Source organism: Netta rufina (genome assembly GCF_964035555.1).
Source record: "Netta rufina genome assembly, chromosome: 6".
In the NCBI taxonomy this organism is placed as follows: domain Eukaryota; kingdom Metazoa; phylum Chordata; class Aves; order Anseriformes; family Anatidae; genus Netta; species Netta rufina.
In genome coordinates, this window is record NC_140129.1 from 22,531,650 (window position 1) to 22,813,463 (window position 281,814).

General features: G+C 35.3%; 2 protein-coding genes across 2 annotated transcripts; both read left to right on the forward strand.

Annotated features, from left to right (window-relative positions):
• Positions 1-24,346: 24,346 nt before the first annotated feature.
• On the forward strand, positions 24,347-241,511 carry KCNH7 (potassium voltage-gated channel subfamily H member 7; the record flags this gene model as incomplete). Its single annotated transcript, XM_084289506.1, has 16 exons — positions 24,347-24,422; positions 26,416-26,646; positions 151,588-151,743; positions 166,373-166,801; positions 170,595-170,615; positions 174,519-174,733; positions 192,041-192,466; positions 200,229-200,628; positions 201,321-201,520; positions 211,873-212,125; positions 215,653-215,858; positions 218,540-218,639; positions 231,398-231,649; positions 236,341-236,506; positions 239,736-239,928; positions 241,245-241,511. 16 exons carry the CDS (start codon positions 24,347-24,349, stop codon positions 241,509-241,511), a joined length of 3,591 nt encoding a protein of 1,196 aa, XP_084145632.1.
• A 10,529-nt stretch (positions 241,512-252,040) lies between these two features.
• Positions 252,041-279,067, forward strand: IFIH1 (interferon induced with helicase C domain 1). The gene is made up of 16 exons (XM_084289675.1): positions 252,041-252,525; positions 254,417-254,573; positions 256,248-256,424; positions 260,330-260,410; positions 263,793-264,013; positions 264,996-265,206; positions 267,717-267,934; positions 269,549-269,665; positions 270,175-270,298; positions 270,399-270,623; positions 272,246-272,502; positions 273,987-274,136; positions 275,060-275,221; positions 275,709-275,899; positions 277,415-277,508; positions 277,607-279,067. The coding sequence occupies exons 1-16, from the start codon at positions 252,082-252,084 to the stop codon at positions 277,787-277,789; spliced, it is 3,012 nt and encodes a 1,003-aa protein (XP_084145801.1). The 5' UTR covers positions 252,041-252,081; the 3' UTR covers positions 277,790-279,067.
• The last annotated feature ends 2,747 nt before the right edge of the window (positions 279,068-281,814 follow it).

The window sequence follows — 281,814 nt, forward strand, 5'->3', positions numbered from 1 at the left end:
TACTCTGTAGAGCATAACTGGAGATTAGGAAAATAATTATACATTGTAAAAAGATTATATGTGGCATTAATTGAAATTATAAAAAGCTAACTATGTCTGGAGCTAAAAAATGGTGTTATCCCAAAATCTCATTAATAGCATCCAATTACTGTCTGTGGTTATATAACTGTTCATCTCACTATGTGGCCACTTATTGCTGAAGTCTGTTGCTGCTAAGCATAAATTGCACAGAGCACAGTGTGTAAAGGCACTAATGGCATTTACTTTGCATTTTGCAGTACAAGAACAAACAAAGGCATATTCTGAAACAAAATTAAAGTTCTGCAGGGGTTATTTCAAGCAAATTTTGTTAGTTTTGCATGTTGTAAAATTAGCTCAGCTTTGGTTTTGCATCAGAAACATATTACCGTCATGGGGTGCAAAAGAAAGTAAATGCTTTCTGTTTTCAATATGTAGTAAAAACAGCACACTACCACATAAAACATACCATTAATTTTAGATATTTTCCCCCTGAATGCTACCAGAAAACCTTACAGAGATCAAAGTGCCCATCATTAGAATATGGGAACTTTTAATGAGTAATCTGCGTGTGGGCACTGGACAAAGAAAATGCCAATGAGCTTCTGCTGATAAAAACAAGTAAAGATAAAGTAGGCAGAAAGATCTGTGAGTCAGTAAATACTTCAAAACAACAGTCATAACAGGTCAGGCAATTACCTGAAGAAAACACTGATAAGTCCTGCAAATAAAATGTGATCCCCTCATAAGCCATGAACGTAAGAGGGTATGACAGTAGGCTAAAACTGGTGTTCACAGGATATTAACCTTACTGAATGGAGGGATGGTGATTGCTGTTGCATCAAATTCAACAAACAAGCTGTTTGTACAGCAAAATACTTATTTCCTTTCTAGAAAGGAAAATAGTGTGAGTAGTAAAGCTACTAAGAACCAAAGAAGGAAAATCAATGAGCTGAAACATAAGAGAACAGTCACAAACAGAAACAATAAACAGAAGAGTTATGAAGGACTAAAACTATAGACTGAAGTAGCAGGAGGAAAGAAAAAAATGAATAAAGAAAAAAGAATAGCCTGTAATGGTATCTCGGGGCATGTTTTTTTTCATTTCCTTCACAGTTAATGGCAAGATTTCATTGACCCCTGCTGGAGGAGGATCAGGCTTCTTAAGAAGGAAACAAAAATGGCTGAAAAAGGACAAAAACTGGAACAAATAGTGAAAGGACTCAGTATGGAAAAAAAGACCGAACAAATAACTCTAATTCTTTGCCCATTACAGACAGAATTTCTGCCTATGTTGGTATGGAGATTTCAATTTAGTGTTATCTGCTGATAAATAATAATTTAATGAGAAGTCACCACAGGGTTTTTGTTCATAAAGAACAAAACAACCAACAACTCATTCTCACAGTAATAACAGTTCTTAATCCATACCACACTGTCTGCAGTCTGCAAGTACACAGCTGATCCTCAGATGTTTCAGAAGTGTTTGTGAAACACAAACTGCTTCCCACACTGTAGGACATCAAGGTAATCCCAAGGAAAGAGACATTAGTTGGTATTTGGTAGCATTAAACTTAATTTCTGAAGTTATCTAAGTAAGGAGCAAGAAAATGCTTCCTGATTTATGAAAGTGGTCATAGGTCAATAAGTTACAAAGGTCAGTCAAACTGAGATTTCTGGAAACAACCCAGACACTCAATTATATTTAAAATAAAATAAAATAAAATAAAATAAAATAAAATAAAATAAAATAAAATAAAATAAAATAAAATAAAATAAAATAAAATAAAATAAAATAAAATAAAAAACAGTTTTCTGGGATAAAAGCTGTATTCTGAAACCAGAATCAAGCCTTGTAAACTAGCTACGCTACCCAACAGAGCCCCACTACTGAAGTTCAGTCTTTTTCATCCAGTATTCAACACAACATCTTTCAAGACACAAATTGTCTTAATAAGGATATTATGTTATAAGCTATATTCCACAAGTGCTTGCAGACAAGAACTTTTACCAAAGTTGATTATTTTCCTGAAAGAACTGTGAAACCAGTGGAAGGGAGTGAGACAGCTGATATATATTTAAATTTTAGAAAGCCCTCTGAAAAGCATATTAGGAAATGTGACACATAAAGCCATCTGAAGTGGCCTTCATTAAAGGATTTTCATAGATTATAAACATAAATGAAGATTATCAATGTCTAAATGCATCAAAACAGAGTAAGAGGTCATCCTGGAAAGTATAACAAGATGTCATTTGCATTTTTCTTCTGGTGAGTGAGAAAAACAATATCATTATGGCTAAAGAATCACAAAATCATAAAGAAAGTGTATATGTATATTGACCTACAGAGAGGAAGTAGTTATTAATGAAAACAATTATGGTTACCTTATAAAATTACAAGTTAATAGCCTAAAATAAGACATTTCAAAGATGTATATGTCAGAAGGAAAAGTCTGTGAAGACAAACATTTGTGACATGACTGAATAAATCAAACATTGTTTTAGCATAATAAGTGTATACATGTAAACAAGTACATTAAAATATTCAATTTATGTTAAAACTCAATACCACATGTATGCAGAAAAGCAATAAATGTCCCAGAAAAATATACCTAAATATGATCAAAAACTCAGAAAATCAATGCATTTTGCTAGCTGAAATGATCAGAAAATACATAATATATAAATATATTATAATGTTATATAATATATATAAATTCAGAGTAGAACTTAAAAGGAAGGAAAGCAAACGCTGACTAGCATAAGCTGACTAGATAGACTTCAGCTGGTCTGAGCATTGACAGAAGCACAACTCTATGTGCTTGGAAATTTGAGGGTGGAACATGGAGTTCCTTACTGAATTTAGGTTCCCCAAGGGTTAATTGGGACTGAATGGATTTAGATAATTTGTGTCTACCCAATTGTTGTCTTAGGTGCCTAAATCCTTACTTGGATCTGGCCCAGGGAAAGCAGAGTTTTGTGCAGTTAAGTGCTCTGCTTTTACAGAAAATCAATGCCTAACTCCCATTTTGCATTTAGAAGATCCTCCCCCAGCATTTGTATAGCTTGCCATTATACAACTAATTGAACACATTATAAATGCTCAAAGATATCAAAGGGCATTAAGAAGGAGTCAAATGTGATTTAGTCTAGTACAAAGGAGTGTGAAAATCAGAAGAAAATTCATCTCTGTAGGAATCACTTAAGAGAGAGCTGTATTCAGGTGAGAAACAATCTCCTCTCTAAAACAGCAGAAGCTCCAGCACTTCAGTTATTTAAAACAAGAATAAACATGATGCTGGCAAGTAGAAGTAACCAAAGCAGGGAGATGTAGTGTGTCATATCTTCCTCTAAGTGATGTCACTCTGTGGAATCAGATCTATTTTCTATTTTGAATATATGATTTTTAAGCAATTAGTTATTATCAGAGAAGCCTGTGGGGACATGACTTGGCATGGGTCTACTGTTTGACAGTACTTCTGAATTTAGTGTTTATCCTCACTTGATCCAGGATGACAAATCCGTGACTAGGACCTTCTGAAGTTAGTATTTTTATCAGAAGTATAGTAATGAACATAGAACTGCATGTGGAAATGGGACTTTTGTAAAACACTGATAAATCCACAGCTACCTACCAGACAATATGATCTGAATCTAACCAGACATCCATTAACCTGCCTGTAAGATCTAACGGAGAAGAAATTTGGCACTGCAATGTTTATCAGTGGTGCCCATTGACAGAACAAGAGGCAATGGGTAAAAAACAGAACACAAGAGGTTCCTTCTGAACACCAGGAAACACTTTTGTACTGTGAGAAAGAATGACTACTGGAACAAGTTTCTCAGAGAGGTTGTAGTTCTCTCCCCTTGCAGATGTTCAAAAGATGTTCAAAGGCCATGGACTTGGGCAATCCACTCTAGATGACCCAGCTTGAACAAGGTCATTATGACCTCTAGAGGTTTCTTCCAACCTCAACTGTTATTCAGAAACATTTCTTTGTACCTTTGAGAGTTTTTACAGTACCTCAGGTTGACTGACACACATTAAACTGTTATTTGATCAGAAGTCTGCATTACATAGCTCAGGAAGATCTTTCTCCAGAGACAGTGCTTCACCTCATGGAGAGCAAATCACTGAGGTTTGTCTCACTGTGCAATTTCATTTCCCTTATTTCTCTGTGAGATGAAGGAGCAGAAGGCTGGACTGAAGGTCCAGATGCATGAAAAGAGATGTCATAACTGAACAAAGCACAGGAAAATCATCATGAGGAAGGGGAAAGTCACTCATCTCTGGGGATACATATTCTTTTCTAGAGGTTAAATTCTCAGATTGAGGAAGTTTTCTCATAGTTATGTTGTCCAGCAAAGCAAATAAATTTTAGAAGAATACATTCATATATTTACTTGCAAAGACCCACAGTAATGTAAGGAAACACATAATCAGCAGGCATTATCTCCAGTGCTGGTTGATCTATTTCATACAGGATATCTTCTCTTTTTTTTTTTAATTTTTTTTTTTTTACAAAAACAAAAACAAATGGGTTATTCATGTTAAGATTTTTTTTCTTTTTTTTTTCCTTTTTTTTTTCCTACAATTTCTTCAACACCTTTTACATATTTTTAAAATCCTTATGCATTAGAAGCTTTATCTTTCTACTGAAATATGCCTTCTCATTAAATGGAAAGTAAAATAGTTGAATCTGTATTGATAAAATAGTGAATTAAAACAAAAATAATAATTGGGTCAGTCCTGAACTCCATGAAACGGAAAGAACTTTAAAATGTCAGAATGCTGGATGCATTTTGACAGCTAAATGTAGTTAACCATATTAGTAGTGAAAAATTCATTGTCTAGAACTCCAGAAAAGTAAGAATATAAAAGAAACACAAACCTATCTTAAATTTTTTTTTTTTTTTCTCTCTCTCTTTATGCTAGACATACTTTTTTGGATCCTAAGTCATCTTTTTGAATGCTTGGAGATGGGCAAGTTGTAATCAACTTTCCTTTTACATGTAGAGTTCATGATGACCCTGGTGATAAATTATTTAAAGAAAAAATTCCCTTTTCAAGAGATCTTTGGAACCTGGTGAATATAAACCTACGCAGGAGCATTTGAAGGTTTCCACTTATTCTCATCACAGCAAAGGTTTTAAAATCCATTGAATAATAGTAGTCAAAAATGTTAATTCTTGTTCTTGTAGAATTATTAATAGTTTATTATGAAGTATAAGGAATGGTATCTCCTTTGTAGAGTCCATTAAGAAACATCAGAATCACTTCCTGAAGGCAATACACAATCACTTGTAGACAGGGAGCATTTAACTTCAGAGGTGCTACATTAATTTTCTAGGTAGTTACCAAGCATTTAGCAAAACAATACAAAATAAATAAATAAATACATACATACTAAGACTTCCATAGCTGTCTTATGTGGGGTGTCTAAATGCCTCCTTATTTTTTCATTTCAAACATTTTACTAATAGGAAATACAGATGCACAGACACATAACTGGCCTTTGGTTTCACTGGTTACAGATAGCTGAATGCAAGTCTGTCAAATCCAAAGCCAACATCTTCAGAGGCCTTGACACAGTGTATGAGATGGTGCACAGCAGCACAGCCACTCCCCACACATTCTACAATGTACATGCTCTATCAGAAAAGCTTGGACATTATGGCTACATCTTCTTCATCCACTCCACACCATCTGATTTTTTTTAAAGGCACTGGTCATAGTAAGTAGTCTTTTCTCCTTAGAGGCAGATCATTAGACACAGAGGTGAACTGGCAGACTACACAGTAAGTGGTAGTAACTCATCACTGGAGATGCCTTTCTCCTGACCCAATCACATTTCTATTTCAATATTAATCAGAGGAGACATGAGGTTTGTGCTTATAAATATTTCTGTTCTCATCTCTGCCATGACACTAAGGAATAAAGGTATCATAATGAAATTCTGGATTGGTAAATGTCTGGTGTAGCTGACTTTTCATTATCCCTCCCTCATTCTTAAAACACAATTTAAAAATAAAAATAAAAAATAAAAAATGCCAGCCAGCTATGAGGCAGAAGCTCAGCTCAGATGGTCCTATCCTAAAGAGGGCTTGTACACTTTGAGTCAGAGAACTCCCAAGACAATAGGAATATAAATTTCCTTCTGGAAAATAATGCACATATTCAGGAAAATTGTCATCATAAGCACATGACCCATCCATATTTCTTCATTGCTAAATGTGTTTCTTAATATTTTTTGAATATATTACATAAATTTGCATGAATTCTGGCAATTTTTACCGATTTAAGTGCTTTCTGTATTATCATGTATCCTTTGACAGATATAACATTTCAGGTAAGAAGCACTAGAGTAGTGCCCTATGAAAAAAAGAAGGTAAAAAAAAAGACTCATTTTGTATTTGAAATGAAATATCTTGGGTTTTATACCTATACAAAATCTCTTTTTTTTTTTTTTTTTTTTTTTTTTTTTGTCTTCATGGTTACAAATAGCTTATTCTTTGTTAGTGATAACCAAGACTGTTAAAAGACTACTTATTATGTCAGGGCTAGTCAAGTAATAATGTCCAATAATATAATCAGTAATTATTCCCCCATAAATCATTGAGTAAATTATTAATAATTTTCACTGTTCCATAAATTTGGTGTACATCATAGTAATCAAATAAAAGAGTCAAGATCATCCTTTTCTGACATCCTTTATCTGAATTATTTTCTGATAAATTATCCACAAATATTTGTTTAATTAACCAGCTCTACTACCTGTCATGTCCCCTTGAGCATATGTTCAATATTTCCCCAGCTCCTTTCCTAAGCAAATTAATATCCAGTTACATATTTTTATTATGTACCACAGTTACATGATTTTAATCTCACTTTCTTACCTGAAGTCAGGTAGTGGTTCAGAGCAGATGATCCACAGTCATATTTCTTTATTTCTATCTAACAAACATTCTACAACCATTCTTTCCTTAGTTTTCATCTCACTTCAATCCCATGAAAAATACTGCTTGTAAGCATACCTTGCAAGGCAAACAGAAATCTGGTGCATTTACCTACTTTCTGGTACATCATGCATCATACACTTTCTCTCCTCAAAGTTGTTTAATGTGTGTTTTCCAGCCAGCCATATTCTTATCTTAGTTACAGACCTTTAAAAGTATGTCATTAAATCTGTTTCCAGGCCTGAGCCACTCCAGGCTAGGTGGGATTTGTTCAGGGTGCTCTGTGCTACATTTTCAATTCAACTCAAACAGCGGTTCTATGTCCAATGCTGTGATGAAGGCAAAAAGACTTGATATCTATGCATTTATGTGAAAGAATCGTTATTCTTTCTCAAAGAATGCAAAAACTTTCTTCCCCCCCTCTCCCCCCAAGAAACTGGGGGAAGAAACAAGCCTTTTTAGCCTTTCTATTTCTAACACTTATCCCAAGCAGCCACAGCAGCTTAGCAGATAAGGGAAAGAGCATGAGTGTGGAGGCTTTTCCAGCTCTTGTAACATGGCAGAGAGTATCTTCTGATGGGTTGGTAAGAATTCCCCAGTGTCTTAGTCACATTTTTTTAAGTAACATGGTAGTTTTAAATTTTAAGTGTATGTAACCTGGCATCCCTGCCTTTTTTTTTTTTTTAAAAAAAAAAAAAAAAAAAGTTTTGTCCCTTTTTCTAGGTTGATTTTGATTTCAACCTGGACTGTGATTACATGAACACTTGTTCTGGCATAAGGGAGTAGGCGGCACAGGAGCAAAACAAAGAGACAGAGGTGAGAAAGGCCAGGTTTTTTGGAAGCAATTAGTGCCAGCTTCTGAAGCCACGATGTTAAAGTTAACACCCCAAAGCAGTGGTGCCCTGGAATCATCTCAGAGCTACTATAAAGAAGAAATATTTATGCTAATTTAATGAAGGATGAGACACTTTAGCACACTTAAATAATTCCTAAATATGATGGTTTGCCAAAATTTGAAAATTGCATTGGCTTAATCCAAAACTGGATATTAAAAAGACACTATATAAAGATCTGATTGGAATTAATTATGTTTCAGTGCATATGGTACCACAGAGTCATAGTACTGACATTCCTAAATTTTTGTCTTCAGATGGTTCATATGGGCGATGTACACTTATATATCTTAGAACACTGACTTGTTTCAGTCTCCTTGTGAGAGTCAACACTACATCAGCATTCAGGTGGCCACATTTCCAAAGTTTAATATTTCAATAAAAATTAAAGAATTGGGTGACTTATCTGAATAATGTGAATTGGCACAGCCTTGATCACAGCACGTCTGTGATCTTTTATTTCAGACAAGTATCTTCTTTATAAAATTATTCTTTAAATATCTTCTAAAATTTAAGAGTTAATAGCAATAAGAAATGGCAAAATTGGGTGGCCACAAAGGAAAGAAAAGCATGAAAAATGGTTATAATATCTTTAAATCCTTAATAAGTCACAGTTTTCAATTGATTGTTATGCTCTTGGACATTTTAGCAGTATCTGACACCACAAAATAAAACTGAATTTATTAGAAATAATGTCAGATAGAAAAAGTCACTTAATTTTTTGTCTATCTGCATGATGTTTCTTCTTGAAAATTTTACTCTTTTCTTCCCTATATTCTTTTCATGTGCCCAGGGAATTCCCATTTTGTCTATTTTTATCCCATGTTTCTATGCTTCCTCTTTTGTGAAACGCTAACTGCACACCTTAACTTTTACTTACTCAATTGCTACATATTCATTTTGTGATTAAAAATGAAATGTAATCTTTTGCATATATCTTTATGCAAATTTTCTAGCTAATATCTAACTCTGCAGGTAGATAAAACTTTCTTGTTCAATGTTGCATCACTATTACAAAATTCAAATAATAATTAGGGGATAATCATTTATAAGGAATAAGACTGTCTTATTCATATTACACTTTACTATTTACTGTATTTTCATAGCAGTTAGCATGATTTAGCAAAGGGTGAGCTTTTAGTGTTCTTATTGAAAATGAAGCATTTGATCCATTTTTTTTAAAACTGTTTAGAGGGCAAAATGTGATCAAGGCCACAAAGCATTTTCAGTGGTTAAAATATTGGTACTCTTTCCACAGTAATGTAGTTTCTTATGAATAATTTTCAAGTTCTTACTTAGTTATCTACCAAATGATTTACCTATTTAGAAACGAAAATTATATCTATTCTCCAATTTGCAGTGCCCTACGCCAACATGACACAAGAACCAAGGCAGTGCTGACATGAAAAAGAAAAGAAATCTGGGTCAAACACAACTACTTGTCAACAAGTACCTGAAAGATTTAATTTCTGATGGCCCAAGTAAGTGATAGAAATAACCGTGCAAGCCCTATCATCTAATTTTTTCTTGACATATTAAATAATGAGAATGATGTCATGAAGTAAAAATATTTACACCCTCCAAAGCAGTACACTTCTTGTTGCTGTGGTTTGTTTAGTGAAGTGAGTCTATTTACAAGCAAGATTAATATGAAAATGAAATTCTTCATATTTCCTATTTATTCATACCTATGCCCCTAATTGACTGACTGAACTGGCAATAGCCTTACCATTAAGTGCAGATCCTACACACCCTATTCCAAAATGTTAAATTATCACTGCCTGGTTTCTTTTTAGGTTCCTGGGTACATGCCACTTAAGAAAGTAAACACCTAGCAGATGTGATGTAAACATACAAGGATTTTAATCAACATGCTCTTTAGAATTGCCTTCACATTAGCAAGGACAGCACAGACAACTGGCAGCTCCATAATACAATCATGCTTTAGATTGTTTAAAAATCTGTAACACACATGCAGGAAAACTATGTTTGTCTTTAGATAAATATTTTCTATTGGAGCTGTCTTACCAAGACTTGCATAGCACATTTATTTCCCTGGGTCATTTTCCATTTTACAGTAAATAGATTATACCAATAGCATAGCAATCTGATAGCAGCTTTTCCCTCTATCAATAGGATTTCTATTTAAAGATGAGGATTCAAAACCAACATTGAAGGAACATGCTCTCTCATGCCAGGGGAGTCAATGTACCTGGACAAAACTCAGCACCTCTGTTGTCATTTTAATAATGTCAAGTTTATAATTCAAAGAAATCCAAATAGTCTTTTAATTTAAATCTCTGCTGCTATGCAGATGTGGCTCCAAAGCTGAGCTTAAAGCCAGATCCTCTGTCTGACCATGATATTATCCTACAGGAACACTGTTGGTGCCACTACTGGCACCCATGGATGAAAGGCATAATCTGAGGTGTCTGCAGTGCATTAAAGTGCTCAGGTGGAAAACCTACTTGCCGTATGAATGGCCCATATCTATCCATGCACCTTTGGGGCAATATTAACTAAACAATGACAAACAGAAGTTATGGCGTAGGTCTTTTATTTAGAAGGTCTGCTACTGCATCTTTCAAAAGCAGATACAATCTGAAGGCAGACATAGATTTAGCAAAAATAGTATGGATGCCAGGGGCAAGGATTTCCACTTTTTCTAGACAGACTGGATGGATTATAACATAGGCAAAATAATAAACATTAATGAGGTCCTCTCTCAAAGATGAAGATCTTTTGTGCACCCAATTCAAGTACGTTGTTAAAGAAATGAACATTTAAGAGAAGCATGTTTTACATAAAGTTTTTTTGTTGTTGTTGTTGCATTGTCCAAAAGAAATTGCACTTGAAGTTTTGGTTCCTGTCCAGGTTACTTAAAATTAAATCTGGGCATAAGAAGTTGAATATGTATACATATGAATGTGAATTAACACATATATAAAGTACATTGGCATTCATAAGCTGTCCTTGAAATAAAATAATTATTTTATCCGTAGGACACATTAGAGCCCATTGACTTAAGCAAATGTTTAGAAGAGGGATAGAAATCTTTACTGCTGTCAAGTGTACACACTCAGCATACAACAGTGCAAAAGGTGAGGGGAAAACATACAAAGCTGGCCAAACTTAAATGAATAGCCTGACTGAGCTGTGATCCATGACCTTCAGTAGCTGCCACGGCCTTTCATGGATGATTTCTGACGAACACAGCCCAGAGTAATTACATTCTTGTAGATTACTTGTTCCTGCTATCGTAATCATAGCTACTCTGTCATTCAAGGATTAATTACTGTATAACTAGCAGTTTTTTCCTTTTATCATATGAAACCTGAAAGCAAAACAAATATAATGTCATTGTGATCAGTGGGGACATTGAAAAAACATGTGATTATATGTCCAAAAGTAGGCAGAAATTACATAATAAATACTGTCCTTGAGGGAAGCATATGTATCTAATTCTAATGTTCAGTGTTTGGGCTATGAAGATAAAGGATTGCATCTGTTCTTAATAACCTGCTGATTTGTTTCAGGTAATTGCAAAAGAAAATATCACTACAGCAGCAGGTTGGATATGTAGGTAATCCATAAAAAATAAACAAAACAGAACTTTCAGGTCTTACTAGGTATTTTTTCAGCCTCTCATTGCCATCTCAGATGGGTTCTTCTACCTTCTCTTTAATGTCAATTTAAAGACAAAAATAGAATTCTCTAGGAACAGAGAATGATTTTTATAATGTTTGCTCAGCAGTTAAGCAGGTATTTAAACAGCTGCCAAGATCCTTGGTAAAACTGGCTGGTGCCTTACTATTAGAAAGCAAGTTTTTAAAACTGGGCTAGATATCAGAATTCTTTGGTGGACCTGGATGCCTCATTACTGCTGTAGGCTAAAAAGCATTTCTAGTCTCTTTATTATCTTGGATATGTATAAAACAGTTAATCTCAAATCCCATCTAACAAGTCACTATTCAATTCACCAGAGGTTCAGACAACAATTTTTTCCTTTTATGACCCTAATTCTGTATGATGTGGCAGTATTGACTTTAGCAGAATTACTCTCGGTTCACGGAGTTTTCTAGAAAGAAAGAGTATTAGAAATCACTAGAAAGGGGAGAATATTCCAAGCTTTAAATTTGTTGATTCATTGTACTGAAGTGTTTTAGAACCACTGGGTTACAGGGAAGTCTATTGTGTGCTTACTGTTTTGGGCATTATTCTTCCTAAAGCATGTTTGCTAAAAATGCTGTTAGTAAAGAAGTATACATCTACACTTTTATATACATAATAAATATATATTAAAAACAGGCTGCTGCTTAAGAAAAGAATTGGAAAAAATAATGTCAAGAAAATCATGTAAATATCTCCCATCTAAAAGTAGTCTGCAAAAGGCTACATGAACATAGGCTAGACAAAATCTTGAATGGTGCTTGTTAGAATCTGACTGACATATCAAACCCAGAAGGAATGGGGGAGAAGAGGGATACTTATCCATGGGAATTTGAGAGTTCCAGAGAGATTCTTATAAAGTTAAGGTTCCCTGAAGAAGGTAGATACCTTTCCATTTATGAAAAAACAGCCCTATCATTTTCTTTGATTTTGCTGAATCAGTCTCACAAGAATTTAGTTAATAGAAATAAAGGTAAAATTATGATCATTAAATATCAAATCTTTCAATTTTTTCAAAAATTTTCTACCTTGGAAGAATATTATAAAATCCCAAGTATCTCATCAACTTTGATTAACATAGGAAACAGCGACTGTGGGGAGATACTATACCACAGAGAGTAAAAAGGAAGGTAAAACTAAATCACTTGGCTAGTAGATGTTGATCAGGCAGCAGATGTTAAAAATGTATTTTAATCACTAAACAATGAACTGATTGGCAATTTATTCTTATTTATCTAGAGATTTAAAAGATTGAAAACTATATAAGAAGTAAAATATTATTATTGACACTACTGATTGCATATAATGCTAATACATTTATTTTGATCAGAAGTAAATTTTTTTTTTTTGGACTAAAAGTACCTAATCTCATTTTTTCTTTTCCTTATGTTTCCTCATATAAAGTATTTTGACTTGAAGTAGATGTGTGGTTTGGCAGCTGTTGTCAAATATTACTGTAACATTACTGTCTTTTCCAAGGCCTTTTCACATAGGAAAAGCAGACAGTATTATAGCCTCCACTGCCAGATTAACATAACCCATGATTCGTCTCAAATGTGAACTATTTCAGGAGGACTTTAATGATGTATATGTGCTTGGATTCATAAATTGATAACATTTCCTATAAACACAAATGTCCACTTTCTCATGACATAAACACATCATTTTTTTTTACTAACTGATATTAATTGGCTTGTCTGAAGTTCACCCAATGAAGTGTGTAAATTCAACCAGCAGCAGTTATAAGTCTATAAATATTAATATAAAGCATATTATTGGTAATTTTTTCTTTTCCATTTTTGCTTTCAAGGTTTCTTTGACTGTGAAATGTTCACCAGAAGACCAACAAAGAGACCAACATACAAAACACAGTCCTGAGGTTAATCAGTTTTAAAGCAAGTGACACAAATGAGATGTTGATCCCAGAAGGTGCTCAATGACAGAAGCTGAGTGCTATGCTGATTCTTCAGAAGAATTGATGTTGTGAATAAATTGCTCCGTTATGACTATTTAGTCTTTTAAATATGTATATTCAAATTATTTTGAGACTCATACTTTAGTTATTGAGCATTCGTCCAGGCTTCCACCTCCTTTGGGTGTTGGTTAGTGCCCACACCTCCACTGCCTACCATAGGAACTGGATCAGAATTAAGTTAGTTTATTGTCCTTTTTCAGTATTCATCAAGAACAATGTTGCAATTTTTTACTGTAAGATGAGGGAAGGCCAATTAAAACTATAGAAGGCAGACAGTGCTCAAGTGTTCCAGGTAATAAGATACGCCTAACACTTGCCATCTGTACTATGATTGTACTACTCACTATCAAATTACATTTCATATAATAAAATTGAAACAAAATTAAATCAAACTCCTTGTGTATTATCTCTACAACGGTTATTCAAATTAGCCTGCTCACATGACTACTGGAAAGGAAAATAAGTCAGTGCTGAGGACAGAGAGACTCAATAAAGAGGAAGATGGAAATCTGGTAGGCAAGCAGTGATGCCGTGAACCTCCACCTCTGAGAAGGATCAACGAAGTTCCTAAGTTATACAAGCACAAGGGAGCTGTGGAAGAAATAAAGGTCTTATTCCTTGAACGTAAGAAGAGTATTATAGATCTGAAAATATTTTAAGGCAGATGAACCCTGTAAAACTTCTAGCTCTCATTAGTGAAAGCAGTACTGAGACAGAGGGGCTCTGAGATCCAGGAGAAATGTGTTTGCTGTCTGGATAGTTGAAAAGATTACAAAAGATACAAGGAAAGGCTGTGGTTTTACATTTGCTGATTAGTCTGAAAAGGTTTCAGTTGTCACAGACTGGTATCTTGCTCGTGTACATGTATATGACAGCCTTCTAAAGTGTTAATCAATAAAGCATTGCTTATGGAACATCTCAAGCCCCATAAATTATATTCTTATCATACCACTGATAATAGAAAGTACAAGAACTTTGGTTAATGATAGAAATGCATTCATGTGTTTCAGGGAGCCATGTGATGCCAACACATAGATATAGGCAGAAAGCTCAAGTAGCACTATTTATATCTCATCTGCACACCATGAATAATCTGAAATCCAGTCCTAGTATATCTTGGGGAGGTGGGGGAGAATAAATCATAGTAACATATAATATTGTAGTTTTGAAAGAACCTCAGGAAGCATTTAGTGCAACTTGCTGCTCAAATTTGTGTCAGTGATGAGGTGTGAAACCAAGTTGTTTAGAGCTTGATCTTGTCTGGTCTTGAGAACTTCTGAGGAAGAGGACTAAACAGTCTCTCCAGGCAATCATCACATCTATGTGACAGTAACAGAAAAATTACTATGGCATAACTAAATGGGATTATATTTTTGTCCTAAATTGAAGATATATTTGGCATGTGTGAGCCCCAAAGGATGTATATACCTAGACTGGGAACTTTGACATGGTCTGAAAAAAAAAACAATGTTCACTTTTGAGTGAATCACAGCAGTCTTGAGCTTTCAGGATGGACTGCAGTGAAATCATAACTATTTGAGCTGATTACAATTTCTCCCTCAGAAGAGCATCCTGATTGCAAATATCAACATCCCAAAATTCCCCAGAAAGATCAGGTTTTAGTTTGAAAAATTCAAATTCACTTTCCTGACAATATTGAGGACAACTTCATGTTTTTCATTTTTATTTCATGTTTCGGTTTCTTTGGGACTGAAGGGGAAAAAAAAATCAACAACAACAAACAATGAGATCAATGTTTTCAGCAGTAGAGTTTCATATGTGAATCTGCCCCTGGATCTGCAAGGATCTGGAAATCTGGAATCTGTGAGAGCCTACAGGCTAGTTTGGATAGAAAAAAAAAAAAAAAAAAAAAAAAAAAAAACAGTATATGGGTTAGTTGTGGGTTGCTTTTTTGTTGTTGGTTTCCAGCACCACCAAGAGATGTGAAACTAGGCTTTCAAAAACACCATTACCAAGCTAAAGCATAGCGCTTTTGAGTTACAGCTTTGGGTGCTACAGAACATACTAAAGACCTTGTCTTTCAAAAAAAAAACATACCACAATAGTTGGATATTATACTATGAAAATAAGTAGTATAGAAATAGTAAAAATCATCATACTCATCAACAGAATGAGTATCTCTAATGTGATCCCATATGCACCTGCCTTAAATAACTTGAAAAGCAATAAATAGGAAATATGCAAAATAATTACGGGAATTTGTATGATGATTTCAAGAACAAAAACTTTTATTTCTGAATATATTTTGGGATATAGTACTGTTTTTATTACTCTTTCAAAGCAGAAATATTGACTGTCATTATTCATCCTGCCAAACAACTTGCACTGGATGGTAGATAAGTACTGGAAAATCCAGAAGGAGGAGCATGATAGTATATATTTTAATTGTATTGCAATGAAGTAGACATAATGGCAAAGAGAGGAAATCTAGGAGAGATTATTTTAATAAAATACATCTTAGGCAGCAAATGACCCTTTCAAAAAAGCAAGATATGTCATCTCTCTCTGTCATTATAGATTATGAGCAAAACTCTCATTTGCCAAGTACCTGCAGTTCATATTGGCTTCAGTAGTATTACTGAATACAGTCCTTAGCATTGATGAAAAATCCAGCCATTCATCTGCAGCTGCATCCATATAGTTCTCGAGATGCTAGCTTCAGACAGGCACCTGGGTTTGAAAACATGGCCTACATCACATGTATTTTATCTGCAGAGACAGCAGATCAGCTCATATGCTACAGTTGTGACAGAAATTGCTCTTTCAGGATACGGATGTCTCTTCAAATGAATTACACAAACATGGATTTTTGTAATAAAATTGGCTGTGATCTCATGCTACGATATTATGAAAGAAAAGTGGGAATACTGGAATAGAAATATGTGACCTGGATATATGCAGACTATTGTTGACAGCAATTAGAACAGCACTGATAACTATAGTGTCAGGAATAATTAGTTTTATCTGATTCTGGACTCTGTATAATTGCAGAGAAATATGATTATTGTGAGAATAATACTGAAAAAATCAAAAGTGGAAAAAGACAGTTGTAGCAAGAAAATATATATGCCAGGTGGAGAAAGTTTCGCCTACAGAACTGAGTGTTAGAATATGCTAATAATAAAATTGTTAATGACTAAGTGAGCACAGTGTAGAAACTGCAGTTACCTTATTTAGATGAAGTGACCGTGTAAAGTATGTTAACAGAATGCAGAAAGAGGAAAGAAGGTATACATGTAGAACACTAAAAATGAAAAAGCATACTCTGCTTGTCTGGGTTTTCTGATTAACATAGAAACACAATGTACTACTACTAAGATATTTTGGAGCAAAAAATATAACCTTCATCAAATGAGTATGGAGACATTGACACAACAAACTCATACTACTTTTTTTTTCTCTTCTCAGTGAAATTGGAATTTATTTCCTATGTACAGGACACCATGGTTCTAGGACACCATATCCAAAATTGTTGAGTTCACAGTTCAAGGAGGAAGGGTACAAGATCTATGCAAAATTACAATATATCAGCACAAGGAAGGGAAACAAAACAAAATCCATATTTATCTATTAAAATGAAAAATCTACAAGGACAATCTGTACTGCCATAACAGTGGCGCCCAAATGAGAACACTTTATATGCTTCAAAACTGCACATTATTGATTTTAAAATGAATCTGTAATAGGAAGAAATTTATGTGTGATTACTGACTGAAAACACATCTAGTCTGATCCAAAGGATGTAAAAGGCCTCACTGCACCTTGGTCACTCTCAAGAAAAATCCCAAACATGAACCATGCTCTTTCGGAGTATCTGCTGCCCTTTTCTCCCCCGCAGCTGTGCCTCACTGTCAGTGCTGCAGGGCAGAGGAAAGGAAAGGAAGAGCTCTGGATACCTTACTGTTTGCTAAGCTAGCAGCATATGGAAATGCTACCAGATCAGGAATTCAGCTGCTATGGCTTGATGCTAGGAAAAAGGCTGAGGAATAGAAATGAGCTCCTTCATCTTGTGACCTCTCTGAAGTTAACCTTATCCATAGAGACGTACCATTTTTACACAGAGCTGGTTAGGAAGAGTGAGTCTATTCCGTGAGTGATTTTGATAATGTGTGTTTTTATTTATGATTGCATAGAAATGCAGTTTGAAATTCTCTGTGAAAGGAAATTCTGCCTGCACAGAATGTGCTGGAGCTACATGCCCGGAAGATCGCAACTCAGGCTAGCTCACCTCCTGGTTTTCTCTGAGGACACAAACCCTGTGTGCCTGCTGCAGTTAAAGTAGGAGCAATTTCAGCAAAACCATAAAGCCTGCAAGCTCAGGAAGCTCTACACCACTTCCATACTTTTCACCACCATTAGGTTGAGAGCCAGGAATCATGTTAAGCCAGCTCCAAATACAAGGTACATACACCTTTCATTATTATTGATAAAAAGACATGCAGAATATGCAGACAAAAGAAATCCAAATTACAGTTTATCCAAGGAAGAAGCTAAGAAAAGGAAGGAATTTTGCCTGACAAATAACAGTCTTATCACCCAATGTGTGAATACTCTGTAGACAAGGTTGGGGGAACTCAGGTACAAAGAGAAGTAGTTTTAGAAATAGTTAAATAAATAGGTCTAGTTAAATAAATAACTCACAGTCAATGATTTACCCTTTTCATACTCTAGCAATGAATGCATACAGATCAGAATTTGTTCCTTTTCCCAGTTCACTCCATTTTTGTTAAGCATACACTTCTGAAGAGACCAAACTTAAGCTGTGATCTAATTATGATAGTTTTTACATGAACTATTATTCCAAAATATTATGCCTGAATTTCTGTTATGAGGGAAGACAGATTAGAGAAAATGCACATATTTACCTTCAATTACACTTCCCTTGGTACAGAATAATTATTCACAAAAATACAGAGCAGGGTTCTGCTTTTGTATGCTGCTGTAATTTCAATATTGTATGAGGAAAAGAATAAATTAATAAAAGTACGTTTTATGTCTTACCTAGTTATTACCAGTGTTCTGTCTGGAATGACAGCTGCCAGAATGACAGACATAGCAATATAATCCAACTAAAAAATCTTCAAGAGGCACAGAACATGCTGGGGTCATTTCTGTCACTCTTAATTGGCCAGAGAGGGTCAGCAAGGAGTAATTGGAGGCACCCATTACTGGGCAAGAACCCAGGGAATCAGATGAGCATCTAAATAATGTAAACTCCCAAAGCAAGAGAACACACCAAAACCGTGGCTTAATATGAGGGAATGAAACCCTGTGGTGAGACAGAGAGATATTGAAAGAGTCTCTCAGAGGAAGAAGTGGAAGCCTCATTGCTTGAATAATTTAAATCCTAAATGAATAATACAAACACAAATATACTGAAGGGAACAATCCACTGGCAGGACATAAAGTAGATGGATATATTGATGCTTTTTGTAATTCTGTTTTCATGACCTGTACATACGACATCCAAAACAATCTCAGGTCATGAGGTTTTGAATCCCTAGGCATTCCAACATAGCATGTAATAAGAGTAACATATACTTTAGAATAACAAACTTAACTTTTCACAAATCCTTCCAGAGAAAGTTACTTGCTATCTTAGTTTCTTGCCATGTGGCATTACCTTTATCAGCCTAAAAGATTAAGCTCACAGAAGTTCTACAATTAAAGATTTTGCATTTATAATTCATATTCTTGTCATCAAGTTACAGTTTCTCAGAGAGGGAATTCCACATAAAACATATTATACATTGAACAAAATCCCAAATAACTTTTTTTTTTTTTTTTTTTTTTTTTTTTTTGAGGGGGAAAGGAGGCAGGGAAACACATGACTACTGGGGGTCAGCTGGCTGTAAATTTAACAAGCTTGTAACCACTTTTTAGAGCATAATGTAGTGTGGAAACTTCTTTTGTCATTTTGCAATACTAAATACTTGATATCTTTTCTCCCATTGAAACATCTGAAGTCCTGAATACTAATGAGAACCATACACAGACATGGTGAAGAATTAAACCTTTAGGCCAAAGAAAAATTACATTCATGTAATCTCATTAATATCAAAGGTCTTGCTAAAAATAAGAGTTTTTTTCAGAGAACAATGAAAGTGAAATAAATCAAGATGAATTTTGCAACAACAATGAACTATTTCTATTTCACTATGTAGGCAGCTGTGTAGGCTACATGGCTGTAGGATTATGAAAGACTTACTGGTCCATGGAGTATCAGCACAGTGCAAGTAAAGAAAAGCTACTAATAGAAGGACCCAACTCTAGCAGCAGAAACTACTGCCACATGAACCCTAAAATCTTCTCAGAAGTACCAGCAGAGATTTGCTGTTTTGCTGCTAGTGATTTTCAAACAGCTGATTTCTGTCTTCTCCAACAGACGTAATTTGGCAGCCTGTTGTCCCAGGTAACTGTATACTTTACTTGTAGGCCTAAATCCCAGCCGGCCATAACCTAATTAATTATCATTATTATCACAAGGGATTAAAATAAAATCTAGAGCTATATTTTGAAACTTTAGGGAGAGGAGAGGAGAGGAGAGGAGAGGAGAGGAGAGGAGAGGAGAGGAGAGGAGAGGAGAGGAGAGGAGAGGAGAGGAGAGGAGAGGAGAGGAGAGGAGAGGAGAGGAGAGGAGAGGAGAGGAGAGGAGAGGAGAGGAGAGGAGAGGAGAGGAGAGGAGGTGTTCATTAAGAGACATAAATCTTTCAAGGAATCACAAAGGCCATCTTAGAACAAAATTGAATTCAAATAGTTTCATTATTTCATTTGACAACCCTGAAGACATTCACAGATTTATTTAAAATTGGAGGCACAGATGGATGAATAAATGACAGGGCACACATTATATACAGTGCAAAAGTAACACAGATACCAAAGCAACACAGATACCTCATGCTAGCTGGAACAATGAAACACACACACACACACATGTGAAATAACCAAAACCTAAATAAAACAAAATCAAAACTATCAAGACTTAACTGTATACTGCTCCAGTGCATTTATTCAAATGGGATTGTGCTAATAAACTTCTCTCTATAGCGGGCAAACTGTAGAATCAGGGCAACAATGAAACGGAAAGTAAGACTTTGAGAAGGAACAACATGCAGCTGAAGATTATTTGAGCTGGAAAAGGAAGGAATTTCTCTTAGGGAGTCAATCTCTTGCAGCATCAAAGAGACAAAGTCATAGTCAAGGATGATAAGAACGCTGGTCTAAAACTGAATGACTCCTTTTTATACTTTTTTCCCAAAATGAATGGGAAATATGATTAGAGACGTTTCCACAGAGATATCTTTTCCTCATGATAGGAGATTTAATTGGTAACTGCTAAAATGTCAAAATAGCTCAATAACATATCTCCAGTCACATATCCCTCTGAATTCTCCCAAGGAACTTGAAAGAGAAGTAGTTAACGTGTTGGAAAAGCCACTGAAATCTCATGAAACTGAAATTTCAAAATCAGCTTCAATCCTTGAGGCTAGGAAATGCCATATATAATTTTGCTGCAGAGCAGCAGTGTTCACAGGGGAACTATCGCTGGGCCATGAGGGGCAGTGCCACAAGGGGGCAGAGAATGAGGGGATCGGTCGTGCTAGATGCATTTTAGCTCAGGAGAGACCCTCCCTTGGCATTTTGGTCCCTTGCAGAGCTGGCAACCGTACAACTTTATAGATAAAACATATAACTCCATGGCATTCTCCATTTCTTTCATCATACTAGAGAGGCATGTTTGTGATGAATTCAAACTTTGTCACTTACATGCATATTTTCCCACTCAAATGCAAATCCTTTCAAATGATCACTTTTCTCTCTGTTACTAAATTGTCCAGTTTTAATATATTTTCATCTTGAACTTCTCTCACTGTTGGCTTGTTACAGAAAATTATAAAATATTATGCACAATGAGTATTAAACACTCCAGGAGTAACACAGCATCTATGAGACTGCAGGGGTGTAAATCACTGTGATGAAAGATTTTCTGATGCCACCTATTGCTTATGCAGTTATTACATGCCATCATTCTTGTAAATTCCTCCCCTGACAAAAAGCACGTCTCAGATCATGTCTTCCAGCAGCAGTTATCTTGTTTTGGCCAGGGTTACCTTGAGGTTCCTAAACCGACAAAGGGAGGTGGGAGGGAGTCTGTGGACTCTGACTGATGTACATTCACTTAATCAACATCAAACTTCTAGTAAATATCAGGAGACAGTATGGAAAAGGACTTCTGGAGTAATGGAATCTTAGTTTCTGCTATTTCAGGCACATATAGTTTGATGTTCAAACAACATGAAAAGATGACGCTTCAGTGAGATTTGTATTCTCAATTCTATTTTGTGTTTGTTGTTGTTGTTGTTGTTTGTTTTGCTGTGTGGATTTTTGTTTGTTTGTTTTTTAATTATGTATTTTTGTGCCAGCCAGGCACCTAAAGGGCTCTAGACTCTAGTAGCCTGTGGGGTTCCTCAGTCGACCTAATTTGCTATTAATTGTTGAATACTGAAAATAAAACATTGATTGCTTGGTACAGGTTTCAATTTTATTGTGCTTATTCTCTGTTGCTGTTTTAGAAACACCAAAGTACAATTTCTTTATGTAAAAATCAGAATTAATTCACTCCTGTCAAATTTTAATTGTCAAGATGTTAGGTATTATATACAATGTTAAAATAAAAATGCTCCTCTCCCTTTATGTCCACAAGTTCAGCTGCTGTCTTTGGGACCTTCAATACATTTTCAGAGGAATATATGGGTGTTCTTGGTCAAAATAAACAGCTGAAAGAGAAAAAATTAACCTGCAGCCTCATCCATAATTCACTACATGAAGTGTGAATAAAAATATCCTCAGAATTTCATTTTCTTGCATTGATCAGAAAGTCACAAAGATGTTACAGTTCTCCAAATAGCATGATAAAGAATATATATGGCTGTTATTCCTTTGATTCAGACATCTGAGTATACAGATTAAAACATTTAAACATTTGCTTCTGTAAATGAGCAACACTCACTTCCTAAGATTGATTATGTACCTGATTACATACCACTAAATCTAGCTGAGGCTTTGTAATTAGTATACAGCCAATTACTATGCAGCCTTCTAAATACAATTTATGTGCATATAAGTGGTATTTTCAGGCATTATTTACAGTTGTGTAAATCTAGAATGATTCCTCTGAGATTAAATGAAATTAGTCAAGAAATGTACCCACATACTCAACAGACTGTGTCCCTCCCCTGATAAATATAGAGGAAGACGTGCGGTAACAGTGAAACAAAGGCCACACCTGAGAAAAACCCACGGGAATAAGGAAACACCTGTTTGTCTTGTGGGAGAACAGGTGGGAGGCGGTGGTTTGCCGGCTCAATATCCTGTGCTTGATATTACAAAGAACAGAGAGCAGGTGCCCCTCTGTTGTTTTTTGGTTTTTGTTTTTTTTTTCCCCCCCTCTCCCTTTCCCTGTGAGTTTATTAAGAAGCCGCCGCTGCTCTGTGCTCCCCTGGAGATGCCTTTCCAGCACCGCATGGCTGCTCCCAGCTCCCTCCCCGTATCACCTCGCCGGGCTCCCCCGTGCTGAGCGCGCCCCGTTTCCACCTGCTGGGTAGAGCGGGAAGCCCTAATACAACCCCAAAACAGTACGCTCTGTCCTATGGGCTGGTACAGGCCGAGCCGAGCCAGGCTGGGGGAGAACCCAGGCGCTCCCTGGGCCCGCCTCGGTGCGGGGCGGGTTCAGCACCGCGGCCAGCTCCGGGCCGGCCCCAGGACCCCGGCCCCGGGAGGCAGCCCCCGAGCGGCCGGGCAGCGGCGCCCCCCCGCCCCGAGGGTTCCCCCCGTTTCGACAGGAGAGGGAGTGTATGGAGGGGAAGCCCCCGCCTAGGTCGCGCTGCGGAATGGGAAGGGACGGATATTAGGGCGGGGAAGGATGCCGAGGGCGCCGGTGGTCCCTTGGTCCCTCTCCTCTCCCCCATCACTCCAAAGTGACCCCCACCAACGCCCCCCCAACACACACACCTCCCTCAGCCGCAGACGGGGAGTGCACCAGGCTGCTTCCCCCGGGCCCTGGCAGCGCCTGGGGCCGCGCTCGGGAGCCGTGCAGGGGCTGGTGGGGCGGGGAAGCAGGGGGCGGCCGGAGGTAGCGGGGACACCCCCCTCTGCTGCCGCCGTCAGCGCCCCGGGTCCCCGCTGCCCCCCTGCAGTTTCGGCAGAGGGGGGCTGAAGCGCGCCGCGGCCGTGCTGGGGTGTAGCTCGTTCCCGATGCCGCTGTTTGTCGCCGAGTTTTGAAGAGATTTATTGGCTGGCTCTTGCTAAGCCACGCTTGAGTAATCCGAGCTGCTGCGCGCCGTGGTGAAGCCCGGAGGGGGGGAACGTCACTCCCTCTGGCAGCGGAGCAACATTAGTCTTCCAGCCCTCCAACCACCGCTACAGCGTAGGAAACTGCCGGGTCACAGCCATTTGCTTTGGAAAATTGGCGATGTTTGGTGCTAGAGATCGATTACCCTTGTAATCTTCCCCCCCTCCACCTCCTGCTTACCCCACCCCTACCCGCCCAGACAATAGCGTCCGAGGTCCTCCAGGAAAAAAATAGAAAAGAAAGCGAGGAAAGAAAGAAAGAAAAAGAAAGAAACTGGGGGATGGATCTGACTCCGATAGGAAAAGCGTGTGTCTAGAAGTGGTGCTAATGGGAAGAGATTTCCGAGCTCCAGAGGACGATGATTTGTCACAAAGGGTAGCTGGCTCTGTGCTTTGGGCTGGAGCCGTGTAGGAGATCCTTGGAGAAGTCATTGTGCACAGAAAGCCGAAGATCTGTACAAACATGCCTGTTCGCAGAGGTCATGTGGCACCACAAAATACATTTTTGGGCACAATCATACGAAAATTTGAAGGGCAAAGTAAGTTCTCTCTTTCTATTTATTTTGCTACAGTAGTTTGATTCTGCTTGTGACTAAATGGACAGCAGCTCCGGACTATTTTAAGTTTGTAGCTTGGGCAGAAAACCCCAGAGGTGAGGAGGGGATCCCTCGCAGGAGTAACGTTGTTTTTGATCTAGAATGCAGATTACTGACTTGAATTATTGAGCTTTTCATTTTTCTTCCCCTATTTCAATGAACAGTTTTTATCTTTGACTGTATCCATGTTGTATAGCTACAGAAGTTATATTTCTTACCTTCTAAACCAGTGAGATGTCTCTGAAACAGTGTACAATTTTGTTATCCATATGGTGGCTAAGAAAATCGGCTAGATTTATTATTGTTGCTATTGTTATTAATTATCATTGTCTTTTCAAAATAAAGCATAACAGGCAGACTTTGATTTAAAGGAACCAAATAATATGCAGAGGAGCTATTAAACAGAAAATATTCTTACCTTGTCATCGTGACTGCATTTTAATATATCTGTTAAATATTTCTGCTTTGTTTATGGAAGCCTAAAATATCTATCAAACCAGTGCAAATGCATCCTCAGGGAGAGACTCTGGGGTCTTTTCCAATGCAGCAGTTTTACTACCTGTCGAGGAGGCTGAGAAGCTGAAGTGTTTTTCCTGGATGAACTCTGGTTTGCTGTTAACAGTAGGAAGGAACACTTGATGCTTAAAATTAATTTCATTTAGAAACAGTAGTTTTGATATATGTACATTTATTTAAATATTTAGCATATTTTTAGTATCAGTTCAGCGCAAACTCTTAGAGCTAGCTGCAGTTTATATACTTCCGTATACCTAGACATACATACATTACCAATTTAATATTTGTTATTTGAGAATAATATATAGACTGTAGTCCTGACTTAACCAAATGCTGTCAATGTTGCTACTTGAGTAGAGTTTTTATGTTGTTTTTATGTTGAGAATATAAAACCCTACCTTTTAGATAGTCAAGTGATAGTGAAAATTCATCATGATTGAAAGATAGTAGAAAATAGCAAGAATGAAATCTGTATTTTTCTCTCCAAATATTGCACTGTGCTCAAAGACTGAACATCTTTAAAATTTTGGAGACTTGTACTGCTAACTTGGTATCACACAAAAAGTCTTTCTAAAAGTGAGGGGCTTACTAGTGTGATTAACATAAGCACAAATTGATGTTATTATCAGTAAATATATCAAAACTGTACATTTGTAATTAAAACTGGAATAGTGTGTTATAGTGGTAAACGGAGACAAATGAAATAACAATTCAAAGACAACTTTTAAACTTTTCTTGCAGGTGAGGGTTTGGGAAAGCATGCTAGACTAAAGCAGCGATCGTCAGTGGACAGAAAAATGTTTGAAACACCACAATCTTCAATTTTGATGTACCTTCATATTCATGGTTTTACTAAGGCATATTTTATTTCATAAATGTAGCTTTAAAACAGTCACAGGGAACAAACATTTATCTTTTTTTTTTTTTTCCCCAGATAGTTTTCTTAGAATACTGACTATGGAATTAATGTCATTCAACTCCATAAAAGCCCCTACTGCGTAGCCTCAGCTGGTTGGGCTTTATCACCATAGAACCCCCTTCTCTTCCACCTTTAACCCCCACCCAAAGAAGCTACTAACTTTCAAGGACTTTCCATGGAGTTATGGCTGACAACATGATACTTAGCACCTATGTTTCAGTGAAGCTAAAAAAGAAAAATGTTAAAAGAAGTTTTGCAAAAGACTTTCACAGTCTAGCTTTATTTCCTTAAAAGACAACTGTCTTTGTTTTTAATGTATTCCAATTTTATTGAATTATCTTTAAAAGCTATGGATCAAATTAACTCCATTAAATGACTGAAAATCTCTGTATTTCAGGCATCCCAGTGAAATGAGTGGTTGTTTAGCCGCCATCCATGCAATTGACACTTTATGAAAAGTTGAAAGAGTACTAAAAAATGCATTGCTTTCTTTTATTGCAGATAAAAAATTCATCATTGCTAATGCTAGAGTGCAGAATTGTGCTATCATCTACTGCAATGATGGATTCTGTGAGATGACTGGGTTCTCCAGGCCAGATGTCATGCAGAAACCTTGCACCTGTGATTTTCTTCATGGACCAGAGACTAAAAGACATCATATTGCTCAAATTGCTCAAGCACTGCTGGGGTCAGAGGAGAGGAAAGTGGAAGTCACCTATTATCACAAAGATGGTAAAGTCCATTTTTATGTTCAAAACTTCTGTGTTTGGTTATCTGGTAAAAGTGTGTATGGCCAGACCCTTCACTGGAGTAGGGTGTATCTCCTTTGATGTCCAGTGATGTACAATTACGTGTATCAGTGAGGGAATTTGCCCTGGAAGTAGTGGCTGTATAGAGTATTTCACTGTATGCTCAGCTTTAAATCAGATGTAAATCTCCTACAGTAAACAGTCCTACAACAATGCAAAGATAACACAAGCACAGAGCAGGACTCTCAATTGTAGGAACTGTTTCATCTCAGAGAAAGTAGGGATGATGTATCCATTTCAGAGAACTTAATTCTGCCAGCCTGGAACTATAGTTTGATTTAAATGCAATACTTTACTGGATAAAGCACAAGGGGATTGAAAGTAGCAAATACTGGCCCATAATGAAGACAATATTGCTTTATAAAGAAAGAGGCAAATCCTTCTCAAAGATGAGATAATGTGGAGTATCTACATTTGAATCACAAAAGTTGTCCTAGAATTATGTTGTCACAGTAACAAATTTGGGACGATTAAACTATGAAGAGTATCCCTGTTTTACAGTGAAGATTCAGTATAATCTTTTAACACTATTGCTGATATAAGAAAGAGTGGTTAAATCTACAATTCTGGTGCTTTTTTTCATATTAAGAGAGCATAAAGTGAATAAGTGACTGTATTTGTAGATTAAAAAATGCACATACTTGAAATCTAATTATGATACCTAATAGTTACGTGTTGGATTTTATTATTATTTTTTTGATTACCCAGTGTTATTTACAGAAACACCTGTTTTTCAAACAAATCCAAATTACGAATATGTGATGTACCTTATTCCATCACTTGTTGTGTATATACTCTTGTGAGAAGGAAAAGGAAATTCATATTCAAATGCTGAGCTTAAATTAGTTCTGGAGAAGTGCCAGTGTGTTGTTTGCATCAATTTTAGAATCACATGTAATGGATGCTCTGTCATTTTAAAGTCACAGAGTTAAACCCTGTTCTTAGTAATTCTGTTGTTATCTTGGAGAAACTTAATATTATTTTTAGCTTAGGCTGGTATAATTCAGATAGGACTCAGGCCAACCATTCTACCCACACTGCCAATATTTAATATTCTTCTTAGCACATTCTCATTACAGTCCTTTGTTCTTAGATCTGGTTTGGTGGTCTGGAGTAGATTTTGTTCAAGACTGGTTGTTGTAGTTGTGCCTTAAACATAGATTTATCAGGAGTCCTGACACTGTGTGTCTGTACGCATCTAGCCCGTGTTTGCGTTAACTTGGCGTGTGTTAAAAATAATATTGCAAAAGGAGAATGTCATTGCTAACTTTCACAGCCACAAGCCTGGAGCACTGTTTTGAGATCTGGTTATTTAAAAGCGCTTCAGTCTCCCACGATAATGGGAGGTAGGAAAGGCACTTTAACTATCTTAACTACTGCATAGCTATCTGTCAGTTACCCTAAATAAGTATTTTTCTAAAATGCTTAATCCTGGCATCATGCAACACATCATAATCTATTTGAGGCCAAAGCCAGACTGACCACAAAAATTGCTATATCCTTTGTAAATAGTTTTGAATTTTGAAGTACACTATAAATGACAGTTATGGATTATTCAGTGTAAACACTCTCATGCATAAAAGGTTTTCAGTAACTTCCCTGCTGTGAATAGTTTCCTTAAATCAAAAGATAACTATATATGACTGTATGTTCAAAGGTGAAGGAATTTCAAAAACTATGAACAGTATTTCTAGACAAATGTGTGTTGAATGTCTGAAAAATATGCTGCTCAAAATGACTTACCATGCACTATATACACTGCAAAATTTAAACAAACAGGTGACTTTTAAAAATTTAAATATTTAAATTTTTGAGTCACTGATTATAGGCAAATATTGACAAAATGCAAGATAGGTTTGACACTCAAGTTTATAACTCCCAGACAACTCGATCAGACTTTTTTGTTTCATTCCACATAAAGTTAAATTTCTTTTAAAAATGTGAGAAAAAGTTCTGAAGTTTGTGTGGTATTACAAAATTTAAACTACCTGTATGATTGATATAATAAATTTCAGTAAACATATTTAATAGTTATTCTAAATTGCCAAAGAGATACACTTCGCTTTTCATCTAAAATTTGGAAATGTGTTTTATATAGAACTATATACAGAGTAGTGACAGCTAATAAGGATTTTCTCTGGGTTCTGAAGCAGATTAAATTTAAAGAATTTTTTAAACATTTGAGAGTTTAGTGTCTGGTTAGTTGTTTATTTTGTATTGTGTTATATGGGTGAATATGAGAATTCTTCAAGAGCTCAGTACCAACACAAGACAAGACGAACACACACAAGTTTAATTTTTTCTATGTGAGTAACTCAAGTTACTTTAATGAACTGCCCACTGCTTTGAACATTATATACATATATATTTCATAGCCACCCATTGTGTAGTGTGCTTTACATAATACTTAAGCATATGGTGGAGAATGGCAGCTCACAAAGTTGTCAATGGCTTAAGGTTCTGCCGACAGGCATTTCTGAAGACCGTATTACAGAGTCCTCAATATATGCCCAGTAAAATGCAAATAACAGGGAGAATATTTGTGAGAGCTTCGTATAATTGTTTCAGTGGCATGAAGTTGGAATGGCAGCATTATTTACAGAATCAACAGGCCCTGTCCCAACCACACTGATTTCCCATACTTACGGAAGTTTTTAACATTTGCAGCTAATAGCCTTACTACTGTATTTCTATCAGAATGAGATTGATAGCCTACATTTGGTTTGAATTTCTTCTCACTCATTTTTCTTTTTAGAAGGTTATTTGCACAATCTAGACTATTCAGATTATTCTGATACTCTGTCCTGTTAGAGTAGAGTCACAGTAAACAATTACATAGCTATTAAAAGAATTAACAACTACTGAGAAAAACAGTTAATAAGAATACATGGATGCCAGAACTAACGGTCCAAATTAGTAGTTTGTCATCACAAAAGAAGCCTTCACTGGAGCTACTTATGGGATTAAAGACTCAAAGAATTCTTTTTTTTTTTTTTTTTAATGTAAATAGTCCTTTAATTAAATAAATAAATAAAAATAAAACCCATGTAATTAAATGCAGATAAATAACAAGAAATATTCTTTTGAAACATTTTTTTTAAATCTTACCTATAAGGCATTACATCTGCTTAATCCAAAAATTATATTCTGATATCAAAGTAACTGTATAGAATATTCTTCACTATCTCACAACTTAATTTCCGCAAGTTATATAGCTATATGATCTGTATTATAGTTAAAGGTAGGATGTTGTTTATACAGAATATCAATTCTTATTTTAATAAAGTTATTTGTAGTGAAAATGTTTGACAGCTCTTCCTTTGAGGACTCCATTTTGCAGTTTAAGTCATTATTGCATAAATCAGTCTTGACAGCTGTAAAATATTGCTTGAGGTGGTAAAGCTGTAAAGCTTTTGACATAAAAAGTATAATTATGTTGGGACTGAGAATAGATATATAATAATCAGAAAGGATTGTATTCCACTGAATACTTTGTTACTTCTTACTCTGTGTTTTAAATGTTTATGCTTATAAAGTATACTTGTTAGACAGAAGGACATCATGTATGCTTATACTATAAGCAGCAGATATTCTAGATGCACTACAGAAGGATATAGGTTTGAGCAAATATAAGATTAAGCAATTATTTGCAGGGTGCTTATAATCTTCTCAAATTACTTGCCACTTACCTAGTTTTAGAAATGTAATTTGCTGCAACTAACTGCAAATTAAACATAATTGTATTCTTAAAACACATTAAGGTTCCAAGCTAACATTTTTAAGGCCTTTTAAGCTCTTTTTCGAGGATAGGAAAATAAAATTTTTAAAAACGTAAACATATTGACGAAGTGAAAATGGTACTAAGTGTTCTCAAATATAAAGATCAGGACTTAATGTAGAAGTTCACCATCTAGTCTTCAGCCAGCACAGGCCTGTTATCACCTTTTTGTGTTCCATAAATGCTGTGAACCTACCAATCAACTGGTAGCTACCAAAACTGAAGAACCTTGCATGTACGTCAAGTCCCCTTATATTAACTGACATGAGGGTAAGACAGTGCAGTTTTGACTGTAGATTTGATGTGTTAGCCATGGCTGATATGAAAGGTGAATGAATCAAGTCAGTCTGTAATAACTTGCTGCTGCAAGTTATTACAGAAAGAACATTTTTCCCCTTATTCAAAACCCTGTCTACAATAACCTTGTCTTAATGCAAGGTTTTTTTCCAAACATTTTTAAAAATAAAATTTATTGGAACAAATCCAGAATATTTATGAAGGCATTGAGCTATTAGAAATAGATGCTCTTCTGTTGTGTCTGTAGAGTAATGTAGGTTTTAATACTTGTCCTGAGAAGACAAAATTTTTGCCTGTCCCATTCAGCATTGCTGGTTTTGTGGCAGGGAGCCTCATAAGCAGCAAGCTGACAACTCAGCGATCACCCATCCCAGTCTAGCTATGGCTCTTGTGCCTGCCCAGAACTGTGGGTCACTTCTTGCTCACTTTTCACATAGGATACCTAATGGTTTAATCAGCTTTCAGAAATATTGAGTAGGCTAATGTATGGACCAATTTCAACCATATTTTTTGATTACTTTGTTTTCTAATAAATTCTTTTCCTCTTCTCAAGTTAAGATTAATTTATTTTCAACAAGGAGGGGGCCTTGAAGATTTTGTTTTCCCCTTTTCTTGTATTCCTACTAATGAAAGACATTACATAACTAAAAAGGAACAAAAATTAAACTGTCTTTAAAGTTATTCTATTTATATCAGGGTTAAGGATAGGCTTAGATACATCTAATTTTAACAAATAAGAATACAACTACTATTATTACTGCATCTGCATCTTTAATAGAAAAAGAAATCCTACATGGTTTGGAAAAATCTCTTCTGACAGTTTTAAGTTCTTCTATGGCACAAATAAAAAAACCTGCAGGCTAATGAATCAGGAAGAGTATTTCATTTCAGTACAGTGTCTAGGGGGAACTCTTCTGGCACTGGACTGGACTAGCACAGGTTTATGGCAGGATTCAGAAAGTCACAGGTTGAATTTATACTAATCAAGGGACAGATTTCCCTTGCTTGAGCTATACAGAATTAATAGTTTGTGGCTGTAGAAAATAGAGTCCCACAATAGTAAGAAAGGTGTCACATTTTGGAGTCAAATAGCACTATAAGGTTATGATATGATACACATATTCAAAATTAAAATTTATCTATACTGTTTAAAATAATAATTTCCTATGGAGTGGAGTTTAGTTTAATCTTTTAATTAGGCATTGCCTAACAAAGTTTTTATCTGCTTTGAATATACTCTTCTCAGTTTTAGTGAAAGCTATTTTATTTTTGGTGTATGAGACAAGAGCTGCTAGTCTGTTGTTTTCCTGTTTGTTTGTTTGTTTGTTTGTTTTGGTGTGGTTTGACATAATCTTATTGTGTCCTCTATGTTTAATATGTTTCTATGTTTAATTTGTGTCAATATTCAAATGTCACACTGTAATAAGAGAGAGAGTTTTTCCGTACTCCTGATTTGTGTTAATTCTTTTCTCAACTGAACTTGATCACATATTATAAAAAAAGAGGTGTAGGGAGCAAATCAGACCTTGCTAGAGACATGGAAATAGAGTAACTTTTTCTGAGAGTATCCTTATGCATACTTAGTATTATACAAACTTCAGAATGTCTCACTTTGAACAGTACCAATGTTGACATTGGTGCTGATCTCTCTGGTTTTATGGAATGGAAAGAGAATAGTGGTATGGACTGGATTCTACCTTAGTGGTTTTAAGTCCAGTTTTAAAGTGTTCCTTACATATTTGACTTAGTTTATGACTCAGTTTATATGCTAGACAGTCCATACTGTTTCCAGCTTCTCAACCAAGTATGAAAAAGTTTAATCAAGTAGCATGGGAAGCACTTTACCAAGACCAAGCTGACTGTGGAAATTGCTAACTCACTCTGGAAACCACGTATCTCAAAAGCAATCAGAACTGTAGCTGAGAACCAATATCAAGGCAGAGCAGATGCATGACAGTGGTGGTGGGAATCTAGGCTTGAAAGCAGCTACAGCTGCTTTCATAGTCTACGTAGCTGAAAGTTCACATCTGAGGTGAGAAGTACTGGTCTTATAATTTTGTATACTTTTAATTTTTCAGTATAGTATACTGTGGTTTGTTTCTTTTTGTTTTGTTTTGTTTTGTTTTTGTTTTTTTTTATTTATTTATTTTTAAGAAAATAACATATATATTTGAACAATCTTTTAGAAATTTCATTAAAATATTTTAAAAGCAGAATTCCAGCCATTGCTAGTCACAAGAAGCTGTTGGACCTCCAATATTTCCTTAAGTGACCTATTTAAGGTTCCTCACTAACCTCCTGGTATAATACAGCTTTTTTTTTCATTTCTGCTTTTCTTAATTTCTTTCATTTTGTAATCCCAGTGAAATCTTATCAGTAAACATCTCCACAAAGAATACCAAAATGCAGTAAAAAAATAAAATAATAAAAAAAAAGTCCAAGTAAATATTACAAAGGGGAGATCTTGTTGTCTTTTTCTGTTTCATCAACCACACTCTAGTTACAGATTTCATTATACCTACTCTTGATAATGCCCCCTATTATAGCACTGAAATGTTATCCAGGGGGGAAAAAGAAATGAAAGAAAGAAAGAAAAAATATATATATTCCAGCTTCATTGTTAACAAAGAAGAGATGTATCATCAAAACCTAAAAATGGTGATTAAATGTCAACATTATTAACTATATTTTTGCTGATAATTAAGTGGAAATTACAAGAAGAAAGCTTAGGCCAGAAATCAGAGCTGCCTTCAGTACTTCCCTGCTTACTGAAAGTTCTTGCTTTCCCATTCTTGTTCTTTCTTAGTATCACAAAGTCAATAAAAATAATTTATTTTATATTCTGACATGACCTCATTTAAATTCCTGATTTGCCACACGAGACTGCAGTAGACAACAAAGGCATGCCTAAAAATGTTCATCTCAGAAAAACACAACAGTTTCCTTCATATACTGTGGAATTATTACAACACCCAAATACACCAGTCCTTAACATTAGCAGATCATGAATTGTTGGCCTCTTTAAAGCAAATACACTGGACTAGACTGTAACTGATTATTTCTGCACCTAGAATCTCTGCTAATGACCTGAGGGCTAGATAGCAATGCCTACAAATACTTGACTTGAGTACCTACAGCTTTCACAGAATTAAACTGCTACATTTAATTTTTGCAATGCTAAAAATCCTGATCTTTAGGTGTAAACCAAAGCTGGTGGGGACATATTATACCACTGATAAGTAGTATCAGCTGGATTTGAGTTTCTACATACAAAGCAAGAATAGGAAAAATAAATAAATAAATAAAATTATAAGATATCCTGTGGATTACAGTGTACATGCCTACACCGTAATCCACAGGATAAGGGGCAAAGATGACTTCAGACCAAGGATAGATATGTATAAATTTTTTTTCTGCTTCTTAAACCTAGGTTACTTGAAAAACAGTTAATCATCATGTAAATATGCTTCATCACTAACACATGTTTTAAAGCATTTATTCCCAGATGTTCTCAGACTTCAGAGATGGTGCCTTTGTAAGAATATTTATTTCTTAAGAGCATTCTCTGCTGCTTTTCATCGAAATCAATGCAAGTGTGTCTCTGAAAATAGCTTGCAAATTTCCTCCTTTCAAAACTCATTTGTGCCAATCTGCTTTACTCCTTCCTCTCTGGAAAAAAAATGCTAGATAATCTCATTAGTATTTTGCATGTTTATGGCTATTGTACAGGAAAGTTTTTCTTTTCGTAGTTTCAGAAGACTATAAGTCTCAGAGTCCATAAATCCTATTGTCACAGTATTTAAGGTAAAACACTGCTGCTGCTTTATCTACTTGCTTGAAAAAATGCTTTCAGTTTACAAATGAGAATGGAAGGAAACCTTAAGTGCAGGTCATTTTTAATAATGATTATAAAAGAAAGGAAAATGTGATCCTTTTTTCCATAGTAAATGTATAACATCATTTCTGCTTGATAAAGCATAACAAAAATCAACACCAAAGTCCATCAAAAAGAAATGACACTTCCCAAAAGGATTATTTCTGAAGCCCGTTTGTATCCCTTAGACAACATAACATGTTATGTGAGAGAATAACAGCCCTGAAGTACAAAACCAGGTATCTATAAATCAATGTCTGAGCCTTGCCTGTGGATTAATGGAGCAGCTCACAAGCTGGTGTGAAAAGACACCCTATGTAGAATGTCAATCCTGACTCAGTCTGTGTTCGTCCACAGTTTAGAGGATCATTAGTGCTTCTGTAAGTTACACTGATTGCCTATGGCAACAAGAATATGAGGTGGCACAGAAGTGGCTTTAGTGCTTTTAATCACAGATTCTCAAAGAAAAGTTTTGAAGAGTGATAGAGTTTGCGCACTGTTTTTGGGTGACCATAAAGCTGTATAAAGATGTAGTTTCTCTCTGTCTCCAAACCAGGAAATCCATTCTCCCATGCTATAAGCAGAAACGGGGTCTAAAGAGCTGCTCTCAAATACCAAAATGTTAATTAAAAACTGCTAACTGCTGCTCCAGCTACATACAGAATTAGTGTCTGTCATGTGTGATGTTTTTAGTTCAGGTGCTAGGTGCAGGTAGCATCCTCCTTCTCTGGTTCTGTCTATTTAGAGTGGAAACGAGGTTTCTATGTGGTCCATAGATAACTCCCTAGCAGACAGGCATATGATTCTATTTTGTAAAAACAAGTACACAAACCAAGAATAAACCAGCTGAAGAAGTGTTATTGGTAGACCATGCAGGTCTATTTACATTCTTTTCTGGTTGTTTTTTTTGACTTCATTTATAAAGAATCAGATACCATGGCAGCTGAATTGCCAGTAGTGTTACTGTCTCTGCAGAACCCAACATATGCAAAACAAAATTATTATCCAGATAAATATATTCTGTGTGGATGCTTTTCTTTCAAACATGATTTCTCTCACATTGTTATGTGCAACAGTTATTATCCCTGCTCCATGGGAACAAAGTAAATTGATTCCTTTTTAAGTAATACTTTGGTATTAATCCATTTTCCTTGAGATCATTTTCCTGTAAATAAAAACTTATGAATAAAACACTTTATTTCCACTTGCTGATGAATTCAAGAAAATATATCAACTGAGATGAAATGACAGAGGAAAAAATCTATCTTTCACCTTAATTGTTACCTGGAAAGTATATTATCTAAACTATTTTTTGTCACAGGTCCAAAAATATCAGGCTTCACATATCATGGTTATGAAGGTCACACTAAGATACAACTACTGCAAGAGAAATGACTAACATAAACTTTTACATGTAAATGCAAATTTAAGATCAGATTTTAAATTATAATTATTGTGTCATCTATCTATCTGTCTATCTATCTATCTATCTATCTATCTATTATGTAAGGACAGGTTTCCCTCTCATGACATTTAACAGATTTTAGGAACTGCCAGAATTACTCCCTGCCCCATCAAAAAGTGATATTTTATAGTTCACAACAGTTTTAGAAATAAAGCAACATTCTTAGTAAATGCTAAATCATGGGAAGTCTTAAGTGAACAGCAAATTAAAGTGACTCCTAATGAGCTGACTAATGAAGTGCCTGTTACTTTGAAAGAGGATGATTATTCTTGAAAAGCTTATAGTTCCAAACTGTCATTCTCTACTGAATTTTTGCACTATCCCCCTCTCTTTTCTAAGACAGTACACCAAAGTGGTATTGTAGTATTTCCCAGTATAAATAAGAATGTGTATATAAAAATAAATGCATCAAAACAAAGAAACAAACCACTACCAAAACGAAACAAAACTACCCCCAATTGCCCGAGTCCAAGAAATGAATATGAAGAGCCAGAATGAAAAAAGATATGAAGCAGGGGGATAGTTCTGAAAAACAATCTTTTTTAGGAATTGCATTGAATAGGGATCATTCTTAAGGCAGTATTTCAGACCGCAGGCCAGGTCTGAGAAAGAGACATCCTAGTGGTGATTCAGTTGTTGACATGTCTCTGTCCTGTGTGTAAAATGAGAACTTATAGATAAATGACATCTTCTACTAGAGAATATACATACTGTAATGATCTTCAAGTGCAGTAATGAGGTTAGAGACTGCTGGGGTTGTTCTCAATTGAAGAAGAGGCCAAAGTATTTTCTACTCTTTCCACAGGGAAACCAAAGGTGGAATCAAGTCTGTTCATCTTTTCCTCATGTAAACCCTGTATCAAGCTGAGACATCAGGGTTTCCAAATTTAATACAGAAACTAGAACTGCCAAATAAATGACAGAAAAAAAAAATGTAGGAGGCTTGCTTAAGAAAGTTCAGTGACTGCTAAGCTCACATTTTTGTGAAAAAAAAAAATTGCAACTTTCACGTTGGACTTTGTTGTGATAGTTGTAGCACTTATTCAGGGGAATCATGAATCAGTCATACAGAGCCTATGAATCATTCTTACACATCAATAAAAGAAAGCAAATCTTTATCTTATCTGAGTATTATTGTCTTTAACTGGTGTTTCATGTATCATACAATTAACAAGGGTATATTTCCTCCCCAAAACAAACAAATCCCTCTCCAAACGACCCATTAAAATAACTGAAATTTCATCAGACTCTAGTTTTATTCAGCTTTTATAAGTGTGTATAATGGAGTCTCTCCTACACCATCCTGTATACTTGTGAGTTACATAAATTTACCAATGGGACAATGGACATATCTGCAAAATACATTTGTTCAGATCCAGCTAGCTCATCTCTAAACTTGATATATTAACCAGGGATATTCTCATAATGTAGTCTGGATTGTAACCTTTTCCTCTCTTGGATCTCACCTTTTGTTTGTTCACTTTTTAGAAACTGGTTCAATTTGTATAACATGTAATGCTTTCTTTCACATGGGAGTGTTTAAATAACAATCACTCAGCTGTTTGCTTTCAGGAAGCATTCTGTAGCACTCTTTACTAGAGATCCAAAGCTGGACACACTGTTCTTAGTATGATCTAATGAGCCTGAGGAAAGGGGAGGAATCTCTTTCTGGTATCTACTGGCTGTGTGCCTGATGGTCCAACCCTGCATGCTGTTGGCCTGGACATGGCTAGACTGATTTCTCAAGAGATCCCCGAGTCAGTCCTCTTTCATCAGTAGTTCCTCCCATCTTTGAACTATGTCTCATAACACAAATGTCTCCCACACCAGTGTAGTCCCAAAGCTGGGGACAACACTGGGGCAGTGAATATATTAAGTACATCAGCCTTATCTGCAGCCACTATCGATAAATCATCCTCCCTGCTCAGCAGCAGACTCACATTATTCTTGTTTATTCTTTTTCTGCTAACACAGCTAGCAACAGCAGCTCTTTTTGCTGCCCCTGATATCCCTAGAGTTTCTAGCTCTGCTTTTCCTTTTCCAAGACCATCTCAGCATGCCTGAGCAATGCTTCTATACTCCTCCTTTGTAGACTGCCCTTGCTTCCTCCTCCTTTATATGTTTTTTGCACTGGAGAGTAGTCATGAGTTCCCTACTAAGCCAGCTGGTATCCTGATACATTTACTCATTTTTCTGAGTATTCAGATGGACTGCTGATGTGCTTGAGGGAGGGTGTTTCAGCTATATCCTCTTGAAAGTTTGGATAACTAATGAGTTAGTTGCCATATATTTTTTTTATTTTTTCTTAATTCAGTAAGTGTTTTTTTCCACATCTTTTATTATACTAATTGGCATTCTGTACTACTTTTATAGACTCCTCTTGCTTGAATACTCAACATTATGTCAAGTTTTATACATTAAATTTGGCATAACTTAAGTATACTTACGCATGCATTAGGAAATCCTGTGTATGTTGTACATTAAAAATAGCTGAAATTGCCACCTAGATATTATTTGCCACAATGCCTTTTACAAATGTCATTACTAATGTGTTACATGGTATGAATCCTATGCTGATACCCATTATATTGTTAGTAACTATATGTGGTATATGTGTTTTCTTGTACTAGTGTCCAATCTGCCTGACTTATTAGGCACCTGTCTGTTTTTCATACAAATGTGTTTAAGTTCAGAAAACAGATCTTCTAATGCTTACTTTACCACAGATAATCATTTGGATCATCGCCAATCATTTGCCAATCATCGCCAATCATTTAGCTTGATGCTAAAGATAATTGCAATGGAGTTCTTGTAAGTTTTAGAAGCAGTTCATCAGCTGTCTTATACTGGGAGATAAAAGCAACTGCCATTGGCAAAAAATTAAGGCATCCCTGACATATGTTATTCAGCACTCCATTTCCATCATTAGAGATGTGCAGAAAACAGATCTTCCAAGAGGGAAATATTTTTCACATCGTGTGGAATTCTTGTAGTGCTTTTAGTAGTGAGGCAACACCACTGAAACACTTTCTCATTTTGGAAGAAAAAGTTCGTTGCCAACATCTCCTTACATAGGTAACACAGTAAAAGACAGCACTTACATGGCAAAAAAAAAAAAAAAAAAAAAAAAAAAAAAAAACGAACAACAGCACTTTCTTCTCCATTTCTCTTCTGCTACTTTTTATTTTGTTTCTTCAAGTAATGATGTATATACTTTCTAACTGATATGCCTTATGCTCTTTCTTCCAGGTTAGTGAGATAAAAATCTTCTATTTTCTTTAACGGTTAATACCGAACTTCCCTTTAGGCTGATGCAGGCAACCACCACCACAATCAATATCCCCATGTACTGACTGCCTCCTGACAGGACCTCAGCACCTGCAGCTGCCAGTGCTGATGGCATTCAGCACCCTGCCAGAGCAGGACCCTAACAAATGGAGCACCGTGTGTCAGCAACAGTGTGGGGTATGCTGCAGGTTTTGTGGCACTCTGGTGTTGTGAGATACATGGTTTTAAGCAGTGCTCCCCCCAAATACTCATCATGTAGGGATGTGATTCCATCTGAGCATATTAGAAAAGATAACTGAGACATGATCTCACTGGTTAAGTCACCCCAGCTTGGTGGCCTGCCAGAGTATTCAGATCTGTAACTCATTCCTTGTTTTCTTTCAGTTCTTTATATAGAGACAAGGACTGCTAAACAAACACAATGTGACAATTAAAGCATATTTAATTAATATTATTAATGATGAATTCAACTGCTGTTTGAAGGTGTTGATAAGATTCATTAAATATACTTCCACTGACTAAAACAGCACTGATGATATTTTTAATTTTATTAAAATATTTTTTCTTCCTCCTTGCTTGCATATTTGACACTTTCAAATCTGTTTGTTTCATGATGGCTTTTATTTTTACTCATCCTAGGGTGATGTTAAAAAGTTCATCTATAAAACCTGCTTCACTGACTATTTAAAAGAAGCTTACTCTCTTGCCTTGCGACAGATAAAACTAACTCAAGGGTGTACAACAGCAGTTCTGTGGTTACATTTCCAAGGCTGGTTGCCCCTACAATCAAATATTTTGGTGATGCAAAAGAGTTTATACTTAGCATATGCATTACAGTGTAGTAAGGATTTCTGATTCAGTCTTTTTACTTTTTTTTTTTTTTTCTAATTTAAGTGTGTTTTTTTATTTTTAACTCAGATTCAAATACATTCCTACTTCTCCAGAGGTCAGTGAGAGATTCACACACTGGCAGCAATCATTTCTGCATGTGACAGATACAGTGTCATATTCAGGGTATCCATTTTATGTGGTTCATTTCTACATAGATTTAATTTAGTGTACTGTGCACTGTGACATATGTCATATTTTTAATTTAAAGTAATGAGAATATACAAATCATTTATCATTCTCAGACTGGACCAAATAGTCATTGCCAGATTGCCAGTTAATAGCCGATTACAAATATTGACTTGTTTTTGTCAAGAAAGGTTAAAGACGCTTGGCCCTACAAGGCTTGTGAAAAGACAGAATGTGACCAAGAGCCAAAATGATGGCATTTCCAAGCCTTGTTTCTGATACTGTTATGCAGAAGAATGCAGTTATCTTTAAACAGATATTACAAAACATACTTACTTTTATGACTAACATAACTTCAGAATTGTCTTTATCTAAATGAAATGAAATGCAAACCTAACTCCCTGCAAACTAAAAAGTTTCATTTCTGAAAAGCTATTTGAATAACTGAAAAGCTTATGTGTACATTTAGATTTGAAATACTTGAAAATATTTGATAATTATATATTTGATATTTAGAAATTAGAAATTTGATAAAGGCTTTAGAAGTATGTGGGGTGGGTTTTTTTTGTTTGTTTGTTTTTGAGACCTCTTTGAACAGATCATCAGTGAATGATCCTTTTTTTAGATATAAAATATATTTCAGAATGCATTTTGTAAGCAATTACAAGAGCAAACTAACAGAAGATATTTTAAAATTGATTTTCATACTGACTAGAGCCCTAATCTGTAGTGTTATGGCATTTTTATTATTCATTGAAATTATCATTTTCTCTCTGTGAACTGAACCAATATAATAGGAATATAATAGGAAATTTTAGGGATCAAGGCAGTTAATTCAGCCATGGAACTGCCCAGGTCTATTGGCTGGGAGAAATAAGTGTTTTATTTTCAAAGTGATAATGCTAAATTTAAGCAATTTTTGAGTTCAGGATTGAAAATTCCATTAAGTCTGCCTAATCAGCCTTTCTGAAGTACAGTAAAAAGGCTGCACTTAGCCAGACATATGTCTGGCTAAAGGCTACTGTGCATCACCCCAAGTTGCTACTACCCTGGAGATGTAAGACAGAAACTTTCCTTTCAAAATTGTAGACAGAATAGATACCTTCATGCACATCTGTGTTCGAGTTTGAAAGTGTCTTACAGTGCGTGGAAATGACATACCAGAACTGTGATACTGAACCAAGAGCAGGGATCAAGGTCATCATGCTATCTCTTAGTCATTATAGGTAAAGGAACCTTTCCAAAGGGATTAAAGAATTATTATGAAAGTTCATTATCACCTGCCATGGGCACATGATCTATACACTGTAGAATAAAAAAAAAAAAAAAAAAAAAAAAAAAAAAAAAAAAAAGGTGGAGTGGGGGGTTGAGTCTGTCCTCTTTGCTGGTTTACCAATATTTTGAGCAAACTGTCAATGTTCTTTTCCCTTATGTGGTAGCAGTGTGCAAAGGAGAAATTACAGGGTTGAATCAACTTAAAATCTGTTGGTTGGGTGGGTGGGTTTGTGCCAATCTTATCAGCCTTCAATCAGTGGTGGTCATATCAGTTCCATTTTGAGTACTTTTAGGATCACAGGACCACAGTCTTTGAGTCATTGAGAAGCTTGTGTCTTTGAACAAATGGAAGAAGAACATGTAAAAATCTGCTGGATAAGTTCCTAGTTAACTCCATGCATAAAGCTCATTTCAGCTTTAATATTACTACTGCTTTGAGGGGGACAGGAAGAGCAAAAGGTCTGAAGGGTGATGTAGATTCTCAAGCATACACAGAATATTTTTTTCCCCTGTTGAGACTCTCCTCCAACTCAACATAAATAAAGCAGCTGGTATGGTCATATGCTGAACATGAATCAGCTGAGCACACCTGGCAATAGGCTGTTTACTCATTTCAGTAGTTCGATAGTTAGCAGGAATTATACTATCTTTATTCATAAAGAGGCATAAAATTTTAACCCTGTATATGATGAAATTATGAAATATGTTCATCTTTCCTACAGGCCAAGCACTACAATGCATGGCTAGGTTTTCAAGAAAAGTTACTGTGTTAGAATACTCTACTCTTTGATCTGTGAGGATTTTGATTTTGGTTATGTATGGGTTGTATGTATGAAAATGGCCTGCATTCTGTGCCTAAATGAGGGTTGATCTTTTCTGAAAATCTGTCCCAAACTGCAAAGTTAGGTTATTTAAGATTAAAGTTATAAATCTGACTTCTTGAATAGGTTCTTTTACTCTTATGACATAGAGATCTACTGTAATTTTAAAACTCAGACGTTACATTCAGTAATATCTACAAAGGATAATAGCAAAGAATATGCCATTGCCTTTTCATTGTTACCACTTAGGCTTATTTACACATCTTTTTCATGTCACGTCCACAACAAATATCCTTGCTACAGTAACACAGCGGAAGGGACAAACTACAAATTCACTACTATCTTACAAATTACTTCTTTAGAGAAACTGTCAATATTCAGCAGTGAATATATTGCACTTAGTGGTTTTAGTACCAACATTATTTTTAGCTTTAATACTGTTTCGGGGAAATGCAGTAAATAGCTTCAGATATATTTACTATCGTGGTTGTAATTACTCATAATTACATAATTATAATCAAATTGAATGCTTAACACTAGCTATCAAACAAGAATATAGACAATATTACCATATGAAATTAGCTTGGCTCTGCATTAAATTAAAATCCAAAAATCAAACAGAAAATTTGATGTAGCATTAGAATCTGACACCTTTTCTGGAGAAGCTGTATATTATAGAGCACTCCAGAAGGAGAGAATGTAAATATAAGCACCGTAATATAAGCACAATAAGAAAGTGTGCAGCAATGACTGTATGAGCCTACATGAAGTATTTTAGTCCTTGGCAGAACTGTGGGATAGCAACAACAGAAATATTTTTTTTCAGACTCCACCCCACTAACTTTTCATGTCATGTTTCAACTGAGTCATTTCTGCGAATGCTGAATTTCACTGTACCCATATTTAAAATAGCTGAATTTCAAAGCAGGAACACTGGTTTGGACATTTTTGGTCTACCATGAGAAATTCAGATTTGTGTGCTTTTGGAAATTGTAATACATCTTCAAAATTACACTTTTGGGGTTAAGCTTGTGTCAGTAAACATCATCTTCATTACAATGATTATTGTAAACATACAGGGCATATAACCTACTTACAAAATAGTGCAAAGCAGGTAGAAAGCATGCAAAAAGGCTACAGAAATAAATTTTGGATGCCAAAATTGTCCCACCAGGTGGGACAATAGAAAATACAGACTCTGCAGTAAAACTAACACATTGATTGCATGGGAATTGTTGGAAATGCCAGAATTCAGGTTGAAGCTATTTTTTTTTTTTTTTTTTTTTTTTTTTATCTAGGCTTACAAAAAGAGTAGGAAGATGAGCTAACACCCTTTCCCCTCACCGACCTTAACTGAAACAAGCACAGACTCAATAGAGCAGAGGACTGACTGGAAGTCAAGGCTCCCTCTTGGAAGTATTTTAGATTTGCTTACTCTTCAACCTTGATAAAAACATATTTACTTCTAGGATAGCAAAAGGTCATATTAATGTGTTTTTATTATTCTGTAGCAGAGTAAAAATACAAGATGTGAAGTAGTGTGGTAAGAAGATAACTGTAGATAGTCTCTTTGAACGTGAAGTTTTCCTGATGTGCTTTTGTTTCACCATATTTAGATTTAATCTTTTTTTCCAAAAGTAATCAATTGTGGCTAAAATAAGTGGAAGGAAATTACCCAGGACTTTTTGATGCTACCTAGTTAGATATTTCTGAAGGTCTGATTTATGATATATACTGTGCAGTGTGACTGTAATTTGGGCCAGGGCTCTTATTTACTCAGGTTTTTAATTACACAGTACGAGATTGTTAGTTTTGTATAACTTTTGTTGAATGCTCCGTTATCTCTTTCTGCATGAAAGGATCACACACTAATAACAAACACTTACGAAGCTAGGGAGCTGTGCAGAAGTGTCACTGTGAACATCTGCACTCTCCCAGTCAAAGTAATCACTGAAAAAAATCTGAGGTTTTCTTGAGCCAAGAATGATAGGTACGGTAGTGAGTAGTGCCCGAAAATTCAGTTAAATTCAGTGGACAGTTCTTGATCTTCTCTTTTCTGCTACTGCTTCTCCATCATGTGCAGGACACACAAACAGGACAGGGACTTCCTGGAGATGGTAAAGCTAGGTGTGCTGGAGAGCATGCTAACAGCTGGTTTGGGAATCAGATACAAATTTCACAGCTGGTTTCTGCAAACCAGCCTGAAACACTTTGAGTTCTGCCTCTGGCTGTGCAGCTGTATCCACAGTACACAGGTGCTAGTATGACCTAGATCCCCAGCACACATTCATATATATAGACATGAATGTGAAGTAATAAGAGGCAAAAAATGAACAACCTTCATTGAGTTAACAGAACTGGAAGTAAACTTAACTCCTAAGCACTCCCTATGTGGAAAATTGGGGGTTGCAGTGTGTGGCAATGGAAATAAAAACTCACAACAGTGTGAATCTGATAACACTCACAAATTTCAAGAGTCTCAAACCCAGTCTTAATCTTTGGGTCCTCTGCAACTAAAAGCTACTCCTGTCAGCACAACATGAGAGTAAATCTATTGAAAACCTCCAAAAGACCTTCTAACCCTTCTCACCATAACCATCTCAGGGATATTTTATTTGGAAGCGCCTTTCACTGAAAGACTGTTTTATTTCTTCATATTAAAAATGAATTAAATTTTCCTGTCATCTCTCTGTTGCATCAAGGTAATATAGACTTCCATTTGATGTAAACTGAAGAGCATCTCTTCATTTAGATTGATCTCAAAAACAAAACAAAACAAACAAACAAACAAAAAATAGCTACTAATAAAATCACCAAGATAAACTTTCTTTTTTTTTTTTTCAGATACTTGTTAAAGTTTTTACTACTGCCATTTAAAGGACTCATCTCTATCTGTTTGTTAACAATATCACTTAATTGGTCATACCATATACAAACTTTCTTCAGATACAGGTATTAACCTAAATAAGGTACATATTTCCACAGGGTACCTAAGTCAGGTTCTGCAAAGATAGGTTCAGGGAGGGACATGCCTTGCAGTGGGCAATAAAATGCAACAAACAGCAGTTTGGCTGCTTCTTTATAATGCAAAGACCAACTTTCACAAATTCTTGCTACAAAAGTACTGAAAGCAAAGTGCGTCTCTCTCTGAAGACATCTATGAAGAAAGCAAACATGCTGGGTGAAAACAAGGAGTCAAAACATAACTTGGAAAAAGTATTATATTACAAAATGGAGAAGTCTGCTCTATCTACCAAGTCTACCAAGTGTATCTACTATTTGGCTTCAAACTGCCAAAATTAACACAGTCTATAATTAATGTTATTTGCAAAGAGGAGAAAAAAACTATACCTGAACCCAAATATTGATCTCAAAAATCCCATAATTGAGAGAAATATGGCCATATAGTTTATTTTTATTCTGTATTCTGTATTTTATTCTGCATAGGATATAACAGTCATATGATTTTAATATATCTTATAAGGAATATTAAAAATACTTAGATCTATGATCCACTTACTGTAGGATCTTGTAGTATAATTTGTATTACATAAAAATACAGAGGGAAAAAAAATATGGTGTTTTCATTTTAATACACTTATAAAAATAGACAGTCAAAAATTTAAGGAATATCCTATGGCTTACCTCTAAACAAGTTACAATTTAATGAAATTTTAGAAAATTTAAATATCTTTCTTGCAGCCACCATTCTATTTTTATTTATTTATTTATTTTTAGGCATTGTTAGTGTCACAAAGAGGAAACCAACTTCAGACTAACCTTTCCAATTTCCTCTGTTATCTTCCCAGTAGTCTGCCTTTCATTTTTGTCATTTGTTCGTTTGTTTGTGCTTCTGCTTTAATAGTAAAAGTAGTTCTTACTGTTTCTCCACTATTTCTCCAGCTGCCCCTTTGCTCCATGCTCCCAGGTGCATGTCAGGTAACTAGACAGGTAAGCAGAAGCTGAGGACAAATCTGACTTTTTAATTAACACTGGAGATATTGATTTGTCCTTGCAACTTTTATCTATGAGCTACTGAGACAAAATATCTCAAGGCCAATAGTTGAGATACACCCAGCTGTGATGATTATTTCAATGACATATACAAAAACAAAAGACTGAGCACAGATTCCTATGAAAAAGCTTTTCATTGCAACTTAGAGCAATCACTTTTTAGATGTAAATGCAAAAAAAAAAAAACAAGTGTTTACACATAGCTGTCTTAATGGAAAATTTCAAGCTCAATTTTACACTAACAACTAAAAAGAGATAAACTTTAGTTCCAAACTTACATTTCCTTAGAAACTAAATTACCCATTATGCCCCAGATTATTTTTCACTGGATAAAAATATTTTATGCCATACTTAGGTAAAAAAATGTAGTAGAAGTTGAGTGGACAGCAGATTAAGAAACAAAGTCTGTATGAAGCATTTAGATAGTTCAGAGATGAGGGCCAAATCTAAGTAGGCACCTATATACATGTTAATGGTTTTTCCAGTCTTCCACTCATGTAAAATGAGAAGATGGAAAATTCAAGAATCTTTATCCTTTGTAGCGTTATGCAAAGAGTTGTTCAACGGTAATACAAGCTTGCCTATTTATCAGCACAGTGTTAAGTGTTTTACCCATTTAAAGGATGGCAGTGCCTTTACTGCAGTGCCCCAGATCACCAGAACTCTTTTAACAGTTGCTTCAGAGTGCAGTTTTTCTTAAAAAACCCTACAACCCAAAAAGAGCGTTAGAAGTGCAAAACTAGGATGTGACCCGATACATTCATGCTCAGCTCTGAGTACTTCCCAAAATAGTGACATACCTATCAGATGTGTAAAAGAACAACTAGTGTATGCTCACTGACAGCTTGTAAGTGAATTTTTAAATATTGAGTGGGAGGAGAAATGACAGTTGACCAGGAAATAAGGTTACAATACTTTCATTTTAAAAAACATAATTTTAAAAACACTTCCTCAAAAACACTCTTCAGGATGAATGGAGCAAACACAAGATTTACATTTTATCCTAAAGAATGAACAACAAATGCAGTATCATCTCTAATACTGCATTGCGGTACCACTTCTGGGTTTCTGTCCAAGTCTTGGTGTAGGACTGAACTCACAGCTTCCTGTCCAGCTTAGAAACTTACCGTGAACTCAACCATAAAGACATTTGTTTTGTTTTTAATTATGCAGAAAATACATACTATTATCACATAATGATACAGAAAATTAATGTAAAGTCCAAGATACATACACTGCTTTCATTTCTCTTAAAAATATTTGTGGTATTGCTGCAACAATATAAATAGATACGAAGTAGAATGGACTAAATTCTCTTTTATTCTGCTTTTACATCTACATAATACTTACACAATTTCTTATAACCTGTTCCAATCAGAGGACTAGACCCATTAATCTTAAGAGTTACTAATCATGTTATTGAAATTCTAATACTAATATTTAATTTAATGCTTCTTTTATAATGTAGCAGCCTTCCTTCAAGAGCTAAATATTTATATGGATGGCATAACTAATGCGTTACCCTAGGACTTCAATTGTAGTGTGTGGCTAATAACGCTCTATTTGCAGTAAAGGATGACTATTCTGAGTTCTAGGGAAATTGTTATGACTGTTAACAGCTACTTAAATATAGAGGCATAATTGGCTCTGCATCCCAGCATCCAAATGAAGAGATAAATGTAATTTTACAAAGACTACAGGTATTGTAGTGGTTTATTTGACTGCAGACTCAGAACATAAAGGGCTATTCTTCATCAGAATAGCTGATGAAGGAGCAGCACAAACCTTAGTGTGCCATTTCTCCAGTTCTAATAAAGTGTCAAGGATCAAAATCATATTTGAAATCCAAGATCCTTCCTCTTGCATTTTTCCAATAAATCTCCAAGTATCCTATGGAGAAAGGCTTCTCCACAGCTGCTAGCAATGGCAGCTCTCAGCATCGCTCCTTTCTGAAGGCTGCCCCGGGTGCAGAAGCCACAACCAAAAGCTGCTTGATAAACACACCATTAGTAAGTGTTTAGTATGCACAGCTATGGAAACATTGGAGAAACACCCTACTTCTACTGGACTCCAATTAAGTGCTAATCCCTTGAAACAAATGGAGTAAAGGTCACAAGCTAGAAACCCATAGTAACAGTGGAAGAAATGGGCTGATAATCAATTGCTAAAGAGGTAAAAAGAGAGCTTGGAGAGCTTTTATCTTGAAACCTTCTCTGCTCTTCCTAAGCTTTCTCAGATACAAGGAGATGGTGTAGCTTGCTTTCATTTGCATTCCCTACCTACTTTTCAGACATGCATAGAGGAATGGAAAGCATTTGGTGAGCTCACAGGAGTCAAGCACTTGTTCTGTTCTTGGCTTTATTATGAATGAGTGCAAGGAATGGTGTGAACCATTATCTGCGTTTATTTTTGGTGAAAAATGAAGAAAAAAAAAGCTGCTATAAGTCAACTCAGAACAGGAATAATGGGCTGGGTAGAGATGTTCAATAAAACAAATGAGACAAAAAAATATATATGTATATTAAAAAATCCCCAAAGTTCTATTCCAAAGTGGAAAAGTAGATTTGTGTGTGTGTGTCAAAAGAAATATTTTCTGCTGCAATCTACCTTTTTAGTGGTGAAATTCATAATTGCATACCATGAAGCTGTCTAAATAAAATGCATTCACCTTCTAAAAATTTGCCAAAATTCAGTCCAAAGTCAGAAATAGTTTATGTTTTGCTTTCAGTTTTACTGCAAACTTAGCTTTTTTTTTAATATATCTATTTTTTCTCAATTTTAATTTAAAACTTTTTAAATTGGTCCTTAAAAATATCTTTGGCCTAAGGGCAAATAATCACTGTCAGTGACTACCTAAATAACTAATGGCTGCCTTTTTTTTCTTGCTAATCCTGCCCAATACATGTTAACTAGGTCTTTAGATACGAGGATTCTAAATGCAAAGTGTTAAAGATGTCATACCAGCAGGCAGGCAAGAAGATCAGAGGAATAACAGTAAAACTGCTTCCACATAGAAGGTTTGATTCCTTAGTCATTAACTGCAATTGTGATTGAAATTACTGTCTTGAACAAACCTCTTCATATGTCTTCTTTCAAATTTCTTGGAAAAACTGTTTCATAACAGACTTTGTTAGATAAAGAAATGCACACAATTGGAGACTAATCACTTGGATGATGAAAAGATTAGCTTCATCCAAAAAAGACTGAATTTACTTAGAGAGGGGGCCTTTTAATATGACAGGAAAAAACTTAGAATAAAACTTTTCAAGCCTTTTAAACTTTTAAGCAACAGGTATCATTTCCAATCAAAGCCTCTAAGTTCTGATCATCTTGTTCTGAGATATAAGCCCAGAACCAATGATATCCAACTGTAGGCCTGTTTCAGTCAGCATGTCTCTGATTTGAACATACAGCTACATTAACTCCACTTCATTAAAATTGCTCCAGATGTGTGTATCATTTTAAATTGAATTAGGATTTGGCTAAAAATGGTATAAAAGCGCATTTTAAATCAACTCAGATTGGTATTTAAAAGTCAGAACACTGTCGTGACAGGGGTTGCCATGACTGACACCGATGCACTTCTTCTTCACTTCTAACTATGAAATTGGGAAAATAAAGATGTTTTTGTTTAAAATTGCCATATTTGTTTTTGCTTATCAGTGAGGTGAAGTGTCACAGATGTAAATTGAACTAAACTCTTGCAATTTTTCACCTTATTTCCATTGTTGATGTTTCCACTTAATCTCAGACTAGATTAGTTATTGCGTTTTTATTTAAGTTTATGCAAAGCTATAATGTTTTTCCTGTATTCTGATTTTTAAAAGAAATCTGGTTTACCATTTGGTGAAGATTTTTGGAATAATGAAAAGAAATAGCTACAATAAACTTTTAAGTATTTAAAATATGAAAGAAAATTGCTGATGCAACTATTCAAATGTTCCAGACAGTTTCAATTCAAGGAAATTATTGCAGGCAAAATATGCCTTCTCTTTCAACAGTATAGATTCCTAGTTGTATCATCTATAATGATTTCTTGTGGTGTTATAATCAACATAACTATATTTTCCTTAATTTATGTTGTTCAGTTACAGAAAAAACATGTTTCCCTTTTAACTGCAGCATAATTGTACTGCCTAATTATTAAATTATATAACAGATTTAATCTTGATTGATATTGCAGTAAAGCACAAATTAGTCCTGCTACTAATTAATGAGTACTTCTGTATCTCCAAAAAAATGATTTAACTAATCCAATGTATAGATTTTCTTGCGGCTAATTGTTCAGTTTAATGAACCAGATATCTTCCACTGAAGCAAGTGTTATGTGCTCTTATACAAAGTGGATAAGAAATTGTAAATCCCCCTTGCATAATACCAGTAGTTATGGGTCAAAGCCTATTCCAAACTGTCTTCTACTTGTGTAGTCTCTTTGACTTTAACGGGAATGCACAAGGAGAACAGAAGAGTTTTCAACTATTCTTTGGCTTGAGATTTGATTATTCTGTTCTTAATTTGTGTTATGATCAACTTCTGGTTGCTCAAAGTACCAAAACTGAAAATACATAGAATGAAGAAACTCAGCTATGAAATAGATTGTCTGAAGGAAACAGACAGGGAGCCATTTTATCTACTCAGATTTTACTAGTGAGGGTGTGTTACAGGGAATGTGTGATTACGGGCAGGAATGAACCACAGTAAAAGCCTTTCACTCAGATACACAGTTTCTGTTGATCTTTCACATTTAGAGCCACTGACAAATTTAGCATGAAAGAAACCAATTATTAAAACACAAAGCAAAGCAATTGAACACAACTGAAGTCCCAGAAGGACCTGATATCAGTTGCCATTATTGATGCCTGGAATGGGATTAGTTTAAGATAGCTGATACTGAATTGTAATGATGTGGTGGAAGGGGATAGAAGCACTCATCCATGAAAACAGGGTGAATACAAGTTAAAAAGTAATTTGCTTAATCACTTTTTGCTTCTCATTACTGGCTGAAGTGCTACATCATCCCTATATGGATGTTATTTATGACATTCACTACTTTTTCTACATCTTAGTTCAAATGGAAGACATTTGGAAAACAAAAACAAACAAACAAATTAAAACCCAACAACCAAGCATGCAGACCAGTTCAAAATAAAATACCATGCCTGGCAAAGTAGCAAGTTTTGTTTGATGTTACTGAATTAGTGATTTATCATAATATTTGTATTTGGAAGATTCCCTGTCATGTCTTTGCCTCTCATGTCAAAGACATTGCCACACAACTTATCATCTATGCCAATTAGTATTATTAGTGCCAGTATGAGCACTAACAAGAATGGAATATAAACAATGCTTTTTCAGAAGTCTTTGGCTAAAATTCCTTGTTAAAATCTATGGATTCTTCCTTTGGCATCAATAGATTCAGAATTCAGAGAATTTATACTTCCTAAACTATAATTTGTTGGAAACATTTTCATTTAGATTCACTGCTCCCACTTTTTTAAGAGCATTACAAGGTATATTTGAAGGATGTTTTCTGTAATTAGGAAATGGACCAATGGCTAAAAACTTGCTATGTACTGCATTATCAAACTGTCTAACAAATTCAGTCCCTCTAGAGTTTGGTTTTTGTATGTTTGTTTAGTTTTTAAGTTCACCATGAACCCACATGAATTGGACTGTATGAGGGTTAATCTTTCCAGTTAGGCTTCAATGGCAATTCTTGCTCCTCCCTGGCAGTCTTCACCCATCCCATTCAAAACAGACTGAAAATATCTGAGCTAGAGAGAAGGGAAATATTCTTTAAAAAGAAAAGAAATATCTTATTCCTCTAACTCTCAAACAGTATTTCCTGGGTCAAAGCAGAAAACATGCTTTTTTAAGAAACATATACATGAGGCCTTGTTTTAATTTTCTGTTTTCCTCATTTGCCAACCTAGATATATCAGCTCACTTGCATTCTTTGTTTGAGGTCCAGGCACTGAAACATTATTCTCACATACCGTAAACCTTGTCTGTTCTCTGAAATTTTATATTGTGCCTTTATTTTCCACATTATGCAACATTAAGCACAACAGACACCAAAAAATCTGAGACAGCCAGAGGATTACTGTTTCCCCATCACAAAAAATATATGTAAAGCGAGCAGATTATTACCTAATTGTATGTTTCATAATGCAGCAATGTTATGATAGTATTTTTGTGCCTGGGTATTTAAAAGGCATCCGAGTGATTCTTACAAGCCAATAATTTCTATGTTTGCGTCAAGGAACACATCCATACTACAGGAAAGATTTTCTAAATTTTTGCTTTAATGTACTAAGCACAAGGATCAGTTGAAAAGAAATTAGAAATGAGGCATATTTGTATTTTTCTGATACTGTGGTAGACTGGCTCAAAATCAAAGAGTCAAGCAAGAATTTCCAGACTGTGATACATTTGTACTTTGCTTGGCTCATCAGCTCTCCATGCTATGGCAAGGTTACTCATACAAAATTGGAGGGAGAAATCTGATAGCTTTCAGCACATTTGAATTCATGTGGAAAGGGACTCAGGACAGATCTTTGTAAAAAGCATATAAAGGTGTAACAGTAGGATATCCTAACTAAACTTTGCTTGATTTCTCCTGCTATTCAAGAACCTGTCAGTGCTAATTTTTATATATTGCCCAGGTTTATCTGACCTCTCAACCACATGGAAGAAAAAAAAAAAAAAGTGGCAGAAGTACACTGTCTCAAAGACTTCTCACTTGCCCATGTGTTATTAATATTCCCTAGTTGTCCAGAAATAGATTTGTATACATATAAAACTTTTCTTTCTCGCAAGGGTGAAGTCAATATTTTTATTTTATATATATATATATATATTTAATTTTGTGCTTTCATTATTTAATTCTCTTCTTTTTCCTCTCCTTAACTACAGACTAAATGATTAAAAATGGGTAAAGAGATTGAAATGAAATAACTGGCATAGCAGCTTATGGTTTTTGCTAGAGCTACTGAGAGTATTTCTAATAAACAGGAATGACAATTCCCTCTTTCAACACTAATAAACCCACGACAGGGACCTTGGGAAGTAAGCCACAAATTTGTGGCAAACTAAGTACATCAAAATTCAGAAATGCAAAATGCAACTTTATTTCCAGAAGCTTTTACTTACTAGACAGTAAGTTAACTACATGCATTTTCTGAATAACAGATGAGTTTTGATAATCACATACTGTCTCTGCAGTCCTCTCCCTCTCATCTGTATATTACATGAATTAGTTTACCTCTGCCATAATGCATCTTAACACTGATGAACTCAGAACATTTACCTTCTTCATCCTGCGTAACATCAGTTTTGCATCTTAGTCCAACTTCCCAAAAACTTGGGATGTGATCGAGTAAATTGAGATGCCAACGTGCTGATGAAAAATTTGAACTCTGCTTACAATGATGGTTACTATTAACTTACTATAACAATGCAAAGTTGGCAAGCTGGATCCTTGAGAATTTAGCTAGACTACCTTTGTTCAATTCAGAAGGCCATGCTAACCTACCCAAGCTGAAGAGCTGACCTTTTGTTTCTATTTAGATATACTATTACAGATATTTAATGCAACCTCAGTGTCACTTCTCTCTGGCAAAACACACATTTCCCACGGCCTCTGTTACATTCAAATAACCATATTGCAGTGGGTGAATTGCTTGTATTGCTTGTAAATAGCACTTTAGGGTGGGCGTGAGAAGATTGGTTCCAGGCTGTCATGCCATACTGTTTCCTTGCAAACAGCTTTTCAGTATCGATGTGTAGCAAACTTCACCTTTCAGATCCCAATGACTTCACAGCAAGTGATTTTTCATAAAGGAAGTGGCAGAAGAGCTATTCCTCTGGTTCACTGCTTGTCATTGCTTTCCTTTCTCTGATGCATACATTTCACTTTGAAACTGTTCTGTTTTTCCTTTGACTTTTTCTATGTTTGCTGTTTCCACATTACTGTTCCTTTTCATATCACCCATTTTCCCTTAGCAGGATCATAGGTATTTCTCCCACATTCTCAATGTTATCTAACCTAAATCACAATACCTGAATTCTTGACTGGTCATATTTATGATTAAACTATGATTAATCAAGGGTCATTTGGAGATGTTCAGACATTCTGTGAATATTTATCCCCAAGTTCAGCATCAGTGGATGTTATTTTTGGTCACAAAGATTTTCCCTTTCCCTTTCCCACCTATTCTTCCCTGAACCTGCAGTAACAGTGTAATTTCCCTGTTTTAGATAATAATTTTCAGTATATTTTTGAGGCATGTGGAAAATATGAAAGTAGAAGGAGTTTTATTTAAAATATGTAAGACATGATCTTTTTAATGAGCCACTAGTTTCTTGTACAAGTACTGTGGTGAAGTGTGCTTCCACATAAAAAATAAATTTAATTCAGAGAATTACTGCAGCACTTATGAATGTTTGATGAAACTCTAGAAAGCTCTTTATTCTTTTATGTATTCCAGTTTATGTTTTATAAGGTACAAAATAAGAGCATTCCTTTAGTGATCTGGTTTGTTCTAAAATGTCTGTCATACTCTGGAACAGAAGTCAGGTATAAAGACACAGCAAATTTCCAAGTCAAAGAAAAAGACTGTTTCTGGGATGTGTCAGGGAGAGAAAAATAATCTTACAATTTTGTTATGAAGTATTCTCCTCTCAACAGCTTCAGTGCCTTAAAACATAGTGACACAAAAGATAAGATCAGTCTTGGTGTCTCATCCAAATTTTTTTCATGCATTTCCTTATTTACCCTGGGAACAGCTTCTCAGACAGAGGTTGCTCTGCAGGCAAAGACCATATAATAAAAAAGCAGCTGCATTTGACAGATTGTCAAAGGGTGATATATTTGGCATTCTTACCTGAAGTCTTCACTTTGAAGAATGGCAGCATGAGCAGGGATTTCCCCGCACTGCTTCAAACACTGACTGTATAAGTTAAAATAGGTAAAAATATATACACTACTCACATCTACATACACTGGAAATTTGTGTTTTCAAAAAACCTCTTATCTCCATTCCCCACTGTCCTTTTTTAAGGTTTGCTAGGACCACAACCTAGTTACAGGCAGCTGAGTAAAGCAAACTTTGTTCTGCCTATGCTGAGTGTTATTTAAGATATAGTTCACTGCAGGTGGAAATAAGCTGTATCTTCTGGGAATTGTGCAGCAAATTATATACTCACGAAATTGATTGGATCCCCAGCTAACTATATCAAGTCCCAAAGCAATTAAGTATGTGGATGCCACAGCCACTAACATCAAAATTGGGCACAAAATTGAAAAATTGCCAATGCAAGTTTTCTTTGCTATCTGTGGTGATACACTAGGTGATTTTTCCATCCAAGCATTAATTAGCATTACCTTAGCACATAAAGTAAGGAGATAAAGGCAACAGCAATAATAGAGTCCTGATGTTCCTTCAGGATAAGAAATCCAACCTTTTAACCAATGAAATATGTATAAAACAGTCTTTGAACATTGTAACCTTCCCCTTGTGACATGATCACAACTGCACCGGATCCATTGCCACTCTTTCCAGTAGATAAACCATTCAGAAAATTAGATCTTTTAACAAGATCTCTTTTAACAATAGAGAAGCCAAGTGGATTTCTAGAAGGATTACAGTACCCAGCACTGCCCCCTTTTCATCCTACACTACAACTGCATAACTCAAAACATCTTCTCTGCAGAGGCATAACCCTACATGCTATTTAAAGCATGTGCGCATGGACTGTAGCATGCCAGGGAAATTGTATGCTTTATATGTCTTCATTATCTATTTTTAGATCTTTGTATGATTATTGCAAAGACCTCACTGTTTTCCTTTGTTAAATATTTGTTTATGCAACCTTCCCCCTGCAGGCAACTGCGTTCATGTGATCCTTACTTTATAAGGAATTTCAGTCCCATATGTTGCTCCTGGCTCTCTTTCGCTGCTCTACTGGCACCTCTGCTGCTTACCCTTTAACTGAAGTGACAATTAAATCATAGAAAAGCAAATCTCAAGCAGTAATAGAAATCTCTAGAAGCCCAAGGCTAAAGCAACCAAGACCCCTTGTAGATTGCATTTAAAAGTTATAAACCACATCTGGCCACATGACAATAATGATCTAAATCCCTAAATTCCATCAGAATTTCAAGACTGACTTCCCACAGCTCAAGGAAAGCAGGTTTTGCCTGATATACACAATTGCTTTGATGTTAACAGAAGTGCAAAACCTTCAAGACTAATTAGAGCTCAAAGTATAAATGCAACAAAGGGACTTCCCTTCCCTTCTGTTCTTTCCCAATGGAGAGAGGGAATTCCCTTCCCCTTCTGTCTTCTCTCTGCAGAGGGAGGGAATCCCTTGCTATTCTTGCTCATAATGACGCTTCTTTTCTCTCCCCAAGAGCACTGGAAAGTATTTTTTTTTTTCCTTGTTTCCCCTTTTCCCATAAGAGGGTTAAGTGCTCCCCTTCCTTCCCATCATCTCTCTCAGAGGTGAAGAGGGATTCCTTTGCCTGCTATTTTCTGCAGACACTCACTGTACTAGTTTTCTGCTTTAATATTTCAGGATGAGAACTTTTTTTTTTGCCTCCTCTGAGTGCAGCATTTTATCCTACAAAAATATGAAACCAGACACCCACTTCAAATTTGGTTACTGGCAGCTGTGATCTAAATATAACTGTATCCACTTAGTACTGCTGTCTCTACTTTTAAGTGCTAATTAATAATTAATACAGAAATGGGGTTCAAAAACAGCAGAAAAACAAAATATGTATTTCATTACTGGGGTTTCTCCTTGGTCTAAATCACACTATTGACAGCTTTTAGGGCAAGAATTTAGCTTTTTGCACTAGAACTCATTGGGATAATCCACCCCCTGGGAACTACTGAATACCGTGAATTAGAAAATTATTCCAAATTCACAATGATGGAGAGTAATAGTCCAAAGAAACCAACACTAATGTACTGATTAAGTTCTATCTGAGTTCTATGCCACTGAAGTGAGCTTTGTGTTTTCCCTTCACAGGGTAATGAATTTCACATGTGATTAAAATCAAAGAATAACGGCTGATGATGTGAACTTACTTCCTTTACTATGGTACTTGTTAAGTTTTAATAATTTACAATATTGCAGATCATAGTGGTAACTTTTTTTTTTTTTAACCAAAGGTATCAGAAGTAAGGTATTATTAATGTAAAACTTTACTGTAATGTATACCCTGCACTAGTCTCTTTCTTAGGATGTGCTCAGTAGATTTTCTGTGAGAGTTATGTTCTTTGCTAAATAATGAACAGTGCTGTAAAAGTATTGGTGAACTTCTGTACTGTATTTTTGTTTTGGTTTTTATTATTTTTATTTTTTGTTCTGTTTTAAATTTAAACTGAAGTTTTCATTATCAAGAACATAGTCAACAAATTTTAAAAGGTCATTTGAAAAAATAAAAGCAGAAAAAACAGGGCAAATTATAGTAATTAAAAACAGAATGCATAATGAAGGGAAAATTTTAAAAACATTGAATACCAATAGTAACAGAGCTTTTTCTTCTGATTGACAGTTCACTGTTTTTTTTCTGTAGTCATGGAAAAGACTGAAATTACTAAAAATACCGTAAATATTACACTCTATTTATAGGAAAAGATAGTCTCTTAGGAGACTAAAATGACAAGCCTGTTGATTCCATCCACTTTCTGACATGACTGGCTGATTGCTTCCAGTCTCATGGATTAAGCACCACTAGCGTCACAAAACAAAACAAAAAAAACCTACTAAACAGTTCTTGAAGTTTAAGGACTTAACTGAAACAAACAAAAATTTGTGACAATGGCTACTTCAGGTATTCATTCATCTTTTATCTTTAGAAAGTCACTGTAGGAGGTATATCACAAATATGGTAAGAGCTGGTTGATGATACAAGTAGAATGAGTATAATCAGACTACTTTGAGCATTCTCATTTTTAAAATCTATCATATTTTAATTTAATTTTTTGAAGGCGAGTAGATACAAGTCAAGTACTATTAAAAACCTACAGCTTCTGTGCAAACAAAAAATGGGTCAATCAGCCAGGTTCAGGGAAAACAGCAATCTCAGTAACAGTAAGAAGAACTGAGAGAAAAAAAAGGAGCCAGGTACATCTGAAGGATAACTTTTCCTCTGGTGGCTTGCTAATTTTGAGTTTCATGGTTTTGATTCCTCTACTTGAGAGACCGTTCAATATGATGCATTTGTGCATCTTTATCACAATCTCAGCTAGCTAGAATTGATTTCATTTGCAAGGAGGCTGGATCAACGGGTTATTCACAACAGTTAGGATTTTTCAGTGAAAGTTTGGCTACATTATCTCATTGCTCTCTCTCTCATTTGTAAGGTCTCAAGCATTTTAATAGCCTGATCAGTACTTCAGTAGAGTGGTACGCTATCTTTCTGTATCCTTCTCTAGTTGTACACTACCATTCTTCACCATAAGTAACTGTAATGAAATCCTAGTAGGAAACTTTAATGTAATTTTAGCTTGGGTCAATAGCTTTTCTTTGGAAAATGAGAATAAAAAAGTTATAGTTGGACTTCCATGTACTGTCAAGTTGAAAGGCTTTTATTTAAATAAGCATTCATGATCTCTTTCTTTTGGTATCACCTTCAGACTTTCCTATTGCTGTCTCAAGGTCTTAAAATTGGTCAAAATCAATCATATTGTCTGGTGCTTCATACAGTGAAGGTGAAAATATGTGAAGGTCACATGGTCTCTGGCAAAATTGATCAATATTGTGCACATATTCCATAAATTTTCAGCCTGATTGCTCAAAGTGGGTATCACTGTCAGCCCCCTAAAGGCTATTGAGTTAACTGCAATACTTTTGTTTATTTACAAATATTATTACATGATAAGACTGGCTTGACTGAGAAGTAATTTGCTGTATATTGGTTTGCTCCTTGTGATCGTATTTTTATCTATTCAAATTTTCTTAAAAGGGCATTCCAGCAATGGATACAGGTGTGACAGGGCACATAACTCTGATGACCATCCTCAACACTGCCTTCAAAAACAGTTCTATGGGGCCTGTACTAGTGTAAGTTAGCTGAATACTCATCCTTTATGAACATAGAATCTTGTTTGTTTTGTGGTTTACTGACTATTCAGCTGTTGATTTGTAATGTGAATGGTATGGTAAAAAGAGCTGAATTAAAGACAGTGTCCTCATACATCTACAGGATAAGGGAATTGTACACTGATGCTGTTAAAACCAAACACTAAACTGTACCAGTAATAACACCTGAAGAGTATGTGCTTAAAGTACAAGCTGTTCTGACTTCAAGGCTTATAAACTACTAGCCCCATGCTTCTGGTATACAAAAATATAGACCCAGAAAGTGACCTGTTTCACACTGCCTTCTATTTCTTTCAATAAGGACTTGGTATCTTGCAGGTATCATACATGTATATTCACGAGAACTAGTCTCCTGTCCCAAAAATCACATGCCAAAGACACAAGGGAGCAAGGTATGCCGCAGAAGCCACACAGACCAAACCTGCTTCGGGTGAGGTCAGCACTTGCCTCCCGCCGCCAGCAGCACTATGCAGCACATGCAGGGCCTGCAAGGGAGGCAGCTGCTTCCAGTATATACAAACACCAGATCCAGTTCCCTTAGCAACCTATGAGCCCTGAGAGAGCTCCCCCCCGGCAGCCAGCACAGCTCTAGCCTGACCTGCCTGTCCACAGGGGCAACTTGGTGCTTTTCACTCCCTTTTGGACAACATAAAGAGTTGTACTGATATAGCCAGCTAAGGAGAACATCACAGGATGTATTTCAGTTCTATGAGCTAATAAATGCATAGGGTTTTGCAGGCTTGTAACTGGCCAAACTGTGATAGAACTATTGTAATTAGCATTAGGTAATTCATGCAACATTTTATGTATAAATCGTGTTAAAAATAGAACGTGCTTTATTTTGATGAAGTTGGAAGATACCTTTTGAGCAATATGATTGAGAGATTCCTATGCTCAGCTGGATTCTCACAGATAAATGGAAATCCCACATTGTGTTCTTAATGCATTGTGAAAAGACTCCTTGTCAGAGGCATGAAAAGATTATATTTTAATTCATTGTCTCATTTAAATTGATGGTTCCTATCAGCGACAAACCCATAGAGAAATATTCAAAATCTGAGTTTATTGCTATATGTTACTTCATCATAGTAGTGTTAGCTCATGGGAGGAATCGTAGCTTTTACTGAACAACTTTTTTACATGTTAAGACTGAAACATTGCGCTGTCTGAAAAAGAATAAGCCGCTGACCCTGGCTGATATTTAAAAGGTTTTCCAGGCCATCACAAGACCTGTTGGTAGGAAGAGTGATAATACCATGTCAAAACCTGGCATCTAGGAAAACTGATACTCTGAGCAATTTCTGTATTTTATTTATGCATTTTTGGACCGGCCTCTGACTAGCTCTGCTTATCAGGAGGCACAAAAAACAAAAATGGATATTACCAATGCAGTATTAATGTCATCCTCTGTACCAACATTGTTCAAGAAGTTCTCATGTACTCAGTCGTGATATTTTTTATAAACATAATTGTGACGGATATCTTGAGACGGAAATTAGATGCCTAATTTCCACTGAAAGGCAATAGTAGATTGTCTTACTTTAAGTACCAGCATTTGCTGTCAATTTTAAAATACATCCCTAAATCTACTTAGTTCCAATTTGATTAAACACAAACACTGAAGTTCAACAGCATGTGCTTCCACTGTTAGATTTTTAGGATGGCTTATCCATCCAAAATTTTCTTAAACTCAGACACTCCTTAAGGTACAATACAATAAAATTTAGATAATCAAGTATCCTTGCCATCAGGATCAGTTTCAGCAATTTGAGCTGCTGTAACCAAAATGTTCTCAGCTGTGTAAGAAACAATATCCTAGCTTGTCTCCCTTCATCATTAGAAAGCATGCAACTCTACTAATTTGTTATGTTAAAGGTAAGAGATTGTTTTTAAAAAATATATAACACAAGCTGGCTGTCCAGACAATTTGAGGCACCATAGGCACTTCATTTTATTATGCATCAATATCTTTAAGATGTCATTGACCTGTTTCCTTTAGAAATAAATTACAATGCTTATGAAAAAGACAGTGAGTTCAAACCCTTACAGTACATTTGCAGAGCTGGATGAAATGGATTTGTAGGAACCTTTAACTACTTCATATAGACCATCTAGTTAACATGAGATCACAAAAAATGTGTTACTATTATCCTGACTAGGTGTAAACCAGTGAACTAGAAGTGAATGTTCCAATTTTCCCTTTCCTCCTGAGATACATGATCACCTCATTAATACATAAAACTCTAAGGAATCAGTGAAATATTAATTTAATTCTCATGATTTCCAATAGGTCCTTTCCTGAGAAATCTTTATAGGATGAAAAACTCTTCTAAAGTATTACTTAGAGCAGGTATCAAAGGCAAAGTGGAGTCAGAGCTAGTGTTTGCAGCCGGCTTTCAGCAGCCACTCTTAAAACTTGGTCTAGATGATTTTATCATGTCTGTGATACAAATATTCACCCCAGTGATAGGGATTGATTTTTTTGCTTAGGTATGATCATAACATACCTATGTACAAAAAATAGAGAGACCATGATTTTAACAACCTATTTGAGTATTAGCTTCTCTAGTGCCATCTTGAATTTAGAACAGATCCATGCCACGGGAATTTAATTTAGAGTTCATTAAGTTTATTGGTGACAAAAAAAAAAATACACATCCTCCTAAGCCCTGGACCTCAGAATGGTTTTATTTCACGTGTGGCTTTGTGATCAGTGAATATGCAATCACCAGTCACTGCTTCAGAGCATGACATCAGTGATGGCATCTCTAACTGGGTATCGAAGCTTGCTTTTTGGTGAGATGCATTTCTAACTTTAGACTCTCTATCAAATATACTCAGAGTGAATACAGAAACAAAGTGCATGGAGAAGCAGAATAAACATAAAAGAAAAAATAACTTTTTATTTGTCACTGCTTTGGGTGCTCTAAATAGCATGCCAATTGCCCCTTACAGCTCCGAAATTACACTTCCCCCCAAATAGACTATTATTTCATTCATTTTTATTCATTGTTCTAATAGCTTTTTATCCAAGCTTAAAAAATACCCATCAGCTTCCTACAGAAGATACATCACCATAGTATCCTGCTTATGCTCTGTAACTGGCCGAACAGGTCACAGATGCTTAAGTGGTATTTTGGTTGTACCAAGAAGGTTGACCATGGCCAAGGATCCTCTTAAAATCAGATATAGAACAGTGATATGTGTTCACCCAAACCAATAAAAGAGACAAGTGTCATACTTCTAATCAGAAAGATGGATCAGAAGAGCTTCTTAACATTTGTCCTATCATACAATAACAGACCCCAGTAACAAAAAAATGTTTGATTTTAAAATCAAAAGATCCAGTCCTTTTTACAAGCTTACTTTCGCATATTTTACTTCTGTGATAAGTATCTCAAAGGAACTGCTGAAAAGACAGGATATCCCCTTGATATACTGTCAGACAGAGTGGCTTGACTTTGCTTTCCCTGCTATTGGCTCACGGGAATATTGCTCAGAAGTATGCCTCTCATTACATTAGACAGAATCTCACACAATTTTAGTTTTAAAACAGATTACTATGAAGAGATTAGGATCCACATTCTGCTCTTATTTACACTCTGCAACTCCTGTTTGTGCTAGGCTGATGTTAAAGTCATGGTGAGCTTCATTTCTCATGTTAAGGTAAATCACACATTTTTAGCAAGTCTCATAATGTCACATGTTAATCCCTTCATGGAATCTTCTCTGTAAGGAGATATTTTAAATGTGTTTATTACAAAAGACCATACTTATATCTTCAGGGAAGGCTGTATATAAATGGGAAAAAACCTTGTAGGGCAGATGTTGCAATTGGCTAAAAGATTGAAACTGAGCTTTGTTTTATGCAAACTAGAGCGTGAACATTTACCATGTAACTAGGATTTAAAGGAACAGGATGAAAATATAAAATAATAAAATTCAGACACCATTACGAAAGCACTAAAAATGGATCAACTGACTGTTTCCCAATACCTTTTGTTTCTTGCTGGTCAATGATAGCTTTTAAAAGCTTTTCCAAAAGCTGGTTCAGCAAACTCTATTTAAACTTATTATTTAAAGGCACACACCAACATTTCACTTTAGTTAAATGTCATGAAAAAATTCCTTGTCCAATATAATTAGAATAATCAATCACATTCAGGCTAGCATTACATGCAGGAAACTGGTGCTGTTAGGACTTACTGTACAAATGGCTGAAACACAAAATGTTAGCACATCATTAGTGTGTTTCCCAGATAACCTAATGTTATATCCTATGTTATGTGAAAGGCTTTTTGAACTTTTACACTTGGAAATAGTAATGATGCCGAACTCCTAAAGCTCTGGAAAATAAATTGAATTCATTGTTATAGTTTAACGTGACAGGACACAAGGTAACTTTCTGAATTTCATCTATCATTTTCCAGATGTACTGGATATATATATGTGTATATACATATATATGTGTATATATGTATATATTATCTAATGGCTAGGAAACAAACAGCTTTCCTAAATTTGGGTTTTGGAGTATCCAAACAACTTGTCACAGCATATCAATACTTAAATTCTGAGATCTTCTGTTATCTTGATACTATTTTGGGGTGGAGGAAGAGTGAAGACAGAACAAGACAAAAAGAAATGTTTGCCACAAAGTTAGCCCCAAGTACAATATCAGATTTTTATTTTATTTTTTTTTTTTTGCCATTACATCCCTACCTAACTTTCACTTTAATGAAAGAAAAAGTGAAAATAAAGTATGGAGTTCTCTGAATTTGTAGGATATGAGACAGTAAAGCCTAGAGCCATTAGTTCAAGGTGAGTCTCATGTTTACCAATTAAAGGAAGTCTGTTAAACATTAACACCAATCAGCATAGTATATTGATCACTGTATACAGCTGTGTAGCTTCATATTTAGGCATCTGTTCTTAACTTCACGTCCCTGTTCCAGGCCTTTCGAAAGGCCATTTTTCCATCAGTGAGTCAGAGGGTAAGAAGATTCTTTCTATTATTGTCACCATTTGTCACACCCTAGATGTATGGTCAGTTGATGTTTTGTCTCTTTAACAGTATAAGCAAAGAAAAAGTCTGGTACTTCTTTTTGATTTGCCCACAGGTGAAATACAAAGGGGCCAAACTGACAGTCAACATTTAAGTCATAGTTAAGTTGCAAGAATGTTTACAGCAGCAATGACAAGTAATGGCCAGCACTCAAAATCACAGCATTGATGATAACTGAGTAAACAGTTTTGGGAATGCAAGGTCATCCAAATGTCATTCTGTAGCATATCAATATATCTCATTATCTCTCATGTACTACTTCAACTAGATAGGAAGACAACTGTAAACTACATAGATTTAAAAACAAACAATGCAAGCAGTCCATATAATTGGTAGCGTTCATTATTTAAGTTCAAACTCTTCTATCAGAATGTCTCATTTACTTTTCATTCACTTGTGATATTGTTATAATACAACATACAAGGTAAATTTTTTACCCTCTAAATGTCAATGCTGAATAAAGAAATTAAGTTTGCATTCAACGTGCTTTAGCATGATACTAACTACAGATTCCCTGATGGTTTGGTTTTCTTGGGTGGTATATCACTGAAACTTTTCAGGGAAGTATTTTTTTCAGGAAAACAAGCCAAAGAACACCCACCCTCAGCAAGTGAGATGGGTATGCAACACTGACAAACTGAAACGATAGTGTTAATTTTGACAGTCAGAAAGATCTCAGTGAAAGAAAAGAACATTGTAAAATAGAACGTAGTAGTGAATATATGATAATTGTATAAAACAGAAAGATTAATGGCTGGAAATAGACATTCTTAGAATCCAATAAAAGGGTCATAGTGAAGTCATTTCAGTTTCCAATTAAAAATCATAAATTTTGGAGTTGTAACACAGAAGACAGCAAAATGACTTGCTGATCCATGAGATGATTTTGCAGCATGAAGTCCAGTCAGAAATCAGAACATCATCATCATAGTAGGCACCTCTTAGCATGATTGCTGAACATTTTTGATATTTGAATATTGAGAGAAAGGACTAAGCAATATTACATTGATGGTGCTGGAAATATTAATATTAGAACTCCTCTACAGAGAGACAAGGCTCCCAGTCTCCACCAGTTCAAACAGGTAGCACTCAGAAGCGAATAAGAAAAAGTTGCAGTTAGAAGGAATTACACAAAACAGGGCAAGTTTTCAATGTCTCATGGTTTTTAAAACTGAAACACAAAGGCTTTTTCACCTCAGTCTCATTTTCTTTCTGTAATGAGCATCTTAACCATATCTTTATGAAACTCTTGCAGAAAATATCAGGAAACTCAATCAGAAAATAATTAAGTTACTCTACCAGTGTATGCCAGAAATGGGTCTTTAAGCAGACAAAAACTTTGGATAGAAGATAAAATGCATCACTGAATGAACTTATTTGGCCTTTGACATATTTTAATGCACAAGTTGGACAGATGAGGGAGCTGTATTCCATAATTTAAAACTGGACAATGCTTTTAACATGCAGTTTATATATAGAAGAAATGTGAAATTCCATTAGTCCATAGGAAAAACATTTGTCTCTATTGGAGAGAATTAGTTTGTTCTTTCTAATCTTAATTATGTACATTTTGTTACATGACCCATCAGTTCTGCTACCCTGCACAGGAGTAGAGAAGGGTGGACTTTGGCCACCATTCCTTGACTTGTTCCTGAAGTGACATGATAGGCCAAACTTGGAAAAAAATGCACAGAAGTGCAGGAGGATGTTCTACAAAGGATGTGAATCTAAGTCTTAAAGCCAAACTGTAGATATCTATGGAATGACTGTTATAAAAAAAAAAAAAAGTTATGAGGTCATCTTTGCTTGAGGTAGTAAATGTCCCTTACATAACCTTCTTACAGGTATGTGTGCTTGTATATTTGGTATCTCCAGAAGCTCCATATCTACCAGTAAGTTAAAGTCTTCCTGATCATGGCAGATGTCATCTGAATTCCCTAACAATTTGTTAAAGTCAACAGATAGTCTTTATTCTAAGATTCAGTCTTTTATTTACAGAGAATAAACAATCCTCACAGCAAACTGTAAAATCCAAAAGTGGCCCCAGGGTGCTATTTTCAAGGAACATGGTTGACCGACCTTTCTCCAAATCATCTTAGTTATCTTTCTTTAAACTATTTCAATAATTGTTAGCAAGTTAGTTATCTGGTTTTATTGTCATTATCATCTCTACTTGCCTTTAAAATGTGAATAAATACAACAGAAAAACTGAGAAGAGAAATAGTGATTTTGTGAACTCCCTCTACAGTATTTTCCCACACATAATCATCTTCATCTTTAAAAGCTTTTTCCACAACAGCTAAACTCACTCTTCCAAGCAGATTCAATCCATCACTTCTTGTCTTTGGACACAAAACAGTTTATTCCTTTACTTTGTTTGGTCACAGTTCACATATGTAAACAATTGGGTTTCCTGTTAGTTCTCTAGATTAACAAATTCAGTATTTCTACAGCAGTCATATTTTTCTACTTCTAATTATCTTTAAACTATCTTATCTAGACTATCTTCAACTGGTCCATATTATTATTGAAGTAAAATATGCAGTTTTAAACACCATTTCCCACAACAGACCCACAGCATTACATGACCCTTAGAGTCCTTTACAAACTAAACAATCTCCCTGGGCTTTACAGTGATGCTCCTGCTCATAATGTGCTGATTAGTAGTCATTCCTTCTTCAGCTGCATATCCCTACCTAGGTGTAGACCTCCAAACTCATCTTCACTGACCTGCGCCCTACTTGGTAAGGATTTTAAATTCTAATCCTGGCCTTCTGCTGCCCCTACTAGCATGGTGTCATCTGCAAGTTGAAGTGGACTTTCCACACTTAATGAATAAAGTTGAATAGATTACTCACACATAAGGCATTTTTAACTTCTAGTCTGAATAGATAAGAGAATTATATTTGGTTATATTATGCATATAACCAAACTTTTCCCCTGTAATTCATTTGAAAATTAGTGTCATTTTCAATGACCTTGAGGTTGTATGAATTGTAATGTTCTGCTGCAGTTTAAAAAGCTGCATGTAGACAGAATCTATTATAATGAGACCCTTTTTTTTCCACTTCTTCAGTCCCTTGATGTCAGTATAACTAAGTTTAGGATTAATGATAGCTTAACTGAGTTTCTACATAATTAGACATTAATCAAAGTTTGCGAGAACTGGTCATTACTTTGTTCTTAGACATATTTGACTCTGAGTTTCAAAGTTATATAAATACCTCCCTAAGACAACATGTTTTCTAGAATAATCAAACTCCCAGTGACCACTAAAAAATTGACAAATTTTAGGCTATGTGCATGTTGTTTCCGTTAATTGTTTTAAACTTTAAGTTCACCAAATTATTTGGATAAATATTTGTTTCTTGGTTACTTAAGTATTTTACTTGTATTACAATAGTTTATTTTTTATTTAGTCTTGATACAAGTGATTAGTCACATGGCATAGCTCTTAGCTGCATATCTTAATGTCTGGAACTTTGAAAAGAAGCAAATAATGAATATCTAGTCATGAATACCCGCTGAGTCATTGCATCAACACACTGTATTTAAAATAAATACAGGAGTTCCTAAAGACTAGCTCTTGCTGAAGCATTTCTGCAGACAAAAGTGTTCTAGTGAATCCTTGAAAATATTCAAAGCTGGAGATATAATACCATGACTGAGCCATCCAGCTGTTTGGATTCTGAATTCATATTTTCAAATAGTAATCTTCAATTAGCTTTCCTTAGCTCTAAGACATATCACTTGTGCTATTAACATTATAAAAAAAAGCTTAATAGTATTGTAGCTGCTTTAGTAAATAAGCAGTTTATTGAAAAACTATAATAATTTTAAAGATTAATCAATAAAAGTGTAATTAGTCTTAAGCATACTACTTCTAGCTTTGAATTTTTGCTAGAAGTTAAATACCACTGTAGCTATCACAATCAAAATCTACTTCTTTAAGTTTGGACAATTCCTGGGTTAATATAGGCATTTACTATCTGATTAGGAACAAGTGGTCATTGTTTAAAAAAAAATAAATAAATAAAAAGGATAAGTCTCCCATTAAGAAGAACTAAATTTTAAGTAAACACTTTATTCATCAGAGCTGAAGTTCATTCCAGGATTTCACATTTTTTCTCTTAAATCTCAGCTTGCTTTCACTCACTTCAGTGAGTGACAAAAAACTCTTGTTAACTTTTGCAGGTACAGGAGCAGACCCACTTTTTTTTTTTTTTTTTTGAAATGTCAGTTTGACTAGAGAAAGAAAAAAAACCTTCATGTTACTCTCAGGCACATACTAAATAACAGAACGGAAGATTTTTGGCTGGGGATTAAGTTGTTTTTTTTTTTTTTGTTTTTTGTTTTTTCCCCCCCCCATGATAAGCTTCTTTATTTCATGCCCTGTACACTACAGGCAAGCCAAACATTGTATATTCCAATCCTCACTGGCAGATAGAAATCTAAGGACAGAGACACACTAGGCAAAAACTCAAGCTATCTATGTTTACTACAACCCTGCTTCATTGACTAAGGTAATTTTTCAAAAAGTCAACCAAAAAAGTCACAGTTCAAAAGGATTTTCAAAGTTCTCAAGTCAAGACCTTGCCGATAGAGGCTTCTCTCCATATACATGCTGGTGTTTTGCCTCTTCTTGTTTTAGATTGAGTCTCCAGTAGTGGGAATTCCAGCTTGCCTAAAGCTATTATTCTGTGGTCTAACAGATGTCAAAGAACATTTCTAGCTATGGGCACTGTTAAAATAAAGCGATGGGAAAAAGAACATCCTACATCATGAAAGCTGAGACAAGCAAATTAGAGAGAAGAAAAGTGATAAACTATATTCAATGTTGAAACAGAAATGTGCATCAGAATGAAGATTAATGAAACATTCCCACAAACAAATGTATTCTGTAAAACTGTAAAATTCTACAATTTATAGAGAGCCTATACATGGGAAAAGGAAAGTTGTTATCTGATAAAGTCTTTGGTAAATATGAAATTCAATAGAAGTTCCAGGAATTCGTGAATTCCAAAGCACACCATTTTTGCAACATTGCCTATTTAGACAAACTTTATAATGAGCTGCAGACAACCTAGTCTCAGGGAAAAAATAAAAAAAAAAAAAAAAATCACAGTTCCTCTGATTTCTCTTTGCTCCAGATCTGAACAAAGCGAGCATAATCTTTCTATTATGCAACTCCATTCCTTAGAAGATAAAGGAGAATGGATATTCCATTGCAAAGGAGGAATTGCTGTTTTCGAGCAAATAATGCTTTGGGTTTCCTCATCATGAGATTGATCATCCAAGGAGTGTTTAAAACTATTTCTGGGTAAATAAGCTCTTTCTATGGTTGGGTACTTCTTGATATTCCATGCAAACTGGTACTTTTTTCCTAAAATGTAAGCCTCTGTAAAGTGTGAAATCATGTTTTAAATACAAACCAGACTTCATGAGTACATGCCATCAAATACAGCAAGAATACAAATGTATGCCTGCATGTTATTTTTATTCTATGTATATTTGCTTCATTGATAACATATCTAAAAATATAGTGTAAGAGGCAGCACAGAAAAATGTAAGTGTATTAACAGAAAGGCAAAAAACATCAATCTTTAGTAATCCAAGTAATAAATTTCCATGGATAATATTTCATTATTGTAGCAATATATGGCAAAACATTGCTTTCACTGCACAATTAGTTACTACAGAGATACAAAAGCATCCTTAAATCACTTTAACAGGGCTCTGCTAAAGAACTGGATTTGCAGGCTCAAAGTTTAGTTCAAATGGCTCTCAGGAAGTTAGTGATAGAAGAGATTGTCTAACAGTCTGCATCATTCAGCTTGTCTAACTTAATTATCCAATTGACAGGAATGACCAAGAAAAAATAAACTATACTACTATCTGTATTAAGAATTTCTAGCTTGCCTTGCACAAGGACAGATCAGTTAGAATTATGAATTTTCTCTAGCCTTTAAAAATTATGTGACAAAAATAAAGGAAGGTGATCTGATACTCTTGGATACATAGCATTGGTGAATCACTTATTTTATTATAGTGCAAAATTGCTGTGCCTGTCCCTGTGATACTGAACAGGTCTAATGTCCCGATCAGCTCCAGAGGGGAGGATCACTACTTTCCTCAGAAAAAGGAAAACCTAGTATCTATTTTATTTCTATTAACACAAACAAACAACAAAACATCTTAAAATCAATCAATTTAAAATTATTAAAAAAAAAAAGAAAAAAAAAAAAAAGGTAATGTAAAATACTATAACCTTTTTCAAAAATTAGGGATACTGCTCTTCACTTTGTTCCCTTCCCTTTTCTTCAGCTATTAACACAAACTAGGATAGATTCATTTATTTATTTATTGTTAAGTTCCATCCATATTCTCTCAAATTATGGAGAAAATATTTTAAATTTAAATGCTTCCTCAGGAAAAGAATGAACATATATTGATATCCATATATTGATATAAGGTAGTTTAATTTCTATGTTGAGATACAGACAGCTCAGGTCAGTTGTCTGTATGATCTGTGCTTCAGAAGAGATTGATTTCTGGCATGTATAAAAGCTGTTTGTCTACAATTGGAACACATCACAAAACTGACTGTTGCAGAATAAGCTACAGTAATTTATTACATCCTTAGAACAGTTCCCATTGATCATGGAAGGAGCAAAGTATTGTGTTAGTGAGACACCGAAGGCACTGAAAGCAGCCCCTGCCAGCTCAAGTGTTGTACTGTAACTGCATCTGTAAATTCTTCAAACACATGTTCAAACTCACACTCAAAAAAAAAAAAAAAAAACCTTTAGCACAGAAAAAGCTTGCACTAGCATTCTCATCCAAGACAGAAAACCATAGTATCCTGTACTTGAAGTATATGATATTATTTATCCACTGGGAATATATTTTTTTCCCCAAATAAAACTAATAGGAACACAAACATGCTTCCTATCTGTGAGGCATATTTAAACAACATGCTGTTCTGATGATTACATAAAGAGCACGCAGACAAGCTACAAAAGGTCAGATGTAGCTGGAGTACAACCCATAAATTGTTTCAGCTAGGTCTGATGTCTTCGACTCAAATACTTGACTAGATCATTAGCATTACTGCAAATGCAGGGACAAGCCCTTGTGTTTAAATCACAGAGGACGATGCACAGCCTAGTTTCTCATGTAGTTTACTGATTTATGTTATTAGCCCAGACTTTTTGGTGTATTTCCATAACTAATAGGGTAACTTGTTCACTTGTTCACATCTCAATTCTAAACACACACACAGCACTTCAGCACATCGTTTCCTTACATAAATAGCTGATATTGTTCCAGTGAAAGCATGTATTATTGTGCTTACTGTATGCTTAAACAATAGAGTGGTTTTCCATCCTATTCCACCTTTTAATTTTTAACTTTTAAAGAAAGCTTAAAAAAGCAACAAAAAGTAAAGTCTATTGAGTTATTTTATTATAGAAGGCTGAAATGTTCCACTTAAGGCTTCAAGTACAAATACTAGTGACATGAACAAGTTCATATTGTGGTTTTGACAATTTGTTTTCCATCATAAAAAGGAGCATTTTCACCATCCTTGTAGGAAGTTGAATGTATAGTGTCATTTTGACCTTGATGCTGTCAGATGATACACTCCAGTCCCCCTAGCCAAGGCACATACCTCAAGACAATTCCTGTGATGCTCTACACATTAGGCATGGAACAATCCACTGTGTATGATAGAAAACTTAACTCTTAAGGGTGACAGCTTCTTGTGCAACTTGTAAGAAGTCCAAGAAATGTGCAGTTTTACTGAACGGGTTATTTGTGAGCTCTGAGTGGAATGTAAAAGGAAGAGTAACTTTAGTCAATGAATATTAAATTTAAAAACAAATCCTATTTACAAACAAGAAAAGTTTTCTTATGGAAATAATCTTAAATCTTCTATTTGCAGAATTAATGGAAACAAATTCCATAATCACTTATAACATCTAATTTCTTGCTGTCTCTACAATCTCTATAATCCTATACAAACATCTTTTGAAGCTTATTTTCTCCTTGCTTTATGTTAACCCACCAATTCCTCGAAAAGTATTCTTAATTTATAGGAGTAAAACAAGGAATCAGAAGAATCAAGGTCTTTATTGATACATTTGAAAATCATCTGACAAGGTCCATATTTGCCCATTAGATCTTTCTGAAATCTAACAGATTTTCAAGTCCCCCTCCCTTCCAGTTCCCTCTTCCTCCATCAACGGAAATGCTCATTTTATAGATGGGAAACCAAGGTTCCTAATTTCTGCCATACCTAACCTGGAAGAAAGTCTTGAACATAGTATTCTATCATAGTGAATATCTTCGCTACTGTTATTAGTTGTTCTGCAATGGGTCTCTTGCTTTGTTTTGATTCTTACTGGAATCCTCCTTCCAGACTTCTCAGAAACATCAACAGTTCTCCAGCCCTTTCTCTATAGAAGAGACTGGTGATTTCACCCTGACGGACAGCTAAACACTATCATAACTGCTCTCTCCCTCCCCATTCCTCAAAGGGAAGGAGAAGAATATAAAATAGAAAAGGTCTCAAGGTTGAGATAAGGCCAGGGAGATTACCCACCAATTGCTATTGTAGGCAACAGACTCTGCATAGAGAGGTCACTATAATTTATTGCCTATTACTAAGAGCAGAAGAGTAAGAAACTGAAAACAAATAAAAAACCACCCCATCTTCCTATCTCCTCCCCAGATGGCACAACGGAATGGAGGTTGTGGTCAGTCCATAACCCTTCATTATCTGCCACTCCTTCATGGTCACTCTCTTCCCTGTACAGCGTGGGATCCCTGCCATGGGATGCCGTCCTTCACCAACTGATCCTACATGAGCTTCCCACAATGTGCAGTTCAAGAACTGCTCCAATATGAGTACATGCCATGGGGTCTGTCCTTCAGAAGCAGACTGTTCCAGTATGGATCCCTCACAAGTAGCAGCTCCCACCAGATCAACTGCTCCTGCATGGGCTTCTCCACAGGCTACAGGGGGACAGCCTGCTCCACCATGGACCTTTCCACAGGCTGCAGAGGTACATGGAGCATCTCTTCCCCTCCTTCACTGACCTCGGTGTCTGCAAGGCTGTTTCTGTCTACATTTTCCTCACTCCTCTCTCCCACCTGCTGTTGCACAGCAGATTTTTCCCCTTTCTTAAATCTGCTCTCACAGAGGTACAACCAGCATCACTCATTGGCTCAGCTATGGCCATTGGCAGGTCCCTTTTTGAGCCAGCTGGAGCTGGCTCTAGTCTGACATGGGGTAGATTCTGGGCTTTTCTCAGAGGCCACCTCTTGCTGTCCCCTCACTACCAAAGCCTTGCCACACAAACCCAATAGAGACTCTCGCCAGGAATCTTTTTGAAATAAGAACATTACAGCATAATAATACTGTTTGCTTCACTAACCAAATCAATTTTTTTTTCCAAGAATACTTTGACTGAACTCTTGTTTTCCTCCCAGTAATGTCTTCTCACATTTCAGCAGATTTTCTAGGTCTAGATTTTTGCCAGCTTGACCTTTCAGACTTAATGGGCCCAACTGCATTCATAAGGAATCGCTTTACTTCTCAGCAGCTTCTTTACTTGCAAGGCCTTTTGCTGGCTTTATCATAAATTATAGAAGGTCAATCTAAGCCATAGGTTCTCAATACTAAATTACATAATACAAAAGAGATAAATATTTTACAATCAGCATTTGTAAGAAAATAAAATTATTAACAATTTTGTCTTCAAATTTGCATGTAATTCTGAAAAGTGTCAATTCTTTGTCCTTCAGGTTCTTATTACCTATCACTTATAAATTGATTATCTCAGTCCACAGCTTTTAAACAACTGTGGATATACAGATGTGTAAATTCATCTTTGATGTACTCCCACTACTTATAGTAGTGTTCCAGCTTTTAATGCACCCAAACATCTTCCCTCCTCCAGGTACTAGGGAATCCTGCTTGACATTACAAGGTATTAAGCATAGCCTGATATCCTCAAGTGAAGATATTCTTTTTCCTGACAAAGTTTTCCTTCAGAGTAGTTTGTAACTTTGACTATTGCCACAAGCAAACGAAGTTATCACAGTAAAAATCTTTTCAGCTCACTCCTGTAGGTGCTGCTATACTAGGCCTTCTGCCAGTACACAATTATGTAATCAAAATCCTAACCTAGAATTCTCCTGGCAAAAATTTAACACAGGTTTGACCTAAGAAAAGTGTCAAGTTCCCATTCTCAAGAACAGAAGGCTCTGTACTTCAAAGTTTCTCTAAAAAGTGAAGATCAAATTCCAATAAAGGGAGTCCCAGAATCTCTGCCAGTAGAATTGGTGCACAAAAGCCGGTTAAGGAAAAACCATTCTTCCTCACTCTTTCACATATGTAGCACATAATCATTAAAAGGGTACATTACAGTATACACTTCCAAGCATGCATGAGATTAAGAGATGGATCAGCACAGACTTAAACCACTTAGCTGTGATCAGCTAAGGTTTGAGCATTCTTTTTTTTTTTTTCCTCTACAAGATTTAATGTTCCAATCTTGATTAAAGAGACAACTATGAGCCCAAAGCACTAAGAAAAGACATTTCCTGGAGATTTACAAAAGCATATTAAAAACTGCCACCTAAAGACTTCATTAATGGACTATAGACACGACACTGAAATGAAAATCACATTTCACTTTCAACAAACAGTGGACTCAGGCTGCCATGCACTGTTTGTGCCTCCACCACTTGTTTTGCCAATTCTTGGTGCTTCACATGCGGAATAGAAATGGGCAGACACCACCTATTTCTAGATGAGTCTTCAGAGATTCAGTTACTGAGGAAATTGTACTACAAGCAAGGGTCATAGTAATTTACCTCTTGGTCCTTCCATACAGGCTCAGAAACAAGACTGGAAATTATCACCTAGCATATTTTCACTCAGCTGGAGACTTGACTTTGCTGCTGGATTTGCTAGTCTGCTTTATCAGTTTCACTCCTAGTTTATGAATGACATTTTGAAAAGTCTGTATTGCCAACATAAGATTAGCATCCACATGCCTCAGATTTATTTCAAGTTATTTAGATTAACATCCTAGATGCAGAATTTTAGAATGGCAAGCTTATCTAAACCAGATTTCTCTCTGCTCCTCCACCAATGTAAAATGTAGATTTGTCAAAAATGAAGATAAAACATGTAGGTCACTGCAGAGTGTTGGTATATTAACAAGCTTGAAAGAAGGTAAAATGCATGCATTTCCATTAGGGAATTGCAGAAAAAAAATATGTAGATAGCCAGCCATAGCCATTGAGACTAAGAATTAATCTTATTAAGTGCACTGAAGTTATACTATATGGTCCCAAGTGTAAATCGGAGTTTGAAGACTTGTTTGCAGTGCTTATGACATAACATGTAAAAGTTAAAGTCATATTAATGGGAGTTGAAACTATGAAATCTCTTAAAACCCAGATGCATGCTAGGTATAGAAGAAAGAGTTGTCAAGAGAAACAAGATAATTAACATTCATGAAATTCAGAATAACTGCCTCATAAGGGAGCATTGCTGACCTAGGGAGAGCTTAATTACAAAGTATGGGAAAATTAGGACAACAAGTAAACCTCCCATGGAAATATTGGGAAAAGAGTTGTTTCCTGTAACTGTAATGCTACAGCTGTTCTCTCTCAGATCTCCCGTCTAACCTGGTTTAAAGGTACCTTGACAATCTATTTGGACTCTAAAATACATTGCATATACCATAAGGGCACCATAAATCCTAACCAGTTAAAGTTTTGAGATGTTTTATACAATAAAATGGAATCAAGCCATGAAATGAATGCCAATGTTAACTCCCAGTTCATAGGTGTTCAAACAGATTTTGAGGATTTGCAGAGCATAGCTATTTCAGGTTCTTATCTGATTTGATTGCCAGTGATGTCATCTATATGTATTTAAAATGGTTCCTCACATCTTTTGTAGAAAGTTGAATGGTGATGTACAATAACATGTCACAAAGGCAACAATACAAACAAATTAAATTGTTAAATGGCAAACATTGTAAATATTTGTCATTCTGTGTACTATAGTCCAAATATTTAGTAGTATCTCGTTAACTTTAGTCTAGAAATACATCTATAAAACCAGTTGTGACAATTGCCCAAAACTCTGATTGCCTTTAGTGTTTGTGGGTCACAGGATCTACCTTGAAGATTTGGCCCTCAGTTCCTTTTCCACTTCCTACCTCCATTTCAATATTTCAGTTATGTTTTGATAGGAAGCCCATAATATCAGAATAAAATAAACAATGTATACTAAGAGGTAGACATACAAAACCCGCCACAATTGTGAGATTTTTGAGAAGCAAATATTTAACTGAACAAGCAGGCAGTTTCAGAACAATTCCTGTGCAGATGGCTGACCAGCTGCAGGTCTATTTAATTCATTGCATACAGATGTTTGCGTACACATTTATTATGTAGGAGTCCATTGTGCAGCCAGGTGTTCACAGGGTCAGGTAATCAAGCATTGTTTGATTATGAGGGATTCATCCAGTGTTATTCACAGTGTTACAGCAAGTACCATTATTCTTTTTTCTATTTGTCTGACTAATTAGAGCTCATTTTCCCTGAACTGCCGCCATGACAATAACCAAAAATCTCTCGAAACAGCGGGGCACAAGCAAATTTTACACATCGAACCTAATGTACATTCTTATTATGTAATATTTATAGTCACTATGGAGGAGACAGAGGGAAAGTAAGATGTTAGTGACATCAGGATCTTTTGCTTCTCTTTGGCTGAGAACCGTGAGGTCACTTTGGTGTGTTTTTGTTGTTGTTGTTATTTTGTTATTTTGTTTGTTTGTTTTGTTGTAAATTGCTTAATTCTTCAGGGACAACACACAAACTCATTTCACATTTCAAACTTTCTGTATGAAAGTCAATTGATGAGTCAAGGAACAAACTAAGGCCCTCATAGAATGTATGGTTTGAGCATTCCCTCCCCCCCCCCTTTTATTTTTCCCCAAGATTTAATCTTTCAGTCTTGATTGAAAGAGACAACTATGAGCTCAAAGCTCTAAGAAAAGACATTTCCTGGAGATTTACAAAAGCACATTAAAAGCTGCCACGTGAAGACTTCATTAATGGACTACAGACATGACACTGAAGTAAAAATCACATTTCACTTGAATTCTATACAATAAAACAGACTACTGCAATAAAATATGTTTAGCAGTAGACAGCTACAGAAATTTAACACAACAAATGCAACATTTCCTTATGGTAAGGCACTGTGTAACTACTACAATGATATTCCCAGTCAAAAGATATAATAGCTTTCCAATTGACTTGCCTTTTCTTAGGACTCATCCTTGGTAGGGAATCTACAGATGTTATCACAAGCAACAGCATGCAGGACTTCCTTCACAGTAAAAGCAGAGAAAAAAAGCTATAAATATTGTTGAACTCTAGCATAACAGATGTTTACCCTCTTCTAGATACCATTTCTGCCTGAAATCTCTCGTGGTCTGCTGTGTTCCCTCCTTTGAATTACTTGGTAACAGATCTTCCAGTGTTAAGAACCCTAAGAAATTTCCATGAACTCACAGAATTTTAACTTCCTCCAGATCTGAATTTTGATCTTCAACCTGAGCATTTCCCAGACTTGCTTGTGCTCTAGAAGAGCACCAAAGCTTTCTCCCTATCACACTGCCTTTTCCAGGAAAGGCCCACTAGCTATACTTTTTTCTGCAACCAACCATCCTACTTGTATATAAAACCTTGACTGTTTTCCAGGTGATACTGATAACCACATTTCCTGGCACCGTTCCAGGTGCACTCATGAGGATTTACTAAGCCTTTTGATGCCTTGCATCTCCTCTCTACTTGAGTGGAGATTTACTCTTCTTACTTCTGAAGCTACTTTCTTGTGTCACTATTGGCTCTCTAAGAATACAAGAGACAGGAAAGAATTAGAAAAAGAATTAAGTAGCAAAGCAAGCAGTAGAGAGGGGTGGGCTCTCGTTGAGAAGACGTCGGTCCTCCTCTCGAACACCGGCTGCGTGCGTTGAGGCCTTGCTTCAAGGACGTGGTCAATCATCGCTCATTTGTGGGAAGTAGAGAGTAATTTCTTTCCTCTGCACTTCCATATCGCTTTCATTTATTTTGTTTGTTTGTTTTCCTCCCTTTTTCCCCTTTCCCTTTTATTTCCCCTTAGTTAAATTGTTTAGTTCATGGTAGTCTTTATTTAATTATTATAATTATTTCCCTTTAATTAAATTATCCTTATCTCAACCCGTGAGTTGTTCTTTGCTTTACTTCTCCCCCTCCTTATCTAAAGGAGGGGGAGTGAGAGAGCGGTTGTGGGGTTTAGCTGCCCAGCACGGTAAAACCACCACAGTCCTTTTTGGCTATCTCAGCTCAGTTTACACACACTGCATGGAATATCATTTAAATAAAATAGTTATTAGGTCATAAAAATTAGGTCAATTGTTGTGTTTTCATAGATTTAAGAAGCCTTTAGGGATCAGGGAATACTGTGTCCAGCTCTGGGTTCCTCAGTACAGGAGAGCCATGGGCATACTGGAATGAGTCCAGCAAACAAACAAGAAGATGGTTGAGGGATTGGAGCATCTGACATGCAAAGAGAGGCTGAGAAAGCTGAGACTGTTTAGCCTGAAGAAGAGAGGGCTCAGGGGGACTTTATCTGTGTGTACATACAACAGATGGAGGAGTAAGGGAGAGCTAACCAGTTTCTTTTCAGTGATGGTTAGTGGTAGGGCAAGAGGTAATGGGTACAAATTTAAACACATTACATCCCATCTGATCAAAAGAAAACTTTTTTACTGGGAGGGTGGTCAAGCACTGCAACAGGTTGCCAGAAGGGCTTTGGAGCTTTCTTCATCTTTGTGGGTATTCAAAACCCAAATGGGCAATGAACTGTGCAACGTATTCTTGCTGACTTCTCTGCAACAGAGGGGTTCACTGGAAGATCTCATATGCTCCTTTCCATGATTCTGTGGTTTTGTCATGTGCTAATCATGTACCATCAAATGCTGAGAGGTTGTGGGGAGATTTGTGGCTGAATATGAGCCAGCAGTGTGCTCAGGTGGCCAAGAAGGCCAACGGCATCCTGGCTTGTATCAGGAACAGCGTGACCAGCAGGGCGAGGGAGGTGATCGTCCCCCTGTACTCAGCTCTGGTGAGGCCGCACCTCGAGTACTGTGTTCAGTTTTGGGCCCCTCGCTACAAGAAGGACATCGAGGTGCTTGAGCGGGTGCAGAGAAGGGCGACGAAGCTGGTGAGGGGCCTGGAGAACAAGTCCTACGAGGAGCGGCTGAGGGAGCTGGGCTTGTTCAGCCTGGAGAAGAGGAGGCTCAGGGGTGACCTTATCGCTCTTTTTAGGTACCTCAAGGGAGGCTGTAGCGAGGTGGGGGTTGGCCTGTTCTCCCACGTGCCTGGTGACAGGACGAGGGGGAATGGGCTTAAGTTGAGCCAGGGGAGTTTTAGGTTAGATGTTAGGAAGAACTTCTTCACTGAAAGGGTTGTTAGACATTGGAACAGGCTGCCCAGGGAAGTGGTGGAGTCACCATCCCTGGAAGTCTTCAAAAGACGTTTAGATGTAGAGCTTAGGGATATGGTTTAGTGGAGGGCTGTTAGCGTTAGGTTGGAGGTTGGACTCGATGATCTTGAGGTCTCTTCCAACCTAGAAATTCTGTGATTCTGTGTGATTCTGTGATTCTGTGATTCCGCAGAATTACCACTTCTTTAATATATACTAGTCTTTCCATGCCCTTCCTCTAAGTATACACACATTTCACACAGTGACTGTACACATACACAGTTCTAGTTCTCAATAGTGACAATTTTTACTGGCTTTTCAAGTCATGCTTCAGGTTCACTGGAGCACCACAGGCTGGTGTGTAAGATCAGGTTGTGTGCTGCTGTGCTTATAGCAATGAGAAGAATAGTGAGCTAATGGAAGTTAATGCTAGTGCATTCATTTTATTGCCTGCTCCTTTCTTGTCATATCTACCCACATATGTGAAGCACTGTGTCTCCCCTTCCCCCCCCCCAAAAAAAAAAAAAAAAAAAAGCAGCCACATTCATATTGATAGTATTGTGTTCAATAAATATAAACATCTCATGTGCGACTCAAATACAGCTTCAGGAACAAAAGCATCTGATGTCCAAGGGCTTCAAAGGCATTTTGGTTATCTGACTTGGTACAAATTCTTATTACCTTTCTTAAGTCCACTGAAATAATTACCTGATTTAGCACCAGCAACTTTTGCAGAAATGAGAAAGATTTTTTAAAACAACTAGGATACAAATAACTAACATAGATGGTCAGAGAAAACATTAAGTATACACTAGAAAAAGAATGAGAAATTCTGCGAACTCTCCACAAGGCAACCTTTGTAATTCTTGCACTATTTCTATTTCAAAGGTCTGTGACATATATAAGATATAACTATGAAAGTAATAAAAATGCTCTCAAGTAAGTATATTGATAGAATTAGGTAAAATTAAATGCGTGAGTTAGAAAAATCTGATATAAAATATAACTCTTAAAAAGATCCTTGTGATAGCTTCTGTCAGCCTAAAAGTCTCTGTCATTTCTTACAATGTCTGAATATTTTAATCATGTCTTAACTTACTGATCTCGTAACCTGTTGGTTTCATGCACTTCTGGAATCATAAGGGTAGAAGGTGAGGGCTAAAAAGAAGTTGACTAACTGGAAAAGACATAAAGCCTATAAGTAGAGTACCTATTACTGGTTCTCTAATGGAAGGATGCTTGATTTAGATGTTTACCTAAAACCTATAACTATCAAAACCTAGTAGGTGTTCAAAGTTGGACTGAGAACCTCATGAGAGAGTATTCTGAAAAAACCCTGATCCTTCACATCTGATTTCACTCAGAAAAAAATAAAGACTTTTTTTTTTTTTTCTGATAGAAATGCTTTGCAGTTTTGAGTTAGTGAATGGAGCAAAATAAGAAGTGAAAAATAATTTACCAGGTACTTGGAGCATCAAAAGGTTTAATGTGCTTTAAGAAAAACAAAAAAATAATGGTGTTTTTTGGAGCTCCTAAAGGGCAGTACTTTATAGTATTCTGTTTTTCAGTGCCTCTAATTCTATTTTCATACTATAATGTATTTTTGCTATTAAGATCAGAAACCTTTTGCTTCCCTGTCTTGTGAGTTTTCAGAATATAGCCATGCCCTGCTAAGGAGACGTAACTAGCTAACTGATTTGTAGTTAGTCATCTGTTGCAGCCAGGTATGGTATGTACCTCTGGGACTACAATGATCTGGGAGCCAGCTGCTTCCATGTGGTTTTCCTACATTCTTGAGGTGCAGTAAGGCTCAACAGAAAATGTCTGTTTGAAGGAACTCCTAATGATAGCTTTATCTGCATGTTAAGATTAGTGAAAAGCTAGTTGAGAGTGAGTGACTCCGATTTATTCATTTCTATCTAGAGTCTATTTAAGGTCTATTGGTCTATCAAAGTACTACATACAATGGGCACAAATATGCTACGATTTGATTCATTAACAGTTTATCATGTTAAAACAGCACTTCTGTGCATTACAGAGAATCACTATCTTATAGTTCACTTTTTCAATCACATCTTACAAACTAGAAGAAACAATTCTTAAAATTTCCAATCTATGAGCTTGAAATCTATGAACTCTGGGTTTAGTTCGCTAAGTGCTATTTGCTGCTACACAGTCTGCCTCCTGCTACAAAAAAACTGTACTAACAGCCTTCAAATCAGTGAAATATCACCAGCACATCACTCCTTTTAGATCATATTTTGCTACAGAGACCAGGGCAACTTTATTCCTCTGCAGGAACTCTGTTAGTCAGAGCTGGGTTCCATGGGGAAACACTGAAGACAGAATGGGTTATGCTGTTCTTTCACTCCTAAAATGAGCAGCATATGCCTTTGGCAGGCTTGTGCTGCCAGTTGTGGGAGTGGATAGGTCTCATGGCCAAGAAAGCTGTTGAGTGTTAGCTTTTATTTTTGAACATTAAAGAGTGTCTCCCCAACAAGACAAAGAGAATTACTCTATAGAGGCATGAGTCTAGAGTAAGCACTAGCTTCAATTGCTCCAAGCTAGATATGGTTTTAAAGTGGAAGTTGGGATATGCAGAAAATTGGGCAGGAGTATCTCCTTCATTTTTCTGGACCAGTGCCTATGACCATGCTGTTTTTACTACCATTTTTGATCCCTTTTCCTAACATCAGTTTTTAGAATAGTTATATGTTCACTATTCTGTAGATTTGTTATGTTTGGATAAATATAGGAAAAATTCCACAGCCTTAATTATGAGCTTTGCTGGAAAGCCCAAAGGTTACTATTAGTGCAGAAGAGCTTTGAATAATGAAACCCCATTCTTTGGTCCTTTTTTATGCAAGTAATCTGAACTACGTGACAACCCTCCCAATAGTTTTCAAGAGTTGCAGTGAGATCCTGTCAATCAGTGCTTGACTTGTGACTGTTTTCTAAGCAGCAACAGATTAAGTAAACCCTACAGTAACAATATTCTCTGCTTACTTATCCTGGCAGTAGCCAACAGCTCTTAGTATTTTAAACATGACTAAAAATATCCACCAGTTCAGAGAATGATATAAATGGCCTTGTAACAAACCACATATGCAGACGTTATTTATTACCAAGTATAGAGAGGGGAAGCACTGAAAGCAAATTCAGGTAGGATATATCTACAAGCACAGTTATCAATAACCAAATAATTAAAAGGAGTAGGCTGCCTTAATGTGTTGTTATTAAGTGACTAACCCAGAGATTCCTATTTAAAAATAACCCCTGCAAACATTTGGTTAACAGATGTCCTCTGGACAATTCTGCTTGACTCTTTTGGGGGTGTGCTTAGCTATAATTGTCATTAAAGATTTATTTTAGAAACCTTCAATAGGACTTCATGTTCCCTAAATTAGAGAGAGTTTATTTGTTGGTATAAATCAAAAAGAAAGCATAATTGTATTTAGCTCATTTGAGGATTTCACAAGGAAACACGAATAAGTACCACAGTAGCAATGAGTTTCATACCTGCTAACACTTTGCTTTCTGAAACCAGTCTTGGGTTGTAATATTCCATTAATAGGGAGATCCCAGGGGCTTGCAATTAGGGCAGGAAATATACATGTCAAATCTATATTCCTCAAAATGTACTGCATGGGAAGACTAAAATAGTAGTATTGGAGTATATAATGCAATTGAGATTAAACAATGTAAGATAATTCCCTGGTTTTGGTATTGTACAAATATATGAGGATATGGAGGCAACAGTCAGTAAAATTTCTTTTTGCCATAGTCTCCCAGAAAAGACAAGCAGTAAAAGTAGTTCACTTTGAAAATTTACTGTAAAGAAAAAAACAGTAAAAAGGAGATATTTGGAAAAGAATATGAAGGAAATGTTTTCATTTTCCTTATTGTTTGTAATTTACTCTTCCACAGCTTTTTAATAATCTTTTACCACCAGAACATTTAAATATTTTATCAAAGTCAAATCAGCTCCTGCTCACACTTTTCATACTGTACGCAAATACATTCAATATTATCTCAGATTCAGAGTTGGAGAAGAGGCACAGATTTCTCTTTATACTGGCAACACCACTGCCTTGTGCAGTCAAGCTCAGAATCAAAATGTTTGCTTGTTGAATAAACTGCGCATCTGTCAGTATTGCTGTTGGAATAGACTGTAAGGGAAAGGGCAGTATTTCAAATACACACCACCCTTTAGTCTTCAATATTTGTCTTTTCAAACAGCAGAAAATAGTATTTATTATAACATACTTATTCAATTATTTTGGATAGAAACCTAAAGGACCTATCATGTTTTTCTCCAGTAACCATCTTTTTTATTACTCTGTTCACTCAACAAGTATATCTGTACCATGCTTGTTACAGATGCATGCACTATCACTGAATAGGCACTTCTGTACTTAGGAGCAGGGTCACTGTATTAGAGCAGTTCACTGCCCACACTTCTGTACCTTGCTGAAAGGCATTGAAGCATGCTCCTGATGAATCACAGGTGGACGCATGTTTAATCTAATAACAAGTTCTCTTTCAATAGCACTATTGCAAATCTTGTGTTTACTAGTTAAGGCCTTTAGTAGTTTCTTATTTATGCATAAACATAGTCTGCCAATATCTTTTGGGGTTGTGAACTTACACCACTGTTCATGACTATCTTTAGTATTTTTTCTTATTAATAACATTGTTATTATCTAATTTCAGATTAAAAATCCAAAATACTTCCTCTATTAGAAAAATTCATGTCAGAATCTCCCAGTAATCTGACAGTTTCTGACTTCACTTCCAGACCCAAATCCAAATCTTACCAGAGACTTGATTGGCATTCTCTTCAAAGTATTTGTATAAACTCATTTTCACTTTGTATGCTCATGAAAATGAGGATAATGAGGTATAACTCTCTTGTGTATTTTCATTTTACACAGACTATGTTTTTGTAATAATATAAATTTGCAACCATCTTTCCTGCCTAGGCTAACTGAAATACGTGAAACTCATATTCTATTAACAAACTAAGACTACCTTCTTTCTGGCAAACTCTATCTGCAGTTAGAGAGTGAAAGGACTGTATTTTTTTTTTTCCATTGGTCTCCCATTACTGGAGTTTAAATTTAATCTCTCACATTTAGTGTTTCTCAGAGGTTTTAGATCTTCCATTCTTTCTCTTAGGTTATTTTCTTCAGCCTGTTTTTATTCCTGGTACTATGTGCTATTGAGATACCAGATTGCACAAAAGATCATGAAATACTGAAGCTACTATAATTACTTCACCTTCGTATGATCTCTCCAGTGTCCTTCCTGAGTCCATCTGGATGTTAAGTCCTACAGGTTCAGATCCAGAAGCAATGTATGGAATCATTCTCACCATAAATTCTCAAATAAAAGACATTTGCCTCAATGAATTCCTACACTGTGTACTTCAATGTTTCCAGAATTACTAGAAACGCTAAACTTACGAAGCTGCACTTCATGACTTGAATGAGACTCAAACTGTGGCTGGATTCACAGGGCATGTTGTCTCTGTTTCCTTTATCAGTGTGCCTGTAAAACAGGGTAAATTCTCATCTGCACAATAAAGCAAAGCTGCTAACTAAGTCAGCAAAACTGGACTTATGAAACAAACAGATTTTTTTAAATTACATGAATGTTCAGAAGCACCCTGCTAAGTTTCCCACAGGGAATCATATCCTAAAGAGTCAGTGAGCTATTAGATTCTCTGCAGATTTGCAATGTTAATTAGAAAAATACAAATAATGTGCAAATCCCAGGCTCAGTATATGATCTGAGAAACTGAGCTAAGCACATATTTTTTCTTCAAGGTTGTTAAACAGTGAGAAAGGACACATCATTAAGAATTCATTTTGCATTTGAACACTGTCTTGATCAGGGTGTGAAGTGAATCACACACCTAGCCTGTCTACCTATCACCAGCTAACAGAGTATCACAGAATCAGGCTAGTGCAGTATGTTCTTCCTGTTCTCAAATATAAAAGCTAAGTCAATAATTACTCTGCCTCTATCTCTGTGTATTTTTTGCTTTCACAGCAGATGCTGAATCCATGTATCCGCATTGATGTCAGTCCCACCATTAAACCCTTAATCTCTGTATACTCACTTTGTTTCATGCATTGCCAAAGAGATCAACCCTGCAACTAGTTCCAAAGTATATAGGTAGTAAAAACTTATGGTTAGGACCCTGCCATTGGCTCTTCTGTCTTTCTTTTTCTGACTGAGCTCTGTACACATGGGGCAGCTGTCAAAGTCAGCTGTCAAAAGCAGACCCAAAGCTGGGTCGGAACATTTCCAGATAGACATGGTCTCTCTAAGCGATATTTTCAGACAAGACAAGTAAGTAGAATCAGCCTTTTTTTTTTTTTTTTTTTAACTCACAGGGACTGTATCATAATTGGTAGGTGTCATTATCATCTTGAAAACTATTGTCTCCCATTTCTAAAAGCAGCTATTTGGTAAGCCAACATCAGTCACCATTCAACACATACTTAAGGTCAAAGTGTGGAAGGTACAAGAGACATTTGCAAAGGGAGGACAAAGTAGCAAAAGAATACTCTTCCTTATATCTAGTTTTTCAAAAGTTTGAACACATGCCAGAGTCAACGAAAATTCAGCAAGGTCAGTCAACAAATGATCCACAGTAGAGTGGTACTGAAAGACATCCTGTCTTTGTCAACATTCTGTAAATGTTAGACTAGTTTTGGTCAAAGCCTCTGTCCAGTTCAGCCAGCAATATGGGAACCTATTTGTCCCCAGATCTTTTTTGTGCTGTGGGCCCCACAAGCCTGCCTTCAAAGGAACCTGTCACTGGAGATTTCCACCTATACCAGAATTCAGAAGGAAGTGGAAGCTTTGGGGAGCTCTCATGAAGAGCTTTTCATTTCCATATATTTCAGAGTTTTGATGAACTCTGGCCACATGACCTAAATGTTAGGAAGGCTAAACATCATCCATAGGTGATGGTTAATTGATCTTGAAAGACATAATAGTAATCTGTGACTACAGCAAGTGTTACATTCTTCAGCCAGGTCTTATCCTAAAATATTGTTACCTTATTTATGGGTTCTGTTGTCAAACTAGATATACTTGCTTTATTAGTTTCCACTGAGAGAGGTATTTTAGTAATTATACAAAAGCCATTTCTTCAAGAACTGAATTGTGAGTTTTACTAGAATATGAAAATTCTTTTTTTTCTATATATCCCTGTTAAACTTTTTCTTGTTGTCATTCCAATTCAGTTTTCTAACAGAGATTTAAAGAAACTCTGTTAATATCCAAGCACACAAATATGCATTTTGAAATATATAATAATGCAATAAAAGGTACTCTAGACTTTAAAGACTCGTACAGCAGATAAGAGTGGTAAGAGCTCAATTTCAGAACAGAAATTAAAGTATTTAGAAGTGTTTTCTTTTAAGTGTTTTCTTTAATACATTTTTGAGCACCTCAGGGTTGTTGCCTAAGAAACCTTCCTTAGCAGATTATTTCGCTCTAATTTTCTACACATTTTTCTCATCTCTCTGCTGTGTGTGTGTGTGACTGTTTATAGATTGATTACGTTTATTCATATAGAATAATTCATCTCTTAACTCTGCTATTACCTCCCAGAAGTGTTTAATTTCTCGCCTACCTTCTGAGTATATGAGTACTGAGATTATCATTTTCTAGCTAAAGTCCATTAGATCATTTTTCAGTTTTAAGGATTTCATTTGGATAGAACACTAAATCCTTACAAAGCCATAGATTCATTTAGCTTCTGTGAGCAGTAAACTGAATGTTTATGCAAAATTACAAACAATCCTGATGAATTTTTCTATTAGTATTTGTATCTTCTTTCTATTTTTATTTTTACATATTATAAATCATTTGTCCCCAAAAACAATTGGTGTTTTAGAATGTGATTCTCTTCCTTTTGTGAAAGGAATGACCTTTCCCTCCCCACATTTGCACACATATCTGCCAGTTAGTATTAGACAGGAGCATAAATAAAATATTTTGAGGAGTTGTGGATGAGATTTCACAGGCATTCTGGATGAGATGGAGAGTATTAAGGAATTTCTGTCAAAAGTGACCATTCCTTGGCATATGCTTAGAGATTGCACATGTGAAAGAAAGCAAGGCTTGCCTATGCCCCTGTGTGAGAGAACAGCAGCACAGTTCACATATAACTAGGAGAAAATGAGACTGGCTAGCAGAACATGAAGTGTAAAGCCTCTATGTAGAAGGGGATTCCATAATTTTGCTTTTTCTACAAGGACTGAAGTGCTCATCTGATTCTAATTAAGAGCTTCAGGAATTGTAGAGTTTCTTTAAATGAAAGAACTGGCTATGAAGTTCTTCTATATTTTTCCCGACTGGCTGTAAAGTCAGATAAAACAGGCTATACGTTAAAGTATAGAATTGTTGGTAGCTTTCAACAGAGTTTTCATGCAGTATCTGGAAAGAAAACTGTTCTAATCTCTGTGAACTTTTCAAGACAATCCAGAGGTGGAATTGCTAGCAAATAAAACGTTATGTACAGTATCTTCTGTCTTTCACTGCTCCCTCACTAAGTCATTAATGAGACTTCTTCTTGAGTATTATGTAAATTTTACCATAAAGAAAAAGGTGAAAGAAAGTAAAAATGTTATGTTTCTACTTTATTTTATTTCTCATTTTGAGTATAGTTCTGTTAATATTCACGGAATCTGATGCTATGCTGGAACAGCACAACATACTTTCTTGAATCACAGTTTTTTACTACAATTCTTTCTGTTCAAAATTCTCTTCAATTCTCTTCAAAAATGAGCATTGTGTTTCCATGTAGCTCTGTAAGTTTATGGTTTTTTTTAGGAGCCTTTTTAGTCTAGTCCTTCCATAAACGTGCCCCTACTTGTTTAAAGAACCATAGCAAAGTTTTGTGAAAAGCTGAGTGGAAAGATTAAGTGAGGAGAGATTTCAGGGTGTAATTGCATTTTATCTTTCAAAAGTGATGGAGGTTATAGCCAAGGCTGTGGATACTTTTTTGGGGAATTGTAAAACTTTCTTGCCAAGATGGTAGTGGTCCAAGCTACAAGACAAAGTATAGACTAAGATGTTCCCAAACTCAGAAACCATCCAAGAGTTATGATGCAGAAAGTTTAGTAGTTACGAGAAGATGTTGAACTGGAACTGATTCTCCATTCATTTGCAGTGTTTACTGCAGAGTAATTTCACTAACTACAACAATGATAATTCTATATTTTTACCACGACAAATCAAGAATCAATCATTTTCCAAAACAGTGGTCTGAAAAAAAAAAAAAAAAAAAAAAGAATTAAAATAGCTTTCCTCGATGAGCAGCAATGAATAGAAATAGATTGTCAACAGCCCTTGGGGAGAAATCCATTAGAAAATTTGACAACTTTTTAGGTTTTAAGACAATTACGAAGTTGTCCAGAGACTGCCAACTGAGATCAACTTAAAAAAATGGGGATTTCCTTAAAGTAAAAAGGTAGAAATGGTGGTTCACTGCAGTCTGATTTCTACATATACACTGACTCTGTCAAGCATACTACATAAATTGTTTTATGTTGAGTTTTTCTGGAGGTATAAACCCTGCAGTTTGATTCCCTGTACAGCTCAGTGTGACCCAGTGTATCCATTAAAAACATTAGCTTCAGATAATATCAATAACATAGTGTGCTAGAGCTCTACTTTGCATAATCTGTAGAAGATTACTATTAATTGTTAGGTAATTTATTTCAGGGACAGTGTTATAATTCTTTTTTTTTTTTTTTTTTTTTAATCCAGCTGTCCTAAATGATAAGTTCAGCTTCCAAGCTGGTGATCCATAGTCTGAGAACAAAGTGTTCTTTTTAAAGCAGTACTGGACAAACTCAACAAATACTATGTAGATAATCCATTATTCCAGTAATTTCTGTCCAAGACTACTGTTTGATGCCTTGAGAGACTCCATAATCATGACCTAGAATAAATTTAAAAATCTTATTAAATATGATTTTCAGAATATGATTTTTTATGATTTTAACATAACTTATTTAATCATTTTTAAATCAAAGTGTAGATAATGTGACACAAGTGGACACTGCACCAAATATTTGTAACAGTCGTAGGAAACAGCATTCCCAGGAAACACCACCACACATTCTCAAGATTCAGAACTATTTAAGCTTTAAAACCCTCCATAAATATTGTCTTTAAAATCTTTATGAGAACCTTGGCTGAGAAGGCCTACAATTATTCTGTTCTGAGTTTAAAAATAAAATAAAATTTCCTCAAATCAACTGTCAGACATTGCTTCCAGCTGGGGAATTAATGTTGTGATAAAATTAGAATGCTAAGAAAACCCACTCAACACAAATGGTCTTGATTTAAAAGTCAGACTTCACATTTCAGTATCTCTGATGAGATCAGCTGCACTTCTGGTTTGTGGTATCTGCATGTGGCAAAGCATGCTTGTCATATTGGAAGTACATGCCAAGGCAGAAAATCTTTCTGTGGAGCAGGACAGGCCCATGGGCTTATGCCTCAATGTGAGTAAGCCTGGTGTTTCCTCAAGATTTTTCAGAGCTCACAGGGTTCACACCAGGCTACAGGACCTTAGGCAAATGACAGTGCAAGTTTCAATGAAGTTTCAATGAAGAGAAAAATTAAATCATCAAGAAAAAACAAAGGAAATTAAAACAAATATAACAAAATGATGGTCTCCCTGAGAAAGAGGATGACTAATTCTTCTCCTCACTCACTCAAGATAAATTATTGCAGACTTCAAATATGTAAATGTTGCTACAAGGACGTGTAATAAGCTATTCTCTATGTAGACTGTGAGTAGCAAAAGATGTAATAACAGAAGTTGTAATAGGCTTCAAAAGTGCTATGGAAGATCTAGGTTAGACATTAAAAATAAAATATCTAACAGTAAGTCTTGTGACAGATTAACCCAGGAAAGAAGCTCCTTGGGAAACTGTGGATCCCTCAGCACTGGATAATCACGTTGTACAAACAATTTTAAGAATGATTTGACATAGCTGATCCTGCTCATTCAGGGAGCTGAATGAGACAAGTTCTTAAATGCTCTCAGATTGTCCTTCTATAAAAAAAGGTACAGAAAAATATTTACCCAACATCTACTACTCTAAAATAAAGGCATATAGACATATAGGGCAGCTTATTTAAAATATTTTTTCTCCTGGTAGAAATGTGTAAATAGCTGAAATTTGGTAGAACGTGGCACCTTGTGTAATGAACTTGTTGCAAACCCAGAGATAATTTATTCATTCTGAGACCTTGAAAAGTACAAATAATAGAGACAAACTCCATTTCCATGGAGTGAGCATGATTGCAAATACATGAAGCTTAAGCCTAGCAAGAACTGATAACTGGTTATAAGAGTAAGTAACATAAGTAATTTTTATATTATTCGACGATTCCTATCAATGTGTCTTAAATAATTTCAAGGGAAATCTCTGTGCTTTTCATACTTTGCAGTAATTTACCAATATATAATACTAAAAATTTATATTTCAGTGGATGGACATATTAAAAAATGTTCACCCGTTGTTTCTCACCCACACAACCTTGAGTCTTTGCTCAGCAACCAGCTATGTCTTCAAGTTGGAGGTGAAGTTACTCTATATGTAGATCTTTCTCATAAAATATTCTGTACTCCTCATTGAGCAGGCAATTCCAGAAACTTCAGAAATGGCTAGACTGCAATGGTGTAAAACATAAGAAACTCAGGTACCTAATTCAGCAGATTTTAAAATGGAAATTAGAAACAAAGAAAGAAAAAGAAAGACCTGTCACATGGATCATATGCATCTGCCATGGCTTTAGAAAATGCCCTACTCAATCTAACGGGCAAATTAAGCTTCAGTCCTGTCTGGCCACTGGAGGACAATTCACTAGATGTGGTGTTTATTCTTTTTCATCATTTTCTGGTGCACTTATACAAGAGTCAGGCAATTTAAGAACTTAAGGTAGGTTACCCTGATTTAACTGTTGACAAAGCATTCAGACACAGTAGGTCTGTAAGCGCAACCCACTCATACATGTTATTATTAGAACCAGGTGGGAAATATTTTTTCCAATTCTGGAACACTTTTGAAATTAAAAAAAAAATCATTACAATAAATCAGGACAAAAAGTAAAGATCTTCACAAAAACTGCAAATCTCAAATAAGTGTAAATGTGTAGAAACATTTTAGCTATTTTTGATCTGCTTTGGTTCAACCTCAGGCTTCTAATTTCCATATTTTTTACTATATTTCATTAAAAGTTTGAGATGAAAAGTCATTCCAGAGTAACAGATGTAACTTGCAATTTAGAAAATGTTCAAATGACAAACTTTTTAATGGATATTTTAGCAAAATTGACCTCATCTCTATTGAAAAATATTTCAATTCCAATTAAAAACATTTTTCAGTAGAAAGAGTTTGCATGTGAAGTTTCCATCCATCTCTAGTTACTATTGTTTTAGTCTGTTGAGGATGTAGTGAAAAAAAATGGAGCACATTGGAGTAATCAAGTTAGGAAAAAAGGCTCAGAAGGTGCAATGTGGTAGAAAGCACACTGTGAAAGAACACTTTGATGAAACCTTTGTCCTTATGATGATATTAATACTGATGATTCCTAAGATAAATAAATACATTGGTGAAGAGCTTCTACATTTCTTGAAAGTGTCAGACTAATAAAGTTCTCATTTCTTGTGCTCTGAAAATCCTTTTTGTAAGTTTTATCACTTTGAGCACATAGGCATTAGTCACTTCCCAAATTCTGGATTAGTTGTTCTGGTTTATATTTTTAAAGGCCACCTGCTTATTACAATTAGCTCATGAGTCTGTTTTATTCTACTATGGTTTTTAGATTGTGCTCAACACACTTGTAGCTAAGTGTCTCGCAGTAATTCATAACATGTGACTATTGTCACTCCTGTGTTTCCTCATCCCTTGAAAAGGCTCTAACTAAACAGTTCTGTCAAGTGGAAAGAAATCTAAAATGTGCTGGATTAATGAATAGAATGAGCTCTTCCTTTACTACTGAGGAATGGCTTTCTGACTATTGTTTTGTCTGGAATATTCTAACTTCTCTCAGAACAGATCCAAGCACACTCCTTCTTCAGATTCCTTTAAGATTAATATGCATGACCACAGACATCAGACACAAGATGTTATGGTCCCAACATAGGTAGCTTCAATTTTAAAAATAGCCACAGTAGAATCCTCCACATCTTGGACTCAATTTGTTTCATAAATCCATGGGCAAAAAGGGATACAGTAGGAACTGAATAAGTTCATGTGCCTACTTTTCAACTTTAAAAAGAGATAAAATATATCACAATGCCTATGAGAGATTGTGGCAAGAAATGTGATCTTTGAACCGTGTCTATAGGCGCAGATATGTGAAGAACAATTTCAGATCAGAATAACAAATGTCTTTTTCATCCCATACTTCTGGGGAAAATACAAAGAAGCTTTCTCCTAGCCATTACTTTCTGTGCTAGACAACTTGAAAAAAAAAAAAAAAAGAGTAAAGAAAGATACAAATAAAATTCCATTAAAAAAAAAAAAGCTTACGAGTGTTGTCTAACAGAAAGTCAACATGGTTGTCTATATGCATTTTACAACAACTTGTGTGGCTGCATAATGTCACATACTGAATAAAAGGTCAAATACACCTGGGAAAGAAATATTTGACTGAAATCAATAGGTTTTGATCAGCTGTACTTATTATTTGATCATGCACTTATTATTATTCTCATTACGGAAAGAGCAGATAATGTAAAAGTCAGGTTTTGTAGCTTCTTCACTCTTTATGTTCTGCTTCTTTCAAATATTCCATAGATATTTCTGAGATGTATATTTAGCAATAGTATAGCTAGTACAGATAAAGAAAAAATGAAGATAGGATGTCCTTAAGGAAGTAAGTGTAAAATGATGTCCACCCAGGTGATGTTTGTGGTGTGTTTTTTTTCCACTTCCATGATGAACCTTTTCTGCATTTTAGTTTTTCACATCTAGATCTTAGTAACATCGCTATAAGAGCAGCAGCAGAGCAGGATACCTAAATTCAAGTTTCAGTCGTACTAGGTTCTAATAGGTGCATGCACCAGTATTAAATTGATTTTGTCCTGGGGATATTGTTAAGATGTCAAGAATAGAGTTAGAACAAACAAATTGTAATAAAGAGCATAATTATCCTCACAGATGTAAAGGCAGGTATTAACTGAACCAGCTAAAAATAACTGTGCTATCTGTTTTAATTCATTTTTTTAATGTCAAGGAAAGGAAGACAGATTTACTATAATATCAGGGTAAAAAAACTGGCTTTTAAAAATCATTTTCTGAGCATTTTGTCAGCAGACACTTCTAAGATGACAAAAGGTTTCACAACAGCAGGTGATAAATAACAGAGTAGATATTCCTCAGCGTATTTGAAAAACTGACTGCTGTAAATATGTCTAAAAATGACAAATGAATCTGATATGCTATAAGAAATATCACCATATATGTACTTACATCTTAAAATATTTTCTAGGCAGCCACTTCAGTGTTTTGGAAAGTCTACATTCTTTTAAGCAATAGAAGATTTTATATGCAGTAACTCTAATGTAGTTCCTCACTATTATCCTGCTAACACTCTGATTTTTACATGCTGCAATAATCAATCATTCCCTGCTAGATAGAAACGTGCTATTTCTAACGTTTTATTTTTAACAGCATGTTTCATAATAGATCACATTCAATTCAATTTGTGAGCTTCCCAAAGCCCAAAATAGCTGTAAAAGATGGACAGTTTCTGGGTAAGAAAAATACTTTGGCTGGGCATGTTTGCAGCTTGCAAATATTTAATCCTTAATAAACTAAAGGCTAACTTCTGTGAAACTGATAATAAGAGCTCACACACTCAGGCTGCCTATGAAATACTGTAATATAGGTATTGAAGCACTGATTATTTTTTTGTAAGTATTATTCAGTTCTTCTCCATATGCTGATTAGAACCAGGAGGCTAGGATTGAAACCATGAGTATCTACAGACCCCAGTAAATGAGCCTTATAAAAAATTAGGATGTAATAATCACGAAAGCCAGAAGTACACATCTAGCATGAAAATCTCTGCTCAGTAGACATACAGTTCTTAAATTGTCTTAAGTATCTTAAGTGAATACTGCAATAATCCTAAATTACACTAAATGGATTGCGAGAATAAGCAAAGAGAATATAATACTATGTAAGATTCTTGAAAGTTCAACAACAAGAGAGGCCATATTCACATTTTACATGTGTTTAATAATACCAGAGATGATCCAATGTACCTTGACTATCTAGGATTCAATGTCCCTTTTATTTGTGTGATCATCTTATATTTCGCGATATTTCACAACACAATACAGAGGCAAAGGGACAATTCACTGCAAGGAATTTAGAGTTGGTTTCAGGTATTCATATTCAGGCACATAAATTAAGTTCAGGTTTTCAATAATGCTTGTTTTGTCCCAGAGCTGAATACTTTTCAATTCTAATAACTTAATTTGGTCCTAAAAGTGAGCTGAGCTGAGTTTTACTTATATATGATGACCCAATCATTAGGGTTTGAATCAGAAAAAGAAAAATGAGAGCATATGTAGAAAAATGATACTAAAAGCTCTTGGTAGTCTAAAGTGTCCAAAGTAATGTGTCGTTCCACTAGAAGAGAGAAATTCTTCAAATATGTCTTAATAACTAAAATAATGTTGTTTCTAGATGTGGAATTTATTATTTTTTTTTACATTTACAGTGGTCCTAAAAGTTCTTCAGGTACTTCCATGTTTTGTATGTGACTTCATATTAAAAAAACAAACAAACAAACAAAAACCACCTCCTGGAGAAGTTAAATTTGTGTCTTTTAATAAAGTAGAAAAAACTAGACTTCATATTTCTCTCTCACCCTCCCCCCTCGCTCCCTCTCCTCACCCCCCAAAAAAAATTCTTGTTTAACACATGAAATGACATAACAAATTGCATGAATCAAACCAGCGAAGGCTCACAAAGCAGAGTGGGTGTATGTATTCTCTGTGTGGGTTGCAAGATATCATGAACAGCCAGAAGCTCAGTGTATTCTGAAAATAAGAATATTTCAATTGCAGGTTATTGAAATGATCTTGAGTGCAGGCCACTATCTAATCCTTTCTATCCAGAACATATACGCTCCTTTTTTGCTCCCCTGACCTTATTATTGTAGCAGACAGATTAGACAGAAGTTTACATCACCAGTAAAATTACACAGCCAGAATACAATCTGGTTTGAAACCCCTACATTGTATTTCTCTGGTTTCAAACACACTACGCCACTCCAGAAAAGTAAAACATGTTCATCTGAAAGTCAAGTAAATGTAGATTTGATTGAGTACTCATGTGTGGGTCATTTGAAGTTTCCCTTGCCGGAAAACAACTTGGCCTTTTTTGTGAAACACTTGAATCAAAATTCCTAGTTCAAATATTTCGACAACAGTGGACATATAAACCATAAGGCCTCCACATACAGATTCTGTGATTTTTTTTTACATTTTCATAAATCCATAGTGTCTATTTCTGGATTTCTCTTAGGCTTGCTTCTGGTAATCTAACAAACTTTTATTTTGACTTTTTGCTGACATTTTCTTTCCAGTGACCATAGTTAAACTCATTCTAAGTTAGCAAAGTGATATAAAATACTAGGAAATTTTTTTATGATTTCAAAAATTTGCTTGAAATTTTTATGGTCATAATGTAAGTATTGCATATAAATAATGTGCATATAATGTAAATTTAACACATGATATTTCATAGCTTACATAAACATTCTTTGTATTGTTGCATTGCTGGAGAGAGGACATAAAATACTGTCATTTGTTCTGTTTTACTTTTTAATGGACAACCTTGACCATAGGGCATCTATTTAATAGATCTATTTCTGTAAGTAATCCAGGACTCAACATAACTCCAGGATTGCAGATCTCCATTCTAGTGAATTCTCTGTAGCTTCCTGGTGCTATCGTGTGTGATATGTGTTAACATATCAATAGTTTAAGATCTAAAAAAATCTTCATACTGATTTCCCCATTCTGGACCATCTGTTGTCCTCAAATCACATATGTAGTTTAGTTTTTCCCTCAGATCTACATTTGTTTCCACAGACAACTTGGGCACCAAATTCAGAAGCAAGTGAGAGGATACAAGATACCCAAGTAGTTGATTTCTGTTGAAATAGCTATATGTTAGTATTTTGCCAATGATGCAGACAAAATTCTTAGAATGAAAATCAGATTTTAATTCCCTTGGCCAGTGCACCAAGTCCAGTTTCAAATACAGCACACTGTTGAAATACTACTAATATTTTTATATTGTATATAATACTATTAACACAGACTTAAGGAAAATATTTTTAAGCACTTTAAAGATAAACTATGAAATCATGCAACAGAATTGTGCTTATACTCCCACAACATTGCAATCCTTATATACACAACAGCAGTGCGTAGGTATAGGCACAGTCATTATATATGGTGTAACCTTTTCTGAGTTTAGAAAATATAGATTAGCAAGTTAGAAAAAAAGAGCAAGCACAGCATTTTGCTATTTCATTGATTCACCGTCATTACTGTGTCAGGTTCTTTGTTTTTCAAGACTGCCCTTTTCCAGCAAAGTGAAACATCAAATCACTCAAACCATGAGAAATAATTAGAAAGCACTACATTAACTTTAGAGCCCTGAATCAGTTTATAGTAGAAAGCAAGAAAAAGAATCAACCTGTTCCCTCTTCCAATGTAAATAACGTGACAAGTTTTGACCTCAATTATATCTCTAAAACAAAGGGTAAATTCTGTTAGTCTTCTACACCGCCACTGATGTGTCACTTTCTCAGAACTAAGATAATGCAAACACATTTTGCTCTTGTTTTAATCAAGCATATTAAAGAGTAAGGTCATCTTCATGATTTGATTAGTAGCAATAATCCAAGACTAAGCATATCTTTATTGGTCCCAAATTTTCTATGAGAGAAGTGACTTGATTTTCTTTTATAGAACATTACATATTGTTCTTTAAGCAGTTAGGTACCCGTAGCAGATATAGATGACATACCACTCACAATGTCTGTGGCATATTAGTAAGAAGCTAGATTATTATAAACTATTTCTCCACCAGAGAAGACATGTTCAACAATATACTTGATACCAACCAACATTTTTTCTTTTCTAAATTAGTTCATCCACACTGCTAAAATTAAGTTGCTAGGACAAAAAGGAGAAATAGAACATAATTCTCCATGGAGGGAAAAATCTTTTCATGATTTAAGGAATTTCTCCTCATAAAGTAAATAACAATCATAGTGACCACATAGGCATTGTTTCTCACCTGAAGTATGTGAAACTAATTTTAGCAGATTTTGGAGCAGGAGCTTTCTTCCATTAATTGACATCTCTCCAGGAAAAAAAAAAAAAAAAAAAAAAAAAAACACCAACAACACCCACTCATCAAGCAAAAACCTAAAGCAAAATGCTAAAATCCCCAATTTTTAATTTAAGACTCCTGTAGCAGGAAAATGTCACCAGTATAAAAGGCAATAAAAAGAAATCTTTTCTCTAAAAAGACCATATCAAAGCTGTAAACTACAATCTCACCTCCCATTTCTTCTCAGATTTCACCTTACTTTTTGCTGGTAGGTTGCCTTTAAAGGCAAGCAATATTGTTTCTTGTGATTAATTTGTCTGTTTCGTAAGGCAAACCAGTTCCTGAACTCCTGTTTTGCCCGTATCTCACAACTCAAGGCTTTCTAGCAAGGAACAAAACAAATGAAGCATCTCAAAACAAAACAAAACAGCAACTCCAAAACACCACAAAACAAACAATCAAACATCTTTTCTGTCCTGCGCTTTCTTAAAAAAAACAAGGAATATCTCTCTGGGCTTCTCATGAGCTTGGCCACCCATTTTTGCCAACAGAAATCCATTATTTAAATGGAAAAAATAGAGGAAAGTAAACAGATCATAGGTGAAGGAGACAAATTGTCACTTAATTACAGTATCAAATACATGGATGAAACTTTGTGGAATTCTACATTCCAACTATTTCTTGTACTAAAAACATGACACATGGTGTCATGTCTGAGACATGTCAGAGACACATCTGAGATGAAGTTTATTCAAGGAAAACAAAACCTCACAAAAACTTAAAAGGCAAATATTCTAAAGCAAGCTGTTTTGCTTTGCCCTTTGAAAACAGTTACTTCTTATTTTTCAATTTGAAACCACTAGAACCTTTAAGGCGTACCTCCTCCAATAACCATCATTATTGAGATTGATTTCATTAACAAGTTTGAGACATTTCTTTGTATGATACATGCAACAGATATTTTTAGATGTATACAAACATAAAAGATAAACTGAACAGACAGTGCACTTAATAATTGCTGAACTCAGTAAAAGCACAGTGATCATATCTCAGCAAGATTTCAAACAGATTTGAAGTCTAAAAAATTTCACCTTCCCCTTGGGTAACAAGTTGCTTTCACAGGTAGTCAGTGCTTTTTAATGGAATTCCATTCAAAGAGTGTTTTACCAGGAAAATTACATAAAATAGTGTGCTCTATGGGCACACGTAGGAAGTGTTGAAGAGAAAACCCTCTCTTTTACGTATTTACAAACTCAAGGCCAACAACTTGCCAGTTATGAACATGTTTTCTAAAGGAACTAGCAGTTTGGGAATGTTCCATGCTTTCAATGCTGAATTGTAAAAACCCAAATGCTCATTAAATCCCACAAAGTAATAAGTATTTACCTCATGAACATCTTCCACCAAGATACTCAAAATTTATTGTTTATAATAATTAGTTTCTCTATACATTTGAAGTTATTAATTACAAGACATTTTCCAGTAAAAGATTATGTGTCTTTGATATAAATGCTCATATTTTTCTTCTCAAATAAGTCCTTGCTAGGTGTGCATACAGAAATTACCACCCAGTGATGACTGAAATGCATCAAGAGTATAAAGAATCAAGAACTCTGAATTTCAAATGACACAAAAAAATAATGAGGCTGACTGGACATTTTTTCTACATTTACTTACCTTCAGAAACAGGGCATTTTTCATGTATTTCTTCAAGGCTTTCAGTTTCTTTAGGTTTTTTCTTCCTTTATGTGTTTGGATAATTATAGGGACATATTAATAAGGACATTATAAATGTCCAATTCTTTCAACTGCAGTACACACATTCGCTTGTATTTTGTTTGCTTTTTCAGATCCTTGAGCATTCATTTTACATTATTTTCTTGTTCTCATAATCTATTTTGATTTTCTTTAACATAGATATCAATTCTGATGCTGGACATTCAATGGACTCTCTGAAATATATGCATAAAATGTTCCTTTAATTTGCTGATTCATTTTTTTATTCTGGCAAATACTCTTCAAGATTTTCCAAATTGTGCAAATATTTTGCCACTTAACAGTAGAACTGCAGAATCTGATCTTTTCTCGTATTCCTAAAGAGCAAAGGAAACATTCTTCCTAGTCAAAAGTGCCTTTAATTTATTAGATACTGGAGTTGTGATTTGCACTCAGAGACATGACACTAAAGAATTGTAGGAGAATAAAATGAGAGTTAAATTCCAGTTTAATGAATCATTTAGAAACAATACATCTTTCCCAAATAATCAGCAATCTTCACTGTCAAAACATAACTTTGCAAGGCTTTTTCTCTGACATTGTTTAAAATGAGACAAAAATCGTATCAGCTCCTTTTCTGGGTCTTTTGAAAATGCCTCATTTTAAAGAGAGAAAATAAGTCATTCACAATTTTCTCTTCCATAAGTGCTTGAAGAAGTAAAATTGAAAAGTAGGGACTGAGTATGTTGCTTGGCAGTAGCATTCACTAAGCTTTGCTCAGTGGCCACTCTCCTGTTTTCACTTGGTATATGCACAATTTGATACAAAGGTGTGGACTGGATCTTCATCTTCAGTATTAATCAATACAAATTGCATTGAAAGTACAATAAAGAGCATCTCCTTTTGATGAGTATACCTTATTTTCTCCAACAGGAAATACGGCCTTTTGGGACAAGCTTAGAATTCAGCTCTTCTTTGTAAGCAATTAAGTTAACCAAGGTACTGCAGATAATAAAGATTATTTTTTAACAGAACCTGGTGAACTAAGTTTCACATGCTGATGGACATAAATTAAAGTTAGAATATGTTAAAAGAGTTCAGATTAAGTCAGTGAAAAGTAATTTTCCTTGAGCCATTGCGCTTACTCTGTTTTTCCTTATGTGACAGCTCTGTTTACTTGGTAGTGATGGTATCTTTCTCCTGCAGTGGCTAGTGTGCACTGTTTCCCTCACTGTCCATAGTGAAAACACATAAAAGGACCAATTCAGGCTTTTTTCCAAGACAGACTTTACTCAAACAAGCCTGGATGGGACATAAATCCAGAACAGGAGAACAGATTTGACAGATGACAATCATGCTCTGCTAAGTGGCACTAATGTACTAACAACAGGGAATGTATAAAATGATGAAATGGGAGAATCAGCAGGATAATTTGTACCAAGTCAAATCAACCAAAATGCTCCCACTGACTTCAGAGGTGACCATGACTGGTCACGAAATACATGATATATGTCTTATTCCATCATAGAGGAGAGGTGAGATAAAGACAAACCAGATGTTTTTGAGGTCCATTCAGCTACAATACTTCACTGGTATTAAGCAGCACCCCAAATAATGGTGTTGCAATGCTGAAGTTATGATGAAATTGAACAGTGGTTTTATGATAAATCTGTACTGATGAACACTAGAAAGGATGCTATTATTAAATATAAGTTTTCCCACTGACACAACAGGGATTTGAGTTTTGGGTCTGAAGAGGTAAAAACACAGATCTCTGCCACATCAATTAATCACAACTAGAGGATAAGCTGGAGCAATTCATTATATTGCCCATATATCAGAAACTTCAATGTGCTATGAGCTCATTCCATGTGAAAATTGAAAACCATCTGAAGATTACATTGGAATTCTTCAAAAAGACATAGGCACTATAGTGTCTACCTATCAGTCTAGACAGTTCAGACAGAAATATTTGATTAATGTTAGAATAGAGTGCAATCTTAAAATGAAAGTCCTGAACAGGTTGCTTTCAGCTGAAAAGACCGTCAATGTGTCTAGTAAAACTTTGCAAATGCAGCTTTATGGTGATCCTCTCCATCCATCTCCACAGACATTTTCTTTGCAACAACACAGCTCAAAAGTTTCTGCAGTCACAGGATTTCCAAATATCTGAAATATCCGTCATAGTATCATTTAAGCCCTTAGCCCAGCAAGTGAGAACAAAGTACATGGAGTTCTGCAGGTTGAGAGTTAGTGTAGAAGCAGAACTGTATTCTTTTCCTCATCCTAACTGCAGCTATGTCTAGCTCTAGTCAATGTAGCTAGTACTACTGTTTTCTACTAGTCTCAGCCCATTTCTGGTTTAAGAGAGAGAGTGAAAGATATGTATTGTCATAAGCATATGTACAATATGTCTGAAAACAAACTGCAAACTGGACATTCCTTTTCCCATCTATGGCTATTTCTCTAGATTGTCTCTTAAAACTTCATTCCCAAATAGCAACAGTCTCGGTAGTATTAGTGGCCTTTGGCTGCAGCATTTCTGTCTTTTGGGGTTATATTGATTTTCTCTGGCTTCCATGTAGTGATTTGATATCTTATTGAACTAGAGCAACAAAGTGGGCAGTATCACTAACAGCAGGGGACTTTGAGAGATTTTTTAGGCCAACAAGCTAGAATATGAGCTGGTATAGGCTCCAGTGAAAAAAATCATCCATGCTACTCTCTAAACTTCTAAAGGACTGACTTTGGCATTTGATTTCTCTGAAGATTTGTTTGTTAGGCAACAACACTGTTTGGCCTGCTTGTCTTCAAGTGTGTGTCAGAGCTCCAAGGACTCTTCAGCTTACAAAAATCCAAACAGGTGTTTGTAGAGTGCATTAACATATTAACACATGAAGAGCACAGAATGTATGTGAACCCTCACACCATAGCTTACTTTCTAACTGTTGAAACATTTAGGGGATTCCTAGAGATCTGTTTGATATAGGGACCATGTACATCCTATCATAATTATTTTTATCTATATTTTTAAGGAGATTAATGTATGTTCATTTTTCCCGAGAAACACAGTAATTATGACAGCAGTAAATGTTTGGAGTCCTTGCAAGTATTTACTCTCAGGGTGAAATTCTACTGTATTGTTCTTTAAAACTCTGTGCAATGTACCAGCTTGCTAAAGGCTTGAAATGAATTGCTTTGAATAACATCCTGTGGAGAAGACTCTACAGCCATACAACCTAGTGTCTCAGCCTGCCTGATTTTAATCCTGCTGATCTCTGTTACTTAGTAATTACAAATTAAACTGGTCTAAATCTGAATGCTTCCACTACCTTCATAAGACCTGCACTGATGCTTCTGAAGAGAATACTGTTCCCTAAGTACTATTTGAAAGCTATTTTATTATTATGTTAAAAGAAATCAAGGCTATTTGTAGACTATTTGTGAGAAAACTTTCTAACTTTGCAGTGTTATAAAGAACAGCATGAGTCATGGCCAAATCACAGCCATGAGATAACTCCCCTAGATTCTTACAATGACTGCAGGCAATGGGTTCAATCCTAGAGTACCTCTTCTTCCTTTCAAAGCTATTTACAGTTACTAGCTATACAGCTACATTAGCTGACTGCACTAAGGGTAGTGGGTATGTACAATATTCAAAATAAAATAAAATTTAGAAACAGAATGACTAGCCTCTGTGATAAAATTACACAGGACAACACAAGGTCTCTTTCAACGAATGACTTATTCCAAGTAAAAATTCCTAGGTATGTATTCCAGTTGTGGGTAAATTTTTTGTCCATACCTTTACTTATCACATACAGCTCTGTTCTGATGCTCTTGTATAAACCCAAGTAAACGAAGACAGGCCTGTCTTCAGACTCTGAAGAAAAGTTTCAGAAAAGCACATAGTGCCTCAGGATTACACAAAAAAACATCTGAAGACTATTTCAGTGTTAATATTCTCCTTCCAATTAGGCAGTAAAATTACTGTAACTCCCAATATCAGAGACTGCAATAGTTTTAAATCCCCAGTTTCATACCTTTTACTAAGTTGCACTTCTCTAAAATGTCTGCCTGAGGATTGAAGTATTTATTACTCCCTACTAAATATTTTGAAACTCTTCTTGAGAAGTTTAATGCAGTTTTCTAGTCTTTTGACATCAGTTCATTCCTGAAAAGCATGAACAAGTACCTGACATGGAATTTTAGTGAGGCACTCCAGGAAATCCCCAGAGCACAAAAGGGATATAATACCTCTTATTTCCAAATCTGCTCATGCATAACAAGGGTTAGTACACACTTCCTCAGAGTGTATTTGTCTTCAGTAAGGCAAGAAAGGAAATGACTCCAGTGAATTTATTTAATAATTGATAGTGGAAATAGACTCTAATGAAATTTCCATCATCCAGAAACATGAACTCTATATATACTGCCATTCATTTCTCTGCTAATACCTGACTTGGCAGCTTCCTTCAGTTCCCTACTTTGATACAAATAGCCAATCCGCTTTTTCTTTGATAAAACCCTGAAAATTCCAATGGAAACAGAGAAGCCAATGCTGTATGCATAGGGGCTGTATACCTCCACAACAGCACACAGAATAAGCAGGTAGGGAAGCACCATTAGAGATGAGCCCTGCTATGGAAGAAAAATCAGAATGTACCAATCTATATTCATCTTTTTCTTCGCAAATCTTTTAAGGGCTGCTGCTAGCAAATGTCTTAGAAACCCTCCTAACAAGCACAGAATTTACTCCTATCCAAACTTCCCACAACCCTTTTACTCCCTACTATTTAAAGTATTTGGGGCTGGAAAGTGAATATATAGAGACAGAAACTCTGAACACATGAGAGCAAACTGATTTCTCTGTAGTGCCCATCCTTTATTCTTTCTATATCATACAGGAAGTCTCATGTAGATGTTGAGCCTTCTTAAATTCAAACAGGCACTAATGCTGTTAGTATTAAACACTACAGTTTCATATACCTTGTATGGTTATGTAATATATCTTGAATACAAATGGATGTATTACATACATGCCATAAGGAGGTTGAAAAAGATACACTTCTAAACAGTCTAAATTGTAAAGTCTAAATTGTAAACAGTCAAGTGTTTGGGATAATAGCAATAATTGATACTGGGCTGCTTAATGAAATACACTTTATGAGAGTCATTGCTTTTGAATCTCTTATTGGACCGCATATAAAACTGGTTTATTCCCACGTCTTCTATGGGTGTAAGAGCAGATAATGAGATTTGATTGCAACAGACAGTACTTTAATAAAATAGCATATATTTTTGTAACCATTATAATCATTTCTCTTCTCAATCAGACATTTCGTATCTCAAAATTCCATTAGCATCCCATCTTTCTAGAAATAAGTTAATTGAGAAGTACAAATGAGAAAAACAAATCTGTTGTTTCCTAATAAAGTATTTCTCATCTAATTTCAGGCTTCAAGCATGTCACCCTCTTACTACATATACAGATTTTTTTCATAGATTTCAGTAGGATTAATAGTATGCAGGTGCCTCTAGAAACAGATCTTTTAAAGCAGTCACATCAAATACTTCCAGAAGACTTAGTGTAATGATAACTTTTGTAACAGCTTTGTCATACAAAAAGTAATTTTATATGGTTTACAGCAGTGCAGCTGTGACTACAGATACACAATTTATGGTGAATATTGTATTCCATATCAGCAGGTGTTCTGTCCAAGCTTTTTACACCTCCTTAGTCACAGAGATCTCAGAGCTCCGTTTAATTTTCCATGACAGCGAAGCTCTTCCATGGCTGACTACACAAGGTTGCTACTGAGATAATTCTTCACCTGTTACCCTGAGTAATCAATAGTCTACTCTAATATTTATACTAAGTCAAACACCTCAGTCAGTTATTGTAGCGGTTATATTACTTGCATGTCAACAACATGTATGTGTGCATGTACAAATGTCATAAAAAATATTTTCAACATTTTTGACCAATCAGTTCATTTAAATACTTTATATGCCAAAATAGTCAGGTGTTTTCTTTTTCAATATCTCTTATTGCTTAGTTTGAGGCACTTCTAGAAACTCCTAACTCCAGAAAGCACTAGAAAACATGAACATTTCTTAATCTAGAATTAGGAGCCCTGTAGAAGCATTCCAAGTGCAAAATATACCCTACAGCACGTACATCTATTACAGAACTGAAATGCAACCCATTCCTACCAGGTTGGTGGCAAGCATCTGGAGGTCAGAAGTAAAATGAGTAAATTGGAAATGTCAGCCTTATAAGCAAAAAAGGGAAAGTAATTACCTTAACAGTGCTTAAAAGAAAAACTACAGCTAAAACCAAAGGAACTCAATAGCCTCCACATATTCATAAAGCTCTTCACAGATTTGTTTGTTTTTTTTTTCTTTCTTAAGGTGAATAGAAATTTACTAAGTCTGGCTCCTTTCAGATCAGGGACACTGAAGTAAATTTGAAATATAATTTCATATAGTATACTAGCATGAATAAAAGTAATTTTTCCTTCCTTAAATAGTGCACTAAATAACACACAATATCTAGCAAACACTACAGAAGTAGTAGCACAGCTATCCTTTTTAACATCATACATTGGAAAAGAAACAAGTGGTCTAATTTGGTAATTGAAATGACAAATCAAATATAAGTGCATCTGATACACTTTTAATAGTAGGTAGAATATTTATTCAGTTTCTGACTTCATATACAGCATGACAATGTGTTTTTTTTCCTTCGAAAAGTATTCATATTCATATTTACAATATAGTTAATCATGACAATATTTTCATAGTTACATAGTTTCATAGTTAAAATATTTTCACCAATATTGGAAAAAACGTAATTGGAATTTCTCATTTCTCATTTTGCTGCTTTAAGAAAAGCAGAAATTATTTTAAAATGTTTGAAAAGAGAAATATCCTGATACCAGTTCCCTTCCATTTTTCATTTTCCAAATCCTTAATAAATGATGTCAGTTTAGGTTAGTAAAAATATCTTACTTTTGCATATGCTTGAAAATGACGTTTCATTGTGCCTAAGAAAGGACTGGCTTTATACGGCCTTGTTCGATATGCTTGGAACAAGGTTTCTCTGATTTGAGAAGTAGTTGAAGAATAAACTTCCTTAATCAAAAATGGTGAATGTTTGAAAGGACAATTTTGTAGACTCTGGATTGAAATCTCTTTTAACATGAAAACTCTAGTCTAGTTGAAATTTCTTCCTGAGATTGATGCATCAAGAACATCTGTCCTTCATTTGTAATTCCTGGCTGCTTCTAGAGGATCAAGCTTTTCCCATCTTGCTCCACTTTCCTTTTCCATTTCAACTATATGAATCTTGTATACCTAAGACTCATACTTTCTGTCAGATTTGGTTGAAATTAGCCAATGGATTAAGAAAAAACATATTCCGGAGGGTATATGGCAATGTTGTATAATGATGGCAATGTTGTATAAACTATGCTTCTTTGACAAATCAGGATAAAGTATGGAGTACTTAGAGTTACAGAGGTCACAAAAACTGCCAGTGTGGACAATAATATCTACAATATGATCAGAGCACATATCAACACTCTGAATGAATACATTTCAGAATAAACTTGCCATTTGCCATATTTATTGGCATGTACACCAGCAACCGCTCTGGTTAGAGTTGCATTTTTACACGGCACTTTGCAAAGTAATCTGAGAAACATACATTTGTAGAATACAAATTTGTAAGACGCTTCTCTGCAAAAGTGGAGGAGCAAGGTTCTACCAAAACCAGTGGAAATGGTTTTAGGTACTGGATCAGTTTTCCTTGGACACATCCAAGGATCGATAATTTGAAACAGGAAAGCAGCAGAAGGAAGTCAGAAGACAAAATACAGCTAATCAAGCGCAAATTGAAGTGTTTTCTCATTCATTTTCAATGAATGTATCAGAATTATCCTGTAGATAGTGGAAAATAAACTTCAGGACACGCAGTGTAAAAAATTAATTTTAACCATATGCAAATATATTTCGGAGTGACTGAGTCTTTTCTGCATATCTAAGAGGTAAGGAAATTCTAGCCAGAAGCAAAGTCCTGTCCTCCTTTACTATCCCTGCTAAATGGAGAACTTTCTTAAGAGGAGCCCAGCTGGTACAAACCAGGCTAGCTCCACTGATATTAATGGCATTATAATGATTTACTTATCAACAGATTCATATTTGAGAATGAAGTCAAAGAATCTCTTTTGATAGGAATAAGCATGACTGGATAGTTCAGTACTTCCAGATCACACAGATGAAACTACACTTCTGCAGAGGCTCTGAGATTCTGTGTACAGTGTAATGTGAGTAAGGAATTAAAGACAGTGCATAATGGAGTGTCTGAAGTAACATAATTCAGGTCTTTGCATATCCACCTCTGTGTAGCTAGATCATGTCTCATGGCATGACAGCTAAGCTGTGAATGTTACTGCACAGAGGGGCAATGCTGCAGATTCTTTCCCTTTGTTGGTAAAGCCGGAGAAGTCCATACACTTCTGAAATCCTGCAGCATGGGAAGGGCTCTTCAGTCTTGGGGAAAAAACAGAACCCACAATGGAAATTGAATGGGCCAAGAATTCATTAGTTCATAAAAAACAGGCATATTCACCCCTTTTATCCAAAAAAATACCTAAATGGGATTATGATTGTAAATATACCTTGCCTATATATAATGGTGCACTAACTATAAAAGGCTTGAAAGAATGAATGGGAAAGACTCCACACTCCACCAAATTAAGGGATCAATTTCCACCTAATTTCAGTATGATTTTACTGCCTAAGTCCTTTAAATGTTGAGGAAGAGAGAAAAAAAAAAAAAAGAGCCTAAATAATTTCCTAATTGAAAGCTGAGAATAATGATACTTAAGCAGAAATGGTGTTTCTGTGAATATTCACACTGTTTTTTGGATTCTGTTTGTTTGTGTTGTTTTGATGAATGTGGCAGAACAGGAGAGACTACCAATGCTTGGCATTATTACTCTAGAGACAGAGAAGAAAAATAGTATCTGCAAGACTCATTTTTGTTATTGTTCCAATGAAAATTTTGAATGCTCATTGAATTTATATTTGTTTTTAAATTGCAAGAGATTACGGCATTATTTTCATTGTGTAATCTGATGATCTGACACCAAGCTGAAGGTGTTAGGGCTATAGATGTTCTGACAGCCTTCTAGTCACTATTTAGTACAAATATTGAAATTTTGTCTTTTAAAATAACAAATCTGTAGTATAGGAGAAGATAAATTGGTAAGAAAATTTGAGAAGTAAAATCTAGGAGAGGATTTTTTCCATTGACATTTTCAGATATTATAAATGATAATGCTGTAAAATTTCAGAGATTTAATTATATATGGTAGCAACAACTGGTGGTGATGAAAATAAATAACAATGAATGACCTTGAGAATATTCCACCCACACTTCTTTTTGTTGGAGCTTTTTATCTATACATTTTGTAATATAATGTGCAATCAAATAATGAACAGGAGCTTACATGTGAATCATTACTATGCACAAAAAAAAGATTGTTATGTAAAAAGCTATTGAAACACCAATATGTGTACACCAGAATACAAGCTATAAATGCATGCTGTGGAAAAGTTGAAAGGGTTAGCCCTTGAGGGGGATAAAGTCCCCCTATAAACTGCAATATTGATAACATTTTTGCTATTATAACTGTTACTAAGAACTGGCACAAAAAGAAGGCTTCTGTAGTATGTCTCTTAACAGAACTTGAGAGAAAAGACCAAAACATGGTAAAACACATTTTAACAGAAGACTATACAAGATCTGAAGTATTAATGATTGCAAAGGAAAGTAAGACAGTATGTAGAAAGAAATTGAATTAGAATGAACTAGCTTTGATCTAACAAGCTGTTTTAATGCGACTGGCTGATGACTTCCTTAAGTGGAAAAAAGCATTGTCTAGTACCTGCATTTAAATAAACAGATTTGTCATGTACCTGATCAGAATAAGTTGAGGTAAGAGTAGCATTGAAATTTAATATAGAATTTCACAATGTACAAAACAGCTGGTTGACAAAACATGATTTTCATGATAGAAATGCAATTTACAATTGAACACACCAAAAATGATTTTGCAAAGATATCCTCATACCCTTGAAACAAGATATGTTCAGCATAATTCTGGTTCATCTACTCTGTTACTATGGAAACAAGCAAAAAAAGTTAACTTATCAATCTATAAAGCTGTGAACTAGAGATCATATCCTGGTTCTGGGGTGACAGACTCTAAACAAAGCAGAGCCACTTGAGTTCTTATGAATATAACTGGAAGCAAGTCTGAGAGCCTTCTAGGGAGAATTGCATCAGAAGAGGAACACAGCCCATTGGTTAGTATAGTAACATAGAGCAAGTTCAGTTCTCAAGGTTCTAATTTGGTTTATCATCCTGCCACAAATGCCAACCTAGGAAATTTCATATTTTATTTTCAGCTACGAATGTGTTTAAAAACAGTATTAAGATTAAAGAGATAATACTTGGGGAAAAAAAAAAAAAAGAAAAAAGAAAAAAACAAAGAACAATCTACTGTTTTATGCTGTTCTTATAAAAAAATAACAGTGGATAAATCAAAAGTTTAAAATGAATCCTTTTATTTTACCCAAATAATTTTAAATTAAAGAGTTAAATAGGTAAAAATTCCAAATAATTGAAAGTACATGCATGTACTTTTAATAAATCTCACTCAAATCAATTATACACTCCTAGAGTTAATCCTCTCTTTATGTCACGAACAAGGATAATTTTCTGATCAAAGACTCTGTTGAACAAGTACTAGGTTCATCACTAAAAACAACCATTTCCTAGCATTTCTTATAAACTGTCATATTAGAACAAATACGGCTAGCCCTTTGTAAGCACTGTTTTTAACATCTGATCTGTTAGCAATATAAGCACTAACACAGGTTTTGCACTCAAAGTAATTTGTTAGGTTAGTCCCTAATGCTCATTTACACGTCATCTTCTAATACATTGTCATAACTGACCATATTTGCACTCAGAAATACAGTTTTCACTAAAAGTCAATGAAATGCAGTTTGTAAAGTAGAAATGAATATAATTTCTTTAACTTTCAGAGTTGTTTTGAATTGTTTTTGCATTTTCTTTATGTTTGTAAAGACTCGTAATTGTAGTAGGAACATTGGGAAATGCTAGTATAACATACATCAATTTCTATAGCCCTGAATTCTGGTTTTCTGTTATGAAACATATGGGCATCTGTTATGCATAAGGTGCAAATATCTCCTTACAGGACATACATCATTCACTAGTCTTTCAGTATTTTTCTCCATAAATTTCGGAGGAATAATGCAACCTTAACAAGCACTTGTATCTAAGCATTCTTCCCAGTCACACACAGTAAGGCAGATGATTCTCTTAAGAGATGAATTATAAGAGATGACTCTTATAATTTTTCCGATTCCTAGGTAAACATCACAGTTGGTTGTACAGTGTTATATCAGAGGGTAAGAATCACACTTCCATTTTATAAACGTTTAGACTTAACTCATAGGCTTATCACAGAACATCCAATATTAAAATGAGTAAATGCAGTAAATCAAAATGTGCCTGCAGAAAATATCTACTATTTTTAAGATGTCCCACTTGAAGGCTGTGAGCCATAAATGGTTTTTAATATTAATCAAATCACACCATGTGCATTGGCAATTTAGATCTCATATCAAAATTAAGGAAGCTGAAATCACATATTTCCAACAATCTGACAGTAGTTAACTATTTTATGCCCCCTGTTTTAGTAGTAAACCAAAATGAAGTTTAATAGTATTATCTACCTATACTTAACAAAATGTAGACTCACCCTGTCACTCATGGAGCTTGACTAACACTGCATATGTGTCCATGGCCCAGCATTTCATCAGAAGCGGGAGTGTCTGCAGTAAGCTGAAACAGGGCCCAGATTTCAAGGATAACATCTATTTCTGAAAAATAAATAAATAAAATAAATAAATAAATAAAGGTAAAATTACCATGTTAACATCAGCATCTGAATGTGATAAGTATATTTTCATATAGATATTTCTGAAAGAAATAAGATTTAAAAGCCAGCTTCCAACAAGAAGCAGGCAACATTTGCTTCATATACTCTCTGCATAGAGCCTAATCACAATATTTTTTTATTTTAATTGCAAATTGTTTGTGTTACATGAATTTCATTTTATATTAATTCCGTTAATAAATTAAAATTGTATTATGAATTATGAATTGGAATGGGAAGTTATCGAGCCAAAATCAGCAAGTATGTAGTGGAAAATCTTTAAATTCCTCAATGCAAACAACATTATGATACATGTTTTTATTATTGCCCTAACCAAATTCTGTGCCATCGCAAAATAATATCTTTTATTTGTAAATTAAGTAATTATTGTTTTAATTTAAAAAATAGAAGTTCAAATTCCCCATTTGATGTGTAAAAGGTATTTTAAATGCATAAGTACATATAATGCAAACTATGAAGGAATCAAAACAAAGATTCCCGGTTTTTGCTTCTGAAAATCTTGGAAAGGATTTTTAAAGCAATTTGTCAATTTATTTGCCTCAACCATTTAATGTGGCAGAGTATTTTATCTTACTACACGAATCAGCAATCATTATTTGCACAGAATTAATATCTGGCTTAGTTCAGCATGCTGAATATGTGGGGTTTCTGTTTATAACTTGTAGTTTATAACCTTAGAAAGGGTGCTCACAAGATTCAGATTTCATATTTATTTTTCAAAGAGAGTGGTTAATGCAGAAGTAATATTCAAGCATAAATGAAATCACATGAGCAGGCTTTTTACTTCCCAGTAGTAAGCAAACTGGCTTTATTCACAAGTAATGTTTGGAAAATATATATTCTACAAATAATTGCATCCATATAAGCCAGTGGTGATATCTGGTTTCAAATAAGAACATTTAATTTTCATTGTTCATTAATCTTTATTTGCTGTTTGATTCATTAATCTATAAAACTAATGGTTACCTTCATCTGAGCAGGAAGGGGGAAATGTAATACCATAACACAATCATTCAATCCTAAGAAATAAAAATTACTCGATAGATGATACAAGCAGTTCATCATCTATTAATATATAGATATTTTGTTGATCAGTCTCAGAACATTACATATCCATATTCAAAAAAAAAAAAAAATTGAAATAAAATTAGAATTGAAAGTTTGTGTATTTTAAAAAAAAAAAAAAAAAGTGGGGAAGGAGTTGATTTTTAGACCAGCTCTGCAGTGAAAACTGAGATGTCAACCTGAGAGGCTGAGAAAGAGGTTTCTATTTAATCTAGGTAATAGAAGTATAAAAAGGAAGCATTAAAAAAATCATTGGGGGGGGGGGAGAGCAAAGCAAGACATTCTCTACATTTTCAAATTTGTTTTGAATACATTAATTGGAATAGAATTTCCCTCGGTATTTTAAATCCAACTACTATAAACTACATTGCAACTACTTTTAAAAAGAAAAAATAATAATAATATTTTGGTGGCTTCTATTTCAGATACTGCATGAAATCTAGCATTCAAAATGTTCATCTGCAAGTTTTTAAATAAATTTATATTTGTAAATTCTCTTTTATCTGTCCAATGCCTCCTTTATCTGCCTCCTATAGTTTGTGCAAATAAAGAATGTAAGCAATACATTGGAAAGAAAGAAACACAAATGACGCATTATCTACCTAAAATTTTTCTCACCCAAACTAGCCCACTCCTACTAAATATTTTTCTCTTAGTTTCCCTGGTATTCATGTGTATAGTGCTGACTGGCTTCCATGGGTGTTTTGCTTATGAATTAACAGCAGAAGAGACCCCTGTGTGGAGACATGACTGACTGTACATAATAGTTCCATAAGTAAAGATAAATTAGACAACTACATTGGTTTGGTGTTGTGATGCTCCATCTGTTCAGATCTGTTTATTTTGCTGAAGGCAAAAAGCAATTTCCACCAGCAAAAGCACGGTAGCTTTTAGAAACAAATTGGAAGACCACAGTGGTAGGCAAAAACAGTGGATTTAACTACCTCTGCAGGACACATACCCAGACACCATACTAATCCTCTCTTAAGCTTCTGATTTAGAAACACCATCTCTCATTGTTTGAACTTAAGTATCATTTTTTTCTATTAGCTTTACATCCTTACTCAAAAATAGCTTTTCTTCAATGTTTCAGCATGACTGGAGAGACTTTTACAGCGCATCTTCTCTTTCATATGCATTTCCCCACTGGAGCAAAGGTCTCCCTGAATTCTACTAAGAACTTATTTCAGACTTTATTTATGATATTTTCCATTATTTAGGATAACACTGGACAATGAAAAGTCTTCTTAGTTGTTGCCATGACAACAACATTTCAGTTACCAAACCTGAACATATGGCTGGAAGAAAAGGATGTTTCAGGGAGTGCTGCACTGGTTACAGGAAGTCAAGCTAGCCTCATAAGATAGCCTTATAAAACTCCTCCAACCGGTGGAGTGTCCCTAAGCCTGGGGGGACTTCAGCCCTATTAGTACAAAACCTTCTCCCATTTATTTGAGTTCAGAGATTGCTCCAAGACTATTTTCTACATACAAGAATGTATGTTGTTTCAGCTGTCTTCCAGGACAAATATACTGAAGAGTCCAGCACTAGCAATCTTTGAGAAGAGTTTGGCCAAAAAACATTTCAGGAATGTTTCATACAATTATTATCCAAGATAACTTCATCTAAAGATACAAGCAAATCATGGTTTGCATGGGAAGGAAATACCGTGTATTAGAGACTGTAGCTGGAAATAATGAGGTAAGGCTTTGATGCACAAAAACTCTTTCAGGATGAAACTGCGTCTTTTTTAAGTGTGGAGCAGGGGTCCTTGCCCTGTGACTCACTAATCTATAACACGATGACTGTGCATTGCATATGACTTCAGAAAATGCTTCATAGTTATACCTTTCTTACATTATAAGTATAGCAGCTGTCATTTGGACTGCTACAGCAAGGCTGAACAGGGGATTTATTACAACAGAAACTCTAAAGCTTCAAATAAAAGGTTTGTTTTTAGCCAAGAATTGTAGCAGATTTGTATCTTCAGTGATTCCAACATCTAACACCAATCAAACGCCAGGGGAGTTTTAGGTTAGATGTTAGGAAGAACTTCTTTACTGAAAGGGTTGTTAGGCATTGGAACAGGCTTCCCAGGGAAGTGGTGGAGTCACCATCCCTGGAAGTCTTCAAAAGACGTTTAGATGTAGAGCTTAGGGCTATGGTTTAGTGGGGACTGCTAGCGTTAGGTTAGAGGTTGGACTCGATGATCTTGAGGTCTCTTCCAACCTAGAAATTCTGTGATTCTGTAACTAGTTATATAAGCTTATCTTTATGTAGAGGATTTGATGATTTAATGTGTGGGAAAGGGGATCTGAAGTTGAATTTCTCCAAAATACAGTGCTCTTATGAAAACATTATATCCAATCCTTAAATGTTTGTCAAATGAATATAAATACATTTTCTTTTTCACTCATTAATGCTAAGTTATCTTCTAACTGATGATCAGCACTTACAATTCCCAGCAAGGATTCTGTCAAAAAATATGTTTAGCATGTGGGGACTTGGTGTTTTAGTAGTGAAAACTCTGAAATATTACTGAATTAAATGATTGTCTTGCATTTTTTGTAATCATCCAACCTTCCTTTGTGATGGAATACCTGAATACATAGCACATTCCTGAAATCAGCATCACAATAAATCTTTCGAATAGCACACACCAAATAATTTCCTGTAGGAAAATTTTTTCTGAGAATACAATTATTGGTTAATTTGAGCTTTTTTTTTTTTTTTTTTTTTTTTTCTAATTTAAGAAAGAGCAGGCAGGAAGAACAATGTCATTTTTTGGTAAAAATAAAATGGAAAAAAATATTTTTGAAAAGTTTGGATCCCATTTGCAAAAGTGAACATGAGCAATAGAACAAATTGTGGGGCATGTCTGCCTGCATAGAAAGAAACTAGCCATGGTGATGTAAGAGGTCCTTCCAAATCTGTTCTAAATGAATTTATCCCAGTTGCAAAGTTTTAATTACATAACAGTACATTTAATTAGAAATATTATAAAATGATTAATTATCTATATTAGTATATATACATGTATTTCTTCGTGCATAAGATGCTTTATCCTGTTGCTTTAATTTTCATTTTGCTTGAAGCAAATGGAAACTTCTTTTATTATTTTTGAATGCAACAAACTCAGTCTTTAGTTTAAAGTCAGCTGATGTCAATGGTATAGAGTTAATAGGAAGCTTGTGTCCTGTTATTAAGTTATACTAGCCTATCGTAGAATAGTACTGTGTTGAATTTCAATGTCACAGAATCACAGAATCATCTAGGTTGGAAGAAACCTCCAAGATCACTGAGTCCAACCTCTGACCTAACTAACTAACTAACTAACTAACTAACTAACAAGTTCTCCACTAAACCATATCACTAAGCTCTAAATCTAAACATATTTTTAAATACCTCCAAGGATGGTGACTCAACTCCATATTATGTCTATGAACTAAATGTATTGTGACATTTTTATTTCCAGCTATTAGACTACAGACAGGTCAGGTACAATGGATTATTCTTACTGCTTAGGTAAAACAGAACCAAAGGTAGAAGGTCTCTATTAGCATCCCAAATAGTACATGCATGTTTGTGCCTGTGACAGTTGCCTATGCCTAACATTCAACATAAAGCTGCATTTGTCTTGACAATGTACTTGATATAACTACAGTTAAATGAATTACTCATTTACAAAGAAATAATGGTGTGTGATGCCAATGTTTAAGAAACCAGTGGGTAAAATTTTGAAAACTTTTCCCTGTACAAAGACAATTCCAAAATTTGAAGAACAAGGGACCACACAGTTGAGTAGGATTGATAAGATTGGTCCTTCCTTGCTTCCCAGACTCACAGCACTCCCTGTCCCCTCCCCTCCCCTCCCCTCCCCTCCCCTCCCCTCCCCTCCTCTCCTCTCCTCTCCTCTCCTCTCCTCTCCTCTCCTCTCCTCTCCTCTCCTCTCCTCTCCTCTCCTCTCCTCTCCTCTCCTCTCCTCTCCTCTCCTCTCCTCTCCTCTCCTCTCCTCTCCTCTCCTCTCCTCTCCTCTCCTCTCCTCTCCTCTCCTCTCCTCTCCTCTCCTCTCCCTCTCCCTCTCCCTCTTCCTCTCCTTCCCATCACCTTTCCCTCTCCTCTCCCTCTCTTCTCCTCATTAGTCTTTAACTGTTGAGATTACTGGAAAACATTTTTTAATGTATCCTGACTAAATTATGCAGACATATCTCAGACATATCTTCCTAAATCCAGAGAAACTACAAAGCCATAGACAAGGGAGTAAGCTACTCCCATTTTCTTTGGCAGGGGCCAGTGACAATAATAAAAAAACCTATTTCACTGTTAGAAAAGAAAGAAAAAGGGAGAAAATGTTGCAGAGAACTACAATAGAGAACTACACAAATGCTAAAGATCACCCTACATTAAAATAGATCTACAGAACATCAGATGTGACAGTGTGAATATTGACTATTTTTATTCAATCATATTAAGCTAACTCAGATAAGGTACTATGACTGAAAAATACATCCGATTCAGACTGTCAACACAAGAATACAGACAACTCTATTGTGAGCATTATATCTGAGTAGCTTTTTAATACCAGCTAATACATCTCACAGGCAGGAAAGAGGCATAATAGGTTTGTTTTCCTGAAGAACAAAGCAGGTTGCCAGATTTTGGGAAATAGTGCTGAATAAAAATGAACTAATAAAATTCAGCATTTGTTACTGTGATTGCCTATGATGGAATAGGTCTTTCATGTTCCAGAATAAAAGTTCAAAGAATTTACACCATTTTCTATTGGGCAATATTGCCAAAAAGAGTTTGCATTTAAGTTATCACAAAGTACATACAGAGACAAGATTTGTCAAAACATTTTGAAATATACGATGATGTCTTTAATGCATGTCAAAGAGATACTGAACTATGACAAATAGTTAAAAAAAACATGGGCTCTGTTTGATATGCTAAAATGATGTACGCATATCTAAATGGATCCTTCTATTAAGCTGATTCTCAGCATGATTGTCAAAACCAAATATAATGTAAAGAGCAGTTATAAAAACAAGTTTTTAAAATAACTAAAAGCCAAGACTTGTTAATAATAAAATCAGAATGCTGGGATCTTCTATTTTTTTCAGTCACATAGATTCCCCATTTAAAAAGTTTTAAATGAAAAAAAAATAAAAATTAAAAAAAAAAATTGAATTTTGAGTTAATTTGGAAACTAAGGGCATCATCTTTATTAATTATTTAACATTTCCCTATTCGTAGTTTTGTCTTCTTAGTGTTGACAAGATACAATAACCATATCGGAATGTCTTGTCATTTGCATCCACTTTTCAAGCGTAATTGCAAATACTGCTCTATGTCTATTTTAAAAGTGTGCACATGGCGTCCTCCTTTCTGATTAGAAAGGTCACAGCTGTGTAATAGTGTCTTTTTTCAAGCATCAAGATAGAAACCAGTCGGAAGTTTTAAAATTCTACATTTTCTTCAAGGACAAACAAAGTACATCCAATTGCAAATTTCCTTCTGTGGTATAGAATTTAGACTGCTTATTACATACAAACAGTGAACCAATAATATTAATACATGACATATCAGACTAAAGCTTATGTTTTCTGTAAAACTTGCAAGAAAACTATGTCTTTAAGAGATCAGAGTGCTCCAGGATATCATTTGAATTTTTCAGTGGAAAAAGTAGAAAAATAAAATTTGACTTAAGACTGATTTGCATATGTAAACTAATGATCAGAATAGGAATATATTTATAAGCCTATGTAAAAATAAAATTAAGGGTCAAGTGCTAAAGGAACATACTGGGGTTACATTCCTAAAGAGACCCTCCAGGAGCAATGGTTAACTTCAATATCTCAGTGCTGAGCCCCAGGTCCCAAAGTGAAGGTTCTGCTTGCTTTGTCCCAGCATGATAAAAATCACTATACACCAGACATCAAGAAGAAATGCCTGGCCTACTGCCTTATCCCTTCTAAGGTAATTATCCCTACCAATTTGCCCTGGTCTTACAGTTTTTCCTGCTCTTGCTATCAATATACTGCACTAGATGAACTGTGGTCTGATGACTCTTTAACACCATCTTCTTAATGTTCTCTATCTCTGCATCTCTCTTGTAAGTATCCTGTCGTAATATTGCATTGTGAATACTTAGGGTCAGATCCTCAACCACATAGCATCTTTTTTTTTGATATTGTATGTAGCAAGAAGTAAATCATGCTAGCAGGGTGGCCACAGTAGTCTTTAGAACGTCCTCTTCTACAAGATATTCTTGGATAGCAGCAAAGCCAGGCAAGCACCCATCCATTTTTGTTCAAAACAAAACACATGAACTGATTCAGAGTCATGAATAGCTTGAATAACTTGGGCAGAGTTATTTGCTCAGTTTTGTTTATGAAATTGCTGGGGAATCTGTAACTGACATCAGGAAGTCTCCTTCTAAGTCCTTGATATAACTTCTAGCACTCTAGCAACACAGAGAAAAAAAAAATATATATATATGCAAATTTCATTTTAAAAATAAGATTATTTAGGGGCAGGGTATTACTGAAAATACCTATCATCAAGAACTACAGTAGTCACACATCTCCATTGGCAAAGATGTTCGGGAAACATAGGTATTTCTAATTAAGATGTCATTCTCGTTTGGAGGAGGTGGAGCAAAAGATCCTGTCCAGACATATGTTTCTATATTAGCCCACTCTTACTGTTGTTTACACAGCATTTACATATTTATTAATGTTGATCTGTAATAAAGATTTTGAGGTGATCAGGCAGGGATTACTTTGAAAACAAATCTTTGTTTTATAAGATCATGAAAATGTTTAAGCAACTGTAAGCATTTTTATTACAAATGGTGCTAGAATTTGACCATAGCTGTTACATGATTCTCCTTTAATATATGATTAGAACTTTGTACTTTCTCAAACCATTTGAGAACCAACATAAATTATTAATGAAAGAAGGAGCTGCCAAAGAACACAAACACCAGGTTGGACATAGAGGCAAATCCTCAGTCTTTAAAGATGGCCATGCTTGTCAGATGAGTCCCATGAGTTATGTACTTTTAATGAAAATGCAAAATTCTCTTCGGCAAAGTGGAACAAAGTTGATCTGCCCATCCTATTTACAAGTAACATACTTTTGTAATAAAAGAAATTATGCTTGGACAAGAGCTAACATTTTCAGAAAACAGAGCAATCCTTTTAGTAGGCATGTCTGTGTTTTCTGTTTCCTTATCTTTTCCATGTGAGCAAGTGCTTTGTGTATTGTAAATATGTTTTAATTCTTATAAAACATATTATATACACAAACACAGTATAATTTAGAATTGCAGTTGTTTTTTGAACCTATGAAAGAGGTTGACTATTTATTTCTCTCTTTAAATTTATTAAATAATCTTATGATTTATTTTGTATAGAATTATAAGCCATGGATCCAGAGCCAGTCAAATCAAGGTTTATCCATTTGACTCATGACTACCTTGTGCTTCTACTTTGACGTTAATTCCAGACAAAAGACTTCATGCCATAGATGGAAGAGCAAAGATATGAGATAGGTGATTTTACTCAGAAAATTTTTCTATATTACTAAACCAAGTATATCCTGTATCAGCTCACTACTAGAAGTTTTAAAGAGAGACAGGAAATGATAACTATGTAATGAAACTACTCATAGAAATGGAGAATTTCTGAAATTTTGTGTTCCACTCTACCACAGAGCTTTGTATTTCTTCTGGTTTTAGACAGTTATGGAGTTATAACACATTTACAGCAAGCAAACTTAGCACATAGCTCAAGTAAGTCCTAGAGGCAAGTACATGTTGCTCTTTACGGTGTAGTAAAACTAAAAAAGATAACATGTTTGGAGTCTTTCTGACAATTAATGATTTTTGCATTTTTCAGTCAGAGAAATGTTACATAGCTGAAGGAGATTGGTGCATTCTTATTTTCTCGAGTCCTTCCAGTAAGAATAAAGTATTTACTTTTCAAAAGAGGAGCAGAAGAAATACAGCCAGGTACAAGCTGCAAATGCTTCACCTGTAGACACGGTATGCCAAAAAGTATACACCCAAGCAGGAATACACTGTTTTGACAGAACAAGCAAAATAGGCTTACTTATCTGAATACACCTTCTTCCTAAAACCAGCAAATTTATGTAGCATGAGATGAGGAATGATCACTTTTTGAATAACATTTACCACATCTAGTTTCAATAACTGAAACCTTTCACTTCAATCAGCAGGATAGACAGACTAAGAACCTGGAGTTCTTTTATGAAGTTCTGTCTGTTAAAATGCTATATATAGGTCTGATTATTGAGGAGTAAAGGTCAGGCTTTGAACTACCTTCTGGCTTTTCTCCCAGAGCTAAAAATATAACCTACCCCAAGTGACAGAAAAGATTTTCAGTCGTGATACTCATTTATCTCCTGTAAGCCTGTGATATTTTCTTTGAGTCAATAAATCTATTTTTAGTATTCTAACTGTAGAGAACAAAGTTTACATTGTTTCCTGGAAAATAATTGCATTTAAATGCTTAAATAAAATTAGTGATGAAATATATTTGAGCTACCATAAAGATTATACATATACAAGAACATGAGCGTATTTCTGTGCAGAAGGACTAGCTTTGTTTAGAATTACAGGTAATTTAGAATATGGCACTGTGACTCTAATGACACTTGGGTACTTTTACAGTTCTTGACAAATTCCCAACAGCTAATACTGTGTTACTGTCTACCCCTTGCCTTGCAGCAATTGCTGCTAGCAAATATTTTAATGTAGAAGATAAAGTGAAAAATAAACAAATAAACTTTTTTTTTTTTTTTATTTACCAATATTGTTTGTGACAGATTTGTTAGTAATTTAGATGGAAAAAATTCTCAAGTACTGTACTACCTCTCCTGTTCACATATTTTTTAAAAATCTATGTATTCTGTAGGTATGATTATCTGACCAAGAAATCATTTTTAAACTAAAAAGACCAATTTAAAAAAAATAATCTTGAGATGTGACTAACAGTTTAAAATATACTATTCTGAGGGAAAATAAATCTAACAAATTTGTTTTAATTTTTCATATTCCAAAATTTCTAACTTTACCCCCTTTAGAGACCCCAAAAATCTTGGGCTTCATGCCAGGGTATCTTATAGTTCTGCAGACTGAGTGCTCACTCTAAGCCTCAAGAAGGAAATGTACAATTGCTTGTTGTGCTGCAGGGGAATTAATCTGTTAGTAGTACGCATGAGGAGTAGCTCACTTCTACTTATTCTATGTCAATTCTAAGTGGTGCCATGGCTTTAGCTACTCTTATCCTCCTGTTTATAGAAAGGGAAGCTGTGGACCTACAGAGACTGTCCTCATAATCATATATAGCCTGTAGCTTCTAAATAACAGTAGATTTTCTTTGGCACCCCAAAGACTGTACAGATGAATAGAATTTTCTTTCACAAGTTTTGAATTCTTTTCATTTTTTTAATCAAATCATTACAGCAGAAGAGAATACTCCAGCCTGAACAGCAGAGATATTGCCTAATGCAATGCAGATACATTTAATCATCATTGACACACTGATGAGGAGGTAGATGGAAATAACCATTGCCTTACTATTAATACCACAGTGAAGGTTAAAAATAATTCCTTCACTTGATAAAAAGCGTTGGAAGAGATGGGAAAGCTGAATGAAAGACAGATTTTAGTAGGGAAATCAGTTACAAGAGTAATATGAAACTTGGAAGAACTTTCTACGCCATCAAGTCCCTCTTGCTGCTGTTGTAGGGAATCAAATATTTACTAAACTTCTAAAGTTCCACACAATTAGGGGTTTTGGACCAATTGCTTGAAAGTCTGTTTCAGAACTTGATTATTTTAATCATTATGAATCTTTACCTAATCTCCATCTGAGATGTGTACTTGAGATATTAATAGTGATTTCTGCTGCAGCTGGTTTGACTTTGGCTCAAATGTTTAACTCATTCTCTTGTGTTTCTGTACATGACTTGTTTGCCCTCTTAACCTTCAGCTTGCAAGGCTACTTATCAGTCTTTCTTTACAAGATATGCTTATAATTTTCTTGGCTACCCTTCTCTGCACCTATGCTGATTTCAGTTTAATCTTCTTGAACTTGAGTGACCAGAGTTGTACATAGTATTTCAGATAAAGCGTCACCAGTGTCTTGTGAAGTAGCACTTATATGTACCTCAAAAATGCATTTTAGTATCTTTCTTCTTATGCATCTTGTTTCCTAAAATTTAACTTACCTAATAGATATGAGTATCATCATCATCAATTTACGAGGGAAGATATTTCTCATTCCAAAGGACCTGAGCAAAACTTTATGGATCTAAAACTTGTTCCAAGGTTATGAAATCCACTTCCAAACACCACTTATTCCTTAGGTCGGGGTAATATCAGTGAACATTTGGGAATCATTTTCCAGTGCCATTTAGATCTCCATTTAATTGAGGTTTTAGTAATTGTAGCACCCCTCTTTACACTGTAGTATCTACTTCATTGATCAATGCACGAAACTTCATAAATGTAGATAAGGTATTTTCCAGACATTTTGTAATTAGCATTGCATGATGAGCTACCATAATTGCTTGCCTGACAGCACAGTTTCTCATCATTTATAAAGTCTTGATACATAATGCATGTCCTGTAATGCATTTCAACCAGTCTGTACCTATCACAGTCAATCATCTTTGAACAGCATCACAGTATGAGCTGTAAATGTTCTGTTTTCAAAATCTGCTGTACTACAGTAAGTAGCGTTGTTTCAGGCTTGCATAAACCCAACAGGATTTCATTGAATAATTTGTGTGTCCCTGTTAGGTTTGCTTTACAGGGAAAGCAAGCAAAGTTTAATTCAAAACACATACTTTTCTTCTGTTAGTAAAACATGATTAATGTTAATAGCTTTGTTAGAAAGTGAAAGTTTTATACTTGCCTAGAAACCTGTCAAGTTCAGGTTTTTAATTGAATATTATCATTTAAGGAAAAATCAGCACTGCCTTGAACAAAACAAAGGTAATCATATTGTAGGTGCAAACTCATTCACGAAGGCAAATTTTGAGCTTGAGATTTCTCTTGTTTCATACTGCCAAAGAAATGACTGGTGCTGGCAAAATAATTGACCCTGTTTAATCTATTTAATAAGGTATTTAGGACTATTTCTGAAAATGAATTTTTAACTATAAACAGCTTGTCACTGATGTTGAAAGAAAAAGTCTTGTTCTCATTCTGCTTCAAGTGTTCATTCTTGACCCCATGTTACACCCTTAAACAAAAGGGTACGTGTCTCCATAGTGCTCTGAAGATGGGGGGGGGGGGTAGTTAATACAAGACAGAAAAAAAACTGTTTAATTTTAGTTCAGTATGGTTTCACATAGCCATAAAATTATCTGTAAACACACAAAAGAAGGGGTTGCAAACAGTGAAAATCAGCAGTTCAAGATGAGGCACGACTGCTTCTGTTCACAAAAATATTGGCATATGCTGATGAAAAGTTTCTGCAAAACTTTAGCTTTGGTTGCACTGCCTCAAACTGCTGTTCATACAGATAAAGTCTGCTCTTTGAAATTGCTAACTGTAAAGCAGACAAAAACCTGATTTATGGAAAATCTCTTAGTAATGAAAATGCTTCTGAAGATGAGAAACTGTATTAATTGCCATCAATTTCTAAGCAAGTACTCATATATAATAATGGTAATTATAGAAAGCAATGCTTATTTTAAAAGTTTTTATCATTATCATTATCGTTATTTATCATTAACAAAAACCTTACAAATGCACACAACTGGCATATTTCACCAAATCTAATTCCTTCCCTGTCAAATATTGTGTGTGACAACTATCATATACTAACCACCAGAAAGAGTGTGTGGTACCCATTTCTTTGCTGCAAGACTAACTCATGTTCTGAGAAGCAGTAGCCTGAGGAATTCAATATTTACTGTCCTAGCACAAAGGAAACACAGTCAGTCAAATACTTTCATGCTGTTTGTCCCTGGAAAACACATACAACCTTTTTCTCATTATTAGAAATGGTAGGGACAGAAATTCCAGTCAGGGCTCTGAATGTTTGGAATGTAGACTTATTTGAAAAAATTAAAAAATAAAAAATAAAAAAAGAAGAAGAAAAAAAATAATCAAGCTGTAAAACTTATACTTTCTAGCAATAAAAGTCTCCCTCAAAAATTGTATCTGTTCAAACTTTTTCTTGCTCTTTTTTTTTTTTTTTGTATTTTTTGTATGTTCCTCACCCAAGCAGAAAATTTCTCATCATGGACCCACAGCACCCACCTGCCATCAGAGTGCCATCAGCTTTATGATCTGATTTTAAAGGATATGGAAAGGAAATTTTCCTCAGTGAAACTGGCAAAGCAAGTGTGTTCTAGATATATAACTATAAACGATTACAGTGAGTGTTAGGTACCAAATTACCTAAATAGGTCTATGAATCTGAGCTTTATATGAGAAAAGTCACAACTGTTGTGACTTGTTTTTTGAAATGTTTTTTTATTTCATCTCTTTATCCTACACTTAATTTTTAGCACTTTACAAGGTGAAAACACCCTTGGAAAAAAAAATAAAAATAATAATAAAAAAAAAAGGGCTTGATCAAACATTCAAATATTTGCTGCTGTATTTAAAATTTCTCAAACTTGTACTGAAACTAACACTTCTGGAAATCTTTTATATGAAGCCATAAATCATTTCAACTCAGTATGCCAGGATTTCACATACAGTGATACCTTACCATACTTGATAACTAAATTTGATAACTGAGTATCCCAATGCTTTGTCAGTGTAAGTGCATGTGCATATAGGCAACCTGAAATTTCCTTCCTCCATTCACTTTCACCAGCCTGCCTACTCCTGAATGGCTGCAATTTGTACTGGCAGACCGTGGGTACTGGATTCCCTTTCCTTCTTTTATTAATCTGTATCTAGAATCTTATTTCTGATTTTACACGTAACAAGGGAGACAAACAGGATATCTAAGAGTGGTCTTGGAGTTTCACAGTTTTGACCAATGGCAAAATCTGTTTTAAAGAATGTAAAAATGGCACTGAATGAAAAAAAAAAAAAAAAAAAAAAAAAAAAAGCAAATCTAGGCTATGCTGTGGTGGGAACATCACAGGACAAAAGTCATAATAAAAATGAAATCCTTAAAGTCTCGGTTTCTGCATGTCAGTCTTCCAAACTGACATTTCTTTCTCTCCCAACATCAGTTTCAGCAATGGCTTCCTCAATCATCAATTTTTCTGTGAAAATTTCCCACCAACCTAGCACCTACTTAGCTTTAGCTGATGTAGCAATTGTAGCCATAGGGTTTCTCATTTTGCTGTACAGGGCAGTTCTGAGCACTGAGATAAATTACAGTGATAATATGCAGGCTGCTGTTCTTCAGTGGCATCTAACTGATGGAGCTGCTCCAGCACTAGAGTGAAGGTTAAACAGAAAAAATTTAGACTGTGACTTTATTCTTTCTCGCGCAATATCTACTATATGTATTTTGACATAAGACTTAACGTCTTTTAGTTGGTTGTTTTTTTTTCATTATCTTTCATTCAACATGAGAATAAATGCTCTTGCCCTTCTTTTATACAGCATTTAAATAAAATAAAGTCAATTTATATTAATCTTCTTGTGGCAAACTCCTGTGTTAGTTTCTTCAGTATTGTGCTGTGCTTCCTAAGCCTCTTCTGCCAAGCAATTCTGTAACTGCTTGCTGCTGAAACTAGTTCTAGTTTTATTTGAAGATACCCAATATTCTGTATATTAAATTAAGTAATCTTGTGGTTAATAACAGCTCATTACAATAGCCTGTGCAACTGGAATACATTGAAGGAAGTCTATTGAAAATATGACATTTAATTTGTTAGCCCAATCTGTGAGTATGTGTTTTCACTGAATACTATACACTAACAGGCAGGAACAGCTATAAATACATAGCAGCAGTTTGGTGTCTAATTTTCTTCAACTTCTGGAGTAAAATAATTGATAATTAGATTTCTAATTGTCATTTCTGTCATTTAAAACCTCCTCCAGTATGCCTTTGGGGTAGTATTTAGATAGCAGGGTAGGTGTGAAGGTGGATAGAGACAGGCAAATGTTAAAAGGGATTTCCTTCCTTGTCATTCAGCACCAATGGTTTCTGAATAGTTACATGCAGAGTCTGAAAGGATTACAAATTCCATTTAATCTACTAACATTACCATTTTTTAAAAAACTCTTCTAGTGTTGCTCTCTTTCTGTACAGGCTTTTACAGTAAATGAATATGTAAAATGAGTCAGAAATATTTCATATAATGTATAAAGCATTTTTTAAAAGCAGATGTTATTAGATCCAGGCAGCTAATCAGGCTGGTGTTAAAAATCTTTTAAAAAAATATTGCACTATCTATCTGGCTGGCTACACTTCCACTATGATCAATATTTTAGAGGCTAACAGTGATTGGTGAAAGGTATTTGTATATTTTAATCATATTATAAAACTAAACATTTACCAAACAGCTATCACTTGCTCAAATATAGTAAATGAAGACAGTTAATGCAAATATATACTTACAGAGAAGCATACATTGGGAGGTTATTCCTGTGTGTACAAAACTGAACAAGGATAATTATGTCTGCCATACAAATCACCGTGTAATGCAAGTCTTTCATTGAGTTACTGTAGGTCTGAGCTCTTGTATTTGTAGACAAATCAACTAACACCAACCATGAATCTTTTTCCACATAAAGCTACATTTTGGCATTATTCCTGTTACACTCTAGGCTATTTAAATTTGTGCCCTAGTCAGGAACTCTGTCTTTACCCAGCCTACATGTTGAACCAAAGAGTTCCTATGCTGATCTATGGAAGCCAGAGCACTGGGAGGGAGGGAGGACAAGCTACTGCATGTGTGGGTCTCATCCTAAAATACAGGATTAGGATGAACAAGATAAGTATCTGCCTAGGAAGGCAACGGCAACCCCAAATACATTTCAGACATATTTCCAAGCCAACTTCTGATATGGTTTAAATGTCTAGAGTTCAAGAGAAGCTGAACTGCATGTTCTGGTTTATAGTACAGTTAAAGAGAGACAAATCTACCCTACATTATGGTGTGTCTGCGCCATGTCTCACATTTCAGAAGGGCTGCAACAAAGCACTAATGAATCAGCATAAGGATGGCAGGCAGCTCCTCTTCCACAACTGTTATCTTTTGGAGAAAATCTGGTCAGTTCCTGAGCGGTAGAAAGCATATACCCTTATTTCTCTTGCTAAGCACTCGGCCTAGCTCACAGAAGTCATGTCTGTTTGCTTCTGACACTTTAAAGGAATACCTGAGACACGAAGCAATGTCAAAACCATCCAACAGAAGTATTTTGATAAGTACTTTTGATAAGTACTTTACATTTCAAAGTAAAATCATTTAGCACAAAATAAATAAATAAATAAATAAATCATTAGTTTATCAGCAACAGGAAGAGTCTATAATACTGGAGTGAAATTGGGCAGAACCCTACAAATAAATAAAATTGTACTTGGTAACTGTGACTGGAAGCACTGTTTCACAAATGATGTGTTGTGACTTTACCAAACCATCCTTTCCCATATCTGTCTGCTGTTAAACACAGAAGAGCAGTAAGCAGCTGGAAACAAAGCAGACTTTTATAACCTCTGACCAGTCAAGCAGATTACCCTTAACTATCATGATTATATATATATATATTTATAAAACCAACCAACCAACCAAACAAAAACATTAGTGTAAGCAGGAAAAAAATATTGGTATATTCAGTCTAAATTCCTTCCCATTTCCAAACAAGACTGTTAAATGGCAAAGGCAAACAGCTGATGAAGGGTTAAACAGAACTAAAGGAAGGCAATATACAGTCACATATGCTTATATATATTCAGCTCAAACCATCTGCTGTTCATATGTGGAAGCTGCTAAATCTGATATTACGTCACAGCAGAAATTCATGCAGGCAGGATATTGACTGTTTAAGACCAACGTGTTAGAAGAGGGTCAAGCTGTGTAACAAATAAGTAGAAACTAATCCATAGAATATTTAAGAATTTAAGACAACAGAAGGATGTCAGCTGACTTTACCAGCTAACTGGTAACTCACTTTGCCAGTTAACAACTGGTCACTGAATGGTAATTATTCAACTGTAATGAGATTATATGTTCAGGCAAATCTCCTGGGGTAACTATACCCTTCACAAAAACATCATTTCTAATGAATTTCTAGGATTTAGAAATACTATGAGCTCTTTCAACTGAGGTGATATTTTATCTTTCCAAATTATCTATGCAAGTAGTAGGGATGTAATTTAAAGCTTTTGCTACTACCTTGTACTTTGTATCAGCACATGTAGGATTTTGAGGGGCTAGGCACTGTTATTAGTTTTATGAGTATTTTATTTTATGGCATGACCCTAACTTTTCTGAGGACTAGTATATACTTTTATTCTAAAATACTCTCTCCTCTCAAGGTTTAGGACTTATTCTGACAGCTAAAGAAAATATCTTGAACTTCATCTCATCTAACAGAAGAGACAATTGATTAGGTCAACTGATTTAAAAAATAATTTTAATTTCCTTGTTCAGTAGCATGGAAATGGTCCAGAGGCTAAGTTAATTTGCCTGTGCCACCATTGTTGGTCTTTAGTAGCATGACCAGTTTTCTCACATTGGCAGAAAACACAGGTGCTACGCTGTCCCTTAGGAAATATTCTGTCCATATAAGGAAAAATTTCAGTGTATCTTGACTGCTTAGAACTGTCTACTTGTGCTTCCTGAGGGTGCAAAAAGCATTGGATAAAGCTGAACATTTCCAGTAGAAGAGAATTGCAAAGGAAAAATAAGAAATAATGATACATTAAATAGTGCTGGATGGTGTACAACAGCCCTGTGTGATTCTGAAAGGGAATGCATATAGTTACTCTTTTTTACCCCACGACAATCACAGACTTGCAGTATTATGCTGTAATACAGGCACAAAAGTCTGACTAGTTCAGGACCAGAAGGAGTTATATATACTTGAATGTTTACTATGAAAATGTAAATTTGTCCTTTTCTGCATTAGCTACCTTGCCAGCTCTCTCAAAATTAGGTACATGTCTAAACCATTTCAAGGGTACATTTTCGCTTCACACCCACAGAGTTCTAAGAAACTAGAAAGAGCTCTGCTTCTGCCTTGTGAAAAGAAATATGCATCAGATTATACGAGTCCAAAGCATTCTAGCTGCAAACTGGAACAGAGCCAGTATACTGGACTGTAGCTCTGACAATAACACTTTATTTATAACTGAAAAACAGCAATACTGGCTCTTTGTGGGGGTGGGAAATAAAAAAAAAAAAAAAAAAAAAAAAAAAAAAAAAAAAAAGCATGAACTTTGCTCCAGAGAATAGGATAGGATATTGTAAAAACCCTTTAGCAAAGTATTGTATTCCTATCTTCACTTCTCTACTTTCTAGAGTATTACATCAAGACATAACCCATGTGACATTTCTGCAGGGACAGGTCTGAAGATCACAGTCTAACAAAAAATTATACCTCAAGTGTTAAGACTATTCTCAGCATTTCTGAACATTAACAGCACTGTATATCAGAAGAATAGGGCTGCTTGATTGGATTTGTCTGTATATAAAAGCTTTATCAAATAATACAGTATTGGATAGACAATTTCACTAATAAATTATGAGAGATGCTGCAGAATGCTTTAGCAGTAAACATGACATCCAAACCAAAGTTTATATATTCCAGTTTAAGAGTATTTAATTATTTTTTAAATTATTATTTTTAAAAAATAATTTATTTTTGGATAAAGTATCTGATAGTGATTTTGTAAAATATATTATTATAAACACTTCTACTATATTTGATTTAAAAAATATTTATAAATAATCTTTTTAGACTGTACAAGCAATACAGATCCTGATTTTCTAATTTACAGGTTTCTAAAACTAGAGTTTGGTTCATACCACCTGTTTACAAACTTCAGCATTTTATGGTATCCTTTCAACTGTAAGTGTATTCCAACAGTGTAGATCAGGTAGAAAAAATGGAAATAATGAACCTTTTTTTTCCCAAAAATCAATGTTGTTTCAGCCTACACTGTGGGCAGCACATAGTACTTTTTGTCTTTGGTTTCAATTGTTAAATACCATTGTGTTTACACACTTCTGTCAAGTCAGTCAGGTGAAAAGAATAAAAATAAACTCATGCCAATATCTACCTGTGAGCCTCTGGTAGCTTGCACTGTTTAGGGCATCTTTTTTTTTTTAAAGAAAAAAGAATTCAACTGCAACCTGAAGTTGCACGTCTGCAGTGTCACTGACATGAGCAGTACTTCAGTCATTGTTAAAGCTTGGCATGGACTAGTGCTTCATATAGCACTTACAGTGGACAAGAAATACATATTTTAAATTGTAACAATATTTACAGAGTAACATGAACTGAGCTTTGCACCCATCCATCATTAAAGTCAGCAAATGACAGAATTTGTTAAAACTAGAATCTTCCATTTGAAGGCCCCATATGGAAATTTTCCTTTATCTAATAAAAGTACTCTAGACAAAGCTAACTCATTATGCTCCAGATTACTACTGCCAATCTTAGTGTGCCAAAGAAAAACAGACAGATCCATTAAGGACAAGGAAAGCATCCGATCTCTGCCAGGGGCTCAGTGCTGCTTTCATCCTACTTCACTGTGGGCATTCTTTGCAAACATGCTAATAATTGCTCAACACCTACCACAGTGCATGTCCTGAACAGCATGTGCACCATGGTAAGGATGGTTTCCTGAACCTTATGGTAGGATTTAGTTATAGACACTTTTCCCTGCAGAAGATTATTATTTATATATATGATTGTTCTTGAGTCTTGTGAGACTTATTTACATACTTCACAAAACAAATAAACAATCTTGGTTTCAATAACTGGAATAAGACTCAGTTTCCACCTAAGGAATCTAAGTAGAATATAAGAAGAACACTTTGTTAAAAGTGGCTTTTACTAAGTTGGGTTAATAAGAATTAACCCAACTGCTAAAATGACCTTCGCATTCTTCTGAAGTGTATTGTTACCACATAAGTGAGAACTCTGCAAAAGCAACTCTGCAGAGACAAAAGCAGAGCCCCTTGGCCAGAACTTTGCTAGCCTTGTGAAAGAGGGTCTAAGGATTTGTTTACACAATCACTATAGTTTAATGCTAAAATCTGCCTACATTTTCCCTTCTGTGAGTATAAAAGTCATCCTTGCCCAGTCATTCAAAACTTAGAGGTCTCATGTTAAGCCTCTGTACAGATGTGAATTTATTTTATGATTTCTACTGTTATGACTGAGAAGAATTTCATGCTAATAGTCGTGTTTGGGTCCTGAGTAGAGAATATAAAAAGAAAAATCTGCCATGAGGCAATTAAAGGCCTCTGTGATAAACCATGAAAAAAGAACAATAACATAACACAGTCTAATGTACCAACAATTAAAAACTTGTCATTAAACAAGAAAAATATTATTTAAAAATGTAATTTAACAACAAGTGAGCATCAGCAAGTGTCCAAGTAAGGATTTTAATACATATTTTCTAACAGTGTAAAGAAAGCCTCATGAGTAAATAATATCCTTTTCAGATTCTGTAGAGAGGAATAACTATGAAGATATTGCTGTGGTCTACTGTACCACTCCTCAGATACTTCCCTAGTGGGATTTTATGTTTTTTTCTTTAAACAAGGAAAAAAAATCAAGCTACAAAATGGTTTGTTAATAATAATAATAATAATAATAATAATAATAATAATAATAATAATTTGCAACAGCACATTCCAGATAGGCATAAAAATTGAGAGCTGGATATGCTAGTATGCTAACATGACTCCTGGATAGAGTCCTAGTTGGATCTAGACTGACTTTCAATCTTATTTTTCAGACACACTTTAATCTTGGTTAATGTTTACAGTTTTAGGCAACAGGCTTTGGCAAAGAAGAGAGGGGAATTTCCTTTCCTTCCACTGACGTTTAGAGACATCTCAATCTGGAATGATAGCTAGATTTTGCTTTAAGCCTGAAAACTGCTTGCAGAAAATATACTATTCCTGCTTTATTCCTTATGTTGGATTATTTTCTGCTTCCACCCACCACTTCAGTTCCCTTTGCAGTTATGGTTCTTTGAGGTTAGCCTCCCCTTTTCTTGGGTGTCAAATGTCAACATTGGCATGAGAGGGCAAGTCCATTGTAGTAACAGCAGATGATTATGCAGAACTCACAACTTGCCTGAATACAGGAACAATAATATCACACAACTTCAAAAGTACACGGACAAAGTGCACTCTTTGAAGTAAAGATCATTTGTTCCTTCCAAAGGGTATACACTCATTCTAGAATCATACTGCAGTTGAGTTGAGTCTGCCTGACTTCAGAGTTGCCCAGGAAAACAGAACAACCTGGGAGCATTACAGACAGAGTACTTTCACCCTCACCAAAACTGTTTCCCTAACTGAGGTATGTGAATTTGGATACATTACTTAGAACTATATAGAACAGGTACAATCTATTATAATCAGTATTTTGTAACTAGTCTCAGATATGCAAAGTTAATAAACCTGAAAGAAGCTCAAAAGCACAGTGCACCACTGAAACAAGGTCTATGTAATGCAAGCTGATTTAAAGCTGTTTGGAGATGAGAAATTTAATATTTTGAATATTTTGACTGTTAATAACGAAATAACAAAATGATAGTTCACCATTAAGAAGAAGTGAAATCAAATCAATGCAGATGGAGTTATTTTAGCTTTCTCAGCCATTTGACATTTGTTTTGAAACATTTCTACAGTACTTTGTCTATTCTTAGAATTACTTACTTATAAGCTACCATGGGAGATGCAGCATGGCCAGAGAATTCAGCAAATACAAGGAGAGTATACTATAAATGAGCAACAACTCACAACTGGCATTGTGGCAGTTTAATATTTCCTATGTGAAAGATTAAGTATTTACATATAATAATAATAATAATAATAATAATAATAATAATAATAATAATAATAATAATAATAATAATAATAATAATAATAATAATAATAATAATAATATGTGCATTATTTACTCTTTTTATTCAGTTCTTTTTTCCAAGAAAAAGGCAAAAATTCTCCCCAGATAACTTGATGGAAATTCTGTGTTAGTTAAAACTTTCTGTGTAACAATTTTTCAACCAGTCCCTAGTTCAATTTAGAACGTTAAATGTCAAATACAAAGGAATTGTGAAAGTAATTTTGAAAATGCACAATATGGGTGTGAAAGCATCTCTCACATTTGTGCATACTAAGAACAACTCATTCAAGATCTGTGTTAGTGAAAAGAAAATCAACTTCATCTTCTGGACACTGAAATTCATTTGAAAAGACCTTGAACTGAATTCAATTTTCTGCAGCACAGAGGGTAGCAGACTTGTTTTGATATCTCTTTGCCCAGGGGTACAAAGCTGGATTTGCTTCTAAGTTAAGGGAACACCACAGTTTCCTTATACCTAGATTTACATGGAATATGATATCTCCCATAAAGATAAGAAAAACAGTCAGAGCTAGTATATATAGGTGTATGATAAAATTCAGGTACTCTCTGACCAACATGACACAATGAAATTTGGGGTGGATCTAGCTGTGACACTGATTCAGAGAGTATGTCTCACAGGGCTGTGCTACTGCAACAAAAAGGTGGAGGGCTTCTGCTACCACTCTCTCAAAGTCAATGTCTTATTGTAAGTAGAATAGAAATATGAGGGGAGAACTCCTAATAAGTTGTTTGTTTTTTTTTAAGTAAAAAAAAATCAGGGCAGGAGTTCATATTCGACGTCAAATCACATGCTTGTACGGATGGATTTTTTTCCTAAAAATTTATTCCATTTTACTTAATTTCTTTTATATACTAGGGGATTAGCAACTATCTCAGTTCTTCCACTGTCATTTCAGGTATCTAGACAAAGCATACTAATTTCACTGTAGTGTCCAAGCAATATGAAGATTAAGTAATACGCAAATCACACATAAATGACAATATTCAGCAGGACACCTGAGCTGCTAAGCTAGTCAACGGGACCTCTCACAAGCTAAAAATTGTCATCTACTTAAGTGCCCAGTTGAATCTTAGCCAATAGGCTTCATTATACTCTTTATGGGTTTTATCATTTTGACCTTTACTGCACAGTAAATTTTGCCCTTCTTGTGGTATTTATAACTGGTTCTGTGCCATACTTGCAAAGGAGATTACCACAGATTTAACAACTGCAATTAGAAAAGGATGAGCTTACAATGGACTGTAGTGGTTGCACTTCACCGAATAATGCATAGCGTATGTATTAAAGTAATGATTCTCTTTAAATAAATGGACCATTTTTAAATTTGTAGCATTAACATCAAAAGTAACATGAATAAAATGCAATTTTCACATTTTAGTTTTCTGAAGTGTAACACCATCAGCCTATAAAATCTGTCAGTCTCATTAAGTCTTTCACAAAAATAATATCACTCAGCCATTTAAGAAAATGAACGTGGAGTTTTACTCTGATGATTCATTTTCCCATCTACCAAACTTACTGTTGTAATGAAGCTACATTGTGAAGTTTTGACTGTTATTTCCTGCATTCATGTTTCTTAATGTTATCTTACTATACTTCACTTTTTACTTGCTATACATGACCTGCATATCATGAATGAAATATTTGAGAAACTGTATAGAGTATTCAGCTATTGCCTAAAAGGACAAGTTTCCCTAAAATGCATCTACAATCTGCAGAGAGACAGAAAACTCAGAACAACACCTGAAGTTTCATCGGCAGTCTGTTGCCAGAAATGCCCACTTGTCTTATTTTCCTAAATAACTGGTAGATTCTACCCAAAACCACCATAAAATTATAGATTTGGTATAAAATAGCCAATATGAAAAATCAAGCTGAATAGCTCAAGCTTAAAAAATAAAAAATAAAATAAAATAACAATACAGTTTTACAGAAGAGGTGTCAGACAATTTTGACCATTGATGACAATATTTCATGTATAGAATACTCATGCTTGTACATACATGTATGTGTGAGCTGCATATATTTTCTGTATATATAAACTTCAGAAACTGTACAGTTAAGATACCAAAGCATTTAAATTCACCAATTTACAAGTCAGCTAACTACATATAAGTCACGTATCCATACTTACAAAGTTCCATAGAAGCAACAAATCTAAAATGAAATGTTTGGATAATACTAATAAGACACAAGTTGCTCAGTTGCTGAGGGTCATCAATTTACAAACTTGAAAGATAATCAATGCCTAGAGTTATTAAGCTTCAAAATCAACAAGGTTTGACTGCAGCAAATAGACTATTATGAGAGAAATACACTGTGACATATTTGACAGGGTTCTGCTAAAGGATATTTTCAAGACTGGATACATGATGACTTAGCATCAACCCTTTTTATTCTTGATTAGCCAGAGTTTCATTGCAGCTCAGGCCGTACAATCAGAGCAAGATTGTAAGTGGAGTTCATTTTCCATATAAATACCTAAATAAATGATGAAAGTTGTATTAAGAACAAAAATAGTGAACATGTAGTTTGACAAGAGTGGGCTGTGGCTATAACCACTGCATTATTTTGAATTATGAATTCCATTTTGCACTATGCCTGAAGCAGGTTATTTCTCAAACAGGTTATTAGAACACATTTGAAACAGATGCCCAAGAAAGACAGATTGACTGTTACAGAAACTCGGATCCTAGTTCACTGAAGTATTAGGTTTGTCTACATAAAGTTCATGGGTGAGGTAAATATGCCAGAGCCTTCAAGAGGAGTCCATGAGCACAGTCTTTCTCTGAGCAGCAAACAAATTTTCATCTTTCAGGTAACATTACGAGACATCTTTTTAGGAGTAATTTGGTCGATTTTCAAAAGGCTTTAATTGTTCTGTAACTTACTGTGTTTTAGAAATTACTCTACAAAACTATATTTCTTCCTTCCCTATGTTGTCCCCAAGTGTTAAATAAGAAGCCAAGAGTGATTTTCCATGAGCTGCTAAGGGATCTACAGTCTAATAGAAGCTCTGAGAAAGAATACATAAGTGATAGGAGAGAAATGCAGCACGCGAGCATCTTTGGATTGGGCAGAGCACAAGTCACTAGCTGGAGGGTCTGCAGTGACAAAATTTTGGAATCAATCATTTTGATGAAGTGGATAGAGTCTGGATGTCATCTCTGTAGACTCTGAACTAGATGCCATCCAGAAGCAGTTGATAACAGAAGATCAGTTTTATTCAGCTATTTAGTCAATAATTGTGTTCACTTGAAAAGCAAAACTGGCAAAATAAAATCATGCAAGACAAGCTGAAATACTATGTGAGGACCTTCAAAAATCCAGCCTTCTAGTTAGGATACCTTTCCAACCCTCACACAATTAGTTTGGTGTTTGTAATGGTATGCCTCATTATCATTATTCAGCGTTGATCCTTTTTTGTAGTATTTGAACTTCTTCCTAACAACAAGCAATGTTTTGCTATTAAACTGTTCAGATTTACATGCTCGGCTTAGAAATCTGATTCACTCCATGGAATTGCTTACCATTCTTCTAGCCCCTACCTAAAGATGTTCTGAATCGCACTTAGATTATTTGCCTGAAGTGAATTGGGCAAATACATTCTATCCTGACCATTTTAAACAGGAGGGTTACACCACACACACACACATCCACACAGACAAGAAGTCACATGAAGTATTAAGTAAGCATTCAGTCCCCAGCCATGTCCTAGGGCAGGAGTCCAGTGACTTGTGGGAGGGCACCATGCCAACCCAACAGATGGACATACATATGGGTAGTCAGGACATCATGTGAAGCCATCAAGTATGGATACTAAGGGCATGATTCCAACCTAAGAACATGAGCTTTCTGTGAAGGTTGAGATGTTAAGCTGGATTTACTTTCAAAAATAAAGAATAAATTCCACTTCCATGTCCGGTAACAGTTATGTTCTTAGTTAATCAGGTGGAGTTGGTAGTAGCTAAAGAGAGTTATGATTATGAGGTAGAGTTTTAATGTTTCACAGGGCAGATGTCATGCACAAAAAAAAATATGTATTTTTGGGGGGATATCTAGTTAGTGATAATGACTTTGCACTGGCAGCAATACTTTGACCCTGCATCACCATCTGGTCTGTGACTTTTCCCAGCAGGAGAGGAAAAAGCTATTTGAGCAGCAGATGCAGTCCAGATAGCCAAATGCATTCTCCAGCATCCATTACTGCAAGGATTAGAGCTGGAAACTGCTGCCCTTTCCTAATGAGGAGTGAATGAGAAAGGAGGAACAACAGCTCCAGACAAGTTGCCCATGAGAGTACTGATCTAGCATTGCTGATGCAACTAAGAGAAGTAGAAGCATGCACATCCTACAGCCTTCTGAGGCTATGTCCATCAGCAGGAGAGAGGAGGTTAGGAGTCATGCCTTGGGAATTTAATTCAACACCATAGCTCAAGGACAGGCCAAAGTCTGCTGCTGTGTATCCCTACCCATTACTAAGGCCAAACCATAGGAATCACACCAGATCATGGAGGGCCTTTGAAATTTTACCAGCTGAATAGGCAGAACACATGAAACTTTATTTCCAAGTACAGGGGAGAGGTAAACAGAATCTTGGTTTACAGATCAATGTGTATCCACAGCAGAGCTGGGCCAGGTAGCACAGAATTCCCAATTGAATTGAAATGAAGTGTTTGGAAGAAACATTAAAAATTTATGAAGTCGAATAGCACATAGGTTATGTCAATAAAAGCAATTTGTCCGCTTCTTCCAGCTTGATCCAAAAACATAAAGAGATGGCTCTGATGGCTCATTCCAGAAGGCTATAGCCTGAATCATCTGTTTTTGGCTTCCAGACATTTAGGTTCTTTCTGCTAGACTCAACAGCTCCTTAGTATTCACTACTCTTTCCATGAAGTTACTGACTCTAATGTAAGTCACTTCTCAAACTGCTTCTCATTAACAAAGATTGACATCTGTAAGATTCACAGCAAAGGAACTTGCTGAAGCATGCCATTCCTCTGCTTTTTTGTTTTGTTTTGTTTTAATGCCCTCTCCAATTTTTTAGTATCCTTTAAGAATTCAGATGCCACAAAGTGAATTCAATATTCCAGTTTCATTCTCCCCAGTGTTATATACATGAAGAAAGGACAACTTCTTATTCTACCTGTTTATGCAAACCATGCTGGTCATTCTTATATATCCAATAAATTCTTTTGTGAAATTCCATTCCACAATATAGCTACCTTTTTTCAGTTTCAGCCTATGTGCCCTGGTTCCTCAACTGTATGATTAAATTTACCATTTTAGAATGCATTTGTTTGCATTTAATATCCCTCTAACAGAACTATCCAAATTATTCTATTTTACCTTATTAGTATGGCACTAGCCACTTTACATCCAAATATTTCACAGAATTTATTTTATTTTGTCTCCAGATATTTTCGAAGCAAATGAATACCGTCATATTAATTTCTGTGGACTTTCACTAGAAAATCCAGTGCTGAGTTGTGATCCTCCAGATCACAGATTTTGGAATCTTTTTTGGAATATCTCAGTCAAGTTGTAAACCATGTAATATGGTTTTGTTGTTGTTACTGTTTTTATCAGTGCAATGCTATTGTTTAGTTATATTATATAGCGAAATCATTACAAAAGCATATGTCTGTGATGGCTACTTATTCATTTTTCTTTAGAAAGAATATAACCATCAAATCAGACTTCTTGCCCTTTAACAACATCTATATTACCATACAGAGTGACATTAATTATATTCCTGTCAGGTATTCTTTATTAAAGTAATCTAATATCACATTTCATTATTTTCCTTAGGAGTGATATCAGGCTCACTGCCATACCGTCATTCCAATCACTATACAATGTCTAACTATATCTATATCTAGATAGATAGATAGATAGATACTATATATATGGATAGATACTATAGAGAGAGAGATACTATATATACTATATCCAACTATATCACTCTTAAATGTTGGCATGGTATTACCATTGTTCTAACCTTCTGGAACTTTGCCCAGCAAGACTTGTTAAGAGGTTGCAGACCAGCTGTAGACTGCTCAACCAATGCCTAGACCTTCAATTACACTTTTACAAGTTTGTTGATATTTGAATCTAGCAAAGAATTGATACACTTCATAGTTACAATGGCAAGGTAAAACTTCATTATAGTGATAAATTATTCAAGCTGTTCTTAAATACAAAACAAAAATATTAACTAGTGGATTTGTCTGGTTGTTGCATAATTATCATTGCATAATTATTAACAATTTTATGGCAACTGTCATTGGGATTTTTATGGGCTTTCACTACTATTGCAATTATTATAAGCATATATCTACAGGCTTAACTTACTTAGATACCTACTTATGCTCCTTAGTCTTGCTCTGATGTCACATTCTTCTGTCAACAACCTATATTTCATACCTCTCAGCTTCTTCCAACATATACATGTGTATTTACTTTCTTCTTTCTCCATTCACTATACACTACACACCTGTTAATTCCTATCTGCTTCACTTTTGTACTGAAACCAAATGGAATTGCATCTAAGATTTTCAGCATCTTTGAATCACTACTCTTTTGTTAGGTAATATTTTCATTAAGAATTCCAGATATTCATTCATATATTTGTCTGATTCTTCCTCCCAGTTATTTCTACTTACATTTTTCTCATCCATAGAAAATTATCCATTTAGAAGAAGCACCATTTTACTGCTTGGGATTGTTCTTTGTTTGCCTATATTGTTGGCAATCAGGTCATGAAAACCACCCTTAAGTCATCACGAACTTCTGGTCCAGTAAGTTATTCATATTTATCAATTCTAATGAGATCCTACATTAAAAACACATCATTTGGGGTATGGAGTCTTTCCATAAGAAAACATGATGTATTTTTATTTAAAAATAAAAATAAAAATAGTAATATTTCACTCGTGTGCTTGACAAGCCTTCAGTACATACAGTTCCCACCACATTTATTAATATGAATTGAAAATTCCATGATTTTGAGTTATTATTAGAATACCTTTTATTAAGAAATCCAAAATACCTCATGCCTTTAACTAGCATGTCTCTTTTAGCTGCCCTCTTTTCGCTGAGAGGTTGCATCCACTTACTTTACAATCCCAGTAGCTTGACTACTTTATCACTTTTCAGGATTGGCCTTCTCACTGATGAGAATTTCCAGGTCATCTGCTTTGTTTGTTACCAAGATCTCATGATCACAGCAAGAATTCCTCATTCCTTGTTTGCCTATTCTCTTCCTTCAGAAACATTATGCAGGATTACAATCAGTATATGATGACTCCTTTTTTTTTCCCTACAAACTTGGCATTTGTGTATTTCCAAATAATTATAATGTAACCATCTTTACCATATAAAACATCTGGAAAGGTGTGTTTGCATGAGTATGATTTTCCAAGGGTATGATCTCCATGAGAAAAGCATCTATATTTATAAAATACAATTCCTTCCACTTGGCCAATGGAGCTGGATACACATTGCACTTGTGAAAGTTTGTAGCAATGACAGGATTTCTGCTTTGCCTCAGGATCTGCTCCTGCTATCTGTTTTTCTGTATCACCCTTTGTACTGTATGGCCATTTAATGCCTTCTTTTTGATATCTATTAACCGTATTGAAAAAAAAATAATAATAATAATAAAAATAAATAAATAAAAAACTTAATCACCCTGGAATGATTCAGTGTAAGTGAGAACAGAATCCTTTACTTCATGGTGTATTCTAGTCTAACGCATTGGATGAATGAAATTACTGAAACTGAGTTCTGACTTTTTTTCCATTCTGCTTTGTAAGGTTATTCAATTAGTTCTTAAAATAGCTTATGTAGTTTGGGGGAAAAAAAATGAGGTTACTTTCATAAATGTCTTAATCTGCACTTTTTCTGCAAGATGGACAATATTCAACAAACCTGAGCTCCCTTTTCTCATGAAGATAATAAGACATTTCTCAGTTGAATGCCCAGAAGTGCATAGCTTCTAATGAGGGTTTAGAAAAGAATAGCTACAGGAAAAAAAAAAAAAAAAAAAAGAGAGAGAGAAAGAGGGAAAAAAAAAAAAAAAGAAAAAAAATGTATCTTCAATTTTAGCTTGTACAATTAAATAAACAATAAATTAGCAAACTAGCTACAACAATTAGAATCATTTTTTGTCAGATAACTGTTTTTTTTTTCTAAAATTAATTATATTTAAAGTATATATTCACCTTAAAATCATCATTTAATATTGCAAACAGAAGCCAAAGCTCTGCAGTTCTTTATTTTTCTGTTACAAAACCATGAGAGAAAATGTGTCCTAATGCTGATTTTCACCTTGAGCTAAACATCTGGTATTTGTTGAGTTCTATGCTTTAAAAAAGCTTACTACAAATGTGAATGAAGAAAGTCAAAGCAACCTATTTTCACTATGAAATCCAGTTGTTTTCAAAACTATTTTAATTACATGTAATTCAAATGACTTAATGTAATCTCTAACACTATGACGTTTCCTAATTAAAAATTATCTATCTAGACAAATACTGAAGAATGAATGGAAATGACTTAAACTGTGAGTTAAAGTGATATGTAAATGCCTGTTGATACAACAGAACGCAGTATAACAAATCCATTTCCATAATATAGGTAAATTATGCTCTGTTATTATTACTTGGGCTAAGATATTATCAATTTTTCATCCACTGCTTCAACTTCAGAAAAGAATCTGGTACTTCATCAGTCAGTGGTACTGATCATTCTCAAGTGGTATTGATCTATGTCCAATGACCTTGTACATTGGTCATTTTTTTCATTGCATATTGGGATACTCTGTGCTTTACCACATAACATTTTAAGTTTTCTCTTGTTGATGGCCATAAAACTGTAGTCAAGAATATTCACTTTTTAGTACCTAACAGAAAACTTTTATTTTAATATGTTCTCAGCAAATGTGTATCATGCAGGCGAGCAAACAATGGATTTTATATTTACCATTAATCCTGATTTTTTTGTCCACTTTTAAATAGTCTTTTAAAAATATTAATTATTTCATTTTGAAAATGTCTGAAACATTTCTGTTTTTCATGAACAGCACACTCTTACTTGCACTCTTTCCTCATAAAAAGTTCAGTTATGAAATTCACCACGTGTAGTATATCCTGCAATCGCCACAACTATATTGCAAGTATAAAAGCATTCATGCTAAGAAAACAAGATGAAAACCATAAAGGAAGTTGCAGTGAGGAGTGTATTGGTCTCTTAAGTGATAAGTGATAGAATGTAAAGAAAGGGTCTGAAGTTGCAACAGGGAAGGTTTAGACTGGGAAATTTTCTTCATGGAGAGGATGGTTAAGCATTGGAACAGGCTGCCCAAGGAAGTGGTAGAGTCCCCATCCCATATTTAAGAGATGTGTGGACATGACACTAAGGAACATGGTTTATTGATGGGACTCAGCAGGTCAGGTTGATGGTTGGACTTGATGATCTTGAAGGTCTTTTCTAACCTAGACCATTCTATAACTCTCATGGTCTGTAATATATAACACGAAAGAATAAAAAATCTTCCCTGGTTATTCAAGATTCAGCTTGCAAAGTGTTTACAGACTAACTAATGAATAAGGTTTTCCGGAGATGTAGCCCTTTGTGAAATCTGCCCAGACCTTCCGTGTCTAACTGCTTAGCATCTGGTAACACATGTAGTAACACGTATGGAGCACTCAGGGATGCAAGGAATCAGGCACCAGATACTTACCTGCATAAGTAGAGACAGAAACATTCTCATTAACAAGTCAGAAACGTTGTTTTTCAAAAGCAGCACTACTTGCTATATTCTTCTGGAAGAAATAGCCAATGCATAACAGAGGCTCTAAACTAAAATTAGGGCCTAAACAATTCCAAGTCACACACCTGCTCTGTAAACTATGGAGAAGAACCCATCCAAAAAAAACAATTTCAAACCAAGCTCTCACCCCACTATGTGTACACCAGAGTGTACACAAGAAAGGTCAGTCTGAGAGAGGATTCAAGACTGATTTCAGTCTGTTCTCCAGCAATACCCACTCTGTAAAAACTCAAATATAGTTTTGAGGTCAACTAGGCAGAAAGAAAAAAGCCTATCTTGCATTTGCTGCATTAACTATGGTGCTTAAATAAGTCTTTACTTTTTCTTCTATAGTTTTCAACATTTTTCACTCTAGGTTCTTTTTGGTCTCTACTTCATGGGCATGTAACATCTCTGTTTATTTTTCATTTTACTTTTCTTTATTTTCCATATATTTAATTGTTCTGCATCTTCTGTACATGTTTATATATGCTTAAATAATAAAGCACTAGAAAACTGTCCTCCCATATAAAATGTGTACAGCGTTACAGTTAATGACCACAGTTCTATTAGTGTAGGTGTAGATATTATAATTATAAGGTTAGCATTAATTGTGCCAATGCAGTAATAGAAGAAATGCTGGAGTAAGGAGCTGAATAGTATTTATCTAGCTATTGAATTATATTACAAATGCGATTACAGGGAGAGAAAATGAGATTTATATAGCACACTCCAATTGTGTATGAACTTGTCCACAGACTCCAGAGGGTGTTTGTTAGTTTAAAAATTATTCCCTCATCTGTAAACACTATAAGTTAATATCTTACAAACCTATGTCAGTACATTAATCATATCTTAGTATCAGCAACCATTTCAGTGACGGAATACCTATTTGATATGGAGGGTGGAGTGAAATGTCAAAGGGAACAGGTCCCATTTAATCACTGAAATCTCACTAATAAATATCAGCTGAATGCACTCTGCCTTGTCTCTACCCACCCTCTTTAAAAATAGCTATTCAATTGAAGAGGGGTACAATACATTTCAACCTGCCATCTATTTTTAGTTGCTACTCTGCAATAAATCTAAGAGTCAGTCATACAGATACATCTGCAGTATGTTTAATGGAAAGCTTGTGAATTCCTCATTCTTGCCACACAAGTAGTTCATTTTTAGTCACATGGAACTGGAAAGGGGTGACATAAAGACATAGCTCAGAAGATACAATTAAAAAATTAAGTAGATTGTACAACCTTTTACCCAAAGTTCTGTGTGGAAATACACTAGACACATTTTAATAGCACAGGGCTGTTATCAACAATGTCAATTGTGAAAAGGGAATTTAGAGAATCTTTGTGTTACCCTTATTATCTTCATTCATTTTTGATGCAGCTTTGGATAAGACACTTGTTTTTATGATTCAGTCCCACCACCTTAAATAAAAAGTAAAATAATACCTCTACAATTTGAAGAGCAGCAACAGGCAACTTCTGCAATGCAGTATGGGTTTCCTAGAATAGATGCTCCTTATAGCTGCAAATATTATCATTTTTAGCCTTAGCATTAAGTTTCTTCTATTTCTCATGTGGGCAACTACATAACAAATGAAGGGAGAGGGAGGGGTGGACATCCAAGGGTGATTCCTTCTGTTAGAGCCAAAATTTTGACAGGTTCTTTAGACCTCAAACGTCTACAAAGGTCTGAATAAATGACATCAAGTGCAAAGATACAAAGAGATGAAGGTAAAAACAGGCAAAAATATTTATCTGAAGTTTCTTTCATGGAGTTGTTACTGAACTGAGCAAGTACCTATGTGGTATCTATCTCCAATGATCTGATTCTACACCACTAAGGGCTGGGCAATTTTCTCAGGGCAGATTCAGTCACTCTTCTACTCATTTTTATTATACAAACAGGCAGACTACATAGTGAAAATCTGTTAATAAAAAGTTAGTCGTAATTTATACAGAAACAGTCTTGCAAAAGCATTTGGGGCCCTTTAACATAAAATTTAGTGAAGTTTGGTAAGATCTGCACATCACTGGTTTCAGCTTAACACTACAATAATAACGTACTTGGTCTCATTTGAGAAAGGTAGTAAACCTTTCCAGCAAACCCACTAAAAGTAAGATTGCCTGTTATGTGTGGCAATTTTCCTGGCTTATGCTTGAACAGAAACACAAAGAAATACATTTTCAGCCTTTGATTGGTCAAGGTTAGCTCACACATCACAATACACATCATCCCTCAATATTTGACAAATTGGCTTTCACTTAAATATTCTAGACTTTAAAAAGCTGGACAAGTATTGCCCTGGACCTGAATAAACAAAGATAACTTTCCAAGATGAATCACAATCTAGAAGTAGGAAGAGATGCTTCCTTGTGTCTGTGGAGGGAGTGTGTTGGAGGGAAGATGACACTGGCTTTGGGGAATTAAGGAATTGATAGAGAGCCATATCTTGGCTTCTTGTCCCAAAGACAATGACTACATGAAGGACAGGCAAAACCAACAGAAGTTCTGATCTGCCACATTCTCCCCCAGATGATCTCCCTTTCCTTTCCCCAAACTGCTTATTAATATTGGGCAATCCCCATCATCCATGCTATAAGGAAAGGGCTCGAGACCAAGGCTGTGAATAACAGAGAACTGGTAACAGTACAACTGGTTACATGATATTCTTTGTTTTTATGGAAGTCAGCCCTTTCTTAAAGGGAATATACCATTTCTACTATAACTGATAGATTAAGATCTTAAATTAAATTGTAAGAGAGAGGCTCTACATTTGTAATTGATATGTTAAAAGTTTCTGCCTTTGAGAGAAGCATTTATTTTGATAACAAAATATGAGATCATACTGGGGGGAAGTGGAGAGTAGTTATTTCCAAAATAAACATGCTGATTATTTCATAAAAATACAAGAATATTCAGCTTCCTTCACCTGTTCCTATCATAAAATTGTCACATTGCAAAATTCTTACAAGATTTTATGCAAGATTCACCCATGTTTTTCATTTAGATCTGCCTTTAAACAAGAACGGGACTGTCTAGCTCTGGAAACATGCACAGTATCTCTGCCTGTAATTTTTAACCATCTTTGATCCTGTTTCTTAGTAGACAAGCTGTTGTTGTCAACTCTCTCTGTTCTGCTTTGATGTATTCCTTCTCACCTTCAATTTTAAATGAGAAGAAGTACCTACGGATTGTATGGCTAACTACATTAGACTATATGTAGGTTGCAGCAGTAAAACATTATCGTATGTCTAGCAAACTCTTGTATGAGGTCATCCCATCCAGAAATACATATATGCACACAGAGGACATACTCAACATCTTTCTTTTCATAGCCTTCCTCAGTTGTCCACAGCAGCTTCATAAGCAAACAAGCAAAAGAAAAACAGCTGAGAAGTTATAAATGCTCTGGCACAGGGTGCCAAGTGGTTCCAAAACATGTTGGAACCAGTCTTGGCTTTTTTTTTTTTTTTTTTTGGGTGGGGGGGAGGATGCAGTTAGGAACTGTCAGACTCATTTTGTAAAACAAGGCTTTGCCTGTTTTACACAAACAAAGCCTGCAGAACCATGACAGATTTCCAAGGGTGCTGGCTATGGAAAACACGGGGCTTTTGCAGAATTAGGACAATTACCTAAAAGGCACAGCGTCTCATTTTTCAGAGATCTTCTGAACTTGGCATATGTAATGGCCTGTAAAAACATTGTTCCCAGGAAGGTTGAATCATAACACTTGTTCAGGATGGGTCATTTCAAAGTTTGCATGTCACAGTTTTGCATATAAGAATGCAGGCCCTTCTAATTTGGAATGCCTTCGCTCTTGTATTTTTGTATTGTACTCTCCCAAATGCTTATAATGGGAGCTATTATAATTTAAATAAATGACTGCAGTTGTATCCAGAAGATGCATCCTGGTACAAATCTGTCCTAAAATGCTCTATAGAAAACCACTGGAAAGGTACATAGACTTTATGAGCCAGATTAATTGATGTGATGTGCCTGCTTTGTACTGCTTCTGTGAAGCAAATCAACTTTAAACACTAAGCAGCCAGATATTTAAATGGACTTGGCTTCACCAGAACTGCTCAAATGATGCAATATATCCTTGTATAAACCTAACATATCTTATATCCTTGTTTGTTAAATATATATCATTGCTGATGTTTGTTTTATAACAGCCCCTGTATGGTCTTGTGAAATCACAGTACTGAATATAGAACTACAGAACCATGTCCACACAGAATATAGGGAAGAAGAACCTTTTCTTCACAAATTGGTATTTTGCCACTAAATTAACCAGATGAAAGAGTAGTCTTTAAAGTGTCATAAACAAAACAAAACAAAACAACAAGCCCTTATAACTATGGAATTCAAGCTGACATAAATATATCCAGCTTTTCTACTTCATTGCCTCCAATGATGATGTCAAGTCAGCACAACAGGAACATTTCATGATTACTTATCAATGGTAGTTTTCAGAAAATCCAGAAATGTTGCTGGATATTGAATGTACTGATTAAAGGTATATTTTTCATTATTATTCTGATCATATTCTCTACTTGCCCTGTGCCAGTACATGAGAAATGCAAATTTCAGAAACTCCATTATAATTTTTATTGCTTATCAGAAGCCTTTCTTACCCTTGAAATATTTTAGTATAGAGACAAAACAGAGTAAACATGGTCAGTGTAATGAAGAATTATTGAATGGCAGAGTACAAATGCAGAATAAGATTGTTTATAAACAGGCCACTTCTTAATATTTATTGTCATCAAATACAACTACACAAAGTAATAAGCTTTCTCTATATCTAACTCATATTTCAGTCACTAAGGTTTTCCTTGTTATTTTACATTCCCTTATTGCCATTTCAATAGAGAGAGACATTAATAAGTGTATAGGAGATAATCACTTCAGTACTAAAGACTGACAGGCACTGTATTTTGCTCAAGTTGCGGAATTCCAATTCCAGTTATTCACACAAAATAAATATTCCATGCCACTTAAAAGCCTAAGTGTCTTGGAAAAACTTCAGCCTAATGAGCTACACTGGACTCACTGGCCTGCTGGTGCAATTGGTCTTCAAAGAAACCATGCTGAATTGTACCAGATATGGACTCTTCCCATTTTTTTTCCCCAAAATGTTTTTACATACAGCTGTGATTTTAACCCTTTGCTCTTTTTGTCATGTTCTTACTGTGAGCTGTTAAACAGCTTCTGTATCTGTCCAGAGATGCAAATCCCTATGTCCACTCCAAATGGAATTTGTAAATGCTTGAGTGCAGAATGTTCTAAATAAATGGGATATACTGTCACTACTTAGCACTGCGGGAAGCATTTCAAAAGCTGAAATATCCTTGCCTTCAAAAGGCAGGCAAGCTTTTAAAGAAGTGTGTGGCTTATTCTCATCCTTGTTTGCAAAAATTAATCAACATTTCATCCAGTGGAGTTCAATGTTCTTCAAATCCGCGCACTTTTCAGCCTATCCCCACGTCCAGCCCTTTGTGTCAGGGTTGTTGTGTCGGGGGGTATCTGCTCAACCTATAAATCTGTGTGTCAAAACACAATCCATATTGGGAATTCTTTCTTTTTTTAAACATAAGTTAGCTTTTCTTTCCAAGTGATTAAATAAATATCATTTTGACTGCTTAAACTCAATATGTATTTTTATCAATTAGCTGGAAGCACAAAGATTACTTCTAAATTCTCTTCAGACCCTCTGTTTAACCAGTATATGTTGCAATGCTTGGCCTGCAGCACTTCTATTTTTAGCTCTGAAGGAACAGTCTTAAATTGCCTATTTTCTGTTTACTAAAGACATTGAGCTTGTTACCATGGAAACTGTGGCAAGTGCCACAGCTTAACTGTTTTATTAAATGGATTGAAGGCACAGCTGCAAAACTTGAAAGGCCAGCACGTCAATTTTATACATAACTCAAACTGCTATACATTCCACATTATAGCAAGAGCTACATTAGATATGAGGAGCAAGAATCCGATCTTGGCTATAATCATATAAATCTTTGTTATCTCTTCACTATCAAAAATAATAAATAAATAAATAAATAAATAAATAATGATAATAAAAAATTATGTGCAACCCAGATCAGGATCTGTTTTTGTCAAACTGCACTGCTTGTCAAGTTTTAGCGATTACCGCATTTGAATGGATAAATTGCAGATGATGTACATTAAACCAGTCTCCATTTATCACAGAAAGACACCATCTCACAGTTGTGTTTGCATGAAGCTTTTAGCACATTATCGTATTGCTTACAGCAATCACATTATTTTTGGAACCACTATATTCTGTTAGTATAAGAGGGAATTAAATCAAAACTAATGACCTTGTCAAATGAAACTTCTATAAAAAGTTACACTGGAAGAATTAACGCAAAACATTCTTTAAATCTTTAATTAGGCATTTGAACAAGAACACCCTGAGTACTAGAGGTGTTAAGAAATTACACCTTCTGTTCATTCCAGTACATGGTATGCTCCATATTTATGCAAAGTAGGGTACTTTTTAAATCATGCTTTAACTTGTATATAACACTTAAGTCAAACACTACCAAAAAATATTGAAAATTATTACCACAACTTTGATTTTTTTATTATTTTTTTTTGTGATAGAATATAAAACTTTGTAGGATCAGATTGATAACAAGTATAATTGTTAACACAAACCTAAACATTATACAGCCCCCAAAAGAATGAGAGCTAAAATAAGAATAGTGATATATTTACACCCATAAATATTTAATGAATGATTCAGCCTGTTGTAAGAGAACCAAAAGCTCAAAGAATGTTTGACATTTAGAAAAATGGGGTTCTGCTTTCTTCACTAGTATTGTGTTTGGAATGGTGTTCATATTGCTACTTTTGACATTTTAAATATGAGATTTTTTGGAAGAGGTAATAATCTGATAAATTATTGAAAGATGTATTTCTTTCTGTGAAAATGCTCCTGTTTAATTTAAAGAAAAGTGTGGTTGATGTTCAATCATTAAATTCAAATAAATATTCTTCACTATCTGTTGGTGTAACTAGAATTACTGGAATGAAAAATAATTAAGTTTCCTTTCATTTATGCATTTCTTTCTTTCTTTTTTTTTTTTTTTTTTGTCCATCTGCAGGATCTACCTTCATCTGCAACACCCACATAATTCCAGTGAAAAATCAAGAGGGAGTAGCAATGATGTTTATTATTAACTTTGAGTATGTAACAGATGAAGAGAATGTTGCGTCTCCTGAGAAGTGCAACCCAATATTGCCATCCAAACTTGTAAATCGTAAGTTACCCATTGAAAATTCTCTGCTTACCTCTACTCTTAGCATAGAGAATAATTAACTTGAGCAATATCAATAACAAAATAAAACAAACAAACAAAAATTCAGTGCAGTCACCATTGCCTGTCTCATTTAAGATAGAATTCAAGACAGTAGGAAATAAAATTTAGCGAACCTGTTATAAAGTTAGTAAGATAATCTATCGGATCTTTGGTAGTACAAACACCATTGATCTTATGTGTATTGCTAGAAAATAAAAATGCATTAAAAGGAAAACATTTTCACAGAAGTGCATTACCCTTGACAAAACTGTTAATGAACGGAAAAAAAAAAAAAAAAAAGCATTATGATAGAGACAAAATATTTCACCTTAACCTATTTTAAATGGAATATTTCTATTTTCCTTTCCAATTAAAAAAATAATAAGGTTTGGTTAACTTTGATTTAAAAATACAAAATAAGTTAAAAAAAATATTTGAAGCAAAATTAAACATCTTGATTTTATCAAATTGAATTATTTGGATTGGCTTGAAGGATGTGGGTTTCTTTGGATATACAGGAAATGCTTTTGTTTTTATTCTACTTTTAAGTATTGTTAGTCAGAAATTCTTCCACAAAACAAAAGTCCTCTTCTTATGCAGTTAGACTATTTAGCTTTCTGTATATATATGTGGAACGTGTACTTTTTTTGCTGACCTTCACTCTGTGCAGAAACAGCACATGATCTTTTCTGCTTTGCATCTCCACTCACATACTCTGCTCTTACTCCAGAATTCCCGGAACGCATCCCCATTTGTCTAAGCTCTTAGTAAAGCACAGCATGATCTAACAGTGAATGTTAACGCTCTCCCCAGAGTCTGGCTGGCAAATACAACAGTTGGAAAATGCCTTTTCACACTCTAATAATCTTTAATGTTAGTATGATAAAGGGACCTGGAACCTAAATTTTCTGATAGTCAAATCAACACTTCAGCTTTCTCTAGATAGGAGACAAAGACCAACTTCACTGCAGGAACTGAGGGGAAAACTTTCCCAATGTAAGCACTAGGCACTACCTTAAGTGATGACATGCAGTTATTAGTTCAGTTATGTTGAGGAGATTGTGAGACACAGGGCTGTAGCACCACATAACAGCATTACTAAGTTCCTTTTGATTAAAGCGGTCTCTGCTATTCTTCATAATCTAGACTATCTGCAGTGTATCCTCTGGACAAAATGCATGACATCTCATTCAAAGATCTGTGTTGTCAAAAAAAAAAAAACACATAAATTCCCCCTCCCCAAAATATTGCTGAATAATTCACATTTTTAAAAGATTGTAGCTTACTTCTATAATTAATGGTGATGGCCTATAAATAAGTAGTTACATTCAGTATGGAGAAAGAGCTCTGACCAAATCAATCTATATTGGCCAAAGTCATCCCAGTTACATCTGTTTAACTTTGCAGTGGCTGTAGATGTAAAACTATGAAAAGTTACTACTACTGCAACCTAGCAGACTGCCAATAATTATTGTTTGTGAAATATCACAAGCTTTTAAAAAAGACTTTTTTAATATTCTTCATAATACATATTGTATTTTTTTTTATTTTATTCTTCCTTTCTGTATTCTGTTCTTTTTAAATGGTCATTGTTTCTTGATATCTCAAGAAAACATTTTCTTCTTCCAGTAATTTTATGGTAAAAATACACTTATCAGAAGAAATAATCAATTCAATTAGAAAAAAAAAAAAGAAGAAGAAGAAGAAGAATACATATATATATATATAAAACTTACACCAAGTAAACCCAACTCATATTCTCTTTCTATTTCAGGTTGCCACGATTTTGTGCATTTTCAACACTTCTGCTTTTAAATACAATTTTGTAATACAAATAAAAATACAATTTTGTAATACAAATAATGTGGTACTATTTACAAAAATAATATAACATACCAATTGGGAAAAAAAAAAAAAAAAAAAAAAAAAAGAGCTTCATGTCCTGAAAAAGAGCTTTTTTTTCTGCTGTGTACACTTTCAAGTCTTGACACTTGCCATATTTTAAAGTAAAAGCTGCTAAAGAGGACACCGGCAAAAAAAACACTTAGTCAAGACATTCTCTTGTTTTACAGTAGTTATGCCTGACATGCACAGGGAATTTCCTTGCTGAGTTCTTTAAAAATGCATAGTTGGGGCTCCAAGTTTTCACAACTGAGAAAGTTCAAGGTTTAAAAGGAGGGAAAAAAGGTGACTCAAACCATTTTCCAGCTAGTGGGTTCAGCCAGATGCCAGAAACTGCCATAAACTAGAGCAGGCACATGGCTGCTCTTCCACCTAGTTGTTGTGGTCTCAGAGCAGACTGTTATGTGGGCAGGATGGTGACACAATTGCTACATAGCCAAAAATTCTTCTTGGCTGATAGGATTTTCAGGAGGTCGATCTATGCAAGTTATCCAGAAAAACTGGAGATGAGTACAGGCCAATGGTAGATTTGAATTAAAACAAACAAACACAAAACCTTGAAATATAGAAAATACAAGAGGCAGACCAGTGAGGCAATACAAGGAGTCACAAAAAAAAAAAAAAAAAAAAAAAAAAAAAAAAAGAATCATTTCCTAGTAAAAAACAACTTTTCTTTTCTTTCCTTTTCTTTCCTTTTCTTTCCTTTTCTTTCCTTTCCTTTTCTTTCTTTTTCTTTTCTTTTCTTTTCTTTTCTTTTCTTTTCTTTTCTTTTCTTTTCTTTTCTTTTCTTTTCTTTTCCTTTCTTTTCTTTTCTTTTCTAATTCAGTTGTGTTCCCACTATAAGAAAGGCAAACAGCAGATTCTAGGATGAAGTTCATATTTCATCTTACTCCATTTAGAACATACAACGTCAGGTAAAGCAGGTGATCTGTTTTCATTGGATGACACACAAAATGGACAGTAATGGGCACTGGTTCTCAGGGGGAAAACAAAAGAAAAGAAACAAAATCCCTTCAAATCCAACAACCAATTTAGAGAATAAAAATAGAGAAGGAACCAGCCATATAACAAGTGCAATGCATCTCTGACAATCGACCAAGATAAGCAACAGCTAATGACAAAAGACAAAAGATTTCAGATTGCATTAGCATCTACCACCCAGAAGGACACAGATCATGAAAGATTTCTTTCCAGAGCTCGTTGATTGAGTTTTCTCATATTAGAGTGTCTTTTCGACATGAGAGAAAATAAAAATGACTGAGTCAGATTGCAGGAGAGAAGAACTAAGTGTACAGGAAATAAAAAAAAAAAAAATCAGTTATTTTCCTGACCCTAGAAAATAAGATAACTCTTCCATACTACCATTCCTCTTCTAATTGATTTATTAAGAGTTGACATCAAATTTATCAAGTGCAACTTTGAAAACTTTTCCTTTTTCTAAAAGCATCTGTCCTGCCAGTTGCAGACAACCATTTTGAACAAGTCCACTTATCACAGTGCTCCTCATGCTGAAATCTGATACATTCTAAGAAAAAGCATTTCATGCCATATACACAGTTCATTCTGGTTTTGAAGGTTGCTGCACAGAAAAGAAGGATTACAGTTTGTTAAAGTTTTCTGTGAACAAATTAAAGACCAATGGAAGGCAGCTGACATTTACTAGATTGAGCACAGAGGCTGTATTTAGTCCTGGATGGGCAGAAAATTGAAAATTTACCAGCTGAATACTGACAAATATTTTAAACAGTGTTCACAAATTATTTGGGACTGGGATCCTGTCTTTTGTTTTGTGCCAGTCTGATGGCTAACAGAGCTAAATTCTGCTTCACCATTGGGCCTGGCAGATTATGATAGATTATTTTTTCAAAAGTACGCTAAATTGCCAGGAGTTTGATGACCACATCTAGTATAAATAGAATTCTTTCTAGTCTGGTGCTCAAGAGCTCCTATCTCATATGCAGCAAAAAGCTGAATAGGCAGTAACATGAAAAGTGAAGATATTGGTTTCGCAATAGCAACGAAAAAAACCTTTCAGCTGATCCTTTTATTCCCTTTATTCTTCCTTGCAAGAATTTATCATCAGTTCTCTATGGCAGTCTGACCAGTGTTTGTATAATGAAATAGCTAAATTTTGAAAAGTCCTGGCATGCCAGGATTCATAGCCAACTGATTTTTCACTCTTTCACTGTTTCTGCATTTTGCCACAATTCTACTTTTTAATGCATGCTATTTCACTAAGAAAACAAAGAAAGCTTTTCTTCATATGTCTCCTTTTTTTTTTAAACTTCTAACCAACTTAAATTAATGCTCTATCCGTCCAATTTTTATGTTCAGAGAAGTAAGGAAATTTCTTCTGTCAGTACTTAATGCATAACTGAACAACATCCTTCTTTCCAGTGAGGGTGTTTTTGCACAATGTGCAGTTAAGGGGAGACTAACAGAAACTGATTTCTGCTATAGATGTCCATTCATCATCCAATTATTCTGTCTAATATTTGTCTCATTTGCAGATATGAGAATTCTATTGATTCTTCACAGATTTAATGAGTTCATTTGCTTTTTGTGTTCTTTTTCTTAGAAAATGTAAATGTTTTATAATTCCATAAATTAACTTCTGTAACCAAAGAGAGAGATACTTCATAACTTTATCCCACCTCACTATTTTTGTGAAGTGCTTGAAGACATAAATACTTTCTTGTTAGGTGACTGTATATTTGTTTAGGCTGTTAGAGCATTAAAATCAACATTTTGAGCTACATAGGCCCTAAAAAATTGTTTTTATTCTTATTGTAACAGTTAGTGCTTATGGGCTGTTTTCTGCCACAACTGATAAGCTAACATTTGCCTGATTGTCACTACAATGGTAAGAATGAATCCCAAAATTGTTGGTCATAAATTTTCATGAATCAAATCATTTTACAAAGTTATTTTCAACTCCTACTGAAATAATTAGGTAGGATATTTAGCAAGACATTTCCAGAGAAAGAGAACCTGCTCCTGTTAGTTTCCCTGTTTAAAAGAAAAACAGTCCTTTCTGTAGATATTCTAGAATGGACTAATTCAAGAAGATATATGATTATATACCAGTTTAGCAAAAAGCCTGTGTGAACACTTACATTATCATTTAAATTTAAGTCTACTAGTAATAGTTGCTAACCAAAATAGTCCCAAAATGAGATAAGAATTCCTGTAAAGTGTGTTGTACAGACTTCATTAAAATATTCTTTTCAATAAAGTGTTAAACTAGGATAGCTTTTGCATATGAATGTTGCTTTTAAATCATCCATTGAGGAAAGAGAATGTAAGTGTCCAATTTTATTCCCAAATCTGTCAAACATTCCAGTCTGGCCTGCTCATATACTCCATCAATTTGATCATGAATTTTTACAGAAATTTAAGGAGCCAGTGGCATGAATTAATATTTGCTCCTGGAATTTGATTCTGTTCTTCACAGCTGTAGAATATTTTGTGTCTGTAAAGCTAGTCTAGTAACTGCAAAAGATCAAAATCAATCATGACACAGAATGGACACAGAGAAAATCTCCATCCATTTCCCACTGACAGCATGCCATAGATCTGAGGGCTGACTTCAATATGAAGAATGTAACTGCAATTTTTCTACTGAGTAGACCCCTTGTGGGATTGTAATGTACACACATGCACAAGATGAGAAAAAAATCTCAGAATCCTAGTTCTGAGCTGTTTTCATTCTCTGCCCCACCTAGAGCACTCTGGTTTTTTAATGACTTGTAAGCACTTTTTCTAACATTTACTCCAGACCTTTCTAAAAAAAAAAAAAAAAATATATCCTTCTAATACGTAGGTTAAAATAAACACAGTTAGATAAGATAAATGAATAAAACTTGTGTAAAATTAACTTCCAAACTTTTTGAATAGTTTGAAGTACTAACCTAAAAGCAAATATTGGTTCCCCAATACATTGCTCATTACCTCATGGGAGAAAGCCCCAAAAGTTATTTGATTAAGCACATAATTGCATTCTGCCAAGGATGGTTATTTGGGGATTCCTTTATCATTTTATCCCTTCAAAATCTATAAGCCTATTAAACACCCTGGAATAATTTCTTGTATTTCTTCCTCTTATGCAAATGAGAGGATCTGTAATACATCCAGTCAATGCCTACTTTTTGGATCAAGTTCAAACAAAATGAAAAGGCTAATAATATTCTAAAAACAGCTTAAAATATTATTAGTAATGATTAGTAAAACTTCTCAACCAATGAGATCCTTAACGGTGCTTATACTTGAAAAATCTGTCTCTGTTCTGGTCCTAGCAATGGAGCTACATGTCAGGAAGGATGCTCACTGCAGTCACTGTAGTTACAAATAAAACAAGCACAACTGAAATTCAGATCGGGCCTTTTCTTTAAGTAAAAGAGTTAATTCAAAAACAGATATATTGTTTCTCCATGCAGAACACTGCTGTATGAGTAAACATAGCAATTTAGTGAGAGTTAAGCATATATTTATTTTCTAAACAAATTTGGACAACAAAATTGTCATGAAATATTGTATACTGTCTGATGCACAGGCACTTGCCACATTGAACATGACGTGTATAAGCAATAGTAACCCCCTGACTTTGCCCAAAATGTGATGAGAAATGTGTCTAGGGTCTTATTTTTAGCTGCAACACTGGGAGCAAATTCATCATAAGTGAGGGCTAGTCAAGAAAAACTGTGTCCAGGAGGACAAAGGTTTCTATCTAGCCAACCAGTAGCATAGCTCTGACAACCCAATGTCAATATGTGTATTTGTCTCCAAGGTAAATTACAGGGAATGCTAGGTGAACTGAGGCAGTGTGGAACACTTAGCAAAGGAATATAGCCAAACAACTATCAGCAGTAAAGGACAGAAGGTCCTTTGGTACCTTCACCTTCAGAGTACTCCACAAATACCTAATTAACAGAATGCTCATTAAGATAAATAAATTGTATTAAGTCTTGTTTTACGGACAGAGAAATACAAGTGCGGTGGCTAAATTTCCTTTCCTCATGGTGGTTATTTTTGGGATTCAGACTAGAAAGGAAGTCTCACTATATTCTAGTCACTGTAATTAGCTGTTTGCATTACAGCCTCTCCCAGCTAGGATCATAGCCCTATTGTGCTGTATCTTATACAAACATTCAATAAAAGCAGGCAATCTCTGCTTAAAGAGATTACAAACCAAACAAAGGGAATGACACAGCCTTCAGTGGAGGTGACTTGTGCAGCCTGGATGACAGGAAAAGGAACACAAACTGACAATAAACAGGCTGCACAGAGACCTTGCGAATTTTCCTTTTGCTATTTAAATAGATAAGTAGTAAGTATGAGAAGTGAGCATGAAAAGGATTCCTGGTTTGAACTAGGTCCAGGAGGTCTCTTACAGTCCTATATTTTTAGTAGATGTTCTGTTTGTTCATTTCAAGGATATTGAAAACAGGTGGGTTCTGTGAGATAACTTGAAGGCCAGGATAATGATTTTACAAAATCATCCCACTATAATAAAGTATAAAGGTAGTCAGTTTTGTATTATTCTCTAATGGAATAACTAAATTAAGACATATTTCTCTATTATTCATAATAAGAATTAGTACAGAGAACTTAACACATCTATGCATTTTGTTAAATTGAATTAGATATTTTAATCTTGAAGAAAGAAATTAACATTTATCAGCATATCTCAAGCTTAGACTAAAAGTACTACTAGGTAGGAAAAAAAAAAAAGTTGGATTTGAAAAAAAGGATTTGAGAAGCTCTCAGATGGAATATAGTTATAAGGAATATGTTCTGTTATTTAAGCGATTCAACATGGAGGAGATGATATTTTTAGGTAAGCAAACAAAATAAATCTATAGATAAAAATGAGGAGCTTTACAACCATCGCTTCTTATTTCGCATATGTAGAATTCCTACCATGATTATTTGACTCTATTAATGAGCACAGTACACAGACAAGCTGGGCATTTCAAAGACCTGAAAACAATTGGCAGAGACATGAGATGTGTAGTGAGAAGAGTTCATCCCATGAAGAGATGAAATAAGTGAGCCCTGCCAGGGATATGAAACTTCTCTGAGGTCACACTCTGAACAAGTGTCAGTGAATAAAGCATATTCTCCCTAAGGAGATTTTGAATTATTCAACTTTTTAGTAAATTTCTTCCAAACAAAACAGGCATTTCCTAGCAAAGACATGCTCCATAAGAAATAAGATTTCTGTTTCATGAGAAATAGCACATTGGTCTGGATACATCTACTTTAGTTTTCTGTCTGTATTAGCTAACCTTAAAACTTGGTAATATATATTATATTATAATATATAATAAATATATATTGATCTATGTTACAAAACTGAGTAATTATCCAAATACTTCTTTATGGAGTAGTTCTTAAGTTTTCCAAATAAAAAGGCAATGTACTTTTACTTCTGCAGATTACCTATACTGAATGTGAATTCAAGATACTTGAGTTTGTTTGTAAAATGTGTGGAAATTTGATATTCAACCTTTTTTTCTTAATAGTCTCTTTATTTTCTGAACCTGTCTCTTTTAAAGCTAAAGCGTTTTGTAAATCTAGTTTAATTGTATTTCAGATGGTAACAACCTTTCGAGTGGCTCTTCTTCAGGTAAATCTACCTTCTAAAATTCTATCTACTAAAGCCCTTTTATTGCTTTGTTCTGTTTCTACTACTTCAAGATCTCATTACATTTTACATAATTCTAGAAGAGTGCAAGTTAAAATGTGGCTCTTGCTCCCACTCTCTGGATACTTATTTCTGCAAAACTATGGATATAACAGCTAAACTATTAAATTTAGTATAATTATATGAGATATAAAATTCAAATGTAGTGATACTTTTCAGCTTATTACCACTGACTGAAATTTTTTTATGCTCCGAATACAAGAACTTTCAATGTATGAGACAAAATACATTGTGGAATTTGGAAGTGGTATATAAATTGACTATTAAAACAAGAGAACTTCTTCAGGCTTCCTGTCTCAGACAAAAACAACATTATCTGTTCTATGAAGTCTGGTAAGTGACATGATAAAGGGTTGAGACTTTCTGGAGAACTTTATTTAATACATGAAATGAATTCTTCCAGCTACCAAAAACCACCATGTTCTCACAGCAAGACAGCAAAACACTGTGCTAGCTGAATAAATTCTTTGCATATAATAGCTAGTGTGATGCTTGCTATTTTGTTTCTTTACAGTTATTTAATTTTTTCTTCATTTCCACTTTTAACTATGTCTAAGAAATAAAAATGCAAGTAGTAAAACCTCTGAGAGGCCCAAAATTATATTTTCATATGGCTTTTTTCACAAAACCACTGTAACACCTATACCTATAAGCTTAACATCTAGATGAATAAAATCTACTATAATGATATCTGTATTAACAAATGTGAAGAAAAACAGACTGGTAAATATACAAATGTATGTTAGTATCCAAGGATATCACCGTTCTCTCTTTTCAGAAAAACCCTGAGAACACTGTTCAGACTAGATTCACTAGCCAACCAAGCATAGCCCTGTGTGTGGTCAGAAACTTCATTCCTTTCTCATTTTTAGCTTTATCAGTCATGTTTTGATAGGCCATTTCATAGGCCTATTTGTAAGCAGGAGGATCTGGAATCATATTATTCTTTTAGCTATTCTCAATACTACTTTTCAGAAGTACAGCATCAGGACAAAAATATGATATCACTATCACAAAGATAAAATATTTTTCTCACTTACAAGGGAACATGAAGAAGATTGCTGTTACTGATACAGATAGAGTTCAAGTGCAACCTTAAATTTTAGAGAAAACGATAATAACTGAAATGCCAAAATTAAAGTAGAACTAATGTATAAAATGTATACCAATGTATAAAAAAAGTGTCTGAAGTACCTGAGAATTATAAATATATGCTTCTAAAGTTAATAATTATTCCTTCTTTTTCCTTCCTGAGAAGAAACAGATACAAATTATAAAAATTATAAAGATTAATGAGCAGAGTAAGAAAATGGTCCACTTATATATGCTTCCCTGCATTTGGGGGGAAAGAACTGGGGAGAAGAAGGAAAAAAAAAAAAAAAAAAACTACCATAATTGACTCTTTCTGTAATTCTCTCAGTGTAAAATACACTGTACCACAGGTATCATGCTATTCCTTAACATGGGCAGCTCAGAGTTTAGTTTGGCTCTTCAGCCTAGAACAAGTTGTGCATCACACCAGAAAACAGTTCTGACAGTTTCTACAACTTAATTTATCTTGTGCAAACTTTTTCTGCATTTGAGCTCCTTTGATTTGATTTTGGAAAGAGAAAGCCACAAACATAATAGACTAAATCTAGCTATGGTGCCACTTATTTTCCCTTTTGCTGACTTACCTGAAGCCAACTTTTCTACCTTTCTACATCAGCAAGAAAGTAACAATACTAGAGATACTAAAAAATATAGCTTAACCCCTTTGAGGAGTCATTATGACCTCCCAGCTGCTATCTGGGGTTACTCTTCTGCAATACTCAGGGTAGGAAACTGGAAATTCTACGTGCATTGACATGGAATAAACAGACTTTGTAGCAGAACCTAGCATCTACCAGTAACCCTAAAACCACTGCAGAAATAACAGCAAAACTAAAGATCTCTCAGTTGGAGGTGTTTCTTTGACTTAACTACTGTGTCTAGTATGTAAGCAAGCATTTCCATCACTAGAACTTAAAGAAGAAACAACACTGCAGCAAGGCAATATTCAGGCCAAGTAGTTCCCTTCACAAAATGCCTACACAGAATAAATAGGAAAACTATTTGCCTTGCAAGTATATTGGTTTATGAAAGAAATTCTTTTTCAGATATGGTTTTTGCTGGAGTACACCATTTTCAGAATGAAATTTGTATTCATGGGACAGGGAATTTGCAACCATAATCAGAGCTGGTAATAAAGTCTTTTTGGACCAAGCTTCCTTCCTTCCTTCCTTCCTTCCTTCCTTCCTTCCTTCCTTCCTTCCTTCCTTCCTTCCTTCCTTCCTTCCTTCCTTCCTTCCTTCCTTCCTTCCTTCCTTCTTTCTTTCTTTTTCCTTTTTTTCCCTACCACAAAATTCTATATGATGGTATTTAGTGTTTAAAAAGTGACATTTTTCATTGATGTTAACATTTCTGATTTCAACACTTCAAAAAACAGTAGTCTTGCTTTTCCGTATAAGGACAGCTTTTTCCTACACTTTTTTTCTCTTAACTATCAAAACATTTTATTTTTTTATCAATTTGAAACCTTCACTTTACTTCTAATTCTTTAATATAAAAAAATAAAAATAAAAGCAAAGCAATTTTGAAGACTAAGCTTTTGTCTTAATCTTGAGAACAATAAAATAACACCTTTTAAAAAATACATTTGGGGTAGAAAGTCCAATTAGTCCTAAATGTAAGAGGAGACACAGCACTAGTTTAATAGATCAAGTTCATCTTATCTTTCTAACATGGAAACAAATATTTTCAAGATATTTTCATTCAGTGCCATTCTTTAGGTCTGATGTTACAAATTATTGTATTTTCTAAGAATAAGAAGTTCCCTAACTCTGTAAAGACTTCAGATTCCTGGCAGAGAAATCAAGTGATGACATGTATGAGTATATGTCATGAGTATAAAAATTTTTATACCTTGAAAATGCTGAAGGAGCTTAAATATTTTAGGCTCCATGAATTCTAAACATCTTCCCCTCTGAGCTCCCAAAATATGAGACAGAATACAAAAGTCTTTCAGAAGGCAAGAAAAGTCTATTTGAATTGGGGACTTTGGAAATAACTACATCTGCCAACAGTTTAGAAGTGTCCTTTCTTATCGGAAAAGTATTTTTGACCAAGCTCTACTATTTAGAAAGTCTAAGGGTTAGCTGGGCTGGCACAGGGAGTAAGTACAACCAGCAGATTAAGTCAGTTGCAAATTACTTATTTAGTGAAGCAAGGTTTGAAAGGAGGAGGTGGAAGCCTGGAATTGTGACTCAGCCTCAACAGCTTTCTTCAACTGCTTTTAGCAAGCCACAATTATACAAATCTCTGACTCAGCATTAAGAAGAACTTGGCAATCTAGTTTGCATCTTCAATAATACATAAGAATTTACATCTCAAAAATATTTTTGTCTTATAAGCTAAGATATATATGGTCTGACATCATACCTACAGAGTGCAGGTGTTGTCCACTTTCAAACAAAATATTTTACCCTATACACAATATGACGGGAAAGCTTCTGCTGAGCCTTTTGGTCTGTACTGGGACATCAGGCCTGGGGCCATGAATTTTGCTTCATGCCAAATTGTATTATTACTGAGCTAAGCAAGGAAGTGTGATGTAAATTAGATAAATTCTGAATGGGCCTCCTGACAGCTTTAGCAGCAGAGCTGTAGGAGAGCACTGAATGTTCAACACATCAATGAGTTCATTACGTGTAACCTGAAGAATAACAGCAATACTCCTCCCCACTACAGAATATTCAAGTTAAAAAGCAGGAACTAGGGACGTTAATTTTTAGAGTATTTATTAGCGTTTACTAGCAAAAAGTAAAAGTAAAAAGTAAAAAGTAAAAAGTAAACTAGCGTTTAGTAGCAAAAAGTTACTCATTTAAGTTTTCTATTTTGTGCCCAAGAATCATAGCAAGAAGCAAAATTCTCACTGAGTATTCTTTCCAGTTCAACTGCAGTTAGACAGCTGAATCAGTAATGCAGTATAACATGGTCATATTAACTTGGTGAAGCAGAAAAGACCATCTGCACCACCATGAATATAACTAAAAGAGAGTGCCAGCAAAAAGCCTTTAACAGTGTCTAATGCCAGAAAATCTTATGAATGGTATTTTTAAGATCAATGTAATTGATAAAAAAAGGGTTTTTACTATTTGTTTCACCTTTGATTCAATATGCTTGCAGAACTGATTTATAAAGTGCTTCACAACTCAATTCTATGTACATTCAAAATAATAAAATCATTTTGTATGTACTTCACTGATTTCAACTGTGAGCAATCTGTTTAAGAATAGTCAGAAGAAATATGCATGCTCCCAAGGTGCACTCTACTGAATATCAGTGTGCAGATCGAAAATTGGCACCTTTAGGTGCTGTTTGTGAATCTGATATACACTGTGTTGTGTTAGTTTATGCATTAGAGTAATAGATTCAGTACTAAACATTTGGAATACAACAAGCTTTTTCAGAAAATCCCTGACTGAAATTGTCAAGAAAATAAAAGGAAGATTGTTACATGGAATCACATTTTAACACAGGAAAAAAAGGGTTGGAATAAATGGCCAGATTTCTCAATATTGAGATATCAGTAGGCCCCTCCCCACCCATCCACCCCACCTCCCCTAACCCCAGCCCCTCTTTACTGTTAAGTACATTTTCAAATATTAGGAGAAAGAAGGTGAAAATGGCAAAGTGAGAGTTTACTGATATCATAAAATTAATCAGAATATGATATGAGTATGATATGAGATTTACAGGCATATCCTACACTATCAGAGGTCTTACAATGTCTTGTACATGGACCTGCAGTGTCATCTAGTATAGCAACCTTAGGCTTTATACAGCTTTTACTTTAAGAGCAGGGCACTCTCACTTTTATCTATTTAAAATTCAAAAGAAATTCAATACCAAACACATAGGACATTCATTTGAAAATGTTAAATGATTTAGCTGTCATCAATTGCTCTGTTTTAGCTGTTGTGTACAGGCATCAATAAAAGAATATTTCAAAACATTTCAATATGAAGTGATAAATCTCAGTGCTAAATATTAATGAACATTAGCTAGCTTCAAACACTGGTGATTAAAACTGACTGAATAAGATAAAGAGGGAACAACAAGACATTTGTGACATCCTCTGAGAAATTATTTTGATATCAATCCACTGTAGAAAACACTCATGTTGCAGAGTGATAAGTGACAAGAAGGGATATACATGTATTAAGTCAAACCATTTACACGACATCCGACCATTTTAGTTATGTTATTTTCTTATTGTTTCTTCAGCACTTCTAAGTCTTTTACTGTGTTTTCTGTGCATCAGAAGAGCCTATGCCTCCATCTGAATTGTATTACACAATATTTGCTGACTGGGTTTGCTTTGTTTAGGAAATGGTCTGTCGATTTTACATTTCTCCCCCTAGGTTTTCTTTATTTGTGCTATTTTATTTGCATTTTACACTTCCTCTCAGTTGCTGCTATTTCTTACCAATACACAAAGTTGTGCACTTTCCATGAACTCAGAATAGCCTGCTTTATCATTTAATATACCAACCCAGCTAAGCCTACATCCATGCAAATGCATGAAAGATGCTTGTATTGTACAGGTGCAACTGAGGGTTGTTGCTGGTTTTTCCTGCATTTTGTTTCTCTTCAGAAGGTCAGAAAGGACCGTGAGATTAGATAACCTTACCTCTTTTAAAACAGACTGTAGAATCAATGCTGTTATCCTTATTCAGAGCTTAGTAGCTTAGGTTTGACTGAAATATGAAATCCTCTAAAAAATGAGTTTAACAAACCTGGATATTAACAAACCTCCAGAATTAAACATTCCATTGCAAAACTTTATTAGGAATAGGTCTATCATTTATAGCTGTCATTATGAACTCTGTGTGAAAAAGCAGGTTTTCATGACAAGAAACTAATGCTCATCTTTTCTTTTCTATATGTATTTACACATAGGCAAACTTTTTGGATTCCGGTTACCTGGACTGAGACTTTTAACATACAGAAAGCAGTCCTTACCACAGGAGGACCCTGATGCAGTGATAATCGACTCATCCAAGCACAGTGATGACTCAGTAGCTATGAAGCACTTTAAATCACCTACAAAAGAAAGTTGTAGTCCTTCAGAAGTGGATGACACAAAAGCACTGATTCAGCCCACTAAATGTTCGCCTTTGGTTAATATATCAGGACCTCTTGACCATTCATCGCCTAAACAGCAATGGGACAGACTTTACCCTGACATGATACAGACAAGCAATCCACTAACCCATTCCAGATCAAAGGAAAGCATTTGTAGCATACGGAGAGCGTCTTCAGTACATGACATAGAAGGCTTTAACGTCCATCCCAAGAACATTTTTAGGGACCGTCATGCAAGTGAAGGTATGGTAGAAAAATCAGTCAGTATTCTATGATTCCCTAAGAAAGGGATTATTACAATTTTTCATAGTAACTATGATCACTCTGTAAGCAAAATTAAATATAAACATCTATACATATTCAAAGTCAAACTGAAAATATTCAGGGCCCAAATATGCCAGGCCTTTTTTGCCCTAAATACTGCTGTTCACGTCTAAGCAGACCAATGAAATCATGGGGTTGCTCTATGAGTACCAATCAACCTTCTGTACAGGGATATAGCGAAACTGGGACCAACATCTGTAAAGCTAATTTTTGTATTTGGGAAAACAAATCAGCTGATCAAGCTAAATTGCATGCACGTTCTGGCCCCTTACTCACGTAAATTAGAATATCTTTGATTGTATGAAATCTTACTTCAGAACTTGATAAGTTTATTTTTCTTAAAGCTGTGATATGCTCATTGTATATTCACTAACTCAACACAGAGACATACTTTTTCTCTCACATTGGAGAAAAATTTTCTCAGCAACTCCAGTGAAATACTTGGTACAATGCTTGGTGAAATACTTAGTGAGCTATTTAGTGTAAAATTAATGTAAGTGTCATTTTCTCTTTGTGTTAGTATATTCTTGCAACCTAATTGTGCAAAACATAACGGAGCATGGGCCATATTTCTTCATGTTGTAGATAGAGTTTGAGAAACTTGGAAAACAGCTCAACAGAGGTTTGGAAGCCCTGTGATGAATGGAGAAGCACCTTTGAAACTGGCTTTCCCAGAAAAGTGCCACATATACAATGCTATTAGAGCTACTGATGGTCTAATTTATTAAATTGCATATAATTTATTAAATTGCATAATTTTTATTCAAGCTAGATGACAAGTAATGTATGTGGAATATTTTTAAGAATTCAGAAACATGTCATGGAAGACTGTACAGATTCATAAAATTGCAAGAAAACTGGGTTTTATTTTCAGTGATTATGGGTTTTTCTCATATTTATTAACCCCAAGTGTAAAATTCATTTAAGTTCTCCTGCCTTTTGGAAGGTCTGTAGCAAGAGGTCACTGCTTCTGTACATCTCCCAAAATATAAATCTGAATGCTCCTCATCCACCTAGATTAACTCGTACAACAACAGAACTGATTATTCCTTAAACTCTTCCTATATTAAATATAATTCAGAAATGCTTCTTTTCTCATTTTTTTTTTGTTTCTTTTGGACTCTGATTTTTTCAGCTCAAATGAACCTGAAAATTCAATTAAATCCATTCCAAACCATGCCACTTTGCTATATGTCACGTTCGCATTGAAGCCAAGATTTCAAGATAAGGATCTGGAGCCAAAAGTCTCCAAAGTTCAGGCATGTCTTTTGGAACATTACATATGCTTCATCTTGGTTTTAACTTCCCCAGATATATAAATCAACCTTTCAAATAAAACACATTTAAAGATATCTATTTTGTCAGTTTCTATTTTCAGAACTTATTCTGATTAAAGCATTTCCCAGCTGGTTGTTAATTATACTAAGAAAATGTGTAAAAATAAGTTTGATTATTAAGTTTCTTGGGTCATGATGATACAAAGCTCACGCAGAAATAGCCATATAATTTAGTATTGGCTTCATAGAGAAGCAAAAATTTTTAGCTCCATTACACTGAGTAAAATAAATTTTATTGTGAGAAGTAAACATTCCATTTGAATTCCTATGGCCTCTTACATGATGTTATCATTTACAATGTCAATAGATAAAATAATGCCACTCTGGTTTCACTTTGCATAAACTACAAAATAGTAGAGAATCTGTCCCTCACTTTAGATCATACATACATGTTCTAAAAAAGTACAGCAGAAGAGAGGATTGTTCTCAGAATTGCACTATTATTATTAACCATCTTTGATGCCATCTGCTTCAACCCATATTAGAATTTGGCACCTTATGCTGAAAAGATGTTTAAATTTAGCTAGCAAGTAACATCCTATATGCTTTAAGGAATAGTATGCCATAAACCCCTATTGTTACGATAAAATTATCTGTGTAAGTTAGGGAACCAAGATTCAGCCTAAATCTTCTTCTCTGGACTCACAGATTCTGAGCAGAAGCTGTAGATACTGTACTGAAGAAGGTAAAGCCCTAATTAAAGGTAACTACAGTAAGTAAAACCAAACTACGGTCCCAGTGTGGCCTAGTGGCAATTATACACTGAAAGGTATTACATTAAAAATGATAATTTAGGATTTTATACTCATTTCAGTGTACTCAATTGAATTCAATCTTAAATTTACCTATTTGACAGTAAAAGCAGCAGGGCTTCCACCCTATGCCTGAAACGTGGCCAAGCTCTTGTCATCTGAAACACCATCAATCTACATTTTGCAGGCCATGCACTTTGGGAATTTTACTGTCTTCAGAAAGGGTTCTCAGTGACACCTCTGCAGCCTTCTGAAAAAATGGTGGCTTTGAGCCTAACTCAGCCTACAAAACCTGCAGTGCTGCTGTGGGCTCCTGGCACAGGCATCAGGCTGACAGGAGAAAAGCAGTGTCCCACACCCCCATTGAGCCTGGCACTGCGTCCCACACTCCCTGGCTCTCAGGAAGCTGAGGGAAGCCAGAGAGGCAGCAGGTGCCACACGGTGCCACACACACACAGGACATCACCTCCAGTTCCCTTCACAGGAGAAAGCCGCAGCCTTTCTCTTGAGCAGGCTCTCAGCATGGACAGGACAGACGGGGCTAGAGCAAGCTGAGGCCTCAGGGGCTGCCTCTCAGAGGGGGGAAACCGTGCGTGAATGTCAGCTTGAGGCCCACTGATATGTGCAAGCTGGAAAGCTGGTCATGGCAGCCAGCAGCACACAGGGGCATGGCAGTACCCTGGGCCTGGCTGTACCCTGGGCCTGGCTCCACTCTCCTGCCAGCCCCTAGAGCCTCTCACACCCAGCAAGCCGCTGCAGCCAGGCAGGGTGAGCTACATGAAGGGAGGGCAGCCTGTGGGTCATGTACATCCTTGAGTAGGTAGAGGTGGTGTCTACCTACAGACACATGCAGCTTCTTTTAAAAATAATGATGATAAAAGGTGCATTGCTTTCTCTCTGAAGGGATTTTCTCTCAGGTGAGGATTCAGTGCTAGGTGTGCTTGTGAGGAGCAGCTCTCAGGTGTACCTCATGAAGATACCTTTGTCACTGTTACCTCACGCAAAGGCACCTAAGCCCTGAAGAAAGGTTTAAGATACATCTTTCTCCTCAGTCTTTCCTCAGTACTTACTCAGAAAAGGTGTTTCTCACCTTGCTGCCATGGTAAAACAAGTTCTGGGAAGCTTAATTCCTGCTGTGAGACCTGGGCAGGCGCACAGGGCCTGCACAAGGCTGCCCGCTCACCCATCGGCATGTGCAGCCGGCCTGGGCCACCCATAGCTGCGGGTGCCTCAGTCTCACATAATTACATGTGCAAAGTTATTGTTCAGTGGCTTGGCTATTTTGACTTCCAACCCAGTGCTGGACTTGTGGAAAAACTATTTGAGCATTTAACTATTAAGGCAACTAAGCTAGGGCCAATTCTATGCATTTTTTGCAGCACCGAAAGATCAACTCCAAACAGTTTTAAAGGTTATTTTTCAATTGCCAGAGTGACTTCATCTTGACTAAAACTTTATGTAATATAATCAAGGAGGAGCAAAACTATTTTAATTCCAACCACGCATATTTCGAAGCAATATTTTCTGGTTTTTTGTTTGTTTGTTTGTTTGTTTTTTTCTGATGTAGATTTTAGTTGTCTGTTTTTCTCTCTTTTCCTTCACTTTTATTATGCTGAAAACCAGACAATGGTCGCAATGTCAAAGGTAAAGTATACATCTAGACATTCCAGTGTTTCAACAGCCACACTTTTTGGCATGTTACTTTGCCTGCTCTATGAAATGTTCAAATGCAACATTCTCATATTGGCCTCCCAAGGGCTAGCTGCATTAGTGAAATTATGTACATTGAACATGTAGTTATTCCCTTAACTATTGTCTCAAAGTACTAACTACCAATCCCTGGAAAAAGTGAAGGCATAGTTAAACAGTTACTGAATTTAAGTATCTTTAATTCAAAATTAAAGGGAGGGACATAGAGCAAGTTGTTTAACTCAGTGCTGTTGTCTATAAGCAGGCAAAACTTCTGTAGAAGCAATCAGGGGTTTTACCTGTGAAAGGATGTAAAGGTGGGCTGGTCCAGTAATAAACAATCTACTGTTATAAGTTGGTTACTTTTCAGTCAACTATCTCTAAAATAAAATAATTGGTAATTAGGAGCCTTGTGGAAGTATCTTCACTTATTCCTCTTTTGTCTCCTTAAAACCAGTTTCACGTTCCTGGATGGCAGGGGGTATGGTTTCAAGCTTCCTGTAGTATTAAAATGTGCATGCACGAATTTCATTGCCAATTTCATGTTTAAATAATTTTTAGCGCAGTTACAAAATTGCTTCTATTTCACCAGCACTGATACATCTTTTAAAAGCATTTGGAATATCATTCTTTAGTAACTACTCCATTTCTAAAAAAAAAAAAAAAAAAAAAAAAAAAAAAGTGTTGTTTAATTGTGATATTTTAGCTATGTCTGAAAACTGATTTGTGATTTCATGCATGAAACAAAAAGTGTGTGTACTTGGTAAAGTTGTCTTTCTAAACTGCATGCACTGCATGAGCCAGATTCTGTAGAGCAAGTCATGGACTCCAAAATCATTGCATTTGCTTCACGTGTATGTTGGCAAAATCTTGGGGAAGAAATGCAGTCACTGAACTGTAAAACAGCTTTTATATTTACTGCTGGTGAAAGATGATGGATTGACAGCTCAGGAGAGTGAAATCATTTCCTAGTACATTGTGTAAGCAGGAACAATGGAATCCAACCATAAAAATGGGGAGCTCAGACTTTACCTTAAAGAATCTCCTTTGTAGGCAGAAGCCTGTCATTCTCCCTGCTTATTCAGTTCTTGGCTGCTCCACTGAAAGTGTCAATCAGAGTGCCAATTAGTGTCAATTCTGATTTATTATGGCCCTCTTTTTCTGCTTCCTGCTATGAGAATATAGGAAAAGTCCACTAGCTGTCAAGTAGCAGCTCAATTGCTAGCATCATGGTCTGTACTTAAGCTAGTAATGTCTTTTAATTAATTACCATTATCAATGAGGTACATATATCTTTCACCACTTTTTAAAGCAAAAAAAGGTGTTTTGTTTTGTTTTGTTTTGTTTGTTTGTTTGTTTTTTAAAGGTTCTATTTTCATGTGCAATTAACTTAAATATGGTATTAAATGCTAGGGCATGGATATTAGGTAGAGAAGAAGAGAGTAATTCCATTTCAAAAAGAAGCAATTAAAGATTTAAATCACAGAAAGCAAAACTTCAATGCAATGTAAGCATCTTTAAAGTTACCATCAAAATAAAATAAAATAAAATAAAATAAAATAAAATAAAATAAAATAAAATAAAATAAAATAAAATAAAATAAAATAAAATAAAATCTGCTATCTAATTGTAGATGCGTGCACCTAATTCTCCTAGTTTCCTTTTTATCTTAGGGAATCAAGAATCTTGTCCATCTTACAGATTGGCCAACTTGATACCCCACTAATGTTTAAGCCAATTCAATATTCAGAAAATTGCTACTGTTGTGTAGAGAAGTAGAGTTGAAGAAATGCAGCCAAGTGCTGCCCATCACCAGCCCCTCTGCTAATTTCTGAGGTGACTGTAACTGCTTTATTTTGAAGACCACTTTTTAATAGAAACAACTAGATGGTGGAAAGATGGATTCAGGTCCTACCTTAGCTATTTCCTTAATAGTGTAATCAGTACCAGGCTTTCCAGAATTCCTTATGGGAGAAAGGCAGTGAAATCTTTCTAGCCTTTCCCTTTCCTTGTGAAGCTGTTCTACAAATAATATACGAGGTTCATTGGTCTAAGGATGAAAAGAAAGACTGATTTTTGTAGTTTAGTGGCTAGAGCACTCACCCATAAATTTTGTTTATCTTACATCAAATGATCATTAGACAGAAAGAATCATGAGAGCAGAAAAACTAGATTGAACTCTCCCAAGGGGAGCACCTTAACTGTTGACCTGGGGCATTGGGCTCTCCCCTTGTAATCTTGAAAACTTCTCTGCACAGTGGCACAATTTGAATTGGTATAGCGAAGGATTTTTTTTCTCTGGACCAGATTGCTGAATTATCATGAATTTAGGAGGTAGAAACCATGTGCATGAATTCTTTTAAGCTAAGAAAGCAAATGAAAAGATAGGTTCCTCAGCAAGCATTCTCAGCCAGGTACAAGAGAAGCCCAGCCCTCACCTGAAGAATTTGTCAGACAAACAAAAAAGAAAAAGAGGCCTTCTTAGTAACTGAAAAGATAAAACATAGATACTGACCTTCACAAAACAGCCTTTGGGCTCTGAGCCCCTAGTAAAACCTCTGGCGGTCAAGGTACAGAATGCAGCGCTGCCTGGATTTCCCTACAACTAGCTTCAGGCAGCTGGTTGCTTTGGATAGTACTCCTTCACACACTGCATATACAATCCAGCTGTTCCTCTGTTGACTCAAAATTACCCCATAGCCTAATTCTGTCCCACTGGCTGTTCATGAATTATAGCAGCAGTTTTTGTTTCCTTCCTAGGAATTAAAAAAAAAAAAAAAAAAAAAAAACATTAAAAAAATCAAAAAAATAAAAGATTTATGATACAGTGAGGCTCTCGTGTGGATCTGAGAAAAAACCTTCAATACCATAATTTAGGCAGTGTAACTGAGAGCAAGACCAGGGGGTTTTCTTAAATACATAACTGGAATTAATTGTTATTGTCTAAACATACATGCAGCTCCCTTTTCCAGTATTTTTCTCAAAAACAAACTTTCCTTAATATATTTTTGTTTTCTGGATAAACTGTATGATGAAAGTACAAAATAAGTATACTGTTCAATTATATCGCATACTTGTTGTACAAATCACTGTACAATATTGAAGAGAATAATTATAATGGATATGTACCTCATGAAGTATGTGCACTCCATATTTTTTGTTTATCATGTCTCATTAAAGTAATGCAAGATGTTTAAGTGTATATTAAATAATCCATTAATATGCTACATATGTTTGTTGCTATTATTTTCAATATTTTTTGTTCATAACAATTAAACCAATATATTTTGTGAGTTTCTGATACTTCAAAATTATAAGGGCAGTGTTAGACATAGGTTAATATGGAGTTGATGGATCAACAAGACTAGGACAGGGGTCTACTTAGTTTTACAGTTTACCAAAAGGCATTTTTGAACTAACTATCCTGGAAGCATGAGCAACAGTACAGATGTGATAACAGAGCCTTTGCTCAGATGAGACACTTATATAATTGTGTGTCCTATTTGAGCTTGTATAAACAAAATGAGAATATAGTGTTTATACTCAGCCAGAATTACCATGGGGCATACCTGGTAACATTAAAACAAGTAAGAACAGTCCTGTTATGTACTTTGCAATCCACCGACGTTATAGAAAATATTGGAGGCTTTAAGTACAGGAAATTTCATATTAATATCCACCAGTGAATTTGATTCTCATTAGCAGTAGAATTATTTTTAAAGTGCCAATAATTTTTACTATTAAAAAATATCATAGTAAAAAATAGTTTTTAAGTACAGTTCTAACATATCCCACATAGATATTAATGATAACTTATCTGCATTTGTCAAATACTAAATATGTGTTCTGATTTTTCAGGGCCTTTTAACCATATCAAGTCAAGTTTGTTGGGATCCACATCGGATTCAAATCTCAACAAATACAGTACAATCAACAAAATTCCTCAACTCACCCTGAATTTTTCAGATATCAAAAGTGAAAAAAAATCTTCATCTCCTCCTTCTTCGGAGAAAGCAATTATTGCACCTAAAGTGAAAGATCGAACGCACAATGTAACAGAGAAGGTTACCCAGGTAAGGTAATGACGATTGTGCTCATTTTCAGTTTCATGAAGCTGATTATCAATTTAGTCATTAGATTGTTACCCATTTCACAAATGGTTTGGATTTCTTTGGAGGGTTTGAGCTGTTGTTTACTTTGCATCCAATTCAGTTGCACATGAGGTAGTTTACAATGTAGTTACTGCTTAACTTCTGCTTAAATATGTGTTACATTTCAAATAGGAAAACAAATCAAAATTTTCAGTTTTAGTTTTTAATAGGAAAAAGCTGTATTATGCGCTGGGTGCCCTGAAGAAGTCTATTAACTTCAGTGATTCCTGCCAGTTAAAAATGTGCAAAGATCTTCACAATAAAGTAGTATCCTATTCAATGTTTTCTGAAATTTTCTTTGTTACTTTTCACTTACTTAGGTTTCTGATACATAAAGGACAACATAGACATGCTGCCATTCATTTCTAGCTAGTGGTTTGCAGGAGTGAATTTTTATTCTTTAAGCAAACAAAAGAATCCAATGGATATTTCAGTGTTTTGGTTGTTGTTGTTTTTTTCCCTTGTTTACTAATGAAATTAAAATATCACAAGGATATTTAATGTCTATCAGCTATATACATATTTACACATTGCGTATACTGTTATTAACTGGCTTGATGGATGCAGCTTTTCTTTAGATGCTTCCAGGAGGGTTTCTTGGACAGCCTAATGCAACTTTGTCTTAATCAAAGCAAATTCCACAGGTTTACATTATATGAATAGCACAGTTGCTGATGTCCTCTGATATACCTAGTGGGTAGAGTGCTCTGGGGATATAAATGAAAGGTTCAAATCGATTTTAAGTGTGAGCTAAGCTCCAAATTTCATCACCTTCATGTGTTTCATCAAGCCTGTGGCAATTCTGAAGTACAGAAAGGTCTGTTTCTAAGTGGATGGAAATTTTAAGGTATAAATAATGTAACCTTTTATTTAGTTGTATACCTAGGGAAAAGATTTCAGGGTTGCATATTTTTTGAATACCTAATTTTCAACTAAATTTTTAAGGGCTTGATCTTAAGCAAATTATTCAGCTAAATTCAGAATTGGTATTAGATTAGTAATATAATGACATATAGAAGGACAGGCTGCCAATAAAAAAAAAAAAAAATACAAATTAAGATACATCAGTCTTTATCCCAAAAAACTTCTACAGTCTCAGTAAGTAGAAGTTCATTCCTCAAGTGTCAATAGGCTGACAGACTGAAGAAGGTTGGAAGTGCATTCTAATATAATGCAGGTAGAGATTCCATAAGGAAAATCTTGCTAGAAATAGCTTTTGCCTTGCTACTGACCTGCCTTCCCTAGACCAAACTGCAGCTTCTTGATATTACTGCTATGCCAGATAGTTTCTGTGTTTCTTCTCCCTTTGACAGATACAAAAATGAATGTATTGTACACCCTCCTAGAGAAGATAAAAAGTTCTATCAGTTCTATCTTGAGATCAGTTAGTGCCTAAAATGTAATTGGATTTTTATCTTTCATATATTTTGCCTGTGATAGCCAACGTGAATCTGCAACCATTGTACTTTCTTCCCTGGTCAATTGTGAAAGATTTAATCTCTTCTGGATCCATTTTGATATTTTTCAATTATTCATTGCAGTTATACATAGAAAACTTTCACAGATAATATGACAAAGAGTCAAGTTACATTAAAAAGACAAATTTTTATAAGTTATATAAGCACAAGTCAAACATTTTTTTTTGTTTTTGTTTGGTTTGTTTTTTCACAAAATTCTGACTAGATATTTAGAGCCAGAGTGCCAAGCTTCTATTTACTAATGACACTATTATGGGAAAAAAATATTTAAAATCTATTTTTATTCTTCAAACTTCATACTATGAGACATCAAGTAAAAATTGCTTAGATCAGCTAAAACATCTCGAAAACATATTATCAAAACATTGATAATAAGTACATTTGAAATTGAATTTGAATTACTCTATAAAATCTTTATGCCACAAAATACTTCCAATTTAATTTGACATTGCTTTATGTCCTTTTCCAGAACTATATCAACCAATATGCAGAGTAGCAATTTCTGTAGCAAATTGTGATAATGTCAGTCATCATAATTGGAATTACCCACAGCTGTTCCCTTCTCTCTTACTATATTAAGTTACCAATGTTTTCAGTTGTTGCTCTGGCCTGAACTGTAGGATTAGGTACAAGAAGAAATTTCTAGGAGGTATAAAGAAATGTAGATCTACTGAAGTTGATCGTACTATATCTATGTGCATCAGTCAAATATCTAGCACTTATTTTTGAATTAGATTAAAAAACACATTTAGACATTAAAAGTTTTAGTGCTGTTTATGTTTCTAATACTGTTGTTTCAATATGTTTTATTAAAATCAGCACGGTAAAGGTTCCACTGCATGTCTGCCCATGTCTTTAAAATCTAAATCTCTTATTAAAACTTGTAATAGAACCATAGATCCATTTTGTATCTGCAGAGGAGTGGAAAAGTGGCTTTGGAAGGTTTCAACACAGCATTGAGAATAAAATATGGCAGAAACGTCAGATGAGATAATTAGCATATGCTCATGCTGGCACAGTCCTCTGATATGTAAATCTGTGAAACAGCATCAAAAATGTACAGGAGGGAATGTGACCTGTTAGACCTATAGGGTGATATCAGTAGAAAATTAGTATAAAATGGCCATGGTAAGTTAAAAGGTCAATGTTAATCAGAGTAGTGACATTCTGAAATAGTCTTCCAATAGAAGTTAAAGCAGGAATTCCAAGTGTCTTTAGACAGAGCCTGAGAAATGTAGTAAAGGGATAGATAACATGATGTGCTTTTCTGGCATTGCTGGACTCAGTGACATGGAAGGCCACTTCCAGTCACATATGGCTCCATTCAAACATCTGTCCATCCCTCTCTTTGTACTCTTCACTGTATCTCTCTCTCCTTCTCCTTACCTCAGCATTGCTGAGAAATTTATTCCTGCTGCTATAACCTCATATGTCCACTACTGTGGCTTCTCTCAGTCTGCAACCCAAAATATGCAAATGTGGACTCTGGTACCACACCATATCACTGAGCCTCACAGGTGGATCACTGCACTCTGGATTTTCTATAATGTATCAGTAATAGCAAATGAAGTGTCAGCATCCTAGGATCCAAGAATGAGTTCTTCTTTCCAAAGATAACAGCTGTATGACTTCTATCATATTCACAAGCTGAAGAAAGAATTTAGATAGTGAAAAAGGAGGGGTTATCACATAGCTACCTTCACAAGGTAGAGGAAGAATAATTACTGAAATAATAGAATAGTCATGGCTATTCTGTATAGATGGATGGAAACATGTCCAGAAAGAGAGACAGGCAAATACAGTTTTAGTGGAATAAATTAGGAGCAGACAAAATTTTGGAAAAGAATTTCACAAGAACAGAAGTTATGGGACAGTGGCTGATATTAGAGTGAAAAAATACAAACTTTGAAATGCGGATGGAGAAAATGAGATTTCATTGGAGATTTTCAAAATAAATAAAATTCTCAACATCATACCTTTTAAGTAATATGACAAGTAAATCTAATCAGAAAGAGCTAAGTTATAAATTCTACTGTCAGGACCTTTTGAATAGGGTCTTACTACTTAACAGGAGAATTCAGGACATTATGTGGAGATTAAAATTTCAGTTACTATATAGCTTGCAGTAACACTTTTGTCACTCACTTCACTGCAATCTATATAGTAACTACAATCTACATAATGTCCCGAATGTTCTGTGGTTTTAACTGACCAAAACTCCTCTTGTCACGCAGAGCAGCATAACTTCTACTGCATGCCTATTTCTGCATAACATTGGCTTTTACTGAAATGAGTTGACCAGCAGTAGCTGCCAGATAGTCCTTTTTTAATAATTGGCATTCTTATATCCTGATGTAGATACCTGCCACTAAAATTAAAGTTACATTTCCATTTACACTTGACTAAAATGCTTTTTTTTTAATGTTTCACATTATAATTTCCAGAGGTGCTTGGCTAGAACAGGCTCTTCTAGAAGAGCCTCGACTTCCTTCAGGGGGACAGTCCCATGTCTGCACTTTTTTGCACTGACAGGTTCAGATGGGGTCCTGACACTGATTGCTAGAAAGAGACAAGTCTTCCCAGAGGCACAAAAAGTAGACTTTTGTTAAAGAAAGCAGAGGGGCAAAAAATTGACATCTGTCCTTTAACGTTTTTGATGAGTTTGTAAAGAGGACTTCTGGCCTTAAAATTACATCACATAGAGGCAAAACAGTTAGCATTTTTATCCTTTTTTTTTTTTTTTCAACCTTTTTTTTTTTTTAAAGTGCTCTTACACATCTGGTTCATGCTTATATATGGCCCAAAGTTGAGAACTCCTTTGTGAACAGACTCAGAGCAATGTGAAGATGTTTGTACCTATACTTAATTTCAAAGACAGAATTTCTGAATACTCATAGACTGGCAACAACACTGGCAACAAACAATGATTCATCCAGTTAATAAATGTATAAATTAATGATCCCTTTACTGTGTTCTTTAAATAAGGCTGTTTTGTGGCCCCTCGTCATTAATGCTCAGCTACTATCAACCCCCTGAAATTCAGCTGTTTGTTCAGATACAGCATGTGATTGAAAGACTCAGCATGTATCTGTTGATTATAATTTGTCATAATAACTGACTTATGGGAAAGTAGAACTGTGATCTTCAAACTTCTTGGAGATAATAATTTTCAAAACAGTCCACCCACCTGAAATATATATAATACCCTGTTTACATGGCTTATCAAATGATAAGTATGTACCTTAACTGGATACTCTGCTGATTTGAGGATTGTGTTCTGATCTGCAGACATGCTGATCGTTCACAGCTCTTCTGAAAGTGGAGTTCTCGGTGTATGGCAGGTCACACATGAACTGATAGACCTTGTAGTATTATTCCATGTTTTTCTAATCTGGCCAGACTCTGTTCTGTCAGTCCCAGAAGATTAAGAAATAAGTAACAGTGTCCCCCAAGGCCAGCCTCAGCTGTTGATATAAAAAGAACTGTTATACGATCATGACTTCAAACCAACCTTCAGGTTTTCAGGCTAAAAGAAGTCATCTACAACAAAGATGGGCAACATAAGACCTAAAAATAAACCAAATTACTGAGCTATATATTTTTGGTACTCTGATTCAGCTGACACACTGGACCATTTACAACATCATGAAATAACTTGCACACAAACGTTATTTCAAAGCTATTCATTTTGGAACATAAGCTGACATAAAGCAGAAATTTCTGAATTAAGGGCAAATAGCTTTGATATGTCTTCCAATTACTCAGTTAGGCATACATATAATGATGAAATTGGGGGTTAAGCAGAGCCAACATTCCCTACTTACTGTATGGAAAGTGTAAATTATTTGATTCTGCTGAAAGGAGAATCTTTTTTATTCAATTATTTTCTATCCTTGTTCTCAATGATCAATTGATATAACTTATACAGGAATTATTCCCTTTGTTTGCAATCATACTTAGCAACCTCATACAATAAAATTTTATTGTTGTTATATAATTAGGCTTCATAATTACTGTAGATGTTGTTATAGAAATGGAATAGATGTGTGTAATTTCATTGTCATTTAGAAGGTATGACAGATCTGTGTGTGAAAAAAAAAGAAAAGCAAAGATCATTGTGATGGCAAAACCAATAAAAATACCCCAGTCTCAGTGTAGTCATTTATACCTATGCAAAGATGTCATTTGGAGAACAGGCTCTTTTGCACTGGAGCAAGTAGCTATACAAAGCATGGAAACAGAAAATAAAGCCCATTGTTTTTATCAATTTCAGAAAAACATAGCATTTTCATTGGAACTGCTTGCTGTTGCATGAAGTAATAAAACGGCATATGTAATTAGAGATTCACAGGAATTGTGAATGATAACATATTCCTTGAAGGCGATTGTTTCCAGTAGAGCCTCATGTCTTTGTGACAGCAGAGTAGGCTAAGGCATCTCAACTGCTGGAGTGTTTTGTGATTTCACAACATATGGTGGAAATGGAGCAGTTGGAAAGACCAGCTGCTTTGAAGCAAGTAACCTGGAATCATCCCTAATTTGTCCATGTCCTTCTCCCTTGATCTATTCTTCTGAGAAAGGGATTGTCCGATTTTGCTGAGTTGGGAAAAAGAATCCAGTATCTTCCATGAATTAACAATTCCAAGTGATCAGTATTTTGTAGGAGCAATTTGCTATTATTGTCTTGAACCAAACACTTTAAGATCTGTTCATTGATGCTAATGTGGAATGGATTGTATGATATATATATATATATTTAACTGAATACTTTTCAAAAGCAATGTTCTTCTTCTGATGCTAGTATATGGGGGAAATAGGCTTTCAGACTGCATTGTAGTTCATTCTGAAAATATGAGTGTGTAAGAACTAATGTCCTATGGAGCAAATAAAACTGATCAAAACCAACTTTTAGGCAGCAATTTTGCAAACCTGTGTTCTCTGGACTAGAGCTCTAAACCCCAAGACTGGTGAATTTCATGGTGAATTGACCTTGAAAGTTTATAAACTTTGTAAGTTGCTCAGTGAAAACCAACCATTTTGGCACCCACCAGAACTGAAAGAAGTCAAGCCCTGGCTTAGCCTCTGTCAAGCCCCATTAAGGTCCATAGAACTGTCAGAGTCCTTTGACCAACTTGGCATGCACTGTTTAAAATAATACCTTTCATGTACATAGTTAGAGCTACCTTAAAACAGCCATGAAAGGAGTCACAGTATGTCCTTTATTTAATGTTAGAACCATACAAAAATGTAGCATGGAAGTGACCTCTAGAGGCCATCTAACCCAACCTCCTACTCAAAACATCAGTTAACTTCAGTTAGATCACAGTCAGGTGGTTACTGTGTTAATTCAGGAAATGCTTTCTCTGTTTAGGTCAACATAAACATATATTTTCCCAGATAAAATCACCCAGCAATAGAGAGCAATACCAACTGACGTGCAGAAGCAGGGAGGGAAGAAGGCAGAAACTGTGGAACTCAGACTCAGGACTCCCTTCCTCCCTCCCTGCATGCCCTAACCTGCAAACAGGCTTGGTTCTGAACTCTCTTCTGATGCTGGACACCTCACAGGTAAGCATGATAGTAAAAATGTTGGATCTAGCTACAAAATGCCATAATGTGGGCAGACAACATTTAGCAATTGCCTGAAATTGCACATTCACCCCTATTAGGAATCATTTTCATCAGACAAGGAATGCAGCTGTGTTCAGCTAACAATTTAATAGCATTTTTTGCAAGTAACATATTTTCCTTGTAGTGTAATACTAGCTTATACACAAGCTGAAAAACTGGTCAGTAATTTGAAGGATAACATTCTCAAGGAAATAGTTAAGTTCCCACACATCACTGCTGAAAGAAATTGATGAACAAGCTAAAAGTGAGAGCAGAATATTCCAGCAATTTGCAGATAGTAAGGTGATGATATAACTGGTGATAATTATAAGGCAGTTTTCTTCTGCTACTGATTAGAAACTAGTAGCTTTTTTTTTTTTTTTTTTTGGTTTTGGAGGAGTATTTTTGTAGGTTTGGGTTTGTTTGGGTTTTTTTTGGCTTGAGCAGTGGAGTGGGTTGAAGCATGGGGATTGGTTGGCGTTGATGTGTTGAAATCTGAGCAAAATATTTTCCATTCAGGATTTGTTAGCGTCTGGGGCTTTTACATTGGATTAGAAGTAGCAAGAAAAAACAAAGACCATGAAGCCCAGTCAGAACAACATGTTTTTTAATGGTTTCAGAATGCCCTCAAAATTAATAAGCAAAATGACAAGGTCATGCTTCTCATCTATTATCAGTCGTGTTAGAATTTGGTTAATGCTTTCAGCTTGTAACTGGTAGCAGAACCAATAGGGAAGTGGGTACTATTTTTTAATATCTTAAAAACTGGCATGAGCAGGTATGTTCAGAATACTACTACTAATGAATGTGAAACATTTATTAAATGGGAAGTAAAGATGTTCATTTCACAGCTTTTTTCTAATCTAGGTATCCATCTTTGAATATGTTTCACTTTATAAATTAATTCTATTAATTATGAAGAAATCTACTCTCTTTTGAAACAAAAGAGCTGGCATGGCATGGTCTCCTATTTATACCACTCTGTTCTGTTCAGAGAAGTTTAGTTTTACTGGGTTTGTCGGTAAGATAACAACAGATTATAACTGAAGGAAAGCAACACCTTTTGCTGCAGCTTAGACTCTAATGATGTTAGTTACTGGGTTTGGAAGTGAGCAAGAAATCCATGCTTGGGGCTCATGGTCATCCTGTAGAACACGTTAGAGGCCAGCTAATTTATTTTGACTTTTTTTTTTAGGATAGCATGCTGACTGCAGCTTCCTTCCGGTTTTCAAACAAAGCTTGAAAAATAAGTTTTGTATGGGACAATTTTTTGTAGATATTTTATGCTATTTTCTCTCTCTTTTGCACCAACAATGCCAAGTAAGCTAAGGAAACTGAGAAACAAATGACCCATTCTGCAGTTTAAGCAGTGTGATAAATTTGTCTAGAAAACAAAGAATACTGGGAACAGGAGAGTTTATAGACAGGCTTTTATCCTAAGCATTTTTTCTCCAGATTTAAGCTTTTGATACCTGCAACCATACATGTGATCACATACTGTAAAAAGATTCCCATATGTCCTTGGTTAAATCCATAGAGTCCTATGCTCTCCCAAACATGAGCTTCATCTAGCATTCCAGAGGTGAGGTAGAGCTTCTGGAGTTATTTTGGTTCACTGGTGCCATGCTAACAAAATCTTTTTGTTAGAGTAGCAGAGTAGCAGAGAAGCACCATAAGACACCTACCATGTCTTGCCATATTTCCCCCAAACCAAACAATGTGTTTATGTTGGAAAAGCAGAAAAAAATATTATCTAAGATCCAGCTATGGATTGAGGAAATACAAGTTTCTCTTATCGGCTCCCCATGGCCTTTTTCCTCTCACAACTCTGCCGTTTTCTCTGCATAACCAGTATGAAATGGATGGATTGCTATAGAAAAAAGGACAGTGATTTTATAGGTTGGTTTTGATAATGAGATGTGATCTGTATAATCACATTGTATGTAATCCATTCTATTTACCCCTGCCAAATGCCTTTTTAGTTGGGATGTTAGTGATTAGATTTGGTAGAAGGTTAGGTAATACACTAAACATTCCCAGGTGTCATAAAAATAGCAATCTGGGCAGAATGCTAAGACAATCTCTTTGAACTTAAAGTGAACAAGGCTGGAGTATGCTCATCAGTCAATACTGTAATCATAGAAACGAAGTATGGCTTGTAGCTGCTTCATCTTTACCTTGTATACTTCAGATATTCTCTTACCACCTTTTTGCTCTTTTTTAACTGTATCAAAGTGTTTGGAAGCTGAGGAAACTGTCTGAAGGTACATTTTTCAGAAATACTTTAAGGAAGTTGAGATAACAGCAAAAAGCACAAAATCTACTTTGTTTCATTGTCATGTCATGAGCTAATGATAGAAAATATCTTTTACGTGACCAAAATCACAGCAATAATTTAAGCCCTTATCTGAAACGTGACCCTTAGTGTTTTGTTGTTCAGACATATAAATGCTTGTTAGAGCTTACTGGTTATGTTGCCAGAAGAGCAATGAAGAGATCACAAACTCTTCAGCATTTTGAAGGGTAGTGTTTTCTGTCTTCTGGAATAACACCTCTTAGTAAATTCAGAAAAAGCTTTACACTACTTTTAATACATATTCTGGCATTAACATTTGCTAAAAATCAGTTGCTAATTTCTTCTTTGATAATCTGCAAATCACTAAGTTAAGATTTAAAGCTCAGTAAAGCACACTCAATAAATCTATATGCTTCCAAGTGTTGCTCTGATGATGCATTACCAACTAACATGAAAGTAATTGCATCCTGAGTCGCAGGAGGAGACTGCTGAAGTTTAAGATCTATAAGCTATTTCTTAATTTTCTTCATGAGAAATAATGGATGGAAAATGGACTATAAAAATACTCCCTCTCTTTTAATGTCTATCTTTATGAGAAAATAAATGATAGGTTAGAGGTGGTGAGTTTTCTAAATTATTACATGTATTCAAGTCTGTTGAAGCAATTTTGTTTGACAGTAACATCAACAGATACAATAATTCTATCAAACCTGCACAATTTACTGAACAAACATGAAAAGAATCCTGTTCTACTGTTTTAATGTCATGGTACATATAACTTTCCTTGATGATTTGTTGATTCTGTGTTGCTGCATATTTAACTATCTTTAGCTGAATAGAATTATCTAATTATTTGATTGTGTCATGAAAAGAATAATTTGAACAGTGAAAGCAATAGTGTTACACTTATAGGTGCTCAAGACCTGTCTAAATCAATGTCAATTCCTGTTCCCTATTGATTTTCCAACATCAAATTAGCAATTTTTATGGCAATTAAAATCAGAATTGTTAGAATTTTTCTTTTTCTTAAATTTTAATACCAAACAGCATTAACTTTTAACTTCACCGAAATTGCTTGGACATTTATTATAAAAATTGCTTAACACTACATCAGATAGATTCCATTTACCAATAAAAACTTACCCATCTTTTTCTTCTTTCATACTATCTCATTGCCTCCCAAACTGCAGCCCCACCAGAATATTAATTTACTGAATATCCAGTGTTTCTGTATTTCAGTTAGGTTGAGAATGACACAAAGTCTGTCTTTCACTAACTCAAAGAGGCTTTATTCAGTGGCATTTATAAGCTGACTTCTGGAACAGAGATGATTCAAATATGCTCAGATAAGCATCAAGTTTTGCAGGTTTATCCAGTAATAACAGAAACGTGGTTTCAATGCCTACCTAAAATTATACTTGCTGAATATGTGGGCATAGTCTACAAAGAAAATAAAAAAAAAAAAACTGTTGTGCAATTTCTGATCCTGCATACAAAAATGTATTGAGCGCATTAGAAAGGTTTATTTCCTCTGGTACCTGAAGTCCCAAATGGGAAGCATACAGAGCACATATTTTCACACAACAGCAGATTTTCCTTAACAAAAGCTTAATTTTCAAAATATGAAAGCCATTAAAACACTACGTGATAATATCTCACAGGTATACTTCAAACACTCTGATATAGAAAGGTAAATACCAACACTTTATCCAAAGTACCGTGCTAGAAGTTTTTTAAAAAATATTAAAAGCATTTAAAACAGACAAGTTCCTTGAAACCAGAAAGACAATTATTAACATTCCCATGATCAGTATTTCTCGATTTAGAAGATGTTTTTTAATAGCTCTCCTTCGAAAAACATATAAAAATGTTTTTTAATGCAGATGTGTGAAAGGAGAATATAATGCAGGATTACATTCTAAAGCTCTAAATCAAAAGCACTTCAACTTTCTGTCAGTACCAGAATAATCTTATCAGTTGTTCATGTCAGTATCAAGGAAGACTGTCATTAAGACAACTGAAATATGAAAGACCATAACAGTCTTGTGGAGAATTAGATAATGCCTGCCATCAGTGAGCAATTGTTGATTTAATTTAATGCGTTCGTAGTGTTTATTTTTAGGTCTTTTTATATTTAGAGAGTTTTAGATTCAGACCTCTTTAGGAGGTCCAATCTGTAGGGGTCTCATGATAATATGAATAGGGAAGAAAGGGGAAAAGATGTCCTTTCCAGTTATAGCTTAGTAGCTTCAGTAGAGCTAATACACAGGAGAAATGAGAGCCAGAAGAGGTTACATTAAGAGAAGAGAGTTCCACAAATCCAATAAAATATCCAATGCAAAATCATACCCTTTTTTAAAGCTGAAATAATACTAGTTCGTTTTTTGAACTGCACTTACCATTCACGTTTAAGGTCATGATAAAACAGGTTAATTATTACAGGAATATTGCTTTAGCTTCTGTATATTCTTCATGATTCTTTTCTTATTCCTTTTATTTCCACAGTTTTCTGGGAATTGAGTTCATGTAAAATGAGGTCATGTAAACCTGAGTTCAAAGCTACCTGTTAAAAGGAAGAGATTGTACCCAAAATCTGAGGGTTTGGGTGTGGTGTGGTGGCAGTGTTCATTCTGCACCATGAGCTGCATCAGAGAATAAACATGAATAGTAACTTCACTCTACTTTAATTTAGGAGATGCTACTTGATTTCCTAGTCACCAGCACTAAACTTGTTTATAGTTGAAAACTGCTGAAAATATGTAATCCAAATAGCTTTTGGATTAGCCCTCAAGTAATGTAGGGCTTTATTTATATTCTGAGCTTTATTAAATGTTTATGAAATTCTGTTAAAGTGAGAAATGCTATGTAAGAATTAACTTTTTTAGTACAAGCTTTACTTTGTGACAAAAGCAATAGTGACATAATAGTATGTAGTATTGAACAAATCTACATAATATACAGTTCATATGAGACACACTTTGTCATGAGACATAGGAAAGTGTCTTTCTAAAAAGCTAATGTATTAAGCTTTGCACTCATTAAATTCCCACATTCACCTTTTGAATAGAAGCATTCTGTATGCATTACAAATGCTGTTTTCTGTTTGTTTGTTTGTTTTTGTTTTATCCCCTGTATGTGCCTTGTTTCTCCCTCATATTTTGCCACCTGGAAACATTGCTCTCTCTGTTCAAATTTCCTAAATGTGTATTAGTTCCATCTACGATGTAAAGTCTTACCTGGACTGCAAACGTGCTTTGCATTGTTTGTGCAAGTGTACTGTAATCATGTATCTGCTGTATGTTTGGAAATACACAGCACAAATATTGCATGACTTCTTAGCAAAAATGCTAAAGGTCCAACGCTTTCTGAATAAGTTGAATAATCTTGTCCATGCAATCATAATATGTCCACAAAGTGAATTCAGTGCTCCTCAAAAGCATCAGGCATGCTTTTTGGCTTCCATGTTCATGGGCTTTATAGAAATCTACAATTACTCGGAAAGTCATGGTCCAGCATGGTCCATCCTCACAGGCAGCACTAAACAATAGCTGGGCAACCCTATTGAAAATCTGTGCAGTAGTTTGGCAGAAGTATTTCTTTAACAGTTCATGGTGGTATTCATAACAGATGGCTCATCATTTATTTTTTCTGTTATGATTTATTAAATCTGTATTATGCTTCTTTGTGTTTCTAGTTCTTTGGTTTTGACTGTCTATATTTGCATTCTTTAATAAATTTAGATTGAAAAGCCTCAGAACACAATTCTCTTACGAATATACATGTGCTACATAGTGATATGGGCCTCTCAGAGTCCCTTGAAACTGTGCAGTTTGCGTAACAGATAACAAAAATAAAGTGTTTTCATACAGAAAATAAAAAATGGAAAAGTGCCCCCATTGAGTTGTAACCAAAAAAAAAAAAAAAAAAAAAAAAGAAAGTCTGATATCAGAGAGGTTAAATGTCAGTTTGCCTAAGATCACTTAGAAACTCGGTAGCAGAGACTAGAGTATAATTCCCAATCATCCAATGTCTTGACTGATGTTTTGCCTATATATTCTCTTTTATAAAGAAAATTGAAGAATCTTAGTATTTCTCTTAGAAGTGTCAAATGCTGTTGCTGCATGTGGCGTTGCAGAACCTATAACAAGAGTAAACAAGTTATCCAGTGAAGCTTATGGCCAGTGTGATATACTGCACATCATCCCAGTTAGGCTCCCTAACACTTCACCAAGAAACACGATGCAAAACAGAGTCTTTTGAACACAGCACAATGTTGTTCCCCAGTACCAGGGAAGTTTTCTTGAGGGGAAAAATATTAGAACTGTCAAAAAAAGGTGATCACAAGCAGCATGATGATGTTTAAACTGGATCCACACTACTTGAGGTGGAATGGATTTTTTACTTTTTTTTAATTAATTGTCACCTGGTAGTAATTGTGGTGCATCCTCTTCTTTTGCTTCTGATTAACAGAACAGCATCCATTAGTAAAATCCCGTTATTCCTAAATGTCTTTTATTTTCAATTCCAATGAACCACTGTTATCAAGGAGAAACTAAAAATTACCAAACTAAAATTACTAAAAAATTACCAAACAAATTACCAGAATGATAAATCTGTCTAAAAATGTGAATTTATGACAGTTATTTCGACCTCACTCCATACATAATTTATGGGACCTGAAATATAAATCCACAGGTTGCAGCCGTTCTTTGTAAGTGCCATCTTGAACTTGTGATCTTAAAAAATGAATACATGAACCTAAAAAGAGTAAAAGATGTTCACCAGCCCTATCTGTGTGAAATACCTGAAGCAAGATTCTGGAATCAAAAAATCTTTTTGAATGAAGTCTTCTAGCTTGCTGCAGCATTGTTTTAACTGTAATAAACAGGAATGCAACGGAAAAGATGTAAAACAGCAGTTATAAATGCATTCCTGTTTTCTCCAGATAAAACAAGTGTGCAATGGTGTTTCATCAAGGTTGAATACCCCTAATTTTTTTAAAAAAGAAATACCATTATTGCTAGTATGACTTTTGCTACTTACAATAGTGTTGCAGTCTTCTCTTTGCCAGGAAGCTTGGCTTTACATCACATGATGTCCCAAGGTTCAGAGACCTTTTGACACTACAGTACTTGGGGCTTGATTACATGCTGGATGTCCCAGTGCTGCTCATTATTCTTAAAAACATTTCAGTCCCTAAGCCATTATTACAGTATTATCTTATTACAGTATTACAATCCAACCTGTGAAAAGAGTTTCACTGTCCAGAAGAGAAAAGTTAATAAAACAACTTTAAGTACACTAGTCTTCCATCTGGCCAAAGTAAATACAGACTAGTTAACACTAGTGTCTGATCCTTGCAAAGATGTCACACAACAGCAAAAAGATAAATTCATCTCATGTTCAATCAGTCTCTATTGAAATTACCAACAAGAAAACCAATAATGTACTCCTTTTTTATGTGTAACTGTGATTTTTTATTTGAGAAACTACGTCCCATCTTCTTTCTCATGATCCAGCAAACAGGAATAATTACATAATGAGTGTTTGTCTTTAATTCCCATTGCATGAGAGTAAGCAATGTAGAAATGTAAAGTTCTATATTGTATTATCAATATGAAACTCACAACCAGTCAGTCTCTCCTGTAGTGTGTCTAAGAAACCAGAATGGAAAAGTTGGATCCATTTTTTCCTGATCACTTTTATACTGCAGTTCTCTTATTTTACCTGAATATTTTTTCTGTTTCACCTACCTCAGTCTAAACCAAACTAAAAATAAATGTAATTTAACTGAAAGTACAAGCCAGGTTTCAGGGGAGTAAGTTCAATTTACATTATATGTTGCTCTGAAATGAAGCACACTGGCTGGAAATTTCAAATGACTACAAGAAACATGTGAAATAAACTTTATTTTTCATGTTGTGTAATCCATTTCATTCATTATTTGAAAATCCAGCAGAAGAATATAAATTTCATAAATACCAGTTGCCTTGCCACATATACCACCCTCAAATACTAGGAAAACATTCTAGTCAACTAGACTAGAATGGTGGGGGTCTGAAAATATTAAGAATGCTTAAGAGATTTAGTAATGTCTCTGCTTCAGGTTGCTGTTAGCTAGTGTGTTTAATGCATTTAAAAAAAAAAAAAAACAACTGACATTTTGCATTTTGTTAAATGCAAGACCTAGTTGGAATATAAAAAATAGATTAACAGCCTCTACCATCACCTCAGCATGGCACTTAATGGCTGCTTGAAGGTACCATATAATCTTCTGGATGGTTTAATTGTTTCTTTTTTCACAAACTAAAAGGACGAGAGTGGTTATTAGCCCTGGTGTTCTCACAACATTTTCAGAGTAGAACTTCATTGAATAAAAAGTGCAACTTGGATTACCAAGGATAGGATCTAAGGATAGGATACAACACTTGCAGTTAGAAAGCTAAACAGAAAGAAGTGTGGTGACCCTTATAACCTTACAAGATTATGTTCAAGAAGCATGAAATTCCTCAATTTTGTACAAACAGAAATCTCTAATCCTGAACTACTTAATAATATAAAAAATAAAAACTTACTTACTAAATAAAAAATAAAAGCAGAAAACATTGCTGACAAGGTATTTCTCCTTCCAGTCATAATTTCATTTCAGCATAGTTACTCATTTTAGTTACTTTTCAAAGGTCTGATTTTCTAAACTACATTATTTTTAATTAGCAGGGGAAAAGGAATAAGTAGAAGTAACTGGTGGAAAATTAGCATAAGATTTCTTGAATATGTCACTTGACCAACTGGGAAGTAACTGAAGGTTGTCACCATGTAATGTTTGTTCATGGGTCTGTGTAAAATTAAGTGATGATCTGAGTCTCATAGGATTTGGAAAGCATTTGCAGCACAAAGGCAATAATTAGCATCATTGCTGATGGTCTCTATAACTAGTCCAAGCATTAAGCAGAGGCAAAAATGTAATTTAACTTTTTGTTCTTAAAGGTTTTATTCCTTCATGTCAGTTAAGTCAGACTGGAGGAGCAGCAAGAAGAATTTCACTTTATCTGATGCCCACACTATACTTGTTCTTTGCAACAAAACAAACGTTTCAACTTACAAATCCAGCAAATCAAGCAGTGTATACAAACATAATCTCTTCCAAATAAAATTGAAATAGTACTTAAAAAACACCAACAAATAACAAATCCACACTTGTAAAGGAATGATAAAAACTTTAGTCATTGATGTTGAAAGTTCAAGTGAAGCAAAAGGCAGTACTTCTGTGGAACCCCTCTTTGTCACACCATTAGCTATGCTAACTGTAGCCTGAATAAAATTTGTCCATGCTTGAAAGTTTTTCACACCACAAAACTCAAAGTGGAGATAGCTGTCAAGTATACTAACAGGTCTTTCTCCAACTGCTTGATTTCTGGTTGCATAAGCATTTTGTAATGTGTGTAGACTCTTTTGGAGTGTATTTAAGCTAATGATAGTAGGTTTGCTTTGAGAGAAAAACACTACATCACAGCAAGAAAAGTCTCTCACTGGCCATGAACAGACTGGCAAGGTTATCATGTGGTAGATGAAGGAATTTGATGATGTGTATAATTATGAAGATATGGCCCAGATATGGCACTTAGTGGGTGGTACAGGGAACAAAAATCAATCTACTGTGTAAAATTCTCAATGAATTTATTGAGCCTGGCAGAGATGGTGAATTCCACAGAAGTTCAGTCTACCAAAACACCAAGGAATTTAAGTTTAATGCCTTTTAAGTTTGTCACTGTATTTGCCAAGTTTACTGAAAGTGGGAATAGGTACACTGTCCTGATTGTTGACATGCTATATTTCTTTTTCTAGGTTCTATCCTTAGGGGCTGATGTTCTACCAGAATATAAACTCCAGACACCTCGCATCAACAAGTTTACTATATTGCACTATAGTCCTTTTAAAGCTGTCTGGGACTGGCTCATTTTGCTACTGGTAATATATACTGCCATCTTCACCCCTTACTCAGCTGCCTTCCTTCTGAATGATAGCGAGGAACGGAAGAGAAGAGAGTGTGGATATTCTTGCAGCCCACTGAATGTTGTAGACTTAATTGTGGATATTATGTTTATCATTGACATTCTAATCAACTTCAGAACAACATATGTAAACCAGAATGAAGAAGTGGTAAGTGACCCAGCAAAAATAGCAATTCACTACTTCAAAGGCTGGTTCCTAATTGACATGGTTGCTGCAATACCTTTTGACCTGCTGATTTTTGGCTCTGGCTCTGAAGAGGTAAGCTTAAATAAATGAGAAATCTTAAATCTTAAGTTTTGATATTAGTGCAGTAATCTGCGTATCCAAATATATTTTTTGCTACTCAATTAATAAGCTTTTTAGTAGTTCCATCTTTTAAATTAAAGCTAAAATTAAATCCTCCTTAGTAGAATAATGTAGAATATTGTATATGTCAAGGAATATTGTCTTGTCAATGCCTTTCATTGGCAGGAGAAAAGTTGAACAATTCCATTTCTGTTGTTCTATTATACCAAATTTGATACTACCATTACAAATAATGACATATATAACAAGTATAAAGGATTTGTTTAAATATTTTTATTTTAGAACTTTTGTTCGACTTGCTGCTGATTTTGTAAAAATTGCCCATAATGCATAAGTATTGTGTTGGCATTTAAGTACTAAAATAAATTACCTCTGTTCAAAATCTTTAGATCAGATCTTTACTCAGTGTAGAACAGTGTAGTTGAAGTGCAAAGTATGCTAGTCATTGCCAGTTAACAAAAAGATTTGGCTGTTGTCAATTTTATCAAGAATATGGACTACCAAAAGAAAGAAAAGATTATTAATCTTGCCAGACTGACAGCTCACATGACCAATGTGTTCACCCTATCTGTAGAATGGGTTAACAAAGTGCCCAATATATGCATCTCAAAATTGCCCAAAGGTATATATAAAACATGCACTGTATTCTCGAAGCCTGACCCAGTTCTGCCTCCTTCCAAAGAATTTTTATTTAATTTTAGAAGGTCTAAAGTAATAACATATTTTTTGATAAAAACTGAACTGACAAGCAGAGAATTGCAGTTTTTCTTTTCATGATCCATAGAATAAAGTAGTTTCAAAAATAAAAATAAAGAATAGCAAACCCAGCAAAATATGATTCTGTCTCTTTTCAAAGGACAGAAATCCATTTTTTTAAAAATACTGTTTTGCACATATTGACTTACAGGAAACAGAAAGTTTTATTGACCATATGTACCTCTCCTTAACTGAGGAGAGAAAAGTGAAAACACCAAATTAATCAGCATTCTTAGCATGAGCTTTGACTGCATACGTCTGTGTAATATAAAAAATATGAAAACATTTTTCCATTTGAAAATGAATTCCTTTGTATAAAAGTCATTTACTGTGAAGGCAATTTTTTTTTTTTTTTACGTCTGCCCCAAAAGCCTAAACTGAATTCTGAGTGTATACTAGCTATTCTCACAAATTATACATAAACTTAAGAAAGTAGTTAAGGGTCAATGCAAAACAATTGGCACATGTCTATACACACCTTGAGAGATTATTTCTCATTTGAGATTTTTCAGTCTTAAACAAATTCAGAAGTAGGGTCAGTCATGCTTTTCTTAAATTCATTTTCTCAAAAATTTTGTAATGAAAATGTTTTCCTGTGTCCTGTATTTATAAAGTTATCTAATTCAGAAGTCATGGAAATCAATAAGAACATTCCGATCAATTGTAATATTCCTGTTGATTTGAACATGAGTATACATACTTAAGGTAAATGAGCAATCTGGAGACGCAAGTAGGAAATACCATGCAGTCAAAATAATGTTTTTTAAAAGAATGAAATAAGAATAAAAAGAAAGTAAAGGACAGAGGGAATATGCTGACAGTTACCAAAAGAAAACTTTTGTATTCAGAAGGTGACTTAAAAGCTCAGAGATTCAAGAGAAACTGTTTGCTCACCTTTTGCATTCATTGTCTGGGATATATCTCAGTCTTTCAGATTTTTTTTTCTGCATTTTTGATAGTGCAGGCACATGAACAACAAATATACTGACAATGGCATTACTTCTAACTTGGACCATATCGTGCCCCTGCAAGAGTGGTCTGCTTCCCTCTCTGATCAGTGAGCACTCATCACTGCCAAAAATTCTGTTCAGCTATAGGAAGTGTGAAACGGCATGTATTAAAATGGTAATCAATTCCAAAGTTCAGTGAAGGACTGCTCTTTGGATCATCATCATACCCTAAAAATCATCCTACCACCCCTCCCCTGCTACAGAAATCCTTAACAGTACAGTGCCAGGTGCTAAACTGATGCTAAAGGGATAGCTTTAACATAAGATAATATTAAATATTAGTAGAAGACAGGTGCATTTCTACAGATGAGTAGCTAAATATCAAAACCGGGAATTATCAGAAATTATTGGACAAAGTAATCTCTCTTCAGTGATTTGTGGGGACAGGACAAGGGGTAATGGCCACAAAATTGAGCACAGGAAGTTCTGCACCAACATGAGAAAGAGCTTCATGGTGAGAGTGATGGAACACTGGAACAGGCTGCCCAGGGAGGTTGTGGAGTCTCCTGCTCTGTAGATATTCAAGGCCCATCTGGGCCAAGCTCCTACCTGGGAAGCCTGCTCTAAGGAACCTGCTTTGGCAGGGGGGTTGGACCCGATGATCTCTCGAGGTCCCTTCCAGCCCCTACAATTCTGTGATTCTATGATTCTGTAATGACATTTTCAGTATTTCAGATATAAGTAAATTAATTATTTATTCTCTCCAAACCTGTTAATTGAAGTTTCACTATTGGTAAAAAATAGTTTGTTTACCTAATCAGCAATGAAACTATACACATTATGACCAGTTCATCATGCCATAATGACTTCTCTCTCTCATTCATGGCATGAAATATGTCGATCACTTTTTCTAAGCCTTTACTTACTGCAGTTTTACTTCCTATATTGCTAACTATAATATTTCCACAGAAATCCTTTTTTGATAGTTTACTTAGAGGAAGCAAATGTAAAACTGTTAGAATGAAGCCTTTTTCATTTAATAGATTTTTTTGCTGTCATGAGGGTTATCTCTTTTATGAAATTGCTCTTTTTTGTTATCTAGAGATTCTTCAAATAAGATCTCCTATGAACAATTGTATTGAACAGTCTTTTTATTAAATAGCATAAGCTCCAAAGAGAGCTCTGTGTGTGCTCACCCAGCTTTAAAACACCTTGATATCAAACCAAGTCTAGAAAGGGCAGGAGATAATAATCCAAATACCACATGCGGCACTATCTGAATGCTTCCATTTGAGCTATACTTTGTCAGCCATAGGAAAGCAACAGAGCAAAACAGTTAACTTTCCAATTTCTAAAGTGAGAATTAATAGAATTTAAAATGAACTTTCTGTTTTAAAAGACTCTTAAAAGTATTATGGCTAGTAATAAACTACTGCCTTTTGTGTGTGCGTGTTTTAAATATTAAGTGACATTCCTGATTTTTATGAAGATAAAATAATGGATACATAGACTTTTTGCTTTATATTCTTTTGGTAGTTTATTTTTAATTACACTGGTCATCTCAGAGAAAAACGGATAAAGAAAAAAAATAGAAAACCAGAATTTCTTCCCTTTCATCTAGAACTTACTGCATTAAAACATACTGACAAATGATGGTAATGGTTTCAGCAACATAATTTTCATATTTTTTGTTTATTTGAGGTCAGATATAACACTCAGCTGAAATATGAAAACAAAAAAAAAAAAAAAAAAAAAAAAACAACTATGTAGGTTTTCACTTTTTTCTGTTTCTACAAATAATAGTGATTAAAACTATTTTACCACTAAACGCATCAACAGGAAAACTGCTGCCTTAGGACATAAAAATAAATACATTGAATACATTGATATATATTGGTATATCCAGTATACTCACAAAATGTAAGGGTGAAAGTGTCTTCTATTGGTAGCAATAGAACAAGAAAATAGGTGGGGTTTGGATGAAAGGGAGACATATAAATCAAACGTTCCTCTCTAAGTTTTGACGTCTTCACTTATATAGTGTATCTGATAAAGCAAAACAAAAAGAAAAGTCCAGCAGTCCTAGAATTGGAGACTGAACCTGAGAGTCCTAACTGCAGCACCACCGATCTTTAATATCTCCTTCCCCCATCACACAAAATGAAAAGCTAAATTCTGGAATGTGTTAGGGATTTGTATCGGAGAGAAAAGAGTTAACTGTACTTGATACTATACTACTCATGCTTCATAGATTTATTTGCAGTCTGCAAGAAGGGTAGAATGATGGTAATTGTTTTACCAAAAAATTTTAGGTGCAAGAAAATATTGAGAAACTGAGGACCTTATAATACCAGGAAGATGGAAAGAACCCTGGCAGATGAAATACCATGTAAGCAAGTGTACATTGGAAGAGACAGTTTGAGCTACTTGTACACATCAGTGGGTTATTTGGTTGGAAAAACAGACAAATAAGAGAGGGCATTAAAGATACATGCATTAATGATAATGGATGTTATGAAGAAAGAAAAAAAAATCTAGAGCAAAAGTAAGGATTTCTCCATCAGTGAGAAAGTCACCAATTGTAAATGACTTTTTGCAGAGAGGAGGTTCAGGCTAGGGTTCCTCCTAGGGAAAGGTTCTTCACCAAGAAAGTGTTCAGGCACTGGAACAGGCTCCCCAAGAAAGCGGTCACAGCAATGAGCCTGATGGAGTTCAGAAAGTGTTTGGACAACACTCTCAGACATGGGGCCTGATTTTTGGGTGGTCCTGTGTAGGGCAAGGAGCTGCACTCGATAATCCTTGTAAGTCTCTTCCAAATCGGGATATTCTATGATCACATGAAATGTCTTCTATGCTGTTATTTAACTCATGCAAAGAACCATGTAGATGTCAAAGAACCATTGTAGACATGATATATGGCTTTTATTTTTTATTTTTTGTACTATTACTAGAGTAAAAAAAAAAAAAAAATTTACACTAGGGGAAAAATATGTATTTATAAATTATTAACATTTGAAAAATGAGGAGCAGTTCCTCAGGCACATTATGTCTCTTTTACTGGGAGGTGTTCTGTTTGCATATTTATAGTGTCTGCACTATGAATACGTTCAATTATAGGGTCAAAATCTTTACTGTCTTTACTGTAAGTCTATACAGAGTCTGCAATTTAAAGTATTGTTCTTAACAAAGTTATTAAGAACAAAATATGGCACAAAGATGATCGTCTGGAGGAACATACGTGGATAAGGATTCTTTCATTTAGGACAATTTTGCTTTCAAGCCATTGCTGAAACAGTTATTACTTTGTGTGTCTTCTTAAAGAAGTTGTGTTATTTTCTCACTGCACAATAAAAAGATAAAGATTATATATTTTCACACCCTTCTGAAATTATCAGTTATTTTTCATTCCTTTTAAAAAATAAAAAATTAAAATTAAAAAGTGTTATACTCTTTTGGGGAACATTTATATGGAAGAGCTGCAGTTGTAACTGGAATGAAAATCGTTATAGAGAATTACTGCTATATACATATATACACTTCTAATCCAGGTCTCCATTCTGTACTGTAGCTGGAAAATATCAAAAAAAAAAAAAAAAAAAAAGTGTTTTGAAAGGACAGGTAGTGCAATAACCAAACAGGACAAAAATATCAAAATTAAGTTGCCTATATTGATTTAAAAAAAAATAGGTGAGCAGAATGGGATATGTAAACATAACATAAAAGAGCGCTGCTCTTTTTTACTTTTCTCAACAATTTGGTTTACTTGTGGTGAATAAGTAAATTTGAGAATCTACAACGTATCTTTCCACAGAATCTATTTAAAATTGATATTACCCTAAAATCTTCATCTTGGTAATAAATCTTACCAATAAAGAAAAAACTTCTTCAATGTCTGTAGGGGTTTTAGATTCTGAAAGCACTTAAACATATTCTGTGGTCTTAATGAATTCCAGTTTGTATATACAGTTAAGTGCCTTAGGTAAATGGAATGCTGTTTGCACTGAAACATATATTATACCAGGGGGAAATGAACCTTTTTCCATCTTTTAGCATTCCATATTCACAGTTTCAGTAGTTATGAAATTCTTATATACTTCCAGCCTACAGTAAATGTTGCTACTGAAAATAATAATAATAATAATAATAATTAAAAAAAAAAAAAAAAATCCTGATGCTGGGTATCCAGCAACCCTTGAACTTGTTCAAGTGATAAAGCCAGGTATGATGAAAACAGGGCAGCAAGCAATTCAGAGAACAGAGAATCATCAATCAGGTTGCTATTTACAGATGTTAATTGCTGGAACTGAATGGGTAAAGCAGACAGAGTGGGACTTCTGCCTCCTTGTGTGCCGTGCTAAGTGAAGTATTCCCAACACACCAAGGAAAATAAGCTGCATGAGGCATAGTTCTGACACCAAGTACGTCTGTCCCTGTGCAAATGACACATCAGAGGCAGACTGTACTTTGTGAACTCTACATCCACACTGAGAAGCGGACAGCATATAAAAGCACACCAAAAACTGTGGATCATGCTTACCACCTCTACTGTCAGCAGTATTTCAGAGTTTCTGCTGAGTTAAAGGAAGCACAAACTCATGATTGGTTTCTTGATAGTTTAAAACATATCTGGTTCCCTTCAGTGCTGATTTCACCCTGAAGACCTGGAGTTTGCTTGTGTTATACACCTCTGGCATACACCAGATCTCACACGGGTGCAGTATCTAAGCATGCAGCTGACATTGAGGCTACATAATATTAGCAAGTCTTATCTTAAGAACGTTGTCTTAACATAATTGTTGACTTGTTTGGGATTCACAATCTACCTACAGATCTTTTCAAGGGATGCTGTAAGAAAATGTTGCGTCTTGCATAGTGTAAAGATATAATTACATCTGTAATAGAATGGTTTCAACAGCCTCACTAGGACAAATATTATCTTTTTAAAAGTTTACTCTAGACATTAAGGGATCATAAATATTAAAGCCTGACCTACCTTACAAAAAAAGTACCTAATGATAATATTCACATGCTGAAGCTCAACTTAGGCATAGGTTTTTGAAGGATATGTGGTGTACCTGTCTATTGAGGTCACAATCAATAAAACAGCCTTCTTCATAGAAATTCCCTATGAAATTATTCTTTGTGATGTTAGGTTAACCAGAGTGTTACCCAGTTTTACTGTATATTATCCTCTTGCTCATTTACTCAAAAAATACAGACATGTATATTACATTGCACTTAATATACATGCATGTTAAAAAAGGAAGTAAAAATATTTTAAATGTATCTTGACACTTACTGTACTTTAATATATGCTTAGATTTAATGGTAAGAAAATGGTAAGGTTATTTTTGAAATACAGTAGTTATAATTTACAATGTTGTCAATGTCTTTTACAAGGAATTTAGAAGTATTGCAAAGTTTCACAGATTGATTTGAAAATTGTGAATTTACCTTACTAAGCATTGGATTTCTTTAGAAAGTTCAGAACCCCAAATGGACTGTAATCAATCATGATGCTGATCAGCATTTAAATCCTTGGAAAATATTCCTGTCCTATATCTGACCCATATTTTTTTTAAAAGGTGTAGTACTTTTATTATTGACCTCTACCACTACACCTGCAAGTTGCAGAATGAAGGATGTAGAGAACATTAACCTGGAGTGTGGCAACAGTAACCTTTCCATGATTTTCTTTGCATAATGGCTCATCCTTTTTTTGCCTGAATACAGTGTTCTGAGCATTACAGACAGAAACAATATTTGCAGAATAAGATATTTATTCTTTTGGGGTCATTTCTTCTCTATATTTTATCTTCTCTATATTTTATATTATTTATTAAGATATATTATTATATCTTATTCCAGAAATAATGGAATTTGCACTGGTTTATTCATGCCAACTAATTGTATGTTTGCTCACAGGGCAAACTTTTTCAATTTATATCTTTTTTTTTATATCTTTTTTTTTTTTATTTTGCTTTTTCAATTTATATCTTTTTTTACAGACAACAACATTAATAGGTCTTCTGAAGACAGCAAGACTGCTGCGTTTGGTGAGGGTAGCACGGAAATTGGACAGATATTCAGAATATGGTGCTGCAGTTCTGATGCTCCTTATGTGCATATTTGCACTAATTGCACACTGGCTTGCTTGCATTTGGTATGCCATTGGAAATGTAGAAAGACCTTACCTGGCACATAAGATTGGCTGGTTGGATTCTTTAGGAGAACAATTAGGAAAGCATTACAATAAGAGTGATGCAAGCTCTGGACCATCCATCAAGGACAAATATGTTACAGCACTTTATTTTACATTCAGCAGTCTGACAAGTGTAGGATTTGGAAATGTATCTCCAAACACCAACTCAGAGAAAATCTTCTCCATCTGTGTTATGTTGATTGGCTGTAAGTAGTTTATTATTATTACTATTATTATTGTTATTATTATTTCGTGGTGTTGAGCAAATAACTTAATGAAGTCTAAGCTAGTAAAATTATAAGCATGCAGCTGGAGAGGCAAACTCCTAAGGAAAGCAACTGTTATATGTGAAAATATGTTGTGATGACTCATGCAGTGTCAGGAAGCCTGAGGTATCAATGTTTCTTAGATTGTGCTGAACCAACTTAAAGCAGTTATTAGAAAAAAGCTACATTTTTTTGAGGTCTATGAGCATGTATCTAACTAACTGACTGTTTTTAAATATTCTTTTTAAACCTGGAGATATAAATTTATGTGTACTTTCTTACTTCTGCCCTTTGTTCTTAACTTTGTACTTAGCTTTAATTTCTAATTCTTACCTCTACCAAAGACTGTAAAATCAGATGAACTTAACTTACAACAATAAATTCAAGGCTACAAATCTCAAAAGAAAAATATTGCCATCTTGATTACTATTTAATATTTAAGCTTCTTCTGCAGAGTTGGTTCTGATATAATCAAATAAATAAAAAGCTTCAAGTAATTCAAATCCACATCTGAAAGTGTTACTAGTCTTCCCTGAGCTGTTCTGTCTACAACGTTCACTATTGTACACAGTTGCATCACCTGCAAAACCCAATGATAGAACTTAAGCACATTTTGTTTCTATTTAATCCAGCATTAATGTATGCTAGTATTTTTGGAAACGTATCTGCAATAATCCAAAGACTCTATTCGGGAACTGCACGGTATCACATGCAGATGCTGAGAGTAAAGGAGTTTATACGCTTTCATCAAATCCCTAATCCTCTGCGGCAGCGACTTGAGGAATACTTCCAGCATGCGTGGACGTACACCAATGGCATTGACATGAACATGGTATGTTTTTCCGGTTTTCAGGCATGGGTGCCGATAAATGGATGTGAATTTAGAAAGTGATCGTGAGTCTTCATTATTTATAACTTTAACAGTATGAGTTTTAGAAGATGTATATACAGCAATTATTGAAAATCAAGCCATTTCAAAGTTGGCATTAAAACATTTAGGTGCTTAGATTATTACAAGCTATAGCAGAAATCTGAACTCTTATAGTGCATAGGAAAATGAGAATTGCAATGGACTATTATAACCTTAAGATAAGGAAAAAGAAAAAAAAAAAAGTGGTCTTGCTGCATACATAGGTGATTCAGAAATTTGTTTGTTCTTTGGTCTGATTTTCCACTACCAGTATAGAACAAGAATACCTTTATTGGTATCTACAGCATTACCCTTGTAGAAAGCCCGCAGCCATCAACACCTTTACAAAATCCTACCATGTAATTTATGTCAGGTAAATTGGCGGTGGATGGAAGAAAGGATCAGGCAGATGGGTCAACTGCTCTTTTCGAGAGAAATACTCTGATCATCCAAACACTCCAAACAGTAGCTTGCTTGTATTCATAACCACGTAATTTTGTACTGAAAGTCAACACAATACTACTAATCATTCAGGAATCCACAGAACCTCATTTCTAGGAAATGGCAAGGTACAAGACTTTCTGTTCCTGAGGTCTGATTTTAGGGATTGATTAAAAAAGGGATTGATTAAAAAACCTGCAAATGCTCCTTATGTAGAAATATTTGGCCAGCTAAAAAACAATAACAATTTTCTAATGAGCAAAAGTAAGCATCTATATTTCTAGTTTGTTTTCTGAAGATAGCAGCTATTTTTCTGAAAAGTTGACTGAGTTTAGAAGACACTGAGAGAACTGAGCATCATAAGTATCTGTGAATCCATGTCTCTGGAGGAATACTTTCCAGAGCTTTTCTGAGTTAAAAAGGACTTTGCAGAGCTCTCCAAAAAGTTGGTAAAACCAATAAAACTCTATAAATTCTGGTGACAATTTAACTAGAAATCAACCTTGCAAATTTTGACAAATTCAAACAGCTTCCGTGTGGCATCCATACACACATTTGTGAATAAGACTGTTAAAGTGGTATACTTTTCTGCTGTAAGCAGAAACTATAGTCTTGGTTTAAAGCTTTTATAAAGCCGAATCAATGACAGCCTGAGTTTATGGTTACCATTAAGTAAAGCAGATCTTAAAAGTAAGACAGGAGCTTAAATATATTGGGCTTCACCTCCCACTTCCACAAGTGTCCCAGTGTCCCCCCCAGAGGGATATTATGTCCAGCTCAGAGTAAGGATATTTGTATAAGCCTCTGCTGGGGATTACTGCAGTGAATGGCAGCAACAGTAGCTTCATCCTACATAGCACTGAAAGGCCTTAATTCCCTCCAATGGCAATGGGAGTATGGGATACTCAGCACTTTGTAGGATCAGGCCCTTAAGCTGCAGGTGGGTGCAGCCTAAGCCTAAAGTAGTTTATTGAATTATTTCTGAAGATATTACAAAATCATGTATGCCTTAACTAATTCATTACCACTAATGGATGTACAAACACCTGTTTCACATGAAATAGTAACTAAAACTGGATGTTGTCAGGTTAAACTTTGCATAATGCAGGAACTGGTGTAATGGAAATAGTCTTGGATTTGTCATTAATGTGAAAGACTAACTAAATGGATTTAATAGCCCATATTCTGAAATATGATTGTGAGGCAATATGGAGGCTTTTCTTTTTTTTTTTTTTAATAAAATGTGGGAAAAAAAATCAAGTTTAGCATCTTGTTATGTTTTATCTCTTGCTGAGTTCACAATTCTAACCCTCAGGTTTTATGGCACTTAATTTTCATAAAATGTGAGTTTGAATATATTACACTTGGTGCAAGGATAATATGACAATTGTTTGATTTACCTTGTACTTATGAAAGATTTATCTCTTTCCTGTCTGCTTCATACCTAAATATATGGAATAACACCACCCACTGGTAAGAGCAGGAGGTATTTATATCAAATTTAATTCCAGTATAAAGTGTGGAGAATATCCATGTTATCTGTTGGGTTTAGAGCTTGTTCAATGCTTTCTAATTTTATTTTATTTTTATTTATTTTTTTTGCATGATGAAGGGGTAGTTAGCGAAGGGATATAATCCAAGTGGAATCAGATGTGGGGCAAAATGGCTACTAAAATTAGGAATTAAGAAATGCTAATCTAACCACATTTATTAATCACTGTTTTACCCCACAACTCAAATCATGCTTTTCTGCCCAAAAAAGGTCATGTGCATATTGGTTTGCATTAGATAGTTGCTCTGTAGGAATGTCACTGACAAAGTTGCCATGCTGATCATTCTGCATTATCCTTTGTGTGAATGCTCTTAGTTCTGACCATATATGCATGTTAGCACAAGCATCAATGAAGTTTTCTCGGCTATAAGCCATGTGCATATGAATGGACTTGCATGTGGTATTGAGAACCTAATTTTGCATGAAATATTTGCATTTACACACCAAAGGGCTAATACTGCCCTCAGACAAATGTGTTTGACTCCTGTTGATATTTACTAGGAGTTTTTTACAAATATCTGAAGGCAGAATTTGATCCAATCTTTCATTTCATTTCATTACTGAAAATTGAGTAAAATTAGAAAACTCAATCCTCTTTCTCCTTTGAAATATGAAATGCATGAATAACTTACTATATATATATGTACAGACCATGTATACACATACACATATATATATGAAAATAATACTAGAAACCATGTTTCAAAAGATGCTTTTAATTGTCATCAGTAGTATACATAAGAAATCAGGAAATGTGGAAAAAATATAAATTCAGGAATAATACTGTATTAAGACTACATAGCCGTGTTTTCTTAAACAAAGTCCTACACTTTACACTGAAAATCAGAAGATAATATATTTTTTTTATTTGAAATGGTTAAACTTAAAAGTAGCTTCAAAAATTTGCTGTTGAAATATCCTGAGAACATTGCTTATTTGTACATTTGTTCCCCTCCACTTCATTTCTACATCTCTTTGATTATGTTTCATTGCATAATGTATTTTGATAAAAAACAGTTCCACATAATTATGCATGGACTGGATAAACAGGATTTGGGATTTATTTTAATCTGGATAAAAATCTTGAGTCTACAGAATAAGCATAATTTAAATCATATCCCTGTGGTATACACTGGCAAAGTTAAATTCCAATAAAATTATTTACAGTGTATATTGTTTTGTGAAATATCTCACCAGTCTCAAAGATTCAATTACTTTTCTTTTTTTTAAATTATCCTGTTCTGTTTTTCCTAAATTCTCTTTGCCTTCTTTTCCCTACTTCATTCCAGCATTATCAGTCCAGCACTGATAATAGCATGCCTGTGAAGCTTTCTTTAAAAAGATAACATATTTAGTGTTTGAGATCCTTTTTTAAGTTATGCATGTATTTTTTATAAACTCCCCCTTTCTTTCCATGGATCTTCTGTGCATCAGAATAGCTTTATTGGTTTATTTTACCTTAAATAAAATAAAATAAAATTAAATTAAATTAAATTAAAAAGTTCAAAGTAAATAATTGGGACAAGTTTAGAAAGTGTTTAGCCAAATGTAAGTTAATTAAAATTTTGGATGCAGGACAGATACGTTTTTGGTTTGGGCTTTGGTAGTATGAAAGGAGAGAGCAAGTCAATATTTTTACGTATAAATTTATGGAACCTTTCTCTAGCAAGCATCCAGGCAAATGGTTGTTTTTATACTTGTAACTAGTTGTGGCTTCAGCGATTAAACAAGTACAGCAGAACACACAGCTATCTTGAAAGTTCAGAACCAGCAATGCCACTTTATCAAATAAAGGCAGGTTCATCATTGCTTTGGTAAGGCTTCTTTTGTAAGAAATTGGACACTGGTCACTGAAACCACTATACTTTGTAATTCTTGCTTTTGCCACTACTGGTCTTAAGACCAAAACAAATCTACCAATACAACTACTGCCAGCAGTATCTTTGAAACAGAAAGACAGGAAAGTAAACTAAAATTTCAAAAATAGCAATGTTGCTTATAACATCAGAAGAGTAATCCAAATTAGAAGTGTTTGGAACAAAAACTAATTGGTTACACAGAGGGAATATGTAATCATGATGAAAAGTGGTACTGTTACTTCCCTCTATGTCATGGAAATCATACAACATAAGCTTTCCAAAAAGTACCTTAGATATGAGGTATGTAAAGCTGTTCATTTATGTAAAGCTGTTCTTTATTTTTCTGTAACAAGACTACTTAAAAACATGCATGACTACATTTAATCAAGTTATGGGAAAGAAGATCTCATATAAACAATATGAGGTTCAAGAATGTCAATCTATTTGCAAAGTGATCTTTTATCAGTTTCTCTCTGAATGGCTTGGTCTAACATCTCAAAACAAGAGCAATTAATAATTTTCCAACTATCATCACCATATTTTTGGAAATGTGTGGATCTAGCCTACTTCCAGCTTGTGCAGACATTCACCTTTTGTTTGATTAAAAAGTCAACTTCTGAGGAAGCTGAAATCATTTTCTGTCCTCTTTATCCAGCAATATAACATCTCAGAAATCACCTTTCAGATGTACTCAGAAAGTTTGGTAAGATAAAGAATGATCCACTGCAGCTCCAATAATTTCACACAAATCTCTTTCATGGCAATAAGTGAAAGCAGAAGAAACTAATTCTTGATAAGGTTGTCAGCCATCAAATCTCATTGAAAAGTGAATTAGTACATCATCACAACTTCTCTTCTCTCTCGACTGTTGTAAGGACCTACTTCATATCCTGCCAAAACAAAACAAACAAACAAACAAAAAAAAGATTCTGACTCTGCAATATTTTCTGGTACAAAGAAGAGTCATAAGAAATAATTCTTATTCTTTGTAGGAGTCCAAGAGCTGCTGAAACAGAATTATCACCACCTGTGACCTTGTTTATTCTTTTCTAAATGGTGAAAGCCCTTGGAAATACTTCAGCCTTCTGCTTATAGAAATACTTGATTTCTGTAATTAGCTATCACAGAAATAGTAAATTATCCCTAGAAATACTAGGGATAATAATTCAACCAGGTTGAATTACATAAAGGCTTTGCCTAGATGAAGCTGCTATTAAAATCTGAAAGTCATATCTTTATAACAGAACTAAACCCTGCACTACTCTTTCCCTCTTGGGGGGACAGACACTAGAGGACAGAGATCCTAATTCAAAATCTATACAATTTTTCCAGCTAAAGAGATTCAGATAATACTAATATGAGGTGGGAGAAAGACAAAAACTGGAGACATAGGTTATTTCACCAAATGTAATAATTAGTATCAATTAATTTCACTCGTTCTTACAGAACACACCAAAAAAAAAAAACGTTAATTTTGAATATAAATCCTCATTAAAATGAACTCTCCAAGTCATGGGTTTGTTCCCTGTAAGTAGCTCAAAATTTCTTCTTCAGACTGTTCAGGAGCTTAATTCAGCTGTAAGTGGCACCAGCGTCCTGAGATTTGTATTATGCAGATGGGATCTAAATAGAGAACAAATTATGTGTGGTTGAAGACAGAAAGTATCTTTATTCCAGCTTCTTTGCACCTTTAGCTGTTCAATTTTTTGGCAGGTTAGTTTTTGGTTGGAATAGTTTCCCAAACCATTTCAACATAGGGCAGTAATAAAGAGGTAATGTGGGGAAGGACCAGGGTTTCAGTTTATTCCATTTTAAATTGTCATCTGAACTTGAGAGTCTAACTTTATCCTTCTGTATATGTGCTGGGTTCTTGCCCACTCATAAGTCTGGCTTTGATCCTAGGAGAAGAAAAACTTAGCCCAAATGAGTTTCAACAGGCCCCAAACAGACCCACGACATTTTTTTCTCTTTTGCCCTCTTTAACTGCTTCCTGGCATTTAATGTTTGATCCTACCTATGTATCAACAGAGGAAATGGGTGACAGATGAAGATTATATGCAGAGTTCAAGAAATATCTTTGACTACTGGACTGCAGGGTCTGGAGCATCTCCAATATTAGCAAAGGCTGAGACAGCTTGGACTGCTCAACCTGGAGAAGTCTCAGGGGGGTCTTATTCATTTGCATAAATGCCTTAAGGAAGGGTGCAAACAAGATGGATCCAGCCTCATTTCAGTGGTGCCCAGTGGACAAGAGGCAATGGGCACAAACTGAAACACAATGTTCTGTCAGAACAACAGGAAGCAGGTTTTATTACTGAGAGTAACTTGAGTGCTGGCACAGGTTTCCCAGAGAGGTTGCAGAGTCTCCATCCTTGGAGAGATTCAAAAGCTGTCTAGAAATGGTCCTAGGCAATCTGCTGGGGCAGGGGCAAATGACATCCAGAGCTCCCTTCCAACCTCAAACATTCTGTGATCCTGTTGATATAGGATGTGATGATATTTTGATGTTTAATGATGAGTATTGTAGTTAAGATTCTGATTTACTTCTCCTTTGATGTTGTCTAAATATTTTCTGTGGGACAATACCTGTTCCAGAACTGAGGAGAGAAAAATATAAAAATTGTCATGAGTCTTATATTTTGCCAGAAACATTTGCTAGTTGTCTGAGGTTAATATATATAAATGTTTCTAATTCTGGTGTCACAAATGTGTCTGATACACGTGTGCGTGATATTTAATTGTCATCTTCTAAAAGAATACTTGATGCAGCTGGATTCCCTCTTCACATATAAAAGACTACGTTCCTCAAGGCAACATGAATCATGTCCCTACTATCATCTCTAAATTTCAATTGTTAATTCCACATTAAATGTTTTATTTACTTCTCAGTGATACTTTTATCCTCTCTAAGCATGCCAAATAGATAAACCAACATTATTTGACATGGAATAAGTTTCATTTCATAAAGGAAGAGGCAACTGAACTTGGACTCCACAACTATCAAAGAGAAACAACTGGAGCCTTTGGTCACAGCATTATTTTATTTTATTTTATTTTATTTTATTTTATTTTATTTTATTTTATTTTATTTTATTTTATTTGGTGAGCGGTGGTTTGAGAATGTTTTCCTTCTTTGTTAAATTTCTTTTTAGAACATCTGAGTATCTTCAGTTATGCATGAATTCTGATTCTAATCATGAGAATCTAAGACTTTCCTCACCAGGGCAAGATGGAACCACTGTTAAGGTGATATTGACTGTAACAACAGACACATGGCAAGAAAGAATGGAGCAACTGAAACCTAAACTTGTATAAATCTTTATTCAAATGATTTATTTATTTTGGATTCATCATTGAGAATAATGTTATTTAAAGTGAAATTTCTTGCTTTATAATTTTCAAAATTTTAAATTCTTATTTTTTATCACTTAGTCCTGCATTCATATAATTTCACGATTATTTTGGCTTTTTTTTTTTTTTTTATAGTGTGTATTAAATTTTTCTTGCTACACTGGAATATGACTTAAACATGTTTTAAAATTCAAAAAGCTTGCAACAAATAAAGAGAAGTGAAATACAGTATTTAGCTTTGCATTATTTTTAAGACAATCTCATGATTTTGAAGAATGGGTGGACAATTTTCTAATATTTAGAGTTGTCAGCATGTACACATGATATACTGATGTTGATTCCCACATTGTTAGAACATGATTTTTTATGCAATTTTTCCTGCTGTACACAGACAAAGATATTTCTGAGAATCAGATAATTCCTTATTAACACAAGCTAAAATTGGTTAATAAGATTTTTTTTTCTCAAAGTAATGAAAATGAATATTGGTAATGTACAAGGCTTGGATTGATAAGAAGTTGTCAGTACTGCACAACATAAAATTTAGTTTGGAAACATCTTATTGTATATATCATCAGCTATGGTACTTGGATTCAATACATCACTGCATACTATGTGAGCAATATGGTAAGCTCCTTTTAGTAATGTAGTATATAGCAATGTTTTAACAAATTTATCTTCAAAACAGCTTTTTCTTGCATTTCCAAGCTTATGTTAATAGAGTAATCTCCAAAACTCCATTGAAAATTAATGTTGTTTGGGTGGCTGTCACCATTCCAAACATTTGACAGTTGTAGTATTAAGGAGTAAATGTGCTTCCTCTCTGATGTATAGACTGTTATATACACTGTTCTAGAGTGTAAGCTCCATGGAGCAGGGACTTTTTCAAGCATAAACAGAGGATAGTATCTTTCAGATGTTATTGGTATTTAAGTAACTATTAACTAATATGCGATGATTTTAGAACAGTTTCATATTAAGCATAAATTAGTTATGAAAATAATTGTTTCTTAAAGATATCGCCAAAGTATCTTCAGAAATATAAACCAACACACATGGTCTGCATGGTTTTTGCTTAATGGTAAAGTGCAATCCCTTGATAAATGAGATAAACAGAAGCTGATGTGAAAAATTAATACAACTTATCCTAAACTGAGTTCCTAACAATTCAAATACCATTTCTTGTAAGTATCTCTGAATAGAAAATGCATTTCCTATTTTACATCCTATAAAAACGGAGCTCTTCCAAATGATATTCAGATAGGGTTATAAGAAAATAAATAAATAATTCAGAATAGGTCTTTTTTACTGACATGGCTTGAGAATAATTTCAAAATAAACACCTGCAAATTTTCCCCAGTTGTCTCATTGACCAGACAAATTTAGTTATCAGTTTCTCGTTATCATTCAGTAAATAAATTGCTACAATCTACAATATTTTTATGCAAATGTAAGTACATTAAAATTAACAGAGTAATTCCATACTAATATATTTCTAGTAGTGTAAGAGATATCGAAAACAGAATGGTAACATAGAAGCTTTTCATTTATCATGTTTTCTTTTCCTTATTGTTGTTGAATGCTGGCTTTTTCTGAGGATGTATTAATTTCATGTGATAATGCCCTATGACTCACAAAAGTTTTGTATGTATGTATGTTATAACATTGTGTTTGTTATTTCACAGCATTGACTTCCCTTAGCAATCATAGAAACATTTTAAACTCAGTTAAAGGTACTAATATTTCATTTATAAATCATAGCTTGGCTTGCGTGGACAAAAGCCACATATCAGAAATGTATTCATCTTCTCCATTAGCAAGAGATGTTAATATATTTATGCAAGAAGAGTGAATGCACAGACCTTTATTGTGCTGAAGTAAGAACAAATATAGCAACAAATTAATGTATCTTGTATATATCTTTTTTCTGTGCAGGATACATGGTAAACAGAAATGAATTGATAATCTGCTTTAATAACAAAAAGTCACATCCTGTTCACATTATTCATGACTGGTAGCATCAGTTCATGTTCTGTCCTTAGAAATATGCAACAGATATAGCCTGTCCCATTGTACTTCCAGGGTAAGCATATGACCCATTATCACTGAGAAAGACAATAAGATTTAAATGACAGAAAGGGTGGTACGTAATAATGTGTCAGCACCATTTCTGAACAGAGAACATAGAGTCGTGAGGTGGGCAGCACTCCCATAGAAGTCATTTGCAGAAATGTTCATTGACTCTAAAAGAAACAGAGGTAAGCTTTTCTAAATTGTTTAGGATCATTTCAGACATAATGACAACCTTGCAAATAGGTTACTTTTTTTCTTCTAAACAAAATTAGCATGTTACCATGGTACCCAAGAGGAAGCCTGTGGTTCTACTTCAGGCAAATTCCCATTGTTGTAGAGATGAACAAGGACCATAGCAACTAGCCCTGTTGTTCAAAGAATTATTCATCTGCCTATGTAAATCTGTTTAACATCATTGTTTCAGTGACATGTTTTTTTCTGATAAAAATACACATTATACACTTACAAACAGAATATATTTAACATGAAAATTTCATTAAAATTCCCCCTTCTGAAAAAAAAAATCTCAGATCTCATTCAGATAGCTTTTCACAGGTAGATTTTATAAATAACATAGTTTTAGCAACAAAATAACATAGTTTTAGCAACAAAATCATCTTATATTAAAAGTATTACTTTTATAGATGATAAAAAGGAACTAGATACATACAGTCTGAATAGGTGAAATACTTATTATTTGCTATTTTACTGCTGTATATTCATTCATACATATCTTGATACCATTTTTTGCAATGAAATAAATCTTAATAATGAATTTAGGAATCACTACTTTTTGAACTCTATTAACATTCATAACATGTAACTTTTGGAATATAGATTACACTATGCACTTGTTGAATTGTAATACTCCGACAGCCCTTAAGAGCCACCTCTATTTGTATGCCACTTCTTTCCTCCTATCCAGGAAGAAAACATAAACAATTATATAACACAGCTTTCAGAGCATCTATATGAAATCCTTATGCTTGCCTTTCCAGGTCCTGAAGGGGTTTCCAGAATGCTTACAAGCTGACATTTGTCTGCACCTCAACCAAAATTTGCTCCAGAATTGCAAAGCTTTCCGAGGGGCCAGTAAAGGCTGTCTTCGAGCTTTGGCTATGAAATTTAAGACAACACATGCACCTCCTGGAGACACGCTAGTGCACTGTGGAGATGTTCTCACTGCTCTTTATTTTGTGTCAAGAGGCTCCATTGAAATCCTTAAGAGTGACATTGTTGTAGCCATTCTTGGTAAGTAGATTACTGCAATGCATGTTAAAAGTCAGGGGACTGAAAAGAAACATTTGTTGTTTCTGGGATAGGAAATTTGTGAATGTCACTGTTATTTAAAATTAAGCAGAGAAATAATTTAAGGAGCAAAGTCTACATCACTCCAATAATCCATGTGCACCAAAGAGCTCCAGTCATTTGAAAATCTAGAATATAAGAGCAGGAGTGAGTCACATTTATCCTTAGGTAAATGGTGAGATGCAAGTTGAGACAAGCTGATGTCAAGTTACTCCAGTTCTGATTATGCTGCATCAGCCAAAGTTTTTGATATCCTTTTCTTGAACAGTGTATGAGGGTACTGAGGCCCATAGACTCACTATATGTAGAAACACATGTACATGTATCTAATTTAAGCAGTGTCTTCTAGAAGTTTTCAGAAATGTCTGCTTCTATCCCCTGAGCATATAGAAAAGGAAGAGAGTACCAGATTAATCTGATCGAGACTGATACCTAAGTGTAATAACACTAGAAATTTCCCTTGTATTTCTTATCAACATGTTCTTGTTTGTATTGAATGGGGCGTTATTTGTTCTCTTTACCAATGAAGTTTGTCTCAGAACAATGTTCAGTCCAGCTTACCTACAGCTGGTGATGACTCTTATGTGGAACCAATAAGATATATTAGGTATAGTATTTTAAAAAGAAAAATAACTAAAACTCTACCTAAATAAAACTACTGATTTGTTTCTTCAATTTAGAATCAGGTAATAAGAATGCAAGGAACATCTGAACAGATATATAAGGTGGTGGAGTCACTGTCTCTGGGAATGTTTACAGAAAGGTTGGACATGATGCTTAGGTACATCATCTAGTGGTAGGGGGATGGTTGGACCAGATGATCTTAAAGGTCTTTTCCAACCTTAATGATTCTGTGATTTTGCTACAATGAAGTAGATGAAGCAAAATGTGGACTGGTAGCAGTATGTTGCTATTAATTCACTTGTGACTGTTTTTCTGCTAGTGCTTTTGCAGAGTGGATACCTGAACAGAAATACAAAGGCCTGCCTGCAGCAATCCTTCCCTATGTTTAGATAGAGTTATCAAGAGAATTTGTCATCTCATGCTATTGCATTTCATCAGCTGGGCCAGCTTTAGGCACAAGCAAATTAGGGACCATGCAAGTATAACACTGTGAGATTTTTACTCACTTGTCTTCCCCAGATTCTGAACAGCATGATTCACTGAGGACTTCCTCTCTTACATCAAATACATGTACATTTCTATAGCTCTCACAATCAATGAAGAAAAACTGACAAGTTTACAAACTCATGAATTTCTTACTGGACCAAAGATGCAGACTGAGTTTTGTGTGTTATACACATCAGATCCTTGTGCTCCTCTCACCCTGCAGCAGAACACCAGCAGTGCAATGCCACTGCATCTCTTCCACTCTAAGATTCCTCACACCAGGGTCTGCAGGCCAGTGGTCTGCTCCCCCAGGTAATGGGAGTCCAGAGTGGAAGAGACAGTCATGCACAACTGCAGCCAAAAAGAGCTGCGCTATAGTCCCACATCAGTTACATGGCCCATGAGGCAAAAGCCTGCCTGATAGCTGGCTCTAGTCAATGAGATTGTGGTATTCTGAAGAACCTGTTTTTATAAAAAAAATAAGTGTCCTGCAACACAATCTCACCAAAACCTAACAAAGGTTCTCAATACTTAGCCAAACATTTTCAGTTATTTCCTCATCTAAGGACATAAAAACCTCTCAATTCTTTATTCTCCAGGTTGAAAAACTTCAGTCCATAGCACAGTTGACATTTCCACCCTGAATAAGTACTCCAACTTCATCACAGAAGTCAGAGGTTCTGAAAAACTTTGGGTTTATCCATCAGTTTTCCTCAACTCCTCAGCATTATCTGATGCTGCTAAGGTCTTACCAGTACTGACCTGACAGCAGTAACTCTGTGCCAAGACTCAGTGTCCTTAGGAAAAATGATTTCTATAGGCCTCATAGAATCTACCACCTCTTTCAGCTTTGCAGACAAGATATTAAAATACTGTGATTGTGTCAATGTAGTCATATTACAGAGAAGGAATTGTATGTCTTGGATAGGGACCTCTCCATTCATAAATATTAAGACCAGAAGGACTATTAGGTTATGTTGGCTAACTTCTGCTACATCATAAACTCCTTTTACATTTCATATCTTTAACTATCTTTTGTGTCTAATGAGCTGTTTGATGAAAGCATGATGTTGAGAAAAGAAATGAATTTTGATCTGAAGAAATAATAAGATGAAAAAGCAATCATTTTTCTTTGCAGTTTATTTCCAGAGTGAATCATTTTATTGTTAAAAATACATGCTTTATTTCCAATAGAAAATTGTCTTGCTTCAATTTCTTTCCATTGGTTCTTGCTTTGCATTCCTCATTATATTCTAGACTCATTTACTACTGAGTAATTTTTCCTCTCCATAAGGATATATGCAATATAATCAAGTTACCTCTTTAATCTTCCTGTTGAGAAACTAAATAGACCATGCTCTTTAAGAGCAACTCTACCCTTTAATTATTTTTTGAATCTCTTAGCTACTTGCTCACCTTGCTCACCCAGTTCTCAGTGCCCTTAAAAAAAAGAGAGAAACAAGAGCTACTTGCAGTAATCCAATACCCAGTATAAAAAAACACAGATGTTTATCAGAGAAGCAAAATCACCTGCACCCTTTCTCAGCAGCCTACTATTGCTCAGTTGCTAAATTGCTATGACCGGTATTCTTTTCCATAAGTGCTTTCCTAGATACACAACCTCACCTCCATTTTGCAGGTATGCCCTGCAAACCTTAATTTAAAGCATATTTTGAACTAGTCTGTGATTGCTTTGCATTTATGACAATTAGCTGAAGATTTGGGGAAAACAAGCAACTAAATAGAGATGACAATTTCAGCAAACAGGTAGTGCAAATGTGTCAACATTGATGGAAGAATTGTAATAGTACCAAAACAGAAGCAGCTATGTTTAAAGACCTTCTTGAAAATAGCTTCTGCATTTTGGAAGCTTTGCATTCCCTCTAAATATATATATATATAAGAACTAGTAAATTTCTACTAAAATATATTTCTAATAAAGTATGTTTCTTCATGTACATTTAACAAAATGAGATTCTAGGCCAGACAGGTCCTGGACTCTACTGAAAGTCAGAAATTATAAACTTTGTCATCATATGATTTAAATACATTAAGTTTTTCTTAGGAAGAACAAAGGAAGCTTCTTTAATCATTCTATTTTGACAGAACTGAAGGAAAACTGTGATGAAACTAGATTTTCCTTTCACTTAGTCCATTTATATGCCTGCATAATTTCATTGAGTTTACTTTTACTATTGAATACTTTTGATTTAAACCAACATACATGCAATGGTACTGAGATTGTATCACTTCATGTAAAATTAAGTATTCTACACTGTTATCAAAAAGAAATACATCATCCAATTTAATGGGTTATTCATGTTTAAAATAATCCTCTATATCTGATTTTCTTTCTGCAGGAAAAAATGATATTTTTGGAGAGATGGTACATCTTTATGCAAAACCAGGAAAGTCAAATGCAGATGTGAGAGCTTTAACATACTGTGACTTGCATAAGATACAGCGAGAAGATCTACTAGAAGTTTTGGATATGTACCCTGAATTCTCTGATCTCTTCCTCACCAACCTAGAACTGACTTTTAATTTGAGAGATGAAACTGCAAAGGTACATAAAATAAGTTTTTTGTTTGTTTGTTTGTTTTTGTTTTGTTTTTCTTAGTATTGGGCAGAATCTATGCCACAGTAACAAAACTTGAAAATAGCAACTGAAAAACTGAGTTTAGCAAAACCAAAAGCTAAAAGCCTGAGGCTAAATCCTATTTTTAAAAAAACACGCTCACCTGATTGCTCCTACTGAAGTCAGTAATACTCAGAAGAAGTCAATGAAATGATCCAGATGATGTTAATCTAACAGGATTTGATTCTATATTTAAATAGTATTAAAATTTTAGCCAGGGGGATTTTGGATTTTTTGTTAAAGCCATGGAAAGTATGTTTTTCCAGTGAACATGACTATAGCCTGGGTCACTACAAGGGGGACTTTTGACACTAAATATAATTGTATCACCATGAAATAAATATAAATCAGATTATCCAGATTCATTCTGTGCCTAATAATACAAAAAAATTAACTGCCTTTCAAACATGAATTGTTAATTCTCTTAACTTAAGTGCACCCTACTTCCTGGGAGACTAAAGGTGTACAAGGGACTTTTTAAAATTTCATTCACTCCAGATTTACAGGGGTTTCTTGGTCTCTTTTTCCTACAGTGACTCTCCTAAGTGTTTCCTCATACCATGATGAGGGGGTTAGGCTGGGAAATTGGGAAAATAGGAGGAAGTTTGAGCAGAAAACAGGAGAGGCTTCTGGGGCTCTAGAAAGTTTTCCCCAGAAAGTTGTAGGGTACACTAGCACTGACCACCAAATATGGACTAAACTGCCCACAGAATGGCCAGCTTACATTTCATTATTTATGAGACACTGCCATTTAGTGTTTTGTTTGTTTGTTTGTTTGTTTTTACCATACTTTAAAGGAGAAACAGGAATTCAGTGAGAAGCAGCTAGCAGAATTTGGCCTCAAAGGCTGTCTGAAAATCACAGAGACAAAGAACTCCAAGTTTTCAGTTAGAAATGACAGGAACTTCTTTGCTAATCACATGTTGATCTTTAGTTTAAAATTTTTAAATAAAAATAACTTCCAAAAAGAAATGTCATTTCTTTTCTTTTTATGCTGAGCCTTTTTTTTTTTCCATAAAAGATTGTTCTGAAAATCTGAAAAAAATACCAATCCTATTCTTTATTTTGAAACGTATCATTTTGTGTTTATTGAAAAGGTCATCATTATTAATTACATGTGAAATACAATACAATGAACTTACAGTCTAGTGATAAATTTAAGTTAACTGAAGGTCCACATATTTGAAAGGTTTCTTGAAGATAAATTCACATTAATGACTTTGGTCTTCTTAGCAATTATTTCCTGCAATTACTTTGCCATCAATGTTTTATCATTTTTTCTTTAGATCTGAGCAAATTGAAACAAATCACATTGCATTGTGATGTAGAAGAGACAAAGAAAGTTCTTGCTGGTCACATCTCTTAGAAATTTTTCAGATATTATTTCTTACTGCTGTACTAGCCACTAAGAAAAAAATCACTAGATTTCACAGAGACAGGAAGGACATGTTCATCCATGCCTCTGAGCCTGCAGAGTAACAGTTTTCTCTAGCAATTCCACTTGCATCCCACTGTCACAATCCAGAAAATCATCCCCAAAAGAAGTAATGAACACATTCTAATCTTCAAAACATCACTCATATCCAGATTTGTTATCTGAATAATAGGTGCTTCTGCCTAAGCTTCTGCTTCTGTCCTCTTATTTATATAAAGTGCCTTTTTCCTTCTGCAGTTATTCTACCAGTGAGACACCACTTAGACACCTTACCGACCAGGTTTACAATGAAAGGAATAGAGAAAGATGCAAACACTTACCAAACCTTTCCCTCTGCCTTTCTCCCACATGCAAATCTGTTTTCCTGAGTGGTACACTCAAGTACGGTACAAACATCAGTAATACAGGGAAGGGAAGTAGATTAAGTGAATTCCTTAGGTGCATACACAAAGAGTGTAACTGGTGTTTTATTAGCTTACTTGTAAATTCTGCAGTTATAATATAAGTAGAAAGAAGAATTAAATACATCTTGTATTTATAAAGGCAACAAAAAAACACATCCATCTTCTAATAAGATGTATAGAGAAAGATATCATTGTGTTCAGCTATGAAACACAATGAAATATGTCTCTTAATGAACTGAATTTGGTAAAAAGGAAGGGAGGGTCAAAATAAGAATAATAATAATGAGGAATAAAGTGCCTGGTGCTTGTCAACCTTATATTTCCTGTTGTAAAATGTAACCTTTATAATTATTACCATATAATTAAAAATAAAACTAATTACAAATCAATTAGCACATTACAACTTTATCAGAGAATGTATATAGTATTGCAAGGAGGTGTTTTTGTTTTTGTTTTGTTTTGTTTTTTTATTTAGTTTCTCTAAACTTACTTAAAACACAGGAAGCTGATAAAATGTGTCTCTACATGTGAATTTATCAAGATAATTTTGTTTCACCATCATGTGGCAACACTGCCAGTTATGCACTATCTGCAAAAACTTTTTAGCATTAGCATGGACCAATACCATTAGATAGGGATGGAGAGGTTGATGTAAACTGACTTGTGTAATATTGCCTTTCTTAAAGCATGAACAGTCAATCAGCTATTGAAAACCTGCTCTTTTTATGTGGAACTAATCTGTCATTATGTTTCATATTTCATTAATCAAGTCTGACCTTGTAATAAGATCACAAACTACTAATGATACGGATGGAGAGAACTGCAAACTACGAAGACGGAAATTGTCCTTTCAAAGTGAAATAGAGAAAGGTAATTAACTTCATGTCTTACATTAGACAGTACTGCTTCATTATTCATTGGTATTTCACTTGGTAATGCTGGGTACAATAGGGTCCCATGTTGGCTGTTACTGTAGCAGGTCTTGAGAATCCAGCTGAGCAGCAGAAACATTCTGTGCATTGTCCCCTACATGATTATATATGACTAGATGATATCAGTTTCACCTTCCTATGACTTCACACCCATCAGTGCAGAGCTATTCAAACACAAAGCTACCTCACTGTCCTTGTGATAAACATATATGTGTGTGTATATATACACGTATATATGTATATCACCTCTTAAGCAATATCTATTTTCTGAGACGCCATGCTTTAAAATGTTTGGAAAAACTAGCCTACTGGATTATTTATTAGCAGTGTTGACTTTATATCCTCAGCAAAGGTAATAGCTTACCTTCAGCTTTGCTGAACTTGATGCTAGGTAGTGTTTCTCCCTGGAATTAAAATACTTGTTTTCAGGACACAGTAGATTCCCATAGTCAGATTTTGATTAATTTGGCAATGTGTAAATGGTTGTCTTGGAAACAGTTCAGGTTTTCTGTGCTTACATTCACCTTAGAGACTTTTTGGGAGTACTCCTAAATACCAGGAACTCTAGACAGTTGCTATGGTCAGACAGTAATTGTCATGAAGAAAGCTAAATTGATACTCACAAGATTTTCATTTTTATGAAGGGAAAGCATAATTTCTTGAATAATTTTATAGTTTCAAGGTCCAATGATTTGTCTGACAAATTATTGTTTCTGGTATGCCTGTCTTTCATACTCCACAGTTAAACCCCATACATAAAACCAATTTTATCATTGCAGAGTAGTTGATAATAAATGGGAATACTTTAGAGGTACATAGCAGGTATAATGCTTTATGAAGGAAGACTTTAATCCAGAGCATGGCTACTCAGAACAATGACATTGCCATTCAATCAAAGAAGCTTCTTTAGGGCAGGAAGCCAAGACTGACAACAAATCTGTCAGGAAAATGTCCCCATGAAATATTCAATCTGCTCCTCACAAAGAATCTGTTGACAGAGGTGCTTTGCCTGAACAACCTTCACATTTCTTATGAGAAAACGTATGCTAACACCCAGATAAGATGGAAGTGATCTTCCATGCTGTGCCTGCTGCAGAATTACAAATAGGTTCCTCAGGTGTTAATGTGGTGCCAAGGCCCCAGGCTTTTATGGTTCTTGCACACTAGATTATGCTAAACAGCCTCTTGGAGACATTTATTTACATTACTTTTGAAAGAATATAATTTTACACAGTTTTGTCTTTGAAAATAAAATAAAGTTGCACCATTGAAAAAAAAAAAAAAAAGGACAAAACTGGCAATAAGTGCTTTAGTCCTGGTAGTCATTGTATAGTACCTGGTAATTTTTGAGTTAGACAGAAGTGTGGTACATTGGTAGTCCACCTGAGAAGATGGTAGCATGAGAGTCTTTTGCCAAGGTGTGAGTATGCTTTTGGCCCACTGTTTTACTGGCCCTCTCTGGTCCCTGTTCAGATTCTCTGAAAGTTGCCAGAACTGAAGGAGGCATTAGACCTTCTATGTCACTTTTCTGTGTCCTACCCTACACTCTGTATGAGGTTGTGGAGTACTAGAGGTCACTACTGGATTGCAAAGTTCTATTTATTTCAACATTTACTACCAATAGAAGGGAGCTGCATCATATTTTGATCCAACATAGTTAGACTATAACTGATAAATATTTGGGCATAATGCTGCAGATTGCCTTAGAAAAACTGGAGTAGAAAAGACTGAGCTCCTGAACTGGCAAATGCATTTCTGGTCACAGTATTCTTACAGATTAAAAATGCCTCACATGATGACTTTTAACAATCATATTTTGATTTTAGAACTGTAATTGAATAGACTACAAATTAAATGGACATCCAGCATTTCTCACTTTCAGATTTTGATATTTTACATATCACCAAATTCTTATTTATTTGTAATTATTATGGGGGAGAATGTTGCTCATGAAAATTGACTTCTTGATGACATTTTTAATTTCAGTTGTTGACCCCCTAACATATCACACAGTTGGGGAATGTATTGTTTTCATCTTTAGTATGATCATCAGTGATTTTCTCCCTTTTGGAGTGCTAAAAATGGGATTGTGTTATCTCAGCCTTTAGTTCATGCTAGCCTGATTTGGACCTTGTTGCCATGACAACTCTTCCTGCAGGAGTTTTATCAGGGGTTAAAGAAAATCAACACAGCTCATGCATCTGCAGTTAGTACCACTACTTTTCCAATTCCAAGTAAGACCTCAGTCCACCTGTACATATTTCCATCATTTCTTACTTGTGTCAACAAAAATAGATATTAGCTCTATCATTAAGCTCTATTATAATATGCTTTTATAGGGTTTGTATGGTATAAGGCCACTTGAGGAGGCAGCTTGTTCTCTGGTTTCCAGAAACAACTGCAATACCACAAGAGGTCCCTTGCAAAAATTAACACATACGCTACATAGCAGCTTATTCTTGCTCTCACCTAAAATAAATTCATTTCAGGACTTTCAGGATAATGGATGATATTCCTTGCACAGGTGCAGGTGCAGCCTCAGCCAGTTGCCATAGATGCTTGACAGTCAGCCAAGAAATTCTCTCCATGACTGCTTGAAATAAGCAGTATTCCTGCCTGGCAGCTCCCACCAAAGCTTTCAGATTGGTTGGCAAGTTAGTCTCCTGCTTAAAACTGAGGGGCAATGAACTGCTCTATCTGCATTCAGATGCTTTGTTTAGCAGTGCAGAATACAGCCCTGTCTTGCCCATTACTCATTTTCCTCTAGTAGTTAAGTGGGAGATGGCTATTTTTGAGAACATTACATAGAGGCAAGAAGTTTCTTTAGCTCCCTTAGTTCTGACTGCAGATCTGATATTCCACGCTGAACAGGGCATCACTAGAGTTGGTTTCATCAATATGGAATCCAAACCTACAGCTGAAAAAATGCAAAAGTATCAGTCAGAGTGCCACCCTAGCAAAGTAAGCTCACTGAGAGCTTGAAAACTTGAGGCTTTGAAAAGATTTTTCTGGAGTTCAAGCACTGATACTGATTAGTGCCTTGTTTAACTTTTTGTTAATGCTTGTTCTAAAAGCTTCACCTTCCTGGGACTGTCTCCTGTTATTCTCATGAAAAACTATTCTTTGCATTTAACTTTAATTTATGAAACCCATATCTGAAAACTATCAAAACCCTGGACCTATTCTGAGCACTCACACTTAATTCTTGTGAAGCCCTAGAAACAATCAGATAGGAAATCCTTTCCCAGGAGAAAACTGATTTGAGGCTAAAACTACACTAGTGATAAACTCAAATCACATCTGCCCTTTGTTCTGGTGACAGAGCATATAAATACTTTAACAGTAATATAAAACTGGCTAAATAAACCAGCATGGACATACTACCTAGGAATGTAATGTTGACCTGATTGAAATAAACCCTAACTCTGGATTTTTAGCTGTAATCCAAAGACAAGAACATCATCTCAGAGACTCTAGCTGAGACAATTATATGGTCTCCAGTTGAGTTATATTGTTATATTAGGAACCAGAGATTCAGGTAGCTAACAATACTTAATCTTGAATTTTCTTGCCAGCTGGCTCAGGGAACTCGTAACAAGGAATTTTTATTTCCATGGATGTGATTTTAAAAGCTCACAAAAGAACGTTCTTATGAAATCTTATGCATTTGCCTATGTTGACACAATCTGTAGCAATTGGATATAAAATGCATCCTGCACTGTTTCACTTTATTCATTTTCAAACGTTTCATTTTATTTTCATTGTTAACTCCCATTTTCATCCCCTCCTCCCAGTTTAGACATTTAAATGTTTACTTTACGAATAGATGACTCAGCCAAGCACTATGCTCTGTGTCCCCAGCAAGAAAGTAGGGTAAGAATCTGGACAAAAATGGAAGCTCTTACTTAACTGTGTTAAACTATTAGCATTTTGCTAATGAAGTCCACTTGGGCTTAATTAGAAAAGAGTTTCTAATATTCAGCCAGAGTGTCAGGTGGTTAAATGAGCAGGGAGCAACTAATATCTAGGCAAGCAGCATATGGCTTGGAACAAGATTTCATGTCCCTAAAATCTTACCTTCAGCACAAACCCCCTAACAAAAAGTGTATGGTCATCAGAGAGCTCATCACTGCAGTTTTCCATCTGCTCCTGTTATAGTTATTGTTATTGCTGTTACCACCGTGCCTAGGAGCCACCTCAGGGAGCTTCTACAAGAGTCTTGTTTCCTCCCAGAGAGGCTGTTTCCAGAGGCCAAATCTGATCAAAATGTCATATGCAGTCATACATACCAGTAGCCATCCTTTGAAAAAAAAAAAAAAAAAGGTAATAGTCCTATACTGAAAGCTGTGTACCTTGTAGAAGAGAAGAGGATTCTAAATTTGACAGAACTTCTTTGGCCTTTGCCCTGAATTCATTTTCAGATGTGTGTTTGTACACCTTTGTTTCTGATTTTCAAAGTTGATCATTATTTCCTGAAGTATAAATCAAAAATTGTCTTTATGTTATTATCTAAATACCATTAAAGTTGATACAACAACACAGGAAGGAAATTCAGACACAGGGCTGTCACTCCATTCCTAATTTATCTTGTAATAGAAATGGCACAAAATAATAAATTAACTTTAAAATTCTTGGCTTTTTAAATGTGTTTCTTATTCAGTTATTCAAAACTACCTTCCTTCTTATCTTAGCCCATTAAAAAAAATAAGGAACATAGATACTTGTGGAATGGTTATCCAATCTTTAGTTCAGGATAGTGGGAGGTTTCAGTATTTTGTTTTGTTCCCTGTTTCTCATATCATCCAAACCTTCATAGCTTGGAGAAGATATATACATTAATGTACCGAACTCTCACAAGCAGCACCGAGACAGTCCGGCAACTCAAATAGCTCCGGTATACTTCAGTTCCTTTACTGTGACTATACAATCTACTGGAACCTTTCAGTAAAATTGCCAGGATTTGCTATAATGATAGAATGTCACTAGTTTGTATCTTTAGGTTCACCATTGAATACTTAAAAGTTCTTAAATTATGAATGAAACTGGAATTAAAGGGTTATTCTAACATTAAAAGTAGTCATAGAAAAATAAGAACTTTAGATCTTTTTACAACTGAGGGGAGAAAATGTTTAACTTTCCTAAGATACCACCAGTAGCCTACTTACTAGGAATAGGAATCTCCCTCCGTCAATTCTAGATAGATACCATTTTTTTTCTTTAGTGTTGGTCAAAAACCACACAGAGATTTCACAATACATTTTGTAAATAGGGGGTTCCTAAAGATAGATATTTGAAAGGAACCATAATAAGTAGAAATGAGGAAGAAGGAGGAAAAACAAGTGTGTGCTAAAGATGTAAGACTGTAAAGAATGTAAAGAATGTAAGAATGTAAAGAATGTAAACTCTTCTAGAGTTTAGGTGGGAAAAGAAAGTGTATGGACACTGGAAGTGAGGTTAGGCAACGTGGGAGGACTACAGAGTTGCTGTTCACTATTGTATAGAGATAACCCATGCAAACAAAGCTCAATTAGAGTTGAAGCTGGCTGTTACTGTGGAGGACTATAAAAAGTGTGTGCTTTTTTTGTTAAATACGTTAACAGCAAAAGGAGGACTAGAGATAACACTGGATGAGGATGGTCACCTCACAATTAGGGACAAAGCAGAGATGTTTAGTGCCTTCTTTCCCTCTGTATTTAACACCGATGAAGAGCCTTGGGATCTCTAGAGCCTTGATTTGGACTGTGAGTGTAGGAATTATAAACTCCTAGCCAACCCTGAATTTGTGCAGGATTTGCTGCTTCAGCTGGTTTTCAGCCCAGAGAAGAGACTGAAATAAGTCTCTTAAGGGGAGGCCTCGTGGTGGCCTGCAGCTCCCTCACAAGGGGAGCAGAGGGGCAGGCGCTGAGCTCTGCTCTCTGGGGACAGTGACAGGACCTGAGTGAATGGCATGGAGCTGGGACAGGGGAGGGTCAGGCCGAGGGTTAGGGAAAGGTTCTGCACCCAGAGGTGGTCGGACACTGGGACAGGCTCCCCAAGGCAGTGACCTGCTGGAGTTCAGGGAGCATTTGGACAACTCTCAGACATATAGTTTGATTTTTGGGTCTTGTGTGGAATCAGGAGTTGGACTCAGTGATCCCTGTGGGTCCCTTCCATTTCAGAATATTCTGTGATTCTATGATTGCTTTACCTCAGGTTTCAGGAGCCATTGTAAGTCTCTGGAATTGTTTTAGATTTCAGGGTCTGGCAGGTCTACAGACATCCACTGTACCTAGGTGAAGAGCAAGGACTTATAGATACACAAATCCATGTTCCTGGTGGAACTTCAGATAAATTCTTTCTGCCAGCTGAAGAAATACCTTAAGGAATGTGTGTGCGCCTTTAAAAACTCCTGTCTCTGCCACATTCTGAAAATGGCCAAGCCTTGATATAACTGTATCTGTTTTGAAAGTTTATTTTTGAACTAAAAAATCTCTGACAGGCAGAATCTATTTTCACTTATTCTTTGCTTCACCTAAGGTTTTTGGGAAATTATGGTGCAGAAGGGTGTAACTGTATATGACGGTGACAGAAGGAAAACAGTGGTAAAATAGCTAGTCCTCATCTGATCATGAAAATTTGGAACTGTTGCTAAATTAAATTATTAATGAATATGTGATGCCTTCACGGTTCATTACATTGCTCTTTTTTATTTCTGAAATTTAGAATCTTGTGGTCTTCAAATGTGAAGCAATATCTTTGCCACTAAATAGGCAGCATGGTTTATTACTTGTTTAATTATAACTAAAAAGCTGCAAATGTAACTTTCCTCTTATAAAAGTGAATTCAAATGCAAGTAAGCATCATATTAGAATACTATGCAATTATTTACATTAGCAAAAGCAGATAAAGTGTCTGTGAAAGGCAGCCTTTATATTAATTCTCTCACAGTACTAAGCATTATTATGTTGTTATATGTAATATATAAATAAGTTTCCAGAGATTTTCTATACAAAGTACACTACAGATTTTAAGTTTGTTTTCAAAGTTTTAGGGACAGATAATTTTCCTGACCATACCCAACTTCTATTTTTTCAGCTGAGACTATTTGGGCAATATTTAGATCTGAATTTTTAGGCTTTTCAATACATGTTTTGTACAGTGCTCAAACTACTTTTCTTCTCTCATGCACATCAAATCTGTGGTTTTAGCATTCAGCATTCATGCACATAAACCCATCCAAAAAAGTAATTTTCTAATGCAAATAATTATACATTCAGGTAACTTGAACAGTGCTATAATCAATGATGAGCACGGAGGAGCAGTAAAGATTTCTAGAGATACTATTTTTAAGCATTCTGACCACTTCAAGTTTTAGTTAGGAAGACTTTATGATTAAAATTCCCTTAAAAGTTTTTGCTTTTTGTCCTTAGGGATGTTTGACACATTGGCAATGGGCAGATGTTGGAGCAAGCTATGCTTTCTGCAAATACTCAAAAATGTTTATGGGGGCATCAGTTCTCAGTTTCTCTGATCACCAGACATGACCTGAGATGTTCATGACAGCAATAGAAGACTCTGTCCTGACAACGGACAAATTTCTCATCAGCTGACAAATGGTAGAGTGGTTTATTCAAGTTGTTCATCTGGAATTGACTTTCATATAACCTTTCCTAGGACATGGTCCTTGTCAGGACATGAGTTGGTGGCTGGTTTTGACATAGACATGGGTGTCACAATATGCAGTGTCAGGACTCTGACTCTGAATGTAGGTCCAGTCAGTTCTGAGAAGGCAAGAGCTCAAGCAGTCAAGATTTGTAAACACCTTAGGTTTGTTTAAGGGGATTCATGGTAAGTTATAGTACTTTTTGAAAGTTGAAAGGGATTAAATCTATAGACAAGGCCAAAACTGGTTTTCAGATAAAGCTTTTACTAGCAAATCTGGAGTTCTCATTTGAAATGTTGCATGCAAAACGAAGCCTAGAATTTTATCTATGCTTGTCATGCATTTGTAAAGCTTGTGGGCATCACAGCCTTCTCCCATTGGAAAAAAAAATCCACTAACATTCTTTTACTGTTTCCCAAAGTAATGTTTGCAATTCAATACATTTTTTTCTCTGAAGATTTTAAATTCACTAAAATTAAACAATAAAGATTTAATGGAACTCAAGGATTAAATAACATTTTGAAGTATCTTATTGGAAGGCCCTGTATGAATGTAATATATAACTAAAAATGCTATGCGCAGATTGTGTTAAGAACCAATCTGAAATACCCAAGTCAAAGAAAGGATGGCAACATGAGCAATAGTGCCAGGCATCTTGTCTGTGCATTTCATTGTTATAATACTGAATCTTAAAAGAATACAAATTAATCTTAATTGTTTATTTTGTTAGATATGTGAAAAAGATTTCAAAAATGTATACCTTTAGCACAGCAAAAGGAATGACCGGACACTGAGTCATTTTTAGTTTTCATGTACACAAGCAGTTTCCTCCTTTTTATATTCTTCTAATACCTAGTCTATTAGAAGGTACACAGTCATATTTAGCAATGTACTTCATTCCAGTCATATTCAAATAAGTATGAAGTAAACAGCAAGAAAAATGAATTAAAAGCATTTTAATTAGCAGTTTAGTAATCATAAGATCCCTGTTTGGCACTCTGTAGAGCACTGCATCCTGAATGCAGCTTGAGCAGACTTTTCTGTAATTGCTCTGCATTATGTATTGGTACTGCTCCACAGTACCATTAATTTTTTTTATTACATAAATATTACTTACCAACTATATTGTTATTACTCAGCAATTTATAAATTGCAAAAAGATGATAATTCCAGGAATTAGGATTACCATTTTCCTTGTCTGATTCTAGGCTGTTCCCCATCTACATCAAGCAATCATCTGCATTTCCTGACAGTATGATAGGTATGGTTTGAACATCAGTGTTCAAATTGTAGGTCAACAGCTTTTGATTTTTGGACATCTTTGAGATTTTGTTCAACTTTTCAACCTGTTTGTGGTGTTGTACTTAATACACTATCTGAAATGTTTGGTCACTGACTTTTCACTCCAAATATTTCCTGCCTTTGGTGCACGAGTGGGCACATACAGCATTTTTCTGCTCTCTGACAAGATAACTGACATTTTTTAATTAAAGAACAGACAACGAGCAGTCTTGCTCACTAGCAAATATTTTGTTCATACATAGGAAAAACAGATTGTCCAACACAGGAACATTTGTGAATATCACAAAGAAAGAGCTAGTAACAGTTGAAGCAAAATACTTGCTGGGAATCTGAAGATCTGAAGTCTTTTGTACAATCAACCATCTCTCCTTCAAAGTCACAGCATGCATTTCTTCTTACTTTTTTCTTATTTATTTCTTTCTTCAAGTAAGTCAAGGGACTTACTCGGTGTAACGTAAAAAGATACGGTAGGATTTTTCAAAAGGATAGGACAATGTCATGTCTGCTGAACAGATTTATAGTTATACAGATAATTTTAATGATAAGGATTGTGTGTCTGATGGCTTGGGATATAAATTGCTTTCTGCAGGGGTGAGGAAGTCATTCACCTCATTTCCTGTGCAAAATTGAATTTGTCAAGGCATATTATGGGGCTTTTTATTGGACGGCTGAAAAAAGGAGTTAAAATTTGCCTTCTTCTGAAACATTAGGCTACATAGCCAGCCTAATTAAGTATGACAAATTCCAGTTAATGAAATTACAGTAATATTAAACAATGCTGCTCCGCATGTAATAGATTACTGACACTTTCACCAATATCACTTGTAGCAGAGTAATATGTTAAGAGAAAGTCGTCTAAGTTCATGAAGACTGCAACTGTTTGAATAACATGAAACTTCAATACTACAGGCTGACCATAGCACATATATGAAATTTCTTTGATCGCTGGTAACCATCGAACTAAGCAAGGTTTTATGGCAATATTTCTATAAGTCTATGTCATAGCTGCATTTCATTGCCCTCATGACAACCCTGTTTCTTCCCCTCCTTTACTAGTACAAGCAGGACACAGACCTTCTAAAAATTACTGTGAAGGATTTGGAATTTCCAGGCAGCAAATGTCAGATGACATTGCCTGTAAATTTGGCAGGCACCCAAACCACATAACAGGCTAACGTGAGTCCCATAAAGAGTGCAAATGATGTTTGTGCATGTTCGGTAAAGCAGAAAGTTACAAAAGAATCAGCTTCAGCAGAATGTTTTTCCTAATGATCAGAATTAGAGAGTGAAAATTGTCTTACTAGAAAAGGAAAGAGGAAGCACTAGTATGAGGGACTTTTTTTTTTTAATTATCACCTTTTTTTTTTTTTGGACACGAAAAAAAAAAAAAAAAGGAGAAGAGAATCCTTTTGAAACTTCATGTCTGTGTGACAGAAAATGAACTTATCCATACATACATATAAACAGATACAAAACTCTTCTCTTCTGGAAAATTCATTCCAAACCAATGACTGGATTTCATTAGAAAATGAAGGAAAAAATAGAGAAATTCACACTCTGAATAAAGCACTGCCTAGACATTATTTGTAATATCTTTCCACTGAGCACTGCTAATTGGTTGATCTGAGGTGCTGAGCTTGCACCTTCATCAGGTCCTGAAGAGTCAAATAAAAAAAAAGCAGTTTCTATTTTAATTCCTGTTCTAGTTGCAGAGTATAATGGGATTATTCTACAGACAGAAGAATCTCTAGCATCAAATAAGAGTCTTTAAAAATGAAAGCAACTTTTGACTTTCTGAATATATCCAGATGGCTAGCAGATAAAGCAATGGCACTAAAATAAAAGATGCATATTTTGAAATAGATGATCTGGTTAAAAATTATTCCTTGATTTCAATGGGCAAGACCTTACATTCAACAGATCTTCAATGTCTTTCTAATGCCAGGGAGTTCATTATATCAGGACAGCATTTGGAAAAGAATATGCTCTGTTGTTCTGAAATAGATGCAGACTAAATGCAGGGACATCAATTGAATTACCCTGCTTTTACAGCAGTGTAATTGTTAGCAAAATCTGGCTTTTTGTTTCTAGATAGCATTTTAGTATTCCATGAGTATAACAGATAAGACAGTCTGCTATACTTCAGCTACTATACAATTTTTTTCATTAGAGTCTCAATGACCTCCCCTAAAAATGATTTGATTGATTTGTATTCCACAGGGTGCTCATTACAGCTACTGTTAGTGCACAAAATCCCATGAACATAAAAAATTACCCTAAAAATGGCAATTTCAAGCTTTCATTATAAGGTCTTTTTCACAGGTTGAAGTCAGTCAAGCAGTAAGTAATTAAGACAATTTACTGTAGCATGACTGTATGCATTTCACCATATATTCCCACAAGAAAAGCCATGGGAGACATCTACATTAGAATTTTCTTATTAAGCTTTCTTTTGTTTTTGTACTACTTTGGAGAAGGGAGATGCAGGGAACATGGGACAACTACACAGTCTGAACATTGCCCAAGTATTTTACACTGCCAGCTGCTTTGCTTTTGTGTTGATGCCTTAGCAGTATCAGAGTATCACCAGTATCACTTACAGCTGGTAATCCTGTTTACCAAAAGCCAAATAAAATTACTTCAGTCCAGGGTTGTGTTAATTGCTCCTGGAGACTCCAGAGGGTACTGTTACAGAGACCTGCCTTGGTATTGGTTTTATTTTGTTGACCATCACCTGCCCTCACTGCTCACAGATGTCTGGACTCCTGCAGAGTGGTCTGTACAGATATGGCATTCTCTTCATGTGCAATAAAGAGAATTAGATAATGCCACAGTTTCATTTCATTATAGTCACCAAACAAGTGACTCATATGGTCTCAAAAGAGAGAAGAAATCTAGAGAACATACTAAATGTTGCATTAACCACTACTGAGGTCTGTAAAGACTACACACATTCCAGAAATATGTTGATTTGTAATTAGCACAAAGCAGATGGGAAATCATGCTGTCTCCCCAGGAAGTTAATGCAAACTAGATACAGTATTTATACATTGTTGAGACTACTCTGCTAAAATGTGTTTTAAATAAATAACAGAACTGGAATTATCTTGACATTTTAGTTAAAAATAGGTAAGACCAAATATTGAATTTGAAATTAGCTTCAAGTTTATGCTGAAAAGAGGTCAGCAGTTTTCTATATTCACAAATGACCATTCTTGCATTTAAATCCTATTTAATTTTTACAACGTGTTTTGTAAAGGCTTTAAATCTATATTTTTATTTTCCACCTTTTAAGACTACTGAACCTGCTGTTCCCCACTCCAGACCTTGAGTGTAATTAATGAAAGATTCATTCTGAATGTGATTGTTACTTTCCTACCATATATATATCACAGCTTGTATACCTTACTCATATGATTGGATAATCAGAGAATTGCAATTCATTCAAAAGGTTAAGGAATTTGGGCTAATGTTAAAAGTTACTTTGAGATAATCATATGAAGACAGATACGTGCAAATGTCTTCTGGGAATTTAAGAGAAATATAAATCTCCTCTGATACAGGAATATAAAAAAAAGTTTTAACGTAATTTATTCTAATAGGTGGTGAACTTTGTGACTGATATATGAATAATCTCCATCCTGTGACCAGAATAATCTAGAACAGTTTCACTAGCTTCATGAAACTGCATATTTAGTTTCATGAACTGCATATTATATACAATTATTTCTATCTAACAGATCATTTCAAAGAGAATGATCAGAATGATCCTGAACCCTCAGGGGACAACAACAGATATTATCAATCTATTAAGAAACACTTTGAGGAGAAAAAAAGTGGCTCGTCATCCTTTGTGTCCTCCATTGAAGATGAGCAAAAACCCCTGTTCACTGGAATAGCTGACTACCCATCTGTAACAGAGAAAACCACAGAGGTGGACTTTGAAGAAATGGTTCATGCAACAGAAGAAATTCTTATTGACAAAAGAAGCAATTCTTGCAAAGGTAATATAATTGGTGCAATTTTCTAGAGTTTGAGTAGACGTCTTATTTGGCTTGATTATCAAAAATAATTTTCTTAATGGTTCTAATGCTTCTTTACATAATAGTTACTTTTGTGTTTCCCAAAAGATTAACATGAAAAACTATTTTAGATCAAAAATATTATTTCCCAAGAGGATTGCTATAGTTTGATACAATGGCTGTGGGACCAGATTACAGAACCTCCCAAAGGTTCACGTATTCATCTTGTAACTGACTTACCATAGAAAAGATTTTTAAACAAAATCTTCAAAATTGTCAACTAGTACTAGACCTCACTAAGTGCTCATGAATGAAAACTACATTCAGAGCAGTAAAGAGTACTTCCAAAGGAGTTTGACGTTCTTGAGTTGGGTGACAGCACAAAATCCTACATAAGGGTTAAATAAATCTAGAGGTGGTCATGCATGCACACCAAAAAAATAATTGTTTTCAGATAATTATTACCATTCTCCGCATTGACAATGCACAACCAAAATTCAGTGAAAGAAATTCATAATAGCCTGAAGGAATTCTATCCCATTTGGCTGTACATGTTAGTTAAAAAAAAATGCTATCACATCACAGAACAAATCCTGACTTCCTTAAGTAAAATATAAGAACAAATAGTTGGCCATTTGTATATGACAAATGATCAAAAATTATTAAGCAATCTAAGTTAATTTTATATAAAATTACACCTAATATACTAAAATGCTAATTGTCTTAGTGATGTGAAGGGAAATTAATGAAAAGCTCCAGATTAATATACAGCTATAGTGTTATTGAAAGTTTGCTTGTGATTATTTCAGTCTGAAGGAAAGAATTACATATTTACCTCCCTTCTAAGTTTGTTTCCGTTTAAGGCAATTTAACCATTTAACTTTATTTAAGCAATTTAACCAATAAACTTTAAGCTTGTAAATTATAAAATTAAAGTATCCTAATGATTGAGCAGGCCAAACAGTATTTGTTTTTCGTTTTAAAGGTATGAATATGTGAAGCCTGTTCTTCACAAGTTAGGACTATAGGACTATATAAATGTGCACCTCATAAACTTGTTGCATACATACTGATATTTGAAAGCTTACCTTTTCTCAAACAGTAGCCAGAAACGTGTCCTTGTAGCTATAGCAATGTTTTCCAAGACAGCCTATTGCAGATTTTAATTGAGCTAAATTTAGCATGTATATAGGTTACATGTTTTGATTAAGACACATTTTGTACTTTAGCATTTCTGATAACATGTGTGGAAGCTTGTTACCCTTCTTGCAACCTTCATAAAATCTTCAATAAAACAAAACAAGGTCAGCTTTGATTGATGTATGTTTTAAACTGTTATTCCTACTCTTATAAGAGATTGGTTATATAGTACAATAAAAGTAGTTATAAATATAATAAAATTTTGAAATAAACACTAACTATATGTATGCATCTTTATAATACTACCATAGTATATGTAGATTAATATAAATGCACCTGTATATGATACATATTTACTGTAACTGATACATATTTAGTTATCTTTAGTTTTGTTTTAAGCTTTTGTTTTAAGCTTCATTCCTTACTGTTGATAAACAGAAAGACAACTAATAATAATTAATTGATATCAGATAATGAGGACAAAAACTTCATAAACTTCTTTTCATAATCCTGAAAACTATGATTAAAACATATGCCTCCTTTGAGGAGATCTGATAATTTTTCCATAACTGCTCATCTAAATACTGCAGAAAGATGCTATTTCTATTCTCACTCAGTCATTATTTAGGCCATAAGATTGGTTCATTAACTGTTCAGATGAACCAAGTTACACATGTATTGATTTAGTTCTCAGTCTAGAATTCTTCAAGCCATAGAAGACCACAGCTGGTTATAGAGTTGTAACTGCTGTTCAGTTTTTCTGAGGATATGGGTGTATGTGGAAGTATCTGAAAATATGCTTAGAACAGTACGATTCTGTATCCCACAAGAGATGTCAAGAGTCTTTCTTATAGGGTATGAACTAATTTTATAATTTGAGTGCCAAATCACTTGCTTTGTCACAAATTTAATGTTTAACAGTCTACAAATACATATTCTGAGACAAAAACTATCTGTGATTTCCCTGGGATAATCAAAAGCATTGGAAAATACGAGATTTTACTGAATGATTTACTGTGTAAAATAGCCAACAATTTGGTTTTGCAGGCCATTAGAAAGCAGTGAAATGTAAGGCCTATAATTTTACTTTCTAATCCTGAAAATCTGTGAAAATCTGAAAATCTACTTAAAAGTAATTCCACTGGATTTACAACATCCACAACCACAGTTGAAAAATTTACCCCTGAATTTGTTGTAGCTTGTTCCATTCACTTTGCTGAGAGCTTTCCAGCTTCCTTGGACACTGCAAATTGTGCCATGTGCGCCCACTAAATCCAAATTACATGCTTCTCTGACATTGTTTTCCTCTTTCTGTTGGCTTAAGTGGGCTGAGAACCTGAATAGGTTTCTGTGTAGCCAAGATGAAATCTCTTTCCCCTTCCTTCTGTTCAGTGCATAAAATCAGTTACAGGTCATGCCACATGAAATCCAAACACTCTCTACAGCTCCAGGAAACCTTCTACCACCTGCTAAACAAAGAGCAGATAATGCAGTAAGCACCTCTCTGATTAAAAAGAGGAGAAAGTCTCTTCCTCCTTTTGGAATCATGTAGTAAGAGCTCCCCTTCCTGACTAAATCTACTTGAAATACTAAATCTGAGCAGGAAATCTTTTCCTTTTCTTTTTTTTTTTTTTTTTTTTTCCCCTATTTCTTTACTTAGATAACACTGCTTAAAGATGTGTTTGAAAAGGATTAGCTAATAGCATTTAGACAAAACTCTCACATGTCACCCACACTGTTGGTTTTTTCTCTTTTCTTTGAAACATGTCTCTGGCTTCTATGGTTGCTTAGAAAAAAATCACGAGTGAGAAATGAATGTAACCTATGCAGAGTTATCAGCATGCAGTGCCAAAAGAAGTGTTAGGAGAAGCTCTGAGCAAACCATTAAGGGACTACTGAGACGTGTGGGATTCACATCCAACTGCTCATACGACTGAAGCTACTGCCTTATAAGCAGTCAAGGTTCTTCTCTAGCTGTACATTGAAGCACCAGTCCGAGCCCAATAAGAACTTTAAATGTATTCTATAACTTCACATGGTTAAATAATTACAAATATGAACCTAATGGGAGTTGTACTGGACAAGTATTAAAGTTTCAACAGCCTTTTTTTTCCAGAGCAGAGGAGAATCTGAGTGGTACTAAGCAATTTTTGACTGTTTATGTGACAACAGATTGAATCAAAGTAACAAAGACAGAGGATGGGAAGTAGTATATGTAGAGAAAGCACTGTTCGTCCTAAATAAACCCCACCTGTAGGGTCTGCAAAGCTCACAGCAAGATCTTCATTCTATATCAAATAAGGGTATGTACAACTAATATATCCCACGATAAATAATTTTTTAACATTTCACCAGTTTGGTGAGCAGGAAAAAAAGCCTGAAACTGGGAATGTAAACTAATTAATAAATGCACAGAGATGTAAATTAAGCAAAGAAGAAGGGAAAATAGCTCAAACCAGAAAACTAAGCAGGCGTGCATAGTAAGTTGCAGTGTTTGAAAACAGAGACCTAAAATATGGGAGGGACAAGAGGGATGGAATTTGCATACAACAAGTATAGGCTGGGACCTGGAACAGTCATCGTCATTTTTTATCTGTACTTCAAAAATATTTTTTATTTTTTTTATCATGAACCTTCATTTAGTATTACAAGTGACCTATGACTGACCTAGAAATGCAGAATATTTCATTCTTTTAGGAGTCACAGATTATTAAACAAAATGAACTGGCACCTTTCACACCACAGTACTATAAGAGTCTCTGAAACATGCTTTACAAACCAATGTAAGGGTTGGGTTGGAGAAAAGTGATGCTAAAACTACATCAACAAAAATCAATTTCCTTTTGAAAATAATAACCAGTATCCCTTTGCAAGCATTATGAGCTGCATTAGATGGCCTCTGTCTCAGAGAAAATGTATCACACTTCATTTACCTTGTTAAGAGAAGCAGTGTTACAATTACTAGTAAGAAAGGCAGCTAGCAGAGGTCTCTAGGGGAGACATTCCAATGCACTGTAATGTATATCAAATGCTGTAAATGCAACACACCAAGTTCTCCTTTTAAACCAAAAAGCTAAACAGTAAATACATTTCACATTCAAGGGCAAGAGAAGAGGTTCTAGCCAGGTCTCTGAAACACACAAATTCAAGTAAATAATTTAGGGTTAGCTTAGAACAAACACTTCTAATTTCAAGGAAAAATGAATTGTTAAAAATCTTGAGAAAACTGGGGGTTCACTGGTAAAATAATAGAAAGAAAACTAATGAAATAGGAGGCATTTGTTTATCTACAGCTTCAAAGTATTAGCATGTCGCTATCTTTATGTTAAAAATATAAAATTTTTGGATGTGTCCACTATTATCTTTCCTTAAACAGTGGTAAGGAACAAAGACAATTCAGGCAAATTGTCACCATACCAAATTGACTTCCAAGGTTTGGGAAACACTGGTAAGTGGAATGTTTGATGAGTGCCAATCCTTTCTAACAGCATGTATATAAATCTATACTTTTTTATGGGTTTTGTTTTCATCAGATATTGCTGATAAAAGAAACTGGGAGGAGAACATCAGGGAGTACCAGGACTCCCCGAGTCAGTCAGCATTACCCCATGTTACATGGGGCATCTGCGATACTGAAAGTGACTATGTATATGGGGAAGTGGAGAATCGATTAGATTTACTTCAAGAACAACTCAACAGGTAAAAACAGAGATATGATAAAAATATATTTGTGAAAGGGTACATAATTTAATGGATACAAATGATACCACAGGAGGAATAAATTTGCTCAGAAAGTTTCCAGAATCATTTATGTCTTTGGAAGTTCAAAAGTACAAAAATATGTGGGATGGGAATATCACTTTGTTGTCCATATAAATTCATAGGAATTCATAAAATCACCTAAATTCAACCTTTTAGATTCTTGGAAAAAAATGGGATTGATAAGTAAAAAATTTTTAAATTGCTGCCAGAATAATGTCACTTACCTCTAGGTACCTGCATTAGTGACTCTGAATTGCCATGCTGAAGAAACTTTCTCCTCAACTAACAGGCAGCCTAAGAGTCCAACTTTTTAACCAAGAAACCTTAATGAGGCACCTAAACTTGCTAAATGTAAATCTCAGCTGGAATGCCTTTTCTTCAGCATTGATTCCTAAGTTTTTCACATGTCCACAAAACAGCAATTTTCAACATCTTCAGTATCTGAAGCATTTTTTTCTTTCCTGAAGTCCAAAGTAAACCAACTGCTTTCCTTAAAAAGAGAGCATTTACATTACAGGCAAGCTTCATTTTAGGTGCATTAACTTCTTTTGCAACTGCCTCTATAATAAGTAAGATATGGAAGCATGCAAAGGCAAAATACGTAACACCCGTTACAACAGAAAATTGACATTTTCTTCATCAGAATACATTATTACCTCACTTAATAAAATGCCTCTTCTTTCTTCTCTCTTATCTTTAATATATTGCTCTTTCTTGGCAGCTAAGCAGCATAGTTTATAGCATATTAAAAGTACAATTACAGAACTTTGATCCATCATACACTATAGTTTACCAGGTAATTTCACTTAATTTTAAATTGCCTTATGCTCAGGTCTTTAGCTTCTTTATTATTTCCAATATTTTTCCATGACAAGTACTATGACACACACTCAGCCCCAATTGTGCTTTAGTAGTCTTCATTGGCATTCTGTGCTGTATATTTTAGCAATCAGTTTAAAGCCAGGTTAATGGTATAGTGCTTCTTTCATCTACTATAAGCCAATCAAAACACAGTATTTTTCTTTTCTGAATACTATAGAGTACATTAAAAAGACATTTTTAACTTGCAAGCCTAAATTGCTGTAATTTCTAATTGCAGTAGTCAAGTAATCCAGGGAACTGTAAATGTCACATAGCCAAATATCTGCATGTTCCCTATTAACAGTGGGAATTAACAGTCTTTCAGTTACATTTCCTGAAATCTTAAGCTCTTAAAACTGAAATTATATCTCAAGTTTACCCACAGTTTCACCAAAATCTTACATAAGTTCCCAATATTTTGGAGTGAGAGAATACCATTGTTATTGATAAACTAAGATTTAAATTGTTGTGAATTTTATTAAATCATTTTATACTTTAACTCTTTACATGTTTTTAAAGCTTTTCATGCTTTCAGGATTTGGGGCCTTGCTGGATTTTCTATGAATGTAACAGACAATATTCTGTCTGGCTTATGTCAGATCAGACCTGCTGGGGGGTCACATTTTCCTGTCCTTTTCCATGTCAAGCTCAGCATGCTACTCAAATTGTTAAATGGACATAGAAGGCTGGAAAGCCACTGTAGCAGGACTATGACCCTAGCACTATCTCCGTTTTTCACCTTTTAGCCATTGGAATTTCATGGAGACTCTGGGCCAAGTGCCTAAAGTTCTCATGCCTTTTCCTTTGGGTGGCATGACATGGACCTTTTTTTAAATTCTAAAGAAAGGAGGGAGAAGATATACATGCCATAATGAAAAGATGAATAAACAGTGCCAGATGTACTCTTTGATTTGAAGTACTAGGAAATCCCTATCAAGTGCTGACAAAGAAGTGAGCCATTTCAGAATTAATTCAAAGCAAAAGACAATTGCTGATACAAGTCCAACGCTAAATCCCTTTTATCAGCTGAGATAGTAAACCTCAAGTTTAGCAGACAGAAGCTCTCTGGATGGTGTCATGCTGCTGCTGAAGTATTTTCCCCTGTGGCATCAGCATCATGCTTGTGTGAGATCAGCATATTTTCAAGTAGCAAGCAACCCAAGAAGGCAAATAGCTCGTGAACTGACTAACCTCAGGGTTTGGGCCTTTCATTATAGCAGCTGATGCCACAAAGCCTGCTTCTCCCAATAAAAAAAAAAAGAAACAGCATCCTAAATACCTAAATCCTCTGGGCATACCTTTCAGATTAATTTCATAGACGCATTTATAAATAAGTGACACAGGTGATGGACTACTTCAATGTTAAAAAAAAATCCTGGTAAACACAAAGATCTGTCAGCAGCAGGATCAATTCTGCTGCTGTAGAGAGCCTAAGTAGTAACATTCACAACACTAAAGGCTGCTGAGAAAGATTTGCTTATTCTGTCAGAGGATGAGTTGCAATACAGAGGGCTGTATATCTGCATCACAGTCCATCATAGCATGTCTGTAGCCTTCTAGGAACTGGGGAGGAACAACACGCATTCCTTATTGCTGAGCTTGTCAATGATATTGGTAAGACCATTTGAAAATCAATTCAGTGCTATGCAATTGTAAGTATGAACATAAGCAGCTTAAATGTTTCAGAAGTCATATAATAATTTATGAAAATTGGAAAAAAGAAAAAAGCTACCGAGTTTGAACATAAGAAACATAGAAATTAATTCTATGGTTTGTATAAATTTTCACAGTAAAGAAACTTGGTCAGTTGTTGTGTTGTTTGTGTTTTTTAAGGATATTTTCTTGAAAGTATCTTTCATTTTTTAAGTGTGGAAGAACATGAATGTAGTTTTCTGCTTATTTTGGTGCATTCTATTAGCATTGGCATGTCAAAATTAATTGACAGATACACCAGAACAAGAGTCCCACCCTAAGCCAGTACAAATTAATTTAGTTTCAATGAAGAGAGTACAGTTATTCCTCTTGATTTCAACTAAAGAACTGTTCCCCCTGTGTTACTGTTTGTTGCAAAAATAAAGGATAGTAATGAGCTCATTCTGCAAAGGAAAGGGAGAGCTAGCAAGCTTTGGAAGGGCTCAGTACTCCCTCTTCTGTTCTTTCCTACTTAAGGCATGGTCATGTCATAAAAAGCAATAGTTTGCTTTATTAATAAGCTGCAAGTCCTTCTTGAATGCATCTGTACCCCATATTTTAAAACATACCCATTCCTGACCACATATTAACTGATTTTATGTAACTTCTCTAGGCTTGAATCCCAGATGACTGCTGATATCCAAACCATCCTGCAGCTTCTGCAAAGGCAGTCAACGCTCATTCCACCTGCCTATAGCATGGTGACTGCAGGGGCAGAGTATCAGCAGCCAGCAATTCGGTTTACACAAACGCTTCATCCTGTAGCATCAATTAAAACAGACAGAAGTTTCAGTCCTTCATCTCAGGTATGTACACATTTAAAAAAATCAAGAGCCTTGCTAATCTTGTTAGCTTATGATGGAAGAAATGCATACTAATCTAATTGCTTGTTCATTAAAGAATGTGAAATTCTTATTCTGATCCAGCACCTCTGCAGTGGACTTTGATACCATATTTTCAGAGGCCACGTTTTCTGTGAGGGTTTTAGAGATTCATAAAGTGATCTTATAATCAGACCAATTTACTTAATTACCATGCATTTCACAAAAACAAGCAGAAACAACAAATATTATATGCAAGTGCTAGCACAAATGCTCTCCTAGCATCAGACCTGCCTGTGCAGGAGCATCTGTTATAGGTCCAGTTCTTGAAGTCCTGAGAAACACCATAACTGTTTTCATGAAGGCAGAGGCCAGAGAAGTCCAGCTGAGGCAGTAGGGTGGTTATATACATATAGAAGCATGAGGGGAGAAAAAATCTTATGTACAATCCCTTGCCACTGCTGGAAATACAAAGCTGCTGCATACCTGCATTTTCCAATACATGTTTTCCACCCCAATTCTGTTCAGACAGAATTTTATTTTCCAAATTTGTTTGGCATTTCTTGAATTTAACAGTTTGAACAGAGATGTGGCATGTTATTTGCAGATACACTGCAGCATGCAATTAGTAAATCCAGCGTGCTTGGATGTGCCAGATTCCTCATGCATATGCTGAAACACATACAGGCACAGTAAGTCCAATCATCCAGAAAGCATCAGTTCACATGCATAAAGATTATCAGGGCAGCAAGCATGCATGTAGCAGTTTTCAGAAGCATTTACCCACCATGTATGCACCTACACAAAAAATACATATCTGTCAGAACAGAAATCTAGCAACCCTCTAGAAACAAACATCAGCAGGCACACTGCACACTTTGCACAGATTCTGAGTTTAAAAGTGAAGAACTGAGTGCTGAGACGAATCCAAATGGTTTTAGTGTTTGGATTGAAGCAATTCCAGAGGTGCAGCCTGAAACTACAAATTCAGGAATATTGAAATCCACTCTTAGACTAGGCCTCAAGAGTATTCAGTCCTTCAGAAAGGATATATACTTGTTTCTTGATGTCACATGAGCATGACAGAGAAGGGGACAAAACTCCCAGATTCTACAACTAATCAACAGAATTGCATTCACTTACATTAAAGCAAATGCAGTACCATGTAAAAAATATTTCAGCACACTGCTTAATTGTCAAACATGGTTTTCCAACAATCTGATTGTGCTCATTTTGAGGAGAAATAAGAGACTAGAAGAGACTGATACAATTATTGCCATCTTATTTCTTCTCTTTTCCAGTGTCCTGAATTTCTAGACCTTGAAAAATCGAAACTTAAATCCAAAGAATCCCTCTCAAGTGGAGTGCATCTTAACACTGCCTCAGAAGACAACCTGGCTTCTTTTTTAGATCAAGAACGTGACCAGTCTGTAGAGCATACCCCACAGCGTTGTAAAACTTATCTCCAGCCAGTTAGGCACCCTTCCTTGCCAGAATCTTCACTAAGCACTGTAGGAATCTTGAGTCTTCATAGGCATGTTTCCGATCCTGGTCTTCCTGGGAAATAATACTTTTATACTATTACTTCACATAAAAATGTAAGTGCTTTTAATGGCTGTTTTTCCTTTTTTTGTATTGAAATCCTCTATACTTGACTCAGGGGCTACAAGGAATATACCATTATATGCAAAAGTACTGTATATTTTCCTAAATCTGAAGCTTGTAAGGTAAAGTTGAGCAGTTCTGATGTAAATATATATACATACACACACACTAACCGTATGTTCTAAACGTAAAACTGCCAGCATTCTCAAGGCACCTTATATTTTTATTTATTTTTTAAATAACATGCATGTCCTGAAATTACAGTTTACGTTGCATGGAGATGACTATTTACTGCTGTCATGGAAACAGTATTTTATTGTGGATATGTTTTCAGAACAAATAGGAGACCAATAACAATAATTCACACAGAAAAAACTCCAACCTGACCAATCTAAAATTCAAGTAAAATCTTCTGCTCGCTTTTGAAAATTGGATTATCTTTCTTGTAGTGAGCTTTTTACTATAAGCGGCAATGATTCTGCATCTAAAGAAAGAACAAATAATGTAACCAAGTCTTCTGGGTTCAAAACAATTAGGACATAGAAACCAGCCTCCTTCCAAAACAATTAAAGCAACACGGCGGTACTTTAACAATACAGAAAAACAGCCATGTGCTGGAAGGTATCACCATAAATTGCATCCACAAAAACATATATATTAATTGAATAGTTTGTTTCCAGTATTATTATTTTTTTAATTCACATCAAAGAAGATAGCTATCATGAGCAGGCAGGTACTCTTCATGTGTCACACAAACATAATCAAATGCAATAAATCTAATTTCTATATAATACAGAAGACTGTGTTCCTTTTGTTCAATACAAATTATTAACAACCTGTATAATTAAAAAATACTTAAGTTCTTGGTTTATAATTATAAGGGTGGTTGGTTGCAGTTCTCTTTTTACTGACTGGCCCCTCTACAATGATCCTAGATAGGGTATAGCTGTATGTGGACACACATACCACACACACATTCCTGGATGTGTGCATGTGTGTATATTATATATGTACATTATGTACATGTGTGTACGTGTGTGTATGTTTATATACAAACATATACACAAGTGTGTGTATATACCTACACTTACATGTAGGAGTATAGATATAGTTATATATATGTATATATGTAAGATCACTCTGAGGAACAATTGTAAACTTTCTTATTACAAAAGAAGTAAGTTTAGCTTGTGTCCAAAGCTGACTACATTAGAATAAAATGATTTAAGGTCTGTAGGCTTTAAATACAGTATGTACTGTATATGCATAATGCTTTGTGAATACTTAGATTTAATTTTATTAAAATATTATTCTGCTTCAAATGCTGTGTTTATTTTAGAAGGAACTGATCTTTTTATTACTGTTTTTAAATATTAAAAAATGTTCACATGATTTTGTAATCTTAAAGCTTTACTATGAAATTCCTCTAGGAAGAGAACTGAATTCAAAAAAGAATGTAACTCAGTTAGTGGGTGAGCAGTGAAATTCTAACTAAAAATCCCGCTGCTCTAAACCAGCGTGGAGTAATTCTATAGTGGTTGACTGGTTGACCCTCAAATTAAGAGTTACCTACATTATGTGTTAGGGTCAGAATAATACGTAAGACACTTAGTCATTCACAGTCAATAAACACAAGGTGGCTCCATCTTCTCTCATTTAAAATTAGTGTCAAAATACCAAGCAACACTCTGCTTTATCTTTGCATATAAAGATACCAAAATAAATTAACTAAATATCTCTAAGTTAAGAGAACCCAATCCTTCTCATACGTGATCAAATTGTCTTCTGCCTCACATTGGTTGACTGTTGATAGCTGCATATCTTACGACATGCTGACTGCTCTTACTTCTACTGCAATGACGGGAGTTATGCACTTTTTAGTGCCTTTAGTGCAGGATCAGATCTTACATGATAGCATCACTGGGCCAGCTAGAATCTCTGCCTGCATATACTCCATTAAAAGAGGAGTGCTGAATAACAAAGTCAAATAGCACTTTTTTTTTCCTTCAATAGCAAGCATTAGCAACAACTGCTGTATCTCAGTCTAGTAGCTAATACTAACATCCATTACAAAGAACAAGTTAGCATATTGTCTAAAGAAGTATTTGTGGTTGTGCCACATTTAAAGGGTCTGGAATATTAAAAATAAAATGAATGAAAAGAGTATAATGTATGAACATTACTTTACTAAATCCGTTTTGCCCAGTTTCATCATTTGGAATTTCATATTTATGCCAAGAGACTGAGCAAAACAGGTGAACTGGGGAAGGAGAAGATGGGGAAGAGGAAAAGCAACAACTGCCACAATTGTTCCAAGTGAAAGAAAAGCTCCATCCTTGTATTGGGTTAAAAAGGCTTTGTTCCTTTCCTTCTCTTTGTCTGTGTTTATCCAAAAGAAAAATCTGAAATGGGGGCAACTAAGGGAGACTTTGCAAAGTTACAGAAATTCTAAGTTCCCTAGATAGCTGGCAACAAGTGAAGAAACAAAACATAGACGACAACTCAATTTGCGGTAGTCTATCTGTCCCTTCCTTGCCAAAGACAGACCTGCCTTCTCAGATACCTTCTTTTCTTGTTTAAGTACAGTGAAATAAATGAAGACCCACTGCTTCAAGCCTTTTTCTTCTAGAGACAGGTACAAACCACTGTTTTTAGAAATAGGAACAGCAAAAAACATTTTTTATTTTTATCTTTTCTGGGCAGGGCTCCCTTTAAATGCAGTCCATTTCTAACTAGGTAGAAATTGCTCTGTGTTACCCAAATAAAGCTAGGAATAACACAAGGCTTGCATACCCATGCATCAATACACAGCTATTCTAACATATCCATAGCATCTTTCAAAAATTTAGGAGATTTTGGTATTGCTTATGCTTGAGCCTAAGAAGACTTATCTTGGCTATTTACATTTAAAACGTGTTGGTAAAAATACATAATACATTATAACCCACAGATGCAGAGTAATATCCTGGTAATTCATGAATAGCTATTGTACTGAAATATCAAAGTAATCAGGACAATCACTCCAACTACAAGAGTTATCATTCAGGCTATACATACCCTGCGCTACATCTGCTGCAGAATAATGAACTTGCTTGTAGAAACCTGCTGCCAAATTCCTCTTGTACTATCCTCAATCAAGTCCAAATTAGTTCTATTCAAGTCAAAGAGGTAGCTGCCCTTTACTTCTTAAAAAGCAGAGCTTCCAGATTCAGTATGAGTTAACTAACAATGTTGTACTAAGAGCATTACAGTGACTGACAAAGCAAGAAGTACTAATCTGGTGCCTATCTCCATTAAGAAGACCAAGCGCAAAGTTAATTAAAATAGGTCTGATAAGGAAAGGCCTGTATGCCAAGTCTGCTGTAAGTACTGACTACTCGTTTGCATTTTCTGTTTTACTATTTTTTATTGATAGTAATTTGAGACTTTGTTCCAACCTGCATCATTACTTGCAGCTACTCCAAATGGTTGCAATCATGTGTTTACCAAAGTTTCCCAAGTTGCCTTTCTTTCTCCTCTTTTCGCATGCAGGAAAAGAAAATGCAAACTCCATGTTCCTTATCTGTTTACTTCTCTTACCTCATTATCACTAATGCAAAGCCCACTAAGAATATAGGTGGATGAAATTCTGTTATCTGTAGTATCTAGCAGCTGTGCACAAATACCAAGGAACATAGTCTCACTTTCAAATTTAACATGCTTCAAATGTAAACATCTAATGAAAATACTAATTTTAAACTGTAAAATTGCTTCAGACCTGAAACAGACTTGGTATGCAGCCATTGACATAAATTTTAAGTAGCCTCTTACCTACTTTAGATAAGAGCATGCATAATGTCCTTTCTATGTGATTACTCTGAACCTAGAGTTCCCTTAAGTTGGAATGGTAACGTACTCATGTCATACAGCAGTCAATGCATCACATATACTACATCTCCTCCGTGCATCATTTTTTTTCTAAGCTTGAAAAGAAGACTATTATAGAACTTAACCAATAAATAGCTTAACAGGAGAAAAATAAACACAATCCACAGATAGATCACCTATGCAAGTCATCACCATGCTCAGTTTTATCAACGATACTAAAGGAGCATGTCCTGAACCTTGTAATTGCATGAAGGCATCACTATGGCAAGCTTACTTTCTCTCATTGTATATCTGTGTATGAGTAGTAGATGGAAATGCATTATTAATGAGGAAACATTTTTCTTCATCTAACTACTTGTATTTTTATTTTTTTTAATGCCCACTTGGGAAGTTTTGATTATTAATGAATACAGAATGTAGCTATTCTCTTTGGAATGGAAATTAGATGGACCAAATTAAAGTCTCCTGCTGGATGGATTTGCCCCTTTTATGTATTATTTACATTTTCTATACTGAAACTTCATGATATTGTAAAGCTGAAAATACAAAAAAGTTGGAAAATTTAATCTAGATAAATACTTCACTATTATGAACTGTGGCAAATCCTGTTTGTATAACAGGTTTTTATATAATACAGTTAATATAAGTTTTATTTTGCTTTCAGAAAAGATTTCCTGGAAAAATGTTTACTGTACAAATAAAAGCACTTGTACACTGCACATATTCAGTATTTTATATCACCATAAAATATATTTGCAAGAAGTCTAAATATGCACAAATAAACGTATTACACTTATTTCAGTCATGAGCAACAGAATGTGAATATTTCATTTATGACTGACTTGAATTTAATTACTACAATGCAAGCACCACTAACAGGGATCCAAAAGTTTGAATACATTTCAGTGTCAAAACTATAATTCAAAAAATAGTTCAATATTTAATATACTTATAACACCATGGGAATAAACATAAAAGCACAGATTACACACAACATCTCTCACTGGCTTGAAGCACACAAAATAAAAGCACAAGATTAGACCTCTTCAAAAATTCCTGTGTACATAGTAAACTACATGTAGCATATTGAACTCCATCCTCAAGTAAAACTGTAAGGTATGTCCCTCTAACTCCACTGGTTGAGGAATTCAAAATCTAAAATAACACCCAGTTACAAAATCTGGGTAATGAAGTTGACAATTTTTATTCCATTTAAGGCCACATTTTCACAAATTACATTGATAGAAAGTGTTGTTGAAATACCTATCTTCACATCAGACACTTCTGTTTCCTGAGACAGTTTCTTTTAGAGAATTTACAGTGAAACATGGAGTGGGTTTACCATGCTTTATCATGTAAGGCCTACTCAGTGATTTTACTGATCTAGATGAAGAGTCACTGAAATATTTTGAGATAAGCTGAACTCTTAAAAAAAAAAAAAAATCCTTGGGGAAAAGCCTGAGGTGGGATTAAAATACAATCAGCTGGAGGCAATTCCAGCTGTATTCAAATAGTATTATCTCAGCTTGCATCACAGGGTGGGGGAACAAAAAGAAAAAGAAAAAAAAAGCAGGAGGAGTAGGCAAGTTTTACCTAAAATACCCTTGAGCAAGCAAGCTAGCTACCATGCATGGCCTACATTTACATGATCTTAAGTTTTCACTTTTCCAAATACAGGGTATTTACATTACATTACATTAGCCTACTAGGGAACCAACTGAAATTAATACCTTAGAGAAGCCTCCTTGAGATTATGATTTAATTTTGAATGGTGACAGAACTAGATGAGGTATAAAAGCTCAGTCTTCTTTTTACCTCCCACTTTTTACTTCAAAAGGCAGTCAGCAAGACAGTGGTGGTAATCTCTCCAGCACTGAGCTATACCTGCCTGCCTGCCACAGCAAAATGCTCACTATCTTCCCAGGATAGATTCCATTGATTATCTATCTCTGTAGTTCTTCAGCATCTAATTCTCCATGCTCTACAACAAATGCACACATTCATCACAGTTGACAACTCTCATTTAACTTGCAAAAGATATCAGTGATTATTAATGCATTACATTATCTGTAATGATAACGAAACATTCTTACACTGTTTAACAAGACACTGTAACCAAAGAACAACTGATCTGAATCAGAAACAGTAAGCAGAACTTTCATCTTAAATATTGATGGCAGTGAACAGGTAAACATGTAATTAAACATTCAAATATGTATTATTGAATATAAACATATTCAAATATTATATATTAATAAATATAATGACAAGGCTACCCCTAAGAAAAAAAGAATTTTCAGCGAGCCCACATCTTAAGTAGATTTTGGAAAAACAGTAATTTCTGACTCATATGAAGCTTTAAGCATGGTTATCTAGAACACAACTTAAACTTTCCAGTATTATACCTTTCACTAAACTATTTCATTTTTTGAAAAATGAAGAGAAAGTCAAAGATCTAAAAGCTCACCAATTTTGGTGAACTTGCTCCATGAAAAGGTCTGTTATGCCCTGCTCCCTTCCCCTCCAAAGATTTTGTACCTAATTTTCCACCCTTCTCACACAGTCTTTTCAAAAGTGTGAAAAAATAAGCCACATTGATGAAGACAGGCAGACCCACACAAATTCCTCGGCCACATTATCTCATTTGTACCAAGAATAATTTGCTTACACAATGCACGTCATGAAGGAGTACAGAAATCATCTTCCTTTTGAAGAAAGCAAAATACGCTATTTGCAATGGTTAATACAAAGCCAGATTTCATCACTGCAGTGACAAAGTAGGATTAATAGTATTCTGTGATACCCAGAGAAACATTATGCTCTTCATTTACACTTTCCTTAACTCCAATGAAAAATTAGATGTTCATTGTAGATCCTCCCATATTCAAACCATGTTATAAAGTCTCCATAGGGACAGGCCTCTCTCAGATATATGACATATTTCTATAGGTCTGTTACTTCACCAGTCACTGGCAATGGAAGCAAGCCACTCCTAAGAAGACAACAAATCAACACATTGTTTTTCATGTTACACAGAGTAAAACAACCATACCTGATAGTCACAAAACCCTAACAAAGAACATGTCTTCAGTCAGAGATTCCTCTTGGCCTCAGAAATACTTTAAGACACTTCAGAAAGCTGAGTGCATACATACACATATATACATATATAAACACTGAAAACTATTCACTGAACTAGTTGGATTAAGGCAAGTCCTTGGGAAAACAGAAAGGAAAGAGGCTTGGTTTTGGCCCCAAGTGTTGAGTTACTCCTTAGTGCAGCTGCAAATGGTTCCTGTGGATCACATGAAGAAGGACCTTTATTATATTTCAAAAGCAGCCTCAGATCTACGCTTCTGAGAAAAGCAAAGCCCTCACTGCCACTAGTACAACCTGTGCCAGTTTTCTAAGAGTAAATTTCAGATGTAGCACTTCATAACATGAGATGCTTGGATCCCTAAATACACAGCATTACTATTAAAATATTAAATTTTAACTAACAATGACAAAGGAGACACGTACAAAGGCCTGGTTTATTTGAGCAGTCTGGAAGTTGCTAAGCATCAGTGTCAGGAAAGCTAAGTGACAAGGCCCTATAGCAACTGTGTTTAGGCTGAGCAGCTAAATAACACAGAAAAAATATTTATTCTTCTTTCTTATGTTGTAGCCACAAGTACCCTTCTTCAGCTCTCCTATTGCTCAAGGACATGTAATGCAAACAGCATCCAAGCCTTTCACGTTTGTTTGTGCTATAACGGACGCTGTGAAGTGCTTTCCCAAACACTACAACTCCTTTTCAGACGTACTATCCACCCTTCCTAAAACTCTCTTTTTAAAAAAGAGTTTCGTGCCCACTGCCCCTGCCGGGCACACGAAGCCACAACGCTGCTGCAGCCCCTCTGCGGAGCTAGGGCTGCCCTAGTCCCCAAGCAGCGCCGAAGGGCAACAAAACGGAACGGCGAGCAAAGCTCTCCCAAGCCCAAAGGCGAGGAGCCGCCGCGCGCGCGAGGTCTTTCTTAGTCTGATCGGGACCCAAGGCGCAGCAGCGCCAGCACCGAGCTTCCTCCTTCCTCACTAAAACACTCGCAGCGGGCCCGCCCACCGCCATCTCGGCCACTGCTGTTGGCCGCTACGCGCCTGCGCGGTGCCGCCGGGGCGGTGAGGAGGGGCGCGGAGCGTTGCGGCCGCCTCAGCGGGGCGGGGAAGGGGTTGTGCTGTTTGTGCTCGTGATTTAATCGTAGACTCATGGAATGGCCTGGGCTGAAAAGGTACTTAAAGATCATCTAGTTTCAACCCCACTACTCTGGGCGGGGTTGCTAACCACTAGAGCAGGCTGCCCAGCGCCCCATCTAGACTGGCCTTGAATGCCTTCAGGGATGGAGCATCCACGACCTCTCTGGGCAACCTGTTCTAGTGCCTCACCACCCTCCAAATGAAAAACCTTCTCCTACTTACCAACCTAAATCTCCCCTGTTTTAGTTTAAAACTATTCCCCCTTGTCCTATCAACAGACATAAACAGGAGTTCCCCCTCCTGTACATATGCCCCCTTCAAGTACTAGAAGGCCGCAATGAGGTCTCCCCAGAGCCTTCTCCAAGCTAAACAAGTCCAGTTTCCTCAACCTTTCTTCATAGAGAGGTGCTCCAGCCTTCTGAGGATTAAGCTTTGCCGTGAGGCTGCCCCCCTGGCTGTGGGTTAGGTTTCCCACTGGGCTGGGAGCTGCCCATGGCGCTCTACTGGAGGCTGTGGTTATCAGCCCCGTGGCTGGTATCAGCCCAGTTTGGAAGGGACAGAGGGCTCGGCAATGGCCAAGGCGGGCAGGAGTGCAAGCATCCAGCTAGGGGACAGCAGAAGAGCAGGTCAGCCATTACTTGTTCAGCCTAGCAGCAGGAATGACATCAAGTAATGTTGGTCTTTTTGTCCCTCTAAATCCAAATAAGTTCCCTTCTGATGTATGCAAACTCCTTGAGCCTGTAAAGCACTGTTCTGGTATAAATACACAGGGCCTTATTTGTCGCTGCTATGTATGCAACATGTGAAACAAAACCCTGGCCTGTCATCTAAAAAAAGTAATGACAGCAGAAGAAGTACAGGGGGCAGAAAGCAAAGTGACTTTCTCCAAAAGTCTTTCAGATGAAACTTGCGTAAAGCAGTAACCAAAAATAATGAAGAGTGAAACTTGAGAGAAGCAGAAGGGACAGCAAGCAGTAAAACAAAAGTAAAACAAACTGGGAAACAGAAACTAAGGGAGCAAGATGAGTATACAACAATATAAGCAAGAATTAAAACTCTATGTGTCTTCAAAGATGGGCAACAAAGCTGATGAAGGGTCCAGAGAATGAGTCTTGTGGGAGCAGCTGAGGGAGCTGGGGTTGTTTAGCTTGGAGAAGAAAAGGCTTAGGGGAGACCTCATTGTACTTTATACATGTAATTACCTTAAGGGAGGTTGTGATGAGGTGGGGATCGGGCTCTTCTCCCATGCACCAAGTGATAAGATGAGGGTAAATGACCTCAAGTTGCGCTGGGGAGGTTTTATGTCAGATATTAGGAGAAATTTCTTTACTGAAAGGTTTGTGCAGCATTGGAACAGGCTGCCCAGGGAAGTGATTGAGTCACCATCCCTGGTGGTATTCAAGAAACATGTAGATGTAGAATTTAGTAGCATAGTTTAGTGGTGGACTTTAGTACTAGGCTAAAGGTTGGACTTGATAATCTTAGAGGTCTTTTCCAATCTGAGTATCTGGAACATGTCTAACTGAACGTGTTCTACAGTATCACTGGATACTCGAGAGAGCATCAAAATCAATGTGAAGTAATTACAGGCATCATTTTGCTTTGAATCAGACCTATAGGGCAAGGATTCCCAAAGTCTTGAATAACTATTGCTTGTACCAAAATAAATGAATGAATAAATAAAAATCATCAGTGAAAAGATACCCAAAACCTCTAATTTTGCCTGGTTGGGGGCACTGGCAGAATTTGAATCACAGATTAAATGCCTTCATTTGAGTAGGATACAGTTCACAGCAACAAATTACTACTGGGTGGGGCAAGAGAAGCAGGCAGCCAAACCTGTCCTGCTGGGCTGCACCCATAGCGCCTGCAGGAGCTCATCCTGTGCTGGAGTTCGGGTTTTGGGGTCCGCCTGGAGGACAAAGACCCAGAGACAGAATAAGATCAGATACACGGGTTTTGTAAAATGAAGTGTCGTTCACAAGCTTAAGGAGTTATAATCGAGTCTGAGTTGTGCAGAAGGGACTAACCCCTCTGCACAGTGCAGGCAGACCACTCCAATCGCCTGGGGTCCCCACTTCCTCAGCGTCTAGCGCCTCCCGTGGTGTGAGCCTGGAAAGGCACAGCTGCACAAATCGGCAGCAGCACTAGAAACCCCCGTCTGGAAAGCGAAATCTCGGCCTTTAAACCCACGGTGCCCGTTCAAAGTTTCCTTCCAAACATTTGGGAGCGACACTTACCCGTGCCCGTCCCTCCAGGGGCTGGGCAGCCGCACTCGGCAGCCGCCCGCAAACGAAACCGAAAGGGCTCGAAAGGAGCCGGCTTACGGGGCGGCGACCTGCGGGCGGGCTGCCGGCGGACCCCGGCTGCGGCGCTCCCCGGCCACCCCTGCAGTATCCCCCCGACCCCGTCCTGGGCACCGGCAGCGCGACCATGTCGACGGAGTGCCGAGACGAGTGCTTCCTCTACATGATCTCCTGCTTCAGGCCGCGGCTGAAGCAATACATCCGGGTGCTGCCGGTGCTGGACTGGCTGCCCTCGCTGAGCCTGGAGGAGAAGGAGAAGGTGCGGGTGGTGGCGGAGCAGAGAGGCGATGTGGAGGGGGCCGAGGAGCTGCTGCGCGCCGTGGAGCGCGGCCCCCGCGACCAAGGTTGGTTTCCTGAGTTCGTGCAGGCGCTGGAGAACAGCGGCTGCAACCTGGCTGCCAGCTACGTGAACCCCAGCCAGCTGCCCTCGCCCACCGAGGAGGCTGACCACGACCTCTGTGTGCAGTTGGTGCAGCTGCTCCACGCCACCCTAGTGGATAAGATGCGGGCCAGGCAGGTGGCCGAGATGTGCCTGCAGATGAACATTTTCCAGGAGGAGGACCTGGAACGGGTAAGTGGCCCATTCTGTCAGGCTGGGCACCAGGCAGTCCCACAGATGCTGGCCACCCCCAGGAGCTGTGGGACACCACAGCAAGAAGTGGCCTCATGTAAGTGTAAAAAGCTAAAGGGTGGTGCTCCAGGTAAGCTGCTGAGCACTTAAGAGGTTGGCTAGCAGATGGGATGCCAGCTAACAACCAGGGGCAGACAGTAAATACCTTGAGCAGAGAGTTAGAATAGACCAGTATGTAAGTGTAAGGAGTCTGGCCAACTTTACTGTGACTTATCATTTTGACAGACACCTGGCTCAGGAGATAATTAAGTGTCTTTTGGCCTATGAACCATACCAGAAAGTTGTGCCAGCCTATAAAGTCCTAGGGAACATTTGAAGTAAAACAAGACCTTCCTTCGCCTTTATTTTTTGCCTTAGGTTCACTAAGAAATATCACACCCAGCAGCAGACTATGAAGCTGAGCAGAAATACCAATTTGACAAGAAAGAGCAAGTGAAGGGTAATGGCTTTGACAAAAACATTTGCCAGTGTTTACTCCACTGGGCCAAGAATGGCTTGCCTGGACTAGTGTGAAACTTACTTGAAACCAAAAAAGTAAAAAAGTTGATATCCTGAAACAGTACTAGAAGAAGAAATATAGAGAGAGACAGAGAGAGATAAATTTGACGTAGAAATAAGACAAAACCTCACAAACTAACGGTAGAATTATGTCATACTTGCACTCTGAACTTTGCATCAACTGTTTAGGTGCTTCAATGCTCATGTCAGTTAAATGAGAGTCATGTAAGTCACCAATTCATCTGATTGGTGACTGTCGGGAAGCAGCAAGGGCTAGCTGCACCCCAAGAGCTGGGGAGCCAAGCATGGTAATGCAGCAGGTGGAGACAGGAATCTTTTAGGAAACTATTGGCTCCATTCCTTAATGGGTGCACATGTTCCCTGGTCATCTTTATGCTGCTTGTATTTCAGCTTAAGTTGTTACTCTTCAGACCCTTGCCAGTTTCAATTCTGACAGGGCCTAGGCTTTCTTAATGAATGACATCCCAGGGTAGTCCTGCTATATTCCACCTTTGTTTAACTCATCTCTCTTCCCACTGCCCACACACCTTCTTTTTGTATTCAGCCTCAGTGAGGGGGTTTTCGCCCTGTTTGGCAAAACTTGAGCCAGCTGCTATGCTTACCCATTTTCTTGCATATCAGTATGGATGATTCTTAAGCCTTGAGGAAATTGCCCTTGAAGACTGAACACCTGTCTCAAGCAGCAGTACTTTTGAAACAGTGCTTTTCTTTGTTGTGAACACCTGCCCACTTCTGCTCATGACATCCTTGGAACACTTTTCTATAGCTTCTTTGAGGGCAGTAGTCACTTTCAACAGGGTATTGTATCTTGTATTATTGTATTGTGCTTGTATCATATCTTTAAGTGAGAATTGGGAAGTTGAAGCCAGTGTTTAAGAAGGGAAATGTTCAATTCTAAGTATGAGGTCATGCTATAGATGAAGTGTGAGCTCTGATATGCTGTAGGGCATTATTTCTCCTTAAGCAAGGAGAAGCAATTGGTTTAGTTCCTAAACCAATGTGAACACCCATTAATGTTCCTTAAAAAAGATTATTATAATGGTTGTTATTATAACCATTTCCAGTACCACCAGTCTCTCCAATTAAATCTCAGATCTCTTGTTTTATGTATACTACCAGAAACTATATGATGTTGGACAAAAATGCAGTAAAACTCTGCTGGTGAGTAAAATTATTGTCAGGCCCACCATATATGTTTGTTCCTATGTTTTAGTGATGACAGGGAAATACTTTTGTAGTTATACTATTCTTGCTAACTTCCCTAAACTGTTTCAAAATTCTGTCTCAAAGTGTTTTATTTTATTTTTACCAGATCAGTGCTGTTACTGAAACTCGTGGGAACAGAGATGGTGCAAGAGAGCTATTGAGTAGAATAGTGCAGAAAAAGGATTGGTTCTCTCCTTTCTTGGTTGCTCTGCGTCAAACACAACATGAAGACCTTGCAGATGATTTAAGCGGAAATACAGGAGGTAATCATCTTATTACACCATAATAATTTGTGTTTTTTTTTTTTAACATCTCTTTTTGAGCTTTTACTTTGGAAACAATGCAGGGTTCCAGCCATATTGATTTCACTATAGACAAATAGTGAAAAGACAAATGCTTTCAGTTGTCTGAGGATTTCAGAATGAAGTTATTTAACAGCTAACCTGATAGATTCTTAAACACTAGAAATCCTTATTAAGCAATATCAAACTTACAACAGTATGACCAAAATTGTAATTAAACTGAATACTTACCTTTTGTAACCCATTGGTTTTCAATATGATATTTGTATAATCATTCATAATAAATAGAAGATTACTTTGAACAAATAAAACAAGCCTTTTCTGGATTCTTCTTTCACCACAAAGATTAATGTTTCTTTTATAGCATGGTTTACAAATACATTTGGTATTTTAAAGTAGACTGGAGCATATCTCCTTGGGGATAACACATTGATAGGACTTAAGATATATTGCATAACATTTACTGGAAGTAGTAGAATAAACTAGTAAACATTATTTACAGAAATGAAAGTAAGAGGTTGAGGTTTTTGGTTACCACTTTCTATTCCTGTACAGTGATTATGATATTGTAAAATTATCACCCTCCATGCTAAAATATGGAAAAAAGGAGACCCCAACCCCCAGTTTTATATTGCAGTCAGCATAGGTTTTATAAGATATTTGAGAATTAATTTTTTAAGTGAGTCAGATGGTGGGAATAGATCAACCAGTACTGTGGTCCTAAGTTTCATTTTCTGTTACACATTTGTCAGGCTTAAATTCTTGTCTTCATTACTTTGCTATCAGGTAAAAAAATAATAAATGCATAGTACATGCACTAATTACTAAAAGGAGGGCTACAAGATGGTGAAGGGTCTAAAGGGCAAGACATATGAGGAGCAGCTGAGGTCCCTTGGTTTGTTCAGCCCAGAGAAGAGGAGGCTGAGGGGAGGCCTCATGGCAGCCTGCAGCTCCCTCACAAGGGGAGCGGGAGCAGAGGGGCAGGCGCTGAGCTCTGCTTTCTGGGGACAGTGACAGGGCCTGAGGGAATGATACAGAGCTGGGACAGGGGAGGGTGAGGCTGGATGTTAGGGAAAGGTTCTGCACCCAGAGGGTTGTTGGACACTGGGACAGGCTCCCTCGGTCACAGCACTGAGCCTGCCAGAGGTCAAGAAGCATTTGTACAAAGATCTCAGACACGTGGTCTGAGTTTTGGGTGGTCCTGTGTAGAGTTAAGAGGTGGACTCAATGATCCTTGTGAGTCCCTTCCAACTCAGGATATTCTGTGATTCTATGAAGTCAGAGAGAAATCATTTTTGTGTTTGGAATAAGACAAAGAAATGGAAGGCAGGAAGACGTTTGGGGAAAGTTCTCACAGGTTTTCAGTTTTATGAGAAGGTTTTGAAGTCTTCTTTTAAGGTACATCTGTTAATGACCTTACAAAACTTACAGAATTCAGAAGAGATTTATGATCAATAACTTTTTAAATAAATATTTATGAAAGCATTAGAATTCAAAACTACCGTTTGTCAAGACCATATGTCATGCTGATGTGACAAGCATATTGAATACAGACTAATTCTTTGGTTTCTGTGCTACACAGTAAAAGAATATTTTTTTTTATAGTGCCATGTTATTTCTTCTGTTACTTTATAGGAAAAGAGAATAAAGGAAACGGGGTGAAGAACAGTACAAACAAAGAAACAGAAGCTGCAAGCCAACCAGGACATTCTGGAGTGAAGGATTTGAAACAGCAAGAAAATCTGAATAGTGGTTCTGTCAGTGAAAATGGTGTATTGGAAACATCTGTTGAAAAGAATTCTGTAGTTTTGGGTACGTCCACTAATTGGTATTTTGTTCTGGTACCAGTTCAACTTTAGTAACTGGAAGTAACTAAGAGAATATTCTTAGTTTATTAGTTCCCATCTTGCTCAAATATTCGGGAACATATGCTACATTCAATGTGAAGGGAATTAATGGAAAAAGTAAATCTTGATTTCTTGGAAGCAGTAAATTCTATTTCGTCCTATCAGTTAACTGCAGTACCAACTTAGGGGACAGATCTTTAAATTTGCTTACTTCACTTCAAAGGAGTTGCTCTCAAAAAAGAATGTTGTCATATTTGAACTAATTAATCTGAAAGGTATGAAAAAGCTTCACCTAAAGTAACTACACCAAGCTAGTTCAGAAACCTATTTGCTAGCACAGTGCAGAACGGCTTAGAAGGACATTGCCAAGAAATTGTTGTGGCATGTTCGTATGGATTCACTTTTTAAAATGTGCCTGTGGAGTTGATTATGAGCAATAGCAACTACCAGCAGCAATTCCCAGATATAGCCAGGAACTGATGATTCAAACATATGCTGTATGATTAAGGAACCATTTGTATCTGTTACAAGTTCAGATGCAGCTCAAACAATAGTTGCAATTGAGATGAATTGTGCCTGAAATTATTTTAGTGGGCTTACTCAGACAAAGGAGTAAGACAACTAAGGTTGCTCTTTTTTTCATCAAACATGAATATGTCAAGAAAAATTTGGCTCTGAAAACTGTGGCCGTTCAGTGTGTAACAGTAGTAGCTTATTTTTCATTTAGCGTGATCTTAACAGCATATTACAATGATTTATAGCAATTAGTGGATTATTGACTGCAGCAGAAATACAAGCTTGGTTTTCCTGCATTAGAACATAATTTTGCCTTATAAAATAGAGGTGCCAAATATTTATTGATGATTCAGAATGAATCCAACTAAGTTATCCTTACTCTTAGGGTTGTTTCAGGGCAAGTTAGGCTCTTAATTGTAGCCTTGCTCTGGATAGGTTTTCACTGCTGTTAGTGTGATCTTACCTGACTATTTTTAGACCAGACAGGTAAAAGTACAACTGGACCCCAGATTCTACTTCCGTGTAGGCTAGGAACCCACCTAATTTGCACTTTGATCTGTCAGTTTTGCAGTACACTCCCACCATTCCTCCATATATTGAGGACAAATTTCAAGGAGGAAGAATTGTTTTCAAATCACTTGATATTCCTGCATTTTGCATTGGATCTAAAGACTCCCCTGACCCTTTTATTGCAGTAGATAAGACATAGTGAGTCAGGGAGAAGGTAAGAGAGCCCATGGTGGTTTTACCTTGCTGGGTAGCTAAACTCTACCACAACCACTCTCTCACTCCTCCTCCTCAGATGAAGAGGAGGAGAAGAAAGTATGCTGGAAAGAAGCTCCATCACAGCCAGACCCAGTACAGAGCCATAGGGTCATAAAGGTAGAGTAGAAATACACGATTTAGTCTGAGAGAAAACTAGAAAGAAAACTGTCTGTACAAGAATACAGATAAGACGCTGCATGCACAGAATACAACACTAAAGTTTGCAAGGTCAGGATTGGAGCACTTGAATTGAGGTTTCTCTTAATTGTATAGAAAGCACTTCAAATAAATAGCAGCTGTGTTTTTCAAGATCTGTTTAATAAAATGAAGTAGATTGGAATGAATAATTATATTGTAGGAAAAATACAGATAGAAAAAGAAGCCAATGTGTTTTGTTTCCATCCTTATCATCATGCTCAAAGCCATGATTTCAAGAGTGTTTTGCCCCCTGTTGGTTCCAGTTCACAATGAAAGTTCCATGAAAATCTGACTAACTTGTGGTTACTATGAGGTGATAACTGATGGTGATACTATAAGGTGATGACTGATTTTTTAAGTGGAAGTTTCAGTAATGTCTTACAAAGTGTGCCCCTTAATGCTTCAGAGTGGAAAAAACAACCATTAATTTGAAAGTAGGACAGTTTTGACCAGTTTCCAGTCACATGACAGGAAAGAAAGACTTTATAAACTCAAAAAAAATGCATATTTCTATGTTCTTCATTGCATTCCATTGTCTTTATACTTATTTGTTAGTGCAAAGTGACATAAAGTGACAGTGACAGGTGTTAGAATATCAGCCCTTTTATCTTCATTGTTCTGGAAATGATTAATTTTTTTTTCTTTTAAAATAATTCAAGAAGATTAATACAATCAAAACAGGAGAATATTATGCTATTCAACTTTAATTTGGAAGACGAGTATTCTACGTTTCATTTTACCACTAATGTTTTCTGTTGTAATGCATTCTGCAGATTGTAACTTGGATAACTGAGTATAAAATACTTTGTTAATACATATTCTCTGTTACATATACATCTTCTAGTAGGTCATTTTTGAAGGAAGACCATAATTCCATCTTTTCTTTCCTAATTGCATGGATTACTAGAAAGTGAGCAATAGCAGTGTCACTTTCAGAAATTGAATTCCTACTAAAGCTACTTAATATTTTGTCAGAAATCTTTGAATATGGTTTATAACTGGTGATGTTTTCTTCTATTTTCAGGGAAATACTGTCTTTTGTGTGATAATAAATACATGCTATTATATAATAATAGTAGGGAGTATTTATTTAGATCAGGGTCCTGCTGTGAATATGCATATTTTTAAGTGCCTTTATTTTGATTACATTGATTTCTGGGAAACTAGCCTTTTAATTTATGTGCTTAAAGTGTGGTGGAGATTCATAGTTGAATTAGATTTTGAGGTTTGTAAGCAATAAAAGAAGAAAACTGAGGACAGCAAGACAGATATTTGCCTTTTCTTTAATGGTTATGTCAGCTAAACTGGAAAATAAGACTTAACCAAATACTGGACTACTAAGGTGGCTAAGGTAGCTTCATTTCAGTTGTCTATATTATGCTTTTTTTCATGAAATAGCTGTTTAGTTTCACTTAGTCATTCACCTTTCAAGGAGACCAAAGCTTGCATAAAAGGGAAGTCAAAACTTTGCATTTTTACTGAAGGCAGACTAGGTGAAACTTCTACCTCACTTACAAGATTACAAGATTTTGTAATGTATTTTAGGAGTAATGATCTAAGACTTCCCTTTTAGTTCTAATCTCTCACAGCATCTGTTTTGTTGTACCAATTATTTGTTGGGGACAATAAGTAAAATAGATAAGGAAAAACTGAAAAAATCTTGATAGAACACAAGTTCTGTGAGATAATTACATGTAGGTCACTGTTATTATTCTGACTGTTTCTTATGGACACTATGAGCTCAGTTACAGAGTGCTGCAGGCAAGCTAACAAACAGTGGAGGATGAGTCTGTTCGCAGAAGATTTCTCTAGAAGAACTCTGTGTATCTCTTCAGATGTTAGAATTAGGTGTTTTGGAAAATCTGTATAAATTACACTTGTGGCTTAAAAAAAAAATAAAAATAAAAATCAGTGCAATATATTGATTGCCCAGCAGAGGGAGATCTTAACATTAGAATATCTGCAGGAAACTTGCCAGATTTCTGTACCAGCGTCCAAGTTTTGTATTGAGTGTAACAGAATTGTCGGTCTCTGCTTTTACTTGCAATCAGTTTGGAAGATTTATTGTGTGTCCAGTTGTCCAACATGTTTTTCTTACTTTTTTTCCCTTCTGAAAAGGAACATAGGACTAGAGGTGATCATGCATGTGGTCCTGTGTGGACCCTTACTTCTAAGCAAACAGAAAATAGATGCCTGACTACACTAAATTACGAACCCCATCACCTTATCCATCTTTTCTTCCATAGGAAAGGAAATTATTTTTCAGCCATCCCTGACAGACATTTGTCTAGCCCATTTTGACAACTAAGGGAGAGAGTAAATGACACACTGGCTATGTATATTTGTATAGCAAATATACTATACTACATTTGTTTCTGTTTCTTCATTTAGAATCGGATGTCACTACAGAAGATAGAAGTGTCAGTAACATGAATGAAAACCTGGGACAGAGCAGTACAACCAGTAATTCAGGTATGTTTCCCTTCTCTTATTGAGTAACTGCAAAATAAACTCTGGAGGGTAGGCCCTCTATGACTATGCTAAACCAAAAATAACTGGAAAACGTTTACTGTGAACTCCAACAACAGTATTTATATACCAAGCTTCCTCTTATTTTGTTGGTAAACAGATGCCATTTTTATGGGTCTGGACTTAACTTCAAGCCCCAAAGGAGCTGATTTACTGGGATCCTCTGAATAGGTCTCGAAACATTGCCATCATACAAATGGTCAGTGATGCAGAATACAATCACACAGACTGGAATGAACTTCTGGAAGTCATCCAGTGAAGTTATCTGTACAGATACTCATAATACTGCCACATGTATGTGCTTCTTTTGCTCTAATGAAGAAGCTAAATTGTGTCTGGATCCTGTACTGGGGAGATAAGAGGGATTAAATTGGAAAGGTTTTAGAGGCATCAGAAGTTGAGGAGCAACATTTCCTGCGTACTTTCAGAACCATAATGAGGATCTACTTTGGACCTAAATAATTTAATAGCACTGTTTGTAAAAGTAACCTAATCAATGGAGATTAATATCCAAAGACCTTTGCAAATCTCACATTTAAGAATACTTGCAAGTTCTAAATGAAGTGTAGCATTAAACTAAATATTAGATTGTGTTTAGATAACACTTTTCAGACAGATGTGAACTTGCAATGTATAAACTCTGAAACCAATTAAACACTGCTGTTGTAAAAGACACCTCACTTTTATTTATTTATTTTTTAACCTCAGGCAGAAAGAATTTGCAGCTGTCTTCCGTGGTGAACAGTTATTGTTTGCCCTACACTGAATTCAAGAATCAGTTGACTTCTAGAAACCAGCCTGTATATAGTTTGTTCTGTGCCTATATCTTGTGCAAGGACTAAGAAAAATCTGGGTTACTTTACAAGCCAACTCTGCCTAAAGAGACTAGTATTAGATCAGTAAAGTCAAGTAAAGTTGTAATATGTCATAAGCCTACAAAGTGTTTACTGAAAATGCTTTAGAATAGTTTCAACCTTTTTAAAACTAAAAATCCTGTGTTTTACAAGTGCACAGAAGATTCAGGATATCTCAAATCTAAATTGCTACCCCTCAAATCTGTTGCTACCCTACATATAGGGTTTTATTCTATGTATTGTTAAATCTGAGGAATATACTTAGCACTTCTGTGCTGAGGTGACTCATCAGTCACACTAGACTTTTTTCTCACTGTGTCACATGAATTGTCAGGGCACAGAAACTTCTCCATTTTGTGAGCAGACACACTATATCCGCTGGGCAGGCTGATACAGGCTACTGGTGTGTGGTAGCACATACATAAATATATGGCCTGAACCTTTAATATTCCTGAAAAATCTCACATTTAGTTGAGCATTGGCTATGTCCAGTAGTCCAGCAGAAAAAAATAAATCACTACAGTTATGTGAAGAATGCAGAACAGTTTTTTTTTACTTGTTATTTATTACATGTTCTGTTTACATTTGAGCTTTAAAAATAGTTGAAAAGTTTTTAAAAACATTCATGCTTAAACTCAGTGAGAGCAAATATGAGAAAAATAGTGGAGATACAGATGGAATTGGTGATATTTTTGGATTTTATAATTTGAATTTTTGCAGTAAGGCTGTTGTATTAGATGTCTGGATAGATCTTAATGCACTAATAGGAGTTTGATTTTAAAGCAAAGAATCCTATGGATTTAGTTGCCCTTTTCAATGCAAGGATCATTTTACATTTAAGAAAAATGTTGGAATTAGGATAATAGAAGAATAATTATCATGTTTCTTTTAGCACAGAGCAGCAGTTTATGAGCCTTGTATGAAGGCAGACAGCCTCCCTAAAGTTTTACTGTGCATGATGAAAATTCTTTAATGGAATCATATCCTGTGAAAAGATTCCTGTATTAGCCTTTATCTTACCAGGAGCCAAGGAAGCTAGGAGAGAGATAAGTTAAATATTTTTTAGGCATGGATGGTTAGTTGAGGATGTTAAGATACTGAAATTTAACTAAACAGATGGGTGATAAAGTGCTAGTTTCAATATGATTGAACTATTGTATTTAGTCAACCAGAAAGCAAACAGTGTTCTTCCTCAAAAGAGAGTAGTAGAAGTCAGATAAGTAACAGCAAGTACTCTCTGGTGTAAATTTCCCTGTGTTCCAGATAGTGCTGCACTCACACTAAAAGGCAAAACAAGCAAAAAACACTTAGGAATGGTATTCGGGTGTTTCCATCAGCAGTATTTTATCAAGCTTCATTACTTTTTGTTAGTTTAATTTTATTTAATGGAATAAGGTTTACTAGAAAAATACACTTATTTTTCATATGATGTATCAGTGATAATAAAAGCCCCATGATTCTTCATTTAATATCATCAGGAAATAAAACTAGAGGGTTTTTTTCCTCATTTTTAGTCTAGTAGGATTTCTGCCTCTTATACTCTGACAACAGTACAAGTTCAGGATAATTAATAGTTCAGGATAACCAAACATATCTGTAGAAGAAAAAAGGCGCAGAACCCCACTAATGTAAATACTTCTTACATTCATATAGATAATTTCTGACTTCCTAAATATGTATAAACTCAGAGAGCTGACATGCTTTTCTCACTGCCTGAAATTGTGACATCCCTTTTAACTTTTGAATGTTGTTTGTTTTATCTGTGAGAAGTAAATATGAACTTTCTGCCATTGCATTTTACATGATAGATGGAAGGTTTTGGCCTTTAGGTGGCAAATGCACATGGCCTTTTAGTGAACAGCTCAGACTGCATTATGTATGAGTCAGTCTGGAGGCACCACAATTTGCATTGAATAGGTGGTAACATTCTGCAGCTAGCTCTGTCTTGTATGGGCGATTGAATTTTATCTATTTGATCTTTATACTTTAAAACTCCCTTCATCTATTTTTAAGTAGTCCCTATCTCTTTTTCTTTTTCTATGGCTACATCTTTTTCTTTTTTTTTTCTTCCTCTGGGAAGTATTTAAAAAGGTAGCTCACATGCAAGCAAATAAATTTCAGTACCGATGAAAGAGAGCATCACATAAGATTGTCTACATTATGCATACTACAGCTCTGAACACAACTTTTGTTGTTCTCAGTGCTACTGAATTGTATCATTTGAATTCATACATAATAATAATCATATTAACATAGATGAATGAAGACATATTGTGGCTTATTCCACCTATACTGTTAGGCAACTGGATATAAGCACAGGTCCACAGAACAGCATTTCCTATGCTAACACGCTATGTTTCTCTTTATTCAGAAGATGTATCTCATAATAAATTTATATTTTTCATTTGTCACTTGTTCAATATTCTGATAAATGCTTCCTGTTTGATATTTATATTTCTTTGCACCCTTAGATGAAGATGAAATGGAGAGCAGAGCTTCACCTGAACCAGATCTGATACTGAGAGACTACCAGATGGAAGTTGCAAAGCCAGCACTGAATGGGGAGAATATTATAATATGTCTCCCTACAGGCAGTGGTAAAACCAGAGTGGCTGTTTACATTACCAAAGATCATTTGGATAAGAAAAAAAGAGCATCAGAACCTGGAAAAGTTATAGTACTTGTTAATAAGGTATGTTGGTACGTTTAAAAAAAAAAATAGTATTTTGCAAACCTCATGCACTGTTAGTAAAGAACTTGTAAAATGAATGTAAATACATTTTTCAGCTTCTCCAGATGTAGCTATGTTTAAAGGCACACGACTATAGACTGTCATCTCCATTATATTGCTGAAAACATGAGTGATTTTAATTTAATGCAGCACATATGAGTATTTGCATGTAGCCAATTAACTACATTATCGGAAAAAGTTTTATTTCTTGTTAGGATTAATAAAAATTAAATAACATTTAAAAAATATATTTTTCACATTCTATGTTTGGATCTGGTAATGAAGGCCACCTAATGAGTCTCAAACTAGTTAGGTAATATTCTGTCAGATTTTCTGATAAGAACTGCAATTTTTACAGTTAAATTCAGAGCATATAACCTAAACTAAAGTTTTTCTATGGTAATATTAAAGTGTGTAAATGCATTTAATAATTTTATTGAAAGATTAAAAGATATCCCTATTCTCCTATGATAATAAAATTGTTAGTATGTTATAAGCTTAGTCAAAGAGCCAGAGCATTCATTGCTTGTTCTTTCCAAGACACAGTTAAGCCAAAGTTCTTGGGGCAAAAAGTTTTTCTTAGGAACTTTTTTTTTTTTTTTTTTAATAAACGTTTTGGGAAAATGTTTTTATGAACATTTTGGGAAAAGACCTGTGGAATGAAAAGAAGTACAGACATATAAATACTTCAATGGACAGAGAACAGTGTTGATGAGAAAGAGAGGGGATTGCTTTGTGGATTTTTAGTATTTGCTTTTCCTTTTTTTTTCAGGTCCTATTGTGTAGTGAATAAGGGTTTGTTTACTTTTTTTTAAAAAAAAAAGTATGTTTTGCACAGAGTGTATATTCACCTAACAACATCTCTGGCAAATAGGTATATATTTATAATCCTTATAATCCTATGTATGTTCTGGTATAAATTATTTGGAAACTTTTTTTTCAGGTACCATTAGTGGAACAGCATTTACGAAAAGAGTTTAATCCATTCCTGAAACGTTGGTATCAGGTTATTGGTTTAAGTGGTGATTCTCAGCTGAAAATCTCATTTCCTGAAGTTGTCAGAAGATATGATGTAATCATCAGTACAGCACAGATTCTTGAGAATTCACTGTTAAATGCAACTGAAGAAGATGAAGAAGGTGTCCACTTATCAGGCAAGATTTTCATTCTGAAATTTTTACAGAAGGTCAAAAGTTCTGGAAAACTGCAGATTAAAAATGTGCCAAACTCAGTAGTTAATGTGTTTTGACTGTTTTTATAAATGCAAGCTGTACTCTGAGAGTCAAAAAGAGATCTTAATGTGCTTGCAATTTTTTGAAGCCAAGTTAGACTTTTGCAGTTCACCTGTTGTGCATCCCATTTTATGTAGCTCAAGCACAACCTTGTGCAAATACAATTATACTGATTTCAGCTTACAGGCTTGGTAGAACATTGAATTATATCACGTAGAAGCCATGAATAGAAGTATAAAAAATATTAAAAACTCAAATGCAGTAAGTAGTTTGAGAAATACAATGAAGCATGGGATAGAAGCCAATCTGTTATAAAAGTTGTAATCTTTAAAATTTTACCATTTTGACAACATGTGGAGATAGGATTACTTCTAACTACATATAGATAGGCAGCTACAATGGTCTCCTACAACAGACAAGGGAAGTTGCAGAGCACAAAAAGTAGAAGATGAGATGAATTATATTGTTAGCCCAGAAGTCTAAAGTGGGAGATACTATTGGGAGATCAGAAAGGAAATTGTATTATCTGCCAGTGATGGAACAAAACATGACTTCAGCTCCAGGATTTGGGCTGCAGTGACCAATAGTCAACTCTATTCTAGATGGGATAGGAGATAGCTGATGGGAGAGCTACAATGTTCAAAATAAGGGAATTAAGGTAAACCAAGAATTTGTCTGAGTGTTACAGAGACAACAAGGAAGTATGGTGTCTGTCAGTGCCTGGTGCTGATTGGAGTACTTGCTTGATCCAAACCAACTCCTAAAAAAGCCACTCGAGTATCCCAGAATTACCTCCCCTCCCGCAGAATACCTTTTCGTTATCTTAGGTAGAGTTCCAAAGATTTTGTTGTATTTATGTCATTTACACCTCCACTAAGTCAGTAAACCTTCCCAAATCTGAATTATTTGGGAATACCATATAGAGGTGCCTAAATGCTTCTACAGGAACTGCTGGCCTAATTGGGCTGAGTCCCAAGCTTGTGTCATGAGGTTTCACACCTTGCAAAGTTTCCTTCATAGAAAGTTTTAATACATATGATCTATATATATAATGTAGAAATGTTAGAAATAAATAGAAAATTTGGTTTGAAACCACAGAACTCCAGTCCAAAATAGCTTCCTAGACCACTTGTGTGAAAACAGTCACATTTTCCCAGTGATGTGGAGTAATATTTTGCTTTCTTAGTGGTACTCTTTGGCTTAATATCTAAATAAAATTTCCCCTGTTCACTTTCCACCTTTCTTCAGGTTCTTCAAAGACCTGAAAATATGTTACATGATATTTTCCCCAGCAGAAGGGCCCATTCAGACTATTCTAACTCTCTGTTAGTTTCCAACTTTTGCTGCTGGTTGACACAAATATCATTTGTAGTGATGCAGCAGTGTTAGCACACCAATGTGTAAACAAGGGCATGAAAATTGCCTGATTAAAAATTAAATTAAAAAATGAGTTTAACCCAAATCATTTCAGTCATCTGCTTTACAGACATTGCCACAGTTTTGTAGGGAATTCAACATAGAGAGTTACTAGCTAGTTAGAGGAAGGATGGGAGCTCCATAAACCAGTTTTGCTGCTAGAGAAATAGTTTATGAGTCTTTGAAATAAGAACCTTAAAATATATTTCAGTATCTGCATATGTAAATATGTAGGTAAGATGTTCTTTGTGTTTGTGCAAGATTTAAAACAAAGAAAAAATACTTTTCTTTATCATATTGTACTCTACCTGTTTCATGTAAATATGATCTAACTAGAAACCACAAAATCATAGTCTGAATCTTCATCAGTTTCCTCAACTACAAAAGCGAGATGATCAGTAGTGCCCTCTCCATCTGTTTGTTTTTTTCCAATGACACATCCACAGAGTAATGTAAGTCTTTTAATTGGGCAGAAACAGGGGGACAATCTCTGTGTTGTTATAAAATTGAAGCATATTTTGATCAGCACAGGACTTTCTAGAGTGTCTGAAAGACTTCTAATATGTTACGTATGTTCACATAGACAAATGATATGTATGTAGTTTGTCAATGCATTTACGGATATGCTTATAAAAGATAGCATAGATAGTGTAGAACTATAATATGTTCCTACTAGTGGTTACTATCTGCTATACTGGTTATTAAAAATACATGTCCAAAATTCTTTATACCATCAGATTGTTTTTGCAAGAATAGAAAAGCTTTCTACGTTATCTGAAAAGAAAAACTACTTTATATGTCAGGAGTGCAGCAAAAATTCCAAAGTTCATTAAATATATACAGCTCCTATCCACCCCTTCCTCCAGTTCTGTAAATTTTCTAATGCATTAGGACTCAAACAAACTAACTGGATCTTTTCAGCACTGTGCTTACCTGTACAAAGATTTACTCACACAGTTCTACCTTTGAAAGAAAATTAATCATAATTATTCTTTCTTCTTTTTTTTTTTTTTAAGATTTTTCACTCATCATTATTGATGAGTGTCATCACACTCAAAAGGAAGGCGTCTACAACAATATAATGCGACGTTACATAAAAGAAAAGATGAAGAACAGAAAACTGGCGAAAGAAAACAAACCATTGATTCCACAGCCTCAGATTCTGGGACTTACAGCCTCACCTGGAGTAGGAGGTGCAAATTCCAACCCAAAAGCTGAAGAACATATTCTAAAAGTAAATAGCCCTTATATTTGCAAATCACTAAAGGAACAGTGTCTTGTTAAAGTAAATCTGTATAGTGTTAGGCTTCAATTATATCATCTGATTCTTTTCTTTTGTATGTGGAAATTCAGCTCAGAGCCATTCAGCAAATTGTCCCACTACAAATTAATGGACATTGCTGTACAAATAAAGGTTGCTTACATAAATAGGGAAGTAAAAAGATTGCCTCACTTGAAAACAAAACAATCCAAGATCAAAGGCAAGAAATCCAGAAAATAGTGATGTTTTTAATTAATAAAAATCTTCTCTTTATGTTGCTGGATTAGAATTTACCGTGTATTTTAAGTCCTCGTGAGATCACAGTATTTTATGTCTGTATTTCTAGAGCAACTAAGCTGGGCTTCCATGTGGATTCAGGAAAGTGAAAATGTAATTGAATATTTAAACAATGTACCTGTTAGATACAGGTAGCAAGCAAATGTGTTTACAGCAGTTAGTTCCTGATTGAGAAGGGAGTAGTATGTGTGGTTGCATATATGCCTGACTGGAGATAATTGGTTAAATTCTGTATTTAAAACATCTGTGACTATAAAGAAACTATTTTACTTAAAATTCAATGGATATTATTACTGATACAAAAGGAGAATTTAACACAGGACTGCAGTGAAACCTCCTATTTAGTAAGATTTGCACAAGAATAGCGGACACATTGTGAGCAGGGAGTTTGGACTAGATGATATCCAGAGGTCCTGTCCAACATCAACCATTCTGTGATTTTGTGAGAAACAGAATGTGAAATGAGTATGTGAGGCGTACAAGAAGTTGTTAGGCTCTATTGAAGTAGTTATGGTTATGAGGTATTTTGGGACAAATCTTCCTAGCAGTGGAAAAAGCAGAGAATTCCTTTTCATTATCTGTGAAATCTTAATGATAAGATGGTGGTTCTATGTAAAGAAATGTAATCCAAATATACAACCTCAAATAGATAACTACTGCTGCAGACATCATAAAGGTTGCTTGCCAGACTTTTTTTTTTTCATCTGCTCATAATAAATTTAAAGTTTCCCCTTTTTACTTCATATTCACTGACAGAAATGTGCATATTATCTTCTCAGGAGAGATCAAAAGCAGAAAAGTCCATTTTAGTTGTGTAGTTAGTTTTGAAATTTTCTCCATCTATTCCTCTTCCAACAAAGATCATTTCAAATTATTTTCTTATTTTGTGACAAGCTTTTACTTTCAGAATTAGTCACTAACATATATTTTCTTTTATTTAGTTTCACCATTCTTTTTATTTATTTGTTTTGTGCTCCAAAATTTTCTCTTCCAAAGTATTAATGGTATATTTTCCTTTTCAATGTACCTATTTTTCACCCCAATCTGCAAGCTTCATTTCATGTGCAAGAATCACTTCTGGCTTAAAAAGTAATTGCATAGCTTCTCTTAAACACTTTCCAAAGAAAAGTCCTTCATACTTTTACTGTCTGCATGCCATTTTTGTGGGAAGAAAATACACAAAATTATGTAAAAAAAAAAACTGAAGGAGAAAGTATGTTACATTAATTCAGTTTTCATGTCAAATAAGTCATTAAACATTAAAATAAATAACCCCTGATTTTCTTACAGATCTGTGCCAATCTTGATGCACGTAGAATCATGACTGTTGAAGAACATGCCTCCCAACTGAAAAATCTGGTGAAGGAGCCATTTAAGAAGACCGTGATTGCAGATGACAAAAGAAAGGTATGTTTTGTCAAACAAATTGGTATTAAAGTTTAATTTCCCTTTGAAAGAATGTTGTATGGTGTCAAGAACTTTTGACTAATGCTGTTTTGCTATAGACTTACTGTGATCCATAGTGCTAATTTGTGTTCGTTTTTTTTATCTTCTGCCTTCCTCTGGATGGAAAAGTGTCAGTAAAGTTAAATGAAACTAAATTTTTACATATCTGCATTTACTGCATTTATATTTTTCAGATATCTGGTCAAAAGTCCTTCTGAGCCATGTTTCTGTTGGGGTGACATAATATATACTAAAAAATGTTATATTCGCAGTTTAATTTTTATAATGTTCTGAGCTATTGATTTCCATAACTGTTAATACTCTTAGCAACCTTATTCAGCTTTGAATTTCAAGTTCTAGGTTTTAAGAAGTTACTTAGTGTAGTTTAAGCCAGAAGAGTTCGGTCCTTTTTTTTTTTTTTTTTTTTGCTTGAAGATGCTTGCTTACTTTAGTAATCCATTTCTTTCTAGGATCCATTCAGAGAAAGAATTATTGAGATCATGACAGATATTCAAAACTATTGCAAACTCTATCCAAAATCTGAGTTTGGATCTCAGCCGTATGAACAGTGGGTGATTAGAGAAGAGAAAAAAGGTAACTGTATGGGGAAAATATCTTGACTGAATTTGTCTGTTTCTTGTTTTGTTTTATTTTATACACAGACATGTTGTTTGTTTGTTGTGTTGACTTTTAGCTGCAAAGGAAGAAAAACGCAAGGAACGTGTCTGTGCAGAACACTTGAAGAAATATAATGATGCTCTGCAAATTAATGACACTATCCGAATGGTCGATGCATACAATCACCTAAATAACTTTTATAAGGAGGAAAAAAGCAAGAAAACAATAGGGAGTGATGATGATGAACCAGCAGTATCAAAACAGGATGAAACAGATGAATTCCTAATAGATTTATTTCATGGTAAGCTTGAAATACATGGTGATTTTTAATATTTAAAATCCATAGAACCTAATGGTATAATTTGCATGGGCTCATTAATTATTACTTTGTAGAGATTGCTGTGTTGTTTATTATGCATTAAACAACGTCACAGTGTTATCATATCCCAACATGCAGCAGATGCTCTTTGATTTTAGCCTAAGGACACTTCCTTTTTTCTGATACTAAGTAAAAATTGTTCTCTGCTGTTCTCCAATGAAGTGACCCTGAGGACATTCTGACAGGCAGACAGAATGTATATTCCATTAGATGCTATTGAGGGACCAAAAGTTGAGCAAATGGAACACCAAAGTAACGTGCAATGCCCCTTTTTTAACCAGACCTCTCATACTAAGTATGCATACTTAGTATGCATCGGCTGCATACTAAGAGATGGGAATAATGATCCTGAGTAAGTTCCAGGTAAAGAGCAGCTATTGAGAGAATTAAACAGCTGGTTAAATTGCAGAGACCAACAGTAGTTGCCTTTTTTTCTGATCATTCGCCTTGGAACTAGGATTAATGCAGTACTTTACACAATAATATTTTCTGCCTCTTTTTTCCCCTTACTGCCTTCACAATGAGAAAGAGGTAGACAAGTTGGCTCCTGGGTGGTGCAAAACAAAATGGGATTCATGCTGTAGTAAAATCTAACTTCATGAACTACAAATTTAGAATGCCACCATTAACAAATTTGGTAAATGTTAAAAAAAAAAAAAAAAAAACTTTTAGACAGATTAATGAAGTAATGTCATTGTGTTTTTTACTCACCATGCATACTTGTCTTTGTGCCCACTGCCTTAGAATTTCAGTATTGAATTGCTGCTGAGAACTAAAAAGTTAAACTAATTAAAAATTAAACTTAGTTTTCTAGAGTGATTTCATTTCCATGTGTAAATGAAGTTCAGAGAAACTGATAGCAAAAAGGAAATTATACTCCAATCTGTTCCAGTTATATCACTGATTGTGCCAGGAGTAGTAGAAGGAAATCTAAGGAATTTGTTTCTAACTTCTAAGAATGGAGTTTATCTTTGGGAGGTAAAGTTACTGAAGCTCTTAGTGTAGATTTAAATACATGAGAAAACTATAGGTGTTTGTTACATATATCTACTTTGTAGATATGTATAGCTTTATGAGTATGTAGCTTTATGTGTGATTACATTCTAAAATATGAATGAGACTGTAGTCAGAAAGCTACTGCAAATGCAGAGTACCGGTTTTGGATAAACTGACTACCACTACACTGGACAAGGTGGATTATTCACATGATAATCACAGGAAATTAAAGTGGCTGTAATATCTTAACACACAAGCTTCCCCCATTCCTTTCTTAAAGTATTAGTGTTGTCTTTTTGTAATCATCTGTCCATGACATAAGTTTTTAAATATTAAAAATGTAAATTAAAAAAAAAAAAAAATGTGTGAGAAATCCTCCCTGGTCAATGGTGCCTGTGTAAGAGAGTCATTCATTGAACCTTTCAACCTCTGTACAGAAAGCTGCTCTTTGTTTTGTTTGTTTTTCTCTTTTGTTGTTGTTGTTGTTTTTCCTAGAGCTTTTATTTTACATAGCACTGTTTTTTAACTTACATTTGCTATTTTTAAAGCAAAAAAGAAACAGCTAAAAGAGTTGGCTAGAAAGCCAGAATATGAAAATGAGAAACTGATAAAGTTGCGAAACACTTTAATGGAGGAGTTCACAAAGACTAAAGAACCCAGAGGAATTATTTTCACAAAGACTCGGCAAAGTGCTTTTGCCTTATTCCAGTGGATTATGGATAACCCAAAATTTGAAGAAGTGGGAATTAAGGCTCATTATCTTATTGGTGCTGGACACAACAGTGAAACTAAACCCATGACTCAGGTACAGAACTATTCAATATGGTGTTAAAATCCTGTACTTATTTTGAGAAAACAGTTTGGTTTAGTACTAGAACAAAGGACTGAAGTTTGGAGCCCAGAGTTCTACTTTCAAATCTGCCATCATCTTACAATCATAAAGTGTAGCTTAGGTGAATAACAGTATTTTAATTTTATTTCCACGAGATGCAACTTTTATTGGTGCTTGTATTCTATGACAGCAAGAGTAACAGGGAAAAAGTTTCCTAGAGGAATATGTAGTCAAAAAGGGACACAAGTTGTAGTGAGATATAGGAAGAAAAAAAAGTGAACAAAATGGCAGTAGGAAAGTATGATAGTTAAATAAGGTCACACTTACTAAGACAACAGTGATTCAAATTATAGTTTACTGGACAAATTGAAAGGTAAACTGAATTACAATGCTAAGGATGACTGTCTTTTCCTGATATCATCATTTAATCAATTTATTCCAGTTTATATGCATACTTCATACTGACACAGTCATTGAAAGAGAATTTGCCAAAACCATGAAAACTCCATGATTGATAACTCAACACCCCATCTCATATCAATGTGTTCACTTCATACACAACATCTCTCTGACAATTTATTTATACATTCAAATTTAATATTTTCAAAATAAAGTGTTTCAGTATACTAAATGCTCTGTTCTGCTTTTTACACCCTGTAAAATTGCCACTTCAGCATTTAAACAATAATAGTGTTACTTTTTGCTGGGCAGAGTCTATTTACTGCAGTTTCTTTCAGTTTCAAAAAAATGTATAGGAATTGTTCTGTACAAAGTAAGCTTGTTTTTTGAAAAAAAAAAAAATGTTCTTTAATCACTGTACCATATTGCACAAACAAAGCAATAGCCTCTGTATTTTGAAACTGAATGCGGTATTTAGGAAGCTTCTGTCCCTCTGCTACTGCTAAAGCGTCTTTGAAATGTTCATCTAATTCAAAATTCCATGTTTTGGATGCTTTATTTTTTATGTACATCATTTCCGTGTTTTTTGGTGCTCTGCAGATAAAAAAAAAAATACATTATTTTGAGGAAATTTAAGTACTTGGGAACTTGACTTGAAAGTACTGAAGGCTGTACTTAAAGATGGTAATACTGAAGTAGTAGATATCCGTAATGTCTGGGTAACTACTTAAATAACTTTATTGAGCAAAGAATTGTATTATCAAAACTCTTAGTGTCTATGAAATGGAATCATTAGGTAAAAAGGTCCAAGTTCAGTTACATTTAAAAGATAGGTGTCTGCCCCCAACTCCCTCACAAATGCTGAACGCATAGTGTGTTCAGAAGAAGCTCCTTATTTGTGATCTTGAAAGGTGTTAAATACAGTGGTTGAAGTGACTGAAGTTTGGCACTCCTCTCTGGAATGATTGGGTTATGATTCCTTAATTCTCTTCATTACAAGAAACTTCTGTCAGAAACTAATACTGAAAGTTAATATACCAATGTTTTTTAATTTACAGAATGAGCAAAGGGAAGTCATTGATAAATTTCGAGGTGGAAGTGTAAATTTACTTATTGCTACTACTGTAGCTGAAGAAGGCCTGGATATCAAAGAGTGTAACATTGTTATTCGCTATGGCCTTGTCACTAATGAAATTGCTATGTTGCAGGTAAGACTTTACTGCACACCTAACTTATTTTTTAAAGTTCTTTTCTGTTTGGAATATGCAAATGGTGAATCATATTCCTGGGCTTTGGTAATACTTTTGGAATATTTGCAGTCTAAAAGAAAATGTTATTGCAACAAAGTTCATTTCCAGGTACCAGTCTCCTGCTATATGAAGTGCGTGTTATATAAAATTTGCATCCATGTGGTGCAGTGTGAAATCCATTTAAAGTTCTACACAACCAGTAAGCTGTCTTATGCCTGGTATAGAAAAGGTATTCTCGTATGATCAGAGGCCTGGCTGAAATTGACTTTCTGTCCTTGTGTAATGGGTGGATGATGGACTTTTTGGACTTTTATCTTACTTCCAACCTCCCCACACATGTTTCCAGCCTATGATCAACCAGCAATATATTTATCACTTTACAAACACTAGACAATGCACACATTCCCTAAAGGAAAAAAGAAAAAAAAAAAAAAAAAAAAAGAGGATAGTTTCTATAGTTTCCAGTTTCTATAATAAAGGCAATATGTAAATTTAAAGACATTTGTACTCTTGAGAGCTAAAAAAAAATATAACTGCATATCTTAATACCAGTTTTGTTCATGTTCTCAGTTAATTTGTAAGCACATTTGAGATATTTAAATGCATGCTTATTTTTTGGTGACAAAGTTTCTGCTTCACAAAATGTTATGCTAATCACAAATCTCCTGAATACTATCTCACAGGTATCTTTAATGTTAATGCAGAAAGAGAACGTTGTTAATACTAATTCTTTATCTGCCTAAGTGAAAAAAAAAATTGCTCCGTGGGGTCTCTCTGTAGTAAGACTTGTGCATGTCTTCTGTTACAAAAATAGGAACAAGTGTTGCTTGGTGTTTTAGGGAACTTTACGCTGTTTATGTTATATTCTTTGCAAATCGTAGGCCCGTGGTCGAGCTCGAGCTGATGAGAGCACCTATGCACTTGTGGCTTCGAGTGGCTCAGGAGCTGTTGAACGTGAAGACGTAAATATTTACCGTGAGAAAATGATGTATAAGGCCATTCAGCGTGTCCAGAGGATGTCGCAGGAAGAATATTTAAATAAGGTATCTACTGCAGCTCTACACTTTCCATTTGAAGAAGTCTGATGCATACTGTAACGAATACTTTCTACCTGAAATCTACTTAAGGGTAGATATAAGGGTAGAAATACAAAATAGTATTAGCTAATATGGCCTTGAATCCTTCTGCCAATTCTTGTTTTATAATCTATGTTTCTGGACCTTTGGAGAAGTCTGCTTTTTTGTAGGTAAGCAGAGAAACACACAAGTTGGGAAAATTGACTAAAAATTTGATTAGTGTACTTAGTAAAATAAAGAGAAAGGCAATTGCTTTTTCACAGTATCTTTTTTTCCTTTAGAAGTCACACCTTATTAGGCAGAAAGATATTTTTTATGAAAGTATAATTTTAAGTTTTCAGAATAAGTTTTATTTGTAAGGCTCTGGAATTTATGGAAATAAATGTTTAGATTTATTAGTCTGCTACAGTCATTCCACTAGAATATTACAGTGCTCTAATTGTTATGTTTCTAGATTGAGAGCTTCCAGTTGCAGAGTATAATGGAAAAACAAATGAAGGCAAAAAGAGATCAGCGTAAAACATATAAGAAAAACCCTTCACTAATAACATTCCTATGCAAGAATTGCCACAAGCTGATATGTTCAGGAGAAGATATACAAGTTATTGAAAACATGCATCATGTCAGCGTGAAAAAAGATTTCCAGTAAGTGTTTATGAACTACTTTGTCTCTTTCAAGCAGAAACAGATTTTCTTTTCAGCAAGGCTTGTAACCCTATAGGCCCAGTAATAAATAAATAAATAAATAAATAAATATTTTTCCAATATTTTCAAGTCATAAATTCTCTTGAGTTTACAGTTAATGAATTTGAAGGAAATGTTGGTTCTTCCCCTTATTTCAAGGTGACCAGGGTGTGAAACTTCGGAAAAAGATAGTTCCTGTGGTAATATTAACTAGGTCACTTATATACTGTGGTGCATATTCCACAGAGAAACAACAACTGAAGCTGAATACCAGTTACCCAGTGCAGAGTCTCACATTTACACTGTTACACCAGTAACAGACCCTGGATAAAAGTGTGAACCATGACCAGTGACTCATCAACAACTTATTAATCACCTGTGATTGACAGCTCTACATGCGGAGAATGTTCGTACTGGTCACACACTTCCTTTATTTCTCCCAGTGTTCTTGCTTTTTCGAATCTTCATTGCAAGAGATACCATGCCATCTAGTTTGTTAAACATTTACCTCCATTAAACTGTTTAACTTTTTAGTGCTGAAAGAGGTGACTTTCTTTTCCCAGTCATAATGGAAATTAAGAGGCCAAGAAAATGTTTTAATTCAACTTCAGTTTACTACAGTAACTTTGTAATTGGTATTGTACACTGCAAATCAGTCATGCTTTGTTATGCATGTACATGCAAATCAGTCTGCTCCAGTTATGTAGCAGACACCGTCCTACCAAGTTACAGTCCTCCAAGGTTCTCCTTTCATTGAGACACATCACTGGTATAATTTGTAATGTTAATGAAGAAGTTTTGAAGAGTTTAATGAGAAATTAGTACTCATATGCTGAAAAAATGAAAATTTAGCTGCAGACCTAAACATTAGACTGCTTCTGCTGTGAAATTGTCTCATCAACATAATGCTATCAGTCAAAGTACAGTTATAATTGAAACTATAAGGTAATAATTATTATAACCTCTCAGCACAGGCTGATAGTAATGATAGTAACTCGCGAAATCAAGAACTCCCTAAATTAAATAATATAAGAATGTGTATATATTCTGCATCTCTGGAGAGACAGAATGAAATGATGCTGTGAAGGGGTAAAGTTGGACTACAGGGAGTAAAATAAAACCTCTAACTTTCAGACGTCGTCTTTGACAGCTCAGTGGCACTTCAGAAAAACAAAAACAACAACAACAAAAAACTATCCCTTACTGTAACTCTGTAACTGAAAGCCTGCTGCTGCTAATGAGGGAGGATGCACCTCCAAAAATGTTACAAAAGAAAACATAAAGTATAGTTACATTTCAACGTTACTTAGGAGCATGAAATAGGACCTTGCATTTTCTCTGGCTCCTGAATGTGCACAACAGAGGCTACTGCCTTCTGGGTTTCATATCTGACTTCAGCAATGGTAGTCACTGTGCATTTAGGGCCATTTGTAGCCAATAACCAATGTATTCTGACTCACGCTTTCTGTTTTTCAGACATCTTTACCATACAAGAGAAAATAAGACACTGCAAGATAAACATGCTGATTACCAGACAAATGTGGAAATTATATGTAAAGATTGTGGACAAGTGAGGAATGACTTCTTTTCATACTTCTATGTTGCTGGTGTCTGTCTTTATTTTTGTCTAATCACATGACTGTTTCTCTGATTTCCTTATACTTGCAGGCTTGGGGAAATATGATGGTTCACCGAGGTCTTGACCTGCCTTGTCTAAAGATTAGAAATTTTGTGGTTGTTTTTGAAGACAAGAAAGCAACAAAGGAAATTTTTAAGAAATGGGTAGAACTGCCCATCAGGTTCCCCAGTTTTGACTATGCAGCTCATTGTCCTTCAAGTGATGAAGACTGAGGACTCAAAATGAAAATAAATGTGTTTTTCATCTCTTCTCTGACTACTGATTATAGAGTGCTGCATCCTAAACACTGTGAAAGCTCCTGAGCATGAAGACACTGCCTTGAAGAGGAGAAAAGACCCAAGGGAGAAGGACAAAGTCATGCGGCAGCTGTACGCACTCAGATTTGCAGTGGCACTTCAAGACAAATAAGACCAAATACATTGCAGTGATGTGTATCCATGGAACAAATTCCCCTCTCAGTATATTTAAATGTGGGGTGGCAATGCTGTCAAAAGTGTGTTTGGTGACCTGTCTTTAAGCACAGAACATAAGACAGTCATCTTGACACTTGGTGTGGTGACTGTTTTCTGTTTTGCTTTCTGCTACAACCCTTATGAAGATAAAGTATCTTAAAAAAGAAACCATGTAAAGAGAACAGATTACATGAGTGTAATTTTTGAGTCACTGTAGCTTCTGTGTTTTCATGACAGAGTGCTTTCTCTCTTACCGTTAGCTGTAAGCTCAGACATTTTTACAGACTGTTTCCATTAAAAGAAATCTCAAAAAAATCAAGCCCTTAAGTTGACTTTAAATTGATTATCTTAATGTCCAAGAAGGACAATGACAATTGACCTTCTGTATGTTAGCTTCACAGGATTGTTAAACTGGCTATAGCCATTGAGGTACGTATTTTTTTTTCAATAAATAATTGTAATAAATAACCTTTACTAACTTTGGTACTGTTCATTCTCTTTCACTGTAAGTATTGTGACAATGAGAATAGAGTTTCACTGTAGAAATTTAAAGGATAATGTTATTCTGACTGTAAAAAAATAGCATCACGTGTCTCCATAATTATCTAATTGACAGATTTTACATGTATTTTCTCCTATTTGCAAGTAAGATACTGAAGTATGGAAGGTCTGTTTGTTGTTACAAGAGTCAACTCTAAATTCAGGATAATGTGGTATGTTTATTTGAATAGACACATAAACACTTCAGTAGACCCAGGTAAAAGTTTCTAAGTACAACTTAGCTGAAAAATAGAACCCAGCAAAAAGTATTTTATTACACCTAGATCTGTAATTGATCTACATTCTTAATAGGAATAGAAATACTAGGTTAATTTTTTTCCAATCAGATTTTATTTTTGGGGGGAGTCTCATTTCTAACTGAGAAGAGTGACACATTTCAGATATGATCAAATTGATATTGGTCATTTTTAGGAATAACTACTTATAAACAGATCATAGTGTTATAAAATTAATATGCATCTGAGAGTTTTCACTGTAGAACTTTTGTTGATTACAATATGCTTAAGCTACAGAAATTGTAGCTAGTTTATAGGTTGAAATTATTCCACTACAGTGATTTATATTAATAAACTACTACCTTAGGACTGTTTAAAAAAATGGTGTCAGGTGTAGTAGGTGTAGTGAGAGTTCAGAGATTATACACGCAAAGGTCTTTCAAGACACAGTGATTCCATGGGTATCTTTGAATGATATAACAAATGGGAAAGTCCAGTGGGAGGTAGGAAGTGTAAACAGTTCATAGCATATGTGTATTTTATTGTTTATATCTAAATAAAATGTTATTCCTACCTTTAAATACGGTGCAATGCAGAACAAATATGAAATCTCCAATTTCTTTGTTTAGTGTTAGATATTTTATTTTTTTTTAATGAAACCATTTCTCTCATATATTGTTCTTAGAACCAAGTTATTCTCTTTCTTGTACTGTACTATTATGTTTAATACTGAAGCTTTTTGTGACTTCGGTCACAAAATTTAAATTTAATTGAGCACTAACTGCAGGCCACATTTTACATTTTTTACACATTGATCTGAGAATCTTACTGTTTAAAAATGTTGGAAATCACACACATTATGATTTAAGATGTATTTTGTTAATGTGGTCTGTATCCAACAAATAAGATGCTACAAAGTATACTAAGAATCAATAAGAATTAATGATCAGAATGATTTCTCTTGGCAAATAAATATCATCCAGATCATTGGATATCTGTATTAATGAGTTGCTATGGTTCTTTGAATGATACTTTTAAATCAGAAAAGTTTTCTGAGATGTTTAGAAAGTAAATGTAACATAAGGCATACATAGCACTTTCAAATATCTGAAGTCATTTATTCAATACTTTGAAGAAGTGTGAAACCCTGATAAGATATATCATTAGATATATGCTGCTGGGTCCTCTATCAATAATTTTTCATGCTGAGGAGATCTTGTGAACACTGAGATTTTGGTACTTTTCTTTGTTGAAGCAGCAAGAGCTTAAGCAACAGCATTTCTTTTTTCTTTTATAGCTGAGTTCAACAGGGCCGTATCAAAAACGTGCCTGGGCTTCTTGTAGTCCACTTGTGTGCTGCTGTTACATTCCCCGTTCCTAGTGTCACTCAGCTACATTGTCACCAAAGCTTAAAGGGTGTTTACACAATCTCACTTCAGCATAATGGGTAATGAACCTCAAATGAATCTTGCTGGCTTGTAGGATAAGGATTTCCACTTCAAGTTATTGTCTCTGAATGGGGTTGTAAAACGTGCCTATATTGCTCATCCAGGAAGTGTGAAGTTATAAAAAACAAGCTAAATTGCCATGTTTTATCTGCTAGCTGCTTCTTCATTTATTGCCTTTATGGACTCAAAGTCCTCCAGGGACTGTGACAAATCCTGATTGCATTTTCTACTTACATCTTTTATTTGTTCATAAATGTGAAAAGAAGAAAAACTATTAGTCACTGGGGATTTGTCTAGCTGCGTGTATGGATACTTAACTGCTTCAACTTCAGTTGTCTTTTCATCATTCTGTCTACTTTGGGTCTGATGTCATGCACGACCTACATAGGTAAATTGACATTTCCTCATCTGGAAAATGTAAATATTTTAGTAACTTAGAGTAGTTGCATAACTGGCTGGATAGTTGCTGTACAAACTGAATGTTTTCTGTTCCATAATTTGCTTCTTCCCCCATTTCTCCAACGGATTCCTTATTGTATCTTTTTTTCCACTTTTACTTCTATCTTGCCTTATGTGGTTTTGATTTTTCAGAAGTTAGGAAGAGCTTTAGCTATTGAAAGAATTGGTATTTGCTTCTTTGTAGTACTGGTATAAACAGTCCAGGGAAGGATGTCAGGAGCAGTAGGTGTATGGAGCTTGTAAGGTTCATTCTCTGCCAGGTGAATATTGTTTTGTTTCTAATGCTGCAGTGTTTGTGAATCTTACCGAAGCATGTGTCTCTAGACTTCCAAATTACAGAAGTAAGTACTATGCAGCATAAAGTCACTTACCAAAGTCATTTGGATCATGTGAGTTTGAATCATTTCCTTTGAGGCATTCTCTAAATGTTCATTCCTCAGAGGAAGCTGCATGTTTGGAAATGAAAACTAGCCTGATCAAAACTTGCATTTGCCATTTTGTGATATTCTGGTTGTTAGAAATTACCAGTGCTGGTAGGAAAGAAAAGGAATGCAGTAACACTGCGAACTGCGTTATTGCAAATACATACGGCATTAACCACAGAATGCTAGGAAATAACAGTTTGGAAATATGAATAATGATCATGAGTTACATGGAGAAAAGTATCTTTTATTGCAATCCATTTCTGTTTTGGAATTTGTGAGTCGCTGTGGTTTTATCTTGTTAGGAAACACTATTGTGGTTGAGCTCAGTTCAGCCCTTTATATTCAGTGTATCAGAAACAATGTCTTTTGTTCTTCTCAGCCCTTTTTCCTTCATGGCTTATGTCAACATGATGCATCTTTTTCAGAAATGTTCTCGTGTATAACTTGTTCTTTGCTATTGTATCAAGAACTGATAGAGAAGGGAACTGAGAGAACACAAGCTTCTGTAAAAATAACGCATGTTTCACATCACTGGTTGTTCCGCACGAATAAATTGAATTTCTTTTCAAAAGTCTGCCCACCAAGACGAAGGGCAGCGGCAGCAGCCCCGCAGACCACGTCGCGTTGCCTCAGTTGAGCCTGGGCCGCTAGGAGGCAGCGTGCCGGGCCGGGCCGGG

Excerpts from the sequence above, each read along its gene's own strand:
- IFIH1 (XM_084289675.1), top strand. The coding sequence starts at position 252,082 with ATGTCGACGGAGTGCCGAGACGAGTGCTTCCTCTACATGATCTCCTGC. Across the intron at positions 256,425-260,329 it reads AAAGAATTCTGTAGTTTTGG|AATCGGATGTCACTACAGAA; the intron begins GTACGTCCACTA and ends TTCTTCATTTAG. Across the intron at positions 270,624-272,245 it reads CCTAATAGATTTATTTCATG|CAAAAAAGAAACAGCTAAAA; the intron begins GTAAGCTTGAAA and ends CTATTTTTAAAG.